The sequence below is a fragment of the Dasypus novemcinctus genome, chromosome 15 (assembly GCF_030445035.2).
Source record: "Dasypus novemcinctus isolate mDasNov1 chromosome 15, mDasNov1.1.hap2, whole genome shotgun sequence".
Classification (NCBI taxonomy): domain Eukaryota; kingdom Metazoa; phylum Chordata; class Mammalia; order Cingulata; family Dasypodidae; genus Dasypus; species Dasypus novemcinctus.
The window spans coordinates 8,623,856-8,912,213 of NC_080687.1; the positions used below are offsets into that span (position 1 = coordinate 8,623,856).

General features: G+C 44.1%; 2 protein-coding genes, 3 long non-coding RNA genes and 2 other non-coding genes across 9 annotated transcripts; 5 read left to right on the forward strand and 2 right to left on the reverse strand.

Moving 5' to 3' along the window:
- The first annotated feature begins 13,549 nt into the window (after nucleotides 1-13,549).
- TRNAN-GUU (transfer RNA asparagine (anticodon GUU)) lies at nucleotides 13,550-13,623 on the forward strand. Its single transcript has one exon. It is a non-coding gene; the product is annotated as a tRNA-Asn (tRNA).
- A 10,416-nt stretch (nucleotides 13,624-24,039) lies between these two features.
- Nucleotides 24,040-63,745, reverse strand: USPL1 (ubiquitin specific peptidase like 1). Of its 2 annotated transcripts, XM_058277000.2 has the most exons (9): nucleotides 63,548-63,686; nucleotides 59,604-59,769; nucleotides 58,969-59,097; nucleotides 52,056-52,692; nucleotides 48,695-48,808; nucleotides 43,770-43,899; nucleotides 40,107-40,232; nucleotides 27,277-27,431; nucleotides 24,040-26,480 (listed from the first exon to the last, which is right to left on the reverse strand). In XM_058277000.2, exons 2-9 carry the CDS (start codon nucleotides 59,700-59,702, stop codon nucleotides 24,610-24,612), a joined length of 3,261 nt encoding a protein of 1,086 aa, XP_058132983.1. In that variant the 5' UTR covers nucleotides 59,703-59,769; nucleotides 63,548-63,686; the 3' UTR covers nucleotides 24,040-24,609. The 2 variants fall into 2 exon arrangements, with proteins under 2 accessions (XP_058132983.1, XP_023440542.2); XM_023584774.2 differs by lacking the exon at nucleotides 59,604-59,769 and having other exon boundaries at nucleotides 63,548-63,745.
- On the forward strand, nucleotides 31,454-31,644 carry LOC111760646 (U2 spliceosomal RNA). The gene has a single exon (XR_002794278.1). It is a non-coding gene; the product is annotated as a U2 spliceosomal RNA (small nuclear RNA).
- Nucleotides 63,746-63,993: 248 nt separating the features above from the next.
- LOC111760642 (uncharacterized) lies at nucleotides 63,994-213,079 on the forward strand. Of its 2 annotated transcripts, none has more exons than XR_011645781.1 (3): nucleotides 63,994-64,382; nucleotides 196,085-196,298; nucleotides 213,025-213,079. It is a non-coding gene; the product is annotated as an uncharacterized lncRNA (long non-coding RNA). The 2 variants fall into 2 exon arrangements; XR_011645782.1 differs by having other exon boundaries at nucleotides 64,056-64,529.
- Nucleotides 176,367-184,554, reverse strand: LOC111760644 (uncharacterized). Its single transcript, XR_009180823.1, has 3 exons — nucleotides 184,465-184,554; nucleotides 176,859-176,938; nucleotides 176,367-176,573 (listed from the first exon to the last, which is right to left on the reverse strand). It is a non-coding gene; the product is annotated as an uncharacterized lncRNA (long non-coding RNA).
- Nucleotides 213,080-215,933: 2,854 nt separating the features above from the next.
- On the forward strand, nucleotides 215,934-225,371 carry HMGB1 (high mobility group box 1). Its single transcript, XM_004478921.5, has 5 exons — nucleotides 215,934-216,112; nucleotides 217,603-217,766; nucleotides 217,950-218,095; nucleotides 218,578-218,752; nucleotides 219,764-225,371. Exons 2-5 carry the CDS (start codon nucleotides 217,617-217,619, stop codon nucleotides 219,938-219,940), a joined length of 648 nt encoding a protein of 215 aa, XP_004478978.1. The 5' UTR covers nucleotides 215,934-216,112; nucleotides 217,603-217,616; the 3' UTR covers nucleotides 219,941-225,371.
- A 45,999-nt stretch (nucleotides 225,372-271,370) lies between these two features.
- LOC101415996 (uncharacterized) lies at nucleotides 271,371-287,477 on the forward strand. Its single transcript, XR_011645783.1, has 8 exons — nucleotides 271,371-272,355; nucleotides 272,836-274,536; nucleotides 276,064-276,139; nucleotides 277,811-278,021; nucleotides 279,601-279,765; nucleotides 281,718-281,797; nucleotides 282,237-282,327; nucleotides 283,826-287,477. It is a non-coding gene; the product is annotated as an uncharacterized lncRNA (long non-coding RNA).
- Nucleotides 287,478-288,358: the final 881 nt, after the last annotated feature.

Genomic DNA, 288,358 nt, shown 5'->3' on the forward strand with positions numbered 1-288,358 from the left:
AAAACAGGAAAGAAAGGATAAAACAATTAGAGAATCAGATGAGACGTTCCAATAAGGGTTACAGAAATAGAGATCACAGAAAATAAAGTTAAGTTCTCAAAGCAGTAATTCAAGAAAGATTCCCAAAGCTGAAAGACATGATTTTAAAAACTTGAAAGATCTGCCAAGTGGCCAGCACAATAATAATAAATAAAAAATCCTCACCAGGGTACATCATTTTGAAAACTCCAAAACAATGGAGACAAAGATAAAATCTTAAATGGTTCTCAAGAGAAAAAAAAAGGTCACATAAAAAATATCTTCCTCCCCCCCCAAAATGGACTGACTTCTCATAAACAACACTGGAAGTTAAAATATAGTGGACCAATGATTCAAAGTTCTGAGAGAAAACGATTTTTTGCCTCGAATTCAATGCCCAGTCAACCTATCAATCAGGATTGAGAACAGAATGAGCACATTTTCCAGGCATTCAAGGTCACAATAAACTGGCTTCATTCACCCTCAACAGTTGGAAGATGAATGCCACCAAAACAAGGGAGCAAGCAAAAAAAGAGGAAGGCCTGGAAGTAAAGCAACAGAATTTCTACAAAGTACAGAGAAAGGAACCCTCAGGATGATGGTGAAGGCAGAGCCCAGGATAAGACTATTTCAGGCACAAAGAATGACCAATTCAGATTGGGAAGGAAAAGAGATGGCTCCAGGAGCCTCATCTATAAGAAGGAGAAACAGATTACCAACTCCTTTTGATGAATTTGAGAGAAGATTTGCCCTTATGGCATAGAGCAATAGGTATTTAGAAAATAAAGCAAATTTTTAAAAAGGCAATAATTAACTCCAGGGAAAATAAAAGCTATCCAATACAGTAAAAATTTTATTAAAGTATATTATATGGGAAGCGGACTTGGCCCAACAGATAGAGCATCCACCTACCACATGGGAGGTCCGTGGTTCAAACCCCGGCCCTCCTTGACCCATGTGGAGCTGGCCCATGCGCAGTGCTGATGTGTGCAAGGAGTGCCGTGCCACGCACAGGTGTCCCCCACATAGGGGAGCCCTATGTGCAAGGAGTGCGCCCCGTAAGGAGAGCCGCCCAGCGCAAAAGAAAGTGCAGCCTGCCCAAGAATGGCACCGCACACACGAAGAGCTGACACAACAGGATGGCGTAACGAAAAGAAACACAGATTCCCGGTGCCGCTGATAAGGATAGAAGCAGTCACAGAAGAACACACAGCGAATGAACACAGAGAGCAGACAACTGGGGGCGGGGGGAAGGGGAAATAAAAAATAATAAATAAAAATTTAAAAATTAAAAAAAATAAAGTATATTATATGGCACAGTTGTGAGCAATGTTTACTTAGTCTTGATAATTCAAGTTCTGAATATTAATGTAATATAAACAGCTGTTATCAGTTCTTAACATTTAGAGTCAACCTATGGAAAGAGCATAGGAGACTTGTTTGTAGGTGCAAGAGAAACAACAAACATAATGTAATGACAAGTGTAACTGATGGAATGTAGAACGTGGAGGAGAAGGGAAGTGGCAAGAAAGGGTAGAGATACTGAAAGCTTCTCCTTGGAAAATGGGCAGGCAGAAGATACACTCAAACATCGAGAGAAAAAGAATTTAGTGGTTTAAACATATGATTTAAAGTTACCAAGTTAACCAGTAAGAGGTCAGGATAATAACACTATTAATATTCTACTGCTGCCGTGACAAATTACCACAAACCTCATGGCTTAAAATAGCACCCAGTTGTTCTCTGCCACTTCCGTCGGTCAGAAGTCCAGGTGGGCTTGACTGGGTCCTCTGCCTGGGGTCTCAGAAGGCTGACGTCAAGGTGCCGCCCCGGGGTCTCTGGGGTGAATCTGCTTCTGAGCTCATTCAAGTTGTTGGAAAAATCCCTTTCCTTGCTGCCATAGGCCCGAGGTCCGCATTACCTTGCTGGCTGCCAGCTGGGAGCCCATTCTATTCCTAGTGGCTGCCCAAAATTCTTTCTCGACCAACATTGAGTCCTTCTCATACTTGAATTCTTTCTCTTCTGCTTCCAGTCAGAGAATACTGGGCCCAACTGGACCATATGCCTTTTGACTCAAAGTCAACTGACTAGTAACCTGAATCGCATCTGCAGAATCCCTTCTGCTGTGTTACTTAATGGACATAATGCCACATTATATTTACAGTCCTGGAAATAAGGCTGGGACATCTTGGGTGACTATTTCTAGAATTCTGCCCATTGCCAATATAAATATCTAGAACTGGGAATAAGATGGTAGACTGGGACCTTTCAAACCAAGTCTTTATACTAAGGAGTCATTACAAGACAATGTCTAAGGCTCCTAAATTAATAGAGATAAGAGCATACAGTCCAGCATTATGGAGGTAGCCAAAAGAGGCGCTAAATTAAAAACTGTTTGAAAATAAAAAGCTGTGGATTTAAGGAGGGCAGGGAAAGGTGGGAGACCATTACTTCTCATCATAAACTGCGCTATACTACTTGATCTGTTGCCATGTACATGTTCTACTTAAATAAAATAAATGGAGGGAAGCAGATTTGCCCAACAGACAGGGCATCTGCCTACCACATGGGAGGTCCAAGGTTCAAACCCCGGGCCTCCTTGACCCCTGTGATGAGCTGGCTCACCTGCAGTGCTGATGCGCACAAGGAGTGCTGTGCCACACAGAGGTGTCCGCCTGTAGGGGAGCCCCACGTGCAAGGAGTGCACCCCGTAAGGAGAGCCGCCCAGTACAAGAAAAGTGCAGCCTGCCGAGGAATGGCGCTGCACACATGGAGAGCTGATGCAGCAAGATGATGCAACAAAAAAGAGACGCATATTCTGGGTGCCGCTGACAAGAATACAAGTGACACAGAAGAAAACACAGCGGATCGATACAGAGAGCAGACAACTGGGGGGAGGGGGGCAGGGAAGTGGGAGAAGGGGAGAGAAATAAAAAATAAATAAATCTTTTTAAAAAATAAATAAATAAATGGAGGGCAGTGGATGTGGCTCGGTGGTTGAGCACCTGCTTCCACATACATGGCCCTGGTGTGGAGAGTAGGAGCCTGTGACCACCCCACCCGAGAGGAAAATTCCACAGCCCCCTAACCGCCTAGATCTCGCTTCTGTAACAAGCTTGCTCGACTGTAAAACCTTATCTCAAGGCCTCCTCCTGTAGAAAGTGTCGTCCGCCCCTGCCAAAAGACCAACCTGACCCAGACCCTGTAAATAACAAGAACTCCCTGACCGCTTGTCTCCCCTGACAGAATTCCCAGCGCTTGATTAACCGCAAACACCTGCTTCTGCACGTGCTTGCTTGCTGAGCTATTGCCCCCCGCCCTGAACCTAAAGGCCTATATAAGCAAACTCCCCCGTGACTCTCCCCTCTGCGTAGGACGAGGCAGTCGCCGCGCGGCTAATAAAGCTCTCAATTGGAACTTTATTCAGAGTCTGAGTCTAGTCCATATCGCTAATCTATAACACTGGGTTCAATCCCTAGTACCTCTGACAGGTAGGTAGGTAGGTAGGTAGGTAGGTAGGTAGGTAGGTAGGTAGATAGATAGATAGATAGATAGATAGATAGATAGATAGATAGATAGATAGATAGATAAAATCAGTGTCATTCCAAATAATAAGGCTTGGAAAGTCAGTCACGCCATGGGCATCAGAGGCCTGGTTATGAAAACTCAAGCGAGGGCATCGGGTAGTAGGAGGCAGGGCCTGTAACCACCTGTTACGAAGTGTACCCGAGACGCTGGCACACAGGGCCTTGCATAAACGCGGACTGATGCTCGCTGGATGCCAGGCACTTTTCCAAGGGTTTTATTTGCCTTGTCTCTCTTCATCTCATAACAGTTCAAAGGCTTAGGTGTTTTCATGACCTGCCCCCCTGTATAGACGAGGAAACGAAGGCAGAGAAGTCCAGAGACGTGCCCACGCAGGCTTAGCAGGTGGTGGGCTAGAATTTGAATGGCCTTAGTGTCTCCAAAGCTACCACCTTAATCACTGTTATGCTGCTGTGAGCTAGTGCCCCAGACACTGTCTGAGAAAATATTTGACCTTCACAGTAGTGGGAGGTGAGACCCTACATTCTATAATTATGGTTAAATTCCATAATAGTCACCTTTTTTAAGCCTCATTACTTTGCCCAAGGCATGCATCAGCTACGACACAGGCATTTGGGGAAGTCTGTCGACTGATGGGCTCTTGAGTCCTTGAACAAAGTTTCACACAGCACACTGGGCGGCACTGTCCTGGGAGGGGAAAGCGCCGGCGTGGGGGCCAGCTTGCTCACTTCCACGTTGCACCACCGTGAGCAGGTGACCTGCGTCTCTGAGCCCGGGTTTCTTCATTTCTGAAAGAGGATGACGGTGGCAGCCTTCCTCTGGGTTGCGTTGTGGATTGCGTAAGAATTGTACGTGAAGGGCCTTGTCCGCTGTGAAGCACTTATGGCAAAATGAAAGGTGTAGGTGGCGGTCATGACCAGGAACCTTCCCTGGATCTCTTCTGAGACCCAGAATAAAGCCCCCGCTCCGCCACCACACAGCCGGCTCCCCCGAGCCCCACTGCGTGCTCTTCCATCCAGCCTCCTCCTCGTCCCCAGAACACTCGCTCTCCACCCGCCCACACAGCCCGTCCAAGCTAAACTCTCAACCCTCAGCGTTTCCTGTCCCTTTCCTCCTGTGTGTCACTGAGTTTTAAATGTGACCCGAGGGAAGCGGCTGTGGCTCCATCAGTTGGGCTCCCGGCTACCATGTGGGGGGCCCTGGGTTCGCGTCCCGGGGCCTCCTTGTGAAGGCAGGCTCGCCCGCATGCCACGGAGAGCTGACAGCCCATGCGCCACTGAGAGCTGATGCGGCCAGATGACGCAACAGAGGGAGACAAGCAGACACAGAAAAAACATGCCGCAAATGGACACAGAGAGCAGACAGCAAAAAAAAAAAAAACAAGCCACAAGGGGGGAAATGCATAAATAAATAAGTACATCTTAAAAAAATAAGTGTAACCCGAGACCAACATCCTCAGGGCTTGGTGTTCCTCCAGACGAGAAGAGCCCCATAAAGCATCATTTCCCATAAGTGCAAATCCATTCAGACCACAAAGCCCTCGAGACGCCAGCGCCTGGCCTTGGGCTGGGTTCCTTGCCAGCCCGAGGAACTTGCTGCCATCACCGGCTCTGCATCAGTGCTTGGGTCAAATTTGCCCTCCATCGTCAGAGCAAAGACCATAACTCACGGCCTCTCAGGGACTCTTAAGCAGTTAAACCCCAAAGATCAAATCCTGGCATGTTAGGGCCACTGGCGGTAAGTGGACATCCTGCACCAGCTGTCCTCACCTGGCCTGAGGCTGTCCCTCCAGGGTGGTGGCTCTCCGATTTCTGGACTCGGGACCTCTTTACTGCAGAAAGCCTTTTTCAGTGTGGGTCACCATCTGTCAATATTGACTGTATTAGAAATTAGGACAGAAAGTTTTTACATACATATGTATTAATTCATTTTCAAAGAACCATAAACGCATCACAGGTTAACACGAATAATATATTTTTATGAAAAAATAACTATTTTCCAGAACTAAAACACTTGGCAGAGTGGCATTGTTGGACGTTTTTGCCAATCTCTTTAATATCTGATTTACTTGAAGGCAACTGGGTTTTCCTATTGTTTCCGCAGTCAATTTCATTATCCTACATTTTGCAGCCAGGAAAACTCCACTGTGCACTTGTGAGAAAATGAGAGTGATAAAAGGCAAATAACATCTTAGCTTTTTTTTTAACTGGGTGTTTTTCCCTCCCCCTCACCATCTTTTTAAATATAATTATGAAATATATCGAGCATAAAGATAAGCTAAAATAAAAATAACAAAAATCGATGCTTACACCCTGGAACTCAATCAAATCCTAACATGTTAAATTCTATCAAATCCTCTATGTTTTAGTTTGCTAAAAGCTGCTGGGAGCAATATATCAGAAATGGGTTGGCTTTTATAATGGGAATTTACTAGGTTAAAAGCTTACAGTTCTGAGGCTGTGAAAATTTCCAGATCAAGGTACTATCGGAGATGCTGTCTCACTGAAGGCGGCTACTGGCGATCCTGGACTCCTGCCCCATGGAAAGACACAAAGGCAGCTCTGCTGGTCTGGGTCTCGGCCTCCGCCTCCGCCTCCAGGCTGCCTTTCTCCCTGAGCTCAGCTGTGGACGATCAGGCGCACAGCTTGTCTCTCCTCTCTCCTCTGAGCCTCCTCTCTGAGCCTCTCAGGGGCCTCTCTCCAAGCCCCTGGGCTCCGCTGATCCCAGCCTCTGGCTTTGGGACCACGCAGCCTCTCAGGGTTTCTCCCTCTCTGCTGCTTTTTAGTCCTCTGTTTATAAAGGACTCCAGTAAGAGGATTAGGACCCACCCTGGATCCTGCTATAGAATCAAAGACCCTTAACTGAAGCAATCTAATCAAAAGTGATCAGATCAAAAGGTCCCTAAACCTGAATCTAACCAAAGGGTCCCACATACAATAGGTTTACACACATAGGCATGGATGAGCTTAAGAACATAATTTTCTCAACTCCACTAAAGAGTCAAACCAGCACACTATACTTCCTTCAGATTTTTTTTTTCCCTAGAAATAAAACATGGCAGACAACTTTAAGCCTCCTGTCTCTCTCTCCATGACTTTACTTTCCTGTTATTCTCTCTAGGGGCATCCACGCGCCTGAAGTTTGTATCACTCCTATGCATGTTTGGTCCCATTGCCACACAGGTATGCATCCATAAATAACTGTAATAGATAGCATAGTTTGGTCTATTTATTATCTTTCTATAAATGGTATCATGCTGTACCTATCCTTCTACAACATTCCATTTTTCAACTTACCCACATTGGTAAATATAGGACTGGTCCCTTAGCAAAATTGCTACATAGTATTGCACATTTCTTTAATCACTGTCCTTTTGAGTCATTTAAAATGTTTCACTACTGTGAGCATACTGGACTGAACAGTCTTGTATATATCCTTGTATATATGTCTCTTGAGAAGAGTAAACTTAGAAGTGGGACTCTGCACTGGAGGGACAGGCCTCTTCAGTGTCACTAGGATGTTGTCAAATTGTTCCCCATTGTGCGTGTTTCGGTTTTCTCTACCACTGCAACGGATGGACATGCCCCGGGCATCCACACCAAATGAGGATCCGCCAGGCATCTTAAAGTCTGTCGGCCTGATGGGTGTGAAACGACGTCTCACCGTGGTTCCTTGTCCAGGTTAACCGAAGCGTTGGGCATCTTTTCATGAGTTTGTTGACAATTTTGATTTCCTCTTCTGTTGATGCTTTGTTTGGTTTTCTATTTTGTCATTTGTCTTCCACTAATTGGTAGGCATTCATTATGAATGCTACATGCAATGCAAATACTGCTCTTGATCTATGATTTGTCTTTTTTTGTTTATTATTTGTTTGCCACTTTTCAAAAGTATTCAAATTCACTGACCCTTTTGCTAATCCATGGTGTGTTCTCAGTAAGCTTTTTGCTGAATAAATGAATTATTATTTCTAGATTTTGGAACTCTTCCTGGAAATTGTACAAATTCAATTTTTTATATTGTATAATCACCTTGTACCTACAAGTAAATGTTGAAAGGAAAATTGAACTTAGAAATGTTAAGAGTTTCTAAGACAGGGGTTGCGATCATTTAACCTCATGAAGCATAACTTCCTTTCACACATGAATGTCCACTACCAGCAAGAATGATTACTCTTCCTCACAGAAGATATATTTGAGAAATAGGATTTCAAGATACAGCAATATTTAAACTAGAAATCAGAAAGAAAACCTTTTTCGCAAGGGCTACACCAATGGAAACTTTTTAGTTAGGGTTACACCCAGAACAGTACATTTATTCCAAAAAAAATTATCAAGCATCTACTATGTGGCAAATCTGTAAAGAGAGCGGGAGAACTTCTTTCTTGAAAAGAAAATGCTATCATTAGATGGCATGGCACAAATAAAATTCTTAATGCCAGAATTACTGTCATCTATCAAACCAAGTTAACAGCTGCAACAAATGGTAAATAACGCTAGCGCTTCTAGCGGTCATGCTGTGGTTTCCCCTTTGTAATACCTTTGGTTAACACTGCCTTACATTCCTGTTTAGGCGTCCTCACTTCACATCTGGGTTATCAAAGTCACCTTACTAATCTCCCTACTTCCAGCTATGCTTCATCCTTCACAAACCAGTTCAGCATTCCCAAATCTTCCTGTTATCAAGTCTCTCCTCTGTTCAAAATCTCCAGTGCATCCTCGATGCATGTTGTACAGTTATACCATAACTGCCTGTACATTGTCCCTTTGATGAGTCTTTAAGTCCTTTAAATTTTTTAACTGTGAGAAGCAATACTGTTATAGTGCCAATTTTCTAGCCTGGTGCTTAAGGCCCGCTGTATTTTGTCCCCAATTAACTTGCTTTATCTCCTACCACAGTCGACTCCTCTGTTTCTGCTGCACCCAGCTCAGGATCAGCCCGAGACCCATTTCCTCTGTGGGGTGTTTACTGACTGCTCAGTGAAAAGCCCCACCTCAAATTCCTAAATCCTTGAAACTTTTTATGTATCTCCCGTTTTCCAAAGCAGATTAAGATAACTCCAGGGAAGCGGATGTGGCTCAACGGATAGAGCATCCGTCTACCACATGGGAGGTCTGCAGTTCAAACCCCGGGCCTCCTTGACCCGTGTGGAGCTGGCCCATGTGCAGTGCTGATGCACACAAGGAGTGCCATGCCACGCAGGGGTGTCCCCTGTGTAGGGGAGCCCCACGTGCAAGGAGTGCGCCCCATAAGGAGAGCCACCCTGTGCGAAAAAAGCGCAGCCTGCACAGGAGTGGCGCCGCACACACAGAGAGCTGACACAGCAAGATGACGCAACAAAAAGAGACACAGATTTCCAGTGCCGCTGACAAGCAGACACAGAAGAACAAGCAGTGGATGGACACAGAGAGCAGACAATAGGGAGGAGGAGGAAGGAGAGAGAAATAAATAAAATAAATCTTTAAAAAAAAAGATAACTCCAGGGCGGAAGGCAGATCCCTGCAGCACCCAGACCAATGAATACCTGCTGACTGTCTCTTACCTTCAAAATGTATTAAATATTTGATAGTATATTTGCCAATGTGTTTTTACAAAGGCCTTGATTTTCCTGTAAACACACACATACACCCTGTCAACGAGGGTTTTTTTGAGAAAATAAGAAGAATGTAAACGTCACCTCAAGTCCCCAGGCAAGGAAAGCACATTCAGTACTGAAGAGTCACATACTGTACAAAACCCCCCTCGCCCCTGCGGTGCTTGCCACGATCCTTTGGCTCCCTTTTTTCTTCCAGCGGGTGAACGCCTTGGAGAAGAGGCCAGGGCAGGGGTCACGCCGAGCCTGGCAAAGCCCCCTCTGCGCACGGCCTGGCCCCCAAGGCCGCCCCTCACAAGCTGGCAGCGCTGTGCACCCGAGAAGATGCAGGGCCGAGAGCAACCACCTACCACCCTCTATCTGTAATCCAGGGAAACGCCGCGGACGCTCCCCAGGCCCTGCAGAGCTGGCTCGCTGCACCAGTGAGAAGAGAACCGCAAGGGGCGAAGAAGACAAAAGCAACCACCCCGAGATAACGACTGAGACTATTCTGGAGAACTTTCCAAATACTCCACACCCATGCACGTGTGCATACACACACCACATCTGTGCTCCCTCTGTCCAGGCAACGCCAGAGGCTGGGGTGACAGGGCTGGAGGAGCCTGGCTCCCGGGCCTGACCCCCGCCCCTGCCATTTGCAGCTGAACAAATGGCTCTCTCTGCAAAACCAGAATAACAGGGCTAGGACCCACCTCCCAGAGCTGCCACGGAGCTGCCACGAGGCGCTGCGTAGGAAGTGCTTCCCACAGCGCCAGCCACGGAGAGAACTAGGTGGCCGTGAGCGATCTTGGTGACCCAGCTCCCCATCCCACCTTTTTACTTAACATTTTACCGTGGCTGTGTTATTAAATATTCTTTGAAAGCATTCTTTTTATGACTATACAGTTATGTGTCCTACCTTCTTTTTTCCTTAACGTTTATCATAACCATATGCTTTCAAACATTCCTTAAAGACACTATTTTTGATGTCTGTATAGTTAATGCTCTAGTCTCCGAATGGACCAGAATTTATTTATCATTTTCTCCTGCTGCTTAACATCTAGGCTGTTTCCTATTTATCACTGTTATAAATAATGCTGTGATGAAAACTTAAAACTTTGATCACGTCTCTGATTACTTTCCTTTTGGAACGTAGAATTTCTAGGATGAGAGAGTCTAACCATCGTTTCATGTTCATATTACCAAGCTGGCATCCAGAAATAATCTACCAATTTTACTCTCAACAGTCCTGGGTGAGAGTGGCCCTCTCTTGTACCCTCGATGGCATTTTACAACCACGTGAAGTTTTCGTGTGGGGACATGGCAGGAAACAAGGCCCTTAGGTGCTAAGCTCAGGAGTCTGAACTTTATTTGGAATCCTTTGGAGCCTAAAAATATCATTAATAATGGAAAATGGTCTCTTCGCTCAAGAAGCTTATTACCTAGTGTAAAGACATACATGTTCCAAGTGGAAGGACATGTCTTCCGCATCCAATAACTTCAGTGATAGCCAGCATGGCACTCTTTATCTTGGAAATGTTAGACTAGATTTGAGTTCGAGATATGCAAACAATGTGGACTGAGGCACCGCTCCTTCTCTCAGGAGTTCATGCTCTAGAGAGGGCGAGGAGGAGCTCCCTGGTCCCTGGGTGGTGTGATGAATGCACAGAGGACGGGCAGGCCGAGGTGGCCCAGGAGGGCTCCCTTGAGAGGACAACTCCTTTGCCATTTGGGAAAAGGAACGTTTTAGTTCACTTACTTTGGATTTTAATTACTAGTGAGACTAAACTTTTCTGATTTTATTGGTCATGCGTGTTTCTTCTTTGGGGAATTTTCTGTTCATGTCCCTGTCTCGTTGGAGGTTTGGAGTTAGGTGAGTTGTAAATAAGTTTCTTCCCTATTAATTGACAAGAACTCCTTATATGTTAGGAATTTAATTTTTCCATCATGGTTTAAGGCATTTTTTCCAGTTTACCTTATGGTTTATGGTTCTCACTTCCTCATTGATTCAGCTTATGTAATTACAGAGCACCTGCTATGCGCCAGGCACCGTTCTTGGTGCTGGGGACAGAGTTGGCAGCAAAGGAGACTAAAATCCCTGTCTTTGGAGAGCGTGCATTCTAGTGGCAGCTTGTATTTGAGAGGGTAATTTCAGTGGGCACAACCATTCTGCTCCTGGAGTGCCTGCTTTAGCGCCTGATAAGTGCCCATGAGGACTCCAGCACAGTTGGCCTAATAATGCCCTCTTCCTTTTGGAAAACCATTGCACCCCCATGAATATGGGGGGAGAGGGACCCCAGAGCTTGGCTTATAGAGGAAATTGGACCATATTTTCATAAAAGTATGAAGGCCCCAGGCCTTCCTGCAGAAGCAGCCTTGCTCTTGCTGGGAGAAGGCCAGAAAGGCAGGGGGCAGAACCCAGATGCAAAATTAATTTAGTTCTGTTTCCTTAGGTGTCCAGGTGAGCCTTGAGGCATAAAGAGTGTGCCTAGAGGTTATCTCCCTTTGTTTTCCCTTCCAGCCACCCCGGCAGGTGCCTCAAAACCTGCCAGCCACCAGCACAGCCCACGGTCCATGGAGGAAAAGAAGGGAGGGCAGGAGGGGTGAGGACGACAGACGGGCACCCAGCTTCACCTGCAAACCCAGGCTTGAGGGAAGGGACGCTTTATGCAATGTCTGATGTGACCAAGCCAACCTCACCAGACAGGCAGGAGAGCCACCTGTGACTCATCTTCCCCAACGCACCCCACCGGGAAGCAACTCAGGGGAGGGGACGGAACGCAGCCTGAGCCTGGATTTCCAGCAGCATAACAAGGACTCCAAATAGAAATCTGATGGAATTTTTAAAAGTTGATTTAGTTCTGTTTCGTATACAGGCAATAGACCTCACCTTGCTTTTTAAAAAAGATGACACAAAGAGATCATTGTGTAACCATGTCACTAAAAAATTCCGGCAGTTCTTAAGAAGTCAACTAAAATCCTGTGGAAAGTTCCATGAAATCAGCATGATTTTAAGTTAATTTTTAGGAATGAGTTTGGACGACATTATCCATTCCAGTATTTCCGAGGTGGAAGCCATCCATTCCTCCTTCCCCTGCTGCGCACTATCCCTAAACAACTCGGAGCAAGAGAAGCCCCTGCGTGGCTGCCCAGCAAACCTGGGAAGGACCGCGAGCCAACAGCAGCTCCGGGGGGCCCTTGCAGGGGCTCCTCCTCCTGACCTTGCCGGCAGGGCACAGCCCCCTCTGGGGGCACCCCCAGCCCCCAGCCCCTTTTCTCAGAGGCCGTCCCCGTGCCCCAGGCCTTCCTGCAGAGGCAGAGCCTTGCTCTTGCTGCGAGGAGGCCAGAAAGGCAGGGGGCAGAACCCAGAGGCAAAAGAAGGGTCCCTCGGAGGTCAGGTGGAACTAGGAGGAGGACGCGGAACGCAGGGGCTGGATCTGCAAAGTGGAGAACCCAGGTGAGCTCCCGCCTTCCGTGGAGTCACGAGTTTGCGTGTCCTGGGCTGCTCAAGCCAATGCCACCAAGTGAGCGGGCTCACACGATGGGAATGGCTTCGCGCAGGGTTTGGAGGGTAGAAGAAAGTCCAGATCAAGGCCCGCGGCGACCGTGGCGCTCGGCTGCCCGCCGTCCCCGGTGCCCGGCCTGTCCCCTGGCGGCCCGGCCCGTCCAGCTTGAGCTTGATGCCCCCGACGTCCTCTCTCTCTCAGAATTTTATTCTGCCTGGAGAGGACTCCACTACGCCCCCCGGAGGTCCCACCTCCCAGCCACGGACCCTGTTTTCTGGGGCGCGCACAGCTCCAAACCCCCGCAGGGAGACCAGGGAGAGCGGCCGAGAGAGCCCGGCGGGACGGGGTCCCCCAGGCGACACAGGCGAGCGGGGAGGGCTTTTCCCCCAGCCCAGGGGGCGGCCCCGCGAAGGCCCCGTGTGCCCCCGCCCCGCGCGGGCCTGGCGGAGGGGCGCCCTGAGTTCACCGGGTTACCCCGAGCATCAGGGCAGCGCCGGCCGCCGCGCCCTTGGCCGCACCCCGGCCCCACGCCGTCTCCGACGCGACCTCGGCCGGGCCACGGCTCCCAAAGGGGACGGAAAATCTTACTCTTGGGTTGTTCGAAGCCCGGGCGCGGCGCGTGAGGAGGCGCCCGCCGCGGCGGGGGAAGTACGGCCTCCAGGGGGCGCGCGGGCAAACGCGGGCCGAGGAGGGCGCGCGGGCGGAGAAGCGCCGGCCCGAGCTCAGGCCCCCCCGGCCGCGAGGCCCGCCCTCAGGCCCGCGCCCCCCGCGGCTCCTCCCTCCCCGGGCCCCGGGCCCCGCGGCCTCCCGGCCCCATGCGCGCCCCGGCTGCCCGCGCCGCCGCCGCCTCGGCTCCGCCCGCCGCCGCCGAGACCATCTGCACACTCGGCGGCGCCGCCTCGGCAGCTGCGTCTCTGTGGCGCAATCGGTTAGCGCGTTCGGCTGTTAACCGAAAGGTTGGTGGTTCGAGCCCACCCAGGGACGGCGGCCTTCCTTTTCCAGAGCTAAACTTTTGTGCTTGATCATGTTTTAAAAACTGTCACCGGGAAATTTTTCATCAAGCCGGACTCCGACGCTCCCCTGTTTCTAGGAAACAGGAGGACACTCTGTTAGTAAGATTTGGAGCATAGCATGGGACGACCTAACAGCGACACTCCGTCTGGACTGGGGGTTTATGATTTGGCCATCGTAGGGTACGTTAAAGGGAAACTTGCCCGTGTGCTTCAGGACATCTGTCCAAGCATGTTCACAGCAGAAGTGTTTGTAATGGGAAAAAACGACCCAGTTACCCACTGACAGGTGAATGAATAAATACCATTGGTGTCTCTCAGAAAACTCTGGCCTCCCCCAAAAGCTGGTCTCCTTCCAAAAGGATTTGAGGAACTTTACAGATGAAAACGTGCAGGAGGAGTCGTCTAGAAGTATATGGAAGCATTACCATCCTAAGAAGCTGATGAGTGAAGCTCTGGTTCAGGTTTTGGTCGGGGACTGGAATCTAAGCACTAGGGCCTTAGGAGAAGAGGTTAACCTTTTAGATGACTGACAGATTTTCCTCGACATTAAACTCAACGAGAAATTGTATGGGTTCCTGTTAAAAGGTCTAGGTGGACATATTTTCAACTCTAGGACACAATATTTTTCAAGCAGATAATTCACATAAGACCTCTGTAAAGATGGAAAATCACACAATAATATAATAATACTATTTGCCCCTGACAAGATTGAGGGCATGGGGTAGGTGCTTGGTCTCTGAGATCAATTCTACACATGGTAAGTAGGTCCCTTGTGTAGAACTTAGAGACCTAGAAGAAGAAATGGTTAACTGAGTCACTAGGCTGGGATATCTCTTAGGGAATGTGGAGGGAAATGCTGGATGACAATTACTTGCCAAGTAATTGTTGGTGGTAAATATCTTCTGTTGTCTAGGAGCTCTATGGAGAAATATCTTTGCACTTATGGTGGAGTAACAGGTAGACCCATAGAAGTGTTCTTAGTTAGGGGCCTCTCTGATGCCCATTTCAATTCCAAACTTTCCATCTACACTTTAGGCTGGCTTGCTTATATTGGAAACAAGTAAATGGGGGGTGGAACAAGGATTAGTTCATAAGATAGTTTATACAGTATTCAAATCTAGCCTAACTGTATACTCAGGAGACCTGAATCTCTCGACTGTCCACATGACGGCTAGGCCCTGGGCCTCAGTAGACTTGCAACTCCTACCCTCTGGTTCGTTGGACTTACCCTGGCCAGCTGACAGGGAGGTGAAGAAGGTCAGCCACCACACCAGGGAGCCAAGAGTGCCTACAGCTGCAAGCAGGAGAGTTGCATCCATCATCCATGTGGAATCTAAGCCCCCTCTTGATGTAGAGGGGGACTGGACATCACCATCCCAGGGTCCACAGGATGTAGGAATAGAATATGGATTAGAGTGGACTTACTGGTGTTCTGCTGGGGAACTATTGTGATTAGTAAGGGAAGAAATTTTAATAGTGATGTGGATAGGGTGGCCACAGTGTCTGCTGATGGTAGGGAGATGGAAGAAGAGATATGGTGTGGGGGCATTTTTAGGATTTGGAGTTGTCCTGGGTGGTGCTGCAGGGATGGATGCTGGACGTTGTGTGTCCTGCGGAGGCCCGCTGGGCGGACTGGGGGAAACTGTGGACTACAGTGTGGACCACTGTCCATGTGGTGCAGTGGTGCTCCAGAATGTATTCACCAGGTGCAGTGGATGTGCTGCAATGATGGAAGAGGTTGTTGATGTGGGAGGAGTGGGGTGGATGGGGTGGGGGGTATATGGGGACCTCATATTTTTTTAATATAACATTTAAAAGAAAATAAAGAAGAAAACAAAACAAATCTAGCCTAACATTTCCAAGATAAAGAAGCTGCATGGGAGCAGAGGTGGCTCAAGCTCTTGAGGCCCTCCCCCCACACGGGAGGTCCCAGGCTCCGTTCCCAGTGCCGCCTAAAAAAGGAGGTGAGCACGCAATGAACAGACACAGAGAGCAGACAGCGAGCACAAACACAAGAGGGATGGGAAATAAATAAATCTTTAGAAAAGAAGGTGCATTATTTGCGATCACTGAAGTTATCAGGACTTAGAAGACATGTCCTTCCACTTTTTTCTCTATTTATCCATATATTATTTTTAAATAAAATATAGTAAAAATTAACGTGTGAAATAAAAATAGTTGCATTAATTCTGCAATGATTGCAACCCTGGTTTAAAAGAAGAGGTAATGAATGTTCTTGCTCTGTACTGCTAGTGCGTCAGGAAACGAAGAGTGAAAGGGCAGAGATGTGGCTGTGCTTAGAAACTCAAAGGGCGTTCAAAAATATGATTAGCATAATTTGGAAAATACTTCTGGATGTGCTGATTTGCTTACTACAAACTTTTCAACAAGCACACAAAACTGTGTCTTCGTTTTCTAATCATTTTACTCTTCCTCACAGATCTAACTTGGAAGTTAAAGTAACGAAATAATTCTCTCCTCCTCAACTGGCACATGTTGGAAGTAACTGCAGGACTGATTTCACACCCCATCTGAGGGATTTCCATTTTTCTAAACCACAATCGATAGTACTCAAATGTTATCAACTTTCTCTTAACAATGTAACGCAGAAAACAATAAGGAGGGACAAGAGGTCATCTGTGAGCCAGAAGAATAACGTGGAGTAGCTGGTGGAGGTTTGGTCCTTCCAGTTTGTGTAGAGTGACAACAGTGACAGCATGGGGCAGTTTGAGATTATTTATGAATCCCAAAAAGAGAAAGATGATGTTTGTAACCTAATCTATTCCCCTGGGTGTAAACGCTTTAATTGCATTAGATTGATTAGATTTCCAATTAAGATTGCTTTAGGGCTTTTGATTACTAGGTCAATAAATCGAGACTCAGGTTGAGTCCCCGCCTCCTTGCTGGGTCTGTTTTAAACAGACTCCCTGACAGACTGACGCAGGGAGGGAGAGAGCTCTGTCCCTTCTGGATCCGGCCAAGCTACAGAAAGGAGAACCAGCCGAGGCCCCGAGGGAGTTATCATTCTGCCTGATAACTTACAGCTGAGATGAAGAAGGCGGAACAAGGAGACTGATACAGGAGGCCAGGAAGGAGCAAGCCCTATGCCAGGCGAGAGGGGACTCCCCTTAAGCACAAAGCCCAGGGGACCGCAAGAGAAGCCCGAAAGGGAAGGCAGAGACCAGCCAGAGGCCAGCGACCATCTCACTTCGACACGTGGCAACTGACTTCGGTGAGAGAGCAACCTAGAGTTGGACTTTTGTCTGTTAACTGAAAGCTTTTACCCCAAATAAATACCCTGTATAAAAGCCAACAGACTTCTGGTGCTTGCCATCGGCAGCCCTTTGACTGTCACAGGGGTGGGATAGGACCGGCTACTTGTATTGCCAGGGCCCAGCTGCCCATAGGAATTTGCACCCCAAGCATACCCTTGCCTTCATCTGTTAATCCTGATGTGTGTCATCCCAAGCAAGCTGCTGGGCACAAGCTGCTGGTCCAACCTGCTGGCTCCCATCATAACTCCAGTCAGAGACCTCCCGGCATGCACTGCAGCCCCAACCCCCTCTGCCCTCATGCCCCCTTCACAGTGGTTTCACTGAGCAGCCAGTGCCTCTGGGCCCCAGCCTACCCGCCCAGAGCTACAGGAGCCCCAGGCAAACCCCTCTCCACCGGATGTTAGCGCCAGAGAACGGTCAGCTCCGCAGGCAGCTGCCACGACTTGTTTGTTTGACCTAAACCATGACTAGCTGTCCCATTGCCCATGGCCCAAGGTGAAGATGTCACCTTCTGTGGTTGCAAGGACAACCATAGCTGAGGCCGGCTGTTTCCGCCCCTCAAAAACCCAGTGCCCAAGTTTCAGTGGTGCTTTGAACGTCACCTAACCCCAAACAGCCACAGCAGCTTGTGCCAAGCACAAAGACCTCACCGCTTACTGTGGTAAATCACACTTCCCTGCCCGCGTGGCCAAAGGCACAGGCGGATTACCTGCAGTTCTTCCTCAGAACGAGGGGGGAAATTGGCCACTTTCCCACCTCTCACAAAGATGACGGAGTGGCCTGGACTGGCTTGCCACTTTCTCCACAGAAAAGGGGAAGGTCTTCTGTGTGGACTTGGTCCCGTGCAGTCTCTGTTTGGAAAATTCCAAGTCTCTGTGAAGAGCAGACATCAATTCCCAGGCCCGGGGAAGGGTATGTGATTTGCTAAGCGATGCTTTCACATTTCCTGTGCCCCGTATTCAGTTATCGTTCGTCCTGTTCCTTCCAGAGCCTTGTGAAAGTGTCATCTGGGGCAAGGTTGATGTGACTCAGCACAGCCAGGGCAGCGTCCACGTGGTACTGCTCTGGGGGGGAACCCAGAGTCCCCGGGAGCTGGTGCCTCCCTCCTCCTTCTCCTCCTGAACCAGCCTGGCCTTGGTGGGATGCACCCAGGACGAGGAGCAGAAGGAGCAGGGTGCCTGAAGGGACATGCCAGCCCCTCGTCCCCCACCTTCTGTCCTTCCACTTTGAAGCTGAATCTATTTACCCTGGGTTATCAGCTCCTTGAGGGCAGATTGTTTCCCATTTTTAATGATAATTTTAGGCTCCAAAGGACTTCCTGCCAAACAAAGTTCAAATTCTTGAGCATAGCATCCAAGGACCCTGTTTCCTACCATGTTCCCACAGGAAACCTTCACTTGGTTATAAGCACTTCCCAGGGCTTCCCTGAAGAGCCCGAGCTGCCTCACGCCCATGCCTTCCCCTTGCCCTGCTGTGCCCTTCCCCACCTCCACCCCCTTACCTGGTAAAGCCCGCCTCTATGCATTCATAAACCACTCAGAAACCAGTGAGTTCCTTGTCCCCTCACTTGAATGTGAACTCCCGAGAGCAGAAACCATGTCTAAATCCACACCGTTTGCCCATCTAGCACCTGGCTGGCCACATAATGCAAGCTCAGTGCAGAAGCCATACCTGCTTCAGGGGCTGCTTAACAGGTGAGCAGCTAGGTGAAAATACGCATGGTTTAGTGTGTCTGTGAGGGCCATAGAAAAGTGTTTCCAGGCATTGAAGGTCAACATAGGATGGACTTGTGTCTTCACAGAGGATTTGAAATAACCCTAAAGGTCTAGACAGGCCAGAAAGCAGCCTGTAGAGGGAAGAAATGAACTCTTTAGAGGCAATTTTATTCCAAAGGAGAGAGGCAAGGAGGGTCCAGGTTGGATGGGCATAGATGCAATTCAAGAGAATATTGGACAAGACTTAGTGACTGAAACAGGGGGGAAACATCAAGGGTGATGCCTATGTTTAGAGCTTGGGTGACAGTCTTAGTTTGCCAGAGCTGCTATGACAAATACACAAATGTGTTGGCTTAGACAATAAGCCTTTATTATTTCATGGTAAGTCCAACATCAAGGTCTCAACAGGCCACACTTTCTCCCCAAAGTCTGTGGGGTTCTGGTGATAGCAGTCCTCCATCACATGGCGATCGCCTTGGTCTCCTCCTGTGGCTTTCTTTGACCTCTGGCCTCCATGACTTCTGGGTTCTTTTTATAAAGCCTCCAGTAATACTTACCTTGTTGATTTCTTTTTCAGTAAAAACAAAACAACCAAAACCTATTGTCTGTCAAAGATGACTCAGATTATTCACAAACAAGTAAATCAAATAGACATAATTCAAAATATGAAGACCCTCAACAACCATAGTAATAAACTGAGTGGATATTCATTTGTGTGTGAGCATGGTTTATTTACATTTAATTGCACAATATATTTACTTATTCTTGAGTATCTTCTAGTCTGGTAATTGGAATTCACTATACTGAATACTACATAGGTGGAAAATCTGCAATGGCTTAAGATCTAATATAGAATTGGCAAGCTTTAAATATAGACGTTCACTTTTAATTACCAAGCACACAGTTTCTTTATAGTAACCACAAGTTCCATAGCCAGTGGGACATCTGTCCGACTGCAAATATTTTACTATCCTGCTGAAAAGGCTTTGCTTTAGGGCTGAGGGATGCATGTAGAGACCTTGAACTTCTTCAGCATATTGTGATACTCTACCTCCAAACCCAGCAGGAAGGCTCTAAGAAAGAGAAAGCTGGCAAGGAGACCTGACAAAGCAAATTAAGTGCCCACAATAACTAAAAAGAAAATGTATTTTGATTTTGAGATTTGAAGTTATTTCACAGGAGTTACTTTTTCCCTGGTGACCTCTTGCTTCTGTGGTTTTGTCTAGTTTACTGATTATTTTAAACTTCTCCAGATTGTCACTTCAGCACTTTTGCTATCTTACAGAAGGTAAGATGCATCTCTTCATGCATTTTGCTATGAAGCATCCTTCCCCCACCCCACCCCCCAGTGTCCCTGCTGTGGGGACACCCCCTGGAGGAGCTTCCTTTGGAAACTGCTCAGAATGAAGCCATGAGTTTAATGCCACTTTTTTGGGACATTTCCCTCTCCATGAAGTCCCACAGCATCCTACTCTTCACCTGCCACCACAAACTCTTGATCAATGTCTTTTGGGCATAGAATGTAAGCTTGGAGGGGCCAGTCCATGTTTGTGTTGTATTCTGCCAGCAAAACTGTCTCAAAAAATAAATTGTATGTTTCACTTGTCACACACCTGACTTGCAGAATGCATTATTGTGATAATGTTAATTGGAAGAAAACTTGGCTAAAATTAATAGACTTTCCTTCTAGCCTTTCTTTCCTTTGGAAAATTGGTATTGAATCATTGTATTTGCACTTTTAAATTAGCATTTTATAATGGATCATTAAAAATTTCCCCCATAACCTTGACATACTAGAGGAACATTTATGAATGTATTGTTAATACATTTAACAAGAAAGATAAGTGAACTGTGTGTTCCAAATGGTTAAAAAATAGTGGGACTTAGCCATGGTTTTTGAGCAAAAGTTCATTATTTGAGAAAAAGATAGACAACTCTATGCTACATATCAAAATATATTCCAAAAGAATTGGAGGATGGGGTAACAGTGGTTGAAACTTCTGTGCATCAAATCATCAAAAAAATGGTAAAAAAAAAAAAAAAAGTCAACTGGAAACCCAATTGCCTCCTGACTCTATACATAAAGTGCTGATGTAAGTGAACAAGAGGCAAGTGGATTTGGCTCAATGGATAGAACATCTGCCTACCCCATGGGAGGTCCAGGGTTAAAATCCAGGGCCTCCTGACCCATGTGATGAGCTGGCCCACATGCAGTGCTGATGCGCACAAGGAGTGCCGTGCCATGCAGGAGTGTCCCCCGCATAGGGGAGCCCCACATGCAAGGAGTGCACCCTGTAAGGAGAGCCTCCCAGCGCGAAAAAAGCACAGCCTGCCCAGGAGTGGCGCCACACACACACAGAGCTGACGCAACAAAAAGAGACACAGATGCCCAGTGCTGCTGACAAGAATGTAAGTGGACACAGAAGAACACACAGTGAATGGACAGAGAGGGCAGACAACTTGGGGGGAGGGGGTGGGGAAAGGGAGAGAAATAAAAATAATAAATCTTTAAAAAAATATATAAGTAAACACGACCCCCAACCCATCACCACAGAACTGAAGGGAGGCCCACCGAACTCTTCATACCTTGTTCAGATACCTCACTCCCAGGATCCCCCTCAGAAGACTCCCATCTTGCCTCATCATTTCAAACTGCCCAAGGAGTCAACGCCAAGCGGAACACTTCAACTAGAACGCCCCATCCCCGCTCCCCTAGGAATCCCATCGTACTCTGCATTCTGGTTTGTCTCAGTCACACTGAGAACCCTAAGCATCCGGAGACATTGAACTCTAGCTCTACTCTCACCCAGCCTCCCACCCCTCTCCAACCCCCTCACAGGCCCAGTGCCCTCTAGAATGCATGTTCTCTCATGAACCAGCCCTCCCATGTCCTGCAAACATTCTACTACCTTTGTTCTAACTGAAATCTAAATATCCCTTGAAGAAACAGCTTCTCCTTCAGTCAAGTGGTGCTTTTAAAAAAAATCTCCAACTCTTGGGCTGGAGACGGGATACCTTTCCCCCTGCTTCTTGTTGCCACTTCAACCACTGCTCCCCCATTCTCCTCATACCCTCCGGCATCTTTGAGGAGAGGACAGCCATCAGAATGCTCCTTTTGCTGCCTACCGTTTTCATGGTCTCTGCATTTCCTTGAGGATTTTCACTCCTGTGAATTTCCTGCCACCAGGATTCCTGCTGCCATTTAGATGACTGCCTTAGACAAAGACTGTCCATATACCATCCTAGCCTCTTAGTTCTTTTTTCTTTTTTTTTTCCTGGAGTTCTCACCCAACCTTGACCACACATTTTCAATTTCATACCTCAGAGCTCGTCACCAATAACTGAACTACTCTGAAAGCTCAATTTCAAGCATCCCACTTTCTGACCAGCTCTGGCATTTTTTGAACCCTCCCCCAATCCACTTAAATCTCACCTGGCCATACTCACCTCTTCTCCATCATTACACTCATTTCCCTTGCATAAAACCTAGATTCCCTTTCTCCTTTCTCAGCACTTGGCCTGACACTACCTCTATGCTGCGGTTTAAGCCAACTTCACACCTCTTTCTGTCCTTCACTTGAGCAGCTAACCATGACTGGAGAAAAATAAAACCATCTTAACTAGTCACAGTTAAATTTAAGACTAAAAACTTCAGTTGGGCCACTGCACGGTACTGAATACGGTCAGCACTCCATTCTCCAACTAATATTTCAAACCTTTCTCAACCTACAGCTTCCTCTTTCGCACCCTCAGCTGATGATCTTACTGATCGGAAGAGAGTTTCCCTATATTCTAGTCCTCTAGTCACCAAACTCTCCAATGACTGTAATCATATACTGCCTTAGTATTTTTTTTTTTAAAGATTTATTTATTTATTTAATTTCCCCCCCTCCCCTGGTTGTCTGTTCTTGGTGTCTATTTGCTGCGTCTTGTTTCTTTGTCCGCTTCTGTTGTCATCAGCAGCACGGGAAGTGTGGGCGGCGCCATTCCTGGGCAGGCTGCACTTTCTTTTCACGCTGGGCGGCTCTCCTCACGGGCGCACTCCTTGCGCGTGGGGCTTCCCCACGCGGGGGACACCCTTGCGTGGCACGGCACTCCTTGCGCACAACAGCACTGCGCATGGCCAGCTCCACATGGGTCAAGGAGGCCCGGGGTTTGAACCGCGGACCTCCCATATGGTAGACGGATGCTCTAACCACTGGGCCAAAGTCCGCTTCCCTGCCTTAGTATTAAAATGGACACATTCTCCTTGCTCCTCAGGTCAAACCCTCCTGCTCACTGGATCTGGACAAACTTGCTCTTGCAATTGTCCCACCACTCATTTACAACACCCATTCGTCTCTCTCCACATTAACATTTCCATTCCACACATAAACATTGTAACAGCTTCCATCTTAAGGACTTGGACCTCACGTTCTCCCATCAGGCTCGCGCAGACTGCTTCAAGAGGAGTGGGTTGTCTTCGTCTTCCTTTTTCTCTTGAACCTACTCATGCCTTTCTCACAGCTCTACTGATCTGTCCTTGTTATCAACGGCTTCCTAATTGTCAAAATCAATGGTTAATTCAGTCCTATTAGTCTACTTCACAACAGCACCTGACAGATGATGACTTCCTTAAAAACAACTTTATTCCTTTGTTTTTTCAGAACCCCACACTCTTCTCGTCTCCTTCCTGCTGCCCTCTCACTTACCAGGGCTACCTTCCCCGGATGACCTCATCTGAATGTCATGGACTAAACATGACCCATGCATTCATAATTCCCAAATGAGCATCTCCAGTCTCCACCTCTCTCCTGAGGGTCATTCAGCCTTGTGTATGCGTCTATTAAGTGATCTCCACTTGGGAGTATAATAGGACTCTCATACTTAAACGCCATCATTTTGTAATCAGGAAAAAAGGTGGTGGGGGAAGGTTTGAGAGTAAATTTGACAAATAAATTATTAAGTACTGAGTACTTACAAAGTGTTTTACTCCAAGGCCATTGGCTGCCACCCTTAAACTTCTCATAACTACTGTTACTAACTCAAGTCACCACAGCAGTGATGCTGTTTGGGTGCCCAAACTTTAAATGAAATGCATAATGGTGATCTTAGCACACCCAATGGCTGTGGCAACCACTCTGTGCAATCTCTACTCCACCACCTACTAGCTCTGGCCTTGTATGTTTCCTATAAAATGTAATATTTCCCTCATTGGAATGCTTAGGTTTAATTGATTTACTGTTTTCTAAATAACAGAACTCAATACACAGCAAGCCTTATCAGCTTTGGTTATTATTCTCTCCCAAAACAGAACTGCTGGAGGTGTCCCATATGGCTACAGAAATAAATGTCTTAGAAAGTTGCTATGTATGATAGTATGTAAACTTTATACACATCAACTCAAAAATAGATTACTTTTTCCAGTTATAGATCATTTATTGAACAATCACTTATCACTCAAAATTCTAGTAATAAGGCTTCTTGCCATCTTTCGAGAGAAGAGAAAAAGGAGACAAGTTGTATAGGAGAAGTCTACGCTCCATGGCATTCTATTGGTCTAAAAAACAGACTCTCATCTCAGGTCACAGAAACCATTAGCAAAACAATCACATATCCACCTACAGTGTACAAAACCTTAAGTTTGTAGTGTTTTTCCTGAACCAATGCAACCAGAACTAAAAATATAGAAATACAACCAACTGTACAGATTGCCAGAAACTAGGTATTACTTTCCATTTTCAATGTTTCAAAATCCTTATTCTTCTACAAGTACAAAATGACGCCAAAAAGGAAGACAAATTTCTGATAATTTTAATCTATAAAACTGATTGCATATATTATGGTTAGAACCAAAGGTAAAAAAGCCTTCAGTAGCTTATATTTTGTTCATAGTTATTCAGACAAAGTCAGTGTATAAACACTAAGAACATAACTTGTTTTTCAAGAGCAATAATAAATATTCAACTACAAATTATTAACAAGTATTCAACAAGTCTCAAACAGATTTTCATCAAAATGAGGTAAGTCTGTGTCATTTAACGCTAAAGAATTTAACGCTGAGGTGGAAAAAAATTCGTCAAAAATATCAGTCTTTGTGGAACTCTCCAAGTTTAACATTCGAAGGCAGGAATTATTTGTTAGTGGGTCTGCCTCAATGTCACATTGATTTCTCTTGGTGGGGCTGCAATAATTATGGTCCTGTTTCAGATGTGTGTTTTGGGGAATACTGACTGATTCACCAGGTACTGGTGTTGGGACAAGGTTATCTCCCATTTCCAAATACCTAAAATCAGCTTCTCCATTTTCTGGGAGCTCTGTTGAAACAAGAGTTGTAGGAGATAATAATTCTGCTAAAATTTCTTCATGAGTCTGATTTCTATATGAGGAAACAATAGAAACTGTGGTGCTTCCAGATTTATTATCTGCAGTATCAACTTGACGTTGTAGTTCATTTAACAAGTCTTCTATTGACTCACAATCATTTGGAGATCCACAATGGGACATGTCTTCTAAACTTTCACTTGGAGGTGTTCCATTCTGGGGGGAAGACATAAGAGCAGCTAGTTTCTTCTTTTTTGCCTTAAGTTTTTTAAGAAGTTTTAGACGAAGTTTATGAATCTGACCATCAACTGAGTCTCCATGGTTTGCTGAAGAAACATTTTCATTTCCGCAAGAATTGTGATGGAGGTGAGCTCCATATGATGTGCTTCCACACTTCTTCAAAACTTCCAATTCAGCATTAACCTTAGCAGCTTTGCCGTCTGACAATGGATTACTTGGTGGAGGATTACTAACTAAAGGAGGCTTACGTGCACACCTATGCGACTTCTTAGATACCCCGTTAGCCTTTGGATTTATGCCCTTAGTTTTAAAGCCACCAAAATTACTTGCCCCTTTAACTGAAGACTGCAAACCAGCTATAGTGTTTCTATTCTGAGCTGAGACACAAGGTGGCATAAAAGAAGCACCCCTGCTTAATAAGCCTTTAACCCAACTTCCCACAAATGGTTTCTTCTGATTTTCTTTGAGAATCTGACTCTGTAGTGACTTATCTCTTAGGGTTTGTGAATCTGTTGCAGTTGTTTTCTTCAAATTAGGTATCCGAGAGGTAACATGTTGTTCTGGTGTTAATTTCTCAGTTTTGGGTGACAGGAATTGTCTTAACCCAATGTCCTTTTCTGGGGCAACTGTACTTTCCATTTCTACTGACACTATTCCTCGTATAAGGTCAGTATCATGAGCATGGTTCTTGGGTGTAGCAGTTACAGTGTCTTCTGCATTCAGCTGTACTGACTGTGTGCTTGTATTCACAACTTGAGATGGAATTTGATCTCGAATAAGCCCTTCCTCACATGGAGCTGACACCAGAGAAGCCATTAGTGATTCTTGAGATTGAGAAGTATTTGTTTTGACAACTCCATTATTTTCTCCCACAGGTTTATCTTCTACTAGGAAACCTTCAGAGTTAACTTGTATTTCTTCAAGTGTCAAAGTTATAAAATTATTGTCAGCCAAATCTGTCGGATCTGAAAGTAAATGATCTCCTTGAGCCACAGCTCCATTCTGAGCAAGAGCATTTGGGACAACTGACAGATGTGGGGAGTGAGTTACAAAGGCTGTTTGAGCTGAGGCAGCAAGATCACCCACAGAATATGGTGCCTGAGATGCTGGTGTCTGACCATCAAAAGAATGTTGATCACTAGGCTTTTTAAGTGGAAGGCGGGCAGCTGTTTTATCTGCTATTTGAAAAGCTTTTCTTTCCCAGATAGCAATATGAATCTCTGATGCAGGAACTTCAAATTTCTCATGCCTCTCAGAACATGGGCCTTTCAAGTCATCAAATTCCAGCCAACTTCCTAGAAGGATGGAGGGAGAAAGTGAAAGAGGTTAGAGATGCAAAGACCACCATCTTAGTTTAACCACCTCTGGCCTTTTTAGTTGCTGTATCATTGGATACAGACCAAAGGACAATGCTCTAAATCATGGCCTTGTCCTTACGTCACCATTTTTTTCTGTCAAATGTTAGAAGTTTTTATTTGGCTAACAAAAGTTATGTGCTTACAGATCCAGATATCTGGAAATTTGAAAAATTGAGATAAAAATAGTTTATACTTTTTCCTAAAATACCCACAAAAATCAGGACAAAGACATATTTAACTTGTTTTATTTTTGTTCTTTCTCAATTAAAAATTTCAGTATAAGGCACTTCTCCTTACTAAAAGTAGTACAAGGTTAAAAATACAAAAATTAAAATTCCTACCATTCATTTTTCGTTAACTATCATATTTACTCATGTAATAAAAACAAAAAATAAAAGCAAAAACAGTAAGTGGAAAAGAGCAAACTGCAAAGCAAATGTGTTATATGCTTCTCATTCCTTATCTAAAAAAGAAAACCAGCACATGTGCATGTGTATGTGTATACCCACAGGAATGTTAAGTTAGCAGGGGATAAAGTTAGGAAGGGTACTTAAATCACCCAATTTCCGTGGTGATCAGGTGTGTGTGTGGTGGTGGTGGGGGGGGGGGGGGGGAGTAAAAGGCAAGGAGGGCAAGAAGAGAGAAAAAAAATCCCAGCAAAACCTTTTTTTTTTTAAATTAGGATGTAGTTTCCATGCCTCCTACCATAAAAGAAAAATGTTTAAACACTTACCATCAGTGCCTAAATTCCATGTTATAAAATGATTTGCTTGGTACTGAATCACAGAAGTTATTTGATAAGGAGAGCCTTCAAAATGGAACGAATACCACGGTAAATTATTGTGTGGTAAGCCTTCTACAAAGTGCAGCATGAAAATGGGAGATACTCTGTGGGGGAGAAAGGAAAGAGAAGGAGAACAAATTGAATGCCATGTGCCTGATTATACCAAAGATGGTCTGAAGCAAACAAGTCCCATGTTAAGCTCTCAAGGTTAACTGCACTCATTTTTCTTGAGAACCTCCAGATGTGTGCCTTAATTAAAAATGGAGAACTCTTAAGAAGCCTGTAACACTAAACCCTTCTCAGAAGGGTATCACTGACAGTTGGAAGCCATCATGCAATAAGGCCCTAACACAGACCATTACACAAAAATTGCTCTTTCAGAGACAGTGCTGCTTTGGCTTAAAGAAGATCGGTTGTTACTTTGTAGAATCAAAAGAAAAAAATTTCAGACCTTTTAGATTTAGAATTTTCTTTGGCATCAAAAGCCCAAATTACTTATGGGTGCTACAGAAAAAAAAGTAACAAACCTAAGATATGTAAATAAACATTCTTTTAAAAACCCAATGTGCTAATAATTTGGCCTAGTAGGTCTTACCAAATTAAAACTTCTATTTAGGAAAAGTCCAATTTGTAACTAAGAGAAGAAAATACAACATACTGGTTGATCCACTCTAAACTTCAAGACATCCATAACTCCGAAAATGCATTTTACCAATACAGTGACATGTCAAGCCAGAAAACAGAACTCCAAAGCAGGACCTCAAATAACCAAATTTAACAAATCTCTTAGGATTTAAGAAAAATGTCAAATATCCCTTTCCCTGATATTTAAACAGCTGTCAAAACTTACCTAATCTATCAAAATTTATTTAGCTGAAATTAACTTGAATCGAAGTCCAAAATGCAGATCATTTAGACTGTCAAGGAATAATTTGTAAATTACCTTTGTCAATCATTCTGTTGGAGAATAATCAAATCTTCAAAAGTTAAAAATTCATAAATTTAAAATCCTGCAAAACTATCTGTGAAGTGAATCTCTTTCCCACTGTTTTCTATCATAACTTATTTCACAGACCCTAAGGCACCATTGATTGAAGATGTACCACTATGAAAGAATGCTGCAATTCGACTAAACCAGGTCATCCATTTTAAGATCTATCCCCACTTCAGGTATGTTAAAATGTAAAGTATGTGCTCTGAATCAAAGATACACAATAGAACTGGAGCTGTAGTCCCACAGATGGTATGCAGGCTTAAGACATCTGCTGACTCTTCAATGACCAATATTTAGTTTCCTTGGCCAAGTAAGAGACTTTAAAACAGTTTGAGGCTATTTATTAAGACAACTCTGTGGATCCTTATGCTACACAAACACAACAGCTTCCTGTTCTCTTGTATGAATTTAACACACGCAAAATGTTTTCAGACATGCTTATCAGTATGAATAAATAAAATAAAATCCCAACAACTATTATGCTTTTTGTATATTCCAAGCCTTCTCATAATATTCGTTTACACGTCAGAAAAATAAAAACTGCACTGATTCAAAACCACATCTAGCACACTTTCTTGGACATAGGCGATACTCAAACTCTAGTGAAATACAAGTAAATCCTCCTAGATACCAAGAAATATCTTGCTGAAAAACTCCAAAGTCTGTTTTAAGATCCAGATAGAGTAGAAACATGATTTTCTCATCCAGAAAAAACAAAAATTAAAAAATCAAAGCAATTACATAAATTTTAAAACACCCTCTTAAATGCATTAGCCTCTCCACCAAAGATCAGCTACTATACCAAAATGGACAGGAAGGATGCAGATGGGCAAAATCCTCAGGGTATCCCTCAAAGTAACTTTCTGTAACTGTGGCATTTCATAAATCCCCGTATTTTAACATCTCTGAGGTGGGATGCACCTTACAATTGATGGCACACAGTTTAAAGAGGCAGGAATTTCTAAACTATTTTTTTCAAATGGCACAATTTAGTAACTATGGCATCTTAGAGTCAATCAAATAACTCTAGTTTGTTTTCCTCTTAAAGTCACACTATTCTCTTAGCCACAATTCCAGCTTGTCTTATTCCTAGTCTCTAAGGTAAGGTTAGACCCTCAGCTTGGCACTAGAGTTTATTCTCAGGCTTCTTCCCACCTACAACGCCTGGAGTGTCAAAATGATGCTCAAAGTTAAGGAGAGCGAGTTAAGGTCTGCCTCGAACATAGGAAAACAGGTTTGGGCGGATTAAAAAGAACTGGAACCAAGAATGCAAAAGAGATTTTAAACCGAAACCCATTTGCATTCACCTCCCTACCATGGGGATGAATTCCTCCTGTTCTATGGTTTACCCTCAGGAAAAGAAAACAGGAAATAAAGAACTGACTACCCAAAGCAGCAAGTCTCTGTACCAAGTACCAAGTTCCTGTTCCACAAAGAGCAGCAAGGCCTTGTGCTAATGGCCTGGAAGAAAAGTTGTCCATTTTTCTCCCAACTGATGTAATGTAATAATTTATATTTTAGAAAATGCAAACTTAGCAATGTCCATTCAAACATGTATTCCTCAGCCATAATAATGCAGATTTTAGGGAGAAAAGATCTGCAAATGCAATTTTTAACATTTATTACATTTCAGATCTATGTCATTGTTTGAACTACTTCAGACTCTAAGACATGAAAAATAGGAAAAATACGAGGTTAGCTATAATTCAAATAATTAGTTGGTCCACAATGGTTGTAAAATGAAATTGCATTGTACAAAAATTCAAATTTCCAACAAAGGTTTACATACTATGTTCTTTGGAGGTAGTATTATAAATAGAATGCATTTTCTGTCAGAAATGAAGATTTAAATTAAGAAGCATAATTTTTACTACTTTATATATTGGTATACCAACAAAAACTTCCTAGAGGATGGCACAGCTCATTTGCCTAAAAGAAAGTCTCAAAATCACTGTACTAGACTTCTGGGAAGATGGAGAACTAGAGAGGCAGAGGGATCACTTCTCTCCCAGAAAAAAATAGCTAGAAAACAGGCAAAGACTGTATGGAGGGCCGCTCTGGGGCTCAGGACTAGGGAATGGCAAGACACCACCCAGAAGACAGAGGAGCAAAGGAAAGGAGGCTCAGCTGGCTGGTAAAGTCCTGTGGGCAGAGCTGCAGACACAGCAGCTGGTGCCCACCCCCCACCCACAGGGCAAACAGCAGTCTATAAACTGCAGAGGCTGTGGACTGAGGAGGTTGCAGGGGTCCTCTTTCTCAAGAAAGGAGAGAGGAAGGGATACAGCCCACAGCAAATTCAGATTTCAGCCAGTGAACTTGGTCTGCTGCATTGGAGGGGTCCCACACTTCCAGGTCAGGTGGGGCCATGACACGGTTTACCCTGAGAGCCAGCTGGGAACTAAAGATAATTTGCCACCTCAAGCACCCTCCCTACTGCCCTGGGCTGGTCACTGAGGAGGGAAAGGGACAGATTTGCCTGCCAAGGGAGGAAAGAGCTTCAGAGAAAGTTTTTTGTGAGACTCGGTCAGCTCTAAGTACACTGCTTCTGCACCACCCATCCTGGAGTTACACTGAATGCATTCCACCCTAGCACCTGGGATCTGAGCTGAGAGGTCTGCCAATGAGTGTCATCTGCTCATAGACAAGAAAAATGCACAGAAAGGGAAAAATAGTAATAAAAGAAAGAGGCAATCACATGCCTTTACTGCTCCCATCCTCAAGACCCTTGGACACTGGCCCCACACCCCATATTATTTGGTTCTTAAACTTGGTTTGAGCAGTTAAACCAGGGTTTAACTGGTTTAAACCTAAATATGTAGAACAAGTTGAACCAAGAGGCAGAGAACAGCAGTAGCACAGTTACTTAACAGAAAATTCCTAGGCAAGAGAGAGAAACTGAACATCAGAGTAAATTCAGCATTAGAATCAGATGCCTAGACATCAGGAAAAAATTACAAATCATACAAAGAAAAAGGAAGAGATGACTCAGGTGAAGGAACAAATCAAAGCTCCAGACGAGACACAGGAATTGAAACAACTAATCAATGGGGTTCATACAAATCTCCTAAATCAAATCATGGAGTCCAAGGACAACAAAGCTAAAGAAATAAAAGGCATTAAGATGACACTAACAGCGCTTCTCGGCCTTTTGGCTAAGTTCAAGTGCAGTATCTGTTCTTATCAGTTTAATATCTGATACGTCCTCTATCCGAGGACAATATATTAAATGGATTTTTGGAGAAGGGAGATGGAATAGGGGCTTGCTCGGTCCACTCCACATATCGACCTGGTATTGCAGTACCTCCAGGAACGGTGCACCCCCTCTGGGGAATTTAAAAAAAAAAAGAAAAAAAAAGATGACACTGAGTTAGCACAAAGAAAGATAAAAAGATGTGAAATCTTGGATAGAAAATCACAGCTTATGGGAATGAAAGACATAGTGAGTTTAAAAATACCAAGAAGCACACAACAGCCGATATGAAATCATAAAAGAATGATCAGTGACAATGAGGAAAGAACAACTGAAATTGAAAAGAGAACAATAGAGAGAGAAAAGAATGGAAAAAAAATTCGAGCAGGGGCTCAGGGAGATGAATGATAGCAAAAAGCACACCAACAAATGGGTTATGGGAGTTCCAAAGGAGAAAAGAAGGGAAAAGGGTATTTGAGGAAACAATGGCCAAAGATTTCCCAACTCTCATGAAATATATGAATATACAAGTCCAGGAAGCACAGTGTACTCCAATTAGAATAAATGCAAATAGACCTACCCCAAGACACATAATATTCAGAATGCCAAAGATAAAGAGAAAATTGTGAAAGCAGCAAGGGAAAAGTGAGACATCACACATACAAGGAAGTCCAGTAAGACTTGGTGTGGATTTCTCTTCAGAAATCATGGAGAAGAGAAGGCAGTGGTATGATATAATTAAGGGACTGAAAGAGAAAAACTGTCAGCCAAGAAATTTTTATCTGGCAAAACTATCCTTCAAATATGACGAATTTAAAATATTCACAGATAAAGAGAAAATAAGAGAGTTGGTAAACAAGAATCCAGCTTTGTAGGAAGCACTAAAGGGAGTACTGCAGCCAGAAAGAAGAAGAGAGACAGACTTGGAGAGAGTATAGAAGCTAGAAAAGAGAGACTTGGAGAGAGTGTAAAAGTGAAGACTATGAGAAAGCGAAAGCAAAAAGGTAAAAAGACAAAAGTAAAATATGGCATATGAAAGCCAAAGGATAATGCATTTACAGTAATAACACTGAATGTTAATGGATTGAACACCTCAGTCAAAAGACATAGGCTGACAGAATGGATAAGAAAACATGAGCCATCCCTATACTATCAGCAGGAGACTCACCTTAGACTCAAGGATGCAAACAGATTGAAAGTAAAAGGTTGGAAAAAGATTTCATGCAAATAGTAATCAAAAGAAAGCCAGGAGTAGCAATACTGTTGCCACACAAAACAGACTTTAAATGCAAAAACTTGTAAGAGATGCAAAAGGCCATTATATGTTAATAAGGACAATTTACCAGGAAGGAGTAAAAGTCACAAATACCTATGCACCTAACCAGGTTACCCCAAAACACATGAAGCAAACTCTGGCAAACTGAATGGATAAATAGGCATCTCTACATAACAGTTGGAGACTTCAATGCGCCATTCACATCAATAGACAGAATTAGAAAGAAGATCAGCAAGGAAACAGAGAACTTGAACAACATGATAAACAAGCTGTACCTTTTAACCACATACAGAACACTGCACCCAAAAGCAGCAGGTTTTACATTCTTCTCAAGTGTTCATGATCTTTCTCCAGCACAAACCACAAGTTGGGCCAGAATACAGCTCATTTAAGAAGACTGAAATTACACAAAGCACCTTCTCTGATCATGATGGTATGAAGATGGAAATCAGTAATAGGCAGGGAAGGGGAAAATTTACAAATATACTTAGGCTAAATAACACTCCTAAACAATCAGTGGGTCAAAGAAGGAATTACAAGAGAAATTAGAAGATATTGAGATGCAAAAACAACCCACATTTACTCTATGAGAAATACATGAACTCAACAAAGCAATCACGAGAAAAGAGATTAATCAGTCATCCAAAATCTCCCAACAAAGAAAAATCCAGGATCAGATGGATTCACAGGTGAATTCTACCAAGGATTTTGAGAAATTAAATAATCCTGTTGAAACTCTTCCAAAAAATTGAAAAGGAGGGAAAATTACCCAGCATATTTTATAAATATAAAGCCAAGATCACCCTAATAGCAGAGCCAGGTAAAGATACTATAAGAAAATTACAGAACAATCTCTGTGATGAACATAGATACAAAAATTGTCAACAAAATACATGCAAATCAAATCCAATAGGCTATTGAAAGAATTATACATCATGATCAAGTAGATTTTATTCCTGGTATGCAAGGATGGTTTGACATAAGAAAATGTTATAAACCACATTAACAAATCAACGGGAAAAAAAATACATCATCATCTCGATTGATGCAAAAAAAGACATTTGATAAAATCCAGCATCCTTTCTTAATAAAAACAATTCAAAATATAGGTATAGAAAGAAAGTTTCTTGATGTAACAAAGGGCATACATGAAAACTGCTAAGCCAACATCGTACTCAATGGAGAGGTTGAAAGCTTTCCATCTAAGATTAGGAACAAAACAAGGATGCCCACTGTCACTACTGTTATTCAACATTGTGCTAGAAGTTCTATCTAGAGCAATTAGACAAGAAAAATAAATAAATGGCATCCGAGTAGGAAAAGAGGAATTAAAACTTTCACTATTTGTAGATGACATGATCTTGTATTTAGAAAATTCTAAATATCTACAACAAAGCTATTAGAGTAATAAATGAGTTCAGCAAGTGACAGGATACAAGGTCAACATACAAAAATCAGTAGTGTTTTTATACATTAGTAATGAGCAAGCTGAGAAGGAAATCTAGAAATTCCATTTATAAGAGCAACAAAAAAAACTCAAATATCTAGGAATTAGTTTAATGAAGAAAGTAAGGTTCTGTATATGGAAAACTACAATGCAACTGCTAAAAGAAACCAAAGAACACCTAAACAAATGGAAGAACATTCCATGTTCATGGACTGGAAGACTAAATATCATGATGATGTCAATTCTACACAAATTGTTTTATAGATTCAATGCAATACCAATCAAAATTCCAACATCCTACTTTACAGAAATAGAAAAGTCAATTACCAAATTTATTTGGAAAGGAATAGCCAAAAACATCCTAAAATAAGAAGAGTGAAGCCAGAGGACTCATGCTTCCTGATCTTGAAGTGTATTATGAAGCTACAGTGGTCAAAACAGCATGGTATTGGCATAAAGATAGGCTCACTCGTCAATGGAATCGACTTGACAGTTCAGAAACAGACCCTCACTTCTAAAGTCAACTGATTTTTGATGAGCCTACCAAGTCCACTTTTCTGGGACAGCACAGTCTCTTCAACAAATAGTGCTGGGAGAACTGGATATCCATAACCAAAAGAATGAAAGAGGGCCCTTATCTCACTCCCTATGCAAAAGTCAACTCGGCTATGGCTCCATCAGTTGGGCTCCCGTCTACCATATGGGAGGCCCTGGGCTCGTGTCCCAGGGCATCCGTGTGAAGGCAAGCTGCCTGTGTGCCGCGGAGAGCTGACGGCCCATGTGCCACAGAGGGCTGACGGCCTGTGCACCACAGAGCTGGCACAACAAGATGATGCAACAAAGGGAGACAAGCAGATACAGAAAAAGCAAATGGACACAGTGAAGAGACGGCAAAGAAAGAAACAAGCCGCAAAGGGGGGGGAGTGGAATAAATAAATAATTCTTAAAAAAGAAAAGTCAACTCAAAATGGATCAAAAATCTAAACATAAAAGCCAGGACCAAAATAAATAAATAAATAATTCTTAAAAAAGAAAAGTCAACTCAAAATGGATCAAAAATCTAAACATAAAAGCCAGGACCACACAAATCCTAGAAGATAATGTACAGAACTATCTACAATACCTTGTAATAGGTGAGGGTCTCTTAAACTATACAACCAAAGCACAAGCAACAAAAGAAAGATAAAAGATAAATGGTTTAAAAAAAGAAAAAAAAAAAAGATAAATGAGACCTCCTCAAAATTAAACATTTCTGTACCTCAAAGGACTTTATGAAGAGGGTAAAAGGGCAGCCTACTCAAGAAAATATTTGGAAATCACATACCCAAGAAGAGTTTAATATCTATGATATATAAAGAAATCCTGTAACTCAACAATTAAAAGACAAATGAACCAATTTAAAAAAATGGGCAAAGACCTGAATAGACATTTTTCTAAAGAAATATAAATGGCAAAGAAACACATAAAACATATTCAACGTCACTGGCTATTAGGAAAATGAAATCAAAGCTATTAGCACCTACTAGAATGGCCAATATTAAAAAATGAGAAAACTATAAGTGTTAGAGAAGATGTGGAGAGACAGGATAGCTTATTCACTGTTGGTGGAAGTGTAGAATGGTACAGCCACTGTGGACGTCTGTTGGGCGGTTCCTAAGGAAGTTATAGATCTACCATGTGACCTAGCAGTAATGCTACTAGGTACCTAGAAGAACTGAGAACAGTGATATGAACAGGCACCTGCACAATAATGTTCATAGCAGCATTTCTCAAAATTGCCAAAAGAAGGAAACAACCCAGATATCAACCAACTGATGAATGGATAAACCAACTGTGGTATATACACATGATGGAATATTACTCAGCTGTAAGAAGAAATGAAGTAGAGAAGCATATGACAATGTGGATGAACCTGAAGGATATTATGTAGAGTGAAGCAAGCCAGGCACAAAGGATAAATATTGTATGATTCTGCTATTATAAACTAAATATAATGAGCAAACTCATGGAGTTAATAGCTATAATATAAGTCACTGCAGGAGAGAAGGTGGTAGAGAATGGAAAGCTAAGGTTTAACCTGTGCAGAATTGGTAAAAAGTTGTTAGTAAATCTTTGGAAGTGAATAGAAATGGTGAAAGCACATCATAGGACTGGTAATTAGGAGTGCTAATATATGGGTATGATAGTGGATTGTTTTATGTTTTTGGGTTTTTTTGGAATAATGAAAATGCTCTAATATTGACTGAAGTGATGAATACACAACTCAGTGATTATACTAAATGCTGTTGATTATATACTTCACATAAATTACATGATTTGTGAACAACAACAACAAAAAAGGTGGGGTGGGGAAAAAATACACCAAATGTAAGATACAGACGATATTTATATTTAATAGTGATACTTTTTCAAAGCTCTTTCATAATTGGTTAAAAATGTTTCAAAACAATGCAAGGTATTTGTGGTGGGGTGATATATGGGAGCTCTGTATGATGTTATGCTTGTTTTTTAAGTTTACAACTTTTATTACACACTTACTGTTTACGTATGTGTATGAAAGATACACTTCAATTGTTTTTAAAATTTAAAATTTAAAAAATCATTGTACCAGATTATAGAAAGCTCTATAAGAACCAAACAGAAATGTCTTACTTTTCTTCCTACTATTACCCTAACCTGTACTGTACAAAAGAGTTGCTTAACAAATTACTGTAAAATCCTGAAATTTAAATAACTAAGCTTTTCAAATGCCAATCCAGAATAGTACACAACCAGATTCCTTAAGGAGATAGTGGCAATAATTTCAAGAGTTAGGGAGTAAAACTCAAATCCAAGGTTCCTGGGGCTCCTGTCATCATGATTTGACTGTATCTGCTCAACAGTTTACTTGGAAAGGAGCAGGTCTGGGCCCATAGATGACATTTATCAATGGACTCTTTTTGGCATATGGTAGAAATGTGGTCTATGGGAAAAGGCCTTCAGGGAACTTAGAACACTATTCACTTTTAAATACTACAAGACTAAATTATGCTTGATATCATGATGGACCTAATTTTTTTAAGGTATCCCTTAAAGTCATTTTAAACCTGCTTCTAAATTCCACTAGACATCATCAAATCAAGATACAAAAATTTCAAAGTAAAAACTACAAAGGCCTTTAAAGACCTTATCATTTAAAATAAGTGAAATTTCACATACATGTTCAATCAATTTTTGAATAATACAGGAAATGTCTAAATTATAAATTCTGCTTATAAATTGTCCCCCTGGAACTCAAAACACATTCTCCACTGAAACCTGTTTTTCCATAAATCTTTGATGCTAGTGAAGCAACATAATAAACATTTTTATAAATTTAATATAACAGTACAACGAAAAGTTTGCTGCAATACAACCAATTAACAAACAAAATAACCGTAGTTTATTGTCAACACTGGGGCTTGAGAAAAAGCAGATGTAACCCAGACTGAGATGAAACTGTATACACCAAAAACGTCAACCAATTCAATGGTCCATGCAGACACCCACATCCACTCCTACTCTACCTTCCCCAACATCAAGGAAAGGATTTCAAAAACAGAACCCTCAACATTTAGACCTCAAAACTCTGACACCACACTGCCAGGAAAAATTTTGCACTTCTGGTTTAGGTATCTCCTCTATCTTCCTACTCTCCCACTTAAACGATATCAAATGATAGTAAAGGACAAAGCAAAAGGCTCACAGAGGAACCAGTTTAGCATGGAAGACTGGAACAGAAGGATGAAAGACAGCATAACTGAGGTTTCCAGGGACGAAAAAAAGGAACCCAAAGATTTGAAGCATTTGGTGTTTGGAAAATTTATTGACAGGTGTTTGAAGCAGCTGAAAACAATTAGCCATGGTATATAAACAAAGCAAATGAAAACAACAATAATTCCAGGAAAGGGAAGCAGACATGGCTCAACGGATAGAGCGTCTGCCTACCATATGGAGGGTCTAGGGTTCTATACCCAGGGCCTCTTGACCTGTGTGGTGAGCTGGTCCATGCGCAGTGCTGCTGTGCACAAGGAGTGCTGTGCCATGCAGGGGTGTCCCCCATGGAGGGGAGCCCCACGCGCAAGGAGTGTGCCCTGCAAGGAGAGCTGCCCATGTGAAAAAAGTGTAGCCTGCCCAGGAGTGGCACCGCACACATGGAGAGCTGATGCAGCAAGATGATGCAACAAAAAAAAAGAGACACCGTTTCCCAGTGCTACCTGATAATACAAGCAGAGTCAGAAGAACACACAGCGAATGGACAAAGAGAGCAAACAATGGAAGGGGGAAGGGGAGAGAAATAAATACAATAAATCTTTTTAAAATAAATGATTCCAGGAAAAATAAGAGTCATAAAAGAAATGAAACAACCATGCATAGTGCTTGACTAGAGAAAATAACATGTATATTCATACCAACATAAGCACTGATTACTGATTTAAACAAATATTTAATAGTACTGGAAGGACAGGGAGAGTTTAGCCAGAACTAAGACCGAGGTTTTGGTGTAAGAGTCCTAATTCCCAACTACTAAAAAAGAGAAGAGACTGCATGGAACAGCAGAACAAGCACATCATCATTTAGTGACATGGAAAATACTTTCCCCTTAAAGGTTTAAAAGTAGTTCCATGGGAGGCAGCTGGGGAGGGGACTGCTCTTTTACCTTTTTTTTTTTAAGCCCCCCCCTTGTGGCTTTTTGGTGTGTGTGCTGTCTGCTCTCTGTGTCCACTCGCTGTGTGTTCTTCTGTGTCTGTATTTATTTACTTTTTATTTCCCCTTGTCCCTTGCAGCTTGCATGCTGTCTGCTCCCGTGTCCATTTGCTGCACGCTCCTCTGTGTTCTTGTCTCCCTCTTTTGTTGCATCACCTTGCTGAGGGGGCTTTCTGTGGCGCCTGCGGGCCAGGTGGCACTCCACAGCATGCGAGTGAACCTGCCTTCACAAGGAGGCCCGTGGACACGAACCCAGGGCCTCCCATATGGTAAGATGGGAGCCCAACTGATGGAGCCACAACTGCTTCCCTGCTCTTCTTCCTTTTAAGATTTTGCAACTACTAGATGAACAGGGAATTTATTACTTTGAGGAAAACATACATTTAGGAAAGATTCTGAAGAGTTTCTTGGCACATCCAAGGGCATCGGTGGTTAATGTCAATTTGATGTAATTTATTATATCAAATTATACCCTAAAATGTTTAATGTGGAGTCAGAGATAAGGGAGATTGAAAATGAAGGTTAAAGAGGATGTATAAGTATGTATGTGTTAAGAAAAGATGGACAAACTGCCTAAAATGGAATTGACATGGGAGTTAAAAATCCAAGACTTCTGATAACAACAGAAAAGGTCATTCTGCTGGATCTCCCACTGAGGACAAAGAGAAAAGCTGGACAAAATAAAATATCTGCTCAAAGGCAGCAGAGAGCTTACAAGATGATGAACAATTAGCAGACTGAAATCTTGAAGAAGATTGATCAGAGATGAGCCTATAGCTCATTTAGGAATCATCTTAGCTCTTGAAATTAGATTAAGGTCATCTCAGAATTCTAGTGACTCCAGGGACTTGGCAGAGGAGAGAAAAATGGAAGTTTAACATCCCTAAAGGAAGAAAAAAAGGCAGAAAGAAGACAAGACACTAGTTGTGTCAATCAGCTAGTCAGCTCTTCAGTGGTACTAACCTTGGACCCTTTGCCTATTGGCCAGTGTTCATGACAGAGAGAAGCAACTGGCAATTCATAAACATATGCTAACTCAAACATCAGAAAGGAGGGTGCCAACTGTCACTTTCAATTCTATTCCTTAAAAAAAATTCAAATCCAACTTCTTTTTGTTCTAAAAATTATAGGGGTAATTTTTACTTACTTTTCCAAAACCATTTTTCTTATTTGTGACTTATTGTTGCAATTATTACAAGGCCCAAAATGGGCAGCATTAAGGGGATGCCACTCAGGGATGACGTTGGTGAACGTGACCAGATTCTTAACACACCTGTAAGAAAAGGCACAATTTAAAATTCACTTTGTTATATGAGCTGATATTTACACCAACGTCTAAAATGAAAGACTGCTTCCCTCCACTTGTTTGTTCATACTTCCGGACCCCGCCAAAGCACATAAATACGGCAATGGCCTTCCTTGACCTGGGGAAGAGGCTCCCTGTGACGATGCTCCACGTCTGTGATCTGCAGTTTTCCAGCCATGAGATGAAGAAAGCGTTATTCTAAAGCAAGGTTTCTTTTAAGACCCACTAGCTTGCTTGTAATCTAGTTTATTAATAACTTCTTAAAGTTTTTAAAACTTTCAAGTTTTTAAAGTGGAATCAACCAGAAGGCATGGGTTTCAGGGAAATAATTTTCCAGCACTTCTCATGTAAATTCAAATTTTAAGATTCCTTTTGTGGAATAAAGAGGCTCTTTGCTATTTCTGAGTGGCAAAAATTATCTCCCCCTCCCCATGTTTTTAGTACTTCCTGTTTTCCCCAATTTAATTTCAGCAGCTACAATCAGATGGAAGAAAGCACAAAGAGCTATTCTCTCTCGTCTGTAGGGGCAATCTTAGAAACAGACATTAACTGCTCCAGGCCTGTCAAACAGACGCACCCATCGACATCTTGCACTGGACAGTTCTCTGCCATCCTACGCATCACAGGATGCTGAACAGCACCCCTGGCCTCAACCCACTAAGTACCACCAGCACCCCTAGCTGTGACAACCCAAATCCCCAAACACCGCCAGGGCAAGGGGAGAAGGGGCGAAACGCCCACCCCTAGCTGAGAACTACTGTTCTTAGGCTTTCCAAATATATTAAGAGCTCACTCCTTACTCAAGTACTGCATAATCTGGCTAGCCATTACTGAAAACCAAAACCAAAACCAAAAGGGGGCATTTTCAATGATATAACCAGAGAATGCATTCAAACCTAATTTTCCTGATTCTTAAAAAAAAAAAAAAAAAAAAAAAAGCAGAACATCAGCCGTAAAACAATTTTTCCCCACAGGTTACCCAAGTTCTAAATTTGCACTTTAATCTGAATACTTGATAAGAATCATCTAATAAGACCTTTAGAAACTGTCTCTGCACCACAGCTGCATTAATTTCAATTTTAAAAACCTTTAAAAAAACAAAGCAATTACATATTACCTAAGAGACACTAGCTTCTCTTTAAAACAATAACAGATAATGATAAGATAAGCACTGGCCATTAAAAACAGACCAGTTCATAGGGAAGCTGACATTTTAAAAGCAAAGCAACATAAAGCTTTCAATAAATGCACTGACTGTATTTCTGCTAAACTCTCGATTCTCAAAGACAATTAAGTCACGGGTCCTATTTTCTAATTTATAAAGGAACTTTGTCTCGGCAAAAATATGCTGATGCTCCAGAGAACAGCTACCACCACTGCGAGCAAGGCCTGTGCTGCGCGCTCCTGTCACTGCCGTTAAGACCACTTACAGACAAGGAGCCAGGTCACAGAGAGCACCACAGGGGGCAGACGGCAGGCTGGGACTTAATCCCGGAGTCTGCTTCTGAGACCATGCTTTCAACTGCCTCCAGAAGATACTTTCTACAGCAAATGCCATTCAACTGGCACTCAAAAGAGCAGCAGAAAAGCAAATTAATTTGCTCGATAGTCCTCCCTCAGATTAAGTGAAAATAAGCTTTAAGCCATGGCAAATTAAAACATCTTTAAAGAGATGCCACTTCATTTTAGCTTTCCCTCTTCTATTTTTGGAAAGAACAAAAAAGAAACCAAAGTGGCTGGTGGCTTCTTTCCTCGAGAGCCTCCCAAAATGCACTTATCATCTTGTATTCAACGATAACTAAAAGCAGCCAAGAGATCAAATTCATCCACTGGCTCTCTATTATGTGTTTCCATGTGATTTCCCTAGCTGGTCTGGATTCTGCCAGGATAAGGATTATTTCCAGTGCTGAGGCGAGTCCAGGCAAAAAAACACTCTCAATGAAAGGCTGGTGAACAACTACAATGAGGGTTCTAGAAAAGCTAGAGCTAAGCAGATTTTAATCACCAAACTCATTGACATTACTTAAAAATCCAGGTGAGCAAGAAGTCTCAGAGGCCAGAGGAACTTCAGTTTGAATCCTTGATGCCCTTGCGCCACTTACTCCCAGGGGGCCATGGGCAATCTATTTAACCCTTTCAAGCTTCACTGTCTATGTCTGTCAAATGAGGATTCTACCGTCTGCTCACTGAATTCCTGTAAGAAGAAAACCAGGTAATTTATGTATAGATCAATGCTAGAAGACCTGGAAATAGGATATGTCTTCATACTAATTCACTTGTTTATACAAAATTATCTGCTTCCACATAATCAGGTATGAGTGAAATTCTTATCTGTGCCCTGTTCTAATACTTTGGGAACTAACTGGTTAAAAAACAAGACAAAAACAAACAAAACAAAAAAGCCCACAAATGTTTCTGGCTCTGTTGCTTGCATTCCCTAGAGCATTCTCCCAAACTCGACTCTCCCTGACTGCCCCAAATTACCTAAAAATAATCTCATATTGACAATGAATAACTAACTATATTTTTCTCTCACAATTTCATTGAACAATTTTGAGAGACTCCAGGTCTTCTAACTTACCCTTAGGTGAGTTTAAGGAGTGAGGAAAAGATTTATCTCTATTGCAATAATTTGAATAAACGACCAACAGAGCCAGTTTGCTAATTTTTAAAAATCCCAACCAGCAACTTTCTCTGATATGGACAGAGAGGGCCACACAGCTGATGCAAATCACCACCCTGACCCCTCTTGTAAACCTAATTCCTCCAATCACATGGCTGGTTTATGAAAGCAAAAGCAAACTGCATCCTCTTTCTTCACTCCATTTCCTCCCCAATGCCAACCTTGGCCATGTACATTGATCGATCTTGACCATCCTAATCGTCACCTAGGAGCGTTGGTAAGGGACGGAGAAAGTACGGCTAAGGCAGTGCACACCCAGAAGGATCTGGTGGTGACTGGTCCTTCACGGGACCAAGGGAAGGGATGGGAAATGCAAGTTACCTCTGAGAAACAGCTGCCAGACTCTAGGAGCCTAAAATCAGTTTCCAAGATGTTAAAAACCTAAAACAAACCAATGAAAACACCCTTATCTCAAAACAATAAGTCTAATACAGCAGAGTTCCAAGGAATTCTGAGAGGTGCTCTTACTCAGCAGGGAATCCAGTGAATGGGGTGAGGGAGTACTATTTTTCCCATTTGTTCCCACTTTCCACTAAAGGATTTTTTCAGAAAACTCCTACTCACAATCTATCATACTAGGGGGTTTTGACCCTTTCGGTTTAAAGCAGCAAGCAGACTGCTGTATCTGGTGCTAAAACCTGTCTTTTTTAATATGCCTCTCCTAGTGGCAGACAGATTTCAAGACATGGTAAGAAATTTTGTCAAGGGAGAAGGAATCAGGGAGGATGCAGTACTCCAGGCTGAAGTAAATTTTATTCAAATGTTATTACTCTGAACCATTTTCAAGAGAATGAATCATTTTTGAGAAACAGAAAACTAACCTGTTTTGATACTTGTGTCCACATAGTGAACATTCGAAGTTCCAAGAAAAAGAATACATGAAGAGCTTTTCAATGGGAGGTTCTATTTTTAAAAGCAGAGGAAATGCAAACACAGGACTTTCCATATCTCCTTCAAAAAGAAAAGCAAGAAATTATTACTCATAATTAACTACTGAAAAACAGCGAGATTATAAAGGTTATTTTTTTCCCACTATTCTCCTGGAATAAGTCATTCTCAGTTGGGGAAGAAGTTTTTAAAGCACTTTTCTAAAATGCCCAGCACAAAGATTTAATTACTACCCCAGTCTCTAGCTTTCATTTTTCTTGGTGGACATTTATGAAAATTTAAGACAAAAGACACAAAAGACCCATACTGTTTTCTCAGGGGATAAAAAAAAAATTCCTCCCATCTATAATAGCCCTTGAGCATATTAAAACAAAATTATGTAAACAGTTGATACTAAAAATAATATAACTGGCCAAATACTGTAGACTAATCTCAGAGTTGGATGAAACATTAAAACACCTTTTCTACACCATTTTTCTAGTTCTACATGAGAAGACACAACACATAGGGTCAGAGGACCACCCTGGATCTCCTGATCCTTTACTCTTCTCAATCTTTTACTCCAGTCCTTTCCTTTAACAAGGAAACCTCAACATTGTTAAGTAAGATTAAAGAAGATCTGAATTTTGTTGTCATTAAAATGAAACAAAAACTCAACCAGGAATGTTGGTTTCCAGTTCTGAGATCTTGCAAGTGAAATAGGAGTAGGAGTCACATTCTCCTCTTATGTTCATTCATTCTTCAACTGGTTTCTCCTTTCTACCTTCAGGACACCTAAGAAGTTGCCTTACTGATTTGGCCTACAGGGAATCTGAGCCCCTCCACCAGGACAGGGTATACTTCCATGGTCCAGTTCTCCCCTAGGCTGGAACTGTATCTGCCCAGAGCCTCACCAGGAGGAGTCACCTTGGAAGCACCAAAAGGAAGAAAAGCAGGCAATATTGCCTAAGTGTAGTCTATAAACATCAAGAGTCACAACAACTATTTTAATAGTCACCTTTGTCTTATGGTCCCACTGCTATTTTTGAACAAAAACATAAAATTAAAACAAAATCTTTTTATAAACAGAAATAAATACAAACCAATCTCCTAAAAGTAAAAACATGCAACACCCTAATGCTGTCTGAACAGTGCATAAGTTTTGTAATTTGTCAGCCTTCAAATGCTAATTCTATTATTACTAAATATTTTTGAAAAAGCAAATAATGTACAGTTCAAATGGCAACATAAAATCTTCAGGTCTAAAGTACAAAAAAAATTCTCATCAAATCAAAAGATCATGAAAAGCTCTAAAACACTGTTAAACCCAGGGCCTCCTGATCTGGTGGTGAGCTGGCCCATGCGCAGTGCTGATGCGCCCAAGGAGTGCCGTGCCATGCAGGGGTGTCCCCTGCACAGGGGAGCCCCATGCGCAAGGAGTGTGCCCCATGAGAGCTGCCCCATGCAAAAAAAGTATAGCCTGCCCAGGAGTGGTGCCACACACACAAAGAACTGACACAGCAAGATGACACAACAAAAGAGACACAGATTCCTGGTGCCACTGACAAGAATGCAAGTGGACAGAAGAACACACAGTGAATGGACACAGAGAGCACACAATGGGGAGGAGAGAAGGGGAGAGAAATAAATAAAAAAATAAATCTTAAAAAAAAAAAAAGTAAATAAATTATATGATTATAGATCATTTATTGCTCTTTGATTGATATAATTATATTTCCTTTGATGCAGCACTCGGATCACAAATTTCATTGGTATTAAGTATAAAGTATCTACTAGAAAATATATAATACTAACACCTATCCCAATTTTTAATATTCTGCCTAATTAGCTAAGTGGTTTCTTTGCCTCTACTATCTTAATTCTTAATCCCCACTCTCCACCCAGATGCAAAGGCTCTTTTTTTTTTTTAAATAAGATATTTTTGGGTGTTATTTCCTTGTTCTATATTTGCGCAGAAATTTTAAACTTTACTGTAGTCAAATATACACATCTTTTAACTTATGTTTCTTATTGAAGAAATTCTTCCCTATCCTTAAGTCATAAAGATATTCACCTATTATTTTCTTCCAAATGTTCTACAACTCAGCTTTTCACATTTAGGTCTCCATTTCAATGTTTCTTTCTGATCACGGTATGAAGTAGGGTTCCAATTTTTCCTCCTGTGTCAATAACCAACTGTCCCAGTGCCATTTACAGGAAAGCCACTTCTTTCTCTGAATCCCCACCTCTGTCACAGTATAAGAAACCAAAGAGGTAGGATTCTGCTCTGTCCATTCTGATCTACTGGTCTCCCACACCAGTATACAATACTGAAAAGATAACTTCCTTTTTAGACTTATATAAATAAATCCGTAACATTAGCTTTTAGTATCTTTTTTTTTTAAGGGAGATAAACATTTGAGGGGACGAACACCAAATTGAAGTAGTTACCTCTGTAAGGAGGTAAGGAAGAATTAGAGAAGGGTACAAAGGGGGCATCAGTTGTATTTGTAATGTTATATTTTTTAAACTGTGGAAAGGGAGAGGAAAGAGGATAGTTTATGAGATATTTAAAAAACAATAATCAAAACGATTCAGGTTGATCTTATAAATATAACCAACATTCAGAGTCAATATAGATTGTAATTCTCTATCTTTAGTGCTTAAAATACATGTTAATACTCAAAATAATGATGCACACACTGTAAAATTTTAAAATGTTCTTTGAAGCAAAGATTATATTTCGTTAGTAAGAATGAAAACTTTAACATGGCAGCTACTGATGACTATTTAATAGGTAGTACAAAGAGAGAAGAACTGTATAGGAAAAACCGTAAGCCTGCCCCATCGTTACACTCATTCAAGATAATAATTTTAAAAAATCTCTTTTCTATTGTATAGAAAATCAGTCCCAAGATGGAGTTGGAGCATGATGCACCTTGTTCCAAATATAATCATGATGGAGAGCTATGTGGAGATGCCTCCAACTGGGGAAGAAACTACTCTTGACCTCAACTGGGAACTGAACAAGTAACCCTAAATAAAACATGTCAGGTCACGCTTGGAGGGAAATACTTCCAAAAGGCAATGTGCAAACCTCTCAGTTTCTACTCCAGGGATTTTACAAAAAAGGCTCCAGATCAGTGGATACCAGGAGCTGGGGGTGGGGGAAGGTGACTGGCTACAAAGAAGCCTGAGGAAAACGTTTACGGTTACAGATCTGCCCCATATCTTGACTGTGGTGGTGGTTACACACAGGTACATGTTAGTACAAATTTGCAGAGCTGGACACTTAAAAGGGTGCATTTTACTATATGTAAATGCTCCACTTTTTAAAAAAAAGAAAAATGCATTCATCCCATCTTCCTATCTAAGATAATTTAGAACAGCCCTTTAGATCTAGAGAAGGCAATGCCAGAGAGTTGGCATATAGAACATCGTAAGAACAGAGTAAACATATACATGCAGGAGTCAGTGAAACAACGTGGAAAAACTAAAGAGCAAAACCATGGGACAAAAAAAAAATAGGTCGAAAGCTGTCTTTGTGGATAAAAGACACTGCTTCCATATACCCTATCAGGGCCTGATGAAAACAAAACCACCTTTTGAGAGAAAAACTTAAAGGCATTGATGTTTTACATAATATGGATAACATATTAATAGGGAATAATATACATTCTATAAACAAAAGAACAACAACAAAAAATGACCAACAGCTACTTTTACAATACTAAAAGTAGATGGCAGGAAGCAGACTTGGCCCAATGGATAGGGCGTCCACCTACCACATGGGAGGTTCGCAGTTCAAACCCTGGATCTCCTTGACCCATGTGGAGCTGGCCCATGCGCAGTGCTGATGCACGCAAGGAGTGCCCTGCCATGCAGGGGTGTCCCCTGCATAGAGGAGCCCCACGTGCAAGGAGCGCGCCCCATAAGAAGAGCCACCCAGCGCGAAATAAAGTGCAGCCTGCCCAAGAATGGCACCGCCCACACAGAGAGCTGACACAATAAGATGATGCAACAAAAAAAAACACAGATTCCTGGTGCCACTGATAAGGATAGAAGTGGTCACAGAAGAACACCCAGTGAGTGCACACAGAAAGCAGACAACTGGGGAGGTGAGGGGCAAGGGGAGAGAAATTTTTAAAAATAAATAAATCTTAAAAAAAAAAAAAAAAAAAGTAGATGGAAAGACATGAAGAATCTAGCTCCTTTACTCTACTCTATTCCTAGAGGCCAAGAGTCAATTCAGAGGATAAAGCAGGTCCCATCCTTGTGCCCTTTTTAAAGGTAAAGGACATCAGTATATCTCTCCTCATGTCCAAATGACCAAAATTGTACCACATGCCCATTTCTCAACCAAGCACAGGCAAGGGAGGCAAAATTACAATGGCTGCTTTAGACCAGAGACTGCCAACTCTGTCCACAGATGCGAATCTCACAGAAGTTTCTAAAAATTGCTGCTATCTGAGCCTTACCCCCAAGATTCTGATGTAATTAATCTGGTATGGCCCCCATGCACATATTTACTTTAAATTCCCTAGGAGCTTTTAAAAACACAGTCAAGGTCAAAAGTGCTGGCTTCGTCTATGGCAGGGGGAGAAATGTGTTGGAGAAGCCGTCACCGGTGTATCCCTAAGCACTCGCCTGATTCTGAGAAATATGCCTGCCCTCAGGGGTGGACCACCGGTCTGCATCCTGATGTGGAACAGCCCACCCACCCACGATTCAGCCACTAGAAGACCCTGAAGCCAACCCACCCAGATTCTCTTGGCAACAATCTGATCATCCAAAGTAATATTACAGGATTATATTCCCTTCGTCTATAAGTATTTCTTTACACTTGAAGAAACTGCATTAAATTATACAAATTACTTACCTAATGTGCATCTAAGCTGGGGATGAAGCCTAATGAAAATTTCATCTCGGACTTCATTCAGGCAGTTCTCTATCTTTGCAAATATTTCTGAAGTAGGTTTTTTACAATCTCCATCTTAAAATAAAAGATAGATTATCAATTTCTCATCGATCTATCCCTTTCCAAATGAAGACCACCAGAATTAAAGTTCACCACTGTCAGTACATTTTGCAAACAAAGATACAATATTTCTTGAATTCCTCCTCCTCTCCCTGTGGTATACCAGGTATTCCCTCATTACTTGTTATCAGGTCCATATCTTTAATATTTATTGCCTGGCCGAAGCCATTCTGCCTGGGAAAAAAATCTCAGAAGTGTAACTCCTTCCTATCCATACAATTATAGGCCTATCAAAATAGCTCTTCTTCCAGATATTTTGCCTATTTCTGATATCTGATGCTATCTCTTAACAAGCAATTATTAATTATGCTGGAGACATCTATTTATTCTACTTTGCACACATTTTATTGAATTCAGCTCAGTTATAGGAACAGGTAAATTTGTAAAGATTCTTAATTAAGCTATATTCCTTTCTCTAACATCAGATATATATTTCCCCCTCCTATGTCATTTTCTGGAGGAAATGGAAGTCTTTGATGACATATTGTATATACAAGTCTACACCCTGCTATTTTCACATAAATGTGCTCATTTGAGTTTGCTAACAATAATGTATCAATATTTTTCATCAACTGTAACAAAGGAACCACACTAACAAATGAGGGTTCAACAGGGAACCCTTTAGGTGTGGGTAGATGGGAGGGCATGGGAACTCTGTGCTTCCTATGTAATTTTTCTGTAATCCTAAAACTGCTCTAACAATAAAATGTATTATGTAAAAAAAAAACAGACTACCTAGTACATCGGACTGAACCACTGTTTTAAAGCAACCATTCTCCTGGTGCTGGACATTTGGTTGTTTCTTTTTCTCACTTTTACGAATACCATTGTGATAACCTTCGCACATCTCTGTCCATGTTTTTGATGATTTCTGTAGGGAAAAGTCCTCAAAATGGAATTACTATGACAGGAAACTATGTAAGAATAAAAGAAAATTGTTTTGGATAAAGCTTCTACATGCCATCTGCCTCTAGTTATTCTTAAACTGCAAATGGATCTTTTCCCTGAAATCTTTAATAAATAGTTAATGCAGGGAAGCGGTTGTGGCTCAATTGATAGAGCATCCATATGGAGGGTACAGGGTTCAATACCCAGGGCCTCCTCACCCATGTGGTGAGCTGGCCCACACGCAGTGCTGCTGCACGCAAGGAGCGCTGTGCCACGCAGGGGTGTCCCCGGCGTAGGGGAGCCCCACATGCAAGGATGCACTCCACAAGGAGACCTGCCCCATGTGAAAAGAGCACAGCCCGCCCAGGAGTGGCACTTCACACACAGAGAGCTGACGCAGCAAGATGATGCAACAAAAAAGAGATACAGTTTCCCAGTGCCACTGATAAGAATGCAAGTGGACACAGAAGTACACACAGCAAATGGACACAGAGAGCAAAAACTGGGGGAGGGGGTTAGTGAGGGGAAGGGGAGAGAAATAAATTTAAAAATAAAAAAATAAAAAAATAGTTAATGCAGCCTTATCACACTATGCTTAAATGTTCCATTAATGAAAATACCAGTAATATGCAATATGTATGTCAAGTCTGTCAAAAACTATCTATACAAATAAGATAGGGAAAAACATATACCAAGTTACTTCAATACTTCAAAGAAGTTAAAAAATGGTAGGGATTCTTGCTCTAGCAGATGGCAAGACTTTAACAGCCATAATAATTAAAATAATATGATACTGGAGCATTTATCAACAAAGTGACCAATGGAACAAAACTGAGAGTTAAGAAATATCAGAACAGGGAAGCAGATGTAGCTCCAATTGGTTGAGTGCCTGCTTCTATGTACAAAGTTCAATTCCTGGTGCCTCCAAAACAAGAGCTGAACTGACATATGGAATGCTGATACACGCAAGATCAATTGAGAAAGACTTATCAAAATGTGGAGCTAGAAAAACTGGCTATGGGGGGAGGAAGGAATTGGATCCTTACCTCACACCATACCTAAAAATTAACTCTAGCTAAATTAAGAATTTCAATGTCAAAAGCAAAACTTTATGATTTTCCAGTGAAAATATAGCTGAATGGCATTCTGACCTTGGAAAAAGTAAAAATTTCTTTTAAAAGCCACAACACTACAAAACTACCAAAGGCAAAAATCAACATCTGTACTCAAAAGATATCTCAAAGTAAAAACACAAGTCACAAATTAGAAGATTAAATGACAACCTACCATAAAAATAGCAAGAAAGATATAGGAAAACTCATACAAATCAATAACATGACAATCAACAGAAAAGAGATAAGACACAAAGAAAAATTTCACAGAAGAGGGAACATATAGTCAACATACAAATGAAGAACCATTCAACTTCTTTAAGATCTGGGAAAGGCAAATTCAATATGACAGACCATTTTATACCATTCAAATAGCAAAAATCTCAAAGTATGAAAATAACACAAGGGAGAGCACATGGAAAGGAAGTAGCCTTATACACTGGTAATGGGAGTTATTAACTGGTACAAACCTTTGGAAAACAATTTGCCCTGTAATTCCGGACTCAGAGCATATGCTTTGATGATTCCATTCCTATGTCATATCCAAGGGAAACTCTTAAACTCGTGACTCAAGAGACACCGAAGAAAGTTCAAAGCAGCAGGATTTTAAGGACAAAAAACAAGCCAACTGTCCACTGACAGTTAAATCAGCAAATATACTGATACATAATGAAAGTATTAGAGAATGAAAATTAATGTACCACAACTACAAGCAGTTTCACAGAATTGTTATTGGGAAATGTTTTTAATTTTTCTCAGATTGGGAAGAAGGTTCATGGGCATCCTATTTTATAGAAATATAAGCGAAAACAAAGACTATATCGTAATTGTAAAGATTTACCTTTGGTTTTTGGGTTTATGAGTGGTTGTTATTTTCCTCTTTATTCTGCTTTTCGGTAGTTTCAAACCTTAAAATTTTATTTGATGAACTCTACGGACCACCATTACCCTAACAGCCTAAGCTATAACCACACCCTCTTTCCTCTTTCCTCTTAAGTTTTTAAAAAAGACTGCCTTTTCGACAGTCGTGATAATGTAACCTGGTGTTATCTCAAGCTCCCTGGTGTTGGTCCCTGGGCTTCTTGCTCCCAGGTCTCTGCATAAAAGAGAAGCTACCGAGGAATCTCTTCCACATACCGTGAAGAAAAAGCTCAAGATTAACATCTTTTAAAATTATGGAGACATAAAATATTAGTACCAACCTTTAACTCCATCCAATCGATTCGTGCACAGAAGCCCATTTGCTTGATTATATTTTGTAAACAATTGCCAGAATACAGATACCTCTGTAGAGCACAGCTTAGTCACAGTATTTTTTAACCCTTCCAAGTGCACCAGTGCTGAGAGGATACAGTCCAACCAACAGAGAGCATAAGCGTTTTTCCACTGTACATATACCATCTGGCCAAATGAAGGACATTTGCTTTCCAATGGCATTTCCAATTCAGATGTGCATCCTTCATTTTGAGGGGAAGTCCCCCTGGTTCCAGAGACATTAACTGGAGCAGGATCTTCAGCAGCCAAGTCAACCGTGTCAGCTTCCAAACTCTCATTCTGCTCCAAGGAATCAGTTGTCCTAACTGGATTCTGTTGATCATTTTGCAGTAAATCAGGTAATTTTGTTGAGGTTTCAACATATGCTCCTCCACTATGTTTGCGGTTCAAAGTTTGTTCATCAACAATATGATTTTTAGTCTTTTTGGAATTTGCTAAAAGAGGTGAATCTTTATAGCTGGTTTCCAAGATCTTTCTTTTCTGAGCCTTATTTGGAGTGTTAGAATTTTCCAAATCAGGAGAAATTAAGACATTAAGTGATTTAAAGCCCAATGGATAGATGCACTAGAAAGGAAAAATAAATAAAAAGATAAAAACTACAAAACTCCAAGCAAGCTTTAAGTTTTACATTAGAGTTTCTATGTCATGAAAAATACTTAAAAATTTTAGCAGTAATGAATCTAAATTTGAAGGAACTAGGGTGAAACAACCATTTTAAATAAAAATTCCAGCTCCCAAAAGATTAATTTTTCCTAGTTAATTTGACAAATCAAAGATTTAATCTGAGTCACTCTAGGCTAAGTGAACAAGGAAATCATAAATATTTTTGCTTTAATAAAAAATTTCATGTCAAGCAAGTTAAAAAAAATTAGAGCCACTTAGAGAAATACTCTATGATTAGTGTGTTACTCTCTTTTGGTACAATACACTGCATAACATTAAAAATTAGAAGAGTATTTTCAAATAGAAAAGTCATATGGAGTAATTTCCATGTTTCTATATTTTGAGGCTGAAACTTAATCTTAGGGCATGATACTGAAATCTTTATTGGGTTTGAAGTCTGAATTTTAATGAATTCATCACATCTCACTACACATTAGTACAGCTTCAGCCAAATACTAAAAATACAAGCAAATTACTGAAATAATTAGCAAATGTTTCCCAAGTTAGAAAACTACCAAAATACGCTACAAGACAGATTCAAGACACCCGTACACTAAATGTCCTAAAATATATGCCTCCTTTGACCGAAGCACGATGCACTGCAGCTTCAGTGGTCTCCAGGGACCAACACCCCCTGGTCTTCAAGTCCTTGTAGAGTCAGTCCCTGCCACCCAGATTCGGGGCTTGGCCATGTGAACGGGGCAGGGAATATCTGCCAGTAGGATGCACATGGGGCCTGATATGCATCTGTTCACTGGGGCTTGTCCTCTTGGAATCCTCTCTCTGGAACTTTCCCTCTTAGTCTTAGCTATATACTATGAGGAATCCCACTAGCCTCATGGAAAAAAATGGGGACCCCTGGCTGACTGCCCAAGCTGAGTCCCAGCTAGCAGCTAGCAGCAACTGCCAGCACAGACACTTCAACCTTCCTAGCTAACAGGACGTGAAGTTTAAGAAGTGCCTGTTCAACCCACAGAATTATGAGAAATCATAAATTAAGCCATTCAGTATTTAAGGTGATTTGTTTCGCAACAACAGTAACTGAAATCCAATAATCCCCTCATTTAAATTACAGCTTCTTCTATACAAATGAACACTATACTCATAAAATCACATTTACTATGAAATCCTTATATTAATTGATCTTTTAATCAATGTGGTATAAAGGGACAAGTTCTAGTTTTCTGTTACCAACTAGCTATGCAGTCTCCATCAACTAATAACCTGACCCTTAACTTTATAGCTGGAGATTATCTCCTAAATCTACCTTATGGCAGAAAACTGAGAACACTTTAAAAACAAAAGTAATAATTGTATTCAAGGAGTCATTACAAATAGATATACAAAGCAGTAACTTTTTAATACACGCCAATCACCTCATTTAAAATCTAACATGCGGGTAAACAAATGTAGCTCAGTGGAAGAGGTCCTGGGTTCAATCCCCGGTACCTCCTTAAAAAAAGAAAAAAAAAAAATCAAATGTGGGGAAAAAAAACAATGTTTTCTCTCTTACTGATTTCTGAACAGCTTAAATAAACTTCTGTTCTTATTCCTATAAAGCAGGAATAAGGAAAATATGTTATCTTATACTTGGACATGTAATTCTCTGTAAGGTATGGCTAAACACGAATTATAAAAATAACTTACACTCATTTTATAAATGAAGAAAAAACAAAATGAATATTTTATCTGATACTAAGCAATACTGATTTAAAAACCTTTCTTCTACATAAAAAAAAAAAAAGATTGAATAATGGAATGCTCAAAGAAAAAAAGAAAAAAACCCATGTTAGTTAATAACTAGAATATAGGTTACCAAGAATAGAATGAGGTTAGAGAATGGAAAGCTGAGGATTAACCTGTGCAGAATTAGGGGCTTTCTGTTAATCGTTGGAAATGAACTGAAAAGGTGAAAGCACCACATAGTGTTTGTAACTAGCAGTGCTGTTATATGGGTATGACAGTGATTGAAAGGGAAAGTCTAAGGTCATGAACATTACCAAAAGGAAAGTAAAAAAATGTAACATGTATAGTATGATAAAATGTTACTGTATAGCGTAGTAAAACCTCATGTGAAATATGAAATATGGTACTAAAATACATAGAAGACTTTTTCTTTGAAACTGAACAAATGTAACTGGTACAAGATGTTAATATCAGGCAAAAAAAAAAAATCATTATGCTAAGTGAAAGAAACCAAAGTATTACATATTGCATTATTCTATTTATATAAAATGTAAATATAAATCAATTTATAAAGATAGAATTAGATTAATGGTTATGTAGAGCTAGGGAAGGAGAGAGGGATTGAGAGGTGACTGCTAAAGGGTGTAGAGATTTTTTTTTTGGAATAATGAAATTATTCTACAATTTTTTTTGTAGTGATGAATGCGCAATGCTGTGATTAAAAGCCACTGATTATACACTTTGGATTGTATGATACATGTGTGTATCTCAAAAAAACTGCTTTAAAAAAACAAAACCTTTTTTCAACATGGAAAAAAAAAAAAAGACTGGATAATGGAATGCTCAAATAAATAAATAAAGTTGAAACTCCCTATTGTTTGAAACATTTGAGAGCTCTGTAAAGTATTTCCAGATTCAATTTGGCATTAATTTTGAAACGGAGTAACAATATTAGCTTTTTTTTTCAAATCAAGAAACATTTTAATGTAAATATCTGATTAAAGAACTTTCTTAGGTGGTTCTTCATAATTTATAGCAACTGAAATAATGTTCATAATGAACTCCAATTTTCTAACGGAACTCTTTAGAAATTAATAACTTAATTCAGAGATCCTGTACACCAGGGATAAGCAAACGTTTTTCTGTAAAGGGTCAGATAATAAATATTTTAGGCTTTCTGAGCCATAATACCATGACAACTACTCAACTCTTGTGTGCAACCAAGCAGTCACCGATGATAGGTAAACAAATGAGTGTGGCTATGGTTCCAATAAACTGTTATTTATAAACACTGAAATTTGAATTTCATGTCATTTTCATGTGTCACAAGAGTATTCTTTTGATTTTTTTAAACCATTTAAAAACGTACAATTCCTCCTTAGCTCATGTGTGATACAAAAACAGTTTGATGACCCCTGGTGTAAACGAACTGACTCTACAAAGTACAACAGGTTTTTACTGATAATTAGGAAAAACAATTTTTAATCAACAGTAAATCCACCCCAACCAGGCTTTTATCATTACTACATTATCGAACCTATTCTCATCAAGGTCTCGATGGCCTCTATGATGCTCAAGTCAATGTACGGGGATGTCCCTTCCCTTGAGCCATCAGTGGCATCTGAGAGTAAATCACTCCTTCCTTCATTAAATCTTTTTACTTGACTTCCAGGGCCTTGCACTCTCCTTCCTGGAGATACTTTTGCCTCACTGTCTGAGTCTTCTCAGACTCCTTTGCAGGTTCCACACCATCTCCCCAAACTCTTAATGCTGGAGTGCTCCAGGGCTCAGTTCTTGGTTCTCTTTCACGATACTTCTTGGTAAACTTACTTGGTCTCATAGTTTGACATCTACATGCTGACTTACACTCTTCTATCTCCAGCTATACACTCTCCACTTAACGCCAGACACAAACATCAAACTGTTAGCCCACTCACCCACGAAGTCAGTTAGGTGCAGTACTGACCTCCTGCTCTTCCCCTCTATCTTCCTCTTCCCAAAGTCTTTCCCACCTCAGTAACTGGCAAGGTCATTCTTCCAATAGCTTAGGTCAAAAACCTTGGAATCATCCTTGATTTTTCTCTCTCCTACTCAATCTTTCAACAATCCTTCCTCCCCCCAGAAATACTGCCATTATCTTCTAACTAGTCTTCCTGATCCTTTCAATAAGTCAGATTATTCCAATTCTGAGCCAACATCTCTGCTATGTTTTATATAGTAAGAGACCTAAAAATAGTATATAACTCCCCATTATAAGAGTTATAATTTCCCTAATCATGATTCTTTTACCACTTTTATTTGAACCTATAATTAGCATTAAATATATGTCCCAGAGACTTAAATCTCTGGTCTGTTCACTTGCCCACTAAACCGTGAACCTTAGCAGAGTTGTGGCCAACACCTATTTGCCCAGTACAGCAAATAAAATGATGATGATGGACAACACAGACTCGCTCAGGAGAACACTCTTTCCAAAACGGAGAGTATCCACAATTGCAAGCAAATCAGCTCCTTCCATCTACCCTATAAGATCTAAGCCTCCTCCCAATCTGACACAGAGCGGGCATCATCATCCCAAAAGCCTCAAAATTGAGGAATTAACAAATGTAAGGGAGAAATGCAACCATGGACCAAAGGAGACTATTGTAGTAGCAAAGGAACTTGTAAAGGTTCTGAGGGGAGGGGAAGGGAAGGTTAGGTGGAACATAGGGCATTTTTAGAACACTGAAACTGTTCTGCATATTGCCATAGAAGATATAGGCCATTATACATTTTGTCAAAACCTATAAACTATACAGTGCAAAGTGCAAACCATAGTGTACACTAAAGACTTTGGCTAGTAGCAATGCTTCCATATTGGTTCATCAATTTTAACAAATATGCCAAACTAAGGTAAGATGTTATTAATAGGGGAAAGTGTGGGAGGGGGAAGGGCAAACTATATGGAAATCCCCTATACTTTCAACGTAACTTTTTGGTAATCTAAAACTTCCCTGAAAGTAAAATTTATTAAAAATAAATAAATAAATAAAAGCCTGTAAGACCCTACTTGGTCTAGCCCCGCCAGTCTTTTCCAGACCCATCTTCTATCACTCTTTCCCTCCCTTACTCAGATCCACCACACTGGCTTCCTTGCAGGAACCCAAACCTGACAAGCAACCTTCACTCCCTCAGGGCCTTTGTACAGCTACACACGCACCCACACAAGGCACTTTACTTTCTCTAGACAGCCACCTGACTTGCTCCCCTTCATCTCTTTCAGGGCCCTGCTCAAATATCATTTTCTCAATGAAGCATTCCCTTGACCACTCTATTTAAAACTGCAAACTCCCCATCATTGGCATTCTAGTCCTTACTGCTTTTCTCCACAGCACTTTTCAGCATCTGACACATGCAAAATTTTACTCATTTATTGTGCTGGTTTCCCACGTTAGAACATAACCCCCTTGAAGCAGGAAATTTTGTTTGTTCAATACTGTATCCTAGCATCTGGAACACACTGACACTCAAAAAAATATTTACTACATAAATGCATAAAACAAAATTTAAAAATAAAGTAAATAAATGCATCAAGAAGTTTATTTCTCTTCATCAGAATGCCTGGGATTTTTAAATATAGTTTTTCTTCAGGTCATACCCAGCAAAATTATCACCAACAGTGTGGTTCAGTCTAGCATCTTCCAAACTTGGCTGATCAGAAAAACGGCTAAATCAGAATCAAGGCAGAAGACCTAGGAATTTTTTAAAAGCACTCCATCATATTATTCTGACAAACATCTAGTTTAGCTGGAGTAAACAGATCGAAATTAGAAGTCTGCATTCCAGTCACTACTCTCCTACTATATGAAGATCTTGGGTCCCTAAACCCTCTTAATTTGCGTTTCAATCATAAAATGGGCATATCTACCTTGCAAAGCTTTAAGAATTAAATGTGTATTAAACGGTTTCATAAGCTGTCAAGTACATTAAACTGTAGAGTATTACAGAATTTTATGAGTTCTTTTATAAAGAAGTTGTACCTACTATAATTAATTCTAAAAGATATTTAGAGCCTTTTAAAGTCTAAATACAAAATACTTAGCTCAGAGTACATACACTGTTTTTGGACAAACCAATTTCCACAATACCCTTTCAGGTATATGAGAGATGAATAACTTTTCCAATTAGTCTCAAAGTTAATAAACCAAAGAAATGAGAGATTATCCACTATAGGTTAAAAGGGAACAATGATTCTTAGGTTTTTTGGTTTTTTTTTTAATTGAAATGTTATTTCTCCTCTAATTTGCCAGGTCAAATCTAATAATAAACAAGTCAGGAAGCCAGATGGAAACATAACAAACTATTTAAAACTGCATACCAGATAGATTTAGGAAATCAAATTATCTATGTATTAGAAATTTACATTCTAAGAACTAAAACATGGGAACAAACAAACACTGAAGACAAAGCAATAGGCAAAAGTATATATGTTCTATCAGATGAATACTTTACCTGCAAATCCTCACACAAAAAGATAGATTCTTTAAAGCTAATTCGATAAGTCTTTAAGGCTTTTAACTTTCCCTTCTTTCTACAAGCTGGGCAATACTCATCTGATGGAACTTTAGCTGAATCATAATTCTAAAAGAGAAATAAAGCAAATTAACATACAGGCATTTCTACACTGTATCAAATTACAAAACATTAAAAGAAAATTAAACAGAAAATAATTACAAAATTTTCACTAGAAGTGCCTGGTAAAATACCTTAAACATGACAAATAAAAGAAATGCATACAAAGCTTTAACCACAGTTATATTAGTCTTAAATATTAAACTTAAAGTATTAAGAACTGCATCAGTTTTATATGCAAGGGGAAAAGGAGTGACACAGCCAGGAAAAACGTATGTTCCATATTTTCAAAAATAGCAAACCATAAAGTCTTTGTGTTATGTCTACTTTCGCATATCAATAAAACACAGAGAGATAAATACATTAATATAATCTTTCGCCATTGCTGTAAGATTTCCGTGGAAGATACAATTTTTTAGAAGTTAATGGTAAAATTCAAACTGAATTTAAGTCTCAAAAAGATAAGGGGAAAAAATAAAAAACTTTGCACTGAGGCAAAGAATGAGCTCACTAACTTTTCCCAAATACCCCACCACGGGGAGTGAAGATATCCCTATATCAGTCCCTTGTCCAATCACTGGCAAACCATTTCCAATCTTCAGGGAATCCATCATTCCGAGTCATTGGCTAATTTATGTCACTTGAAACATGTCAATATCACTAAGGATTTTTCAATGAACCCTGGAAAAAAAAAGTTAATAGGCAATTAAATAAAAGTCCCATTTATGTTGAAAAAGATCTATACTACTTAATAAGGTTTACATATATTAAGTATATCAAGAGTTATATGCCCTAAGATAAACATATCCTGAAAATTCGATCTTAAGTGAAAACAAAATGTTTAAATTTATTTATAAATCTCACAGATTTGTGGAGAGAATAGAAAGTGACCATAGGATCAATTTTCATAGTAGACTCATTTGTAAGCAAATTAAACAAATCTTGTAGTAGAGGTAGCTATTATTAAAAGCAAACTACTAACCAGAGTTTGACAAAGTAAGTTTTTAGAATCTATGAACCTGAAATGAATACGCCAACAGTAAACGAAGAAAGTACTTAAAAACCCCAGCTCCACTGCACCATGACTTGAAAGGGACAAAAGAACCAAACAACCATTTATCCCATCTGTTCTTACTGTTTTCAACCACCAAAAATATTTCACCAGTTTAGCATAATGCCTTTTTAAAAGCTGTCCACAAAATACTGTTTTATATTAAAAGTAAATGATCTCTATCAGAACAAAAATATACTTTCATAGTATAAATTACACATGTGACAAATTAGTTGAGTGTAGTCCCATGAAGTAGAACCACAGGCAGCAGTTGAATATAAGAGACTAGAGGTGAGTATAAGGGGAAATAAAGAGCAGTTTAAATAGGTATTTAAAATATAGTGAAACCTGAATTTTGAAGACATTCTGTTGAGTCAAGTAAGTCTGACACAAAAGGGCAAATATTGTGTGATACAAAATAATTGAATAAGCAAATTCATGGAGTCAGAAACTAGAATATAATTACCAGGGGAGTGTGTGGGGGGAGTGACAGGCAATGGGGAGTTAATGCTTAAATTGTACAGAGTTTCTATTTGGGGTGGTTGTCAAGTTTTGCAAATGGATGATGGTGATGGAAGTGCAACATTGAGACTATAACTTACAACACTGAATATAATTAAATGTGGTCAAAGGCGAAATTTTAAATTGTATATATGTTACTAGAATTAAAATTTTTAAAAATTAAGACCATACAACATAGTGAACCTATTGTAAATAATGCACATAGTTGATAGCACAATTATAAAAAAGTTCTTTCATAATTGTTAACAAATGCACCACACTACCGCAAGGTGTCGATTATAGAGTGGTATATGAGAACTCTGAATATAAGCATGATTTTTCTGTAAACCTACAATTTCTCTAATAAAACCTAAAATTTAAAAAAAAACATAGGATTGCACAACACAGTGACCCTTCATATAAACGATGTACTATACTTCACAGTATAATTACCATAGCATTGTTCCCATTGAAACAATGATACTACACTAACACAAAGAGAACTGCTTATATGAGGGGGTACATGGGAACTCTATTTTCTGCATCTTTCTATATACCTAAAACCTCTCTAGTGAAAAATAAGTTAAAGACAGATACAAGGGACTTTTAAGCCTAGGTGAATTATCATTTAGCAGGAGGTTGTAAAAATAATTTCAAGCATAGTTGACTGAACTAGACAGTTCTTAAGATCCTTCCCAAATCTAAGAATCCATGATTCTACAACAATCATCTTCTGGGAATCAGTGGCTCACAGCTGTATAAACTTCACACACCTTTCAAGCCAAGGAATAATTTGAAAAACAAAAATGCTTTTTAAAAAGTCGGTACCTGTGAATCTCAATTTCCTATTTCTGAGGGAATTAACCACAAGGCAGAGTTTCCTAACCTCAGCACTTCGGACATTTTGGACCACTTAATTCGTTGTTGTGGGGGCTTTCCTGTACATTGTAGAATGGTTAGCAGCAACCTCGGCCTCCACTTACCAGAAGCCGGTAGCACCCTCTCCCGAGTAGTGACAACCAAAAATATTTTGGAAGAAGAAAGGTATATCGTTCACTGAGAACCGCTGACTTAACAGTTTACACAAGTGTGATGCTAACTTTTTCTTTTTCTTTTTCAACTCCTCACTGACATCACAGGCTTATTACCTTGGCCGAGTTTATAATTCACTTACAAAGGTGACCATAGAAGAAAGAGTCAAGCCTCTATAGTTCCAGAGCACCTAAAAGCATGGGCTTCGCACTAGCAGATCAGGGTACAGAAATTTCTTGATTGTAAAACTGATTCGTTCTAAGAATTAAATGAGCCAATGCATTCGAAATGCTTATCACCACACCTGAAGCATAAATTATATACTATTCATCTGCTGCTAAGTTTATACTTAGTTCATTCTATCTAGAAAATATGCAACACACCTCATATCATTCTGCAGTATTCTCAAAAGAAAAACTGGAAAATTATGTACCTTGAGTAAGTTATTTTTGGTGACAATTTCTATTTGCCTTAGGGATCTTGAAAACCTTTTTCTGGATGGTTCTCTCTGTTATATTTAAAAAAAATAAACTAAAGTATGGGGAAGGCATGCTGAATAGCGAAAACTAAGTCTTCAAATCTGCTCTCCTGCTCCGGCCATCACAACATTCCAATGAGGAAAGCTGGTAGGCTGGTGTTTGATATCCTGAAACCCAGAAATATATAGAATCCCTTTCCCCCAAAAGAAAATTCACTTAATAAAATAACAAAGGTAGGCTACTCAGTTTTCTTTCAAATTCAATTTGCATTGTCCAAGCACACAAAACCCTGGGGTGGTTCTTAAAACTCAATTAGTCTTTCCTTCATTGCCCCCACCTTCAAAAAAACAACCTCTTCCCCTTTGTGTATCTCACCTAAATTTTGACATTTCCATCCTTCCCAACGCAGGAACTAGAAACATCTGAGTCCTTCTCAACTCTCATTTCCCCCTTCTTTACAAAGTACAAGCCACCCAATTCTGTGCATACATGTCTCAAATCCTACCTCTCTTTCCATTCCATCCCCACTCTTTTATCAGTGGCAAAGTGATGTTCCTATAAAACAAATCTGAGTCTGTCCCTGTTCAGTTTAAAATCATTTATTTATTCCAGACTGTTTACTTAAAAAGTCCAAACGGTACAGTATGACCTAACATTCATTGACCTGTGAGAGCAATCCAGCTTTTCTTATTTCTCTACTCCACTCCACCTTTCTTCTAACACCGGCTTTTCATACTTCCGTGAGCCACTGATACTCCCAGGGTCTGAATGTGAATTACTAGCCCGGCATGGACTCAGTTACGGTGCAATAAACCTGGAAAGCTGGCCTTGGAAATCGCGAAACGTATGCAATTTAAATGTAATTCCCGGTCCCAAGCGCAAATTGGGAAAACGCTGAGAAACGCTGCTCGGGGAGAGCTTTATAGGCATTTGAGCTTAACCCGCAAGATCAAATGGGTTCAGCAAGTGAACTGTTAAAGGTAAGGCCACAACTGACTTCAAACCGAAGAAGGGGGTCGGCTTGCAGCGCCCGGCAGGGTCTGACACCAAACCCAGACGTCCTGAATCAGAGACGGGTAAGACCAAGCGAGGTCAGTCTCGAAACCCAACCTTGGAAACCCAAGAAGGCGCAGGGTTCTGTTAACCCTCCCCTTCTCCATCCTCCTTGGGAGAGTGAAACAAACTCTGGTTTCTCTTCGGTATTTACCTCTCTGAGCCCAAAAGGTTCAGTAATGCTATCCCTATGCCTCATTCACCAACCTTTCTACCCAAACCCAGCCCCTCACCTCCCAGCCTAGCCGTCGCCTCGGCGTGCAAACCACCCCGCGAGTCACCCCAACTCTGGAACCCTTTCCCACCTCGAGAGCGGAGGGAAACCACACCTCTTCCCCCTTACCTGCCGCGGGTATTCCCCTTCCTCACACCGGGTCGCTCCGAACCCCAGTTCCAGCTTGAGCTCCACACCACCCAGCGCAACGTTCACCCCACGTTCCCCTCCGACGGCTCCTCCCCCACCGGCCGGGCGCCGGGAAAGCAGCTTCCGGCTTGAGTCCGCCGCAAAAGAGTCCCCCTTCCTGCCCCGCGCGGGGCCCGAAAGGCCGTGGGCACGGGGAGGAACGGGAGGGCGAGGGCACTTCCGGCCGGGCTCCGCAGAGGCGTGGCCGCCCGCCCCGATGCTGCAGCCGTAATTTCAGCTGCAGCGACGAGCAGGGGTGGGGCTGGGGCCGGCCCAGCCCGCCCCGTGTGAGTGACGAGGTTGGGGGGAGGCGAGGTTTCTGGAAGCTGCTGGAAAGCGCTCGAGTGGCGGAGGTGACGCCGGCGACCAGGGGGTGGGGCGTGACTAAACAAGTGCGGGCCCCGCCGCGGAGGGATTGCTCTGAGGAGACAGAGCTCTGCGCGGCCTTAGTTCCAGGCCGAGGCCGGGAGCTGCTGGAGCGGAGTGGCCGGGGCGGGGGCCGAAGGGAGGGCCCCGGAGCCCACGGAGGCGCGAACGAGGGCTTCGCCGGCGCGTCCGCGCTGGGCCGCGGCCTCGCTTCGGGGCACGCGACGCCCCCAGATCCGGCTCCCCTAAAGCCTCGGCGACAGCCGTGCACCCTAGTGCGAGTTCACCACAAGGGTCACCACACACGGAGCTGCCCCCTGTCTCCCTACTCCCCACTCGAGGCCAGGGGCTTTTCTTCCAGGATTCTGGGGTGTTTCTCCTCCTTTCCTCCCTCCCAGATCTTCTCACGGTAAGGGGAGTGGCCACAGCGCAGGGACTCCATCCCTGAGCCCTTCTTCCCGCCCCGCAGCTCCTCTGTCCCCGCGGCGCGCTTGTCAGCTGCTCTGCCTGGTTTTAACTTCAGAGAAAAGGGGGAGTCCTCGTTTCATTTCTAAATGTAAGGCTCTGCCTTCGTAGGAAGATTATCGTGTGCGCTGTTTCTGAGTATGTTTTCTGAATCTTAGAGACAGCAGAAGTCCTTTCTGTAAACTAGTTAGTAGTTTGTCCTGGGATAGCAATTTGCAGTTTCTGGCCATTTCTTTACCGAGAAGCCACGAATTGGCATTTTGGGCCGTGGGTTTTTTTGTCTTTGTTTTTGAATGTGTGGTCTCAATCGAAATGATTATATTCTGGAATAATGTAGACTGTTTTGATAGGGTGAGGAAACAAATCCCATCTACCAAGAAATTCTTATACGTAAAAAGGGTTATAGTTTTCGGTACTTCCGAATGCAAATAGCCAAGAAAGCCAACTAGGAAGTTTGTTTGGTTTTTCTCCAGACTGAATATATAGGTTGGTTAGTATTTTTTGTTTACCTTTTTTTGTGTGTACTAGGTTATTAATATGCTGGTGTATTTGTTATAAGATGTAGTTGGTTAGGGTTTGGGGTTTTGTTTTGTTTACGAATTATAATTAGAGAAAGCAACATTTCTTCCTGACATAGCCCATATGAGGGTATTTCTTGGTCACCATTGCTGTTTCTCTTTTTAAAATGGAATCCACTTTTTTTTTTTTTAAATAAACTGGCTGGATTTTACTGAAATTGAACGAAACAATTGGTTTGGTTACAATGCACCTAAAATGTTAAGATTGAAAAAACATGACCAAACTGAATATCAAAAATCGAATATTGTCTGCAAAGCTGATTTGTTGCCTTTTAGTGCAAATTTGAATTTTTGCCCGAAAAAAATAAATAGTAGTGACACAAACAAAATGGGGGTGGGGCTTGAGTTGTGGAAAGAATGAAAAGGATTTTAGTGTGCTAATTTACCTCAGAGCTTTTCCCCTTGTGAAAGGTAGAAAAAATATATAAGGGAAGGATTCTGAAGTAGGAACAATTTACTCATAAAGAGGTTGACTAGAAAATTCCCCTTTCAATTTCGGTAATGGTGCCACCTTGAGTAAACTATACATTTCTGCTTCTTACTTAACAATATATTTGGAATGCCTCCTTCTGTATATGCTGGTCCCTCAAGAAGTGCAGTTACCTTCCAGTAGGAGTAGAGCCCATTGCTTCAATCCCCTTGTCAGCAATGTGGGACAAAAATTTTATTTACTTATTTCCATTTGTAAGCTCACGTGATTTAGTCAAAGGGAACTTTTATTGAATTATAACTAATGAAAAAACTGCAGAGGACTCAGTCTTATACAACAGGGAGTTTCCTTTTTTCTTCTCTCGCTGTCAGCTCCGCAGCACTCTGCTAGGTTGGATTCCTTAACTGCAAAGCAAGCCTTCTGCTGCTATGACTGCTGTTCTGATCTCATAAAAAGGATGAGAGTTAAGTGACTGTGCTTTCTAATAGCACCCTTTTGAGTACGGTCCGTAATCCCCTAATTACAACATCCAGAAAGCTCTGAATACCAAAAGCTCTTTAAGCTTGAGACAAAATTCATTTGGTAGCAAAATATAACCTGAACTAATGAGCAGTTATAGATCGTCTTTATCCCATATGTTTTGCTGAAGAAATAGCAATGTTTATGGGGTGCAGCCTCTGGCTGTTGGGATTTGGAGTGTAACATGATGGTTTGTGTACCTTGTATCATTTTTAAGTTCAAGAAATTTTTGTTTGTATAACACATCCAACTCCTGGGTTTTGGTCAAGGGATTTTTTTTACCTCTGTTAATTTTGTATATTTACAAAACTTAAAATATTCTAGTCGTTGGACCTTAGTGAATTAAGGTCAGTTAGAAGGATAGTAAAAATATACATTGATCATAATGTAATAAGTGGGATGATAGAGATATGTACAGACCCTTGATAATTGTATCTATATAGGTGGTCCAGACAAGACATTGTAGTCCTAGAGTTTGAGATTATTTAATACTCTAGACTCTGAAATTTAGATTGAACATGACAACTCATTAGGTAGCCCAAATTTACATGACTGTTTTGCCCACACAAAATAATCAAGGGTCCTAGAGTGACTGTTGGATTATCTGGTTTCTGGTTCCATCTATGTGACCTTACAAAGTCAATTTTCAAGGCCTCACTTTAAAGATCTATAAGATGAGAAGTTTGGAATGGATGGATTTCTTAAAGAAGTTCCTTTATACTTCTAAAATTCTATCTGCAGACATTTAATCTTGGAAAAAACTGTCCACTTTTTCGAATGTTCCCACTAAGAACATTATCCCATTTCATCCTAAGCTCTGTTCTCTGTGATATAAATTCTGTGTTTTGTTTTGGATTTGGTAATAAGTTTACATGGTCGAAAATTCAAAAGGTATGTAAAGTCTATGCAGTGTAAAGTCTGCTTTCCACACCTGTCCCTCAGCCACCTAGTTCCCTGCCTAGGAAGCAGCCAATGATAGTTTCTGTTTTATTTTGTTTTTGTTTTTTAAATAAAAGCATATGCAAGCAAATAGGTACTATATTTACTGTATTTTATTTTTCTTTTTTTACATAAATGATATATACTATGTATACTGTTTATTTACCTTTTTGTTTTTACTTCTTTTAGAAGTTGTATGTCATTATGTAAGGTGTTTCCTCATTTTTATGGCTCCATGACATTCCATTGTATGCATACATCATTTTTCATCAGTCCTCCTTTTGGATATTTACTGCTTTTTCAGATCTTTATTAAAATCATTGTGCAGTGTTACTGTGCTTTTATCCTGCTCTGTATACATGAATATATCTGTGCTCTAAACAATGTTATGACTCTATTGGGAAAGTGACATAATTGATAAAACTTGAAAAAGCTGTAAATCAGGGTCACAACCATGTAGTTCTAAGGTTCCATCTACTTTGATTTTTATTTCCTATGCCAGTATAATATAATAATATAGTAGGGTCAACACCCAATTTGATTCTAAAGTAAGCATTTTGAGACAAATCATATCGCCTGAGTGACTTTCTTCATTTAAACCCTAGATGAAACAGATGAATGATGTTTAAGGACCTTGTCCTAAACAAATCTATACATCTTTGAACACTAAAATCAGGTAGCAGAGCAATATTTTTGTGGATGGAGCACCGGATTTGTGCTTTCCATCTCATGCTCACTCCAGGGCATATCCTCACTGAATGCTATTAAATTGATTTTTTTCCTTTTAATTTTCTTGCCAAGCACATATAGTTGAATTTGTGTAAAATCCAACTTCTGTGTATTCCCACTTTACCAATAAGAAAACTAAGCATTGAAGGAGTAAACCGTTCACCTAAATTTGCATAAAAAGGTACAGATGTGGTACTAAAAGCTAAATCCTGATTTCTAATCCTGGGCTTTTTCCATTACAGGACATGATTCCACAGTTTACTTAGGGCTCCAGCAGTAGAACTGAGTATCTCCAGTGGTTAGGGATTGCTTTAGGTACATTTACTCTGCCTAGACACTAGAGCAACCTATACTTCAGAAAGCAACCTTGCATTTTTCTGATGGCAAAACAACATTCTATAAAATTTAGTGAAATAATCACACAACACGCTGATTAGCAATCAGGAGAGCACCAAATCAAAAATTAAGCTAACATAGAAAAGTACTCTTTCCTAATTGGGATATGGTTGTCACTTGAAGATGAATTTATCAGTCGTAAGGATTGGAAGGAATTTAGGATTATTTGGAAATGAGTAGTTTCATGTTCCCAGAGTTCATGCCATCATTTAATTTAGCCAGAAAAATTTAAAACACTTAACCCTCATGCAAATCATCAGAAAAGGAAAAATGCTAGAAACAGTAACAAAAAGGAAAATCAGAAGGCTAAGGTATGTGCTATAGTAACTGTATTTTCCTAAAGCTGGCATTGAAGCAACTGGCCTCCCTTTTCTAGCCTTTGTCCTGGCAATGCTATTATCCTTCTCTTTCCCTAATTGACTGTTCTCATCCTTCAAGCATCTGCTTAAATGCCACGTGTCAAGCTGTCCAACCTGAGGAGCCCTCTACCATCCTCCCCTCTCTGATTTCTGTTACCACCTGCTGTTTGCTTTCCTCATACCACTCTTCTCAACTTTTAATTACATTATTTACTTGTTTAAGTTATTTAATGTCTGTCCCTCTCCTGAGCTGTAAGCTGTAAGGGCATGCACTACAGCTATTTCGTTTGCCATTGTACATGCAGTGCCTGGTGTATAGCACATACTTGTTGAGCAATTATTATGATCATGATGGCTCCCAAATCCCGATTGACATGGCTGACCAAACCCATTCTTAAAAGGAAATGTTTTCAACAGCGTGTTTCCTCCATGTTCTTCTATGTTACTTCAAGGTTGGTTTGGAATATGTACACATATTCGATGTGTTCATTTTATTGAGGAAAACATTAAAGATTCTTTGACAAGTTTTATTGAATGTGTAAGGCACTGTACTAAATGCTGAGGAATGCAAAGGTGAATAATGCATGGGTCTTATCCCTAAAAACAGTAACCTAAATGCTAAATAGACTTAAAAGCAATGTTGTGTACGAGCAACAGTGGAAAAATGATTTTGTGAAGGGCCTCATGGAAATGATTTTTTTAAATCAATTTTATTGGTACATTTTAATAAAGCATACAGTCCATTCAAAGTGTATTATCAATGGGGGGGATGAGCTTTGATTTTAGTTTTGAAGATAAAAAAAAATAGACTACAAGTCCCTATAGAAGGAGAATAGAAGTGAGTGAATATTCATCTTCAGTTTCTTTAAAGTCCTTAAAATGGTAATATTGACCACAAAGTATTCTAATCAAGCATTATAATAAAACAAATCTTTAAAATCTCATTTATAAATAAACTTAAGCCAGCTTTAAACATTATACTTCTAAAATTGAGGCTAGCCCTAAAATAATTTGACTGTTTTTACTCCATTGGCAGTTTCCAACTAGCTGCTGAGTTATCCATTCAGTCTAACGATTGGATTCTGACTGATGGCTAATTGGCATTTGGTAATGGTTTAATAAGCTAATTGATTAAGACAAAAACATTGATCATTGAAAACTTTTTTTTTTTAAGCCATATGTTTTCTTTAATATACTAATCTCTGGCCATATCACAAATTAAAGTGAAATCTGCTTTTTGATAGTCCAATTTGATTTATTTTCTTAAGCAATATAGACCTCCTTCCACTCAAAAGAAAGGAAGAAAGAGAAAGAAAAGCTTTAGATTCACAGACCTGTTTTCAAATTACCCACTTAATAATCTCAGTTCTGCCACTTTCCAATTTTGTTTCTTGAGACAAAATATTTAGCATCCCTGAGGCTCAATTTCATTTGTAAAATAAAATATCTATTAATACCACTTCTGTCATTTAATTAGTTTTATGGCCGCAATTATTTAACTTTTCTCAGCCTCAATTTTTCCATACATGAAATGAAATGATTTAAATGATGTAATATATAGAAGAGTGGTAGTTAAGTTCTCAGCAAATTATTGCTTTCCCCCTTTCCTCTTTCAACTTGTCTAACCTTCCTTGTCCATAAAAGTTCAGTTCAAGTTCTATGACTATAACCCTTTCTGTTCCAGCTCACAGTAGTCTCATTTTTCCAAAGTCATAGCCCTAACCATGTGTACCACTGGCTCATAAATTGGTATGGGTCATGTTATACTGGGAAAGATAAAATCGTTTGGGTCCTATTCCTGTAGACCTGGGCATCTATATTTTTACCTTCCTCTCATAGATATTCTGTTTACCAAAGGTCCACATGTCACAGTTTCTCACCATTTGTTCATAATCATATGCTTCTAATAGTTTATAATTTTTAGTTGGTTCTTATATTACTATGTAACCCTCTGGGTGTTTTGTTTCACCCCAGATAACACTTTAAGCTCATCAAGGGCACAAAATACCCATTATAGTGCCTTGTAATTCATTTAGGAGTTGTTAACTGTGCTGCTTTGAGTCTTTTGTAGACCCCAGGAAATCCTGTTCTTAAAGAGAACCCATTCCTGTGCCTGTAAACAGATTTTAGATGGGATCTTTTGATGACATCACTTGAGTAAAGGGCCTTTAATTAGATTGCAGGACCCAGGATAGGTCTTATTTCTCTTACTGGAGTCCTTTGTAAAGGCAGGAATAAAAGGCCAAAGACACAGGAAAAAGCAGCAGAGGTAGAGAAGGCCCAAAAGGCTGAGAGAGAGGTCCTGGAGGCTATAGGTTGGAATGTTTCCATGCCAATCAAGAGGCATGGAAACGGTTTCTCTAGAAGCTGAAAGAGATGAGACCAGAGGAGATGGGAGAAATGAATCATAGGCCTGATCACCCACAATTGAGCTTGGGGAGAAAGTTAGCCTGGAGGAAAAGGCAGAGACCTGCAGAACAGCCATTAATGCCTGCCCATGTTCCCCATCACCTACAGCTGAGCTTGGAGAAAAAGCATTTTCAGATGTCACTGCTGTGTACCTAATCACACACAACTGCAGCTTGGTGAGACAGTGACCTGTTGATGATGCCTTGGTTTGTACACTTCCACAGCCTCAGAAATGTGAGCTTTGACATAAATTCCCATTATAAAAGCCAACCCAAACTTCTGAGATGATGGAATATTAGAGAGAGTATTCATCTCTCTCTCCCAGGAAAAAATAGGTAGAAGACAGGCAGAAATGGCATGGGAAATAATGTTCTAAGGCTCAGAACACCAGGGGAAGGTTTGACAACCAGAAGAGAAAAGGATAAAATAAAAAGAATCTGAACAGGAAAACTTGTGAGTAAAAGCTGTAGCTGCCAGCAGCCATCCCCCCCACCCTAGGAGCAGACAGCTTTGAGCCCTCTGACCTTTGGCTGGCTATGGACAGAGGGGCCACAGGGGACCACTTCCCCAGGGAAGGAAAGCTGGTTCAGCTTTTGGCCAACAAATTTGGTCTGCCAGGTCCCACAAGCCCTTCCGGGCCAAGTGGGGCCACACCATTGTTTGCCCTGGAAGCCAGCAGGGACTAAAGAGATCCAGCCCTCTTAAACACCCTCCCTACTGATGAGGACTGGTTGTGGAGGACCCAGGGGAGTGGAATTATTTCCTACCCAGAATAGGGAGAGAGCTGCTTCCAGAGGGAGGAGAACAGCAGAGAACATTTTATTTGCGAGGCTCTGAATGGCCCTGAGGTAGGGTACTCTGTCACCTGGTTACAGCTAACACATTCTGACCAGGATTTGGAACTAAGAGGACTGCTGAAGAGTACCATACAAGGCAGGACAGTTACCTACAAAAAAAGTGTATACAAGGAAAAATTAATTAAATAGGCTTTTTTGGGCCTTTACAACCTGCCTCCCTCCCCAGGGCTCTTGGAAGCAAGTCTGCAACCCATTACTGGGTTTATGGCTGGAATTTGAGCAACAAAACTGGGAAAATCCTTAAGAGCTATAACAAGTTGAACCAGGAATCAAAGAACAGCAGTAACCCACAGCATCCCACCACTAAATCCCTAGGCAAGAGAGTGAAATCAAACATGCGATAATCACATGCCTAGGTATCAGCAAAAAATTACAAGCCATATTAAGAAAAATTATATGGCTCAAGCAAAGGAATATATCAAACCCCCAGACAAGACACTGGATTTGAGATAACTAATCAACAAGGTTAATACAAATCTATTAAATTAAATCAACAAATTGTAAGAAAATATGACTAGATATAAAGGACATCAAGAAGAAACTTGGTGAGCACAGAGAAGAATTTTAATAAAAAAATAATAGCTTATGGGAATGAAAAACATAATAGGTAAGATTAAAAACATCTCATTAGAGGGAAGCAGATGTGACTCAACTGATAGAGCACCCACCTGCCATATAGGAGTTCCAGGGTTCAGTACACAGGGCTTCCTGACCCATGTGGTGAGCTGGCCGACATGCACTGCTGCCTCATGCAAGGAGTGCCGTGCCACACAGGGGTGTCCCCCTTGTAGGGGTGCCCCACGTGCAAGGGGTGCACCCCACAAGGAGAGCCACCCCACATGAAAAAAGCACAGCCCACCCAGAAGTGGCAGCACACACAGCTGATGCAGCAAAATGACGCAACAAAAAGAGACATTCCAGGTGCCACCTGACAAGAATGCAGGTGAGCACAGAAGAACACATGGCGAATGGACAGAGAGAGCAGACAATGAGGGGGAGGGGTAAGGGGAGAGAAATAAATCTGTAAAAACAAAACACATTAGAGCCCACAACACCAAACTCAAAATCATAGAAGAAATAACAAGTGATGTTGGAGACAGAACAATGGAAATCGAAGAGCAAGAACGGAGAAAAGAATGGAAAAATGTGAGCAGGGGCTCAGGGAGTTAGGTTACCACACCTACTCTCCGGTCTGTTGGACTTACCAAGGTCAGCTAACAGGGAGGTGAGGATGGGAAACCACCACATCAGGGAACCGAGAGAGTCTATAACTGCAACCAGGAGAATCCCATCTATCAGCCATGTGGGATCTAAGTCCCCTCTCAATTTAGAGGTGAAGTAGACATTGCCATCCCAGGGTCTTCAGGATGGAGGAATAAAATATGGATTAGAGTGGACTTATTGGTATTCTACTACAGAATTATTGTGGCTCCAGCAATGGAAGAAACTGTATCATTGATATGGAGACAGTGGCCACAGGAGTTGCTGAGGACAAGGAGAGGGAAGAAGAGGTGTGATATGGGGGCATTTTTGGGACTTGGAGTTGTCCTGAATGATATTGCAGGGACAGATGCAGGACATTATATATCCTGCTGTAACCCACTGAATGGACTGGGGGAGAGTGTGAACTGCAATGTAAACTATAATCCATGCTGTGAGCAGGGCTCCAAAATGTATTCATCAAATGCAATGAATGTGCCACACTTACGAAAGAGGTTGTTGATATGGGAGGAGTGGGGAGTGGGGTATACAGGAACCTCATATTTTTTAATGTAACATTTTTTGTGATCTATTTATCTTTTAAAAAATAATTTTAAAAATTCAAAAAAAAAAATCAGTTGGTCATAAACTGAAAAAAAAAAAAGTATTTGAGGAAAGAATGGCAGAGTATTTCCCAACTCTCATGAAAGATAGGAATTTTCATGTCCAAGAAATTAAACATACTCCAATCAGAATATGTCTGAATAAATCTACTTCAAGACACATACTACGCAGAATGTCAAACACCAAAGATAAAGAGAAAATTCTGAAAGCAGCGAGGGAGAAACAAACATTACGTGGTATTTGTGGTGAAGTGATATATGGAAGCCCTGTATGATATGCATGTTTGTTTTATAACTTTACAACTTTCACTGTACACTTATTGTTTATGTACATGTATGAATGACATATTCAATAAATTATTTTTAAATGAAAAAAAAATCATGGAGGTGAAAGGACACTGGTATGCTTTAATTAGGAAAGAGAAAAATTACAACCAAGAATTCTTTATCCAGCAAAATTGCCCTTCAGATATGAAGGTGAAGGTGAGTTTAAAATATTCACAAAGAAACAGAAACTAAGAGAGTATATAAAAAACAAACAAAAAACACAGCTTTACAAGAAGTACTAAAGGGAGTCCTAAAGCCCAAAAAGAAAAAAGAGAGAGAGGCTTGGAGTAGAGTGTAGAAAGAAAGACTATCAGGAAGGATAACCAAAAGGGTAAAAATGATAGATGAAAATATATGACATACGAAAGCCAAAGAATAAAATGGTGAAAGTAAATAGTGCATTTACATTAATATCATTGAATGTGAATGGACTAAACTCTCCAATTAAAAAATACAGACTGACGGAATAGATTAAAAAACATGAGGCATCCATCTGCTGCTGTCTACAAGAGACTCTAGATCCAAGGATAAAAATCAGCTGAAAGTGAAAGATTGAAAAAAAGATATTCCACTCAAACAAAAGTGAAAAAAAGAGTTGAGGTAGCTATGCTAATATTGGACAAAACACACTTTAAATGCAAAAAAAGTTATGCGATGTAAAAGCTGTTATATTACTAATAAAAGGGACAATCCACCAGGAAGAAGTAACAGTCATAAATATCTATGGACTTAAAGAAGGTACACCAAAATACATGAGGTAAACTTTGGCAAAACTGAAGGGAGAAATAGACATCTCTATAATAGTATTTGGAGATTTCAACATACCACTCACATCAGTAGATAGAAGAACTAGAAAGATCAATAAGGAAACAGAGAACTTGAACAATATGATAAATGAGCTAGACCTAACAGACATATATAGAACGTTGCATCCCAGCTCAGTGGGCTTCTCATTCTTCTCAAGTATTCATGGATCTTTATCCACTGTAGACCACATGTTGGGTCACAAAGCTGGTCTTGTAAATATAAAAAGAATGAAATAATAGACAAAACACCTTTTCAGATTATAATGAAATTAAGCTGGAAATCAGCAAGAGACAGGAAGAGGGAAAATTCACAAGTGTGTGGAGCTAAACAACACGCACTTAAAGAGTGGGTCAAAGAAGAACTTTTAAGAGAAACTAGTAAATACCTTGAGGCAAATGAAAATGAGAACACAGCTTATCAAAATTAAAGGGATACAGTGAATGAAGTGCTGAGAGGAAAATTTATAACCCTAAATGCCTATATTAAAAAAGAAGAAAGACCTAAAGTCAAAGACCTAACTGACCAATTGGAGAAACAAGAAAAAGAACAGCAAACCAATCTCAAAACAAGCAGGAGGAAAAAAATAAGAAAAATAGAGCAGAAATAAAGGAAATTGAGAACAAAAAAAGAAAAAATAGAGAAAATCAACAAAACCAGACGTTGGTTATTTGAGAAAATCAATAACATTGACAAACCCTTAGCTAGACTAATAAAGAAAAAGAGAGGATGCAAATAAATCAGAAATGAAAGGGGGGATGTTATCACTGAACCCACAGAAAAATGCCTATTCAGGTTTTTTGCCCATTTTTTTAATCAGGCCATTTGTCTTTATATTGTTGAGTTGTAGGATTTCTTTATATATCATGTACATTAGACCCTTGACAGATAGTGATTTCCAAATATGTTCTCCATTGAGTAGGCTGGCTTTTTACCCTCTTCATAAAGTCTTTTGAGGTGCAGAAGTGTTTAATTTTTAGACAGTCCCATTTATCTGTTGTTGTTTTTCTTTTTTTGCTTGTGCCTTGGGTATAAGGTTTGAGAAATCCCCACCTATTACAAGGTATTGTGGATGTTTCCCTACATCATCTTCTAGGACTTGTATGATTCTGGCTTTTATATTTAGATCTTTGATCCATTTTGAGTTGACTCTTGCATAGGGAGGGAGATATGGGTCCTCTTTCATTTTTTTGGTTAGGGATATCTCGTTCTCCCAGCACATTTGTTAAAGAGACTGTTATGTCCCCAGAAAAGTGAACTTGGTGCTCATCAAAAATCAGTTGAGGGAAACAGATTTGGCTCAATGGATAGAGCATCCACCCACACATGGGAGGTCCAGGGTTCAAACCCAGGGCCTCCTGACCCATGTGGTGAGCTGGCCCACACACAATGCTGATGCACGCAAGGAGTGCCGTGCCACGCAGGGGTGTCTCCTGCATAGGGGAGCCACCCAGCATGAAAAAAGTGCAGCCTGCCCAGGAGTGAAGCTGCATACACAGAGAGCTGATGCAGCAAGATGACTCAACAAAAAGAGACACAGATTCCCAGTGCTGCTGACGAGGATATAAGCAGACACAGAAGAACACACAGCGAATGGACACAAAGAACAGACAACTAAGGGTGGGGAGGGGTGGGAAAGGTGAGAGAAATAAATAAAAAATAAATCTTCAAAGAAAAAAAAAAAATCAGTTGACCGTAGAGATGAGGGTCTATTTCTGAAATCTCAGTTCGATTCCATTGATCAATGTGTCTATCTTTATGCAAATACCATGCTGTTTTGACCATGTAGTTTTATTCTACAAGTCATAGTCAGGAAGTGTGAGTCCTTGGGCCTCCCTCTTGTTTTTTATTTTTGTTTTTAATATAATAAACTATTATTAAAGAGGTTTTAGATAACAGTAAAGTTTCACTTAGAGTATTAGGATTCCTATATTCTCCACCCCCATATACTTCCCATTCCCATATACTCTACCTGCTCCCACATTTTCCCACGTTTGTTAGAACTGATGAATAAATATGGAAGCATTGCTACTAACCAAGGTTTATATCTTACATTGTGGTTTACACTTAATTTCAATGTCCTAAAATGCCTTTGTTCCACCTATTATGCCCTCCCCCTCAGAACCTCTGGTAACCACTAACTTTATAACATTGTTGCATGTTCTTTTATTATTACAATGTTAATAAGTTTACTTTGTCCATAGTTGCATTTCTTCCTTAGGTTTGTTTATTACTCAACCTTGAGGATTTTGGCATGGTGACACCTGCTCTGCCTCAGATTGAGATGGGGCTTAGAATTTATGAGGCTAATGGAAGGAACTGTTTGCTTGCTGTTGTAGATATACTGTTTATTTGGATGGGGGTTGTCTTTCATCATAATTTTCTTAGTCATCCTGGGTGAGTCCAATGATCTGGAGAGTAGTGTGTTGGCTGCAATTCTTCTGAGATTCAGCGCCCAACCAGCATATGAACAAACTGAAGATTTAAGTCTCTGAGACAAAAATTTAATGGGTATAGTGCAAAATATAGGCATAAATAAAAGTGGTAGAAGAATCACGTGTAGGGAAATTATAAATGAGTCTGTTACATTGGGGAAAGAGGGTGCTGATTTCAGGGTGCCTTCCCTATAGTATCTGGATGGCTGTAGAGCCCCAAAGAGCAATTTGAGGCTTTGTTCACAGTGGCATTTAGTGAAATCTGCCTGAGACATGCATAAGTGTAACCTCTTGAATGAAACTCCCAATTAATTTTGATGAAATTTTTTAGCTGTAAAAACTCTTTTGTATTTGATGTTTCCCCCTTTTGGTCAAGGTCTTTTTCCAAATGCATTGCTGGTTGGTGCTTGGTATTACTTCCTCAGTGCCAGGGAGGCTTACCCCCAGAAGTCATCCCCAACCCTGGGGGAAGGGAGCACATTTATTTGCTGAGTTTGGCTTAAAGAGAGGTCACATTTCAGTAACAAGGAGGTTTTTCAGGAGGTTAACTCTTAGGCAGTAGTTATTATTAGACTAACTTTCAATTTTACAAGAATAAGGTTCATTGTTAAATGCATTGATATTGAGAGCTTGACATATTGGTCTGTTTTCATTCTTGCCCATCTATTTGAGAATGAATATAGCAGGACTCCCCAGGGTGGGAGTTTAATATTTTGTTGTTTATTGTGTGGGTCTCCGCCCACTGAGATAAAACCCTCCAACAAAATGAACCTATTCATATTCTAAAGAACCATTTCCCAGGTGTACCATTTCTCACTCATCCCTACCACCACCAATACTCTGCCCCTGTGACCCTTTCCTGCCATATTTGCCAAAAGACCATTTCCACAATTGCCTTTTCAACTACAGACCTCCACCTTCCCAGAGGTCACCTGTTCCTTCCTCCAGCCCTTCCCCCAGTTCCATGGATAGCCCAGCCCACCTTACCAACCCTGCTCGCCCTTACTCTCTTTTTTTGTGATATTACCAGTGGTTTTTTCTTTTTTTTTTAAAATTTATTTTTACTGTCTTTTTTTTCACGCTTACTCTTGCGCACCATCAACCCCACTCACTTATCCACCACCATCACCCCCATACAGTGCTAAAGCACCCTCTTCCATCTTATCATAGGTTCTGTCCAGATTGAGCATTGACTCACCCTTCTCTACCTCTTTTCTGTCACCTGGTAATCTATCTTCCAGATTCTGTCTCTGTGAGCCTGCTCAATATGCTTAGGTCATATCAGTGAGGTCATGCAATATTTGTCTTTTAGTGTTTGGCTTACTTTACTCAACAAAACATCTTCAAGAGTCATCCATGTTGTTACATATGTTAAAACTTAATTCTTTCTTACAGCTGAGTAATATTCATTTGTATGTATATACCACATTTTGCTTATGCACTCCTCTGTTGATGGACACTTGGGTTGCTTCCAGCTTTGGGCTATAGTGAATAATGCTGCTATGAACATTGGTGTGCATGTATCTGTTCGTGTCTCTGCTCTCATTTCTTCTGGATATATACCTAGTAGTAGGATTGCTGGATCATATGGCAATTCTATAGTTAGCTTCCTGAGGAATCAGAAAACCATCCTCCACAATGGCTGCACCATTCTACATTCTCACCAGCAGTAGATGATTGTTTCCATTCTTCCACATCCTCTCCACCACTTGCAGTTTTCTGTGTTTTTTTTTAATAGCCACTAGTCTAATTGGTGTAAGATGATATCTCATTTTAGCTTTGATTTGTATTTTCCTAAGACCTAGTGATGATGAGCATCTTTTCATGTGCTTTTTAGTCATTTGTAGGTCTTGTTTGGAGAAGTGTCTATTCAAATTTCTTCCCCATTTTTTTTTTTTTTTGAAGTCCTGGGAGTTGGGGGTTGAACCTGGGACCTTGTAGTAGGAAGCTAGCGCTCAACTGCCAAGCCACATCAGCTTCCTTGAGTTGGTTCCTTTGTTTGTTGTTTGTTTTTGTCCTTTCAGAAGGCACTGGGAATCGAACCTGTGCCCCCCATGTGGGAGGTGGACGCTCAACTGCTCAAACCATATCTGCTCCCTTCCCCATTTTTTCAATGAGTTGTTTGTCTTTTTGCTTTTGAGATGCATTTCTTTTTATGTGGTAGTTATTAGACCCTTAATCGAATAAATGGTTCCCAAATATTTTCTCCCATTACATAGGCTACCTTTTCACTTTCTTGACAAACTCCTAAAAGCATAAAAATTTTTAATTTTGGGGAGATCCCATTTATCTATTTTTTTTCTTTCATTGCTCACACTTTGGGTGTAAAGTTTATGAAACCATTTCCTACAACAAGATCTCATAGATCAGGGGTTCTTAACCAGGGGTCGGGAGGCCACGGAAAGATTTCAGGGGATCCATCAGGCTGAACTGAAAATTTTAAAAAGTGTTATTCTTGTGGGGACATGTTGGTGTGGGTGTGATATATTTATTAAATAATACGCAGTATAGTGTGGACTTAGTATCGTTTTTATTTTGATGTAGCATGCTCTGAGTGCCGTGGATAACTGCCCGCTGAAAGGTTGGTAAGGATGGCAGAGATGGTTTTATGACATTGTGGAAAAACTTGAATTTCTAAATGTTTGCCAAAAATGACCATTTGAACAGATGTTGAACTATGTTAGGCTATCAGTTATTGAAATTATGGGAAAGTTGTAAAACGTAATTTTGAATACTCCTAAAATTTAATTTAAAGACATGCCAATGTTGAGTGTCATAAAAGTATCTGCTGCTACATTCTGAGAAGGGGTCCATGGTTTTCACCTGACTGGCAGAGGGGTCCTTAGAACAAAAAAGATTGAGAACCCCTGTTGTAGATACTTCCCTACATTATCTTCTAGGAGCTTTGTGGTCTTGGCTCTTATATTTAGGTCTTTGATCCATCTTGAGTTAATTTTTGTATAGGGTGTGAGACACTGACCCTATTTCATTCTTTTGGATATGAATATTCAGTTCTCATAAAACCTTTTGTTGAAAAGACTATTCTGTCCCTATTGCATGGGCTTGGTGGCCTTTTTTAATATCAGTTGACTGTATATGTGCGGGTTTCTATCAGAACTCTCAGTTTGGTTCCATTGGTCAATATATCTATCCTTGTGCCTATGCCATACAGTTTGACCACTGTAGCTTTATAATATGCTTTAAAGTCAGGTAGCATGATTCCTCCAGTTCATTTTTCTTTTTCAATATATTTTGGCTATTCGGGGCTCCCTTGCCCTTCCAAATAGATTTCATAATTGGCTTTTCTGGATCAGTAAAAAAATGTTGTTGTAATTTTTATGGGGATTGTGTAAAATCTGTAAGTCAATTTGGGTAGGGTAGACATCTTAATGATATTTACTCTTCCAATCCATGAACATGGAATATTCTTCCATTTATTTAGGTCTTCTTTGATTTTCTTTAATAATGTTGTGTAGTTTTCTGTGTACAAGTCCTTTACATCCTTAGTTAAGTTTATTCTTAGCTATTTTAATCTAATGCTATTATAAATGGAATTTTTTCCTTGATTTCCTCCTCATATTGCTCATTATTAGTGTACAGAAATGTTTCTTGTTTTTGCATGTTGATTATATCCTGTTACTTTACTAAGCTAATTTATCACCTCTAGAAGCTTTGATGTAGATTTTTGGGGGCTTTCTACATAAAGGATCATGTCATCTGCAAATAGTGATAGTTTAACGCCTTCCTTTCCAATTCAGATTCATTTTATTTCTTTTTCTTGCCTAAGTGCTCAAGCAGGTATTTCTAATACAATGTTTTGGTTTTTTTAAAAGATTTATTTTATTTCTCTCCCCTTTCCCGTCGCCCTCCCCCCCCCCCCCCCCCCAGTGTCTGCTCTCTCTAGTCCATTTGCTGTGTGTTCTTCTGTGTCCACTTGCATTCTCAGCGGCACTGGGAATCTGTGTCTCTTTTTTATTGCATCATCTTGGTGCGTCAGCTGTTTGTGTGTGTGGCACCACTCCTAGGTGGGCTGCACTTTATTTCACGTGGGATGGCTCTCCTTGAGGGGCACGCTCCTTCCACTTGGGGCTTCCCATGCGGGGGACACCCCTCTGTGGCATGGCACTCATTGCACGCGGCAGCACTGCACATGGGCCAGCTTACCACATGGGCCAGGAGGCCCTGGGTTCGAACTCTGAACCTCCTATATGGTAGGTGGACACTCTATTGGTTGAGCCACGTCTGCTTCCCTCTAATACAGTGTTAAATAAGAGCGATGACAGTGGACATCCTTGTCTTGTTCCAGATCTTAGAGGGAAAGCTTTTAGCATTTTACCACTAAGTATGATGTTAACTGTGAGTTTTTCATATATATCCTTCATCACGTTGAGGAAGTTTCTTTCTATTCCTGTCTTTCTAAGTGTTTTTATCAAGAAAGGATGCTGTATCTTGCCAAATGCTTTTCCTTTGTCAAGAGAGATGATTATCTTTTTTTTTCTTTCAATCTGTTAATGTGGTACTTTATATCGATTTTCTTATGTTGAACCATCCTTGCATACCTAGGATAAAGCCCACTTGAACATGGTATATAATTTGTTTAATGTGTTGTTGAATAAAATTAGCAAGTATATTGTTGAGTACTTGCAAATATTTTGTTGTATACAAAACAATAAGTAATTTCCCTTTTTTTCTCTGTCTTAGTTTAAATTCACTTAAATGAAGCAGAAGTCAGATAGATGATGTTTAAAATGTTAGCTTAGGGAGCAGATATGGCTCAAGAATTTGAGCGTCTGCTTTCCACATGGGAGGTCTGTCCTGGATTCAGTCTCTGGTGCCCCCTAAAAGGAACAAAAAAACACAAAGCAAGAAAACAAACAACAACAACAACAAAAAAACAATTCAGGGGAGCCAGTGTAGCTGCTTGTACATCAGTTTCCCATATGAGGTCCTGGGTTCAGTCCAACCCATTACCTTAAAAAAAAAAAAAAAAGCCTACATTCAGAAAAGGATGTTTGGAAATGTGGCTTCAGTTTGCAGCAATAACAGGCTTCCTGATCTTGCGCTCCAGAATTAGGCAGATTTAAACCTCAAGCTTCTTTATTGACAAGTATAGTGGTTATCCCACTAAGTTTACCGTGTGACAGAGAACAGACCTAATGTCCCTCTTCAGTCAGCCAAATCCCATGTTAAAAGGAGAAAGGAAATGAATGGGGCACATAATTTCTATTCCCTAACTTACTGTCACATCAGTTACCCCCTCTGTGATAGTAAGACTCGTGTCAACTTAGCCAGGTAACAGTGCCCAGTTGTTTGGTCAGGCAAGCTTTGGTTTGATTGTTAACTGTAAGGACGTCTCATGGACTTAAATCATTAGTAAGTTGATTGCATCTATGGTTGATTAGATCTGCAATCAACTGGGGAGATAGCCATCAACAATGAGAGACATCTAATCAGTTGAAGGCCCTAAAAGGAGAAGTGATGATTTCAACAGTCAGAAGAAAGGATTCCCATCTCTTTCAGACAGACAACTTCTCCTAGGGAATTCATCAAGGACCTTCATTGGAGTTCCTGGTTTGCAGCCTGCTCTATGGAATTTAGCCTTTGCACCCCCCCATAGTCACATGAGATAATTTTATAAAACCTCATACAATTTACCGATGATTCATGTTAGTTCTGTTTCCCTAGGGAACCCAGACTAATACACATGCTAAACTAGTTGCTTCTTTTATGTAACACTGTTTGAAAGAATGGACAGACTATGATTTTACAGACTAGTATTTGGCAGATATTTTATCAAAAGTGACCCTGCCCTTTAAGGGAAATAAGTGACATAATTGTTGCCAATGACAAAATTCACTGTACCACTGTGAGTTTGACAACTTCCTCATACTTAAAAGACCTTCTGGTGATGGCAGTGGTGATCTTAATGAATGTGACTTTTTTTTATGATATATATGAAAATGTGTCAGTATTTGAAGAGCTGCGTAACGCAGTGAACCAACATTTTGAAATGACCAATGAGCTTTAATCATTTCTGGGTAAAAGATCCACTCAAAGTTCAGGATAGACCAGTGGATCTTAGTGTATGAAAAAACCTTTTCCAGTTACAAATCTGGGAGAGACCAGGTAGTTCTAATATGCTTTAACCAGAAAAACATAATGTAGTAGGTTGGATACAAAAAGAGAGATGTGAATTCAGCTAACTTTTACCAAGCCAACATTAAAGAAATTTGCAAATATTTGAACAATGTCTCTCTCCTTATTAAATTTGTTGTTTAGGAAAATATATTTATTTTTCATAAAAGTAGGTGTTATTTATGGTACTAGTCAATGGATTTGATATCTGTGTGGGTTCAAACCCCACTTCTGTTACCAATTTCCGTTTTACTTTGCTAAAAGCTTCTAGAAGCAATATACTAGAAATGGGTTGGCTTTTGCAATGGGAATTTATTAGGTTAAAAGTTTGCATTTCTGAGGCTGGGAAAAATGTCCAAATCACGGCATTAGGTGAAACTCTTTTCCCAGTGGCCAGCTGCTAGTGATCCTGCCATGTGGCAAGGCACAATAGCAGCTCTGCCGGTCTCTGCCTTCTACTCCAGACTTACTTTATCCTTGAGCTCAGCTGTGTGCAGTCAGGCACATGGCAAGGCATAATAATGGCAACATTGGCTTGCCTCTCCTCCAGGCCTCATTGCTAGTTGTACTTCAGGCTATTCTATCTGTGGCATTTCTTTCTCCTGGGTTTGCTGATTTCAACTTCTTGAGGCTTTTCTTTGTCACTGTTGCTTTTTTTCTGTGTCTGCATCTCTTTATTCCTCCATTTTTAAAGTACTCCAGTTAGAAGTTAAGGCCTATCCTGATTAATGCCCTACTGGAGTGATCTAATCAAAAGGAAGGCCCCTTAGCTGAATCTAATCAAAAGGTCCGAACTACAAAATATTTTACACCCACAGAATGGATTAACTTTAAGAACATGATCTTCTGGGATCCCCCCAGCTTCACACTGTAACACTGCCCTACCCTAGGGAGAAGTTAGTAACAGGGGAGAGGTCACCCATGAATAGTACTTTAAGGAAGTTTCATGTGGAGGATGAAATAGCTTTCATGCCTTCACAGTACTTAGTAGATTTGTTAATGGATTTTTAAAATATCTTTTATGAAGGTGCTGTGATTTTTAGTAGTTAAATGAAAAGTACAAAGTTACAGTTTCAACCAGTTAAATTGAAAGGTAGGTTTTTTTCAGTATATATATTGTATTAGTTATCTTTTGCTGTATAATGGATTATCCCCAAACAGCTTAAAACAACAAACATTTACTATTTCACACAGTTAACAGTGGTCAGGAATCCAGCTGTGGCTTAACTGAGTGGCTCCAGTTCAGGATCTCTCATGAGGGCGCAGTAGTCAAGCTGCCTTCGGAGCTGCAGTCACCTGAATGCTGCTTGAGTATCCTCACAACACGGCAGCTGGCTTTCTCTCAGAACAAGTGACTGGAGAAAGAGGCAGAAACCACATGTCTTTTATAGCTTACCCTCAGAGGTGACGTACCATCACTCTGCCATGGTCTTTGGATTGCCTGATGTGGGAGGGACCCACTCAAGACTGTGAATACCAGGAGGTAGGGGTCAGTAGCAACTTCCACAAGTATTTCACTTGTTAGTTTGATTTTCTACCTTATGGTGTTTTCACAGGAGAGGAAATAATTCAAGAATATTTAATATCCTATTAACTATGAAAAGATTGATTATAGTTCATTAAATAAGTGTGTGTGTGTATATATATACTTACATATATGTATATCTATATAGTGTGTATGTATGTGTGTGTATATATATGATTGTATAATTTCCTAGCTAGAGAATAAGTTGAGAGTGAGTGCCCAGTGAATGATTCTTTACTACTGGCCCCTCCTTCCTGTGGAGTGCTGTCAGTAGTTTACATAAGGTGTCAGGGACTACTCATGGTTTGCATGATCTTCCAGATAGTCTATGAAAGTTCAGAGGATTTATAGGCAGACTTATAAGGTGATAATAGCTACAATTCTTATTTTAGTATGTATTTATGATTTACTTATGGCCTCCTGGGAGGTACCTGTTAAAGTTTGAATCCCATCTTCTGATTTATTCAAGTGAGTTTTTTTTTACAGTGGTAATCAGGATGAGGTAGTGATGGGTAGTGAGAGGTCATCAACCTCGCTGAAATATTCCACAGACCCAAAGGAGTTGAAGTAAGCAGACAGGAGTTTGATTAAATTTTAATGCCAAAATATTAAAGAAGTCCAAGTAAAGAAAATAAAATAGTTATGAATATAATTTAGATTTCATATAATATGCTACATAATTTTAGGTTTTGTAAAATAGCAATGTTAGAGGAAACTTGAAATGTTCTTTGAAGTAAAGAGTATAAAATTCATTTGTCCTCTATTTTTAATGCTTTACTACACTACAGAGAAGAGAATAATTTCAAGACAGTGGCAAAAAATGTTTTAAGATAAATTGACAATGTCTAAATGTTCTTTGGGATTGTAGTCACAAGCATCATTGGGTCAATTTGCTTTTAAGTTGTTTAAAGAACTGTATACATGAATGAAAAGTTATAGAAGCCCAGGTATTAGTATAATATAACCAGTTTTCTCATCTGCATTTAAGCTCTTTGCTACATGGGCAGAAGAGAGTGTGTACAGCAGCCAGCACCAGACTCAGTTAATTCATTTCCCTGTCATAATTTCCAGACATGTAGGCATACTGTCAGCAGCTTTTATCCTCAAGTATTAGGAGGCACTATTTTGCTCATCAGGAAAGAAATTTCAGGAAATTCAGTTTACTTTCCAAATGTAATTTGTCATGATTAATCAATAAAGTCAGGTTTGGTTTGGGTACTGATTAGCTTTTAGATGAGCTCTCCTATGAATTCTTATGGTAAACAAGAAGTGGTAGTACATTTTTTCTGAATATGGAATATATAAACCTTGAAAGTGAGAAGAGAGCTAATAGGGAGTGGTGAAATGAAAACACTCTTGAAATAAATTGAAGATTTTCTGAAAATGAAAGGACAGGGAGGCATAGGAAAGTTGAGAAATGTTCATTTTTAGATCTTGTGCTGGGAATAACAAATACACTCACTACTCTCAGAAATTCCCCTTCTAAGATAGAAGGACAAATTAAATAGCATTACAAAGAATCACTCAATCAAATTCTATGAGACTGGTCTTTTAAAAAAAAAATCATTGTCATTAAAAGAAACCTAGTGACCAAATGTAATGCGTAAACCTTGAGGAAATCCTAGTGTATTAGTGAGCCAAAGGGGGGCTGATGCAAAATACCAGAAATCCGTTGGCTTTAATAAAGAGTATTTATTTGGGGTAGAAGCCCTCTGTTACCAGGCCATAAAGCATAAGTTACTTACCTCACCAAAGTTTATTGCCACATGTTGGAGCAAGATGGCTGCTGACGTCTGCCAGCGTTTAGGCTTCCAGGGTTCCTCTCTTCCCAGGGTTTACTTCTCTTTCCCCACATCCAAGCTCCTCTGTGTGCTTACTTCCTGGGGCCTCAGCTCAAGACTCCAACCTCCCTTCTCTGCAGTGCAGTTTCTCTGTGAGTGCCTGCCCACCAAGGGGGCAGAGATGTAATGTCCTACTAACATGGCCCAATCAAAGCCTTGATCATTATTTAATCAAGTAAAAGTTAAACCTCTGAATCCAATACACTCTAGTATGCCCAGTGGAAAGGACCTAAACTGGCCTAATATTTCTTTTTGGAATTCATCATTAATACCAAACTGCTGTATCTGGTGTTTAAACTACTCCTGTAAAACACATTTTGGGGAAATGTTAATATTCCTGGCCTTAGAACATTTGGGAATGTATTTTTAGTTTTCTTAGGTATGTTAGTGACTATATAATTGTGGAGGAGAATGGTCTTAATATAGGATATATATCTGAAGTATATCTTGAGGTGACATTATCTTCGCATAGTTCAGAAAAAAATATATGCACATATGCATCTATAACACATATGATACAGTATTAACAAACAGTGAATTTAGGACGTAGATAAATGAATAATTGTCACACAATTCTTTCAGGTTTTCTGTATGTAAAGTAAGTTGGAAGAAAAAATTCCCCCTCCAAATATACTGTTTCTATAATCTGCTTTACAGCAAAAGACCTCAGAAGAGTTTATGATTGTGTATATCTGCTGTCTCTACTTGCCTTTGGAATCCATGCAAGTCAGACTTTAATTCCTACTTCCCCAACTAAACTACTTCATTCTACATTGGCCCTGGCCTCTGTGTTGCAAAATCTGGTAGTCACTTATGAGTCCCCTTTGTACTTGACCTCTAGCATTTGACACAGTTGTCATTCTCACCTACTCTCTGCTCTCCTCCTTCACGGCTTGTCCTTTGTATCTTTTGCTTCCTCTTCTTTTGGTGCCTCCTGCCCCTTCTTCTGCAAACATTGACGTGCCTAAGGGCTCAGTCCTCAGATCTTTTCTCAATTTGTATTCTCAATTTGTAGCATTAAATGCTATATGGATGCTCAGACTTCCAAGTTTATACCTCTTGCCCTGAACTTTCAGATTCATATATTCAACTGCCTACCTGAAATATTCACTTGGATGTTGTTTTAGTTTCCTAGGCCACTCCAAGCAAATACCATGAAATGGTTTGACTTAAACAATGGAAATTTATTAGCTTACAGTTTTGAGGCTGTGAAAATGTTAAAACAATGCACACAGGGCAATGCTTTCTTTCCAAAAACTGGCTGCTAGTAATCTGCTCCTCTGCCGCATGGCAAGGCACGTGGCAGCATCCGCTGGTCTCTCCCTACTTTTCTGGTTTTCATTATTTTCAGCTTCTTGCTTCTGTAGCTTTCTCTCTGAATTTCATTCTCTTATAAAGGATTTAGTAGTAGAATTAAGACCATCCTGGTTGAGGGGACCCACACCTTAACTGAAGTAACCTCATTAAAGGGTTCTGCTTACAGTGGGTTTACACCCACAGGAATGGATTACATTTAAGAGCATGTTTTTCTGGGTAACATACAGCTTTAAACCACAACAGATGTCAAGGTGACATTTCAGATTTGGTAGTCTAAAACTAATCTCTTGATTCCAGTTAATTCTCTGTCTACCCTCAAAAAAAACAAAGCATCCATTTCTTTTTTTTTTTAAGATTTATTTTATTTTTTTATTTCTTCCCCCCGCCCCCTGCCCCACCCAGGTTGTCTGTTCTCTGTATCTATTTGCTGCAATCTTTCTTCTTTGTCCGCTTTTGTTGTTGTCAGTGGCATGGGAATCTGTGTTTCCTTTTGTTGTGTCATCTTGTTATGTCAGCTCTCCGTGTGGGCGGTGCCATTCTTAGGCAGACTGCACGTTCTTTCACGCTGGGCAGCTCTCCTTATGGGGCGCACTCCTTGCGCGTGGGGCTCCCCTACTCGGGGGACACTCCTGCGTGGCAAGGCACTCCTTGTGCGCATTAGCACTGCGCGTGGGCCAGCTCCACACGGGTCAAGGAGGCCTGGGGTTTGATCCGCGGACCTCCCATGTGCTAGACGGACGCCCTAACCACTGGGCCAAGTCCGTTTCCCAGCATCCATTTCTTACCTGCAACTCCCACAGTCTTCCTTGTCTCAGTTTGAAGACTGCATTCTTCTCTTTGCTCTGGCAATAATACCTTTGATTTCTCCTTTCTTTTTCTCCCCATTTACATTTAATCCCTCAGCAAATATGGTCAGCTCTTATTTCAAAATATATTCATAATCTGACTACTTCTCCAACTTAATGCAACTCACCATTCAGTTTCAGATTATAGCAGTGTTTCTCAACCTCAGCACTAACGACATTTTGGACCAAAGGATTCTTTGTTGTGGGAGGCTGTGCTGTTTTTTTGGATCTTTAGCGGCATCCTGGCTTCTGCCCACAAGGTGCAAGTAGCGACCTATACCCCCCCAGTTGTGTTAGCCAAAAAATGTCTCTAGACATTGACAGATATCCCCTGGAAGCAAAATTGCCCCACTTGAGGACCAGTGGATTGTAACAATATCCTGTTCTCCCTGCTTCCTTTCCTGCCTCTTTACAGTTCATTTTCCATCTGGCAACCAGCGTATCATTTAAAGATGTATATCAGGCCACTCCTTTGCTCAAATCCCTCCTGTGGCTTCCTCTCATTAGGGTCAAATCTGTAAGTCCCTGCAGATCCCTTCCCGACAAACACACACACAGCAATTGGAGACCAGCTTTTTTTCTTTGTGCAAATAGGAAAGACCACCCCTTCCACTCAGAGGATGCAGCCCCTTACCCTAGCTTATTTTTCTTTGCTGTCTGTATCATCATCTGGTATGGATTGAAATGTGTCCCCACAAAAGATATGTTGGAAGTCCTAATCCCCATTACCTTGGAATGTGACCATTTTAGAAATCGGGCCATTACGGGTTGAAGTAGGCAAGTTAAAATGAGGTCATTCTTGAGAAGGGTGGGCACTTAATCCACTGTGACTGGTGTCCTTATGAAATGAGGAAATTTGGGCACAGAAGGGGGCGAAAAGCCACTTAATGATGTAAGCAGAGAATGCCGTGGATGGCCGGCTAGCCACTGCGAGAAGTCAGGAGGGGCGTGGAACAGTCTTCCCTGCAGCTTCAGAGGGAGCAGGGTCCTGCCGGAGCCTCGAGTTCATACTTGAGGCCTCCAGAACTATGAGAGAGAAAATTTCTGTTGTTTCAAGGCACCGTTCGTGGTACTTTGTCACGGCAGCATTACATATTATATTTGTTGAATGAATGGTCAAGTGAGACCTAGAATTGCAACGGTCTATAGATAAATATATTTACCAAGATAAGAACGAAAAGTACACCTAATCCAGAGATTCTAGGAAGATCTCCCAGAAGAAATGATGCTTAAACATGACTTAGTCTGGTGGTGTAGAAGGAGAGAAAAGGCATTCATTAGAGGAGGAGGAAGAGTAGAACAAATGATTGATTCAATTTTGGACTGACTCCAGTATCTCAAGGAGGAGATTCCACCTCCAAGTTAGAGATGAGTCTTGATCTCAGGAGAGATCTGGACTGTACATACAGATTTGGGAATTATGCATAAATATGGGGAAAATGAGAGAAAGTTTATCAAAATTGGAGAAAAGCTTTGAAGTTTAGTCTGATAAACTAAAGAAAATCCCTACACAAATGTTACAGAGAGAAATTATGGGGGTGGGGGATGGGAGACTACTATGTTTCCCTAAGACCAAGGAAACAAGCAAGATACAGTCAGTTCATCTCTGGCGCTTCAGGACTTTTGCCCTATCTGGTTTAAGCAAAATCATTGTTTTTCCTCTGGGCATCTTGAAGTGTTGATTACATCCCACATATGAAGCCTGCTGGCTATGGTTGTGCATATAGGTACTAAGGTTATTTAAATTTTTATGCATTAGAAAAATCATATTTTCAAACTTGGAGATCTTTGGAGGAAAAAGTATTTTAAAATATGGATTATGAAGAGTTCTTTTTCTTTCATACTTTTAATTTGGGATTGTAAACTAACATTTTTAGTCTAATGATAATAGTCAACTATTGACTGTGCAGTGAACCACTTCAAACTTTTGCTGCTTAAAAAACACAATTTTTGGTTTCTCATGATTCTGTGGGAGACTGGAAGGCTCTGCTTGTGTGCCCTGGGCCTACTCCTGCGGCCCCCTGGGGCTGAAGGGTCTATGATGGCCTTACTGAGGTGCCAGTGGCCTCAGTGCTGGCCGTCACTGGGTCTTCCCCCACCCCTACCCCATCTCTCATCCCTCAGGCTTTTGAACATGGTGGAGGGCTCACTCTAAGACAGCAGGAGCGAGAGCTATCAGGTCCCTTAAGGCCTACTTCCAGAGGTTGCGCTATATAATTCTGCTGCATTCTACCACACTTTTATATATGTGGAGTAACTCATTTAAAACTCACGACAGTGCTATCAAAGGTAGGGACCTTTATTATCCTTATTTTTTAAATGAAACTAAAGATTAGCACTAGTAGTTTGATCCAGGACACCCAACAGGCAAGCTACAGAACCAGACATGGGTTTCAGTCATAGCAACAAGCTCTATGACATTAATTTATCTGAACCCATTTCCTCGTCTGTAAAATGGGATTAATACAGGACTGCTTTTAGGATTAAGTGAGCGGGTGTCTAAAGTGCCTAGCAGAGGGCCTAATACCTAGAAGGTGACTCAAAAAGGCTATTTGCACCATTTCCCCTTTACCCTTCTCAGGTTTCCCTAATAGATGGGGAAATATGTTTATACTTGATGTTTGTCTCATTATCTTACACAAAAATTGAAATACCTAGCCCATAATTATTATTAAAGGAGACAGTGAGTAACATTCCAGTAGCAAAGCAATGATAAAGAAAATTCTATTCTAATGAAATTAGGGATTTTAAGACTGCAGTCTTACCTTTTCTAACTAAAGGTGTTAGTGGCTGATGATCACTTAATATATTTCTCTTCCAGAGATTATTTACATTTTCCAAGGAATTAAACTGCCAATGGAGGAATAAATAGAAGAATTTCAGGTTTTGTGGCCAGCCAGTGAGGAAGCTGTGATGACTAGAGGAATCTTTCAACTGTATTCCTTGCACTCTACCTACTATGATTATGCAGCCCTGGCAAGTTAGCAAGTAAATCAGGAGAGCTTGTGTACAATTTATAGATTTGGTTTTCTATAGAGAAGAAAGAGAGAGTTGCCTTTTAATAAAGTCAGATCATCGTCCCATGTTATATATGACATTTAACACAAAGGCAGTTACTCTGCTACAAACTGTAAACAGCAGTGCTGGCAAATTAAAGTTTGGGCCCATTTTCTACCCTTACACCTGGTGCTTATTCTTTATTTTCTTAAAGCAAAAAAATTTTTAATTGAACAAATCAGGAGTGGATTATAGGAACTGTTTCTCACAAATTCATCAAATTGAGTTATAGTACCTGGCACACTTGGAGTAGAAGACATATGTCATCTTATTCTTTATTTTGCCACCATAGCCATAACCCCTTTCCTTGCATTTCTCTGTCCTCTTCACCTACCCTACAGTATCCCATCCATTCCAGCATACCAGCATAGCAGGTGCCTGGCTCTTTTTCCTGCACTCCCTGTGTTTTTAGGCATATTCTCTTTAAGCAAACTTCGGTTATTTTCCTAAGCAACAGAAAAATCTTACATGTTATTTTCTATCTTCACTTTGTAAGAAAACATTAATTAAAGAAGGATGAACGGCTTTAACATTTATTGAGTACCTATTTTGTGCTAGGTGCCTGCTATCCACTTTACATAAACCATCTCATTTAGCGAGAAAACAACAGTAGCCTGATTTAGAAAGAGAAAAGAGGGAAAAGCAGCAGTGATTCTAGCACTGTGGCATTGTTTTAGAACTTTGAGTCTCTGCCCATTGCTCTACTTCCTATACAGTTAGCCCTGCCGTACTCAGATCCCCAATACCTGGCATTTATGAAAAGTACCTTAGGTATTTAAATCTCTACAGTTAAATCATTTTGTGTGATGTGAAAGCAGCATATCCTTGGCATACCTATCTATTAGTGTGACCCTGGAAATAACTTGGAGTACTCCTGCTTCTGAATGCATGTCATTGCCAGTCATAACTAATTTGTGTGTGCATGCCCCCTTCCTAATGGACAGTGACTGAAGGGAAAATGGAAAAAGATGCTACCTTCTGGGCTCTTAGAATATAATTCTGAGGAAGGGACAGCTAGTTCTAAGGACATTGTAAGCATGCCTGGGCTGGTGAAAAATATGTTCTACCTAGCTATGAAAAGAATTTGAAATTGTTTCCTTGGGCTTGGAATTCTGAAGAAAAGGAACCCAAGGGAAAAGAGGCTGGTTAACCTTATAGACGAGGGGTCAGGAAACTAGGACCTGTGGGTCAACTGTGTACTGAGAATGGTTTTTACATTTTTAAAGGGTTGTAAAGAAAAAACAGAAGAAGAATATGTTACAGAGACCTCATGTGGCCTACAAAGACTAAAACATTTACTGTCTGGCCCTTTACAGAAAAAGTTTGCTGCCCCCTGCATATGGGCATAGAGATCTGTTTCATGTTTTCTATTGAGAGACTGATGGTATACTATAAACAGTTCAGTGTGAGAAATCTTACTGAACATTTGGATTTATATCATGAAATTGTCCTATTTTAGACCTTTAAGAATGTTAAGAGATCATCCCTTTTAAGCCATTGTTTTGCAAATAGGAACATAGAGACCAAGAAAGTGAAAAAGTCATTCAGGATCCTACAACTATGGAGGTGCAGAACTGGTATTAAGATGTAGGCCCTCTGACTTGGCATGGTACTTGTTCAGCTACACACTTTACACCATAATACACAATTGATAATAATGTAGTAAAGTTCACATCAAGCCTAGTACTTGTTTGTACGGTTTATGTTACTTCAGCCATCTTTCATGTGCTTCCCATTAATTATAGAGGAACAAAGAAATTATAGTTGGATCAGAATTAATTCATCATTTCCATTACAGCAGGGGTTCTTAACCTTTTTTGTCCATGGACCACTTTGCCAGTCAGGTAAAATGAATACTACTGTAATTTATTTATTGCATACATTCATAAGTGAAGGAAATGCTAGATTTCAGTCAGATGGCAGAGAAAATAAAGATAATAAGTTGATTTTTTTCAATTCAAGCTCACAGATGCCCCTGAAATCTTTCCATGGACCCCTTGGGGGGTACATGGACTCTTGTTTAAGTACCCCTGCATTATAGAAACAAGCTCATAATGCACTAATGTGTGTTAATATCACTTTTGTGTCTTCAGAAAAAAATGTGCGGGAGGTCTGTTGTTCACTAGGAGATTCCTAAGCATCCATGTATATGCTAAGTAGTGGTTGTTGGAAAGTTGATGAGAATATGCACTAGTCTGGGTATGAGTCAGCCAAAGAGGTGCTGATGCAAAATATCCAGAAGTCTGTTGGCTTTTATAAAAGGGTATTTATTAGTTACCAGGCCATAAAGCATAAGTTATGTCCCTCACCAAAGTCTGTTGCCACATATTGGAGCAAGATGGCTGCCGACATCTGCCGGGGTTCATTCTTCCTGGGTTCCTCTCTTCCTGGGGCTCGTTTCTCTCCAGGCCCAGCTGTTCTCTCTCTCTACAAGGCCAGCTGTAGACTATCAGGTGAATGTTCATCTACTTGGGGCCTTTGCTGAGTCTAATGGAGCCTTTTCTCCATCCTCATGTATCATCTTCTCTGTATGTTTACTTCCCAGGGCTCCAAAATCAAAACTCCAACTGCCCATCAAAGGGACAGGGACTTGATGTCCTACCGATGTGGTCCAATCAAAGCCCTAGTCATAATTTAATCAGGTAAAAGTGAAATCTCTGAATTCAGTACAATCTAAGGGTACCACTAGCCCAGAGAAACAGATCAGTTTACAAACATAATCATTATTTATTTTTGGAATTCATCAATAAGATCAAACTGCCACAGTCTGAATCTGTGCATTGCTTATTTTATCACCATTTATGAGCTTGTGGCTCTTCGAGAGATTCTAGTCCCAATTCTACTATAGGTTCCAGACTCAAATCTCACAGATTTGACCTTGGACAAATCACCCTCTTAAGCCTTAATTCCTTTTCTGTAAAAGAAAGAGAAAAGATTTCAAAATATCCCCTGTAATATTAGGAATCTATAATTCTCAGTCTGTGAGTGTGATGAGACCCTTTTGCATTTGGGCCATCTGTTGGTTAGGGACAATACATTTACATTCCTGCTAAGGGGTGTACAGTAAACTTCTATACAGACTGAAATTTATTTGGTCAACCTGGAGGAATGTGTGAGAACATGAATTATTGGGCCCCAGTATTGGATTATTAAAAACTATGCTTAAAATATACATAAAACAATTATTTATGATGGTACATAAATCTCTCTTTGGATACATTCTAGTATATGCTTGATTACAAAAGGGAGCAGTGTTGCCAGGCTGTCATATTTTCTGTTATCAGTCAAGTTCTGATAAACAATTATCAGTCAAATTTCTGGGTGAAAAACTATATAAAAAGGTCTTACCCCAGAGGTACATACATCATCAAGACTCCATCTCCTCGCAGAAGCTTTAAACAATAAGCAAAAAGTGGCAGAACCGTCTTTCTCAGAGTTAAAGAGTTGCAGAAAAGGGGGACTTAAGAACAGTAGGAAAACCTTGTGGCACCATGCTGGTCCTTCCCCCACCCTCTCCCCTGTTCAGTGAGGACCTGGCCACATTCCCATTATGGGTCCCAGTTCCAGAGGGAGCAGAGTAAACCTTATGCACATACTAGGGTGCATGTATGTCTGTAACAGTTTATCTGGTGGGAGACTGAAGGATTGAACCAGGATGCTTGTCACAGACTTACTATCCTGAAACTTGCCCAGCATGTAGAGGTGGCCACAGGGCAGCTAATGCACTGTAAGAAAGCAGTCAGATTGCAGCTGCCTGGGGCAAAAGATTACCAGCTTTAAGATATACAGTATAGCACCTAGTGGAAATAGTGCCTCATAAAGGAGGTGGGAACATTCAGGTTTCCTTAAATAGGTCACTTCCTAAGGCTACATGTGCATACCCAGGACAAGTCACATGCTCAGGAAAGAATGGGAGAACCATACGCTTTCTCCTTGGGCTGTTCTTTAGATTCATTATTATGATGACTAATCTCTGAAGAAGAGCACTGCACAAACCAATCTGAAAAGGTTAAGAAAGGTATTTTTTGTTTATTTGTTAGCACCTGGCATTCAAGGAAATCCCTGTCACAGCTCTGGCTGGATACAAGCTTAAGGAACAGATGCTTCAGTGACTAAACTCCAGAGATAACATATCAAAATGTTCAGGGTGCAACAAAAGATTACAAAACATACAAAGAAATATGACTTGGCCCAGCCAAAGGAGAAGATTAAAGCATTAGAAACTATCAGTGAGGAAGACCAGACCTGGACATAACAGATGAAGACTTTTAAAAAATAGTCCAAGCATGCTCAAAGAACTTAAGAAAAATGTGGGCAAAGAACTGAAGGAAATAAGGAAAATGATAGAAGAACAAAAAGGATATCAATAGAGAGATGGAAATTACAAAAAGGAAACCAAACAACTGGAAACCACAGTAAGAGAAACAAAAAATTCCCCAAGAGGATTCAGCAGCAGATTGAAGCAGCCACAAGAAAGAATCAGTGAATTTGAAGATATGACAACTGAAATCAACCAGTTTGAGAAGCAGGAAAAAAAAGGAAAAGTGAAAAGAGCCTGAGGAACCTGTAGGACACCATCAAGTGTACAAATATATACTTTGTGGGAGTCCCAGAAAGAAAAGAGAGAGAGAAAGGGGCAGAGAGTAAATTCAAAGAAATAAGGGCTAAAAACTTCCCAAATTTAATGAAAGATATGAATATACACAGCCAAGATGCTTGGTGAATTCCAAACAGGATAAACCAAATTACACCACTATAGTCAAATTGAAGAAGAGAGAAGACTTACGAACTCATTCTTTGAGACCAGAATCACCCTAATACTAAAGACAGATAAATATATCAGAAGAAAGGAATTTTACAAACCAGTATCCCTTATGGATATACATATGAAAATCCTCAACAAAATACCACCAGATCAAATCCAACAGCACATTAAAAGGATTTTACATAAACATGATCAAGTATGATTTGTCCCAGAAATGCAAGGGTGATTCAACATAAGAAAATCAATCAATGCAGTAGATCATATTAATAAAGCAAAAGAGCCTGCCTGATCCTCTCAGACGTAGAAAGGCGTTTGACAAAATCCAGCATACCTTTTTTTTTTTAAAGATTTAATTTATTTCTCTCCTCCCCCCCAGTTGTCTGCTCTCTGTGTCCATTCACTGTATGTTCTTCTGTGTCCACTTGCATTCTTGTCAGGCAACACTGGGAATCTGTATCTCTTTGTTGCATCATCTTGCTGCGTCAGCTCTCCATGTGTGTGGCACCACTCCTGGGTGGGCTGTGCTTTTTTTTTTTCACAGGGGGCAGCTCTCCTTGTGGGGCACACTCCTTGCACGTGGGGCTCCCCTATGCAGGGAACACCCCTGCATGGCATGGCACGCCTTGCCCACAAGCAGTACTGTGCGTGGGCCAGTTCACCACACAGGCCAGGAGGCCCTGGGTACTGAACCCCGGACCTCCTATATGGTAGGCAGATGCTCTATCAGTTGAACCACATCCGCTTCCCTTTTCTTTTTTTTAAAGATTTATTTTATTTATTTCTCAGCATACCTTTTTTAAAAATAATAAACAGTCAGAAATATAGGGATATCAGGGAACTTCTCAGCATAATAAAGGGCATATATGAAAAAACCACCACTAATATCATACTCAATGGTGAAAGACTGAAAGCTTTTCCCCTAAGATCAGAAACAAGACAGGGATACCAATTGTCACTACTGTTATTCAACATTTTACTGGAAGTCTAGCCAATGCAAATAGGCAATAAAAAAAAAGAGGGAAGCAGATGTGGCTAAACTGATAGAGCGTCCATCTACCATGTGGAGGGTCCAGGGTTCAATCCCCAGGGCCTCCTGACCTGTGTGGTAAGCTGGCCACGCACAGTGCTGCCGCGTGCAAGGAGTGCCATGCCACGCAGGGGTGCCCCTGTGTAGGGTAGGGGTGCCCCACGTGCAAGGAGTACACCCCGCAAGGAGAGCCACCCCGTGTGAAAAAGTGCAGGCCGCCCAGGAGTGGTGACACACACGAAGAGAGGCGACGCAACAAAAAAGAGACGCGGTTTCTTGGTGCCACCAGATAATGCAGGCAGATGCAGAAGAACACACAGCAAATAGACACAGAGAGCAGACAATGGAGCGGAAGGGGAGAAAAATAAATAAAAAATTCTTTTAAAAAAAAGAAAGAAAGAAAGAAAAGACATCCAGATTGGAAAGAGAGAAGTAAAGTTTTCCATATTTGTATATGATGTGGTCCTGTTTATAGAAAATCCCAAAGATTCTACAAAAAAGCTACTAGACTAATAAAAACAAATTCAGCATTGTGGGAGGGTGCAAGATCAGCAAACAAAAATCAGACTTTAAAACATCCATGGAAATACACTATACAAATAGTGAGCCCCAAGTTAAAACATGGACTATAGTTAACAATACAATTATAAAAATGTGCTGTCATCAGTTGTAACAAATGTTCCACACTGATACATGGTGTTAATAATATGGTGGTATGTGGGAATCCTGTACTTACTGCATGATTGTTCTGTAAACCCACAACTTCTCTAAGAAAGAAAAAATGACAACTTGTTAAGAAGAAATAATGTTTGTATACACCAGCAGTAAACAATCCAAAAAGGAAATCAAGGGAAAAATCCATTTACAATAGCAATAAAGAGACTCATATTTAGGAGTAAAGTTAACCAGTGATGTAAAGGACCTGTACATGGAAAGCTACAAATCATTTTGGAAGGAATTACAGAAGACCTAAATTAGAGATTTCCCATGTTCATGGATTAGTAGACTTAATATCATTAAGATGTGAATACTACCCATAGAGATTTACAGATTCAGTGCTATCTCAATCAAAATTCAGACAGTCTTCTTTTCAGAAATGGAGGAGCTAATTATCAAATTCATATGGGAAAGCAAGTGATCCTGAGTAGATAAAACCATCTTGGAAAAAGAACAAATCAAAGGACACACACTCCCCAATTTTAAAACCTGTTACAATGCTAAAGTAATCAGTGTGTGTCTTAGCCAGCCAAAGAGGTGCTGATGCAAAATACCAGAAATGGGTTGGTTTTTATAAAGGGTATTTATTTGGGGTAGGAGTTTACAGATACCAGGCCATAAAGCATAAGTTACTTCCCTCACCAAAGTCTATTTTCATGTGCTGGAGCAAGATGGCGGCCAACATCTTCAGGCTTCCTGGATTCCTCTGGGCTCAGCTCCTCTTTTTTCCACAAGGTGAGCTGTAGACCATGAGGCTCTCTAGACTTTGCCTCTCTCCACAAGGTCAGCTGTAAACTATCAGGCAAACGGCTCTGTCTCTTTCCCCAGGGCTCTAGCTTAAGGCTCCAGCTTAAGACTTCAGCATCAAACTCCAACATTAAGAACCCTCAACTCTGTTCTTTGCCATGCCTTTTATCTGTGAGTCCCCACCCACCAAGGGACAGGGACTCAATGCCCTAATGACATGGCCCAATCAAAGCCCTAATCATAACTCAATCCTGCCCAGATACAGACCAGATTACAAACATAATCCAATATCTATTTTTGGAATTCATATCCATATCAAACTGCTACTGTGTGGTACTGGCAGAGGGAGAGACATATAGACCAATGGAATAGAATTGAGAGTTCAGAAATAAACCCACCTGACTGCGGCTAAACTGAGTCTTGACAAGGGTATCAAGTCCATTCAATGGGGAAAGAACAGTCTCTTCAACAAATGGTGCTGGAAAAAGTGGATATCCACATGCAAAAGAATGAAAGTGGATCCTTACCTGACACACCATATACACAAATTAACTCAAAATAGATCAACAATCTAAATATAAACTCTAAAACCATAAAACCCTTAGTAGAAAACATAAGGTAGTGTATTCAGTACCCTATATTAGGCAATGGATTTGTAGACTGACTTCACAAGCATTAGAACAAAAGAAAAAGTAAATTGGACTTCACCAAAATTTAAAACTTTTGTTCATCCAAGGACGTTATCAAGAAAGTAAAAAGATAACCCTTAGAATGGGAGAAAATATTTAGAAACCATATGTCTTATAAGGGTTGAATATCCAGCTTATATATAGAACTTCTACAACTAACAAGGCATACAACCTAATTAAAATATGAGCAAGGGATTGAATAGACATTTCTCCAAAGAAGATATACAGATGACCACTAAGCACATGAAAAGGAGCTCAACATCATTAGCCATGAGGGAAATGCAAAAATCAACACCATGAGAATACCACCTCATACCCACTAGAACGGCTATTATTAGAAAAATGGAAAATAATAAGTGCTGGCTAGGATGCAGAAAATAGGAACCCTTGTACATTGTTAGTGAAATGTACACGAACATTGTGAAATGGTGTAGCTGCTATGACAAACTATTTGGTTGTTCCTTAAAAAGTTAGACATAGAACTACCATATGAACTGGCAACTGCAGTTCTAATTATATTCACCAAAGAATTGAAGACAGGAACTCAAACAGATATTTGTACACCAATGTTTATAGAGCATTATTCCAATAGCCAAAAGGTAGAAGCAACCCAGATATCTGTCAACAGATGAATGTTGATAAATTGTGTGTGTGTGTATAGTGAAATTTTATCCAACTGTGAAAAGGAATGAAGGTTTTTAAATTTTATTTTATTTTTAAAGAAATAAACATAAACGTTACATCAAAAATATACAGGAGGGAAGTAGATGTGGCTCAAGCAGTTGGACCCCTGCCTACCACATGGGAGGTCCCAGGTTCAGTTCCCAGTGCCTCCTAAAGAAGACAAGCAAGACAGCAAGCTGACGCAATGGGCTGGCACACCAAGCTGATGCAACATCATGATGCAACAAGAAGACACACTGAGAAAACACATCAAGAGACACAACGAAGGGGTGGATGTGGACCTAGTGATTAGGTGCGTCCCTCCCACATGGGAGGTCCTGGCCTTGGTTCTCAATGCCTCTTAGAAAGAAGATGAGCAGACACAGAGAGCAGAGTGAGCGCAAACCACAAGGGTGGTGAGGAGAGAAATAAATAAAAAATCTTTTATATATATATACACACACACACAATTATAAAAATATACAGTTTGCATGCACAATTTTTTTTAAAGATTTATTTCTTTATTTTCCCTTGTCCCCCCGTTGTCTGCTCTCTGTGTCCATTCACTGTGTGTTTTTCTGTGTCCGCTTGTATTCTCATTAGGTGGCTCTGGGAACTGATCCTGGGACCTTCTGGAGTGGGAGAGAGGTGATCGTTCTCTTGCACCACCTCAGCTCCATGTTTGTCTCTCTTCTGTGTCTCTTGTTGCATCCTCTTGCTGTGCCAGCTCTTCACATCAGCACAGTGCTGGATGGCACTCCCACGTGGGCTGGCACTCCATGTGGGCAAGCTCACCACTCAGGCCAGGTTGCCTTTACCAGGAGGCCTTGGGCCTCGAACCCTGGACCTCCTATATGGTAAACAGGAGCCCAACTGCCTGAGCCACATCCATTTCTCTGCACTGACAAATTTTATAGGTTTTGACGAAATGTATAATGGCCCATTCCATCATTGCTCTGTCATGCAGAACAAGTTTTTATACCTGCTACAACATGGATGGACACTGAAAACATCCATGTATTGTATGATTCCACTTATATGAAATAACTAGAGTGTATAAATTCATAGGGACAGAAAGAGAACAGGTTACTAGGGGCAGGTGGGAAGGAGAAATGGGGAGTGTTGGGGATTCAATCATGTTCCCCACAAAAGACATGCTTAAGTCTTACTCTACATTCCTGTGGGTGTGATCCCATTTGTAAATAGGACCTTTGAGGATGATATTGGTTAAGGTGTGGGTCCATTTGTGAATAGGATCTTCAAAGATCCTATTTAGATGAATATAAATTGAAATAGGGTGGCCTTAATTCTTATGACTGGAGTCCTTTATAAGGCACAGGAAACTTGGAAGCAGTCAGTAGAAGGCAGAAGCCCGAAGTCAGCATCAGCAGAAACTATAAGAGTAGCAAAAAGAGCAATTGCCACGTGCTGAAGGACTACCATCACCAAAACACCACCAGCCCTGGGAGAAATCATGGCCTTGCTGACATCTGATTTTGGGCTTTTAGCCTTCAAAACTATGAGACAGTAAATTATTGTTGTTTAAGCCAACTCATTGTGTGGTATTTGTTATAGCAGCCCTGGCAAACTAAGGGAGTTTATGAATACTGTTTGTGGTGATGCAAAAGCTTTGGTAATGGATGGTGGTGAAGGTAACGCAACATTGTGAATGTGATTAATCCTACTGAATTGTAGACTTGGGAGTGGGAAATTTTATGTTGTATATATGTTGCCACAGTTTTAAAAAAAAAGAAAAGAACCTGAAGACACAACAGTTAAGTACAATATGTGATCCTGGTCTGGATCTATTTATGGAGAAGAAAATGCCCAAAAGGACATTATTGGGACAATTGAAGAAAAGAAATAGAATATAGACTGCATGCTTTATATGAATGTTAATATTCTTGAACTTGATCATTTTTTTTCCAAGGAGGTACTGGGGATTGAACTCAGGACCTCATACATGGGGGGAAGCAGGTGTTCATCACTGAGCTACTCCCACTCCCCAATGAAAGTTGATTTTTTTCATTTGTTTGTTTTTAGGAGGTACCAGGAAATGAACCCCAGACCTCATACATGGGAAGCAGTTACTCAACCACTTGAGCGATATCCGTTCCCTTTGATAACTTTTTAATGTGATTACATAAGTGAATATCTTTATGCTTCGAAACCTAAATGGAAGTATTAAGTATTCAAGGACCATGATATATATGGCCTATACACAAATGTTTAGAAGAAAGAGGGATAAATATAACAAAAATGACAAAATGTTCAAAGTTGGTCAAGCTGGATACCTGGGGGGTGGGGGATATATTAGAGATCTCTATATTGGCTTTGTATTATTTTTGTAACTGTTAAGCTTGAAATTACTTCAAAATAAAAAGGTGAAAAGAAAGAGCTTACACCCCAGAGATAACCTCTTACCATTGGCTTCCCAAGGAATTGAGTTTAGTTACTCCTTTGTACTCCCTGGCTATTTTCTGTCTCTTGTATAGGCTTCTGTGGTAGCCTGCCTCCAAGGTTGTCGTCCCTGGTGATTCTTGCCTCTTGTTATTTGTGCCCTTGTGAAGTTTCCTCCCAGAAGGAATGGATTGACCTTTACAACCATTAGATAATATGGAAATAACAATGTGTGCCGTCTGTGTTTACATCATAAAAGACAGTGTGTTTTCAGTTTTGCTCTCTTAGATCCCTCTCTCTAGGAAGATCTTTTGACTCCTCGTGAAGACACTCACTCAGCAGCTCTGTGGAGAGGGCCATGTGGTAGAACTAAGGCCTTCTCCCAACAGCCAGCACTAACTTGTCTGGCACATAGATGAGTCATCTTGGCAGTGAGCCTTGCAGCCCTGGTCAAGCCTTGGCATGGCCGCAGCCCCAGCCAATGTGTTATCTGTTCTTGACCCAGAATCACCCACTAATTGCTCCTGGATTCCTGACCACAGAACCTACCTACATGTGATAATATTTATTGTTTTAAGCTACTGTGTTCAGGAAATACATTATCAGCAACAGATAACTAATACACCCTTTTCAATTCTGATTCTTTTCTTAGATCATTGTTTATATCTTTTCTCCCATAAGATTTTTATTTTACTGGAAGGCAGAGTTCATTTCTTAACTCATTTTTGTAGACCTTACAGAGGTTATTATAGTGCTTTATAAGTATTTTTTAAGTTGAATGTGCCTTAGTTTGCCAGGGTTGCTACAATATATACCACAGACTTGTTAACCTAAACAACAGAAATTCAGTGTCTCATAGTTTTAGAGGTAGACCTTCAAAATCCAGGTGTTGGCAGGATCATGCTTTCTTGAAAGTCTGTAGCGTTCTAGTAGTGGCTTGCTGGCAGTCCATAGCTCAGTCTGTTTCTCCATCACTTGGACATTTGTCTCCTGTCTTATCCTCCTTATGTCCAAATTCCCTCTGCTTCTAAGGACTCCAGTCATACTGGGTTAGGGCTCACCCTGATTCAGTTTGATCTCACCTTAATTAATAACATCTTCAAAGATTCCTATTTATAAATGGGCTCACACCCACAGGACCAGGGGTTAGGACCTGAATATGTCTTTGTGGGAAACATGATTCATTCATATCAAAGCTAGAACACATGGGTGCTCCCACTGCTTCTGTTTGCAAAGATATAAATTACTTTGCCATTGTATTTGGAATCAATTTTAAAATTTTAAACTGGTTTCCTTAAAATAAATTTAAAGTGTTTGAAATATGTAAATGAGATTAAAATGGAATTGTTTTTATCAGACTTAACATTTTAACAAGGATCTAAACAATTGTGGGTGCACCAACAGTAGAACCAGGAAAAACAGTAGAAGTTGGTAATCTTTGAAGAATGTATATACTAAGATCAAGAATGTCCTTTTCAGGAAGCAGATTTGGCTCACCTGATAGAGCATCTGTCTACCACATGGGAGGTCCAGGGCTCAAACCCAGGGCCTCATGATCCATGTGGTGAACTGGCCCACGTGCAGTGCTGATGCGCGCAAGGAGTGCTGTGCCAAGCAGGGATGTCCCCCGCATAGGGGAGCCCCACGTGCAACGAGTGCACCCTGTAAGAAGAGCCGCCCAGCGCAAAAAAAGTGCAGCCTGCCCAGGAGTGATGCCACACAAACGGAGAGCTGACACAGCAAGATGACTCAACAAAAGAGAGACACAGTTTCCATTGCCACTTACAAGAATACAAGTGGACACAGAAGAACACACAGTGAATGGGCACAGATAGCAGACAACTGGCAGGAGGAGGGGAGAGGGAAGGGGAGAGAAATAAGTAAAAAAATAAAATTAAAAAAAAAAGTCCTTTTCTTTTTTGCTTGTTTTTATTCTTTATCTGAAAATAATTTAAAACTTAGAGATTAATTGAAAGGAAAAAGTATAAAAAACACATGTATACCTTTTACCTAGTTCACCTATTAACATTTTGCCTCATTTGCTTTATCATTTGTGCTTGTGCAAGCTTTCTCTTTCTCTTAGATAGATATGTATGTATGTACATACACACACACATACTAGTTTTTCTACATCATTTAAAGGTGACTTAAGTACATCACAGCCCTGTTTCCCCTAAATACTTGTATACTTCCTTAGAATAGGAATGTTCTTTTACAGTTATCAACCTAATTGATATGGTACTTTTATGCTACCGTTTGAATTCCAGTTCTGTTATATGTCCCAATAATGCCATTTCTGCCATTTCCCCCCTCCAGTATAGGATCCAGTCTAGGGCCATGCATTAAGTTGTATATCTCCAGTCTCTGAATCTGTCATGCTTTCATAGCCTTTCTTCATGTTTTGTGATATTGACGTTGGAAGAATACAGACCCCCTTCCCCCAACTTTTTAATAAACAATCCACAAGTCTTTTTTTTTTTTTTTTAACTCTTCTTATGTTGTGAATTCTTGGGGATAGGTTCCAATAGCTCAGGCTCCTTCCATTGGTTCTCACAAAGTGCACTTCTCTGGGTGGAGCAGGTTGGCACTTCAGTTGGACCCAGGTACCTTTCTCTTTGGCTTCCTTCTTTTTCTGATAATTTTCCTTCACATGTTTCAGGAAGAAGTCTCGACTCTTAAAGTGCTTTAATATACTCAATGCGTACATTAATTCTTTTGGCAAGAATCTTGCCCTTAACCTGTTTGTTTACCACTATACCAACAGCATGCTGGGTAACATCCTAGACTCTTACGGTTTTTCCATGGTAACGTTTGTGAGGCATTCCTTTTTCAACAATGCCCTTTCCCTTGATGCCTACAATGTCACCATTCTTGTAGAACTGCATGTATGTGGGCAACGGAACAACTCCATGTTTTCTAAAAGGCCTAGAAAATATATAGCGGGTGCCTCTCCACTTTGTCTTTGTGTTCGTCATTTGGCGAATTACTGCAAGATGGCGGTTCCAGCCGAAAGGCCACCCCCATTTTTTAACCTCACTTGGGGTTTGTCTTGTGTTTCTTTGTGATTAAATTCAGTTGGTACATTCTGCAAAGTGTCCTTTCAAATGTTCTAAGATATGAAAATGGTATTCCATCCAGAAGATCAATTTTAAACATTTGAAGGAATTGTTTGAAATTGAAATGGAAAACCAAAACCTCCTGTAGAATCAACCTCTTAGAAAATGTTTCAGATAGGATAGTCTTCCATCTTTTCCTTTGTGTGCTATTGAGTGGCTTAGTGACTTTTATTTTATTTTATTTATTTATTTTTTTAGATACTGGGGCCTGTGATTGAACCTGGGACCTCATAAGTGGGAAGCTGGTGCTCAGCCTGGTTGGTTGGTTGGTTGATTGGTTGTCTTTTTGTTTTGGTGAGGTACTGGAAATCCAATCAGACCTCCCATGTGGGAAGCAGGAGCTCAACTGCTTGAGCCACATCTATTTCCCTTAAAAAATCAAATATCTTGGCATTGGAGTGACTGTAAGTGGTTTTATTTAGCTTCATCCTGAACTATGCTCCCCAGAATGCCAGTGGTATCTTTTTGGAAACAAAGGATTTTCTTCCAACTTCTGCTAAATTTATTCAACAAACATTGCTAAATTCTTGTTATCTGCCAGATACCAGGGTGTGTATGGAGAATGCAAAGGAAAATATAACACAGACTTAGTATGCACTACTGTATATTTAAAAGTGATCAGAGAGAGAGAAAAAAAAGTGGTAAGTGGGGCTAAGTGCCTCTGACAGCTACTACTTGGGGTCATTTCTGTAACGGCACTGGTGTGGAAGTGCCTGGATTCTCTATCCAGAGAGGGAAATTTCTGTTGCTCCTCTAAGAGTCATATCTATCTGCAAGGAAATTTTATCTTGCTGGGCTTGGCATTTTTGACTAGTCTGTTGCATTAAAAATGACTAAATCATATTGAATAGTTTAGTGCACACAATCCCTTTAGATGACTGGGGGTGAGATAATTTCTTTTAATGTTTGGATTTTTGAATTTTCACGGTTGTTTTGTACAGTATGAAATGCCCTGGGAATTCACAATTTTAATTTAAAAATAATAGCATTAAAATTTTACTTATGTATCTATCTATGCATGGTATCACAGGCGAATGCTTAAATATTATTTTAAGATGGAAAATGATTTTTAAGTCCAAACATGGGGCCTCAGTTTTGCATCTTCTATGCTGTGATCATAGTAAAGCCTTTGTTTTTGGCTGTCTCCATGTGACAAGGTCCTGGGCAATTTATTTCATCTAGAAAGACTGAATGCATTCTCAGCCACTCAACATTGTAAGTCCAGTTTCCTATAAAGTTTGCTATAATTTAAACCTGGAAATAAAACCCTAATATGTTACAAATAGGATTATTTCTAAGAATCCTACTTTTTAGATAATTTCTACTTTTTACCAACATAAGGGAATGGGTATGGTCATACTATGTAGAAGATGTTCCTTATTTCTAACTAAAATTGAGGTACCTGGGAAAATTGATCATTTTCCTATAATTCTTTATAAAAGAATAAAGTGTAATCACTTTCTATTTATTCTAAATTCTATAATATATATTTGGTTAATACAATAACAAAATACCAGGCCAAAATAAAGGAGCTATGATTTTATACTCGTTAGAAATGGGACTTTAAAAAGCCCTAAAGAACAAAAAGGAGTTCAAGACCCAGGAATATAATTTGAGATGGGGGAAAAAGGTGTTTTTTTGAAGGGGCTGTGTATAAGTCCTGTGTATAAGTCCTTTGGCAAATAATGGCCAAAGAGAAATCTTTTATTAATAAATATATTTTTTAATCAAAATAATTCTCTGATATGACATTCAAAACAAACTAATTTTGACAATTTTCCTTCTATTAGAGAGGAAAGGAATATAGACATATTTCTCACATGCAGTTTAAATACCCCTAACTGTAGTATGTTTATATCAGTCTTTCAAACGACCTTAGTTGATGAGCTGCCCACAGTGGGACAATATTGTGACACCTAAGGTAAACTCTGATTCTGATTGTGAATGTAACGTAGATTACTTAAGAAGGTATGGTTGGCTTAAATTTTAAAACTCCTGTGCTTTGCACAAAGCTTGGAGAGTAGAATGCAGAATATTTTAAATTCCTTAGCACAGTATAGTATATAAAATTGCCAGGTGTTTCTTTTTAAAATCAAAACTGGTTTAATATAGGCAATTTTATATGACTCAGCCTTAAATGGGATTCTTTGTAATATAGCTTCCACCTCCCATCCAGCCTTACAGCCTGCTTCAGTTCATCTTGAACTTCCTCTGCCATTTCCTTGCTCATATCTAACTGTTACTCTGAAGTAACACTTCAGAGTTGCACTGTCCAGTATGGTAGCCACTAGCTATTAATACACGTGGCTTTTTAAACTTTAAATTCATTTAAATTAAATTAAGTTAAAAATTCACTTCCTCCGTTGCATTACCAACATTTCAAGAATCAGCTGTGTAGCAGCATCATATTGATGATTTCCAAAAAGAAATATTGGATTATGTTTATAATCTGATCTGTACCCGGGCATGATTGAGTTATGATTAGGGCTGTGAGTCCCCACCCACCAAGGGGGTGATAAAAGACATGGCAAAGGACAGAGTTGAGGGTTTTCTGATGTTGGAGTTTGATGCTGAAGACTTAAGCTGGAGTCCTGGGAAGTAAGCTCACAGAGGAAAGAGAAGCCAGCCCCAGGAAGGAAGGAACGTTGAACCCAGAGATAAGCAAGCCCCAGGAACGTAGGAACCCAGGAAGCCTGAACCCTCACAGATGTCTTGCTCCATATAGACTTTGGTGAGGGAAGTAACTTATGCTTTACAGCCTGGTATCTGTAAGCGCCTACCCCAAATAAATACCTTTTATTAAAACCAACCAATTTCTGGTATTTTGCATCAGCACCCCTTTGGCTGACTAATACACGCTGCATGTGACCTCTAGCTATCTTATTGGACATTGCAGGTTTTGAACATTTCCATCATGACAGAAAGTCTTAGACAGTGCTGCTGTCTGGAGAGGCCTGCAGTAGAGACTTTTAACTCCTGCTCACCACCCCTACCTCCCTTTTCTTACCTGTTATCCTTCAAGATTTAGATCAGGTATCATTTAATACAAGAAACTTTTTCAGCCAGTCCTGCTCCTTCCCATTTCTGGGTTAGTTCCCTTCTCTCTTTTAGCATTATACCTTTAATCCTTTTATGTTTATGCATATGTCTCTCTTTCTAGATGGTGCAATATCCAAATTTCACCTCCTAAATATTTCACAGATCCTTCCCCTTCGCTCTAAATGTAGTGGAACTACCTTAGACTCGGGTCAAAGGCTATTCAGATCTCATTCTGAATCCTGGCCCCTCTACTCACTCTCTTTGTGACCTTAGCTTTAATCTTGTTGAGCCTTTGTTTCTTTATGTATAAAAGGAGTGATAGTTAAATTGGCTAGGTGATGGTGCCCAGTAGTTTGGTCTAGCAAGCCCAGGCCTGGCTGTGGCTGTGAGGGTATTTCTTACATGGTGTAGCAGTTTGATATAGTTATGGATTCCAAAAATAGATATTGGATTATTTTTGTAAACTGGTCTGTACCTGGGATGATTAAATTATGATTAAGGCTTTGATTGGGCCACACCAGTAGGGTGTTGAGTCCCTGCCCCTTGGTGGGTAGGGTCTTAGAGATAAAAGACATGGCAAAGGACAGAGTTGGAGATTTTGATGTTGGAGTTTTGATTTGGAGTTTGATGCTGGAGTCTTGAGCTGGAGCCCTGGGAATTAAGCACCTAGAGGAAAGAGAAGCCCTAGGAAGAGAGGACCTGAGCCAGGAGAAGAACACAGAGGAATAGAGACGGCCCCTTAGACATGGCAGAAACCCTGGGGAGAAAAACAGAACCATTTGCCTGATAGTCTACAGCTGACGTTGGGGAGAGAGGCCAAGCTAGAGAGCCTCATAGTTTACAGCTGACCTAGTGGAGAAAACAGAGAAAAGCAAGACTGAGGAAGAGAGGAACCCAGGAAGCCTGAACCCTGGCAGATGTTGCCAGCCATCTGGCTCCAACACATGGAAATAGACTTTGTTGAGGGAAATAACTTATGCTTTATAGCCTGGTATCTGTAAGCTCCTACCCCAAATAAATACTCTTTATAAAAGCCAGGAGGCTTCTGGTATTTTGCATCAGCACTGCTTGGCTGACTAATAAACATGGATTTAAATCCGAAGTCAGTTGATTGCATCTCCTTTCTATCAAAGGAGATTGCCTCCAGCAATGAGAGGAGTCTCTTTCCATCAGCTGGAGGCCTTACAGGGAGGCCTGAGATCTCAGCAGTCAGTCTTACCAGAGTTTGACATTATACTGTATCCCTGATCAGGAATTCCTTTCCCTTGCTTATACATGAGCTACTGTCCCTTAAGATCCAACCCAGGGAAGCAGATGTGGCTCAACAGATAGAGCGTCCGCCTACCATATAGGAGGTCCAAGGGTTCAATACCCAGAGCCTCCTGGCTTGTGTGGTGAGCTGGCCCCCATGCAGTGCTGCTGCCTGTGAGGAGCAGCAGCCCACACAGGGATGCCCCTGTGTAAGGGTGCCACCCCGCGCAAGGAGTGGCTCCTGCACAAGGAGAGCCACCCCACGGGAAACCAGCCTGCCCAGGAGTAGTGACACACACACGGAGAGCTGACGCAACAAAAAGAGACACAGATCCCCAGTGCCGCCTGATGAGAATACAAGTGGACACAGAAGAACACACAATGATGGACAGAGAGAGCAGACAATGGGGGAGGGGAAGGATAAATAAATAAATCTTTAAAAAAAAAAAGGATCCAACCCAGATCTCAACTCCTTCATTATGATTTCTCTGATTATTTCAGTTTTCAGGATCTAACTTTTCAGTACCTTATTATTTATGAAATGTAAATTGGCTTTGCTTAATATGTAATTATACCTTGTTTTTTCCTTGTTGCTGCATATTTTCAACATTACATTCTCATTATTTTCTCTTATCTAATTTGTGTTAATGTTGTTTTTGTAAGAATAGCTATTATACTCTCTGTGTTTCCTCTTTTTTGCCACTGTGCTGAGCATATAAGTCTAATAAATTCTTGTTTATTACATTTGAATTAAGTCAGAATGGAAAATGTGTATTTTTCATAGGATTTTTGTTTTGCTCACAAATGTTCACCACTGATTTATTTATTCATTTTGTGTAGTTTGGAGACTCCATTCTCACCTTCACTCCTTTTCAAGAGATTAGTCATCATTTATCATCATTTATTGAACTTTTCGAAAAAAATTTGTACTGGATACTTAGGAGATCCCTCATTATCAGTTTACTCCTCAGAAATATCTCCCTTTTAGTATTTTTCCATACTATTCAAAATAAAGAAAATTCTATCCTGTTGTTAATGATGATGGTATGATGTAAAAATTGATATGCTTATAGCCCTATAAGAAAGTGTAGTTAATTTTCTTGGTTACTCTGCAGTATGTGCAGCATAAATCATGCCTTTATTTAATATTGTGATGAACTATATTAGGAGATACAGAAGCTATCCCTGTACCCCAGAGACCCTTCTGGTAGATATAAATCTAAGATATTTAATAAATCACTTAGTAAAGATAGCATGAATTTTATTTAAAGATTCCACTAGTCACATATATGTGTGTGTATGTGTACGTGAATACACACATACCTATATATGAAAGCTAAGTATTTCTAATTTAAAATTCTAATGTGGATGGTAATTTAAAATTCTTTACTTGGATAATGTTTTAATTTTCCAAAGGGTTGCTGATGAAATTACCAGCAATAGGTTGGCTTTTAGAAAGGGGATTTTATTTGAGGTAAAAGCTTATAGTTCCAAGGCTGTGACATGCCCAAATCAAGGCACTATCAGAAGTATTTTCTCACCAAAGGAAGTTGCCACGTGGTGAAGGAAGATGGCCGACAGTCTCTGCTGAGGTCCCTTCCTTCCCCTCCAGAATCTCCCTTTGTCTCCCTGAGCACAGCTGTGGGCAGCTAGGCATGGGGCTTGATTCTTTCCTGGCCTCCTCTCTCAGTTTGGGCTGCTCTGCTTTCTTCCTGAGATCAGCTGCAGCTATCCGTCATACGGCTCATCTCTTGCTGGGCCTCAGCTCTTTGAGCTTCTCTGGGACTTCTCTCCTTGCAGCTCAGCTGTGGGCAACACTGGAGTCCTTTCTCTCACCTAGCAGGATCAAATATAGCAGAGCTCCCTTTTCCTGTGTGTCTCCATTTATGTCAGACCCACTAAGACAGCAAAGACTCAACCTGAGCCATGTCTCACTAACCTAGTCCAGCTGAAAGGGCCTCTCACCCACAGGAATGGATTTAGTTCACAAACATAAATCTTTCTCATTGGGATTCATAAAAGAATTTCAAACTGCCACAGATAGTGGGCTTTGTAGCTGATGAACCAGATCAAAGCACAATGGTTAAATGAGGCGGATGCTAGATTTTACTTGGCCTCAATCCCCACAGCATGAGATGAGTATCTCCATTTTCAGGTGAAAAAACTGAGGTTTTAAAAAGTTACCCATCCCTAAATCTGTCAGCCCCTAAGTGACAGAGGAGATTTCCAAAACCTTGTCATTTGCCTCCACAGCCAAGTCTTTTGACTTCAAAACTAATGCTTTCAGTCATTCTGGCTAAATTCACTGCCTGCATTTTATTATTGCAGATGGATATTGTACTGTGGGAATTCAGAGAAGGGGCACTGAGGAGGCTGTCCTCATTCAGAGGGTGTGGGAGCACGTGTGAGTGCCAGGTAGTGGGCACAGAATTAACAAAGACGTGGTTTCAGGCAGTATGGTATATCAGACAGGGTTCTCCAGAGAAACGGAACCAATGGGATATCACACACATTAAAAGATTTATTTTAAGGAATTGTCTCGTGCTCGTGGGGGCTGGCAGGTCTGAGACCTTTCGGGCAGCAGACTGGAAACTCAGGCAGGATTTCTGTTCAATCTTGAGGCAGAATTTCTTACCCAACAGCCTTGATTTTTGCTCTTAAGGTCTGCAGCTGGTTGGATGAGGCCCACCTACATTATGAGATATCTCTTTTACTTCAAGTTCCCTGATTGTTGATGTTAATCACATCTATAGTACACCTTCACAGCAACATCAAGACTAGTGTTTGACCAGACAACTCGGCACCATAGTCTAGCCAAGTGACATGTACATTAACTATCACATATGGTAGGTATAAAAGAAATACCCATGATTCAGTATTAAATTTATTCATTTGGTGTTTTACCTTTATGATCACTTTGAACTAGAGAGTAAAAAGAGTTGTGACTAGTTCCTTGCAGATAAAGAGAATGGGACTTTCTTTTATCATTAGAGCTGGGTGATCTTGGGCAAGTTACTCTACCTGAACATTAGTTTCCTTATCTGTGAAGTAGAGAAAATTGTAATTGCTTTATAGGTTGTTGTGAGGCATATATGATATATATATGGAAAATACCTATTGCAGTGGAACATAGGCGCTATTATTGTGACTAGTTAGAAATAGTTTGAGTTCTAGGTGGTAGAAAACCCTAAATGACAGTGATTTAACAAGCTGGAAGTTTATTCCTTTAAACATCCATGATTGTGCAGTGATGCCAAGACTATCATAACATTCCAAGGCATCAAGGAACAAAATTTCTGTCTCATTTCTGTGCCATCTTTGGTTGATTCCATTGTTGCTTCCAACTTAGGGTTGAAGATGGTGGCATATGCATTCCAGGTATCAGGAGAGAGAAATGTATGAAGAAAAATAATAAAGGAAAAAACAACCATGACTGTGCTCTGTCTTTTTAGAGTAGCTATCCTGAAGCTATCCCGTGACATTTTCCCTTACATGTTGCTGGCCAGAACTTAGTGACTCAGCCACAGCCTAGCAGCCTGGGAGGCTGAGAAATGTAGCTTTTATTCTTGGCAGCCCTTGCCCAGCTAAAAAGTTTATTGCAACGTAAGATGGTAAAATTCTGTTCTCCATATTGTACTTATAAGGTTATTATGATTTCTTTGACACCAGTATTGGTTTGGGTTGTTAGTTTTTGCAAAAAAAATTATCCTAAATGGAGCACAAGGGAAAGCCCTAGTTTTAACAATGTGGAGAAGTTTTATTACCTAATGTCGATCCTTGTTTAAAAACAATCCTACAGAGTTGTTTTTAAAGAAAAATGTAACATTTTAATCACAATAACTAGTGAGAAAAAAGAAGTCAGCAAATTTATAGCAACAAATATTTGTGGAGCAAGCGTTTATTCAATATATGAATGCAAGAATAGTAATGTTACTTATTGAAGGGAATAGGGAAAGGTTTGGGGGAGAAAACAAGGAGTTTTTTGGAACATATAACGTTTGGGGTGGCTATTGGAAGTACAAATGGATATGTCAAGTAGAGTGTTTATTTTAAGTCTATAGCCTAGGAGAAAGATGGGGATATAACAGTGTCTTTAGCCCATAGATTGTACTGAAAGCCATCCAACTGGATGAGAGCCCCAGGAGCAGGGAAAATGGACTCGGTCCAACTCCTGAGTCACTCTTAACACTTAGAGGTCAGGTTGAGAAAGAGAAGCCAATGCAAGGACTGACCAAGGAGGTAGGAGGAAATTGGTAGAGAGAGGTATATTAGTCAGGGTTCTCTAGGGAAACAGAACTGACAGGAGATGTCTGTAAATATTGTGAGATTTTATAGAAGCAACCATGGAGGTACACAAGTCCAAATTCTGTATGGCAGGCTGCAAGTCAGTAACTCTGATGAAGGTCCTTGATGAATTCCCCAGAGAAGCTGGCTGTCTGAAGGAGAGATGGAAATTCTTTCTTCTCATGTTGAAATCATCACTTCTCCTTTTAAGGCCTTCAGCTGATTGCATGAGACATCTCTCATCATTGAAGGCAATCTCCTCAGTTGATTGTAGATGCAATCAACTTACTAATGACTTAAGGCCACAAATTGTCCTTACAGTAACAGTCGGGCCAGTGCGTGCTTGACCAAACAACTGGACACCATTACCTGCCAAGTTGACACATGAACCTACCCTTCACAGGAAGCATCTTAAATGTTGAGAGGAGAGTGTTTCAAGGAGGGAGTTAACAACTATGGCAGGTGGTTCTGTGAGAATGGGTAAGTTGAGGACAGGAAATATCCCCTGGATTTGGCAACATGGACATCATTAGTGGCGTTTGTAAATGCAGTTTTAGTGGAGTAAGGGGAACAGATGCAAGATTGGAGCTGGCCAAAGGTAAGTGGATCAAGGGGAAGCAGCTCTCAAGATATGTAGCTCCCAAGAGAGGAAAGAAACGGGCAGGGGGCAGAGTGCTGTTTGCTAAGGGGAGATGAGAAGTCACAGGACAGTTTTCCCTCCTTCAAATAGAATTGAAAAGAGCATACTTATATTCTAATGGGAATGAGCTAGCAGTCAGTCTTAAGCCTCTAGATAGACATTAGAGCTTTGTGATATTAGAGAGATATCTATACTTTAAAAGTTCCTGCAGAATCGACTCTACTTTTTTAATAAAGGATTTAATGTTTCATCTGGCATTGCTTTTAATAAATGAGAAAAGGATTTTAGTGTATTCCTTCTAGCAGTGAATACACATTGCTAGAGAAACTTGCATTAATGTGTGCATTTTTAGAGGCTATCCAGTTGCTAAAACACTGTCCAATGTAATATTTCTGTTTGACCGAAATAGTACATGTTTTAAGTAATTGGAAAGTGAAAGAAACAAAGATGAGTTGTTCCAATTCCAATAAAGTGTGGGGGCCACTGTTTTATCAACATATTTGTATGCTTAAGTGGCCAGCTCCTAGCACACTGAAACGTTCCACATAAAAGTTCCCATCATTCTGAATCTCCCCTCTTCTCTTTCCAATGTCTTGTTTTGCTCTCCGTCCCTGGTATTGGCTCCAGTTTTGATGCCCATTTTTTCACTCTCATCTCTACTTTCAGACCCAAAGTCTCTGCTATGATATGATTCTGTTGGTAAAATTGTAAAACATTTCCTTTGTTCAGCAGTCCTGGGACATTTTCCCCCATCTCCTCCCACCTTCCCAGAAGGTCTTGGGGCTTACTCAATAAAGGAATCTTTGCCAAGAAGAGCCATCTGTGGAAACACGGTTAACAAAGATTAAATACATAACTGAGCACTTATTCACATATTGGAATGGATTCAAAACTTCTTCCTGTGGAAAATTCTTACTTTGCCTGCAGGTGTCTCCCTCCTGGTTGAGTTGAGATTGGCCCATCGAAGCAAGAGTCCTGGTTAGGAACCTCAGTTTCCATGGCAGGTCATCAGCCTTACCTGCTTGTCTGGCTTCTAATATTAGACATGAGGCTCTGCTCATCATCAGCAATACTGAATACTTACACTCTCCGAGATCACACATCTGATCTGTGAAAGATCAGATGATAAATATTTTAGTCTCTGTGGGCCATACAGTCTCTGCCACAACTACCCAACTCCCTTCTTGTGGTGCACAGGCAGCCAGTGACAATACAAAAATGAATGGGAATGACTATTTCAATAAAACTTTATTTACAAAAACAGGCAGCAGGCACAATTTGGCCCATGGGCTGTTGTTGGCTATATTCTGGTGTAGGCCTTTGTTAGACAAATGGTTCCACCGCTTTTCAGCTGTCATCACATGTTAGGCTGAGGAAAGTCCTATTTATGGACTATGACTTGAAGGAGCCATCATATATTCATTTCTGTAAGTTCTCTAAGTGATTTAAATTATAAGATTTGATTAGTGTATCTGACTTCCTCTTATGTTTGTTTAAATATTCTCTTTTGTATCAGGTAGGTAGACATACTGCTGTAAGTGTGCAACATTGAGAGTAGAGCTGGCGAAGAGGAAGAAAGTCATTGGCTAGGCAGTGGTTTCCAGGGGGAGGGTGTCTCGGTTCTGATGGCCAGTACTGATCACCTTTACGGAAAAATAAGGGGAATGGATAAAGACAGTCTACCGGGCCAAGCTTGATAGAGAATCCTTGAAAAGATCCCACTTTGCTCCCTTTCTTTGCGTCTTTGTGTGACATTCGAGTCTCTCATTTCATTCATCTGATAGTTGTCCAATGCTCATTCTGTGCAAGGCGCGGTGCCAGGCAGTGTTTCCTGAGACCATCTCTTCTGCTGGGAAAAAATGCCTAATATAAATGTTTGGTATCTGTTTTTCTGCCATATATAGCCTATTCCCTGGCAGATAGGAAATGCTCGGTGCATATTTGTGGCTGAATTAATATCCCCCATTATAAATCAATAAATTGATATTACTGTTTGTAAATTACTCTCAAGAATTTGATTAAAACACATCGGTGGATGAATTGATGCACAAAACAAGCCAAAGCTGATATCCACTTGTGAGCCTAGGTGATTCTACATAGCCTGAGATGTCTGACCATTTTAACAGGACGACTGAAATAGCTCTTCCTTTCCCACACTGGCACATATGGCACTGAAACATGTTGAAGCAAATGATTGAATTAAATAAACACAGGAGCTCTAAATTCCATGAACTAATTAAGAGCTCATTTTGGGTCTGTAGCCAGGGGTGTATCTGCTGGCTAACAAAGCAGAACTGATATTTCTTTTTGCGCGCCTACTAAGTGTCTGGTTTCTGGTGTTGTGCTAGGACGCTTTTTTTTTTAAACAAAAACCTCTGCAATTGTAATATATTATTTTGCAGATGGAAAACTGAAACTAAAAAGACGAAGTAAGTGATCTGAGGGAAGCCTTGTTTTCTTACTGTCCCTTTAGGTCAGAAATAAAATGCTGGTCTAGAAGGACTGTGAATTAGTCTCATGTCTTATTTCTTTTGTCATACATAAGGTTATATATTCACTTGTATTATTTTCCTTTTCTTCCCAATGACTCACCCCACTATTATACCAGATGAACATGACTTTGTAAATAAGTATTCATTCCTTGTAATAGTAGTCATTTTACATTTTACTCTGTCTTTCCAAGATGCCAGCACTGACCTGCTGCCCAGTTTAGTATCAGCGATCAATTCCAGCATACAGGGCTGAAGGAAGGAGCTGACGGTGTTTAACTGTTATGTGCCAGGCCAATGCTAAGGGCTTCATCCTCTTCATCTCGTGCTCTCCTCTCAGCCACTCTACATGAAAGAGGCTGCTGTTGTCCTCAGAGTGATTTCAGCGAGGAAACTGACACTCGTGGGTAAGGCTAAGCAAGGTAGCGCAGCTAGCTGTGTTCCGAACCCAGTCTATGGAACAGATTTACTTACTGCATCTCATTTAACCTTCCCCAAACTTTATGGGAGTGGTATTATGTTACATTATAGTAGAGGTCACTACAACATATAATAAATTATGCCAAACTGAGAAATGACCGTCTGCAGTATTTTCCAACCTTTAAAAAAAAAAACTACGCTCCATAGTTGGAAATACATTTTGTACTTCAACCCAGTACATGCACGCGTATATATAGCTGAAACAAAACTTGTGCAGAATAGTTCTACCCTTATTATAGATACGATGCCCTCTGATGTTTTCTATTATTCTAATTCTTTTTTTTTAATGGGTTCTGACCTGCAGTTTGGAAAAAAATGATCTAATGTGATCCTACTCACTATGTGTGCATAACATGACAGTAGGACACTCCTAAGTGAGAGGTTCCTCTGAGCTTTCTAGTCATTCCATTCACTAATGTATATAAAAACTACAAACATATTGAGTGCTTACGGTATGTTAGATGCTGCTCTGTTTCAGGTTACACAAAGGTAACCAGTCCTTACCCCTGAACTCAAGTCGGTTATAGAATCAACATTAAAATAATTTGTAATAAGAATTATAATATCAGGAAAGCAGATGTGGCTCAAGCAGCTGGGCTCCTGCCTACCACATGGGAGGTTCTGAGTTCGTTTTCTGGTACCTCATAAAGAAGATAAGCAAGACAGCAAGCTGACATGATGGGCCAGCACAGTGATATGACGCAACAGCATGATACAACTAAGAGCAAGGAAACACAATGAGAGACACAACGAATGAAATGGAGGTGATTCAAGCAATTGGGCGCCTCCTTCCTACGTGGGAGGCCCCGTGTTCAGTTCCTGGTTCCCCCTAAAATACAGACTGAGCAGACAGTGAGTGCAAATAATGGGGGGTGGGATAGGAATAAATAAAAATAATCTTTAAAAAAAAAGGAATTATAATATCAGTATGAACAATGTGCTATGAGAACAGAGAGGAGCAACCTATTGATTCTCCCAGTGGAAGTCCTAGGAAGGCGTGAGAGAGGAGGTGGCTTTTGAAATACATCAGATGGAATGAATGAGAATTTTCCAGGTATAGAGAGAAAAGGGCATTCCTGGCAGAGGGAACTGCATGCACAATTACAGGGCAGTTTGAAAGGGTGGAACTTGCTCTAGCAATGATGGAAGTTACAGTTTTGGAGTTTATGGAAGAATGAGGTGGAGACATATTTGGAGGACCTATATGCCTTGCTAAAGAGATAAGACTTTCTTCTCATGCAGTGAGAAGCCCAAAGTGGTTTTGGATATAGGACACATAAGAAAAGATATTTATGCTTTGGGAAGACAGTGCTGTGAGCTCTTTAAAGAATGGTCCAGAGATAAGAGAGATTAAAGCAGGAAATCCTTTGCATTGGTTAAAAGGAGAAATTGGGACCTAAGAGCGTAGCAGTATGTATGTAAAAGATGATCCAGGTTCCAGAGTTCAAGTCCATCATTTTGTTTAATATTTATTCAGTGCCACTTGCGTGCCAGTTTGTTAAATACTGTGATACAAAAGAACAAGAAAGTCTCTGACCCTGAGGATTTTGTCTAGAAGGAAGAAGAGACACAGAAAGCTATCACTTCAGTACTATACTGGCTAAGTGTTATGATCAAGGCTTGCATAAAATATGGAAAGAGCAAAGATGAGATATTTATAATCCAGATTAAGAGGCTTCATAAAGGCTTCTTGGGGAAGAGGCATCCAAGTCAACTCTAGAGAAATGAAAGAAGAAAAGGACAAGAGATAGAGGCAGAGGACAAAGAAGGCAGTCCTGAGGGCATGAGACTACGGAGTTTAGCGTTGCTGGGGCTTAGTGTGGGGCAAGGAATGATATCAGCGAGCCCAGAGCAGTGGCAGAAGGTGCACAAGCATCCTGGCACGTCACCTGAGCCCGAAATTCATGCTGAGGGCCATGGGCTTCATCCTGTAGGTGGAGGGCACCAAGGCTTTTAAAACATGACAGTGACATGGCCAACTTTGTGGTGTCGGTGGCTTATTCTGCCCAAGTAGAGGGTAATGGCAGCAACTTCTGTTGACTCCTGATCAAGCGCAGTGGACTATTGTAAGCTTCCCACACGGGTCACCTTGGTGAAGGAGCCGGCTTCAGTCCGGCACCCTGCTTCTAGCCCATGGTGACTTCTCCTGGAGAGATGGGGTTGGCCAGACTTTAGGGGAGACTGCCATGAGCTCCGGGGAAGTGGTATTGGATGGAGAGTAGGCTCAGTTGCAGGGAAGTGGTTAGGAGGTACAACCAGCAAGGTGGTGGGAGGTTCAGTGTGGAGCGTGAGTGAGAGGGAAGGTTTAGGATGACTCTTGGGTTTCTCACCAAGGACCCAGAAAGAGGAGCAAGTCTGTGGGGTGAACGACTTTTCCCCTGGGAATCTGGTGAATCAGAAGCACCTGGAAAGCACCCGTGGTTGGTAATGCTGATGTGAACGGACCATACACATGCTATGGCAGCCGAAGCCGTAGGTGGGATTGGATCACCTCGGAAAAACAGAGCACCTAGAGAAGTGGTACCACCAAGGCTGGGACACTGCACGGCACAGAACAGCAGAGGGAGACTGAGGCAATGGGCCCTTTATCCTGGAATCCAGAGGAAGAGAGAATTCCAAGCTTTGATCACCACCAGTGTCAGTTCCATAGCCTCGTGTGTGTCCGATTAGTATTCTTAGGTGAGGAAAGGATGCAGTCATGGAATTGTAGCTTTTTCTTGCCTAGTAGGACTGGACAGTTGGTGTCCCCTCATTCTCCTCACAAGGAAACTGAAGCCCAGCAAAGCTTGGTGATTTGGCTTTCTCATGGTAGAAGGAGGTTTTATTTTTTTAAAACAACATACTGAATCCATTATTTGGGGGTCTTGAAAATTGGGTCAAAACTGTAAAATATTACACTGAAGGTGGAGAAGGACGCATCAGAATTTTATTGCTATATACAAAATAGCAATATTGAGGGGAAAGGAAGAAGCAGCATATAAAATGCCTGAAACTTTGTTTAAGAGAGAATAACAATGCTGGCCTTGAATAGGGATTTTTTTAAAAATTGACTCATGGGAGAGGGTTTTGAGACGGGTTCCCTTTACTCTAAGAGAGTGGAAATGGCACATTGCCAGGTTGCCTGTTAAGCCCTGGGCACACATCTGTTAATGTGATTCCTTTTTATGGCTTTTCTATCATTGACTTACCCCATACTGGATACATAGCAATACTATGTTATTATAAAATTGAATTAACACAGTATCTTATTGTAGGCTTGAAGTCGACAAACTTCTTTTCTCATGGAAAGGAGTAGCTTTCTCTGTTTTAAGGATTTCACAGTTGCCTTCAGCCATACAGACGCCCCTAAGTGAAAATTTCTGTCATTGAGAGAGACAGTTTATCTTGCAATTCAATTAATGAAGTATATCCTAAGTACCTGCTATAAATAAGCCACTCTGCTAAGCACTTCTGGTTGTATTAATGAATTGGGTAGATGTAAGATATTTATAGCCTATTGGGGATAGGAACAATTTCATATGAACCTTCAGACTTACAAATACTTTTCATCATATCAGCACAGTTGAGAATGCCGGTAGGTCCTTTTCAGTACTTACCGTTGAATGTATGTGAGCTGCCTTTGGGTTATATATATATCACTTTCAAATTTAAAAAAAACAAAAAACAAAAAATGCAGGTTTAGCCATCATCTTGGGTTTTTATAATCATTGCTTTCTTGTTTTTATCCGCTAAGCAAGCATTTTCAGGAACTCTAGAGTTTTGATTTTTCCTGTTTTGTCAATTTTATGCAAATGAAATCACAGGAAGAAATCAGATTATTTTGCAAATCAATCATTAATCATTACATAGACATTATTGTTACCCTAACCAACCTCTTGAGATTGGGTCATTTGGATATCATTATTGGTTGACTGCATGACTGGGATTATTGTTTCCTTTTGTTTCCTAAGGAGTTTGTTTTGCAGACTCCCTATTATGGATGGACCCAGTTCAGCCCTTCCTTTGGCTTTTAAGAAAAAAATGGAACTGGTTCCAAACAGCATAGTATGTTGGACTGGGTTGAAAAAGAGGCCTGGTGGCATGAATTTGACTTAATAACACAATAAAAATACTATTTTTCCATTTTCTAAGTCTTTAGCTTGAAAACGTATAAGCTAACATTCAAAGTAATAGATACATGTATACCAAAGAAATAGTCTTCCTCTGTATTTGTATTTTTGGTAGATTTTAACATATCAATTAAAATAGAATTTTAAAGAATGATAACCAGTACACATCAGATATGAAAGAACAAACATATGAGAGGAAAATATTCTTAAATATTTTGAAAATAAATTAAATTTAGGAAGACTTAGTTTAACTCTCCTTTAAAATGCATCATTATACTTGGTAAGAGCAGCTGTTTTTAATTCAAGCAAGCCATATAAAATACTAACCATAGCATGGTCATTTAGAAGGTGACCGATAGAGCACTTTTTTTGTGTGTTTCAACAGACCTCTTAATACCCTATAAAATTTCTTGCCTCCCCTCCCCATATTTTTATCATTTTGGCTTTCAAAGCTGAAATTTAAAAGTGGAATTCAAGGATTCTTAAATTGGTGGTCCTAGGCCATGAACAGGATTAGTATATGAGGACCATGCATTTTAAATTATATGGAAAGCAAGCCACATTGGGTATATGTAAGCACTAAGTAAAAAGACTAGGTAACGTTCAGTTGGCATCATGGAAAGAATTTGCCAGTGTGGCTATCATAGCATAAATTGAAGTTTGTGCTTCAGAGCTGCTCACCTCAGTCTTTTGTTTACCTCCAACATTCCCTTCTTTTACTAGCCAGCTTCTAGAGCCTACTCTGTTCTTTCCCATCAAGAATAATGGGAGTTTCAGAAGGCGCTATTTTTAAATGTGCCCCCTCCTTAGGACACTTACATGTGAAAGGAGAGGGAGAAAGGACACAGCCTCAGGCTTAGCTCGCCAGCAGGTACAGCAGAGGCTGTATTCCCTGCGGTGAGTGATTGGAAGAAGCCGGTTAAAGTGGGGAATCATTCAAAAACTTAAAAATCCATATTAGCGTAAACATTTAACTTTAATGTAAACCTTGTAGTTGTCAATGTATATACCAACTTTTCACTGTTGGGTCTAGATCTTTTTTTTTTCCAATTGGAGTTCCTTGATATCAGTCTGGTAAAAACACCAGTTGGGCATTGACGGTTAATTCCAGTTTCAGCTTCTTTAGGTACAGTAAGATACTTTGCCAAGCAATTTGAGTGTAGAATCCCTTTAGATTGGTATGATTCTTCTCCACCCTGTCTTTTGCTAGTTTGCTTTAACTCCTTTTAACCAATTGCTTTAATAGATTTTTTTAAAGTTTTCTTAATGATGACAAGTACAACTGACAGGAATTTAGAAATAAAAGCAACTGATTTGCAGTAAGCATAGTCTCAGCTGATGGGAGCAGAAATGAGAAGCCGCCGAGCTGGGCTGTGGCCATCGGTCAGTGTGTTTTAAAGCAAATGGAGAACATCAGTTAATCTGGTGTGTCAGTGCATCAGGGTCAAAGGTCCTGTGAGTGAATGTACATACAAACAGCCTGACCAAACCAGATGTGGCTCAGAAAACAGCCCACACCATGGTTTTTCATCTTCTAAGGAAAGAATAACTGATGTGACCCCAAAGGATATTCACAGGAATGAGTAAATGGTTCGTCCATCGTGTACAGTATCGAGGCTCAAAAACACATGGACGGCACTTTTCCTTCGGTGCCTATGGCCATGCCCAGTGGCGTGCATGCCAGCACCAGGGTATTTAAAACAGTACTTCTGGGGTACTTCTACAGCAAGCCTGTTGTCGATCAAGGTAAACAACTACTGAAAACAAATGTGGGCGATGAAGATGCATCTTATTTGGGGGAAGTGACTTGGAGGCTTCAAACTCAGACAGGTTGTAAGGTAAAACTGATTTTAAAAGCCAGCACTGCAGCATAATGTTGCTTTCTATAAAAGAATTCATGTTTTTGAAATTACGTTTTTTCTAATATAATTCATTGAAAGAAAAAAAAACTGAAAATACAAGACACAAAGAAGAAAACAAGCACTAGAATTCTATCCCCTAGAAGTGGTCGCTGAACATTTAAGTGTATGCCCTTATAGGCTTTACTCTATATTTGTTTATTTTCATCAAAACTGATCATACACTGAATTTTTTTTACATAACAACATGCCTTTAGTTAGTTTTGTACAACATGATTTTTTTAATTTGTTATTTTGAAATAATTTCAAACTTATGGGACAGTTGCACAAATAATACAGAGAATGCCAGTATACCTCCACAATGCCAGATACCCAGATCCACCAATTTTAACATTTGCCATCTTTCCCATACCATTTTTTCTATCACCTACCCACCATGTATCCATTTTCTGAACAGTTGAGAGCAGTTTGCACATTGCATATTCCTTGAACACATAATACTTCCATGCACATTTCCTACAAACAAGGATATTCACTTATGTAATCACCAAGTGCAGTTATCAAGGTCAAGACATTCTATATTGATAGAAAACTTACATTCTATAATCCAGTTTTTTCCAATAATGTCCTTTTGAGCCTTTTCTCCTCCATTCTTAGATACCATTCAATATCATATATTGCATTTAACTGTCATTACCTCTTTAGTTTCTTTTTTTTTTTAATTGCAGAAACATATATACAATGTAAATCTTCCCATCTCAACCCCTCCCAAGCATACCATGCAGTGGGATTAATCACATTCACAGTGTTGCGGTACCCTCACTACCATCTATTGCTATAACTTTCCCTTCACCCCAAAGAGAAACCCCGTACTCATTTTGCATTAATTCCTCATTGTCCTTGCCCCCACCCTGCTAACCTGTACTCTACTTTCTGTCTCTGTGAGTTCGTATGTTCTCTTTTCTTTGTGGTTACTATGGTGCTTAAATTTAACATCCTAAGTCTGTGAAAATCTTGTCTTGATACCAACTTAACAATGTCAATGGTGTGCATATATGATATGCCTCTATCCCTCTATCCCCCTACCTTTCAGTAGTTCTTGTCACAAATTACGTACTTATACATTATGAGACCAAAACCATTGTTTTATCACTACAGTTTATGCATTTGCTTTTTAGATCCTGTAGGAAGAAAAGGTAAAGTTACTTATCAAAAGTACAGTAGTACTGGTATTTATATTTGCCCATGTCATTGTCTTTACCAGAGAGCTTTTATTTCTTCATGTGACTTCAGTCAATTGTCTGGTATCCTTTCCTTTCAACCCGCAGAACTCCCCTTAGAGGATTTGGCACTTCATCTTATCGAGCCTCCCTTGTATGTGTCACGTTTTTCTCTTGCAATTTTCAGAATTCTCTCTTTATCTTTGGCATTGGACAGTTTGGTTATAATATAATGTGGTGTGGCTCTACTTGGGTTTATCCTGTTTGGAGTTCCTTCAGCATCTTGGATCTGTATATTCATGTCCTTGTTGAATTTGGGAACAAATTAGCCATTATCTCTTTGAATATTCTCCATGCCCCGTTCTCTCTCTCTTTCCTTCTGGGACTCCCATAATGCCTACATTGGTGTCCTTGGTGAAGTCCGGAAGGTCCCTCAGGCTCTGCTCACTTTTCTTCATTCTTTCCCCTTTCTGATCCTTTAATCTTCTCCTTTGCCTGGGCCATCACTTCCTATTTCTTTTTATATTTTGTGAACTTTTGTTAAAACCTGGACATTTTGATATTTTAATGTGTTACCACTGGAACTCGGACTCTGAGGTGTCTGTTCCCTAAACTTGTATCCAGCTATGTTATGACAGAGTTTTCTTTGAATGCCAGGAGCCGGCAACAAAGAGGAGGAGAAGGAAGTGATAGTGGCAGAAGAGGTGGCAGGGTGTGAATAAAGAAAACACCTTTCCCAGTCTTTGCAGACTAACCTGTGCAGGTGCTTTCCAGGCCTTACCCATGCAATGAGTTTAGAGAAGAGCCCTAGCTAAGCACAGGGACCTCTCTGGCCCTTTCTGGGCCCTAAGGATCCCCCCCTGAACACGGGTACAAATGCCCCCTTCTCCCTAGGATAGTTTCCTTACGGTACCAGGCACTGCACTGTCTGCCCCACAGCCAATCCCTTGTCCCAGGCAGCCACGACTTGACCGCTCCCCCCTGGTGTTCTGTAGGAGAGGGGTGAGCTGCTTTCCACATGCAGGGCAAGGTCTGGGTCCGCGAGTCCCTAGGGCCACCGCTAGAGAGACTGGGCCAGACACACAAGCTCCCGATGTGCAGGAGGGCTGCTCTCCTCCCTCTGGAATGGGGGCCAGGGATCCGTCCTGGGTGCTTGGTCAGCTCCATGCCGAGGAGTGGGAGTGGCGGAGAGGCCAACCAGGGCACCAGGAAATCCTAAGTTCACTTTTTCTTGATTTAACCCTCACCCTATTTCTGCAATCCTTTAGATATTTTCTGGAGCTTTTAGAAAGATGTTTCTGCCAGTTCTTGCTGGTTGTCCAAAACTTCTAGGGGGGAACAGAGCCCTGCAGCGTCTCGCTCCACCACCTTGATCCCGTTACCCTTGTACAACGTACGAGTTTTGATGGCAGCCTTGTCTTCTGTAATCTGGACAGTCCATCATTGCAAGTGCTTCCCAAGCTTTCTCATGTATTGTTACACATAGAAAACGATCGTTTTTCATGCACAGAGGGCTAAGGCTGTTCTTAGCTGAAGTGACAGATTGTGGCGCTCCAACTCCAAGCTCTGCCATTGCCAAAAGTGCTGAGGGTATCAGAATCTTGGTCCAACTAATAATGTGAAGAATTCTTCCAAATATTAACTTTACCACAGAAGCCATTTCATGAAAGGGTTGGCCCATAATGGTGCACGAGTCGGTAGAATGGGAACCTTAACATATTCATCTTTATATTCCCATTTCCTAGCACGGGTCTTGGGAAATAGAGGCTCAATAAATGTTCGTTAAATGAATGCATTCTGTTAAAAGTAAAACACTAAGGAGAAATTTTGACTGGAGGTTATGTTAATATCGTGCTGTTACCATAAGAGGATTCGTCTAGCACCCATTTATGGCACATCCTCTGGGTGAGCACTCCCTCTAAGGTGAACACTCTCTGTGAGTGGCCTTACCCCCAACATGAGTAAGACAGGCCTTCAAGCAGTGGGATTGGGGAAGAGCATGTGGAAGAGGGAAGTGAAAAACTTGGAAACATCCGTTAAAGGTCATTGGTGCCACAAGAATATCATAGAAATATCTGCTAATGAAATACAGCCATGCTAGTATAATTACTGATATTATCATTATTATAGTTTCAGAAAAGAAATTAATTCCAGTTGGAGGTAGGAGTATTTGGGAAGACATCACAGGCAAATTGACTTCTTTGTTTTTGTTTAAAACTTCTTCAATTTTTAAAAGCAATTACAAGAAAAGAAAACAATTCACTCAGAGGGACTGTGTGTGCTTACAAGTGTCTTCACATGGCCCTTCTCCAAGTTTATCCACCAAGGACTTTGAGAGCTGGCGGGTTTGAGTAATCCTGGTGACTGTTCTTTTCACCATATCAAAATCTGAGCTAAAAAAAAAAAAAAAAGCATCCGCTGGCAGTGACAGCAGCAGAGGGTGGCATGGGTGGGGACCCAATTTCCATTTCCCAGGCTGGTGGAGAGTAAAGAAATGTGGTCCCACACCTAAACGAGGGAGGCCAGAGCCTCTTTTCAGCCTTACCTGATGGCTTCTGGCCAAAGCAAGTGTCATGGAAAATGTTTGGTGGTCACAGTGCAGGAAGGGACTTCAGGAGGAGGAAGGAAAAAGCAGCACCCCTCAATGAAAGGGGGGGGCGAAGAAGAGATGGGGAAGGCCCTGAAAGAGCTCTTCACCAAAGGCCTACTTCGAGGGAAGCAAAGGGGGTCACATCTATTCTTCGACCACCAAGGGTGGTAGTGGGAGAGGGGAAAGAGGGAGGCATTCAAGACTAGAAAAGAACCCGGGGGTGCAGGTGAAGCACCCACACACAGCCAGCAGAGTGTGGAAACCTGCTGCAGCTGGAAACCTTCACACCTAGTCTGATGAGCCAGCCCAGTGGAGAGAGAGAAGGAGGAGGGGAGAAGGCAGAGACCCCTGCCACGCAGTCAGCAGCAAGGTGACTGTGTGACATCACTCTTCACAGTTGACCTAGATGAGCCACCAGCTGTGACGGAAGCCAGTTTAGATCAACTTTCTTGATCTCAGGAGTTCAGCTACATGGACAATGGTTATGGTTCGCAGTATGATTTGTTATAGCAGTTTATATATTTCAAACGGACAAAAAGTTAGTATCATTTACAGTATCTTAAGTTAAATGCCTTTGAATGGGAGCTCCCTTTCGAATCTATAAGGCATACCTAGAAAATCTACTACTGTGGAAAATGAAGTCTGCTTAAATCAAATGGGGAGGACCTGTGGTTTTTCTTTTTGATTAATTGCTGGAGCACTGTCCTTTGGGTGGCTGCGGGAGTTTCATGTTTTCTTTAGACATCATTAGGTGCCACAACTCTTGCAGGACAACTTTGATGCTCTATGTATTCTGCCATTTTGCTAGCACTGATACAGCTCCTGGGTCCACCACCCCATTAGAACTATAACTAACTCCATTCATATTAATTTTTGTTACAAATCTTACAAAGGCTGGGTATTCAGGTCTACATTCTGTTTTTTTTTATTGTTGTTGTTGTTGGTTATTTTTATCCCCCTCCCCCACCTTGTCTGTCTGCTAGTTGTCTGCCTCGTCTTCTTTAGGAGGCACCAGGAACCAAACCTGGGACCTCCCATGTGGGAGGCGGGTGCCCAATTGCTTGAGCCACATCAACTCCCCACATTCTGTTTTAAGACTGAATATTCCGTTTCTATAAATTGTTCTTGGAGGCCCGGTTATCATCCCTGTCCATCTAATATCATGTCTTCGTCATCTTCTTGACCCCAGCTAACTGGGCCATTTCCCACTCCTTTCTGGCCTTCTTTGAGTTCTTCCAACAGTCAGAAATTGTGATGGACTTGTATTCCTGAGCCCGTGGTGGTCGCCATCCTGTGTCACTTGGAAATTGACTTTTGAGTTGGACTTTGAAGACTATTCCACTGGCGTCTTAACATCTCAAATTCACTGTGTCCGTAGGTATATTCATTTTCTTCCCCTCCCACCCATCTGTCCCAAACACCCAAGTTTATCCTTCTGGAAACACTAGGGTCTTTTGACTCTCCCTTTCTCCCCGACGATATCCATTTTGTCACTATAGTTATATGAAGTTTTGGATACTGTATATATAATCAAAAGTTTATCATATTTTAAATTTAAATATATTGTATTACATTTTAAATTGTAAATCATACTCAAAGAAAGTCACATTTTGAAACGATTCCTCTTCATTTTTTCCCCATTGAAAAAGTACAATTATGTCTTCTAAATAATACACAGAAAATTGTAGTGAACATCACATTATTATAGCAATGCTGTCCTGATAGGAAGTTATGACAATTACTTTTATTTTTAAAAAACTCTTCTTCTTAAGAATGCATTTTTAATGTCTCATCCCTACCGCGATCCATACAGTTTTAGCACTACTTAGAATTTCTAGACAGTAATACGTTTCTACTGCCATTTGGAGGAGCTTGCATCTCAGAATAAGAGAAGTTGAGTCTGACTTGCAAAGACGCCTTCATTTGAAATTCATATGCCCAGAAGATTCTTTCGTCAAATTCCAATAATGACTTAATCGTATCTTGTAGACTTCTCTAGTATTAAATTTAATAGAAGATACAATTATAACTAATTTTTACTAACACTCATGTTGTTCTTACACCACTGAAACAACAGATATTTTGAAAACTGAAAGTGAAACTGTCAGCCATCAGAATCAATAGTTAACTAACTCCTCAGAGTTTTGTTGATAGTTATGTAGATAATTGTGGGTTAAGCCAGGAGTCGGGGAAGTTTCTGGGCCTTTCTAATGACAGTTTTAGTTTTGTTAAAATCCATGAAGTGTAATCATGGGCTCTTTTTATCCAGATTGTTAACTATTATCTACAAATACTCGTAGAGTGATATTAGGTATTAGGGAAAGCAGAGGTATATGAAAATGTGTTTCATTAATTTCTCCCTAAGCGTTATATCAGAGTTACCAAGAATTCGCAAAGTTCATTGATAAGCGATTTACTCTTTTGATATCTTGCTCTGGTGAAATACTAGAAAAAAGTAAGAAATAAAAGGCAAATGCAAGAATTAAAGAAAATTTCTGTTCATCCACTGAATTGCATTAAAATAATCCTCCCATGATTGCAAAGTCTTGAATTCTAATTCTGCCTCCACTAATATAATATAATTAGAGAATTTACCTAACTTTAAAATTTTTTCATAATAAACCAAAAGCCCAGTTTCTGTCAATAAGGTGGAGAATTTGTATTTAGAATTGTTTTCAAAACGGAATAAATTCCTATGCCATTCCAAAATGTAACAAGTGGTCTCTAATAAAGGACAAGGTGAATGCTTTCCCTCTGATATGGTCTTTTGTCATATTGCACTTATTTTCGGACATGTATGAGGAGAGCAAGGTGCTTCCGAACCTGAGCGGTCAGCACTGACTTGCTCCTACCACCAGGGAACAGCCACGCCTTGCCTGGAATGCTGTGTCCCTCCAGTGACATCACAGCCATCCTCCAAGTTTTAAGTCGGGCTCAGTTCTCTGAAGCCAGGCTTACTCTCGTATCATAAGCTTGCAAAACTAGGCCTTGTAGCTATTTCCTCTAAAGGAAATACCTGCTCTTCAAGTGTGTATCGCTAGAAAAACAGCCCTGGGTGCCGTCTCCCAGTCCAAAACGCTAGCTTAGCACCTGTGAATATGAGTGTCATGCACTGTGTGCAATACGTATCCGTAGTCCACATATCATAGGAATTGTTGGAATATAAACGTTAACTGCTACCACCGTAATATAAAGGGCACAATGTAAAGAATGACTTGCAAAAGCACAAGTACTTAAATTTGCTTATTAGCCTTCCTTACCAGTCTTGAACTCCTTTCATGCTCTGCTCAGGCAGCTGTGGTTTTCCCCAGGCTTGAATAGACTGCAGTGTTTTTCATTAACCTGTTTGTGGCTTGAGGACCACCAAGCAGCTGTGCCAGCAGTTCAAAGTGGGGCTTTAGTCTACGGCTTAACTGTCCATAAAAGAACGTCACATTTTTGGCCAGTCCTGTGTGGAGCAAGTCGCTTTCTGGTGTGTCGTGGGAGCTCAGACTCGGGCACCACAGACCCTTGAGCAGATGACCGCTTCATTACTCACAGCCCAAAGGGTCCAAAAGAGCAGGGACGAGGGCCACCGTGGCTGGCCTCCCGGGACGGCCCAGCTGCTCTGGAAGGTTCATTTGCACAGCCCCACGTCACCTCGGAGAGCAGAGACCAGTTTGTGCTGCGGAGGGTGGAGTATTTACCCCCCCCCCCAAGGGGAGGGGGGGCCTCGACAACTGAAAGTTTTCCGCCCTGATAAGCATCAGGGGCTGCTGCTTCTCGGTTTCCGGGTTTAAGGTCTGGTCAGGCTGTCTGAGAAGATGGAGCATGGGCCAGGGCTGAGGAAGGGAATGGGTGAAATGAGTGAGAAGTCCTGGCACAGCAGGAAAGGGGAAAGGGTGGGGAGACGCGGCTGAGCGCCTGCCTGTGCGCAACTTCCAGCCTTCCAGAAGACTGCTGCCGCACACGTCTGTTCCTTCTAGAAGCTATCAGACTTCACGTATTTATGGAGCCTATCATAACTGAAAAATAAAACAAGAAAGGATAAAATAACTGGGTACATCAAAAATTTCCTTATGACTGTGCATTTCTAGTCAGAACAAGATTTTCCCACCTCCCAGCTACTCTTTTGTTTGTTTGTTTGTTTAATTAGGTACCAGGGCCAGAGATTGAACCCCAGACCTCATATGTGGGAAGCCAGTGCTCAAACACTGAGCCACATGGGCTCCCTGAGTTGGTTTTTTTTCATTTGTTTGCCTGTTGTTTGTTTTTAGGAGGCACCGGGGACCAAACCCAGGACCTCCCATGTGGGAGGAAGGCGCTCAACTGCTTGAGCCACATCTGCTCCCTTATAGCTATTCTTACTCTTTTAAATTTGCATTTACGAAAATATCATTTATACTGAATGCACACATTTATTCACTAGTCTGCCTTTTGAACTTGACTATTTTAAAGGGCTATAACACTCCTTTGCTTTGTTTTGTTTTTAGGAGGTATCAGGGATTGAACCCAGGATCTCCTACATGGGAAGCAGGTGCTCAACCACTTGAGCCACATCTGCTCCCTAATACTACTTTTTGAGATTTAATTTATATGAGAAAATCTTAGGAGGATTTTAAAATTTTAAAAAAGCAATAAATTCAGGAATATATTCAGTGAATTGCCTTTACTTAAAAAGAGGGAATTGCATGAAATCAATCCCGAAAATCTGGAATATATATAATCCTCACCTCTGGAGCATGGACCTTATCTCCTATCTAGCTGAGGTGTCTTGGTGGAGTGCCTAGCATAGTGGCAGAAAAAGATAAACAGTTAAAGCCTCTGATAAACAGGTGGTAAACTTCCTTAGATATGCAGAAGTGACAGAACCTGTGCTTTTATTCTCAAATACAATGGAGGAGGAGAGCCTCCCAATGCAGTGGGTGAACAAGAGGGCTGAACACACAACGGGAAATGTGTCTTGTAGAAAGCCCAAGCTTTACAGAGAGCCAGGCACACGGGGCCATGCGGGCAGAGCCACGTGTCGGCGTCCCAGCGCAGGTCGGTGAAGTTAAGCACTGACCGAAATTGCTTTCTGAAAGCAAAGTGATCATAAAATAAGATGCAGAGGTTCAAAGTGAAAAAGTTCCCTGAGACGAAGAGTAAAATGAGAACCTGACTACGCACTGAAGGAGGTTGGCCACACTGAAATTTCTCACTGATATCTGGAAATTCCCAAGTGGATTTTTAACAAACGAGAAGGTGAGTCATTTCTCACTTGTTTTATTAGTGTACTTGCTAAGACAGAAGGGTGGCTTCAGTGCAGGCTTCAGACTTGCTCACTCCTACTCTTCTGAGTCATGAAAACCTTTGTGCTGTCTGGCAAAGCAAACGCTGAGGACCCACGGCCGGGGAAGGCAGTGGCTCTGTTGTCATCGGGTCGGCTTTAGCCTGTGCCTTACAGACTTCCTGGCAGGTTCGGGAACCCTGGCTACACACTCAAGCAAGGGTCACCAAACCCACAGAGAGGAAGTGCATGGCCTTTGCCCTTGTCGACGCAAGAACTGACTTCCATTGTAAAGTGTGTAAACTGGTCTTGGGTACCTGAAGCCCTCTCTCATTTTTGTCCACCATCCTCGTCACTCCAGATCCGTCCCCTGTGGCCTGTGCTCCCTGGCCTTGGCCCCCGAGGGTCCGTATAGGAAAGGCGTCTAGATGGAACAGGACTTTGGGGACCAGTCTCAGACCAGCTCCGCCACCTAGTAACCATCCTCTCGGACAGATGAGGCGCTTAGTGTCATTGTCGTTTTAGTTTTCTCATCTATAACACAGAAACAATGTCTACCTCCCAGAATTCTGTAAAGGCTAGAACAACGCAATGCATTCACCCAGCATGCAGAAGCACGTGCTAAATGGGTGAGCACTCGAAAGGGAAGGAAGGATCTGCTGGACTTAACCTACTGCAGGTCAGATACATCTAACGTCTAAGGTAATGTGGTAATTTTCCCAGAAAACAAATTGACGTTTTTAACAGGATATGAGGACACAGCCTCTGATTGTGGAATTAGGAACACCAGGCAGTCTGTGGGAAGGAGCTTTTGTTTTAAAAGAGCCCAGAGGGAAGTGGACTTGGCCCAATGGATAGGGTGTCCATCTACCACATGGGAGGTCCACGGTTCAAACCTTGGGCCTCCTTGACCCATGTGGAGCTGGCCCAGTGCAGCGCTGATGCGTGCAAGGAGTGCCGTGCCACGCAGGGGTGTCCCCCGCGTAGAGGAGCCCCACACGCAAGGGGTGCGCCCCGTAAGGAGAGCCACCCAGCGTGAAAGAAAGTGCAGCCTGCCCAAGAGTGGCGCCGCACACACGGAGAGCTGATGCAGCAAGATGATGCAGCAAAAAGAGACACAGATTCCCAGTGCCACAGACAAGAATACAAGTGGACACACAACACACAGCTAATGGACACAGAGAGCAGACAACGGGAGCGGGGGAGCCAGGAAGGGGAGAGAAATAAAAAATAATAATAATAAAAACAAGAGAGTGCCCATAACCTTATCTCATGGCACAAGTCCGTTTTACCAGATTACAGAAGCAGAGACCTTCATCAGCCTCTTTTTGCTCTGTCCTAGGGTAAACCATTTTTACTTTTTTATACCATGTAAGAGAGAAGTACCTGAATCTGGGGAGAATGGGAAACTGTTAGTAAAGGAATCGACACTTCCTGGAGATTCCACCCGGAGGGAAAACCACAGTGTCACTGCCCACATTGTCGTGAGGCCTCTGAGGACAGTCTTCCAGGTACCGCTAAGCTTCTGCCAAGGGCACATCTCCTCCAGCTTCAGCTTGGGGCAGGAGCTGTCGGAATTTGTCCAGTTTTCTTTGTGACGTTTATCCGAGCTGTATAGTTCCTGGAGCCTAGAGACTATATTTGGGTGAACAGTAAGCAGCGGAGCCAGAAGGATGTTCACGTGGTTTGGGCATGTGAGCCAGGATGGAATGTTCTAGAAGAACCACCTATAGACGAAGCGACAGCTGTCAGCACATTTTCAGCCACTTTGGTCATTTCTTCTCTCTCACCCACATCGTCAGGCACCATCTACGCTGCCTCAGGTGTGTAACTGGACGTTTGGCCAACAAAATAAGTGAGGAGGTCGTGTTCTTGACCTTTCAGTTCGAGCTCTGTGTGGAGCGCAGCATATTGGCTACAAGGACTGACTAAGGGAAGGGAAGGAAATCACCAGATTTTATTCACCATAGAGTGTGACTCTTGTTTGGAAAAAGGGTCATGCTAAAACCCCTGGCCTGAGACTTAGAATTTGATCTTAAATCAACCTGAAACGGTGTGGAGTGATCCATATTTCAGGACCACCCAGGCTGGTAGAGTGGTGAACCTGTTGACTAGAATTGCCTGTAGACACATAACAAGCTACCTGGGAAAGTGCTGGGCATTGTGCACATTTCTGAAAGCAGAACTCATTTGTTCATCGGCTCTCTAGACCAAGATAGCCCCAAAGTGAATGACTGTTTTGCTCCCTTTTGCCTCCCTGCTCTTCTTATCGTGCCTGTTTTGGAGATGTTTAATCTGCCAATTAGTTGGCATGTACCCTCACTGCTCACCTTTTAAGGTGATATAATTGATTTTCATGAAGATCAAAACCTTGAGGAAGTAAACGGCATGGTCAAATGCTGGATTAAGTTGCACAGAAGCTCTCTGTTTTTCAGCATAATTGCCTGTTGTCTTGGTAAGAAGAGATGCAAGATGCGTGCATGGTTTCCAGGAGTGGTGCTTCTAAGTCAGATCAAGGTATGACCACCTAAAAGCAGGTCAGCAAATCTGATCTGGCCCTTCACCTGGTCTTGTGTGATCCCAGACTGAAAATGGTTGGGGACAAAAATCAAGAGAAGAGTAGTATTTCATGACACATGTAAAATAAGTGGAATTCAAATTTGAGCGCCCACAACAAAGTGTCCCTGGAACATGGCCCATTTGTGACGTCCGGCCTGTGACTGCTTTTGCACTACAGCAGCAGCGTTGAGTCGTTGTGGCAGAAACCATGGACAGCCCAGGAGGCCAAGAACAGCCTTTTACAGAAGGAATCTGCCGACCCCTGCTGCGATCCGCTGTTAAGCAGAATACTGGTTTTGGAACATCAGTATATTGAGAACCTCAGTTTGTTCCCTCGAGCTGTAGTTTGACCTGAGAAAAGCGGCATGCTTTGAGCCATAACACTACCAGGCCTCATTCCTGTGGATTAAGAGCAGTCGCTCTACGAAGCACTGGCAGGCAGGCAGACACCCTAATACGCTCAGAAAGTGGCCTGGCACCAAATGTGGTTGCTGGGCTGCCCCTGGAACAGTCTGAACGCGGCTGTGCTCGACCAACACCACTGACATTGGATTCAATGCCACCAGGGCCAACAGTCATCTCTCGATGGTCCTTGCATCCTTGCAGCATGGTCTCACAAGACTCAGCCCAGGAAGGAAGCCCCTGTGGCTGGCCAGAGCTAGCCACATGCCTGCAGTGAGTCGTCGGGGTCCAGGAGGGTGAGGGCGATACCCACATGCTGATTTTCAGCTCCTCTCTCCAGCGATGCATGCACAAAGAGATTTCCCCCAGATGAGAACCTATGCTGGACAGCCAGAGAATCAGTTAAAATGCTTCTGCATCTTTGCTACTCAGAGTGTGTTCCATGGACCAACAGCATCAACGTGAGCTGGGAGCAGGTTAGAAATGCCCAGAATCAGTCTCATTTTGGCAGGATCGCCAGGTGATTTGTCTGTGCATTAACCCTACAAGAGGCACATGAAGTTCTAATTTGGCAAGATTGCAGACAATATTATGAAGCAAAACAAAATAATCAGGCAGTTTGGGGGATATATTTTTGGCCCTGGAGCTTATCCAGGAACATTGCAGCCTTACCTGGGCTTCTCACAGTTTCTTTATTTTTTAAGCCCTCATATTTACAAACTTCAAAATTACAGCATTTCCTAACGGGTACAGAGTTTTCTCTTTGGGGTGACGGGAAAGTTCTGGTAAGGGCTGGCGGTGAGGGTAGCCCAACATTGTGGATGCAACCAACACCACTGACCTGATACTTGAAGGAGGTTAAAATGCAAAAGCTTATGTTGTATATATGTTACTACAATTTTAATTTTTTTAAAAATTCACCACCCACACACACGTACACGTTACGTCCAGTAACATCCTGTCCCAAGGCAGTGCAGAGGAAACTCTGACAGTGAAGGTGGACAGTGGGAGTGACCACTCAGAAATACGGGCTATTTGAAAAGGATGACTTGCCAGTGGAATCACAGAGCCAAAAATCATTTCAAAGGCCAAAAAGAATTCAGATGCAGAAGCTTAATCTGAACCCAGCTGTACTTGGATTCAGGTTCCAGCTCTGCTGCTTAGATTGCAATTTTTATATACCTTACATAACCTTTTGAGCCAAAACTTCCCCATCTCTCAAATGGGAATAAATAACACCAGGCAGAGAGGTGATCTGTAAATGATGTAGCAGGTGCCCAGCAGGAGCTCCACTTTCCATTAAGGAAGGTCATGGTGATTGTTTCAACTTGCTAAGTTATGAGGCCATGCTGTTTTGTGCCTTCACTAACCAAAGTAGCTCGTTTTGCAACAGGATTGGTCCAACTACTGATGCTGATGGGCCCGCATTGTTTTTGGTGATGACAGCTTCTTAGGCATTGGGCTTCTGCTCCTGCCACCAGCTTCTGTCACCAAGAAACATCATGGGTCCACTGTTGGTACCATCTTTCTTTAGGTCAGCTGGGTCCACTGCAAGCATCAGTATTAGGGGATAACAGTACCTGTTGGAAAACAGCTGAGTACCCTGAGTGTATTCCTGAAATACGACTCTGGGACTATTGCCACTACAGACCATAATAGAAAAATCTCTGCAGAACCTTCCTGGGGATAGACATTATCACCCTGCGTTATAATAAACCTACTAAAATTGACCCCAACAATCTTACATTAGGTAGAATTAAAAATCAACAACCCTTTCCCAGGCACAGGACAGTGGGCTGTCCCTGATCATTTGTCCACTTTTCCTTTGAGGCTCTCTCACAAGAATCAAAATGATCCAAAAAAATAAAAGTGAACTGACTATATATTGAATGTATATCCACAACTAAAATGTATTGGGCACAATGCCCTGAAGTTCTCTAAATAATCTCTGTTGAAAAGCAAGCTAGATTTTCCCATAACTATGTTAATTTTTATTGCCTTGTAAACTAAAGAAGAATGCAGTTATAGAGTAGAAAACCAGCTACTAAAGCTTAAACAAATTGTTGATAAATAACTGGGTACAGAAAATCCTTAAACTACCTTTCAGTTAGTGGTGAGGTAGTTCTCTCGTCATTGAATCAGCTAGAATGTTTCACCCATGAAGAACTAGTGCCAAAGACACCTCAAACATAGGTTGCTTTCAGCTGGAACCTAAATGTAGGACTGCAGAAAATTAATTCTGCTGGCCTTGGCCGCACATGGCTATGATGTACCAAAGGAAAGAAAATATTTTTTTAATAATAGCCCAGCAGTATTAATATTATTGAACAGCAAGTGTAGTGGGACCACCTATCAGAAGTTAAATTCCCTTTATCCAGAGAATTTCTAGATGCCTCTATAACTGAAGGACTAGATTTTGACCTTAGCAGATCTCCCTTGCTCTAGTAATATTTGCCTGGGTAGCTGCCTTCCTGCTGGTACCGGTAAGGAGCCTTGAGCCCTGGGCCCTGGGGACTGGCACCAAACTGCACAGAAAGTATTCCCAGTTCCATCTCTTTTTTTTTTTAAAGATTTATTTTTATTTATTTCTCCCCCCCCTCCCCCCCAGTTGTCTGTTCTCTGTGTCTATTTGCTGGGTGTTCTTTATCCACTTCTCTTGTCAGCAGCACGGGAATCTGTGTTTCCCCTTGCTGCGTCATCCCACTACGTCAACTCTCTGTGTGTGCGGCGCCATTCCTGGCCTCCTTCGCGCTGGGCAGCTCTCCCCACGGGGCACACTCCTTGCGCGTGGGGCTCCCCTATGCGGGGGACACCCCTGCGTGGCAGGGCACTCCTTGCGCGCATCAGCGCTGCGCATGGGCCAGCTCCACACGGGTCAAGAAGGCCTGGGGTTTGAACCATGGGCCTCCCATGTGGTAGGCGGGCGCCCTATCCACTGGGCCAAATCTGCTTCCCCCATTTCCATCTCTTGGCCCTTGAACTTTTCCCTTTCCTCCTCTTGGAGCTTGATATACTGAGCTCGCGTCTTCTGTAAACGTCCTACCCACACCCTTTCAGAAGACTCTAGGTTAGCTGGAACGTTCCCCCTGATTGGCAGATGCCCTCGCCACTGTGGTTCCTTCTGCAGCCTGGCAGGGGGGGGCAGTTCCTGCATCTTTACATCCTGACACTGGAGTCCAAGAGTGAGGTCCCCTACCTCCCAGATTAGCATCTCTCTTGCTGGCCTTGGGTGGTTTTTCTTTTTCACCATCAGAAGCGCATAATTGACACTTTGGTCACTGCCATCATTCTTGAGAAGTATGAATTGCCTCTACAGGGGAGCCATACTTTGCTGTCTTACAACATGTTTCCATCTGAGTTTTCAGGAATCCATCATCAACCAGGGGATTACACAGCCATGAGGCCCCTCCTGATCGCGCCCCCAGTTCATTGAGAAGAGGGGCCCAGGGTGGTGGTGCCTCCTCTGCCTCTGCCCCCCCTCCCTCACGCCCACTACTGCAACTTCCTGTGGCTGGGATTGCCCTACATTTCCAGTGGATTTGACTCTCCATCATCCTTCTTTCTCCTCTACCTTCAGGTCATTAACTCCTTCCCACCAGTGTTTAAACAAGCCTAAGTGTCTTCTATCTTTAAAAAATTCTTCCTCGCCACCCCCTTTCTTTCATAGCCATATGTAGCAGTTTGATATTATGAATTCCAAAAATAGATATATTGGATTATGTTTATAAACTGGTCTTTTCCTCTGGGCATATTAGATTATGTTGGATTCAAAGGTTTCACTTTTACTTGATTAAATAATGATTAAGGCTTTGATTGGGCTGCACCACAGAGAAGGGCAGTTGGAGTTTTGAGCTGGAGCCCTGGGAAGAAAACAGGCAGGAGAAGAACAAGAGGAACAGAGATAGCTCCATACCACGGCAGAGGCCCCAGGAAGAGAGAGGAGCCGTTCACCTGGTAGTTCACAGCTGGCCTTGTGGAAGGAGCAGAGCAGCTGAGCCCAGAGGGAAACGAGCCCTGGGAGAGAGTCAACGCCTCGAGAGCCTGAGGTCTACAGCTGACCTTGTGGAGACACCAGAGCAGCTGAGCCCTGTAAGAGAGACAAGACTTGTCCCCACCTGTGGCTGAGATTGTTAGAAGCTGGGACCACGGAGCCTTGGGAGGAGGAGGAAGCCTGAACCCTCACAGACGTCGCCCACCATCTTGCATCAACACGTGGCGACAGGCTCTGGGTGAGAAAATACCTCTTACGGTGCCTTGAGTGGAACTCTTTAAGGCCCTGTGCCTGAAAGCTTCTACTCCAAATAAATACCCTTCGTAAAAGCCAGCCCGTTTCTGGTGTTTTGCATCAGCACCCCTTTGGCTAATACACCATACTTCTTGCCCTCTCTTTCCACTCACACTTCTCACTCTCAGTCTTCAGAGATTTCCTTGTTACCGCTTGGTGACCAAGTGGCAGCAGCCTCACTGTGACTCAGGCACCTTTCCTTCTGGAAGCTTTGTCTGCCCCCGGCTCCCCCACGCCTGCCCGCCTGCCTTCACTGGCAGTGCCTGCCCAGTCTCCTTTGCAAGCCTCTTTTCTTCCCCACCCCCTCAATGTTTGCATTCCTCGGGTGTTTCTCCCAGTCCCGTCTAGCCATCCAGCATCCCTGGCTCCACGAAGGATTTTGAGATGCATTTGCCGCCCTCTTCTGAGCTCCAGGCAAGGAAGGCACCTCTGGTCATTCCCTTCTTTGTAAAAGACTCTCTTCCAAGCTGGCGATTCTCAGTCCCCTTTGGCCTAGACGTAGAGCTGGGGTCTTCCTTGCCCCTCTGGACCTCCCGTCTGACTCCACCTCCTGGGTGCCCTCTATCCGGGCACATCTTTCAGCCCCCATGTCACCACCTTGCCCCTGCTTACTGCGACGCCCTCCGGTCCAGTATTCCCACGTTACATCATCCCCCTCCAGCACATTCTCCAGGCTCTTTGCAACTGAAGAGATCTTTCTGAAACGTAAATCCATCACTTTCCTGATTACAGCCACCGGCCCCAGCTGCCTGCTTCTTCCTGACTCTTCCCTCCTGCAGACACGTTGCACTCTCTCTCTTACTCCTGGAGAAAAGTATGACCTGATACTGGTGCCAGTGTATGGACTCCAACCTCGGTGTGCCTGAGTGGTTATTCCAAATTTGCCTCTCTTCAAGCTCTTCAGTCCCATGACCTATCTCCCAGCATTTAACTTAACCACCTATTACCGGATTTTGTCTAGGTTCTTGGCTATGCTACAGAAATGAATTTCAAGAGCATGCTGGGTGGGTTAGACCAGTAATTTATTAAGGTAGGGAGGGAAGAGAAGTGGGAAAAATAATAGATCATGGGTTCCAGGTAGAGAGGAAGAGACAGAAAAGTGATAAAGCGGGCTGATTTACAGACTACAGTTCCCATTATAGACTATAAATGCCCAGGTTTTACTTGTGTGGCCATCATGGCAGAGGAAAAAGAGAGAGAGCAGGGCGCAGAGGGCAGGAACGGGGGTCCAGAGTGAGAGAGCACATTCAGCCTTGCACCTGCTTTTTGAACCATTAATTATTCCGCCCCTTTGCTAATGGCAGGGGAGGGGCCCCAGTTGTTTGCTGTTTTGATTGATCACCCCCCCCATCCATCCCCTGGGAGGGCCCAGTGAGGAAGTCCTTGGGGAATATCCCGGCTTCTGGAGGAATCTTGTTCTGACCGACAGACTCTTGGCGGGGGGCGGAGGCGGGGGGGTCTTCCAGCAGCCATCTTGGGGTTACTGATGTCCACGTGGACTTCTTGCCAGGTTGCAGAGCTGTCTGTTGATTCCCTGTCTTGCTAGCTGCCTTCACAACTACCTCACAGGAAAATAAACGAGGCCATCTTGCCAGAACTTCCTCAGCACCTGGAAATGCAGCCCCGTCCCCACAGGAAGGTACCTTCTCTTCCTCATTCTGTCTCAGGGGAAGAATTGTGCTCCCACCTCTTTACACCTCATCAAACCCCTCCCCAACTCTTCAGGAATTTGTTTTAACTCTTCACCTGATATTGGCTTTTATCTCAAGTGATTCCATCCCCTGCTTACACCCTAAGACCTACCCCCTTGGAAGCAGCAGTCCCCTGACCCCACATTTCCTTCTGGCTACTGCCCAAGCGCTATTCGCCGTCAGATAGACACTTCTTGAAAGAAGAGTCTGTAATTGGCCTCCCCACTTCCTTAAGCCTCTTGGATTTCCCAACCCATCCAAATTAGCTTCTTTCCTCAAAACTCAGATGAAGTAGCTCCATGGGGATCCGGTAAGCTTGGTGTTTGCCTTTTGGGAAAGCCTCTTCTTGGAACTTTCCTTCCTTTGACGAGCATGGCACTACTCTTCCCTCACACGGAGTAGAAGGAGATGGATCGAGTAATCAATCAAGCGATACTATAAATAATGACAAGTGAGTAAGCGCTGTGGCAGTGTGTGAGGGCCAGGCGGGCCAGGTGGGGGGCCCCGCGAGGCCAGGAGGAGGGGCGCGTCCTCAGGCTGCACGCCTCCCTCCCTGTGGAATACGGCCTTGGGTGAATGAATCTGTTTCCCTCTCAGTCAGAGCCTTACTACGGAGTGATTGTCAGCCACACGTTCACAATCTGCTGTTCCCAGTGGAGATATTTTTAGCTTTTTTACATCCAGTCTCCTATTAATAGTTCTGTAGATTTGGGCTTGGCTGCATTTTGTAAAACCTCCTCCGTTCCAGGAGGCCTTCCTTGCCAGCAGCAGGCAGACCCCCAGGGCATTCCCAGCGCCCTCCGATCTGAAGCGGACTTCTGTCCGCTCTCTAGAAGCTCGCCTCTCCCCAGGGGGGCTAACGCCAGCACCCTGCACAGACACGCAGCCCACTCTGCTGGGTACTGGGTGCTGCGGAGGGGCGGCGGAGCGCACGGTCCGCCTGGACCTGACCTCCTTCGTTTCATAATTTTGACAAGTCACTTAAATTCACTGCTCAAGAAGAACAACTAAGCGGTCAGCTTCCAACGGACAGCCGTGGGGGCGGGGAGTGAGAGGTTCCCGTGAAAAACTCTGTTGTCTAGGAAATGGAGATGCCAGAAGCACTGACAGCCCAGGAGGGAGGTGGTTCTCCAGCCGAGAAGCTTTTGTGCCCCCCAGGCCCATTTGGCTGAGCCTGGAAGCATCTGGTGGTGGGAGGGCCTCAGTGGTGGAGGGGCCACTGGGCCTGATGGGTGAAGGCCAGGGAGCTCCCCAGTTTGCAGGGCCCAGGCAGCCCACAGCCAGTGGCTGCTCCAAATCCCCCGGAGGGCCGGGGTTGTGAAATCCTCAACTAAGGGGCAGGGGAAATGTAATACTTCCTCCTTCTAGGGAAGCCCTCAAAAGGTGTTTTTAACTAGGAAATAATAATTACAGGTTCAGAGTTTTCTGGAAAATCATATGGAGGCCATTCGTTCTTTCAACACATTGTGGACACCTACTGTGAGCCACAAATCAGGATTTCAACTTGCAGCTAGATTTGGTCCCGGCCCTTAAAGAGATTTTAATCCAGTCTAAGGCAGCAGTTCCTAAATTCTAGCCTGCATCTTGAGGGCTTGTTAAACTCGTTGCTGGGCCCCACCCCCAGAGTTCCTGACTCAGTAGGTCTAAGGTGAGACTCAAGAGTTTGCATTTCTAACAAGGCCCTGTGACGCAGGTGAGACGCCTTGCAGTAGCACACCTTGAGAACCCTTGCTCTAGGGGACACAGAACACTCCTGGGGTTTTCGAGGATCAAGTTCACAATATGTGTGGGACACTTGAAAGATTTATTTGTATCTGCCAGAATGTCTTTAGAGGAAGGAATATTCATAGCCCAAGGCTGCAGATGTTAAGATAGATGTGGTATTTTGCTGAGAACTCATAGCATCGAAGAAGGTCCAGCTGCTTGGTTTTTTGGTTTGGTTTGGTTTTTTAAAATAAAATTTATTTGAAGTATATCATTCATACATGAGCATATGTAAACAATAAGTGTATAGTAAACTTTGCAAATTTACAAAAACAAACCTGTATAACATCATACAAGGCTCCCAGTCATCTCCCCACCACCAGCGCCTTGCATTGTTGTGAGACGTTTGTTACAAACTATAAAAGAACATTGCCAAAGTATTACTACCAACTGTAATCCCTATCTTACATTTGGTGCATTTTCCCCCAACCTACCCAACTATTAACATCCTCTATTAGTATTACGTATTTGTTATCTTTCAGGAGAGAACATTCTCGTATTTGTCCTGGTAACCACAGTGCATCACCCACCACTGGATTCCTGTTACACAGTCCCCTGCTTTGTACCATCCATTCAAAGTGTACACTCAGTGACTGTCAGAGTCAGCACAGAGTTGTGTTTTCATCACCTCGGTCAATGTTAGAACATTTTCATCACTTCAAAAGAAAAAATCCCATACCCCCTTACGCTCCCTTCTTCTTGTTCCTTAGTATGGAAATATTTTCTTGCCATTGTTGCAAAATTTTACAGTATTACTGTCAACTATCATCCATAGTTATATTAGTTATAATTTTTTCATGTGTCACCATATTCTTAATACTTCATAAAAGAAGAGCATTCTTATATTTATTCTATTACCCACAATCGTCATCCACCACCACAATCTCCATGTTATACATTCCCTAATTTCTTTCAATTGACATTTACATCCACAGACATTTAAAAAAAAAAAAGCCCAGCTGTTTTAATTTACATTTCCCTAAATCCAGTGAGGCTGAACTTTTTTTTTTCATCTTAAAAAGTGTATCTGTTTTAAGTGAATGATCTCTTTTCAATTATCTTTTCCCATTTTTCTGCTGAGGTCTTGGTGAGCAAATGAATATATATATGTATAAAATGGATGTTTATATATATAAGTTTTTTAGGAGGTACCAGAAATTGAACCAGAACCTTGTTTTACATGGGCAGCAGGCTCTCAACCACTTGAGCTAAATCCACTCCAAGCAAATGTTTTTAAACTCCATAATTATGGATAACAATAAGATGCATGATATAGACACTAATTCCTGAAATTCAACACTGTTCACTTGAGCCAAGTGAGCGTAAACTGTAATGCATCAGATGATAAGAGACCAAAGTATTAGAATATTGTTTTATTGAATCGCTTTTATCCTTCCCCTGAAATGTGTCATCAGGCAATCAAACAGCAAGTTTCAGCGTATCAAGGGGTAGGTTTCTAGACTACCACAAATCAGAATTGACAAGAAAAGCTTTCTGTTCCATGTTTGCCTGGGAAGGTTTCAAGGGAACAGTACAAGAAGCAGGAACTCAAATCCTTGTTCCCCCCAATATACTTTTTAAAAATAGCTTTTGCTTGGGCTTGGTTTTTAGAAGTTATATGATGTTGATTTAGGTATGTCATTATAATTTTAGCATGGATAAATACCCAAGACATGGCAGCCTTGTGAAAACAGGAGGTGTCAAGCACGGGGACCCCAGTGGCACTGGGGTAAAAGTATCCCATGGAGGCAACAAACCACCTCTATATGTACTGCATTGACAGGCCTGAGTTTCAGGTCCATCTCTGAGACCAGAGAAATAGCACTTGTCCCTACCTCACCATCTCCCCAGCTTCCCCTATTCTTTCTAGAACTGTCTTCTCTTCAGGTTAGAACTAGAACCGATACGTGAAAGACTAGAAAGACGCAAAGTTCCGTTCAACTCAAGAAAGGATGGATACCAGTTAGCTTTGTAATGCTTAAAGAAATCTTTTGGCTTGGCATAGAGAGATTATTTTCCCTGGAAGTGTTTTGTACAGTAGGATGGTAGGTAGGGGATTGGGTTGATCTCTGAAGCCCTTGTACTCCAAGATGACCTTCTAAATCTAAGGGTCTTTGATCAACTTTTCCCAAAACCTTCTATGGACAGAGCACTCCATATGGCATAAGGCCTGGGTCTTTGCCCAAAGAAGGCTTACCATTTAGTTGAGTCCAAACAAATGCACTTTAAGAAAAATAATAATAATAATAGTATAGACTAGGTATTATTACTGTTAGCACTGGAACTGGTGTTAAGGGGCACTGTGATTATGTTTAGGGTAAATTTTTAAAGATTACATTTAGATTGATGTACGGAACCTAAATTTTTTTCCTGGAATTGCGGGGCAGCTTCTTTCTTGAGAACATTGCTTATGTAAAAATAAAGATGAAACATGGAAAATGTGGAATCGAATGCCAATTTTATTAGGTTACAAAAACATACTACACAGTTATTACTCTCACCCACTACCCACATTTAAAACATTTACATGAAATGATTGAGAGTTAGAATGTTAAAAATCATGAGCACAAGAAATAAGTTGTCTTTAATTTGTCATGTAAATAAATTAATTTTAGTGTCTTAAGAATTCAATAAATTGTTTTAGCACATCCTCCCTTTGAAGACATGCTGGTACCTTCTGTTTATTGACAACTGTGGCAGCAGTTTCCCAAAACTGGTTTTCCTGAGATCTTTGCCACTTTCTTACAGTTCTCCCTTTGAAAAATAATTTTTCATTGAAATAATTCTCATTTCACACTAAATATGAGTAACCTGGAGTATTTTGTGAGATCCAGACAGATTATTCTCTTAAGCATAATAACCCTTATACATTCTGGCTTGATTTTGGAGATTATTATGACAAATAGAAGTTTTGAATTCAGACTATTTTTTTTTTAAGATTTATTTTATTTCTTTCTCTCCCCCTGCCCCCCGCCCCCCCCCCCCCCCCGTTGTCTGCTCTCTGTGTCTATTCGCTGTGTGTTGTTCTGCGTCCACTTGCATTATCCAGCGGCACTGGGAAACCACGTCTCTTTTTTGTTGTGTCATCTTGCTGCATCACCTCTCCTTGTGTGTGGCGCCACTCCTGGGTGGGCTGCACTTTTTTTCACTCAGAGTGGCTCTTCTTACGGGGTGCACTCCTTGCACATGGGGCACCCCTACGCAGGAGCATCCCTGCGTGGCAGGGCACTCCTTACGTGCAGCAGCACTGCACATGGGCCAGCTCACCACATGGGTCAGGAGGCCCTGGGGATCGAACCCTGGACCCTCCATATGGTAGATGGATGCTCTGTCAGTTGAGCCACGTCCACTTCCCCAGACTACTTTTTTTTTTTTTAATTATTTATTTATTTTTTTAATTACATTATGAAAAATATGAGGTCCCATTCAACCCCACCGCTCCCACCCCCCACTCCCCCCACAGCAACACTCTCTCCCATCATCATGACACATCCATTGCACCTGGTAAGTTCATCTCTGAGCATCACTGCACCCCATAGTCAATGGTCCACATCATAGCCCAGACTCTCTCACGTTCCATCCAGTGGGCCCTGGGGGGATCTATAATGTCCCGTAATTGTCCGTGAAGCACTATCCAGGACAACTCCACGTCCCGAAAACGCCTCCACATCTCATCTCTTCCTCCCGTTCCCCAAACCCAGCAGCCACCATGGCTACCGTTCCCACACCCATTCCACATTTTCTCTGTGGACATTGGATTGGTTGTGTCGATTGCACATCTATGTCAAGTGAGGGCTTAGATTCCATATGGGTACTGGATGCACTCCTCCCGCTTCCAGTTGTAGACACTCTAGGCTCCATGTTGTGGTGGTTGACCTTCTTCAACTCCATGTTAGCTGAGTGGAGTAAGTCCAATAAATCAAAGTGTAGGAGCTGAAGTCTGTTGAGGCTCTGGGCCTGGGTGTCATATTATCAGTCCAGAGATTCAAATCCCCTACATATATCTTAAACCCAGCACCAACTACAATTCCAATAAAGTAGCATGCAAGTCTTGTGAAAAGAGATCCCCTCTGAGTCCAATTCCATCATGCAGAAACACCAGCTCCAAAGAAGGGCTATCTGTCATGGCAGTGAACCCCTTCTGCCATGACCATAGAACCCGTGGGTCTCTTTATCCCTCAAAAGAACCAATACCTGGGGTTGTATCTACCTTATCTGTCTCTTAGACTCTGTTCAGTTGTACATAGGGGTATTCCTTCTGACAACCTCCAGACTCTTTTTTAGAGACTCACAGCCTTATAATCTCATTTCTCCTTTCCATTTCCCCCTTACATTAGGTCAAACAGCTTCCCGAAGTCATGTCATTATATGTAGACAGGTATATTCTGCTGTTCCGCATTGAATCTTTAATTCAAGGTCATTTTCTAGTTGCTTCTTCAGCTGGTATGTGGTAGTGATCCCTCGGTGCCAGGGAGGCTCATCCCCGGGTGTCATGTCCCACGCTGGGGGGAATGCATCGCATCTACACGCTGAGTTTGGCTGTGAGAGTGGCCACATTTGAGTAACATGCAGGCTGTCAGGAGGAAACCCCCAGGCACAATGCTACTCTAGGCCTTGTTCTTATTGCAGGTGTATAGGCTCAAAAGTGTAACCATTAGTATCACGAGCCCACTGTTGGGCCCTCCTTCCTTCCTGGTTCTTGCCGTTGCACCTGGAGGATTGCCGCTGCTCTCCCAGGGCCCACAACAGTGACCCCCCGGCCAGGAGCCCAGTACCCCCCCAGCTGTTGTTTTTGTTTCCACTATGAGTATATATAGACATTACCATATACCCTGGGCATATGCCCTGTATAACTCCCTCCCAGACTACTTTTGAGGTCCCAAAGCTTTGCAAATCTTAGGTCTACACAACCTATTCCAATGAGCTATTGCTATACAAGCCTGTTTTCTTAAATTTTGCATCCAAGGGTGAGAAATTCTGGCTGAAATGTAGATTCAATATATTACAGAAATGTGATGTGTCTTTTCCTAAATTCAGGGTGAATGTTCTAGGTATTGTTCATTCAGTGTATTAGTGTATATGGTTCAATGTATTCGTTAGAACTTTGGTTCTTAATAAGAACAACTTACTAAAATTAGCCTATCCAAAAAAAAAAGGAGCAGTTGCGCCTCAAGAAGGGATGGAAATGGAAGCCTTGGAGACTCCAAGAAGTTCCCTCTCTGCGTCCCTCTCCGGCTCTTGGCTCTGCTTCTTCCTAGTTTTGTGCTTCATTTTTATCATCTCTTTCTGTAGACCAGATTTTTCTGCTTCTTCATCCACATGGCAAAATATGGCCACTCCACAGAGCCTGGATTTACAGTTTTTAGCTAAAGCCATATGTGAGATTAACTGCCTATCTTTGATCTCCAGTTCAGTTTCCCAAGCTCTGGCTAGAGCAGCAGGATCACCCAGGCTCCTAGTTAAAGTGGAAAGGGCCTGAGTCCACCCCCAGGGAATGGGGGAGGGGTAGTACGTTTTCAGAGAAGAGGGATGGGTGGCCAGGTACTAACCTGGAATCCTATAGTCAAACACTCCTCTAGGAATTTATGTATGTTATATAGCAATAGATGAGAGAGAGGGGCGGGGAAGGAGAGAGACTTCCTAATTATCATAATCTGGCAAAATAAGTATTATCCTCCTTACAAAGTGAGAGAAGAGAGGCTGAGACAAGGCAAGTCCCTGCCTGGAGTGGCGGCTGCTGCAGGACCCAGCTTGGGTTCAAATTCAGGCCTGTGCAGCACTGTCTTACTCGGGGTGCTCCTGAAGCAGAGATTGGGGTGCAGGTCATTTATTGGGGGGTATGGTCCCAGGGAGGGCAGGAAAGCCAATCCAAGGAGCCTTCTCACGCCAGCAGCCGTTGTATCTCCATCCTGTTGGACCTTCTGAGGGACCTGATAAAATGCATGTCTGAATCACCTACCTTAGGATCAGAAGTGGGGGGGTCCATAGGGTGAGGGCGGATGCTGGTGCAGGGGGGCCAGCAGATTGCCCTAGCTCTGGAAGCCAGCGTGGGAAAGGGCATCCTCAGTGGCCGCAGAGGGAAGGGAACTCCTTGCAGTGACTGGGAAGCGCCCATCCTAGAAAACTCTTTTGTCAGTTTTGTTTATAAATCAGGCAGATTTGAATTTTACAAGTCTGGGACCTCTGAGATTGGCCCATAGTTCTACTTGAGAGTGGAACACTGCACAAGCTTAGCCTGTTTTATGCAAAGGCTCAGGGGGAAAAAATAGATCAAGTTTAAGCTCATCATGAAACTGACTTGTAAATTGTAAGATTCACTGTTTTGAAAACTCTGGAATTAAATTTCCAACTGGTCAAAACCCACAAAATCTGTTTTGCACTTTCTCTCAAAAGAGTTTGGTTTAACCTCTCTTCTTTCCCAATCCCTTCCAAATGGCAAATTCTGCTAACACTCCAGCCTACCAAGATCCTCTCAGTCCTGTGCATGCCCTGCCCAGCTAGACTGGACCACTTTCCCTGATCAGGCACCCCCGCAGTTCGACTCTCAGTAACTTCCTTGTCCCAGGCCTTTGCCCCTTGTTCTAATCTTCACAGACTGTCCCATACAAGGGACAGGAGGCGGTCAGGGCTGGCCATTCATAGTATCATGTCCTTCACATTTACCACATCATATTATTTAAAAGAAAAAAAAGGTCACCTTGGATTAGAAAAGGAAGCCGTAAAAAGCAGTCCTGTCCCTCAAATGGTGAAGGCAGAGATGGAACCAAAGGCTCTTTAACCCCAACCTCCAGCACCTCCGTTGGAGAAATGAGGACACCACTCACCCTTCCGCCGACCACACCCAGGCCAAATTGTTCCCATTGTGTGTGTCATCAGGTAAACTACTAAATATTTTGTTTAGAATTATTCATAATCTTCATGAGGCCAGGCCTTTTTGTCTGTTGTATTCATCACTGTATTACCAGCACCTAAAACAGTTCCTGGCGCATTTAAAATGCTTAATCAGTATTTATTGAATGAAAGGAAGAGTAAAGTAGGGGAAACATTTTCCCATCAGCTCCTGTCCCTCAGTGGTCAGGAGTGGCCCTATAGGACTTCACCACCCAATTTCCAGATTGTGTCCTGGAGCACCAGCTGGCCCCATAAAGGAGTACTGGGTGGCCTCACGGAGGAGCGCCAGGGGGCCCCGCAGAATCCTATGCCACAGCATCAGCGTTGCCCTGGGGCCCGGCACCAGTTACCTAAGGTGAGATGCCATCAGGTTGCACCTGCACATGACTAGAAGTCACCTACCTAGGCTGGTGCCTGCAACAATGTTTGAAATAAAAGGTGAAATTGAGAAGATATGAAATGATGCACAAAGGGTTCTCAGACCCATGCTGACCAGTTATAATGAGAGAGTGGAAGGAGAATCTGGAATGTCACCATTCATTAAATTATCCATTTGGTCAACAAATAGCACAGGTAGTGTATGAAGTGCTAAAGGAATTGAAATTAGTCCAGGTGGGTTTCAGATACTATAGTTGAGGAAATAGACAGTATGTTAGAGTATGATATGTGCTTCAGTAGAAGTATGCACAAGGTAATAAAAGTATGGAAGAGAGAAACCTACCTTTGTGTGTATGTGTAGGTCATTCTAACATTTTCCTAGAGGTTAGTCTTGAGAGATAAATAATAGCTAACTAACCGCTATGGAGAAATTTGAATATTAACTTTATGTTCAAATTAAAATGTAATAGTTCAATATTAAATTTCCTGAGTGTGATCATTGTATTGTGGTTAGGTAGAAAGACTGTCCTATTTTTAAGGGATACTTGCTGAAGAATTTAAGAATAAACGGTTATAATGTCTGCAACTTATTCTCAAATGATTTGGCAAAATAAATACATGAGGGTAGAGTAAGGAGAGCAAGCACAAATGAGGCAGAATGCTAATAACTAATGAATACAGGCAAAGAGTATATGGGTGTTTATTGTACTAATCTTACAACTTTTTGAAATTTTCCAAAATGAAAAATGTGGGGGTAGGGGAAGGAAATTAAGAAAACAATTCTGTTTACAGTAGCAACCAAAAGAATAAAATACCTAGGAATAAATTTAATCAAGAATATAAAAGACTGATACACTACAAAACACTGCTGGAAGAAATTAAAGACCTAAATAATTATGGCAAGATATGATATGTTCATGGAACAGAAAATTTAATATTATTAAGATGTCCCTATTACCCAAAGTGATCTACATTCACTGTAGTCCCTACCAAAGATCCCAGCAATAACTTTGCAGAAACGGAAAAGTCAATCCTCAAATTCATATGAAAATGCAAGGCACCCCAAATAGTCAAAACAATTAGGAAAAAGAAGAAAGAAATTGATCTACAGAGCTACTGTAATCAAAGCAGTGTGGCACTGGCATAAAGATGGACACATGGACCAGTGGAGCAGAACTGTAAGTACAGAAATAGACCCACACCTCTGTGGCCAATTGATTTTCAACAAGGGTTGCTAAGTACATGCAATGGGAAAGAAAAGTTTTTCAACAAATGGTCCTGGGAAAACTGGATATCCACATGCAAAAGAATGTAATTAGACCCCACCCTACACCATACACAAAAATACCTCAAACTGAATCAACGACCTACATATAAGAGCTAAAACAATAAAATTCTTAGAAGATAATGGACAAACCTTCATACCTGGGATTCAGCAATGGATTCTTAGCTGTGACACCAAAAGCACATGTAACAAAAGAAACAATAGATAAGTTTGACTTCATCAAAATAAAAAAACACCTGTGGGTGTGGGGCCTTTGGATTGGATTAGATTCAGATGGGGTTTTTGATTGGATTACTTCAGTGAGGCATGACCCAGCGTGAGTCTTGGTCCTCTTGCTGGAGCCCTTTATAAACAGAGAACTGAAAGCAGCAGACACACAGAAAAAGTCAGCGGACACAGAGAAACCCCAAGAGGCTGAGAGAGAGGTCGCGGAGGCCGAATCAGCCAAGCACAGAAGCCCGAAAGAGGCCACTGAGAGGCTCAAAGAGAGGAGGCCAGAGGAGAGGGGAGAGCTGAGCCGTGCACCTGATCACCCACAGCTGATTTCGGGGAGAAAGGCAGCCTGGAGGAGAAGGCGGAGATCCAGACCAGCAGATGTTTTGAAGTGTCTTGTCACATGGCAGGAGTCCAGGATTGCCAACACCAACCTTCGGTGAGATGGCATCTCTGACAATGCCTTGATTTGGACACTTCCATGGCCTAAGAACTGAAAGCTTCTAACCTAACAAATTCCCATTCTAAAAGCCAACCCATTTCTGGTACATTGCTCCAAGCAGCCTTTAGCAACCTAAAATACTCACAAAACCCAAGGGGTGGAAACAAGCCAAGTGTCCATCAACAAATGAATGGATAAGCAAAATGTGGATCATAGACACAACAGAATACTGTTCGGCCCTGAGAAAGGATGAAATTCTGAGACAGGCTGCAACATGGGAGAATCTTGAAAACATGATGCTCAGTGAAATAAGCAAGACACACAAGAACAAATAGCATGTGATGCCATTTATAAGAGATGTCTAGAAATAGCAAATCCACAGAGACAAAGAGTGGATCAGAGGCTACCAGGGGATGGAGGGCAGGGAAAAGGGGTGTGTGTTTGTAAAAAACTAAAAATAAAATTGGAGGCGTGCTGTTAAAATCAACAGCAGCCCATGAGCAGCGTTGGGGGGAGTTCAGTGGGGTCAACTGTGATGAGCTTGTGCAAGGCATCAGGGCGTGAGGGAGCCTGGGGCTTCTGAGTGCGGCGAGGTCTGACAGGAACCCCGAATGTGTGCGCAGGAGGATGACAGGGGAAGGGAGAGGAGGCTGTGAGCTGTGCTCAAGTGTTTGGGCTCCATCCTGAAGACATGACACAGCCTCTGTAGAAAGGTGATCACATTAGCAGCAGTTTAACAAGGATGGATTCGTGGAGGCAGTGACCCATGGATGTTCTGGGGTTGGGGAGAGAGAATAACGGGCATAATGGGGGGCATTTTTGGGACTTAGGAATCATCCTGAATGACATTACAATGGCAGATACAGGCCATTATATAGCCAACCATAACCTACAGAGTCGCATGGGGGAGAGGGTAAATTTTACCATGTAAACTGTAATCCATGCTTAGCGGCAGTGCCCCAAAATGTGCTTATCAATTGCAGTGAATGACCACACTGATGAAAGATGTTGCTAATGTGGGAAAATGTGGGAGGTGTGGGGAGCTAGGCATGTGAGAATCCCCTATATATTCTCTGTAACGTTTACGTAATTGAAGAATCTTTTAAAAATTTTAAAAGTGGGGTGAAAAAAAAGACAGTACTGGAAATGGGGAAGAGAATACTTTTGAAGATAGAAAAGAAAGGTCTAAGTAATTTATGGGAAGTGGGTGGTAGAATAAAGAAGTGTCTTTCATTTGGAGCTCCATGAACTGATATTTAAGTACAGAATGGAAGGCTAGACTCTTCGAGTGATTTTGATTAGATATAACAACCTTAAGGAAGTGAGGGAGCAGGTTGTTGACCAGCTGCTTTTTTTAAAGGAAGCAAGAGGAAGGCAAATACCCCAAAGAGATAAGTGCTCCATCACCCCGCCTCTGATTCCACTTAAAAGCACCTTCCAATCACATTACGTCAATTAAATGCAAAGACTTATAAAAACAACAAAAAGGAATAGATTAGAAAGGGGCAAACCATGGTGGAAGGACTACTTCCTAGCTATTCCAGTAGTTAAGATGGCCAGTTCTTCAGGCCTAAAGGAAATTGGTGCCAGCTGTGAACTTGGAAAGATACCTTTGACACTCTACTTGGCAGAAGAGTCCACAGGACTCAGCAATGGATGGGGTCAGTGAGTTTGGAAGCGGGCTAACGTGGCTCAGTTCTGAGCAAGGAGTCTCTCAAACCCAAAGGAGAAAGGGGAGTGTGGCGGGATAAGAGTCATTCCAGGGCTTCTTCAGCCACTGACTGGAAAATTAAGGGACTTGGTTTCCACATCAAGGGTTTATTTCTCTTTTATCCCCATATCTAGTACTGCTTAGCATACAGTAGGCACTCAGTAAAACTGTGTTGTTTTTAGAAGTCATGAGAGTGAGTGGTAAAATGCTCGATGGCTGACATGCAAGGGGAACGCGCTCTGTTTTGTTACTGTTTTCCCCCTACAGGCTGAGTGTTTGGTGAACACCTGTTCCCTAACACCTGTGGGACTCGCACGGCACTCTAAAGGGCACACTTGCCAGTGTAGCGCCACTTAAAGTACCTTTGCTTTTTAAAAAGAGGCTATGTCTAGAATCACTTTTCTCTTCCACCAGCTAGTTTATCGTCTCGGTTTAGGAAGCGCAAGTATTTAATACACAAGATGTGAATTTGTGGAAATTTACAAAGCAGGAAACATTTACATTTCATACAAGATGAATTTTCAAACGCCGCAATTTCCTCTGGGGAGCAGTTCCTGTGCTCTACAGCCGCGGTGCTGGGACACAGGGTACTGAAACCCAGCTCAGCTAGACCTGGCAAGGCCCCCGGCGGGAGACAGGCAGCCTGGCCTGTGGCCAGGGGAGGCCCAGCCGGGAGAACACCTGGTGGGTGTCGAGGTGACCAAAGAAGGCCAGCAAATCGTTAGAGAAAACCCCTAAGCCGAGGAAACACCAGAGACGGCAGGGCTCTCTTTAGAGTTTGCTTTAAGAGCCTTCCTCGCTGCCCCTCCCCACCTCTGTCAAGGAGCCCTCTTGCCCTCATCCTCCTCGGGCGTAGCACTTGCCACTTACTGTCATGACTTGGAGTTGTCAGCTGGCTCCCTTTGCTGAGAAGCCCTATGAAAGCTGCCCCTCATCTGTCTTGCTCAGCTGTGTTCCTGCCTTCAGCAGGGTGCTGAGTAGCACTAGGCCAGTGCCCCATAAATGGTTCTTAAACCTGTGCATGGGCAAATGATCCTATGAGAACTCTTCAGAGGGCATCGCAGCTCGCATTCGGCACCATGGGACTCCTGTGGTGGCTGGATCCTGCGCCCGTAAAGGTGTCATCAGGTCCCAACCCTGGTCCTGGGAAACCGTTTGTGAACAGGCCCTTTGGAGATGTTGTAGGTTAGGTGTGGCCACACTGAAGGAGGCTTACGCCGGTATGGCTGAGGTCCTCCAAGGCAGGGCTTCTGAGCAAAGGGTCCGTGACCTTGAACTGAAATTCAAAAAAAAGCATTATTCTTGTGGGGCCGGGTTGGTGTGGGTGTGATATAGTTAATAAATAATACACAGGAGAGTGTGCACTTCATAAGGGGTCCGTGGTTCTCGCCTGCCTGGCAAAGGGGTCCGTGGACAAAACATGTTAAGAACTCCAGCTCTAAGGAGAGGGCCGAGCAGGAGAGAAGTCGGGAGGAGGCAGAGAAGGAGAGAGAGATGGCCACGTGAGGGAAGCAGAGCTGCATCTCCAAATCAAAAGCCACCATGGGAATGCTACGGGCTCCAGGTGAAAGCCCGGCGGTGGACTCCAGCCTCCAGACGGCAAGTCAGTAAATTCCTGCTGTTTAAGCCCATCGGTCTGGTGCTAGTCCAAGCAGCCCTCGCAGCCTAAGACAGCTAGTAGTAACCTTTTCCTTTAACAACGAGTTTCAATTAGTGTTTTAAAGAAAACAAGAGATAATTAGTAATATCATATATATTATATATTCAATCTAGAGTCTCCTTGGTGAATATGAATATTCAATTGAAAAATAATCTAAGCTCCAGTGCATTAAAAATTAGTATTTATTACTAAGGTGTTATTTTTATTTCACAGTCTGCCAGATCTCCTCAATCTGACTGGACCTTTCTCTGATTTTTAAAAATGTGATAAAATTAAGATTTCGGGACGCCAAGGCAGAAAGCCGTCACAGGCGCTGACAGAGTCCCTTTACTCCGTGGGAGGGAGCGTTACTCGTGATGGCTCCCCGCTCTCTGCAAGATGTTCCTGCGCCAGCTGTACCTGGCTCCCAGGCCAGGACTTGCGGGTGACGTGGTCAGTTTGGTGTTAGGAGCAGCCACTGACCAATCAGTCCACGAGCCACAGCCACACTCCGAGGCGGCGGCTTCAGAGGGAGAGCTCTTCTCTCTATTCTACTTTCCCCTGGGGCAGAAACGAAGTCCTGAGTGACCCCTTATCGAAACTGAGGGGGAGCCCTGAGCAGCCAGCAGGCGGGGTTCCCGGCATGATGCACTCTTATTTTATGGCAGTGCACGTGATTTATCTTCTGGGAAAGAGGCACACAGATCTTCATGGAAATTGCATAGTCGTTGCTGCTTATTAATCAAATACCCTTTACAAGGGAAAGGAATTACTCACGAATGCAAAGGGTTTCCCTTGACAGTTGCTACTTCGCCATGTTTCACATCAGAGACGTGGTGGGGTTCCTAGTGCAAGCGCTCTCAGGAAATACTACTAGAGAAGATGCAGCAGGTGGGATAAGAGCAGAGCAAGGATTTTTATTTTCTCCTAAACATAGGTGTCTCGCCTTTATTTGGAAATACTAGAGGCCTGTTTAGACTCTTTCCCCACAGTATTAGATAGCTGTTGTCACAACAGTGCTGTGTAGCAAACCACCCAAAAGTCAGTGGTCTACACAAACAAGTGTTCTCACATTCACGGGGTCCTAGGGTTGACTCAAGTTAAGCTTATGTAAGATGGGCTCAGCGGGGTGGCTGTTTTCGTTTGCCAAAAGCACCCGGGAACAACATACCAGAAATGGGTTGGCTTTTACCATGGGAATTTATTAGGTTAAAAGCTTCTAGTTCTGAGATCAACCTTTGAAGTGTCCAAATCAAGGCACCACCAAGAGATGCTGTCTCACAAGTCACAGCTGCGGGGGACCGGGCACACGGCAGGGCAATGTGGGGTTCGGCCAGCCTCTCCTTCTCCTCCAGCCTTTCCTCCTGGCTCAGCTGGGGGCAGTCAGGCATGTGGCTCCTCTCTCCTCCCTCTCTAATCTCATCTCTTTCAACCCATCTGGGGCCTCTTTTCTGTGCCTCTGTGCTCAGCTGATCCCAGCCTCCAGCCTCCAGCACCTCTCTCTCAGCCTCTCTGAATTTTTGTCTCTGCCCCTTTTTTTCTGTGTACACGTCTTTAGCTTTTTAGTCCCCCATTTATAAAGGACTCCAGTAAGAGGATTAAAACCCACTCCACATCCCTCAACCTAATCAAAGACCCTTAATTGAACTGATCTAATCAGAACTGAACTAATCAAAAGGTCCATTAGCTGAATCTAATCAAAAGGTCCCATCTATAATGAGTTTACAAGCACAGGAATGGGTTCTCTTTTATTTATTTGGTTGGTTGGTTATTTATTTATTTTTACCACATGCATTAAAGCACTTTATTTCAAACAAACGAACAAACAAAAAGCCATCCCAGTCACTATTCTACATGATTTCCATATGCTACATTTATGATCATCTATCCCAGCTGGCAAACATGACGTGTTGTTACAGTCCCATTTTACAGATCAGAAAACAAATCTTGATACATCTCTCCCTCGTCCTTCATATTCATTCCATCTACAGACTGGTAGTTCTTGCTGCTTCTCTCCGGCTGTCACCTATCAGCCAAATTTTTTTTTAAGATTTATTTTATTTATTCCTCTCCTCTTCCCCCTTGTTGTCTGCTATGTCCATTCACTGTGTTCTTCTGTGTCTGCTTGCATTATCCTGCAGCACTGGGAAAATGCATCTCTTTTTTGTTGCATCATCTTGCTGTGTCAGGTCTCCATGTGTGCAGTGCCACTCTTGGGCGGGCTGTGCTTTTTTCACACAGGCCGGCTCTCCTTGCAGGGCACATTCCTTGCATGTGGGGGACCCCTACATGGGGACACTTCTGCATAATACTGCATGTGGGCCAGCTTACCACATGGGTCAGGAGGCCCTGGGGATTGAACCCTGGACCCTCCATATGGTAGATGGATGCTCTATCAGTTGAATCGCGTCCATTTCCCCCAAATTATTAATAGGATCACCTTAGGTGGCATTCTGCAATAGCTTCCTCAAGCCCATTCCTTTCCACCCTGGCCCTCCTCCAGTCTCCCTCCTGCATCCAGAATGCACTTGAATCCTGTCATTGCCCCTTCCTCCCCTCCCCTACCTAACCCTTAAATTGGACCCACTTTAAGAACAGGATTTTCTGGGGTCCACAAAAGACTCAAACCAGCACAGTGGCTCTACTTCATGCTGTGGGTAAAGGACACTATTATTTAGTTAAATGGCAATAATATTTCTCGACATTAGGTTCATTGGGTTTTGTCACTGTATGTAATTATTAAGCTTTCATTGAAAATGTTGAGTTATGGTGTTTCCCAAGAAATGAAAGGTTAAGGTAAAATACATAACCAGAGTAATGCCTTAGGAAAAGAAGAAAATAATGGACTATAAAGAAATCAGAGATGATGACATCATTTTCCAAAAATTATAACAATTAAGACCAAACCTTGGGGAAATTGCTTGACTGAACAGCAGGCAGCTCTTTGCGCATTTCACTTTGTCATCAATGTTTGGAACCTTCTCAGGATGACTTCTGGTTTCACATGGCAGACTGAACACACTAGTTTGTCTCTGCCTCTTGCCTAAAACCCATTAAAGTAATAGTAAAGAAGTGAAAACGGCGTAAGTACATTCTGGAAGATGGAAGACAGATGGGCAAGTGGTGATTCCACAGGAGAAAACTGAAACCTACTGCCTGCAAGTGTGGAGGGTGGGCAGGGCGGAAAGTTATGAGTTGAGTTTCAGCAAAGGGGGGCCTTCAGGTACCTCTCAAGTTGGGTTCAGGGTAGGGTTAAAAATCAAAGAATTAATTAAAAGGCTGAACAGAGAGTACTCAAACTTCCAGACTGCCTCCTCCAACTGCGCAGCCTGAAAACTGCTTCTCCCCAAGCACAAAATACAAGTTTTCCTCTCCGGCATTGTCCAGTAGGGCTTTCTGTGATGACGGAAATATTTTCTCTCTGCAGTGTCTGTCAGCAAGTCTCAACAGCCACTTGAAATGTAGCCAGTATGACTGAGGGACTAAATTTTTCATGACTTTATGTTCAGATGGCCACATGTGGCTAATGGCTTCCATACTGGATAGGGCAGCCCTGGACTCAGGGATACCAGGCAGAGCTAAGCGGGGGAATGGGTGATCTGGCTGAGAAAACAGGGTAAACGAGTACGATTCTTCACGCTGAATGGTGAGATATCTCAACGCCCGCCTCCTACTGCGCCCCAGATTGGAGGATTCCTTTCTGAGGAAATGGAGCTGCCAACAAGAAGGATCTACATATTCGGACATTTTCTCTTCCTGCTCTGGAGTGGCAGGCACCGGACTTCTCACCCTCATTTGGCAAGCTCTCCGCACACACAGAGCTCTCAGGCAGCCTTCTAAGTGCCTCACACTTACATATGACGAGGCAGCCAAAGGTCACCATCCATTTGAGGAATGCTGCCCGCTGAAAGGGAGATCAATACAAACATAAAAGGGGCCTGGAAACCAACGCATGACAGGGAACATAAGAAAAAAAAATTCTAGTTTTTTAAAAAGAAGATCTTGCATCCATTGAACAAGACCAAGCTATTTTAAAAATCAGGAAAAAAAGGTTTAATCTCTAAGAAGCTGAAATGATAGAAATTAAAAAGCTGGTAGAAATGTTGGAAGACTAGGTTAAGCTGTTCTCCCAGAAAATAAACCAAAAAGAGAAAATATGAGAGGAAAGATGTGAACATTAGAGGATCAGTGTAGAAGCTTCATTTACCAATTAAGAGTTCCAGAAAGGGAAGAGATGTGGCTCAAGCATTTTGGTGCCTGCCTACCACGTGGGAGGTCCTAGGTTCAGTTTCCGGTGCCTCCTAGAGAAGATGAGCAAGACAGCGAACTGACCCGACAGGCTAGCGCAATAAGATGATGCAACAAGGAAACAGAAAGAGGGAACAATGAAAGACACAACAAAGCAGGGAGCAGAGGTGACTCAAGCGATCGAGCACCTCTCTCCCACATGGGAGGTCGCAGGTTTGATTCCCAGTGCCTCCTAAAGAGAAGACAAGCAGACGCAGAGAATGGACACAGAGATCAGACAGTGAGTACAAACACCGGGGAGGGGGGAAGGGGAAATAAATAAGTAAAATAAGTCTTTAAAGAAAAAAAAAACAATTCCAGAAAGAAGGAATAGAAAAAAAGGAAAGGGAGGAAATTATCAAGGAAATAATTCCAGAAAATTTTCCCACCTGAAGAATTCATTTCTTCAATGAAAAAAATCTCACACCTTGCAACAGAAATGCATACATATGTTCCACAAAGGGTGTACACAGCAGTGTTATTGTGGCACTACTTGTCATAGCCAAGAACTGGAAACCAGAACAGGCCAATGCTATTGCAAGTAGATGCATCAATTGTAGTATGTTCATATCGTGGAACAGGAGTGAATGAGTTACCGCTGCCTGCGGCAACATGGATAAATCTCACAGACCCAATGTTGAGTGAATGAATCATGCTGTGTGATTCCTGAACACAACTATTTAAAACAGGCAAAACTGGTGTGTGGTGTTAGAAATTAGAATGAGGTCACCGTCAGAGTAGGAAGGGGCCCAGTCGATTTACTAGTTACATAGTATGTTCATTTTGTAAATCTTCATCAAGGTGATATTTGTGGTCTCTAATCATGTTATTTTTCAATAAAAGTTTACATTCTTAAAAGTTCCAGACCAAAGCACATGATAGTGAAATTTTAGAACCAGAATCCTAAAAGCTTTGAATGTGTCTCTGTAAGGATAGGGAGATAAAAGGACCAAGACAGAATAACGTTAAGACTGCTTGTGGGTTTTTTTGTTCGTTTGTTTTTAGCTTTATTTTGTACCTTTAATAATTGAAAATATAAGCAATAATTTAAAATAAAAAAACACAGTTGAATAAAAAGAAACATTTCTTAATTAAATGTTCTGGATGCATATAAAAATTTTTTTAATCATACAATATGTTACAAAATATATTTGGTTCATAGTAGTGCAATCATTATTTGTCCTTTTGTGTCTGGCTTGCTTTGCTCAACATAATGTCCTCCAGGTTCATCCATGTTGTCATGTGCTTCTCAACTTCATTTCTGCATACAGCTGCATAATGTTCCATCGTGTGAATGCACCACAGTTTGTTTATCCATTCAGCAGTTAATGGACACCCGGGTTGTTTCCAACTTTGGCAATCGTCAGTAATGCCTCTAGATATTGGTGTGCAGATGTCTGTTCATGCACTACCTTAAGACTTCTTAAAAGTAACACTGGAAATGAAAAGACAGAGAGGAAACGGACTTTGGCCCAGTGGTTAGGGCGTCCGTCTGCCATGTGGGAGGTCCGCGGTTCAAACCCCGGCCTCCTTGACCCGTGTGGAGCTGGCCATGCGCAGTGCTGATGCACGCAAGGAGTGCCCTGCCACGCAGGGGTGTCCCCCGCGTAGGGGAGCCCCACGCGCAAGGAGTGCGCCCGTGAGGAAAGCCGCCCAGCGTGAAAAGAAAGAGCAGCCTGCCCAGGAATGGTGCCGCCCACACTCCCCGTGCCGCTGACGACAACAGAAGCGGACAAAGAAACAAGACGCAGCAGGTGGACACCAAGAGCAGACAGCCAGGGGAGGGGGGGAAATTGAATAAATAAATAAATCTTTAAAAAAAAAAAAAAAAAAGAAAAGACAGAGAAGTATCCCTAACATTCTGAGCGAAAATTGTTCCCAAACTATCAGTCAAGTGTGAGGGTTAATGAAAGACATTTCATAAAACACACTCCCAGAAAATTTACTACCCCTACACCCTTTCTTGGGAAGTTTCTAAAAGATATACCCTACAAACTTAAGAGAACATGGAAAGACAAAAGATCCAAGAAACAGGAAAGTGGGGAAGAGAATTTCTAAAATACTGGTGAAAAGAAGCCCCAACACTATAGCTCTGCAGTAGGCTGCAGGTGCATCAGAGCATCAGAGCTAGAGGAAAAGGGCTCCAGAAGGAGATGGCCTGAACTGTTGGAGAGGAGTTTTAAGTCCTTCTGGAGTGTGCGGCAATAAACAGTAATAGATACAGAGAAATCTTAGCAAATGGGGAAAAAATGAATTATGCTAGGAAAACAAAATATGTGTGATAAAGGAAAACACATGATGGCATACAATAGTGAACAATATTGGCAGTCATTTCTAATATAAACACTGAATATTGATTTAATTTTTACGAGTCTTTGTGTTGGGAAATGGGGAGGGAAGTGCATTGTGTTGTGAAGAAGTTGGGGGAAAAAATCTGAACCCTTTATGGACTATGCTATAAATATATGCTTACATACTATATATATTATTACGTTGATGGTGTCTAAAATGAAATATCAAGAAGCAACAGTTTAAGCATGCTGTTTAGATAGTTGGAGCTAAATTTCAGAAGAAATTACTAAGAAAATTGAAAGGCTTACCTTGTCTAATGGAACTTGGAAGTGGAGAATGGTGGGGCCAGGGACAGCTCATTTGTGTTTTGTGCCTTGTGGTAGTGTATGACTTATATACTATATTAGTCAGCCAAAGGGGTGCTGATGCAAAATACTAGAAAACAGTTGGTTGTTATAAAGGGTATTTATTTGGGGTAGAAGCTTACAGTTACAAGGCCATAAAGCACAAGTTACCTCCCTCACCGAAGTCTTTTGTCATGTGTTGGAGCAAGATGGCTGCCGACATCTGCCAGGGTTCAGGCTTCCTGGGTTCCTCTCTTCCTGGGGCTTGCTTCTTTCTGGGCTCAGCTCCTCTGGTATCTCCACAAGGCCAGCTGTAGACTATCAGGCAAACAGCTTGTTTTTCTTCCCAGGGCCTTTTCTATTCCTTGTGACCAAGCTCCTCTGTGTGTTTACTTCCTGGGGCTCCAGCTGAAAAACTCCAACTAACTCTTCTGCCATGTCATTTTCTCTGTGAGTCCCCACCCACTAAGGGGGCAGGGATTCAATGTCCTACTAATGTGACCCAATCAAAGCCTTAATCATTATTTAATCATGGAAACCTCTAAATCCAATATAATCTAATATGCCCAGAGGAAAAGACCAGTTTACAAACATAACCCAGTATTTCTTTTTGGAATTCATCAATAATATCCAACTGCTACATATACTATGCATATATATTCCTCTGATAATTTTTAAAGCACTGATTATGAGAGAAAAATAATTGATCCATCTGCAATACAATGAAATTACTTATTGCAAGTAATTTCTGTTTAATTGGAGACAATAAAACACTTTGCATTCCATCTGAAAGGAAACCTATAAGTGCATTTTAATATTTTGTCTGCTTCTGTAGAGCACAGAATAAGAAAATCAAATATAAAACATGTTTCAGTTTTCTGAATTTTTTTTGTAACCAGATTCAGATGATCTGAGTGTGTTGCTTAGCTTTTACCTATGGTACATTCCTGTCAAAACTGTGAGGAAAGAAAATAGTAAAATTTTATAAAGTATCTATAAATTCAAATTAGTGGAATGATAATGTATCGTAAGCATAGGACCAGATAGATCCCTGAAGCTTTCCTGCCAAGGTGGTTAATCCTGGAAACATTTTTCAACCATTCCTCTTTTGTTACTTGCATAGCTCATCTTTCTAGTTTAGAGAAGGGAGCATCACACACACGTACACACCTTCTTTTAATAAATACTTCAGTGCCCCAGAGTATTGCATTTCTAAAGAAGTTCTCCATCAGTATTCATGACATGCATTTTTTCTTTTCCAAATCTTGACAATTATGAAAAATCAGAATGCACTAAGCAGGTACCGAAGTTCCACCATCTTCACCAAGTGCTGACAAGACACAACTTCAGATGAACCCTGTCCAGTGCTGTGGATGGGATCGTTATGTGTATGGTGGCATTAGCATGATCTTCACAGCAGTGCAGGCAAAGAAGTCCACAGGGGAGGAGGGGCTAGAGGATCCTCATTATCCAAGTATGTATTATCAGAGTTCTGCTGAAAACATCAACTGATGTCCTAGTGATTTGTGGAATTAGCCTCATTCAAACATTCCTCACCTCGTAATATATGTAAGTCATGGAACAGGCTTTCCTCTGTTGTAAACATTCAACAATGCAAAGCAAATGGGTGACACTGAAACTGCAAATCATCAGAAAAATGGGAGAGCTCATAGAGGCTATGAAAGAAATGTTAGAAAACAACCTGAGGGAAGCAGATTTGGCTCAACAGATAGAGCATCCGTCTACCATATGGGAGGTCCAGGGTTCAAACCCAGGGCCTCCTTGACCCGCATGGAGCTGGCCCACGTGCAGTGCTGATGTGCGCAAGGAGTGCCCTGCCACACAGGGGTGTCCCCCATGTAGGGGAGCCCACATGCAAGGAGTGCGCCCCACGCAAAAAAAAGCGCAGCCTGCCCCAGAGTGGCACCGCACACACGGAGAGTTGATGCAGCAAGATGACGCAACAAAAAGAGACACAAATTCCCAGTGCCACTGACAAGAATCCAATTGGACACAAAAGAACACACAGTGAATGGACACAGAGATCAGACAACATGGGGGAGGGAGGGAAGGGGAGAGAAATAAATAAATAATAAATCTTAAAAAAAAAAGAAAAAAGAAAACCTGAATCACAGGCAATGAAAGATCCAGTGGAGCTGGGCTAATTAGCTATTATAGAAGAAAAGAATTGATGTGGTTGATAACATGAAAGATGCTTCAAAGAAAAATGACCTGAATATTTAAAAATCTAAGGGAGGCTCTTTAAAAATTCATATGCTCCTCCTTGAATATTTGTGAAAACAATGACCATTTTAATGAGCAAGTCAAACATGAAGCAAAAGGTTATATCGTTCTATTGTGCTGGCATACACCCCCAAAAAGTAAATAATTTATTCGTTCTTGTTTTATTCTGAGAACTGGCTTGTTGTTGCAGTTATCATCTACATTTTGACTGACATGAAATGAACATTTTCATAATATTTCGTTTCATCAACTAAACCATTTTTCCCAAAAAATTATTAACTATAAAATTTAACCCTGAATTATGTGGATTCGTTTTAAGTGGCCTTTTCTGGTGCAGTTTCCTTGGATATTAGGGACTCTTATAATACATTTAGAATTTATTTACAGGTATTTCTCTTATTTTTTCATACTCATTAATTTGTGTGCTTAATGAATGTGCAGCCTGACTCAGTAGTGTAACCTGTAATAAAACCTATACCTTTTTATATATAAATGCACAGTCAACACTAAACATACACTTTAATTCACTTAATATCAGAGGTACAGGATGAACAAGTTTTATTTCCTGTCTTCATGGCGCTCTTAGTCTAATCGGAAAAACAAAACGATATAACAAGTAAATGACAATGCAGGAATCCTGTAAAATATACAGCGATGGCAAAAAAGAAGAGATGATGTGTGGGCATAAAGGATGGTTTTTGCTTTTTATTCTTTTTCAGATAAGAGGGACTTTGAAATAGAAATCTTCAGAAGTTCTTTCTGCCCGCTGAAGAGTCATCTTCAGTGATTTGCATTTTGCTGTTCTGCCCTTGGCTTTTATTAAAGGACATTATAAGAAATAGATTACATACATCATGAGAGTCACACGAGCATTAACAGTAGGAAGGCGGTTTACGGCATTGTTTTGTTCCTCATTCCTGGATGATCGCCTTCCCCTGCCCCTGCCTGCAGGCCTGGGCGGAATTCCGGGGTGACAGTCCCGGGCCCTGGAAGAGACGTGCAGAGGCCCAGGTGAGGGATGGAAGGAGAGCGAGGGGCACAGGCAGCTGGTGAAGCTCCAGCAGCCTCAGCGAGGAGCGGGAAGCTGCGGCTGGGCCTGGCAGGGTCACTGCCCACTGGCCGTGTGGCCTTTAGAATTGAGGACCAGCCCAACCCTCCATCCCCAGGAAGGGGCAGGCTCCTCCTCCGGTAATTAACATGGCCTTTCCCCTCTGTGCTCAGGAAGCTCCCAGCCTACTTCCAGGCTCAGCTGTGGCCTGCATTGGAGCATCAGGGCCTGCAAGTTTACCTTCTTTTATTCTCTCCTTGGCTCCTAACTTGTGCGTCTTCCCCAACCCAGATTCTCTTTTTAAATTTTTAAAAAAATTTTATTGTGGTAACATATACAACATAAATACCCCAGTTTCACCCTTTCAGGTCTACGATGCGGTGGTGGTACTATGTTCAGTGCTGTGTCACCCTCACCACCATCCCGTACCCAGAATTGTCCATCACCCCAAACAGAAACCTGTACCCCTAAGATCAACCACCACCAGTCCACAGTCGTAATTCCTGCTCTGTCTCACTTCGGCGGTTATTGCCCTCTGTGGACAGAACGAGGCAGCGCAGCAGCCACGCCGTGAATCCGTGGGCGTAGCGTGGAGGAGCGGAGGAGCGGAAAACTGGAGGAGTGGAGGAGCGAAGAACTGGAGGAGCGGAGGAGCAGAGGAACGGAGGAGAGGAGAATTGGAGGAGTGGAGGAGCGAAGGAGGGAAAGAGTGGAGGAGCGGAGGAATGGAGGAGCGGAGAAATGGAGGAGCAGAGGAGGGGAGAAGTGGAGGAGCGGAGAACTGGAGAAATGGAGTAATGGATGAGCGGAGGCGGAGAGGAATGGAGGAGCAGAGGAGTGGAGGCCGGGAGGAGTGGAGGAGGGGAGGAGAGGAGGAGTGGAGGAGCGGAGGAGGGAAGGAGTGGAGGAGCGGAGGAGGGAAGGAGGGAAGGAGTGGAGGAGCGGAGGAATGGAGGAGCAGAGAAATGGAGGAACGGATGAGCTGAGGAGGGGAGGAGCAGAGGAGGGGAGAAGTGGAGGAATGCAGGAGTGGAGGAACGGAGAACTGGAGAAATGGAGGAAAAGAGCGGAGGAGGAAAGGAATGGAGGAGCAGAGAAGCAGAGAACTGGAGGAGCAGAGGAGGGGAGGAGCGGAGGAGCGGAGAAGGGAAGGAGCGGAGGAGCGGAGAACTGGAGAAATGGAGGAATGGATGAGCGGAGGAGCAGAGGAGTGGAGGAGCGGAGGCCGGGAGGAGCGGAGGCGGGGCGGGCATCTCTTCGCAGCTCTGCTCCAGGAAGAGATCTGTGCGGGCCGGCCAGGCTGCGCACGCGCCCCTCGGGAAGTTTGATCTGGGGTGGAAGAGCTGGAGAGCCCTGAGCTTCCCCACGGGCCAGGCCGAGCCGCGGGCGCCGGGGCTGTGGCTGGCTGCAGGGTGGAACTGGCTCAGGCCCCGCAGGTGGAACGGGACCGCCTTTCTACATGCCACCCACTTGGCAGCTAAAGATGCTTTTCACACTGGGGCTTCTGTACAGCGGTATCGTTACTTTTAAAATAATATACAAAATGTGCTGCCTATGGCAAGTATGAGCAGAGTTTTGTCCTTTTGGCCACGGGTAGAAACGCGTGCGGCGTGCGTGTCGACGCAGGGTGGATGTTTTCTTGCAGGGAGTTATGAGCAGATGGAAAGGCCCTAGCGCGGAGGAACGCGCGCGCTATGTTAGGTCTAAGGCACGGGAAGCCGCTCTGGACTCGTGCCACGCACAGCGCGGTCCTGGGGGCTCTGCACGGTGGGAGCACAGGCGTCCCCGTGCACCTGCCCGGGTGCCCTTTGTGCTCCTGCCCCCCTTTGGTCGGGTCCCTCCTGACTGTGAATCCACGTGGCGTCATGGAACGCGTGCTTGTTTTAGACTCAGCCGGAGCTTAGCTCAGCTGCTTAATTGCGAAGTTGTGAAGCCTTACCGAGCCTCATTTGCCTCAGGAAATGTGGGGGAAGTAATACCTCTCTCCTGGGGTGGTAATGAGCATCATATACAGGGGGAAACGGATGTGGCTCAACCAATTGGGCTCCCATCTATCATATAGGAAGTCCAGGGTTTGATGCCCAGGGTCTCCTGGTGAGGGCAAGCTGGCCCACATGGAGTGCCGGCCCTCGCGGGAATGCAGCCCCGTGCAGGAGTGCCACCCTGCGTGGGAATGTCACCCAGCACGGGAAGGCTGCCCCACGCAGGAGTGCCAGCCAATGCGGAGAGCTGGCACAGCGAGACGACGCAACAAGAGACACAGAGGACAGAAAGTAAGAAGACGTAGCAGAACAGGGAGCTGAGGTGACACAAAAAGAGAGAGTAATCACCTCTCTCACACTCGGGAACATCCCAGGATTGGTTCCCGGAGCTGCCTAATGAGAATACACACAGACACAGAAGAACACACAGTGAATGAACACAGAGAGCAGACAATGGAGGGAACGGGGGAGAAATAAGTCTTTAAAAGAAAAAGTGTATAGAATTAAAGGCTAAAATTTAAAAAAAAAAAAAGAATATACGGGGGAAGAGACTGAGCTCCCACCTACCACAAGGGAGGTCTGTGGTTCAGTTCCTGGTGCCTCCTAAAGAAGACAGTGAGCTGGTGTGATGGGCAGATGCCACAAGCTGATGCAACAAGATACACGAGAAGAAAAACATAATGAGAGACTCAACAAAGCAGGGAATGGAGGTGGCTCAAGCGACTAGGCACTGCCCTCCCACATCAGAGGTCCTGGGTTCAGTTCCCAGTGCCTCCTGAAGACACAGCACACAGCAAGTGCAAACGAGGGGGTGGGGAGAAATAAATTATATATATATATATATAGAAAAAAAGAAACTATATGGGGGAGTGGATGTGGCTTGAGTGTTTGGGCGCCCTCCTCCCACATAGGAGGTCCCAGGTTCAGTTCCCAGTGCCTCCTAAAGAAGACATTAGGTGCAATGAGCTGACGCAATGAGCAGACACAACAAGCAGGAAGTGGATGTGGCTCAAGCCTTTGGGCACCTGCCTCCCACATGGGAGGTCCCAGGTTTGGTTCCTGGTGCCTCCTTAAAAAAAAGAGAAGACTAGCACCTAAAAGTAGACACACTGAGCAGACAGCGAGCAGACAACGAGCAGAAACAATAAGCAGACATGAGGGAGCCATCTTAGGTGGGGGGAATAAAAATTTTTTTTAAAATTTTTAAACAGTTTTTAAATGTTAAAAAAAAACATTTAAACATTTTTATTTTAAAAATATATATATGTTCTCTTGGATCATCTAGTAGTTTATCTATGTACATATATGGGTGTGCAAAGACTTGTGGACAAAGGTGGTTGATTGCAGTCTTATTAATAAAACAACAACGTGGAAATAATGGAAATAATAAGGGATTAATTTTTTTAAATTGAGTTACTAGAATCCCATTTTTAACCTTACATGGACTTTTGGACATGCATAAAAAATCTTACAGTAGCGTAAAGATGATTATAAGTTATCTCGAGAAGGCAGAAATATGAGGGACTTTAGATTTCTGTTTTGTAAATTTTTTTTACTTTTATCCTCAGAAAAACAATCCAGCTGAGTATACATTCACATGCGTGCACACACACATGTGCATGCACACAACGCCAGCCAGCACAGGGTGGCTGTTACGTGTGTTCATGTTAGCTTTGTGTTGCTTTTTTTTTTTAAGATTTATTTTTATTTCTCTCCCCTTCCCCACCTCAGTTGTCTGTTCTCTGTGTCTATTTGCTGCATCTTCTTTGTCCGCTTCTGTTGTTGTCAGCGGCACGGGAATCTGTGTTTCTTTTTGTTGCGTCATCTTGTTGTGTCAGCTCTCCGTGTGTGTGGCACCATTCCTGGGCAGGCTGCACTTTCTTTCGCGCTGGGCGGCTCTCCTTACGGGGCACACTCCTTGTACGTGGGGTTCCCCTATGTGGGGGCACCCCTGTGTGGCACAGCACTCCTTGCGCGCATCAGCACTGCGCATGGGCCAGCTTCGCATGGGTCAAGGAGGCCCAGGGTTTGAACCGCGGACCTCCCATGTGGTAGACGGACGCCCTAACCACTGGACTAATTCTGCTTCCCTCAGAGCCTTTGAATATCACTCACCCAGGACAGCACTGCCGCATCACCCAGGTATTGTATTACCAAAGAACTGTAGCATCAAAGGACAAGCAGCCAAATCGCCAGGTACACGACGACATCACCCAGGTGCTCTGCCATATCACCTGGGGATAATGCCATTCACCCAGGGACACTGCCATACCAGGTGTGGTCCTGTCACCAACTGGATGGAAGGGGCAAGGTTCCTTATTATCCTTGATTAGGTGAAGGATGAGGTGAACCTAAGATTAGGCTTTGTGCCTCCTTCTTGTCTGGTCAACTCTTTCCTCTTCCTGAAGTTTCTCTCAGAACAGAAGCTTCAGTTCCAGCAAACAAGAGCCGATGGATCTGGGTCCTGGGTGCCAGCACTGCCTGCCCAGGCCAGGGAGTTTCTGATCCAACTACTTGGGACTAGTAGTTTCTGAACCAACTACTCCTTCCCAGCTGTCTTAATTTACCAAAGGCTGCCAATGCAAAAATACCAGAAATGGATTGGTTTTTATAAAGGGCATTTATTAGGATAAAAGCTTAGAGTTTGAAGGCCATGAAAATGTCCAAATCAAGGCACCAAACATTGGCTGCTAGCAGATACTGGAGTCCTGCCCCGTGGCCAGGCAGGATAGCAGGTCTACTGGTCTCTCTCCTTTTTCCTGAAGCTCAGCTGTGGGCAATTAGGCATCTCTCCCTGGGTCTTGGCTCCTTGAGCCTCTCCGGGCTTCTCTGTCTTTCTGCAGCTGTAGATGAACCTGGAGTCCTTTCTTACACATGGCAGGGTAAAGAAGGCAGTGGCTCTCTTTTTTCTGTGTCTCTTCTTTTCTCTGTGTGTGTTCTCAGACCCAGCAAGAGGGCAGAAACACAATATGCGTCAAGCCTCATTGACGCAGTCCAATCAAAAAGCCCTAAAGTCATCTAATCAAGTGATCTAATCCAAGGTCCCTTAACTGAATCTAATCAAAAGGCCCCATCTACACTGCATTTACAGGCAAAGGTATGGGTTAGCACAATTTTCTGGGATCCACAAAAGACAAACCAGGATGCAAGCTTTCTGTCCCTCCTCCCTGGAGAGATAGAGGCTCAGGTCCCATTCCACAGCCATCGTCAGCCTGCCTTGCCAGGGAATCCAGGGTCTCCAGTGCCAGAACTCCCCAGGATACCTGTCGTACCTGCCAGCCCCTGAACCCCATTCTCCACAGACTTTACCAGTGCATGCAAGGCTGTGGGATCTAAAAAAACAAGACCATCAGCAGAACACGCTGCTTAGACGTGAGTGCTTTGGGAAGCGAACTTGGCTCAGCAGATAGGGCATCCGCCTACCACATGGGAGGTCCATGGTTCAAACCCAGGGCCTCCTTGACCCGTGTGGAGCTGGCCCATGCACAGTGCTGATGTGCACAAGGAGTGCCGTGCCACGCAGGGGTGTCCCCCACGTAGGGGAGCCCCACACGCAAGGAGTGCGCCCTGTAAGGAGAGCCACCCAGTGCGAAAGAAAGTGCAGGCTGACTGGGAGTGGTGCCGCCCACAAGGAGAACTGACGCAGCAAGATGACACAACATAAAGAGACATAGATTACCCATGCCGCGGACAAGAATACAAGTGGACACAGAAGAACACATAGCAAATGGACACAGAGAGCAGACAATGGTGGGAGGTAGGGGAGGGGAGAGAAATTAATAAAAAATAAATCTTTAAAGAAAAAAAGGAAGCGAGTGGCTGATGAGACCTGAGAAGCTGGGTCCATGGGGGAAAGCAGCACAGGGAATGAAGTCGCCCTTCAGCCCAGCACTCGCCAGGAAGGCAGTGTGGAGGAGGGGATCAAAACAGGAAGTGGGGCCTCAGCCGGACCAGGCCCCTCTCCAGCATTTGCCTTGGAGAAGTTCCGAAATGGCAGAGCCAGGAGTCGTGAGAGGAGCTCTTGCTGTCAACCCTTCTGAGGTCTTCTGTGTGCCAGGCACCGTTAGCTCCCAACAGTCCTAGGAGGTAGGGACTCCTGGTCCATCTATGTCACAGATGGAGAGTCTGAGCTCCCCAAGTTAAGTGGCACGTCCAGAGCACGTGGCTGCTGAGCAGTGGAGCCGGAATCCGGATGCGTGCGCTGAATCACCCTCTCCAGCTAACTTCTCTCAGCTCCATTGCTCATCTGCACAGTGGAATAAAAGCTGCTGCATCCCGAGGGGGACTAGCCCTGACCACTTCACGTCCGATCTGGGCCAGAGAATCGGTGTTCAGTAAACGTCAGTTTTCTTTTGCACAACTGGGTCCTACAGAAATGGCTAAAAAGGAGCCAAAGACTGTATGCCTGAGGATGTCACCCGGAGGAGGCCGCGCTGTCGAGCAGTCGGGAAGCTCTTCGCAGGTGATGGCAGAACAGTATCCAGCTGCTGACGTCTTTATGCAGACCGTATAAAACAGAAAGTGTCCGTAAGATCAGGTCAGCTTGACAAACCCACATCCGAAATCATGTGTGCACCTTGATTGCAACTATAGAAAGTAAAGTGCAGGCAAGGATTTGGAAGCAAAGTATAAAAATTAAAAGCTGCTAGACTTGGGTTATTTAATTTGTCATACATTGCCCTCCAGTTTAAAACACATATACACACCCAAATAAAAGCAACTAACTAACTAAATAAATAAATAACTAAAGCCATGCCCAGTGCCGCAAGTAGCAGCTGCTGTCTGTAAGATCAGGGGAAAATAACTTTTCCTGTGTCTTGAATGTGAAAAAGACACCAGTCCTTTCAACCCCCCTCAGCCTATGCGGAGAGTGGACCTATCAGTAACCGCATTTGTGTCGTCGTTGTTATCCTAAGGACAAAAAGGGTTTCAGCAGGTATACCACATGATACAGCTTTGTGGCCTGATGATTAGAAGTTGACTTTACCACTGAGGTTTGGGAAGCTTCATTGAAAGACCTTTTCCTTCGCTCAGCTGGGATTTCATAACATGCAAATTTTCTTTGACTAGAAAAGGGTGGTGCTGTAGTACTTAACCTCCAAGGAGATTAGTTCATAAAATATTGATTTTTTTTTCTGCACATAAAGGAGATCGTTCATGAATAGAAAATGTAAGCATAAGCAAAAAAATCCTTTAGTTCTCTCAGCTCATAAACACAAAGAGCAATGAATCCTGCACATACCCAGAGGAATGTCTTCTATTCCTGCTGGGAAGTAGGGAGCGCTAGGAAATCATTCTGCTGCAAGAACAGTTGTGCCAAGGGAGACTAGCCTGACCGGTACAGCCTTTTTCTGTAATAACTTTGTTCTGTGTTCTAGACCTTCCTTTTATTTATTTATTTATTTTGGACTCCCCAAGAAATAACTGGGCCTTCTCCCCAGGTCTGAGCCCTCTTCTTGAGCTGTTTGCAGGCCGATACTGCGCCCCGGCTGCTGCTGTCCGGCGGAGCCAGCAGCAGTGCATGCTGCGTGGCGTGGTCGTGCGGTGCAATGCCCTGACAGCCTTCCTGCACCAAACTGGCTTCCCTGTAACCACCATCAGGTTGACCTAATCCTGCAGGTGGGCTGCTGTCCTGGGGCGGAATAGCCTCGTGTGCTCTAAGGACAGTGGTCCCAGAATCGCCAGGCAGGGTGGCATGTGAGCTCGTTCTGCCGCCGACTGAGCTATCTCGAGCAAGTCAGTGGAGCAGTCCTAGCCGTGGACGGGGAACGTTGATAGATGCTGTACGGACCAAACGAGAAAATGCCAATGAGAGTGCTTCAACGCAAGCACAGTGCCACAGTGAGTCACCACTCCACACCCACTAGGGTAGCTCTCATCAATCAAAAAGGCAAATAACAACTATGGTCGGTGAGGATGTGGAGAAATCGGGACCCTCAGACACTGCTGGGGGGAAAGCAAAATGGTGCACCCATTTTGGGAAATAGTATGACCATTTCTCAAAGAGTTAAACGTGGAGTTACCTTACAACTCAGCAGTTCCGCTCCTAGGCATATAGCCAAGAGACATCCACGCAAAAACTGGAACACAAATGTTCATAGCGTTATTCATAATAGCCCCAAAGTGGAAACAGCACAAATGTCCATCATCTGAAGAATGACCAAACAAGATATGGCCTGTCCATACAATGGAATACCATTCAGCCGTCAAAAGGAATGAAGTCCTGACCCATTAAAACATGGACGCACCTGGAACATTTTGTGCAGTGAAAGGACCACATGCTGTGATTGCATTTATAGGAAATGTCCAGGTTGGGCAAATCCATAGAGACAAAAAGCAGGTTGGTGGTTGTCAGGGACTGGGAGTTGCGGGGGGAAGGATGGGGAGTGATGCCTAGTGGGTACAGGGATTCTTTGGGAGATGATGAAATTGTTCTAAAATTGATTGTGTTCTAAAATGTGCTGATTAGTATACTCTGCGAATATATTTAAAAAGCCCTGAATTGCACACTCTATTTAAATAGGTGGATTGTATCATAAGTGAATTTTATCTCAATAAATTGCTTATGGAAAATATCAGGTACAAAGCAAAGGCCATTAATAATAATTCCAGGCTTTCAGCTAATGACGAAGAGTTGCTGAACTCCAGCAATGATCAATCCAGGATCTGATTAACTTCCTTCCGGCATCTGTGAAGTCAGGAAGCATCTGCTGATTGCAGGTGTCTCACTGACTCTGCCAGCCAGGCCACAGTTGTCCTTGCCTGCAAGTCCACGGGCACCCAAAGCACCAGCGACAGAATTTGCAAAATGGGAGTCAGAAGCTTGGAATAAAATCCCAGAGGGAAGTGTGACACATTCTTTTAATTGGGTACAGGGGTGGAGCCAATGAGAAATCAGATACGCTTGGCAATATTCTTGAAGCAGGAATCAAAAGAGTCCCCCTGTAGCCATGTGATATTATTGTTGAATTCCAAAAAGAAATGTTGGACTATGTTTGTAAACTGATCTTTTCCTCTGGGCATATTAGATTATATTGGATTCATAGGTTTATGTAATTATGTAAACCTCTTGTGCCAGTAGAGCATTGAATCCTCACCTTTGGTGGGTGGGGACTCACAGATAAAAGGCATGGCACAGGACAGAGTTGAGGGCTTTTGATGTTGGCGTATGATGCTGAAGCCTTAAGCTGGAGCCCCAGGAAGACAGGAACCCTGAACCCAGAGACAAGCAAGACCCTAAAAGAGAGGAACCCAGGAAGCCTGAACCCTCGCAGCCATCGGCAGCCATCTTGCCCCAGCACGTGAAAATAGACTTTGGTGAGGGAAGTGACTTACGCTTTATGGCCTGGTATCTGTAAGCTCCTACCCCAAATAAATACCCTTTATAAAAGCCAGCCGATTTCTGGTATTTTGCAGCAGCACCCTTTGGCTGACTAACACAGTCCCAAAGAGCCCAGCTCCAGGAGTGCTTGGTGCCTGTGGAGCTTTGGAGCTGTGTGTACCCGGAAAGCACTTTCTGAGCTCTCGGCCGCCCGGCGGGTGTGAGCCCGTTGCAGGTGGGGCCTTTTGATGAGGCTCCTGGGGCTGAGGTGAGACCCACTTCATTCAGGATGGGTCTAATCATATTACCAGAGTCCCTTGTAAGGAGATGAAATCCAGTCCAAGGCAGAGAAAGATTTGTAAACGGAAATGAATACAGAGAAAGGGGATAAAGCCACAGAAGCAAGAAGCTGAAAGAGTAGGGAGAGAGCAGCAGGCGCAGCCGTGTGGCCTGTGCGCTCGCCACGTGGCAGGGGAGCCCAGGATCGCCGGCAGCCGTTCTTTGGGAGAAAGCTTTGCCTTGATGGTGCCTTGATTTGGACATTTTCTCGACCTCAAACTGTAAGCTGATACATTCCCATTGTTTAAGCCAACCCATTTCATGGTATTTGCTTTAAGCAGCCTGAGAAACGAAAACAGTACCTTTTATTCTTTCAAGAAATGCCACATCACTGATGTCCTGGATGGCCAAGTGATGACACTGAGTGAAAAAACACGGACATGGATTCTGAGTCAAAAAACGTGATTTTGAAGGCTGGGTCTTGAAAAATGTGAAGGTAATTTGGGAAAACTGTAAATCAATTTATTTTGTCTGTTTTCCTTTTTAGGGATGCAGAAGAGCAGTAAAATATTCTAAAAATCTATCTTTAAAAGGTATTTCATGGGAGCAGTAAGAGCTCAAGTGGTTGAGCACCTGCTTCCCACGTACAAGATCTCGGGTTCATTCCCCAGTACCTTCTAAAACCAAATAAATGAAAAAACCAACCGTCATTGTGGAGTGGGTGTGACTCTGGCTGAGCACCTGCTTCCCATGTACAAGGTCCTAGGTTCAATCCTTGGTACCTCCTAAAAGAAAAAAGAAAAAGTGGTATTTCAAAAGATGTAAAATCAAAATTGTAAGTGAAAGAAAATCACCTCACTGTTTAGCTTGTGGCATGTTTTCTTTCTTAGTACAGCATAATATAATGGTGTACTTAGAATCAGTGGTCTGGTGTTTGATAACATTTGGTGCTTTTTTTGTTAAAGATAGTCTGTGAAGATGGCAGGAACTGTTCTCCAAGTTGAACGTGACATCTTGACCGGTTTCATTAAAAAAATACTGTAGGGAAGCGGACTTGGCCCAGCGGTTAGGGCATCCGCCTACTACGTGGGAGGTCCACGGTTCAAACCCCGGGCCTCCTTGACCCGTGTGGAGCTGGCCCATGCACAGTGCTGATGCGCGCAAGGAGTGCCGTGCCACGCAGGGGTGTCCCCGTATAGGGGAGCCCCACACACAAGGAGTGCGCCCTGTAAGGAGAGCTGCCCAGCATGAGGGAGGGTGCAGCCTGCCCAGAAATGGCGCCGCACACACGGAGAGCTGACACAGCAAGATGACCCAACAACAGAAGTGGACAAAGAAGAAGACACAACAAATAGACACAGAGAACAGACAACCCGGGCGGGAGGGGCGGGGAGAGAAATAAATAAATTAAATAAATAAATCTTTTTAAAAAATACTGTAGTATAACTCTCCCTACTCAAACATTAAAATTACTTGACACCTGTTCTAGGACTTTCATGGAAATGTTTGTTATTAGGAAGGGTCAGTGCAATTTATTAACCCTTGCCCTGGGGAGGCACTGTTCCCCGAGCTCTTCATTCATTTTCTCATTGATGCTGAACAACTCTAAGCAGAAGGCATGATTTCCTATCTTATAGAAGAGGAAACTAAGGTTAGGAAACGTTAAGTTGCTCTCCCTCAGTCCTTTGGTAAGCAAATGATAAAGCACAGACTTGACACCACAGGGCTCCCAAATACCATGCTTTTTTTTTTAGGAGGTACTGGGGATTGAACCTGGGACTGCCTTGTGGGAGGCAGGGGCCCAACCGCTGAGCTACGTTCGCTCCCAAGACGATGCACTTGACCCCTCTTCTGCCAGAACACCTCTCTGGTCGGTTCTAAATTAAGTCTTAAAGTCACAGACACTTAACAAATGCAAAGGGAAACAAGAAAAGGAAGAAGGATGTAGAGGTTCTCTGGGCATCCTTGGATTACACTCCGGGTCAGCTCGGCCTGCGTGGTCCTGGTTACTGGCTGGAGAGGGGAGCAAGGAGGAGCGAGACCGCAGCGCCACCCTCCAGCTTTCCCTGAGTGCTGCTGCTGAGCTGCAAACCGCGTGGAGCTTCTGCCTCCACCCTGCCTCTCCCAGCACTCCGCTTTTGCTTTTCTGTGCTGAAATGCCCACAGAGAGAACTAGAAAGGGTTCGAGGAGCAGAAACAGCGATCACAGCCTCCCTTAAAATCCCAAGGCACAGAACCTGAGAGCTGGAAAAGAGCTCAAAGCCTGGCGCCATTGACATCACTCACGAAGATTCCCTCCAACTTTTTGAATGAGAATCTCAAGGGAATTGGTACCAGAGCACGAAGCTCGGCAGTTCTCACACGAGGCCGCCTGGACCAGCAGTGGCAGCAGCATTACCGGGGAGCTTGTGAGAAATGCAGATTCTCAGGCCCCTCCGGCACCCTGGAGTGGGGCCAGCAGTCTGGGCTTTACCAAGCCTTCCAGCAGGTTCCAGTGACTGCTGATCTAGACAAGACTTTAGCTAGGGCCCTAAGGTGACTTCTCCTTCTGAGAAGTTCATTTCGGCTCTCTTTCAAATTCAGTAGAAAATCTTCGTTTTGGGGAGTGGATGTGGCTTAAGCAGCGGAGTGCCTGCTTCCCACGTGGGAGGTCCCAGGTTCGGTTCCCAGTGCATCCTAAGGAAAACGGAAACAAACAACAAGCAAAAACAAGCGGAAAAAACAATTTAGGGGCGCTGATGTGGCTCAGTGGTTGAGTGCTGGCTTCCCACATACGAGGTCCAGGGGTCAATCCCTGGTCCTGCTACCTCAAAAAAAAAAAAAAATCCCTTTTCCTGTTGCAGACATGGAATTTCTCTTAACATCTGCACTATTTAAAAGCACAGGAAACCTAATCTAAAGCTATTTCTATTCCCCTGCTGTCCTCCTTGGGCCTTAACCGATTCAGCAGTTAGCACTGACTAAAAACATCTTTCCTTGAAAAGCTTGTCAATAGTCTCTGTTCTCTGTGTTAGATCGTAAAAGGATTAGATGACAGAATTCCCCTCTGCTCCACTTTTCTTTGGAAAGGATTCCCTTCAGTAATGCACAAACAACTATATGGTATTGCAGAAACCATGTCAGAAAATTCCTTGGGACATTCATTTTTCTGTAGAGGTCTTTTGTTAAAATAGAGTTATTAAACATCACTTTTCCAATTTATTGAATCTGGAAACAGTTTGATGAACAGTTGCTGTAGCCAATGGGGAGAGAGGGAAGATACTTTTCTGGCTCTCGAATATCTTTAATCAATTCCATTCCTAAAACATTTGTTTCACTGCTATTATTTTTATTTGATTCTTGGTCTGGGTAAATAAGGAATTTGTTTAGGTTGTCATTTCCCACTGGTGTGCCTGCAAGATGTCAAAAGTTATTTCTCAAAGAAAAAGTCCTGTGGTAAAATACATCTGGGAAATACTGTGTTAAAAAAAAAATTTAAATCGGTGGATTCACTTCTTGACTTCTTAGCATTTTTAATATGATAATATGTACTGTGACTCCCTAAGGGGTGTAGTTCACAGCATTTGCCAGATTTTTGTAATAAAAATTTTTGGAAACAAACCAACAAAGCATAGTTTCTAAGGACCTTCTGCATTGACATGGAAATAGTTATGTTATACAGCATCCTTCTTTGTAATGGTAATTTATGCAAAGAATATTTACCTGTAAACTCTTGATGATAAGTTTCATTTGTAAAATATCTTACTGGCTGGTTCTTGGTGTCCTGAAACTAAAATAGCCCCACGGTATAGGAAATGTATGCCTTGTTGTATTCCTGCTTTAAATAATTCCTTTCGTGTTTTATAAGTACATCGCTTCTGGAATAATGTATTTTGAGCAATTTAATAAATATACAATGAGCACGGCAGATATTGTTCAAACTAAAATCTTTGTTAATTTTTTTTTAGGATAGAAAAATCCTGTTGACATTATGATTTTACTGGTGATACGAAAAATTTACTTCCGTTATTAATGTATCATTTCAATCGTTAATGCATAACCAGTGAATAGTCCTTGAATGTGATGTGTAAATCGTGTTTTGCTCAGTTAATGAAGGTACTAAAAAAGAAGTACATATTAGTTTTCTATTGCTGCATAACAAAAAATTAATGCAAACAGTGACTTAAAACTCCTCTCCTGTTGCCTGGTCCTCACAGCTCCTCCCCATCTGCAGGCCTGCAGGCGCCTCACATCTCCTGGTGCTCAGACTCGGATTTCCTCCTCTGCCCCCAGCCACAGAGCCCTCTGCTGTGGAAGGGCCCGTGTGGGTGGGCCGGGCCCCCCTGGGTAAACGCTCTCCTTCAGGTCCACTTGTCATGGAACAGAACCTCATCTGGGGTGACACCACCTCGTCGTCCCAGATTCCACCCCCACTCAAAGGGGAGTGCTGAGAACCAGCTCAGCAATAGGTTTGCTGGAAGGGAAGGCGATGCAGAACTTAAGAGAATTAACAGACAAAGAGAAACATGAGAGAGGAACCAAGGATGGAAGCAGGGGGCTCGCAGCTTCTGGAACTGAGAGCCTCCACCCTAGTGTCCGCATCATATCTATTAGGAACTCCAAAGCAGCTGTTCCTCATCAGCACGGCAATGTTTGCAATAACTGGGGACAAGTGCAACAACTAGGGAACAGGTATGCCAGATTCCCACAACGGGGGAGGAATTATACAAAGATGGCGGCCATTTGGGGTCATCTCAGAATTCTGCCTACCACAAAGTGGAAGACACAGCTCAGTTTCTCCACAGTCTAAAAGTAGTGAGGAGCTAGACATCCAGCTGTGGAGCAGAAGGTAAATGTTTCAATGACTTCTCTGACTGCTGCACTGATTCCGAAGAGGACGTCAGTGGAAACCATTGGTCAGGAAGGTCACACTGAGTCCAAACAAAATGGCGCTCGACGCTGCAGGATGCTCTCAGTGGCTAACACACATAGTTACAAACCCCAGGTCCTGGGCTGTGTACATATATTATGTCATCTGATCCTTACAAAACTCCTACTACTGTTATTTCCCCTTTTACAGATGAGGAAAGAGAAGCTTAGAGAGGGGAAGGCGCTGGCAAGTGTCAGAAGCAGGAGCAGTGCCGGGCCAATGGGCTCTTTCTGCTGTTGGGTTTCACCCACACATTAGGGCGCTGCCCTGTGCAAGGCAGGAAGATAAGGTCCAAGTTCTGCCCTCAGGCTTTACAGTAAGCAAGAGGGTCAAGGAAGCAAATCATTGCCTGAGCGTTTGTAAAGTGCAATGATGGGTAGGTATTAAGAACAAGAGCTTCACTGAAAAAAGAAATGACCAACTTTGCATTAGTGGGTCACCAAGGACTTCGCTGAGGAGACACTTGAGCTAGATCTTGAAGAACGAATATTTCTCAAGAATGTGGAGGGCTGGGATGGACAAGAGAAATTCCGCTTATGACCAAAGGCAAGGAAGACGTAAACCACGTGCCTATTTAGGGAAACGCTGGCATGTGCTGGTGGTGCTCTATGTGACTGGGTCTTGTGGAGACTGGGAGAGGTAAGAGGTGGGGACGGCAAAGTAGGAGTCCTGGCATAGCGGGTCCCGTATGCCCTAATGTCCACAGGCAGGGAATCCAGCCGTCTTTATTTGAGTAGGCGAATAACATGGTCAGAGTTGTAGCCCCGGAAGATAACTTTAGCAGTAGGGTGAAGGACCTTTTGAGAAGAACAAGAGTGGAGCAAGGCGTCCAGCTGGAGGACTTCTGTGTCAGTCTAGAGGAGGGCTGTCGAGGGCCTGAGTGAGAAGCCGCAGGGCCAAGTGCGAAGTGACACACCAGAGAGATGGGGTGAAAGGGCCTGGACGAGGCGGTGACCTGGGAGATGCAGGCGGTGAGCAGCAAAGAGGATGCCAGGGTGACTCTGAGTCTGGTTGGGTGATGGGGACATGGACTGGCATAAGGGAGAGGGTAGAGAAAATCCAGGACTGACCAAATTGAGATTGTCTCTGTTCGGCCCAGCTAGAGACATCCAGGAGAAACTTGGATGTCGGAGCTCAGTAGAGAAGTCTGGCCTAGAGAGGCCGATTTGTGGCACCTTCAGGACCATCGGATGAATCCAGTGCCTGCTTCCTGAAGCTCCTAAGACCCTGTGCGAGGCCCAAGGAGAGCAGATCTGAGGGTGGAGACCCTGCCCTCGAGACTGTAAACCCACACGTGCAGCCCCAGAGGTGGCTGCGGTCTGATGGGCTCGTGCGCGGCATGCAACGGGACCCTGGTGTGCAGAGACTTCCTAAAGGCGATCCCAGGGAGACGCAAGAGTGGAAGAGCTCTCCCAGCGAGCGCAGAAATCGTGATAGCCAGGGGTCAGGGTGGCTGGGCAGAAAATGGAATCAGAGGAGGACAGTGTTGTCTTCAATAATATGTGGTTTCTTTAAAAATATATATCAGGGTAATATATATGTAGCTTGAAAATTTTACCCTTTTAATCATGTTTGTCCGGGTACAATGCAGCGGCATTCCTTGCATTTACAGCGTTGTGCTGCCATCTCTGCCATCCATTAAAAACCTTCTCATCACCGCAGAGCAGACACTCCACACCCAGCAAGTAAAAACTCTCCGTTCTCCTCTGGCCCCAGGCCTGGTAACCCACAGCCTGCCTTCTGTTCCTGTAACTTTGTCCATCCTAGGTATTTCGATCGCGTGGAATCATACAGTCTTCGCCCTTGTGTGTCCGGCTTGTTTCACTCACCACAGAAGGTTCATTCATGTTGTAGTGCATATCCAAACTTCCTTTTCACCCCTGAATAATACTCTGTTGTGTGTCCACCACGTATTGTGATTGTGTATCCTTTCGGCTATTGTGAATAACACTGCTGTGAACGTTGGGGGTGAGCTCCGGTTTTCAGTCCCAGGAGTGGGGTTGCTGTGTCATGGGGTGACGTCACTGCCAACGTTCTGAGGAACTGCCAGGCTGTCGCGGCACGTGGCGCAGTGACGCAGTTCTGTCCTGGCGCACTCCGCACGAGGGCGCAGGGGATGCGCCAGGCACAAGCGGAGGGCCCGCCGGGGGGCCTCGCTGGGGCGCACTTCCCTCGGGCTTCCAGGCTCAGAACCTTGGTTGCCTTTATTTGCTCGTTATCGCTATTCCTTTGGGGATGGAGTGGCCCCTTGCCCCCCAGCGGCCTCGCCTTACCCCTGTGCACAGGCCGACAGGCTGCACCGGGCCAGGCGCGATTCCCAGGGACCACCGGGCCGACGGTGCGCTCCGCGGGAGGCCGAGCTGCCTGGGAGGCCGGGGCCACGTGCGGGGCGCCGGCGCCCACCGGCCTCGGGGCCTCGCGGTCCGTGCCTGCCCCAGAGCCCAGGACCCCTCCGTGGGCAGCCCCAGTCCTTGGGTACCCTCTCTGGCCTTTCTCGGCCCCCCTTGCTCTCAGCCGGGTCCCGCGTGGGTGTCTGCTCGTGAAGGTGGCGACTTTCCACGCCCACCCCCGGGCTGTGAGGGGCGCTCTGGGTCAGCCTGTCCCCTGTGGAGCAGGCCGCCGCTGGAGCGACCCTCACAGACGCCTGGCGACACCCGGGGCGCGCAGGCTCACGGGGAAAGCTTGCCCGCAGCCGTCCAGGCTGTAAGGGCGGCCCGTGGTCACCGCCGGCACAGGGAGTCGGGGGCTTTCACAGTCGGGGACCTGAGTTCACGGTCCTGGAAAAGCTGGCCTCGGCGCTGTGGCCTGCGAATGCTGGGCAGCCCGGGCTTGGGGGTGGGTTTGGGCAGAGGCGCAGCACGATAAAGTCAGTCTGAGGGTGACTGGGGCAGAGTAAAGCAGCCAAGGGCCAGGAGCCCCGTTAAGAGGCTGAGGTGGGAAGCAGGTTTGGCTCAACGGATAGGGCGTCCGCCTACCACATGGGAGGTCCAGGGTTCAAGCCCCAGGCCTCCTGGCCCATGTGGAGCTGGCCCATGTGCAGTGCTGATGCGCGCAAGGAGTGCCCTGCCACGCAGGGGTGTCCTCGCATAGGGGAGCCACACGCACAAGGAGTGCACCCCACAAGGAGAGCCACCCAGCGCGAAAGAAATGCAGCCTGCCCAGGAATGGCGCCGCACACACAGAGAGCTGACACAGCAAGATGATGCAACAAAAAGAAACACAGATTCCCAGTGACACTGACAAGAATGCAAGCAGACACAGAAGAACAGACAGTGAATGGACACAGGGAGCAGACAACAGCGGGGAAGGAAGGGGAGAGAAATAAATAAAAAATAAATAAATCTTTAAAAAAAAAAAGAGGCTGAGGGGATGGATTGGCCGGGTGCCCGGGCCAGGGCTGACCTGGTGCGGGTGTGCAGAAGGAAGCGCCTCCTTCAGTGGACTCCGCAGAGGGGGGCGCGGGAGACGCGGTGATTCACTGGCTGGCACCTGCACCCCGGCCCACCAGTGCACCTCAGAGAACTGGGGACCCCTTGAAAACATCCAACCCATAGGCGAAGCCAGGCTCTTCCCGAAATAAACAAATTCCGGAGACTAAGGAAGAGAAGCACAGGAGCCTGGGGGAGGCGAGATGGGACTTGAGTTCTGGCTCGCTGAGCATTTGTTAAGCACTTACTGCATGCCTAGTGTTGTATGGGAATCTGTGGAAGCTACAAAAGATGGGTAACGGCTGCTTTCCCTTGGGGGTGTGAAGCCTTCCTGGGAGGGGGCCTGACTCCTGAGGAGAAACCACAGTAGAAGGACCCCTAACCAAGCTGGCGTTTAGGCCCGAGCTGAGCCAGGGCCCCCTGGAAGCAGCCGCAGAGAGCGCCACGTGGTCAGGAGGACAAAGACAGCCGAGCGCGCAGGACAGGCAAGATGGGGCTGTGCGCACAGGGAGGATTCCAGGGAGATTTGGACTTTCTTCTCTTCTGGCGGGCTCTTCTCTGCAAAACACTTTTCTGGGCATTAATCTCATTTTAGCCCTGACACCTCCAGCAAGGGAGGCAGCTTGGGAATATAAAGGGGGAACGAATTGGAGAGAGCTTTACGACGTAGAAATAGCAAGACTTTGTGACCAGTTAATCCTCACGGGGAGGGGAGTTGAGGCCGCCGCCCCCCACCCCCGTTCTCGCACCACTCTCACCCGCGGTCTGTGGTGAGTCCAGACCGCACCTGGGTGCTCGGGTGCCAGGTAGATCAGGCAGGAGGCAGGAGCTGGTGGCAGGAGAGGGCCTGCTGCGGAGGTGGATTTTGGGGTGGCGGTCTCCCGTGAATGTGGGGTGCCTGGGGGACAGCCAGGGCAAACTGACAGGTGGTTCATTTTACAGAAAGGCCTGGCTCCTTCAGGGAAGAAGTCTGAGGCTTGCAGTCGAGTTGGAAATCAACTAGCCTATGGGTACTGGTTAAAACCATGACTGTGGGCTAGATACCTTGGGGGGGAGGGTCTTAGTTAAGATCCCCCTTTCTTTTTTAAAAGATTTATTTATTTATACACGCCCCCCCCCCCCAGTTGTCTGCTCTCTGTGTCCATTCGCTGTGTGTTCTGTGTCTGCTTGTATTCTCGGTGGCACCAGGAATCTGTGATCTTTTTGTTGCCTCATCTTGCTGCGTCTGCTCTCGTGTGTGCAGCACCACTCCCGGGTGGCGGGGTGCACTCCTTGTGCATGAGGCTCCCCTACGCAGGGCACACCCCTGGTGGCATGGCACTCCTTGCACACGGCAGCACTGCGCGCGGGCCAGCTCACCACACGGGCCAGGAGGCCCTGGGTTTGAACCCTGGACCTCCCATGTGATAGGCAGACGCTCTGTAAGTTGAGCCACATCCATTTCCCTTAAGGGCCTTAACAGTTCTACACGTCAGTTTCTTTCTGTGGGAAATGATGATAATGTCGATATCACAGGACTACCCAGGGTCGAATGAACGTGTGCGGGCTTTGAAAAGAGCAGAACATTATAAATATTGAAAATAGAACTGCTGAAGTTTCATCACGGTGGGGTCAGCATGTGGCTCACCGATGGGCTTAGCAAATCCCCAGAGAAAACCAAATTTTGTACCAGTGTTCCTCCATCATCCCATTCTCACTGCACCGCCAGGCCAGGGTGAGAGTTTAAAACGAGCAGGTCCTCATGCCCTGGCTTTGAGCAGAAAGTGAGACTATTAGAATAAGTCATAAACAGATTCCAGATATGAAAGGAAAAGTCAACCAAGATCAAAGAGGGCGGGAAGATGAGGCAAGGCAGGATGGCTGGGCTGTTCCTGAGCTCGACGTCTGAAAGCAAAACCCGGAAGTGATTAAGACGTCAGACATATTTAAAAATACTCTGACCATTGAGAAGTGAAGGGTAGGGGAAATTCGGAGAAATCTGAGAGAGAAAAAAATCAAGTTGTTGTCAGGAAACCCCCAGCTTGTCAATACGAAAGACAAGGGGGAGCCCAGGATGCCTTTAGAAAATTCTCAAAGCCGAATCGGAGGGGTCTAAGTTTAGGCGCGCTCTTTTTGATCGAGGGCAAGGATGAGCAGGGGACAAAGGGGCTCCTTGAAAGGCCTGCTCTTTTGTCCTTTTCATATCCACAAGGCCAGTTTAAAAATAACTCCCTGAGATTCATCTTTATTTTTTGGACAAAGGGCTAGAAACCGGCGGCATCTGTCAGGGAACGCGGCATGGTCAGTCTGTACGTTTTTACCTGTGTGCGTCTGCAGCCCCTAACATATGCAGCGGTGGAAGGCTCCTCCCCTGGGTTTCCTGACTTGTTAATTGACTTGAGCTCCAAGGTGTGTCTCCTGTGCAAGGAGCCATTCCATTTCAGAAGTTCAACAGCGGGAGGGAGATTGGGGATGGTTTCCTGAAATTTCAATTCCTGAGACCTCAGAAATTCCAACTGCCTTGCCTGGTCTTCCTCGGACCACAGGAAAGTGGCATCAGTTGATTTGTTTTTCTGCAGTGACAGAAACTAAAAGAATCAGATTCTTGACTCCCTCATTCAGCCATTCATCAAACATTTCCAGAGGCCCCAAGGTGCCCAGGCATTGTGCAAATGGCCTGGGGCATGTGGCCGGGAGGTCGGGTCCTTGCTCCCTGTGCGTCCCCTGGGACACGTGTGCGGCCCCTGCCCGGCCACCCAGGGCCACGGCGAGGGGACGCTCCACACAGGCCGGGACACGGGGCCGTTGGGATCCAGGGGCCTGCAGCTGGAGAGGTTTGGATTCTCCCCGGAAGGTGATGGGAAGCGCTGCGGACAGGCAGGCAGGACAGCGCTCTGCTCGCTTGGCCTTGGGGGAAATACTTCTGGAAAGGCTCAGGCACTCTGAGAGCAGCCGTGGCTTTGTTCACCTTTGCATCCACCTTGTTATCCTACACCTTTCCTAAGCACCCCGAGTGTCGGGCACCCTGCACCCCGGGGAAGGCTCACCTCTGTCCTTTCAGAGACGTGGGGAAGCCCCCCGGGGTCAGCTCACTCACCACGGAGGTGGAGGAGCGTGCCAACCCGGGCGGGCGGGAGGAGTCACATCCCAGGGGTTCCCCGGGGAAGGTGAGGCTTTGGAGAACAGGGACACGAATTACCTGGGCAAAGGCAAGCTGGAGGCGCCCATCGGAGAGGAGAGCGCAGAGTCCACAGGGAGAGGGAGCGCAGAGGCGGGGGTGCCCGGCGTGGACGGGGGCACTGGGTGGGCGCGGAGCAAGTGCCAGGTGACAGCCCTTAGAGCAAGCCCCCAGGAAGGCGGGGAGGGGTGCAGGGTGGAGGAGGGCAGCCCGGGGACCCCTCTGCTGATGGACTGGAGGGGAAGAAGAGAGGACGGGCATGACCGCAGGTGCGTTTAAGGAGGGAGCAGGTGAGAGCCGCGGGCTCCGTAAGTGTTTGCTAAGTCGGTCAATTAACTCTATATCCTTGGCCCGACACTTGGGGGCTTCAGGAACGCGGCTTCCCTTTCTATCCTCCGCTGCTGAGCTCCTCTTTCCTTCCTCTCCCTCAAAGCTGTCCCCAGCTCAGAAGCCAGTTCAGAGTGTGCCCCCTCCACGAAGTGGCCGGTAGACAACTCCAGCCCTCCCTCACCCTCCATGCAAAGGCCCACGACCGCCCTGGGACGCTGCCCCCCCCATGTGCCCCCCTGGGACGTGCCCCCCCCCCCCCCCCCCCCCCCCCGCCAGGGCTGCGGACCCCCTCCCAGCCCCCCGGCCAGCTTTGCTCCACTCCCTCCTAATCTCCTCCCCATTCAAATGGGTTTAGCCCTCGATCAGCTGGTTTGGCCCTCTAGGGAGACTTTATTTCTCAACGCTGTTTCCTCCAGCCCTGCAGCCCCTCCCTGAGAGGAGGGGGGCGGTGGTGAGATAAAAAGAGCAGGCCACAACTTTGTATGCTGGTCCTGGCCGAGGTAATCGTAATCGCAGATGAAATGACCGCTTCAAGATAACCCAGTGCCTTAAGGCAAGGGAGTGCAGACGAAAACGAGGTGCGTCACGGTGTGTAATTGTTGAAGTTGGACGTGAGTAGGTGGGGTCTTGTGTTCTACGGCTCTCTCTACTTTTGTTTATGTTGGAAAATGTCCATCATAAGAAGTTTAAAAGTAAAAGTTGGTATTCGAAAATGCTCTGGGTTTACAATAATGCTTCATTTTGGCCAGATAATGTGAATAAGCATAGGTTATTTAAAAAAAAAAAAAAAAGCACTGTCTCGGAGCACTCCTGGTCTGCGTCTGCTTCTCCAGTCCCCGCCAGTGTTCTCTGGTGTTTCTCTGCCTGGTTTGAGTCTGAGCACCATCCCTCTCCCCTGGGAGCTCCCTTACCTCCTCCAGGCCTGGGTTCCACCGGGTGACCCGTGTCCTTCCTGGGGTTACACCCGTCTAGGGCTCCCCTGGCCCGAACCCTCCTCTCCATTCCAGCAGCGACTCTACAGGACCGGCAGTTGCTGGTCGTTCCCCTTGTTTTTAAATTATCCCCTTGGGCATCTCTGAGGTAAATCACTCTCCTTTGTCCAGTGTTTTCCTAGGCCTCTGATGTTGTAGGAGGCGGCACTCAGAACTTCTGGAGCACGGCAGAGATGTGTGACGGTATTAAGCAGGTAAAATAAATTTCCCATGTAAAAACATGATCTTGGAAATTGGAGACCACGGTGTGACTAAGAAACTTCAAAGCAAGTAGCTTTGAGAGTCAGAAGAAGAGAGGCCATCCAGCAAACGGTGCAGCCACTGGGCCGCAGGCCGGGGGTCGTTCACCATCGCCCCCGCCGCCCTGTCCCCAGGCCTGCCATGCCACCGCCTGCCACGGCGAGCCTACCTCCCACGCCACTCCGCCTGCCGTGCCACTCCACCTCCTGCGCCACTCCACCTGCCATGGCGAGCCCACCTCTCACGCCACTCCACCTCCCGCACCACTCCCCCTGCCACGGCAAGCCCACCTCCCACGCCACGCCACCTGCCGCGCCACTCCACCTGCCACACCGCTCCACTTGCCACACCGCTCCACCTGCCACACCACGCCACCTGCCACGCCACGCCACCTGCCGCGCCACGCCACCTGCCACGCCACGCCACCTGCCACAGCGAACCCACCTCCCATGCCACTCTACCTGCCACACCACTCCATCTGCCACGCCACTCCACCTCCCATGCCACTCCACCTGCCATGGCGAGCCCGCCACTGTCAAACCCGCAATGGCTCCCACCACACCCAGAGGCCATAAAGGGCACCACGGTCATTGTCAGGAGTGGGTCAGGGTTGCCTTCCCCTCGGAAGCCTTCCTCCCGTCGCCTGCGTGACGCTGAGCCCCAGCTTGCTCCCACGGCCTGTGTGCAGGACCTCCACTGCTGTTCTCCCTGCTTCCCCGCCCTTGGGCTCAGGCGCCTGCTGGCCTTCGCAGTCCCTGTGCTTCAAGTGGGATCCCCGAAGGTGCAGAACGGTGACTGCCCCAAGGAAGGCAGCTGAGTGAACAAACCCTCGAATGTGACTTTCCTCGTAGAGGAGCATTCTACTGAAAAGTGCAGGTCCGCAGTTCATAATAGCAGCTCACTTTCCTCGTGCGCATTCTCCGCGCTCTGTGCTGAAGGCTCCCCCTGCGGCACCTCCTTTACCTTGAGCCTCTGCTGCTCCCTCTTCCCCAACCCCCACAGCCAGATCCGCTAGGAGTGTGGACTCTGAGGCCAGACGGCCTGGGGCTCAACCAGGCTCTTTTTAGCTGGTCAGTTTATTGGACGAGTTACCTAACCACTTGGGTTTCCGCCTCTGCCTCTGTTGAATGGGATAATAGCGTTTACTAGGTCACGGCATTGTATTAAATTAAAGCTGAACTCCTTGTGAAGCTTTTAGGACAGCTGCTAGCAAAGAGTGAAGGCTATTTAATGGTCAGTTCTTATTCTTATTTCAGGGTACTCAAAACTTCTAGTTTGTGCATGTGTGTTTGAAAATATTTTTCTGTACTTTTTTTCCAGTTGATTTTTGGACTCCTAAGAAATTCTGTAAACCAATTGACTTATATTTGCATATTGAAATCACAGGGTCATCATAAACAATTCTAGTTTATGTACTCCTTTTCTAAGAAATCTAGACAAAGGAGGTGCAGCTATGACTCATTCCTCTCTTTATAGAAAGTAATCCCAAATTTGTCTATACTGATGTGAAAGAAGATCTCCAAGATTTAGTAACTGAAAAATGAAAGAAAAAAAAACTAATATATGACCTAGACATATATATTATATTCATCATAATCAAGATAAATCAATTTTTAAATTATGATAATAATATATGTAAAAAGTTTTAATTCACTTACCTGGATTATGATATGATTGTACAACCCCAAAAATATAGTAAGAACCACTGAACTGTCCACTTGACACAAGTGAATTTTATGGTATGTATGTTTGCACATATGGTAAACATCGATTCACCATGAAACTGCGTTGAAAATCCTCTATACGGTATTCTGTGTAAATGAATAGAAAAGGTCTGGAAGAAAATACACTAAACTGTTCGAAAGAGTAATTTACAAGGAATGAGATGGGAGCAGGCCTCAAGAAAGACAACTTTTATTTTTTTATTCTATGTGCTTCTACCTCTGGATTTTTTACATTGATCATACATTTACATGTATTTTTGGTCAGTTTTGTTTACTGCTGTAGCCCTAGCAACTAGACAGTGCCTGCATATAGTAGAGGCTCAATATGTATTTTGTTGAATGAATGAATAAATAAATGAATTATATTTTAAATGTAAAAGGAAACAGAATACACAATAACCTGATAGGTTTGTGTTGGCCAGCGCAAACTTTCTAAGTTTTAAAATCCATTTCTGAGATAGATTTACAAAAGTGATGCTTTTCAGCAATTTGTGAACTTCTTGGCACACTGTGCATGGGTCCTGGCTTAAAGAATTCCAGCTCTGAATTTGAATTTTGGCTGCAAAGTCTGGCTATGAAGGGAGTTTCCACGGTATATCTTTTAATCAATCTGCTATACGGCTATATACAATAATTTCTCTTTCTGATCTAATATAAGAAAATGAGATGTTGTAACTGAAGCACTATAGTATATATTCAATTGTAATTTTATTTTTATTCAGAATGGCATTAAGTTACCCGAATGGAGCCTTTTTTAGACAATACTGGAAGAAAGGCTGTTGGTAATTTGCAATCTAGGTTAAAATCTATATTTGAACGTGCCCCTCCCTCGTATACGTGTATATATATCAAGGTAAATACCTATTGAAAGATATCTGAAATGCTGTAATGGCATTGTCTATATTAGTGTTTAAATATGGTTACTAATTATTTTAGGATTATTTACAATTCCTACTTATTTTACCATCCTATTTGCTAAAGGGGAAGCTATTTGCTATTTTTATTTGATGTATTTATAAATATATAAAACCAGTAGTACCTTGACTTTTTTTCTTTATTTTAAAAGAAGTTTTAGATTATATAAATGTTGCGTGGGAAATATAGGGGATTCTATGTAAATGAATAGAAAAGATCTGGAAGAAAATACACTAAGCTGTTCATAGGAGTAATTTTCAGGGACTGTCCCCCATCTACCAACGTCTTTCATTAGTGTGGTACATTTGTTACAATTGATGAACACATGTTGAAGCACTGCTACTAAGCATGGCCGATAGTTTACATTATAGTTTACACTGTGCATCACACACTTTTACAGATTTTGACAAATGTATAATGGCTTGTAGCCGTCATTGCAATGTCATGCAGAACAGTTCCAATGTCCCAAGTACCTTGATTTTTATCTTGCCTTTCCTCTAAAACTGAGACTCTTAAGCTTTTGGAGGCCATGAATCTCCTAAATTTGATGAAAGCTGTGAACATTTGCACTAGAAAAATGCACACGTTTGAGGATGCTCAAATCTCAGGTTAATAATTCTTGTTCTCTACGTATTTAACTTAAAAGGATGAAAACTGACCAAAGCTTCCAGCTTTGTATCAACGGCAGTTTTCATATTTAACGTGGCCCTTCAAGATTTCCAATTCCTTTATTAGACTGTGGACTTAAACTTGCCTCTCCAGGTAGGAGGTGTGCTCAGATGGTTCTAGAATGATTGGCATATGGGTTTCAGAGTTACATTAACCAAATCCGGTGGGCTTAGGGGCAGAGTTTAGTTTTTTTTAAGTGAATTCTGCAGTTTTCTGAATTCTTCAGAGAAAGCCATTCCCTAATTGTTTGAAGGTGGTGTGACTGAACGATTACCATCTCCAGGCTCCGTCTATGAGCATAAGAAGTTCAGGACTAGCAACTATGGTTTTTAATTAAAGAGGAAGAGCAAGCAATTAATGAAGCGTTACTTCTAGTAGTTTGTCCTTCTGAGGGAACAAGAGAAGGGTGTCACGGCTTTTAAATGTGGCGTTGGGAAATGCGCATGGTAATGGAACAGTCAGTGTTGGGATCCACAGCCAGGCTGTGTGGAGGACAAAAGTGGAGAAGCCTGGCGTGAAACAAGAGAAATGGGGAAGGCACGGAATTAGGGCTGGTGAGAGTTCGGGTTCCTGAAGACTGATGATGACGAGTCTTTCTGGTTAAGTCACCCAATCTAGAGATCCTGGAGGTCCCAGGAGAGACGGTGGACCTACTTCAGACCTAAGCTCACCTACACTTAGGGCACCGTTCCTGCGGAGGGAAAGGGTCGAGTGATATCTGACCCATGTTTAAGGCAAAGCCTGTGATAGCATCCTGAACTGAGAAGGTTTTCTAGATTTGTGATATTTGGAGCAAGAAACATTGGAGTTGTATCCCACTCTGTTGCTGGACTAGGGGGAGAAACACAAAGGGGTAGGCTGAGCAGTGGTGACCCTGAGGGCAGCAAACCCAACAATCTCCCCAACACCCCCTGCCCCAATATTGCTTCTCTTAACTTCCTCCATGCCTGCTAGCTCCCAACAGGATTCAAGAGAAAGATAAATTCCAAAAGAAGACCATTGAATCAGTCCAATAAGATGTTCTTATGACTGTAAATATATATATATATATTATATAATATATATTTTTCAGAAACCGGGGCTGGACATTGAACCTTGGGACCTCGCATGTGGAAGCCAGCCCTCAACCAGTTGAGCCATTTTGGTTCCTAAGAGGATATATTTTTGTAGGTTAGTGAAAATGACATAAGTGGTGGATCCAAGGATGGAATAAATGGTGGATAATCACTTGAAGCATTCAGCTTTGAGTGAGAAAAGAAAAAGGGATAGGTTGGTACAGAACCAGAAATGTCTTCTGCATTTGGAGGTTCTTGAGTATATTTAAAGGCAAAGAGGAAAGAACCAATGGAGATTGGAGATAATTTGGAGAAAGGAAGAGATGTCTATGGACCTTAGGGTCTCTGTTTACAATTGAAGGGAAGGAAGGCTGAGCACCAGTGAATGGGTAGAGGAACATTAGCCCTGACTTTCTAAAAAGAGAGAGTTGGACAAGATATACCTGTGAGGCTCAGGGATTGATGAGAAAATGGAATTTGGGGGGCGGGGGGGGGGGGGTAGATGCTGATCTGATGGCAAGAATGTCTGTTTAGAGGAGTAGATAATCATCAGCCTAAAGGTGACCATGAAGAAAATAGTACCAAAACTTGTCTGATTGGTCTTTCTTCTCACATGACTCAAAATGTTGAGGAAACTGTCTGGAAGAGCAATCCTTCTCTCCTATTGAATACATTGAATTTACTTTTGAAAGTCCAACGAAAATCCCATGCTTCTTTTGTAAAGAAACATCTCCTCTTGGTAACTTAGCATTTTAGCTACAGAGAGAAAAGCAGGCCAGGAGGTTGGTTTCTTGGTCTATTCCCTACAGGTTTTGTTTCTCGTGTTTTTTCTGTTTGTTTGGTTTTTGCTCAGCCTCTGACCTGCTGCCCTTGTGTCAGTGAGCTTTCTGGATAAGGGTGTTGCATGCTTCTAATCATTTGCCATAAGGGCCGGTAGCTATCAGGGATGGGACTGATGTTGCTCGGAGGAACCCAAGTGCCAGTTTGTAAGTCTAGGCAAATGGTCGAAAAGTCATTTATTCATTAGGGTCTCAAGTTGGCAAGTAACTGATATGGGGCCTGGAGGGAGGGGTTGGGTGTGGAGATGAACTGCACTTGCTATCAGGAGCAAGGAACATTCAAGAGAAGGCAGAATCACTGAGGAAAAATGCTTCAACTTCAACCCTCACCCTTTTCCTACCTTTGGCCTCAATTTCCTCAGGTGGCCAGTGGTGTCACAACGATTTTTAAAAATCAGAAATCTTAAATGCTTGAATTGACTGCAGGTTAATATACATCCCCTTTGATGTTTGAAAAGTCAACAGCATGTCAGGCTACATTATAGCCATAGAGCAGCAGAAGAAAGGAGACATATGCGGGTTAATATTCTGGTTTAGGTGTCCCATTTCAGAGGCCATTTCAGAGGGACATTGACTCACTGGAACAGAATCAGAGAAATTAGCTAGGGTCTGGGAAGCATGCTATCTGAGGAATGAGTGAAGGCCTGGGCAAAGAAGACCTGAATGTTATCTTAGATATTTGAAGGGTGTCTGCTGTATGCAAGAGAGAAGTATTCTCATTCATTGTCACTCTAGGGGCAGAACTAGGACGGATGGGAGGAAGAGACTGGAAAATATGTATTGGTTTAAAAATAGGAAGAAATCTCTACTACTTAGAGTTATTCAAAGGGGTCCTGGTGGGGGGAAAGCAAAGTCCAGAACAGCATTAGTAATTTGGCCCCGTTTTAGTTTGAAATAGCACATGAAGATCTTTGAGCAATGGAAGGGCAGGACATTGCTTTAGAAAAACAATGCAGACAGCAGGCTAGAAAAGTATGAGCTGGCCATTTCCTACATGACTGAAATAACCTAGGCACGCGAAGATAACAAAAACAGGGTAGCAGCCGTGGGCCTTCAGAGATGGCGGTGAAGTTGAGAAAGAGTTTAAAGGTACAAACAAGGAAGAGTGGCCAAACTATCTAGCTTCCCTGATGAGGTGGATAATTAAGCCATTAGCCTAGAAAGCAAACATTAACCAAGACGCGAACCAGGCTTGGGAGATGATTACCGCCAGGTTTTAGAAACAAGAAGTCTGGGTGTCCTGAAGAAATTTCCTTTGAAGTTTGTTTGTTCATTTTTAAACAGCAATTTTATTGAGTTGTACACAATAAATTGCACCCATTTAAAGTGTACAATTTGGAGAGTTGTGACAGATGCAACATCCGTGAATTCACCATAATCAAGATACAGAACATTTCTATCATCTCAAAAGTCTTCATGTCTCCCTTTTACCCTCCTTCACCCCTGGCCCCAAACAATTACTGATCTACTTTTTTGTCACTTGTAGATCAGTTTGCATTTTCTATAATTTTATATAAATGCAGTCATACAGTATGATAGTCAATTCTTTTTTTCATGTACTTACTTGGCTATTTGGTGTCCAGTTGTGTGGTCAAGCAAGCACTGACCTGATTGTTACTGAGAGGGTGTTTCATAGATGGATTTAATCATTAGACAGTTGGTTACATCTACAGGTAATTGCTTCCACAATCAACAAAGGAGATTGCCTTCAGCAAGGAGGGGAGTTTCCTCATCCATCAGCAAGAACTGAGGGTTTCAGTTGTCAGAGAGAATTTCTATCTCCACGTCAGCTCGCCAACTTCTCCTGGGCAACTCATCAAACCTTCTTTGAGTTTCCAGCTTGCTGCCTGCTCTACAGAACTTGGACTTGCCAATCCCCATGGTCACGTGAGTCCATTTCTATACTAAGTCTCTTAATATTTACATGTATGTATCTCCTGCCAATTCTGTTCCTCTGGAAAATCCTGACTGATACACACAGTATGGAGGTTTTTTTGCCTGGCTTATTTCATTCAGCATGATGATTTGGAGAACTATCCATGCTACTGTGTAATATCAATAGCTCGTTCCTTCTTATTATTGAGTAGTGTTCCACTGTGTGGACTTACCACAGTTTGTTTATCCATTCATCCATTGATGAGCATTTGGTTTGCTTCCAGTTTTTGACTATAACAAATAAAACTGCTGAGAACATTCTTATTCAAGTCTTTGAGTGGACATCTGTTCCCATTTCTCTTGGATAAATACCTAGAAATGGGATGACTAGTTCGAATGGTAATTCTAGGTTCAACTTTTTAGGAAACTGCCAGTTTTCCAAAGTGGTTGTGCCATTTTATATTCCTACCAGCAGTTGCTCTGCATCTTTATCAACACTCGGTGTCAATTTTTTTATTTTGGCCATTCTGATTGGTAGGTAGTGATACCTCATTGTGGTTTTAATTTGCATTTCCATTATGACTAATGATGTTAAGCATCTTTTCATTTGTTTGTCAGACATTTATGTATCTTCTTTTGTAAAGCATGTGACCAATTTTTTTGTCCATTTTTAAATTGTGTTGTTTGCTTTCTTATGGAGTTGTAATCACTTTATATAGTCTGGATACCAGACCTTTATCAGATGTATGCATTGCAAATATTTTCCCATTCTGTGCCTTATCTTTTCATTTTCTTAACAGGGTCTTTCTAAGAGCAAACTGTATCTACTGTTGATAAAGTTTAGTTTATCAATTTTACTTTATGGTTTATGTGTGTGTGTCCTAAAACATCTTTGCCTACTCCAGTAGTTTATAGATTTTCTCCTATGCTTAACTCTAGAACTTTGTCTACTTTTAAGTGTTCATTTTGAGCTAATTCTTTATGTACAGTGTAAAGGGTCAATTTTTTTTTCATATGGCTAACCAGTTCCAGCACAATTTGCTGAAAAATTTTTCATTTCTCCCATTGAATTGCCTTAACACCTTTGCGAAAATCAATTGACCATATATGTGTGGGTCTATTTCTGGAGTCTCTATTTTTGTTTTAGGTGGAGATATTTAATGGGATATTTGAAACAGGAAATTAGAGCTGGTTTTTTGTTTTTTGGGTTTTTTTTTTTTTTTGCTAATAATCAGCAGTATACCTTTGTCCAGCTCAAAGAGAAAAAAACACTTTCAGAACAAGTTACAAGTTTGTATGTCAGTTCTTAAATTCCTAATTGAAATGTGTATCTCATGGATGAGGGGTAGAGCCAAGAGCTACAATACAAGGCAAAGGAAAACAAGAAACCTTGGGTTCAGACTTGGTCAAATGCATAAGGGCAAAATGTATGTCGGGGGCCTAACTCTTTGCAACATTAAACCTCTTCATTTATTATTTCTGTAGAAAAGTGTATAGGGAGAAGAATGGAAAATGCCTAGAAGACAGCTTAAGGATTTGGGATTTCTCTGCAAAGACAATCAGGGGTGCGGATATCGACAAACATTTAGCTTTTTCTGATTCCTATTCATGCCACAAAAAGTCACCTCCCCCCCAGGGCCCTGCTTTTCCTGGTGCTAGAGTAGACGTGCGGACACTTCCTTCTGTCTCCAGAATCCAAGAAGAGCTAATGCTTGATGAGTGGATTCAGCCCCCAACTGAGAGCAGAGGCCTTCCCCCTTCACAGCAGTTCAAGAACTAACCTTCGTTCCCATCAAGGGCCTTTCTCTTGTTTCTTTCCATTCATCTTGGTATACCAGCCTGAGAAAGAAGGAAAGGTGTCCAAAAGATTAAGTTCCTTGTAAATAAGAATTTAAAATAAATATGAGAGCAATTTCAGAGGTATAATAGTAGAAGAGAATATTTATATGAAATTCCATATTAATGGATCATTCCAAAGCATCTCCAGGAGATGCTAAAGAGTGTGTGTTCAGAAGCTGTGACCCAATGGACCCAGGGAAACTGTGTTCTGCTCTCGGCACACGTCTTGGGAAGATTAACCTCGATTCTTTATCTCAATGAGATACTACATATGCTACTAGGAGAAATACATAGCAACTGCTTAACTATGCTTATTTATTAACAAGGAATTAAAAATACATTTTCTAGACAAATGCTTTCCCACATACACATGCATCGTTTTTCGTTTGTTTTCTTTTCGGTTTTGTTTGTTTTCTTTCTACCCTCCTTCCACCATAACAACTGCATCTTCTTCGCAAGACAAGGTCAGTCAGTTAACTGAGGAATTAATTTTATATCCTTCCACAAGAGTTTTTGTTTTTTTAAAAGTGCCTAGAAATTAAAGTTATAGGTTTTAAACTGTTAAATTAATGTTCTCTCTGGAGGAAGAGTGTCATATCCACCAGTTTCTATGCCTGCTCCCTATTGTTACTCATTGTATTTAGATTCCAAGACAGTAAGCAGGAAAGAAAAACTATTTTTTTCTCCAACATTTGTGTGTGAGTATGCTTACCGTGAAAGATACTTTCATTACCTGTTCATGCTTACTCTTTCCTTTAATTATTTGAATTCAGGTCCTTTCCTTAGGCTATTATCATCATATGTTTATATGGATGGATGGTTGGATGAATTTTATGTGTGTGGAGGATAGCACAAGATGCCTTTAGATTTTCTATAATTGCAAAAGTTTGTAGTTCAAAGATCAAGCCAGTAGTTGCATTTTTGACACTGTCTCTTCACTGCTGGGTCTTGACTTACTGCTTTTGAACTTTTGGGTCTAAAACTTTTTTGGATCCTTTGGTCTGAAACTTTTTTTAAGGAGGTACTGGGAATTGAACCCAGGACCTCATATGTGGGAAACAGACGTTCAACCATTGAGCTACATCCTGTCCCCAGTGAAAGTTGGTTTTTTCACTTGTTTGTTTTTTAAGGAGGTAGTGGTAATTGAACCCAGGCCCTCATACATGAGAAGCAGGGGCTCAACCACTTGAACTACATCTGCTCCCCACGGTCTGAAACATTTTGGAGTTCTCTCCATAAGAGCAATTCTGATCTGATTTCTTAATGACGTTGCAATAACTATCTTAGCATCCAAATTAGAAAATAACAATAATGCTGATTTGTTTATATTTGTTCTGTTTAGTTTGTTTATATATTTGTTCTGCCTAGAGTGATATTTACAATTTTACTGCATTTTTATTATTTGAAGTTTACTAATAGGATATTATTACCTCAGTGTTTGACACCATTCATTATATAAAAACATAAAGTTTAAACAATCACCTGATATATTTGGTTGAGTCCAAAGAAGGTTACACAACAGTCCTGTAACCCTTTGAAGACTTGGGCAAAATGTTTTTTTCTCTCAATTTTAAACCCTTGTTTTGTAAGGAAAATTTAATTAGAAAAAAATGTTTCTTTTCTGTCTAAGTGCAGGCCTATCCACTTGGGCAATAAAGAATTTTTTTGAAAATAATCCCCAGCTTCTAGAACTACGAAGAGTGTAAGATTTTTTCCCCCTTTAATTAGTAGCTTGGCTTTTTTCCTTTTTTTTCTCTTTTGCCAATGCCAAATGCAATGTGAGCACAAGTTTTTTAGTTCAATTCTAAACTTAGAACCCGTGATTTTCAAGTGGGTTCTAAATTTGGCAAAATGTCTTCTCCCTGCCATAGTAGTTGGTGCTTTCCCATTCTTCAGGGCTCATGCATCGTATTTTCTAAACAAGTAATACTGTTTTCCTTCCTTTTAAAATAATGTTTCCATTTCCCTTTTGTGGAGTACTACATGTGATGCAACTTTTTTTGAGACTCTAAAATAAAAGAGACACAGCAGCCATTTGAAAGAAGGTAAATGGTCAGGGAGAAAAATGTCATTCTGCTTGCCTTTCTTACAATGAAAAGACAAATGCTGCATGTTTTAGGTATCAAGTTTGTACACAGATTGTTAGAAATTACCAGGTCAGTATACAGTTCAAAGGCATAATTTTTTCCTGCAAATCGTTGCATAAACCCAAATGAGCCCTAGCCCCTTTCTGAGAAGCACAGATAGGACAGCTTCCCATTGGGTCAAGAAGTGGGTCCCGCAAAGCCACCTCCCGCAGCCTGCTCTTGGCCAAATGCTTCAGCGCACGCCTTGCCGGGGAAGCCACCAAGGCAGGGCGCTGCAAACCAGATCTTGCGGGGTCAGAGGACAACCCCAGAGAGCGGCGTCCAAGGGCGGCCGGGGGTACCGCAGGTAGTTAAGGAAGCCACCTCCCCCTTCGCCACGGGTTTGGAGGGACAGATTCTGCGATCCCTCTTTCTCCCCGGGCCCTGTTGGGGCTGGGCTCTCTCACCATCGCGTCCTCTTTCCTCCTGGAACCTTATTACCATTAAAATAAAATGACCCCAAGGAACAAACACGGCTGGCCGCAGGTGTCCCCTCCTGGGACACAGCTCTGCAGTGTGACCCTCGGGTTGCACACCTCCAAGGGAGCACGTGCCTCTCAGCTCAGCTGCACTGCTGGTCCCGGGAGGACGTGCAGGCGTCTGCAGACGTCCTGTGCTGGAGGAGGGACACAGTTGAGCCTCTCCCAGCAGGGGAGCCAGCGGCGCCCTGACGGGCCTGTCAGACAGGTTTCCCAGCCTCGGTTTTCTCCGGCTTCTGCGGTGCCAAGAGGAGAGTTCTGGAATACTTCAGCTGTTTCCCACTGCCGGGCCCTTGGGATTGTGGCTGCCAGACGCCTGGCAGTGCCAGCAGCGGGCTCCTCCGAGGGACCACCCTCCTGTGCTCCCCTCCCCACCCTGGCCGAGTCGGGAGAGTGCCCTTGACCTCCACGTGCCTGGAGCGGGGCGGGACGCCCCATCTTGAAGGGGACGCAGCCGAGCACCTGGCCGGTGAGCTGCCCAAGGTCGAGGGCCAGGTGGGCCCACATCGGCGGGACCCCGGCGGCCAGCAGCCCCCTCCGACGGGGCGCAGGGGCGGCTGTGAGAGAGCCTGCTGGATACTTCCAGCCGTGTTCCTAGCTTGCCTGGCTGGCGCGCTGGCCTTGTGGGCAGCACCCCTCCTTTGGCCTCTGCCCTCTGTCACGGTGCTTTCATATGAAATAATCTAACAGAAAGAGCAGGAATCACGGGTTCAGTGTTGGCTCTTCTGTAGGTGACGTGTGACCCTAGGACGGCATTTCCCTTCTCTGGGCCTTGGTCCCTTCGTCTAAAGCACGAGGAGACTGGACTGGGTTTTACCTGTGCCCTAACCTTCCAGGACTGTTCTTGAGGGCCGGCGCAGTGGAGGAGCGGCGTCCCCCGTTGTCCCTACGTCACTCTGGTGAAGCACTTCCTCGTTTTCTGGGTCCAGCCCACCTGTGCTCTAAAGCGTGAATTCCCTCCGTCATCTCCTCTGTTTTCCCTCAGCTGTACTGATAGGACATCCCCCCACTTATAAATCTCTATTTAGGAAATCCTCAAATGCTCTGGAATACTTTTATTGCCCTTCTCTGGAGAGACCCCAGCTCTGAATAAAGTAGTTGGGGAAGCTGAGCACCTTGTTCTACGGTGAGTTTTATTTCACTTTAATTTTTTAAAGAGTTACTTTTTATTTATCGCTCTCACCCTCCCCCCCCCCCCCAGTTGTCTGCTCTCTGTGTCTGTTCACTGTGTGTTCTTGTGTGTCCGCTTATATTCTTGTCAGCGGCACCGGGAATGTGTCTCTTTTTGTTGTGTCATCTTGCTGTGTCAGCTCTCCGTGTGTGCGGTGCCATTCCTGGGCAGGCTGCGCTTTCTTTGCATGGGGCAGCTCTCCTTGCAGGGCGCCCTCCTTGCGCGTGGGGTACCCCTATGTGGGGGACACCCCTGCATGGCAGGGCACTCCTTGTGCGCATCAGCACTGCACATGGGCCAGCTCCACACGGGTCAGGAGGCCCTGGGTTTGAACCCTGGACCTCCCATGTGGTGGGTGGACACTCTTTCCGTTGAGCCAAATCCACTTCCTATAGGGAATTTTAGCAACAGGTGATACAGGAGCTGGTTACAAAGCCAGAACCCGGCTTACCTCCTGCATGACATTCCCGCTCTATCATATTTATCATAATAAACATTCACTCATGATCGAGGGGCTCCTTTAGGCCAGGTATGAGGCAAGACGCTGAGAAAAACCGTGCATGAAACAAGCCTTGACCTTCAGGGATGGACAGATGCACAGACAGTAGCAGGGCTGGGTGAGCAGGGCCAGCAGGAGTGGGCACTGAGCACGGTGCCCACCCAGGACTGGGCGCGCAGTGGGACGGCCAGAGAAGGCTTCGCAGAGCAGCGGTGCCTCTGCTGAAAGGCGGGCGCGCGTTAGGCGGCTGGAGCATTATCCTCACTGAAAGGAGGGCCGGTGCTGGGGGAAGCGCGCCGTGCTCCCATCTCTCCCAGTTCAGGGTGGTGGGAGTGGGACGCCGCGGAGGCCCTGCTGGGGACTCAGGGCATTCTCTCGAGGGTAATGGGGAGCCAGAGAGGGACTGTTAAAGTAGGGCACTCTCCTGGCCATATTATCATGGTTACGTGAGAGAAGTCACGTGGCATTTTCTAAGTCTAACGACCAGGATGTTCAATAGTGTTAGAGCAGACCAAGCTGGAGACTGCTTCTTCGGTGGAGACGGGGCCTTGGAAATGAAGGGAAGAGGTGAGGTAGAGACAGAAACTAAAGAGGAAGAGCCCACAGGGCTTGGCGATTTATGCACTGTGGGGAGCGGGGCAAGGGGTCAGCGGTGAAAGCTCAGGTTTCTGGGTCGGGCCGCTGAGCTAGAGTCACCAAAGGAAGGTTTTAAAGGGCTGGGGGCTGCCCTGCCCCGAAAGGGTGTTCCCCGCATAGGGGAGCCACATGTGCAAGGAGTGTGCCCTGCAAGGAGAGCCGCCCAGTGGGAGAGAAAGTGCAGCCTGCCCAGGAATGGTGCCGCGCACACGGAGAGCTGACAAGGCAAGATGACGCAACCACAAAAAGAAGCACAGATTCCCTTGCCGCTGACAAGAATGCAAGCAGACACAGAAGAACTGTGTGCACACAGCGAGTGGACACAAGAGAACAGACAACGGGGCTGGGGGGGGGGGGGTGGTGAGGGGAGAGAAATAAAATAAAAATAAATAAATCTTTAAAAAAAATTAAGGGGGGAAACGGACTTTGGCCCAGTGGTTAGGGCGTCCGTCTACCATATGGGAGGTCCGCGGTTCGAACCCCGGGCCTCCTTGACCCGTGTGGAGCTGGCCCATGCACAGTGCTGATGCGCGCAAGGAGTGCCTTGCCACGCAAGGGTGTCCCCCGCGTAGGGGAGCCCCACGCGCAAGGAGTGCGCCCGTGAGGAGAGCCGCCCAGCGTGAAAAGAAAGAGCAGCCTGCCCAGGAATGGCGCCGCCCACACTTCCCGTGCCGCTGACGACAACAGAAGCGGACAAAGAAACAAGAGGCAGCAAATAGACACCAAGAACAGACAACCAGGGGAGGGGGGGAAATTAAATAAATAAATAAATCTTTAAAAAAAAAAAAAAAAATTAAGGGACGGGGGCGAGTCAAAGGTCAAGGAAGGCCTGATTCTCATCCCCACCTTCAAGTGGTACCAAATTTCCGGATCCCAGTGGACCCAGAGTGACCAAGAGCGAGTCTGGTACCGCAGTGGGTGCTGGGCGCTCGCTCGCCCGCCCGCGGGTGGGGTGCCACCACCTGGGCCCGTTCTCTGCCCTGTCATCCGTTCCCTTAGGAGCACTAAGCCCCAGAAATTGGTCAACTACTCTTGTTGGGTTTTTTCACTCGTTTCCCACACTCTTCCTAGAAGGGGGTGGGGCTGCTCAATTTTTGCTGCGTCTGTCTTTTGGCCTCCTTTGGAAGGTGCCTCTTGCTGTTTTAATGCCAAAGCACAGAATAACCAGGAGACACCCATGCCAGGTGCTATGTAAAGAGCTCGGGCTTCAGAGCCAGGCAGCCTCGGGTTTGGCTCCAAGTCGGGTGATCTTAGGTTCCCCGAACGTCCTCATCTGTGAAATACGGAAAACAACACCCATTTCAAAGACTGGTTGAGCGGCTTCTCCTGGGTAGAGCATCTATGGTGCCCAGCAGCGGTCCCTGCCCCTTCCCCCAAGCACCTGCAGCCAGAGCAGTGCTGGCTTCTCCCTCTCATCCTGCCCTTACTCACTGTCTTGCTTCTTCCTGTTTTGTTTTGTTTTCAATTTTTATTCTGAAATCATCTTTAATTGAGAGCTCTTAACAACATGGGAAGATACATTATCATCTTCGATGGAAAAAGCAGGATATAAATTCTACACAGATGGCAGGATCCCCATTTTAAAACAGTTGATGGGATTTGCAGGTGGTTTCCAAATTTTCTTCTTCATATTCATCTACATTTCACAAATTTCTCTCTATAGATGAACTACTTTCTAAACTGCATAAAAATTAAAATTAAAAATATTTATAATAATTGCCATTGGGTGATAGAATTATGGGTGATTTCTCTTGTTTCCTGATGGGTTTTTATTGTTTGTCAGATGAAGGAGAGAAGGGAAGGAAGAGAAGAAGGGGTAGAGAGCAGAATTAAATTTGGGGACTTTTTTTTTTTTTTTTTTTTTAAGATTTATTTATTTATTTATTTAATTTCCCCCCCCTCCCCTGGTTGTCTGTTCTTGGTGTCTATTTGCTGCGTCTTGTTTCTTTGTCCGCTTCTGTTGTCGTCAGCAGCACCGGAAGTGTGGGCGGCGCCATTCCTCGGCAGGCTGCACTTTCTTTCACGCTGGGCGGCTCTCCTCACGGGCGCACTCCTTGCGCGTGGGGCTTCCCCACGCGGGGGACACCCTTGCGTGGCACGGCACTCCTTGCGCGCATCAGCACTGCGCATGGCCAGCTCCACACGGGTCAAGGAGGCCCGGGATTTGAACCGCGGACCTCCCATGTGGTAGACGGACGTCCTAACCACTGGGCCAAAGTCCGTTTCCCAAATTTGGGGACTTTTCTAAGTAAGTGAACGTTTTGCCGGAAAGAGCACCTACCACTGTCTAGCATCGGTTCTTTCTCAATTACCAATGCTAACCTCTGGTGGTGACAATAATGTGCGCCCATGGTGGCACAGTTGAAACCAAGGATGCTTGATTTGAGCTAAAATAGCAGGCTAATGAGTCAGACAGAAATTTCCTTGCCTTCCAAGAGAGTCTTTTTCCCCCCTAAACACTGACCTTGCAGTACTGAGTGCTGACTCTAAGGTCCAGGGGACAGTGGAGTCTCCAGCAAGCTTTGCTCTCGAGGTGCCCTGTTTTATGAAGGCTGCTGTGCCAGCCTCTGTCCTCACGCCCTGAGCCGTGGCGTGATCCACAGCTCACTTCACAAGAAGGCTGGTGATGTGCCCTGAATCCTCCCCAAAGCTTCTGGCCTTTGGAGATATCTCTGTCAGTTCTTTTTTATTACTGCTGGAGAGAGATGGCATCTCAGCCTGCATGTGGGGCCCACACCCCACCCCGCGCCACCTTCCTTAGCCCGTGGATGGGCCCAGAGAGCCTCCCTGGCACCAGGCGCTACTTGTGCAGGCTGCGCCTTCCCTTCTTGCCGTTCCTTTCGTCTGCTGCCCTAGCAGTTCCTCTGCCAACCTCATCCGTGTTCAAAACATCCCTTTGATAGAGATAGGAAGTTCCATTTTAGCAGTGGAAGAATTTACAGCCGCATTCAAATTTTCCTTGAGCCGTCTCATTGCCATTAATAAACACAGAGCACTTAGAAACAACATGTCACCATATGTCTTGCCTCGCAAGAAGTTTACATTTCTTAAGGTAAGGTAAGAAAACACAGAGGACTGCTATCATACCTCTTTTAAAAAAATAGGCAAGAGACCACAGAGATAACCCCACAAAAATCCATTCTTCTGCTAGGAACAAGATTATTGATTTCCTGAGTTACTCTTTTCCCCTGAAGTGCTGAAATAAGTGCCTTTTGATGTTGGGGCTTGAGAAAAACTTGTTCCCCAAAGCCACTTGGCAAGTATAAATCCCAGGAACTAGGTGCTCTCCAAGGCACGGCGTCTGAAGTAGGGGAAGGGGTGGGGGCAGAGGGAGGGGAGGGCGGCCGTGGGTGGGAGCAGGCCCGTGGGCCCTGCAGGTCGGCCTGGCTCCTGGGACCCCATCTCACCCACCACTCCAGGTCAATCTGGTGTTGCTCTATGCAAATCTAATCTGGTTTTATGCAAATGTAAAACCTGGATTGAATTCCTTCAATTCAAAGAGCACACATTTTGGTGTCAGAGTGACTTTTCTACTCAAGAAGGACACTACATTTTGGAGTAGTGTAGAACCTTTCTGATATTTGGTAGGATGTAGAAAATCACGTTTTAACCTCAAAAGCATCTCTGTTTAAACGAAACAAATGCCAACATTTAAAAACCTGCTTATATTATCCTGACTGTAGAGATTTTGAAAAGCTACGTGAATGAAATAGAAATATATTTACAAACTTGCAAACTATAACAACATCCCACACAGTAAAAAACCAAAAGAGAAAGTCTTTTAAGACAGCAGTTCGTAAAAACATTGCCCCCAATCATCAGGACAGCGGCCAACCTAAAAAGCATTGAGCCACCCGAAGTTGCCTGACTTTGAGCTACAAAGATGACAATGTGACAGTACATTTTGCTCCGTGTTCCTCAGACTGTCAGATGAGAATTTCATTTAATCTGTGAAGGGAAGGGGATTTTAGACAGTATATTAAAAGTGGGTATCAGCAACATGGCATAGAAAATTGGACATCATCTTTACATTCAGCTGACATCTGCCAAAGGTGCTGGAGTTAGAATAGTAAGAAAACAGTACCAGTTCCCAAGGAGTTTATGTAATATGTGATCTAGGCTATAAAATAGATAATAATATATTGTTATTATATTTAGAACACTATGAAAGTCATTAGAAGGGTACAGCCAAAAGTGACAGGGAGCTCAAAAATAAAAGAAAGCTCGTGGAGTTGAGAATTCTAGAAGGTGGGGAAAGCTTTTAAGGATAGGTTAGACCTTAGCAGGCAGGGGTCGTTCCTAGCCGAGGAAACGGTGTGCTGTGATCAGAGGTTGCCAGAGGGCAAGGTCCAGTCTGACTGGGAATTGGAAGCGCAGTGGGAAGTAAAGCCAGAAAGAAATGTTGTCCTGTCCTGGAGAGCGCTGAAGACAGGGTGAGGATTTTGTAGTTCACTGGGGAGAAAATGTAATTAAATGGAAAGTTTTTAAGCAGCGGACTTTAAAAAATAAACTAAAATAAAATAAGCAGCCAGTCTCTGCTGATAATTTACTGTTCTAAGCTCTTTGTGTATATGAACTAATGGAGACTCACAACCACCCTTGGGAAAAAGGGTGTTCTCATCCCCTAAAGCAGCTGAGGCTCAGAGAGGTTAAGTCACTTGGCCCGGGGTGACACAGCTAGTAAGCACCATCAGCAGGGCTTTAACATAGTGGCTTTGGTTCTTAATCACAAAATAATAAAAGCCAGAACTACAGTTGGAGGCATAGGAATGAGAAAAAAGGGTATGACCTCAAAAGTGTTGTGACATAGAAATAAGTCATGTCATATCTTCTCATGAAATTTGATGTGAGGGAAGAGGAGAAAGAAGGCGGGAAAGAGAAATCACTCCTGGAAGTTCAGCTCCAACGTGCTCTGAGGGCAACGTGTAGAGCACGGAACTGTAGCGCTGGGCAAGGGGTGGGAAACCCAAGCCGGTGCCCCCGAGAGCCTGTTAGGGTCATTTACGTAGAGCTGGTGCTTAAAAAACTCCTCAAAATGGAGACCTCGCCGAGGTCTCTAAGGAGGAGGGCAGGAGAGAAGCAAAGAGAAGATGACAAAGGACGGAATTCTGGGGAAAGAAGGAAAAGCCATCAGAGGTGAAAGATTTTTAAAAGTAGACACCGGAACCTTTCTAAAGTCACCCAGTTCTCCTTCCTGTCTTGCCCCGATAACAATGGAGTCTCCTTTTAGGGCAGTGGTAAATATGAACGATTTATATTTTAATATCATATTATTTACATATAACACATTGCCTATATTAAATATTCCCCTATAGGAAAGACTTTCTAGAGTAATGAAGTCAATTTTAAAACATTATCTGAATCTTTGAGACTTACAGTAGCAAATTCCCACTTTTAGAACATTGGGGACTTTTGTTTCTAATTATGAAAGTATCTAAGTGGATTGCAGAAAACTTCAGAAATATTGAAAAGTGTAAGAAAATGAAGATCACCTGTTATCCTTCCAGCAAAAATAAACACTATTAACGTTTTTCAGCCTACTCGTCCAGTCATTTTTGGATTCGCACACCCACTTTTTCTTCCCCCCGAACCAGGGAGGCTTCTGAAAATAGTTTTTCTCATAACAGGATATTATGAATGTTTTTGCACATAATTAAATTTAGCACTCATAACAATTTCATAGTGGCATAACAGTAATCCATCACAAGTGTGCACCAACCTTATCTCACCAAGCCCTTCTCACTGGGCATCTAGACTGTTGCCACACTATAAAGAGTGCCACAATCCATATTCTTGTTCATACCCTTGTGCTTTTTATTAATTTCTGATTATTCTCAGAATATTTCCTAGAAGCAAAATCCCTGGTCACATGCCATGAACGTTTTCCAGGCGGCTCCGCTTCTGAATGTGAATTTCAGTGTGCTGGTAGTACTGGTGTTAGACTATACCCGACCATGCTCTCTCCTTCCCGCTTCCTTATTTCTGTTCTTGGAAGGCAGAAGGAAACCTCAGAACAAGAGTCAAGAGCCACCTTTCAGAAAAGGTGCGTGAGGCGTCTGGTTGTTGAAAACAGGGCTGGGTTAGCGGTCCCCTCTTTACCCCCACAGGCCACCCTGGGCCCTTGGGGGTCTTAGGGCCACAAGGCCGGGGCCCTGAGGGGAGCCAGTCTCCCAGCGGCCGGCTGCGGGCGGCGCCAGCCTGTGGGCCTGGGCTCTGACTTTCCCCGGAGGCGGGGACGAGGCGCTCAGGCCTGGGGGATTTCCCTGCTGGGCGTCAGGGCATACGGGCCTCTTCGCTGCCTTTCCCGGAGGCCTCTGCCCTGGAGAGCTCTTCTCTGTCTTGGGCCTTCCCTGGGCAGGGAGGGCCGGCCAGCCGGGCAGCAGCCTCTCTGTGCCTCTCACCCAGCCCGCAGCCTCTGCTCTAGTCTTGATGCCAAACTTGCCTTCTCTAGCTGCGGCTCTAAGCCAGTGTCTCGCCAACTGCAGGGCCCATCGGTGGGTTGGGAAGTAAAATTAAAAATTAAAAAAATTTTTTAAAATCAGAGTCTGCTACATTAACATGTATTTTGCGTGACTTTTTTTTTCAGATTTTATATATGTAAAATGCATTTCTTAGTATGGTCTTGTACAAATACCTTGAAAGCTGTAAACTCTATGTTTCAAAGAGCTTCAGGATTCCCTGGGAATATGAGGTATGCTTGGTGGGGAGCATGACACGCACTGTTAGACTAATAACTGGGAAGCCTGGCCGCTCAGAGGAGAAAGCATTAGCTTTTAGGAGAACTGAGTGAAAAGAGTTGAGCTCTAGCTAGCTGTGTGATTTTGGACAACTTACTGGCTCTCTCTGGGCCTCAGAGAGCACTGTCTGTAAAAGAGACAAGCAGCCTGGCCTCTTAGAGTTTCTGAGAGCATTAAGTGAAATATTCTATGCCCAGCATGTTGGAGACACATGGTAAAGAAAGTGCATTTTCTAGTCATTCATTTGGGCCGTTAGACATTCTCTCTCTGAAGCTCAGTCAGACTCTCTTCCTCATTTTAGACTCCAGCCACCCTACGATGTCACCAGAAATGTTTCTATTTCTCACCTTACAGACCCTTTTAGGGCAGAGGCTTCCCAGTCTGTGTTCTGTGTGAGGATAATAGGTGTTTCCTATGAAAGGAATCTCCAATCAAGAACATTTTCCAATTGCAGTTCCCAGACCTATGAAATTCTAAAAACCCAGCTCAGGGGTCACAGACTCAAATGTGCAAGTACCATGGTTGGGTGAGAAGTCAGGGCAAATGCTAGGGAGTGGTGAGGACTGTGGCAAACGAGAAAACATGGAGCTCTGGGGTCGGTGGGGGGTGGGGGGGACAGCCACTGTTCCCACCAAGCTATTGTCACCCTGGCGCCACAGGTATCAGATTTCCGATTTTTCAAAAGAAACTGATGCCGTATTTCTTTATGTGAAAATCTCATATTTGTAAAAAACACACTACACTGCCAGTGAAACATCTGTGGGTCAGAGAAGGCCACAGGGCTGCCAGTTTGCACGGTCTGGACTCCGTGACCGTGGTCCAGCTCACTCATGACCATTACTCAGGCTCTCGAGAAAACTTTCCCTGGCTATCCCTAGAAAGGGCTCTTTTAAAATTACTATTTCGTAGGAAATATATTCTTTAAGCATGGGCTACAGGGCTCTAATAGACATTTCCACCTAATGAAGAAGAGGGCCCTTGTTTTCACAAGGTGTTAAAATGCTGATGACAGCAGAATAGGCACTGGACAAAGCTGACCAGTAGGTATTGCATCTCTTTCTTGTTTTGGTTTGGTTAACCAAAACTACTCATAAGACATTTGTTCTTTTTTTTTTTTCCAGCAGCTTTATTGATACATTATTCACATAGGGTAAGATTCAACCAAAGTATACAATTCAATGTTCTTTAGTATATTCACAGGGATGGGACACCATCGCCATAATCTACTTTTAGAACACTTTCATCCCCCAGGAGAGAAACCTGGTACCCACTAGCAGTCACTTCCCGTTACCTCTTCCCCCCAGCCTTGACAACCACAAATCTCCTTTCTGTCTCTATGAATTTTCCTATCCTGGGAATTTCATATAAATAAAATCTTACACTAGTAGTGACCTGTTATGACTGCTTCTTTTGCTTGGCATAATGATTTTGAGGTTCACCCATATTGTAGCATATATTAGAACCTCATCCCTTTTTATGGCCAAATATTAGTCCATGGCTGAGTGGGTCACATTTGGTTTCCCCACTCATCAGTTGATGGACATTTTGGTGGTTTCTACTTTTTGGCTGATACAAACAATGCTGCTATGAGCATTTGTGTGCATGGACATATGTTTTCATTTCTCTTGGGTATACACCTTGGAGCGGAATTGCAGGGTCAAATGGTAACTCTCTCTGTCAAGCCTTTCAAAGAACTGTCAGAATGATTTCCAAAGTGGCTGCACCAGAGGCTGCAGTATTTGAGACTTGCAATTTCTCCACATCCTCACCAACACTTGCCGTTATCTTGCTTTTCTGTTATAGCCCTTCTCATGAGCATGAGCAGACATTTATTCTTTTTTTTATCATTATTATCTTTTTTTTAAAGATACGTAGATCACACAAAGTGTTACATTAAAAAATATATGAGGTTCCCATATACCTCACTCCCCAAGACATTTATTCTTAAGGTTTATCGCACTTTTAATATGGCAACTGAACTGACCTGTTGATGAGGCTCATGAGAATAGTGATCTTTCCAAAATTTAAACCATCTCTTTATAAAGCCTTTTTCTAATGAGTTTTCCTTCTCCATCTGTACCATTCTTTGACTAACCAGAGAACAGGCATCTCACTAAGGAATGGTCTGATATTTCTTCCTTACTAACCAGATGTTCCAATTCTTGAGAAACTGTTAGTATGAATTAGCTCGGGCACCATTTCCTCCACTTTAGCGATAAGCTGCCCACATCTGAGGCCACTGATGCCCCCGCCTGCAAGCCAACCTCCCACCGGAGACCCGGCTGGGCAGGGAGGACGCAAGCTGGGACCGACCCGACACTTCCCCTTCTCCACCCACCACGAATATCACGCCACCCCTCTCCCTTCTGCCTCTGACCTCTCTTCCTGCCCTGAAACATCCTTTCAAGTAAGAGAGAAGGTGTCAGTACCCTAAGAGGCGGTGAGGGAGCGGATGTAGGGCAAGCAGTTGAGCACCTGCTTCCCACATCTGAGGTCCCGGGTTTAATGTCTCGTCCTGGTACCAACAAAAAAAAGAGTCGGCGAAACTGAGAAACAGGCCTGAGTGGCCCCCAGAGGCCTGTGTGAGGAGGAATTGGGGCTGGAACTCCGTCGCCTAGCTGCTAGTCCAGAGTCCACAAACCCCTACTCTTCCTGAATTCCTCCCGCCTTTTTTTCCACCACCCTCAAAAAACAAAAAAAAAAAAAGTTTTCAGTACTTGTGACCTTTAGAGAGGGTGACCTGGTCAGAGGTTCTGGTTTACTGTTTCTACTCCTTTCCAGAAACCAGCCCTTTCAGCTTGGGAGACAGCAAGGGATTCAGGTAGCTTGATTTCCGGGATCACAGCACGAAGGAGCACTCACTCCTCCACAGCCAGCGAGGCTTATAGCCTGTTTTCTTCCTCCCCTCTCCTCCCTCCCTTCCTTCTTTCCTTCCTTCCTTCCTTTCTTTCTCATTAGAGTTAAATTTCGAAACTCATTTGGAAGCAACTGAGTGCCCGAATGGGCAGACATTCTTGCAGTTTTCTGTGATAAATTCTCCTCTGGCTTGCCATAGTTCACTGTATCCAACAAGGAATAACCTTGGCCTATTTCAGAACTGGTAAACACTGTGTATTTCTCTATGTTCGAGATCCCCCAACCCTATATCCCCCTTTTAAGTTTTTTGAGGTGCAATTGGCTTCTGTTTTCAATCTTAGTACCCTAAAATCCACATTTTACTTATTACTCTATTTTCTTGCCTTCTGATTTAGAAAGACCCAATCGCTTATCTCTACCGATGGAAGATGATTAAAACCATAACTTGCAGTAAGTCTTCTTTTTGCTATGAATTCTTTTATTCCGCAGACTTTATTTAGTGCCTACTGTATGCTAGGCACTGTGCCAGCACTCAGGATGCAATGATAAGATGCCTTTATGGAGTGCAGTGCAGCAGAGCAGGTGTGCAATCGCGCGTGCAGTGGTGGCTGCAAGAACATGGCAGGGTCACAGAAGAGAGGCTCTTCCGGTCCTGGAGGGGTTCGAGGCCTGCTTCAGGAAGGGCAGAGGCTGGGAGAATGAAGAGCTGCCCCTCAGGTGGCCTGAATAGGTATGGGGAACAGTGTTCAGACCTTTTGAATTAGCTTTGTAATTTGGGATAAAAGACCCAGAAACGCTAAAGTAAAGTGTATGTCCAATGGTGGCTAATGATTCATATTGAAGAAGGGAAGGGTCTGGTGGCATAAGTGAATATCATGAATAAGTGAACATCAGGCTTTCCTTTTAATGTCCCTCCCTATATCACAGCAAAACAAATATAAGAAATGCTGTGCCTATAGATGACGATTTTTATACTCTGCTCTCTAACTCGGCCTCTGCTGCACTGGGGAAAGGCAGCACCACCATCGGATGGGATGAAGATGAGTACTGTTTGAGGCGGGATTGAAAAGAAACAACTCAATTTGCAAACATAGAATTAAAATTATAATGTTAATCTGAAGAAAAACTCAGTTAACTGCCCCTGAGGTTTTCTAAATCACAGGACTGATGGCGTCTGTGTCACATAATTTTAAACCTTTTTTTTTTTAAAGTCGATTCTTTATAACAATGCTGTGTTATAATCTTTATAAAATGCTCCATTTTACAGTTGAGAAAAGTGAGGCACAGAAAGGTTTAAAAAAACATGCCCAAGATCATTCCTTCCCAAGCAGCAGGGCTGGGATTTGAACCCCAGTCTGTTTAAATCAGGTCTGGTACTCACCATACCCTCCTGCTAAAATAGAAACCTTGTCTGGGCATACTGTTCTTCCACGGTTTTGTGGTGATCAACTTACTGGGCTGGTGTAAGCCATTCTAGACAACAGGTCAGTGCAAATCTAACACTGTGCCTGGAAAAATTGGTAGTGCCATCTTCAAATAAGGGCCAGATTTTTATATCACAATTGCCAGTGGGAGCATCTTCAATAGTTTCATGAGTGTTTTGTAAAATAAGGCATTGAGAAGATAAAATAGGATTGAAAATAAATATCTAGATTTAAGCAAAGCATAACATTTATTAGTAGAGGGAGGTAGAGAAAATATGTGTGAAAATAACAGCATATGAAAGTTAACTTTATTTACTTTTTAAACACCGAGTGTGCAGGACGCCAGTTTATATATTCCTTAAGTCTTTTCCAAGTGCACACATGGAGCATTGTTCCTTCAGCAAGATAATTCCGGAGACTGAGAGTGTATTTAAAGCAAACAAACAAAAAACAGAGAACAAAGAATAAGCTGCAAACCCATAGGTCAGGAAAGATGATCTAAGCCTATTCTCAAATATCTTGATAAAGCTGAGCAAATACTTGAGCTTTTGGATGCTTAGAGGAGCTACACATTCAAATTAACGTCCTGCAAGTGCTTGATTTTAACTTTGGCCTGTTACATTTGGAGGGGTCGGCTGGTGGATTTAGCCTGGTATAAACATGCCATCAGGGAGCGAAAAAAAGGGGAAGTCTGTTCTAACCGAATAGGGGTGTGGTCTGTGCCGGGCAAAAAGGAATAGACAATAGTTTCATAAAGGACCGAGGTAACCGAATAGTCTTCCGAACTGTTATTAGGGCCAACTGTACTTCCTCCACAGACAGAATAAGTGTGTCTACTAATACCAAGAGAAACCACAGCCTGCAAATTTGGGCGACTGCACTCTGCCCCCGCCAAATCCTGCAGGTAACGCTATACCTGCTGGTCGGGTAATCCCAGAGCGGTTCCACGGATGGGCTAAGTGGTGCGATGGGAGGGAAGATAGCACGCCCGGGATCCGTGCGGCTCTAGGGGTAATCCACACCCGGGCAAATAAAATAGCCGAAGCGTGTAGAATGTGGTCTCGAATGGATCTGTGACTTCGAGCAGGCCCTCGCCCGCATTTCCTAAGAGAGTGCCCCTTTATCGAAACGGAATGGCTGTGCTTTCATTACAGGGAATTAATGATTCGATTTCCACAAAGTTCAGACGGGGCTTTGTGCCTCAATAAAAAGTTCTGGGCGAGCCGTGCAACTCGAGCAAACGGAGAAAAAAGGGTGAAACCGAACGCCGGGCAGCGACCCGGGGTGCCCGGCCGCCCGGCCCGCCGGCCGCGGTGGCTCCGAGCCCGGGCCGGGGGCCGCGGCCCTGCCCGGGAGGGGCGCTGCCGCGGCGCAGCTGCCGGGGGCCGAGGGCCGTGGGGGGCCCGGGGCCCGGCCGCCCTCGCCCCCCGGCCCGCGCAGGGTCCCCGGCGTCGGGGGCCGTGAGCTCGCCCTGCCGCCCGCGCCGTGGGGGTCCGGGGGCGGCGCGAGGCCCTGGTCCCGACGGCTGAGGGGGCGAGTGCGGGGCCGGGAGGGGGGGCGAGACCCGCGGGTGGCTCTGCTGCCCGAGGAGCCGGGGCCGCGGGCGGCCGCGCCGGCCCTCCTCGGCGCGGCGGGCGCTCGGGCGCGGGGCGGGCTCGGGCTCGACGCAGGCACACATCCACCACAGAGCTCCGCTCTCCCGTCGCAGCTGCTGCCGCTGCCTCTGCCTCTCCCGCCTCAGCCTCTCTGCCCGGCGCACACACACATTCAGATTTGCGCGCTGTTTCAATCCCGGATGACGTGTCCCCGCGGCCAGCCAATGGCGAACGGGCTCTGGTCAGGACAATGGGAGGCAGCGGGCCAATGAGCGGGCCCGGTGAGTTGGCGGTAGCCAATAGGCGCGGCGCTGGCTGGAGAGTAATGTTACAGAGCGGAGAGAGTGAGGAGGCTGCGTCTGGCTCCCGCTCTCACAGCCATTGCAGTACATTGAGCTCCATAGAGACAGCGCCGGGCAAGTGCGAGCCGGGCGGGCGCTGGGCGACTCGGAGCCTCGCGGACGGTGAGTCGGCGCCGCGGCGCGCCGCGGAGGGCGCCTCGGGCGGCCCCGGAGCCCGCGCGGCGGCCGGATCCCCGCGGCCGGGGCCGGCGGCCCGGGAGCCACACAAAGGCGGCGCGGGGGCCGCGGGGGGACTGCGCACGGACCGCGCCGCCGGGCTGCCCCGCGCCGGAGCCGGGCCCGCGCCGCCGGGGAGCCCCGGGCCCGCCGCTGCCCGCCCCCGGCGCGCGGCCGCGGGCGGCTTTTTCTTCAGGGGCGGACGGAAGCGGGCCCGGCGCGGCTTCCCCCCCCACCTCGGCGGGGCCAGCCCGCGGGCCGGGGCGCGGGGCGGGCGGGCGGCGGGGCCGGGGCGCGCGGGGCGGGCGCCGCCGCCGCCGCGGGGCCGCAGCGGGCCCGGCGCGCGGGGAGGGCCGGGCGGGGCGCGGGGCCGGGCGGCGGCGGCGGGGCGCCCGCGGAACATGGCCGACGCGGGCGGGCGGCCGCGAAAACCCGGCGCGGGGCCGGCCGGGAGCGGCGCGCAGTTCCCAGGCAACTTTTCTCTCGCCGCCCGCGCCGGCGGCCGCGCGTTCCCCGGCGGGGGCGGCGGCGGCGGGCGGGGGGCGCCGCGCCCCTCCCCTCCCCCGCGCGCGCCCCCGCCCCTCCCCCCGCCGCGGGCCCCGAGCGCGGCGCGCCCCCGCCGGCTCCACACACACAAAGGGAAGGAGCCATGTTCGCCGCGGCGGCGGCGGCGCAGGCGGGGAGGGCGCGCGGCGGCCATTGCGAGCGGCCGGGCCGCCGGGGCCGCGGGCGGAGCCAGGCCCCATTTCGCGCGGGGCCTCGCGCCGCGGCCGCCACAAAATGGGGGCCCGCGGCGGGCGCACGTGGCGGCCGCGCACCCCCGGGCCTCGCCCCCCGCCCGCCGGCCCTGGCGGGAAGGGGCGCCGCCGGCTCGCCCCCGCGCCCCCCCACTCTCCACCGACGGGCGAAAACCACTCCCCTGGCGGGGTGTTCCCTCCCCCCCAAAAAAAAAAAAAAAACCACAAAAAACCCCCAGCGCGAGCGCGGGAGTGGCTTTTGTCCCTCAGCCTTGTTTACGCGCAGAAACTTCAGACCGGACGTGTTCAGTCAGAACAGAAGCCGGGCGGGCGCGCGGCCCCACGCCCCGGCCGCCCCCCGCCGCGCCAACTTTTCCGGGGAAAACTTTAGGCCGCCGAGGGGGAGGCCCGGGCCCGGCCCTGCCTGCCGCCCCGGGGCTCCGCGGGCTCAACATGGCCCGGGAGCCGGCGGCCAGGCCCCAAGGCCCGCCGCCCCTCGGGGGCGCCCGCGGCGATGGCGGGGAAGGGCCGCTGCCCGGTGCCCCGTGCCCGCCTGCGTTAGATAACCAGTCCCTGGCCCCGCCGCCCTCCCGGGGAAGTTAAACGGCTTCTGGCCGTCGTGGGAGGCCGTTTGCCAGCAGCAAACACCGTTCCGTTCTGTGTTTGGGGGTTGTTTGTATTTTTTTTTTTTTTTTTTAGAAAAATAAGTAGACATGGGCAAAGGAGACCCTAAGAAGCCGAGAGGCAAAATGTCATCATATGCATTCTTCGTGCAAACTTGCCGGGAGGAGCACAAGAAGAAGCACCCGGATGCTTCAGTCAACTTTTCAGAGTTTTCCAAGAAGTGCTCAGAGAGGTGGAAGGTAAGAGGGCTTTAGACATACTAAGGAGGTAATTTAAAAGGTAATAGCGAATGGGGATTTTTTTTTTTTTAATCCTAGTACATTTAACCGGGTGGTGATGATGACATTGCTCTTATTCATTTTAATGTTTGGCAAATAATTAACTTAAATAGCAATATGAGTTCCTAAATAATTTTTCTATAGACCATGTCTGCTAAAGAGAAAGGAAAATTTGAAGACATGGCCAAGGCAGACAAGGCCCGTTATGAAAGAGAAATGAAAACCTATATCCCTCCTAAAGGAGAAACAAAAAAGAAGTTCAAGGATCCCAATGCACCCAAGAGGCCTCCGTGAGTATCCTACCCTTTTTTTTTTTTTTTAATCTTCAAGAAATGTTTTCCAGTAGAATTAGAAGTTTAACAAGTCACCTTGTGGGTATAATCAAAGTGTCTTAGCTAAAAATGGCCCGCATTGGTCTGTTGGGTATTATATACAAAATACCCGCTGGATGGGAGTTTTTAGACAGCATATTTGAATTAGATACTTGCCTCCTTCACCAACTTTGCCCCTAAGTGTAATTTTGACCCTCTTTCTTGAGATTTTCTCTGATAAGAATGTTCTCTTGGAACTCTTAACAGTAACTAATAGTTTGGGTATCTTCAGCTAGTATTATAAACAATTGTACATTAAGCTTGGGTTATGAAGGCTATATTTGCACCCTACCCAAATGCATGGTAGAAATCAACTTTTATATGTTAATTCTATCCATGCTTCATAATTTCTGTTTTTGTGATGTTAACCTAAAATTCTGAAATTAAATTTCTTCTTTCAGTTCGGCCTTTTTCTTGTTTTGTTCTGAGTATCGCCCAAAAATCAAAGGCGAACATCCTGGCCTCTCCATTGGTGATGTTGCAAAGAAGCTGGGAGAGATGTGGAATAATACCGCTGCAGATGACAAGCAGCCTTATGAAAAGAAGGCTGCTAAGCTGAAGGAGAAATACGAAAAGGTAAGGGGTGTGGGCTTGCTTGGTAGGATCATGAAAGGTGTGCCAGCTGTTGGGTAGTTTGTACTTGGCACAACATCTTAATTTTCTGGGTTTGCATGTATGTGTTTTAGTGTAAGGATTACATTCAGCCTGCCCTTGTCATTTGTCTTAAGTGCCCTTTCATTTTCCAAAGAGTGCTGAAGATCAAATAAATGGCTGATAGATTTTTATTTAGTATAAACTCAGGTAAAGGCCATGCATTTAACTTGGTTTTGTTATATTCCCCAGTACTTAGGAAAATTTTGGTAGTCACTGACTCAGAAATGTCTGTTATTTTCAGTGATGAGGCATGCAGTATAAAAACTGCACAAGTAATGCAGATTGTATTCATCATAAACATACCCTGAAACATTTATGTTTTCTTAGTCCCCCAAAACCCAAAAAGGTAAAAGTTTAATATGTCCTGACTGAACAATAAGTGGTAAAGAAAAAAAAACCTAACTTCTATACTTTGAATTGGAATATTAAGTACTTAAAATTTAGTTTGTGTTTAAAGTTTTATAGTCAGTCTAATTTCATGCTTACTGGCAAGTTTATTTTCTCAAAAAAATTTTCTGTGGATTAAGGTCTGATAGTCTAAACCTGTAGAGTACTTTTTTACATTCAGAAGGTGGCAGTGTCTACCCTTTAATCAAAGTCTCTACATTCTAGTTTTCATAAACTAGAGTTGGGATGTGGTATCTTGTTGCACTGCACTGCACTGAGGCATAATGTCACAAATATTAGGCCATGCCATTCGGGGAATTTTAGATAACTAGTGATAATTATCTTATAGATTCTCAGAGTCCTAGGATAGGTATTTGTGGCATTGGAGAGGGTCTGCGGGTCTGGGGATATTTATTTTAATAGGATATTTATTTTAATAAAGTATTACTGGGGTTTTGGTTTTTCACAAAGTTTTATTTCTTGTTTCTCCCTTTATTTTCTGTTTTGTTTTTTCCCCTTTCCCACCACTTTCCTTTGTTTCTGAAGGATATTGCTGCATACCGGGCTAAAGGAAAGCCTGATGCAGCAAAAAAGGGAGTTGTCAAGGCTGAAAAAAGCAAGAAGAAGAAGGAAGAGGAGGAAGATGAAGAAGATGAGGAAGATGAGGAGGAGGAAGAGGATGAGGAAGACGAAGATGAAGAAGATGATGATGATGATGAATAAGTTGGTTCTAGCGCAGTTTTTTTTTCTTGTCTATAAAGCATTTAACCCCCCTGTACACAACTCACTCCTTCTAAAGAAAAAAATTGAAATGTAAGGCTGTGTAAGATTTGTTTTTAAACTGTACAGTGTCTTTTTTTGTATAGTTAACACACTACCGAATGTGTCTTTAGATAGCCCTGTCCTGGTGGTCTTTTCAATAGCCACTAACCTTGCCTGGTACAGTATGGGGGTTGTAAATTGGCATGGAAATTTAAAGCAGGTTCTTGTTGGTGCACAGCACAAATTAGTTATATATGGGGATGGTAGTTTTTTCATCTTCAGTTGTCTCTGATGCAGCTTATCCGAAATAATTGTCGTTCTGTTAACTGAATACCACTCTGTAATTGCGAAAAAAAAGTTGCAGCTGTTTTGTTGACATTCTGAATGCTTCTAAGTAAATACAATTTTTTTTATTAGTATTGTTGTCCTTTTCATAGGTCTGAAATTATTCTTGAGGGGAAGCTAGTCTTTTGCTTTTGTCCATTTTGGATCACATGATTTATGACAGTGTTCATCTTTTCATATAGTTCGCTAATAAGTTTTCATCTGCACACTTGTGACGGGTAATAAAATTGAATTGCGACAGTTTTCATCCATAACTGAAACTCACAGATCTAGATCAGTGGATATCAAACTTTGTGCATAGCCCAGTTACCACATTTACAAAGTGAAGAGTGACCAGTCTCTTCACAAGATGGGATTATTAGAGCCAAACATTCTGTCTGTCCTTGAAGGACTAATAGGTATATATTCTATTCTTTACATGAGGACTCACCAGTCTTTTAACTCCCATTACTATGTAATGGCAGTTATATTTGCAGTTCCCACGTTAAAGAAGACCTGAGAATGTATTCCCAAAAGCGTGAGCTTAAAATACAAGACTGTCGTATTCTGTTGACATCAGCCCCTCCAAGGGCTCTTAGGAAAGTACTGGCTGTAAATGTCTTTTCCAATTTATGTATGGACTGCTTAGGAATTTGAGATTCTCCATTATAATTAAATATTTTTAATTAATTGGGCCAGCTTTTGAAAAGGTGCCACATATAAAGTAGGGTATATTTTCATATATTGTGGTTTGCCTGCCCCTTTATGGATGAAATAGACACAAGGAAAGAAGACACTTGAACTTTGCATCTCAGTACCAGCTATCCAATTTATTCAAATTCGTTTTTTCTTTATAAAACCCAAACTGATTAATTGGGGTCATTTTTTTTACCTGCTTAGCAGCTTAGGGAACAATTTGGCAATTTTGTGGTTTTTGAGATTATCGTTAAAAGTGCCAGTGTGTTAAAATAGCGTTCTTGTAATTTTACACGCTTTTGTGATGGAGTACTGTTTTGTTATATTATTTTGACTTTTGGATTCTTTCCATTTGCATTTGTTTATGTATGACTTCAGGAGGAATACTGAACATCTGAGTCCTGGATAATACTAATAAACTAATAATTGCAGAGGTTTTAAATATTAAATGGTTTTCACTTAAGAATTTAAGGTCATACATCTTTTAAGTTTAATTTCTAGTCGTTTTTAGCGATGCCATTTAAATAGCTATGAGGGCAAATTTTCCCTTTTAAGAAATAGGCTTGGCTGGGGAGCAGATGTAGATCAAGTGGCTGACCACCCGCTTCCCAAGTATGAGGTCCCAGGTTCAATCCCCAGGACCTCCTATTTTTAAAAAAAAAATTTATAAATAGGTTAATGACTGATGCAACAGGTTTTTGTTCGTTTGGATTTTTAAAGTCAAATATCCCAAGTACTTTTAGGTGACACACACATATACATATTCATACGAGGAAAAACTAGTTTATTTTCAGCCTAAGGGTTAAAGTTCTCTAAAGCAAGGTACATGTAAATAAGCAGTGGAGTTAGTAAGGATAAATCTACAAGATTATCTTTTAAAGCCAATTGAGAGGATCTCAAAAAGGACTGAATGCATGTCTTAAGGTTTATCAAAATTTTAGCCAAGGGAAGCAAATGACCATATTCTCTGATTTAATGTAAGTTCACTATACCTAAGAAGTCTTACCTATTTGAAAGTGAACTCTGTCAAGGGAATATCTTTGTAATTTGGTTGGTATGTAATGACAACCGGATTCATATCTTGATAGGAAAAAATCAAAACTCCCTCTAATAAGAAAACTAATTGGAGGGTTTTTTTGGTAATCCAAATGTTGAGCACCCCTGAAACGTCAACATCCAAAACGCAAGCAAATGGAGTGGGAGACTATTTATTTAGACAATTCGGTACAAAATTTTGGTATTAATGAGATGATTTTTTTCATAATTAGGCAACATATCTAGAGGAACTATGAAACTTTTAATCACTCATAAAAGTCATTACAGCCTTATAGGGAATAAAGAATTTCTTGAAATATAAAAGTTTAAACAAACTGTACTTTTTAAGTATTGCTTTCTATATTTTGAAAATTGGTACCTGGCTTGCTGATTAAAACTTACTGAAAATAACAATTTCCTAACTTGCCTGCGTAAAGATTGGGAGCTACTGATGATGAGTGACGTGATTCAGATAATCTTCCATCACAGCGTTGATATTTGCCATTGTCATGTTCTTTTTGGAGTGAACTCTGAAAAAGGACATCTTTGCCCTTTGCACCCACCACAGGGATAAGAGTTAAAGATTGGAAAAGTGTAACCAGAGTAGCCCTTTGACAAATACTTCCCTCAGTGCCTAGGTAATCAGAAATAGTGCTCAGACATGTTGAAATTGACACGGGAGGGACAAAATAGCGTTTTTTGAATGAAAAATGCAGCCAACTACCTTGCCTGACATCACACAGTATATGGTGAAAGTTCAAACCGAGGTCTGCTGAACCTACATGCCTTCTGAAAGGGCCTGAAGTAGCTCTTCGTCAGCACCAGCTAGGCACATACGGTTAGTCTTACTAGGATTAACTGTTGCCTAAATGTGACCTTGAAGGCTGTTTTATTAAGGGATTGCGATTATAGTTAAATTTGCTTTTTCATATTTGTACTTTATGTCATTTTCAAGTGACTTTTGAACTACCTTTTAAAACTAGATAAAAGCCAGAAAATGGTTTGTATAACTCCCCAACAAAAAATGCCAGTTGGTTTATTTTCTTCTTCCCTTTAATCCAGCTGGACTAAAAGGAGGAACTGCAGTAGACTTGCAAGTGGAAGCAGGAGAAATGGACAAGTGTTGAGTATCTGGAGCCTCTGCACCCAACTAGAGCCAGAAAATCAGCAAGCGGGGTTTAGAGAGATCCCTATACGTTTTCTTGATGCACTCGTTTTGTTTTTCTTCTTTAACTACACAAGTAATTCAGGCACACAGGTGTATGGAGTGATAAATGATGTTCCCTAGCATGATGCCCTGTACTACACTTGACCGTTCCCTTACAGCTGGGCAGTCAGGGTACTCGATTTCTACTGTATGCTGATTCTAATGATTCTACAGTGAACATCTGTGTACCTTTCTTTTTCTTAGACACGTGTTTGTCTTTTAGGATAGATACCTCAAAGAGGAATTGCTAAGTCAAAGAAGATGTGTGTTTAAAATTTGGACAGATGTTGATAGATTACCCCCCCCAAAAGGCTATATTTGTACTGTGAAATGTGAATGATTGTTACAGCGACTTACTATTTTACTCGTTATTCTTTGGCTCTATGAAATAACTTAGCTATGTTTAAAAGAGGAGAAACTAAAATGCTGAAATATTGTCATCTGTTCAGAGCCACCAAAACACAAAAAAGGTGGAATCTGAACTGAAAGACCCTTGTGTTCTCTACTAATCATTTAAACTGCTGAACTAGTTCTCTAAGAAGTTACTGCAATAACTAAATATTTAAGTAATCTATCCATTGTGTGAAAATGAGGAGCTTCCTTCTCATTTTGGCATCCGCCATCCTAAACGGAAGTATCTGGTAGTTTTATCTGGGCAGTGTTTTTTCCCTAGCAGAGATTGTGTGTCATTCTTATAGCAGCTGCAGCCAACAGTTTTGGAAAAGTAAGTTTGGCTGCAATGTGCATTCACGGATTGTGTGAGCCAGATTCTGAGTGTTAGGAGTTGGGTTTTTTGGAGGGCTGGAATGATCCTGAGGACTTAGCTTAAAAAGAATAAAGTTCATGACCAAGCCTGCTTCTCTTCTTTTCTGGAGATGGTATTTTAGGGTAAAGGACATCCATTCCCCAAAATGCATTTATAAATGCAGATGTATTTTTAGGTTTTAAAGTGGAACTAGGCTTAGTTCCTTAGAGTTCCATAGAATCTCTTAATGATAGGATCTGCCATATTTTTGCTTACTGGGTTTTAATTATAGAGAACAACTTATAAACCAGCCTGAACATTAACCAGGTGAAAGAATGAAAAGTCCTCAAAACGAGCACCCAAATAATAAGGAAACAAGGAGAGTTCTGCTAAAGATAAGCAGGAACCTCCACTGCCCACACTGTCAGGTGCCAGAATCATGTCCAGGAAGAAAGGTACAAAGAGTAAGGAAGGACATGGCAGCTCCCCGTCCCCGCTCCGCCATCTGAATCTCAGGGAAGCCAGGACTTGCTCTGCCAGCTGGAAGCAGCCAGACTGGGGCTTGGACATAGCAAAGAGTCCAGGCAGACTCAGAGGCAGAGAGGCAAACGGGAAGGCCTCTTTTCCCCAAAGCTTAGAGGGCAAGAACGGAACATTCAGCAGCGTGGGGGCCCAGAGCGTCTTGGAGGGGAAGGGGCTCAAAGGGCCACTGCAGTCCAGCCTGTGCATTTTTGAGGACTAGTGGACAGAGGACCGTGGTGGCTCAAAGGCTTGCCCAAGGACTAAAAGCAGTATCAAAACAATCGAACACACATATGTGCCCAGGGAAGTGCCAGGCTCACAGTATGTGCAAAAGAAGTCTGAGTTCCTTCCCTTCCCTTCAAGGACAGGAGCGAAGGGGCCCCAGCCAGAAGGCTTCCTGCCTGCTCCCTGCTTTCATGCCTGTGTTCTCCTGCCATGGCTACAATTGTTGACATGTGGGCACTGCCAGCACATGCTGCCATTGCTGTGATTCCTCCCTGGCCCTTAAGTTAGACTCAGTCACAGCACTTCCAAACAAAACAAAACAAAACAAAAATAGATGCAAAGCCATAAGCTACCTGGTTCTAATGGACTGGGAGTCTCCTGGGTGCTGTTTTCGTGTCCTTAGAATTGTAGCAACCATCTTACAGAAACAGAAGGAAAGATTGCAAGACTTGTTCAGCACACTCAATAACTTTTAAAAAACGTTCTGTCCTTACTATAAATGATATTGGCATTCGCCAAAGAAGGAAATAAATATCCACAATTCCATTCGACAGACTATTAACATGCTGTGTGCCCTTCTTTATATTTGTTTGTTTTCCAAATTGGCAGTATATTAATAAACTTTCTATTTGTAAACAGCTTTTCCTGTTCAATAGTCTGTCTTGAAAAAGTTTCATGTCTCGTACACTGCGTCATCTCTCGTGCCTGTGTGGTATTCCATTGAATGGATGAATGAATGAATGTAAAATGCCATAAATTATTTAGTTGCTCCCGTGTCATTAAATATCATGGTTTCTGATATTTTGCTGTTATGAAAAAGGCTGGACCGACTCCTTATCCTTATAGCCGTATCTTTCTGTCCATGATTATTTTATGTGAATATAGATTCCTCCAAGTGAAATTGCTCAATCAAAAGATGAGCCACATTTGGTGAGTTTTACAAAGCTGCCTTCACAAAGTTCTCACCAAATGTAGTAACTTTTTAAAAGGCTATATCAACAATTTTTACATACATGGGATACAGGAGAGGTCATGGTTTCGAAGATTCTACAGCAGTGGGGGAAAGTTTTATCAAGCAGCTAAATAAGCCTGAAAAACCTGGAGAGCCATTGGGGTGAAATGTCCACTCCCCTTTGTACCTCTGCTATTTTATTACTTTTCAGGTTGAAGATTAACAGAAAGAGCTTTTATATTCAAGTAATTGCAGAACTGCAAAAAGAATGTGAGATCAATTGGAATGGGTGGAAAAACGGACAAATTTGCAGAAGCCTTAGAACTTTCTTGCTTTTCATTTCCTTGCATCACCATCCCTCATAGTAATCTACAGAATTTCCGTAACTTACTAATGCTCACTAATTAGTAATTTATCAGAATTTTTCCCTATAAATATATGCTCTGAATAAGGTTAACTGCATTTTCACATGACTGTAAGCCCGAGGCATTGGTCAACAGTTCTTCTGGAAAGTACATGCTTTTTTAGTGGTGGCCAACAGGTCAACACGGAATTGGATTAATAATATAAACTTTATCTTCTAGTACATCCTATAGAAATCTGTTTTGTACAATGAGTTAAGAACATTGACTTTTTAAAAAGATTTATTTACTTTATTTTTTTATTTATCGTGTCGCCCCCCCCCCACTGGTTCTTTCATCTGTCTGCTCATTGTTTGTTTGCCTTCTCCAGGAGGCACTGGGAATCGAACGTGGAGCCCCCCACATGGGAAGTGAGTGCCCAACTGCCTGAGCCACATCCACTCCCCAAGAACCTTGATTTTAGAGGTCAACTTTGCAAAATTTCACATCATGAATTTTTATATATTGAGCTTCCACAGATACTTATAAAAGACTGTTAGAAACAATATTGATTTTATTTTTAGAAGGTAGACATATTATTGTAAAGTAGCTGTACTGTAAAAATGAAACCTGGAGTTTAAAAATAATTAAATGTTAAAGCCTTGTGAGTTTTTAGTTAAGAAGGTAAGAATCAACTGATCTGAGAAACACATGTAGTTTTCTTCTTTATTATTATTTTTTACTTACCTCTTCATTTTTAAGTCAAATCTAATTCTTTCTTATCTTTAGGATCAAGCAGTCTTAGTGGACTATTAATAATAATAATGCTTAAACCATAAAAACATTTCCATTTTAAGTTTTACTACAAACATCCTTTTTTAATTAAAAAAGGGGGAAAATTCTTAAGAAATGGGTGACGCAAGCAGAAATTGACCTCAAGATATATCTTTATTAGCTCTCTTGCCTCCACATTCCACGTATTTGTGGAATGGGTGCAAGAAAGCATAAATAAAAGAATTTCAAACCTGCTCTGATTGGAATTAAAGATGTTAGTTACTCCTTTGTATTTAAATCTGTAGAGCAAGAGTAAATGCACAGACTCTGCTCCTGCAGTTGATGATATTCCATGGAGTTTAGTGACGTTCTCTCCAGCACAGTGAGGGGACAACACAAGGCTGAGGCTGGCGGACAGAAGGGTCCGCTGGGAAAGCGGCCTTGCTCCCCGCAGGAACTCCCGTAAAACTGCACATGGAGATCTGTTCTAGGGCACGTTTTGACAACTGTTAACATTCCCTTGATCGGCTGGGCCTTCTGAGCACCCAATCAAACTTCCTTTGAAATGGAACCAGCGCCTTTGGAGCCACATTCCAAGGAAAGGAAATCTGGAACCGTTTTTTTCTGGAAGTGAGTTATGCTGTGGCTTAACTGCAATGGACTTGCAAGAAATAGTTTCTGCTAACGTTCGTTCAGAGATGCAAATGAATTCCTAAAACTTTTATTCTTTGTGCCAAGGTCTCTGGAATGTTGTTCTCCCTAGAGCTTCTAGTCTCTTTAATTCTAGGGAGAAAAGTAGGTGAGTAACGGAAATTGTCAGATGACAATCTTATCATCTACTCCACATTCTCTTTCAAGGCCCAATTTGATTTTATTTTCCTTAAACGTTTTATTTTGAAATAATTTCTAAGTTACAGAACCGTTGCAAAAATAATACAAAACCCATAGAAAACTCCAACATATCCTTATCCCCCACCGATTTTAACATTTTGCCACATTTGCTGCATCATTTTATCTATCACCTATCTTTTGAACATTTGAGAGTAGGTGGTTTACATCATGCTTCTTGGATATGCTCCTTCCATGTGCATTTCGTAAGAACGAGGATATCCAATTATGTAGCCTCTTAGTGCAGTTATCAAGCTCAAGAAGTTTAACATTTATATAAACCCTATAGTCTATATTCCAGAAACTAATTTTAGTTAAAAATGTAAGCTAAAACCCACCTGGCTTCACTTCAGAGGGTTAAGGGGAGAAAGTCTGAGGACGATTTTGAGTAAACCAGAAAAATATGTTTGTGATACAGTGGATCAAAATGATGGTTGCAATTTAAGTTTACATAGGAAACATTTGTGATCAGCACAAAGAGGTCTTTCAATTGTTTTTTTACAAAGCAGATTTGAAAAGAAATCTGATTCATCAAAATTTGGCTGTTACAAGTGCATGATTTTGTGCCGCTCACTGTATGTGATCTCCTCACTTCATTGTCTAGCATGATTTCAAACTTACAAAGAGTGGTAAAAACAGGGCAAAAGCTCAACTGTCATTTCCTGGAGAACGACTGGGTAAGAAAGAACCCCTCAGGTGACGCATGTGCGCTGTGGCCCCCACGTTCTGTGGTAGAGCCCAGTCTTTCCTTCCCCTCAGGGAAACTGCTTCTGCCAGATTCTTTCCCTCTGTCATTTCCATGAATGAGCCTGGCCGCAACCTCCTTCTCTGCAGACGGCCTGTGGAACAGGGTGCTTGTGGCCAGTGAGGAAGGGGCCATGGAGATTCGGTGCGACCCGGCCGCGGCACCTCCAGGGTCTCTGCTCAGCGCACAGGCCTCTCTGCCCGGCCGAGGACGGCCGCCATCTTCGTTTTCCTGAACTCGTTCCCCTCAAAGTCTCCACAGCTCCGCCTGTGGTAAGCAGCGCTGGAGCCCCCGTTCCCTGGCTCTGGGCACGTTCCTTCCAGGCAAAGTCCTTGGGCTCAAGATTCCTATTTTTCCACTTTGTATTAAAAAAGCGAGGAGGGAGTCCAAGCACAAGAAAGGAAGAAAAGAATGTTTGTAACTTCGTTCAGATGAAGTGGTAACATTTCTCCAGTGAGGCTGGCGGCTCGGGAAGGCCGATCTTCTGGACTGTTCTCAAGCATAGGTGCTCACAGATCAGGGCTTCACCAACGAATTCCTTTTCCACGCTGCGGCAAGCTCCACATGCTAATGTTTGTTCTAATACTGAACGGGATACAAGTCATTTCCTGACACTTATGGTAATGCCACCCAGTTACCTGGAGAATTTGGCATAATGCTAGCAAAAAATGGGACATCATTATAATTTATAGAAGACTAAGTTATAAGCCCTGAGATCTTGGGAAGAATGGACACTCATATGCCCAGCGAATATCATGATTTTCACAGTATCCCCAGAAGTGGCCATTATTATTGAACAGCTGTCACTTTGAAGAAGCTCTTTTTTTTTTCTCTCCAGCTGATTTTTTTTTTTTAAAGATTTATCTCCCCCTCTTGTGGCTTGCTTGCTGCCTGCTCTCTGTGTCCATTCGCTGCGTGTTCTTCTGCTTGTCTCCCTTTGTAGGGTCATCTTGCTGTGTCAGCTCTCCACGTTGCACGGGCCATCAGCTCTCCATGGCACACAGGCCAGCTTGCCCTCACAAGGAGGTCCCAGGACGTGAACCCAGGGCCTCCCATATGGGAGACGGGAGCCCAGGCGATTGAGCCATGGCCACTTCCCTGATTTTCTTAAGAATCAATCATCTAGGTTTACAGACCATTTGTTTTTGAAGTTAAGTCCTTCCATTTCCTTTACATAAAGGTAATTTCATTAATGTCGTCCCACCCTCCTTGATGGGCTGAATTCCTACTAAATACAACAGACTAAGGTGGATCTGGCACTGAGTTAAAGTTTATTGAATTCCTTCTCAAATTTCTTATTTAAACCAAGTTTTAGGTGAAAACCTTCCTCTAAATTATTATGTTTAAGGGTATATTATTGTAACTTTGCACTTACCCTATAATTTCACCTTCTTTACGTGACATTTATAAGATTACCTGAATAAGGACAAGTGGCATGCCCATAAAAATAAAGGCACTACACCAAGGGTTGGAAAAGATAAACCCAGGAAGAATTCATTTTCCTCAAGCCCTCTCCCCACCTTTGGCGAATCCAGTTTCTCTCCATAGATCCATGACACCCCTTCCTCCGGCTGGAAAGTGGAGAAATCCCACACTTGATGGGTTCCACGCCAGGAGCTTCACAGGCCGCCCCTTCGTCCCAGACTCGTTCATTTAGTCGGGGCCAGACGCCGGCAGGACGGGCGCGGGCAAAACAGGACGCGGTCCCTTCCCTGCCGGCTTTCCACGAGCCTGCGCTTCCGCGGAAGAAAGAACCTTCCAGAGGCCGCCGGGGGCGGGGAGGAAGCGCATCGCGCGGGTGAGGGCGCTGGGCTGCCGGGGCGGCCTGGCGAGGCCTCTCTGGGCGAGCGGGGCGGGCAGGCCGTGCGCTTGCGGGCTTCCTCCCACGTGCCCCCGGCTCGCTCTCTTCCGGCTGGGACAGGAACGGCGCACCGCGGTCGCCGGCCGGGCTCGTGCGCGGCGCCCCTGCAGGAGCTGGCCTGGCCGCCTGCGCGCGCGTGCGGGCTGCCGAGGGCTGGCGGCCGCGCTGCAGGCCCTGCCCGGGGGGCCCGAGCCAGCGCCCGCGGGGGTCTGGGCGGCCTGGGGGGCGCAGGCGCGGCCTGCTCGTGCCTCCGACTCGGGGCGCCCGCGGCGATGGACGGCGGCGAGGCGGGACAGAGCGGGCGCCCGCCAGTGCCTTCTTCCCCCTTCCGGACGGCCTCACGGGTAGTTAGCAAGAGCAGTGGTCTCTGGGGTATCGATGGGGAAACTGAGGTAAAGGGAGGCCTGGCTGAGGAGAGCGGATTAACCGTGGGCTGGGGATGAAATCCACTGACGCGTGCTCTGGGCGCCTCCCTCGTGAGCTCCTCAGTCCTTTTACTTTTATTATTATCATCATCATCATCATCATCATTATTATTAATTTCTCTCCCCTTCCCCTGCACTATTGTCTGCTCTCTGTGTCCATTCGTTGTGTGTTCTTCGGCATACCCTTGCGTTCTTGTCAGGGCACCAGGAATCTGTGTTTCTTTTTGTTGCGTCATCTTGTGTCAGCTCTCCGCGTGTGCGGCGCCATTCCTGGGCAGGCTGCACTTTCTTTCGTGCTGGGCGGCTCTCCTTTGGGGGTGCATTCCTTGCACGTGGGGCTCCCCTACGCAGGGGACATCCCTGCGTGGCAGGGCACTCCTCGCGCACATCAGCGCTGCGCGTGGGCCAGCTGCACACGGGTCAGGAGGCCCGGGGTTTGAACCATGGACCTCCCATGTAGTAGACGGACGCCCTATCCGTTGAGCCAAATCTGCTTCCCCAGTCCATTTTCTTGATCTCCATAATATACTTTTCTCCTGGGTTTTCTTCTCGATACAAGATTCACATTCTCCTCTGCCCACGTTTTGAAACTCAAACATGTAAGTGTAATTTCTAAAGCGCCGCGGGAAACCTGGCTTTAAAGCAGGATGCCTAAGAGGAAGGCACTTCGTCCTTTCGCTCTGCCACACGCAGTCGTAGCAGGGCTGGGGTGGGCGTGAAGGGCGCCCCCTCCTGTTGGAGCGTAGAGGGGTGGCAGGCGGCACTGGTTGCCTGAGTGTGGCACCTGACCCAGTGCCCGCCCTCCTTCCCAGAGACGGTGCATCTGCTTCGCTCAGGGTCCCTGCCAGGGCTGCTGGAGCCCCGGCTCGTTTGGGGAGGGGCCTGGGGTGCAGGAAGGGGCCCCACTCAGATCTCCCCGGGGCAGTGCTGTGCCTGAGGGGCTCCTGTAAGGAGACAGACTGCTCCTGGGCAGGGGGCTGAGGGAGAAAACAGCAAGGCCTGCTAGCCTGGCCCACTTTCTGCTCAGCCAGCCAGCCTGGTCCTGGGGAGCTTCTCCCAGCAGCCTCAGCACATCTCTCAGCCCTCCCGTGGAAAGGGGAGTCAAGGCACGATTCAGACGTGCATGCCAGTGCCGTGATTGCGCCCAGAAGACTGATGCCAACGACCGTGCGAGGGTACTCTCTTCTCATCTTCCTTTCTTCCCTTTGCCTTATTCTTTTTTTTTTTCATTATGCCACACACACACAAATTAAGTGTTTATAAAGTAAATGTTAAGAATCCAGCTGGTATTTGACACATTACCTAAGGTGTCTGCTTCAAAAAAGACTTTCCAGACAAACCCAATCCAGTTCGGCAGGTCGACACGGAAGGTTTTTAGGCCATAACAAGATTGGCAGTGAATGGGAAGCACAGTTATATTCCTACTCTTTTTTTTTTTAGATTAAATTTTAAACAAGCTTCAGCAGATATGTTTATTTCCTCCAGGTGGATGTTATGTTTCTGGTTTCCTTTCTGTTGCCTAAGAGTGCGTTAAGCCTGCTAGAAATTCCCCTGAGAGAGAATGAGATCTTAATGCAAAGCATTAGCTCCTCTGCCCAGTATATCCAAAGACAGGCTCAGCTCTCTCCCTGGGTGTCAGAACTTACTTTGGGGCACTCTTTGGAGAGATCTTGACTTCCAGAACTGAAGAAAAGTGAAATAAACCAGTGCCCCCGTAGAGATGGTAGTAAAGCCCAAAGAATGATGGAAGCATTGAGTTGTAAGTCACTGGTTTTGAAAAATAAGTCAAGTGACAGCTTTGGAGCCAGACCACTGTGTGCTGACAGGCCCTAGACCACTTGCTAGGTGGGTGTCTGTGGATAAGGACTCAACTTCTCTGTGCCTCACTTTCCTTGTTCGCACAATGGGCACAGTAATCATGCTGACTTCATAAGGTTTCACTGGTAGGTATGAGGAGTTCATAAAATAATCCCTGTAAAATGCCTGGCATGGTGTTTGGTGCTTGGTGAGAGCCAGTAAACAGCTGTTATTATTTTTTATAATAATAAATGATACAATAACATTATTAGTGTATAATAATTACTGTTACGCCTCATTCTTTTCTCCTCCAACTTGGGCTTCCAGTTTAATGTCACACATAGTAAGGTGGATTAATTCCCAGTTATTTGAACGTCATGATGATGGTACCCAAGCTTGTTGGGATCATTTATGAGGCTAAAAAAATGACTGATGCCAATGTCCCACCTCCAGAGATTCTGATTTAATTCTTCTGGGTTGTGGCCTGAACTTTGGAAATTTTAAAACACCCCCCAGGTCATTCCAATGTATAGCCAAGTTTGGAAACAAATGCTTTTTGGTGTTGTCCTCATAAAAAGGGCAAACATGTTCATAGGTTAGATCAAGTTAGGCAGTATTTATCCCGAACTAATAACCTGACTCAGTTTGTTGCATTGATTAATCAAATCAGTCAAAGAACAAAGTTTGACTATTTTTTCACTGAATTTATAAGTTTTGACTGATTTGATCCATTGCTGTACAAAAAGTTGGATTCCTTAATATCATATGACCACAGCCTAAAATATGTTGAATGTGTTGTGAACCAGTGATGATTGAACCATTTAGATGATAAATGACCCCAGGAGTACACATTATTTAATTCCATTCTATAGATTTGGTAAAAAACTCGATTCAGATTAAAATGCTGATAGGTTTGGATGGATTTGACCAATTCAATCATCAAAAATTTGATTCCTCCAACCCATATAGCCACAGCCTAAAGTAAATTGAATTTGTTGGGACCCTGCTATGATTGCATGTGTGATTTAGTATAGGCGTTACTACAGGAGTACACATGATTTAATTCCACCCTGCAAGTTTGCTAACAAAGTAGATGTTACATCAGAATGTTGAAGCTTGGAAGGAGATCGATGCTACCTCATCCCTTCGATCTTGTCCTGGGAATCTTGGAGGCTTGTAGCTTGCTATCAGATTTGTACGCCACTGTCTGCGTATGACACCTCTTTAAACAATTGATGAGCGGGCTGTCCACTTAGTGCTGTGCTGGTGCACTTAGCACTCCGGGCTATACCACTCCATCAGATGACTCCCAAGTGAGGGAGCACTCTCAGGCTTTCTCAGCTTCCTTTCAGAATTTTCTGTTAGGGCCACTAAATGCTAGATTAGAAAAGGTTCCCTGGAAGTTGAGCATCTGGTGCTGGACTGGGGGCATCACGAGCCACTTTAGCCTGGCAGAACAAACAAACCTTTCTAGGACACATCCATCGTTGGCAGAACAGAACCCACCCACCACCTGTCCCCAGCCCTCTCCAGCAGTTATCAACTACTCCCTCCACTGCGGAACAAGTTACTTGTTTATTAGGGCATTTGTTTATAAGGGACAAAGAAATGACATCATTAGAAAATGGACAGCATAAGAAAGGTCTTTTAGATGTTTTCTTTGGATCGTTCTATTTTTGGTGATAGATGGGCTGGAAAAAATTAGCTCCTGGCAATCAAGAAGGTGGGAAAGGAACCAGAGTTTAGTAAGTGCCTATTCTGTACCAGGCTCTTTCTATGCATAATCTCCTTTAAGCCACATAACAAGCCCTCAAACTAGAACCAATCCCAGTTCATCGATAAAGTACCCGAGGCTCAGAGAGACTAAGGAACTTGTCCAAGCCTGCATAGCATGAAGTTACAAAAATGGGATTTGAATTCAAGTCTTTCTGCCCAGGCTCCACGCTCTAGCTGCTACATCTCAGGGTGATGACTGCCCAGGTTTGTGGGGACCAAGGGATTTCCTAGAACACGGGAACTTTGGGCTTAAAACCAGGACAATGTGGTCGCCCCACTTGGTATCTTAGCCAGACAGATTCTAGTCCAAGGTCTGTCCCTGGTAGGAAGGCCTGGATCCCTCGCTTTTTCCAGAAAATAACATATCCAGCTGTACTACAATCCCAGGGGAGAAAGCAAATTAATGGCACTTCTGGCCCAGTTACTATATCACTAGATCCTGCAGGTCGGCAAACTTTTCCTGTAAAAGGCCGTTTTCAGTTCTGTGGGTCATAGGGTCCCTATCCCAACTACTGAGCTCTGTCATTGTAGTGGGAAAGCAGCCACGGATAATATGAGAATGAATGAGCATGGTTGGGTGCCAAGAAAATTTTATTTACACAAAGAGAAGACGGGCCAGATTTGGCCCATGGCTGGTTTGCCAAACCCTGTTGTAGGTTATTAATAAAGAATCCTTTGCATAAAGCATTTTTTTTTGAAGAATTATTATTTCTGGAAGTTACTTTAATTGGGATAGGGCCAGTGGGCAATTGGGAGTTATTGTCTGGACTAACCTTTTTATCAAATAGCTGTGCCTGCCATTTTGTACTCTTTGGGGGCTATGGAGTTTGACTTTTCTAATCTCACCCCAAATTGCAGAGTGTGTGGGCGTGTGAAGCCAGCACGATGAGATCTCCCATCACAAATTTATATCCCCTTCCTTGTCTGTTGGGAGATGTTAGCCACACATTCATTTATCCATTCTTTTCAACCATTTCTTTTATTTCCAAACACTACTTAAAAAGTAATTCCTATAACATTCTACAGATATTTAAGATATATTAATTTATTTCAATATAGCACTTACTTTATGGTGTGCCGGAAAAAATATTACAAGGAGTTTTTTTCTAAGTCAAAAAAGCAAATGGTACATTCCCCCTGGAGCAGCCTCTATCCCCTCAACACTCATCGCTCACTGGGCACCCACTGAGCTGAGCACCCACTTTTCCAGATACTTGGGCGCTGGGGCTTCTCAAGACCCTCTGTCCCAATCACAGGCATGCCCGCAAAGAGGAGAAGCATCTCTCCAAAGAGGAGAACATCCTCAAGTGCAGAGTGAACGGTGGGCACGGCTTTGAGGACAGGAGTGGGAGGAAATACCAAGTGGGGAAAAAAGAGCAGGTGGTAAAGCTGGCTCTGCGATAAGCCAAGTGCAGGAGGGGATAATAAATAGAGGAGCTTAGCAGTGGCAGAGGAGCTCAGCCTCAGGAACCAGAGGTCGGAACGAGGGCACAACTGTTAAAGGCAGGCAGTAGCCAGTGAGTGCACCGTGGAGAGCCCTGGAGGGTCTCAGAGAGCAGCGATAGACCATGCTTTAGACAGCACGGCCCAGTGGAGTTGGGGCAGCTGGGCAGCTGGGGCTCGAAGTGCCACCGGGTCAGGGTGTGGCAGAGGAAAGGGACAGTAAGGGGCAGAGCCCAAGGGAGTCCCAAAGGAATCAGAGAACGACAGGAGCGTCACTCATTCCAGCACAGGTGGGAAGTGGGGGTTGCCCATCAGGGAAGGTGAGCTCAAATTTCTGTGTGGAGAATGCCAGGTATGTTCACGCTATTTGAATGGAGGTGCTCTCTGGGGAGAGGGTGGGAGGCAGGGCTGTCTGGGGGGGTTATGTGGACCTCCCATAGAGGTGATAAGTGAATCGGGGAGAGCGTGTCTTATCCTTTTGGGACATTCATTTGCTTAATGATCTCTGCCGAAACTCTTTCTTGTTTGGTGAAAGAGAAACTTTCTAGAACTGACGTCTCCTATGGCTTACTCTGATTTGGCTGCACGATGTGCCAGCTTGCAGACAAGATCCTCACTGGACCTTTCTGTTGGACTCCAGGTTCCCCGAGTGGTGCTTTTGAGTTAACCTGTACAGTGCCTGAATGACCAACCCTGGCCATGCTGGCTTCCCACAACTGGTTTCCATCTGCCAGGACATCAGTCACTCTGGGTTCTTCCATATGTCTTGCCTGTACCACACTTGTCGGTCACTGGGTCATTAATTAGTACATTTTGCCCTTGACTTATGAGAATGGGCTCAAACCGCTTTGGACCCTAAGAGTCCTTTAAAAAAGGCATGACAACCAATAAGAATATATGAACAGGGACATGGGTGTGGACCAAGTGATGAAGCCTCCACCTGCCATATGGGAGGACCTGGGTTCAATCCCTGGGACCTCCTGGTGAAAAAGAAGAGACACTGTGCCTGCATGGTGAGCCAGTGCCCAGGTGGTGAGCCAGTGCCCAGGCGGTGAGCCGAGTGCCCTCGTGAGTACTCGCGTGGTAGGCCAGTGCCCTCATGGTGAGCCAGTGTCCCCCAGGTGAGTCACGCAGCAAGATGATGACGCATCAAAAGAGAGAAGAAGGGGAGAGTCAAAGTGAAGTGCAGAGACCAGGAACTGAGGTGGTGCAATTGACAGGGAACCTCTTTCCACATCAGAGGTTCCCAGGATTGAAGCCCTCTGAATCCTGTAGGAGAAAGATGAGAAGAGGAAACAAAAAAGGGAAATGGATACAGAGGATCACACAGCAAATGGACACAGATAGCAAAAACAGCAGGGTAGGAGAGGGAGAGAGAAAAAATAAATAAATCTTAAAAAAAAAAAATTAAAGCAGTTGCAGGTTTACAGAAAAGTCTGCAGAAAATACATTGTTAAAAAAAAAGTATACATGGACACATACTTAAACAAATATTTAGATAATACACGCACCAAGCCAGGCGTTATTTTGGTTTGATGATCAAGTTGGCACCAGCTAGTCACCTGAAAATATTTTATAATATTTAATATAGATATTGAATCCACTAACTTTAATTTTCCAACTTCATACTTGTAAGGAAGACATTAATATTAAGATTATAGTGATGTCCAGTAGAGGAGAATACATTTTTATATAATTTGGTTTCTTTACACTTTGGCTTTCCTAAATTACTTATGAAGCAGCAACAGATACTACTAGTACTATTGGGGAAATTGACATTATACATTTCTTCTTTAACCAGGGATGCACTGAAAAATAGAGGGAAGCAGATGTGGCTCAACCAATTGGGCACCCGTCTACCACATGGGAGGTTCTGGGTTCTGTCCTGGTGCCTCCTAAAAGAAGACGAGCAACTCAACAATAAAAAGAGAAACAATCCAATTTAAAAATGAGCAAAAGACTTGAGTAGACATTTGTCCAAAGAAGAAATACAAATGGCAAAAAAAAAACACATGAAAAATGCTCAAGATCAATGACTGATTAGGGAAATGCAAATCAAAACTACAATGACACACCATTTCACACTTACCAGAATGGCCACTATTAAAAAGACAGAGAACTACAAGTCCTGGAGAGGATGTGGAGAGATAGGAACACTTATTCACTGTTGGTGGGAATGCAGAATGGTACAGCCACTGTGGAGGACTATTGGGCAGTTCCCACGGGACCCTGTAATACCACTACTGGGTATTGAACTGAGAGCAATGACATGAACACATCTGCACATCGATTTTCATAGTGGCTTTCTTCACGATTGCCAAACGTTGGAAACAACCCAGGTGTCCACCAATGGGTGAGTGGAAAAACAAGCTGGTGTATTCACATGAAGAAATATTATGCAGCTGTAAGAAGAAATGAATATTAAAGAATAAGATGACATGGATGAACCTGGAGGAGATTCTTTAGAGCGAAGCAGGTCAGACACAGAAGGGCAAATACCATATGATTGTGTTGTTATGAACCAAATATATTGCGTGACATATTGTATGATAAAAAAGATATCTATGAATCCAGTACATTTAATTGAGAAATGGATGTTTTTATTCAATTGTTTTCTTTTTCTTTTTAAATTATTGTGTATATTTTCAATTATTAAAAGTACAAAATAAAGTGAAACAAACAAACAAACAAGAAGATGAGCAGACGCTGCCCCCGCTGCAACAAGCAAATGCCACAAGCCAGCAGACGCCACAGCCTGGGAGGGAAAGGATGTGACTTAAGCCACTGGGGACTCTCTTTTTATGTGGGAGGTCCCAGGTTTGGTTCCCAGTCCCTCCTGGAGAAGGCGAGCAAATAGTGAGGACACAGATGAGAGAACCATCTGGGGAGGAGGGGTGTATAAATAAAGAAAAATAAGTAAATAAATAAATCTTAAAAAAAAAAAAAAGGAAGAGAGGGTGACTGGGAGTAAGAAACTCATTCTTAAATACAGATTTCTGGTATGTTGAGAAGCTGAATGTTTGGTTTGGCTGAAGGATACCAAAAGCCACTAACCAAGAGAATAACATTTGTTGTAGCCAAAGTAAACAATTTTGATTTCTGTTTTCTATATGCAGGCATATGAGTAAAACATAACACATTTTATATTTGTAACAACATTTTGGGAAAACATGTAGCATCAAAATCATAATAATATGAAATATATCCCTTATGCTACTAAATGTTTCAGTACTGCTTTGAGAGTTCTGCATGCACAAAAAATATGGAAATTACTGATGTGCTGAAATTTCAATACTTGTAGGAATTATAGTATGGTCCAGACAGAAAGAACCACCCAAACTGTCTTAGTTACATGAAAATTTATCTTACAACCCACTTCCAGCATGTGATTCAAATATCATAGGAACTTATCAAATTAACCCTCATTGTTAAGATAATTTTCCTTGAGTCTTACTGAGATTCTTTTCTGATATTAACAGAAATGGAAATGTCTCCCATTCTCTATTAACTCTAAGATTTTTCCTCCGTCTCCAAAAAAGATAAGTTTCTGTGAAGGCAGAACCCCTGCCCCCAGAAATAAACATAATCAAATACATACAGTTCCAGAGAACCAAAAGTTTAGACAATCTGAGAGTCCTTTTTACCAATTGTCATTTCCCTACATTCTGATAACAGTGTGCCTGCCAGACAAGACGTTTGCAATAAACGTTGTCAACCTCTATATTTTGAGAAATCAATTGTGTCTGTGAAGACTGGGAGTAGAAGAAATTAATGAAAATAAGAACTAACTGGGAAGCAGATGTGGCTCAACTGATAGAGCATCCGCCTACCATATGGAGGGGCCAGAGTTCGATACCTAGGGCCTCCTGACCCGTGTGGTGAGCTGGCCCACGCAGACTGCTGCCACATGCAAGGAGTGCTGTGCCATGCAGGGGCGCCCCCACATAGGGGAGCCCCATGCACAAGGTGTGAGCCCCGCAAGGAGAGCTGCCCCACGTGAAAAAAGCGCAGCCCACCCAGGAGTGGCACCGCAAACATGGAGAACTGATGCAGCAAAAAAAGAGACGCAGTTTCTTGGCCCCCTGATAATGCAAGCGGACACAGAAGAACACACAGCAAATGGATAGAGAGAGCAGATGACGGGGAGGAAGGGGAGCGAAATAAATAAATCTCTGAAAAAAAAATTTACTGATAATGTATTAATAGATAAAGTCTTCAACAGGGCTTGGCACATGGTATGTGTTCAATAGACATTATAAATGTTAGTGACTGTCATGTTGTATTAGAGAATATTCATGTTTTAGGATGAATGATAGCAATTGTATACACAGTGATGTATGTAATGCAGATGTATAAACAGAGAAGTGTCTTACTTTTCCAATTGCCAAAAATAACCTTGGCTTGTGAATTAATTCATTGCTGTTTGCTGTTTATTTGTTCTCCTGTGAAGAGGGTTGGGAAGGATAGCACTGACAGAGGTGTGAAATGGCTCATTTATTTTAGTGAATTATTAACCTCAAAGCCTCACCATAATAATTCCAATCTTAGCGTTGGAGCAACTCTGGCCATTGATGAAATACCCAGTCAATGAATTAAAATTGCAAAACATGCGGCACAGTGCCACCTTTATCAGAGTAATTAGAATTAGAAGGGGCTCCAGACATCACCTAGTACCGTGCCCCCATTTACAAGTGAGGAAACTGGGCTCGAAGGGCTAAGCTAAGGGCTCGCAGGACCTATCAGAGCAGGTCGTCCTGAAACGGACTTTAGCCTCCGTATCCAGGCTCTGTCCAGGTCCATTAGCTACAAGTCTTTTTTCCCCTCTAAAAATAAATGTCTGACTATGCCTTGTCTGTGTGGAGCCATTGCGGTTGGATCTGCTTCCTTGGCCTCTTGCAGTTGACGACAAGATCAGCCTTTCACATGTGGAGAAGAGGGATTATGATTCCAAGAGAAGTGAACTGAAGGGGCCCTAACCCTCACTTGCTCAGCTCTGTACCCAAAATATATGCATATGCTCAGTAATATCACCTCATTTTAGAATTAAAAAGTCTATTGTTTTACTTTTGTTGTCCAAGTGTATTTTTAACTGAGGTGTTTGAAACAGGTCACAGGCATTCTCTCTTCTATATCTATAATAACATTTTTCGTGAGCTTTGGTTATCTTTGAGTTCAAGATATCATTTGTCTCTGATTCTGATGTTCAGAATGGTTAAGTCCCAATGTGCAAATTAGCCTAAAACCACATGTGCAGAATGTAAACTGGAGGAGGGGCTGGAGGCTCCCCGGAGGCAGGATCTGGGTCTCCACACAGGCAGGACCTGGTGTACAGTAAGTGCTCAGCAACTGTTGGATAAATTAATGGAAGAATCATCAAATAAAATCTCTTGTTCTCTGAACTTTCCATGAGAATAGAGTGCCTTGATCTAGAGGCGGCCATCTGTGTTTTTTAAAGTTGGGTCTCCCAAACTTTGTGATCTGTTGACCACTTTGGTGAGACCAAAAGCAAACAAACAGAACCAAAGCACCCTTTAAACTTGCCCATCCACTTGTGTTTGGAGGCCTCCCTTGACCTTCAGCGGGTGGCCTGGGACTGCACCCCCATACCCCATGAGCGCCTTCAGAGTTCTCTGTTTTCCAGAAGTGTTAGCCTATTTCTCTTGTTCCCAACCGAGGTCAGTGAACCAGCTGCCTGGTAGCACCTGAGGTTGCTGGGAATGTATCTGTAAGCAAAGCCCGTTTCCAGATGTCCTGCCTTAGTGGTAGTGTGTGTAGATAATTAACCAAGAAAAAATTAACACTGAAGTTTGCTTGCTGAGATTTTACACAATTTCCTCTCTAAGGAAGGCCCTCACCTCCCTGTCCTTGGTTTTGCAGCCTGACTTCTAACTAAATGGGTCTATTAAGTGTTAGGAGGTGCTAACAGAGCAGGTGCTATTTAAAAGATGGCTCTTCAGACGACCATGTGACCCAAGACAATCTTGTGATCCACTGAGTAGACCAAAGGGATCCCAGCCCAAACAGTATGTGTCAGTACTGCCAAGAGCTCAAGCAGGGGCATGACAAGGTAAATTTGAGGGAGGAGGCCCCGTTGGGAATGGCCAAAAGACACAGCCAGGGCATCCTCTGGAAGTCTGTAATTACACGGCTCACCAACGCTTCCTGGAGGAAAGCTCCATTCTGATCATTTTAAGAGGCAAACTTGCATCTGAAGACATGCTTCTGAGTTCTGAATGCCAAGGTCTCTTTATGTAAGCATCAGCAATAAAACGTCTGTACGTGGACCACTTTTTTTTTTTTCCCCAGAGATACAGGCCTGACCTGGGAGGTCTAAAAGGCCGTTCTGCTTCCTTTCTCTAAACCTTCCTTGGTGGTGCTCCACCTTTGGTTTTGAATGATAGAAAGAGAGATATTTTTGTCCCTGAGCCAAGAAGACTGGGTGTCATATACCTTTAACACAGCAGGCACATTTCACAAAAGGGAAGCGTTTTTACTGGATTTTCCTGGGGCATTTTTACAATTTGCACTGGACTTCACAACTTTCCTTTTTTCCCCCTGTCCCCAGGCACCATCCTGAGTTGGTGGGAGGAAAAACATTAACTTCACTTAAGCCTGGTGTGAGGTCAAAAAACATGTCCCGAATCACAGGGTGACTCAGAATACCTGCCCGGGCAGTTTCTTAATCGGTTTGAAGGTTGACTATTTAAACAGCAGGAGATATTTATTCACTTTTGGAAGTCTCTTAGGCTGCACTTCTAAATGGTCACCATCTACGTGAAAGGGGTAAAATCACTTAGCGTTTACTCACTGCCAAAGGACCAAAGTGAAAATAAAAATGTCTTAAACATTTTGTAGGAAAATTCCCTCCTGATAAACCTGTAAGTGGTTATTTTTAAGCCATTTGAGTCTTTTTTGGATGACAGCGCAAGCTTTTGAAGTTGGTTCCTGGAGCAGGTCTGTGCCTCTCAACTGCCCCCACCCTACCCCCAGCCCCACCCCAGGGCTACTGTGCACAAAATGGCCCTGGACAGCAGACATTCAAAAATCGTCGTAGTCCTATGAATTTATTTTAAAATTTTTTTATTGTGGTAACATCTACCACATAGCCTTTCCCATTTTAACACTTGGAAGTCTCCAATCCAGGGGTGCTACTTGCATGTCCAGTGCTGTGCTCCCACCACCGCCATCCATCACCAGAACTTTCCCAGCACCCCGGAACTACTTTTTCAGGCTTCACCTGGATGCTTGTCTTATAGACAAAATGCTAGGTGATTAAGAAAGTACAATAGACAATTTAATGACCTTCTCTCCCACTGCAGCAGTTGAGGGTACCACCTTGAGGCCAGACTCTGTTATTAATTGACTCCTGGCAACTCTCGGTTCTAAAGGGGAAGGGTCCCCTCTTCATGTTTAGTTGTGATTGCAATTTGCATTTTCTCTGAATCAAAGAGATAAGCTGAGAAGTTGATTGAAATCTCCTCAGGCTTTTCTATTGTTAGGGCACAAAAATTCTCTTTGCCCCAATTTTATCCTCTACATGTGAAGTAATCCAATTCCTTTACCCACCCCTGATCCTACTCTCTCTCCAGCCAGCTGGGTGACACATGCCCTCAGCTGCCTCTGAGTTCTCTTTTTTTTTTCTTTTTTTATTAAAGTTAATAGATCACAAAGAACGTTACACTAAAAAACATAAGCGGTTCCCATATAACCCACTCTCACCTCCCACTCCCATCCTTTTTGTAAATTCTATTTTTTTGAAGATATATACATCTCAAAAAATGTTACATTAAAAAACATAAGAGGTTCCCGTAGACCCCCACCTCCCCACCCCACACCAACAACCTCCCCCATCACTGTGGCACACTCGTCGCTCTCGGTGAACACCTTTTGGAGCACTGCTGCACCACGTGGATAATCGTTTACCCTGTAGTTCACACTCTCCCCTGCCTCTGAGTTTTCTGATGATCTTCTCTGGAGTAGTTCCAAAACTCACCCTCACCAGCAGCCCCCACCCTCTGAAGCTAAACTGGGCGCATTCCCGGGCTTCCCCCATGAGCACAGGCCGTTTAGTTTATATTTATTAGTACATGTAATCATGTGTAGGTTTCTGTGGCCAATCTATAAAGCAAATTATAATTCTAGAATGGCCAAAAGTTTGGTAATCATAAATTGACCAGAATAGTCTTAGTCACCTAATATGATAATGAAATGAAAACAAGTCTTCAAAGAAACCAGAAGATATCGGATTGGTTTAGTCAGATTTGGGCTATCACAATATTCCAGAAGAAAATCTCTAGATCTCTAGACATGTGGCTAAAATGCACATTGTGATCTACTGGGGCAGACAGATATATGTGTTTCCACTACCTGATGATACCTGCAGGAGCTGTTCCTACCGCACAGAGGAATCAGAACTCAAGAAAGAAAACTTCCTTTAGAAGCTGAAGGTAAAAGACAGTAGGTGAGTGACAGTTTCTATAGATTTCAGGTAAGAAAAATTATAGCTACCGGTTTCAGTTATTAAAAAGCATGAGCTTAGTCTTTTTGATTGCTTAATGAAAGTTCTTGATAGAAAAAAAAGTGTTCAAATGCAACCGTTTTAACAGCTGAATTTCTAAAATACTATCATAAAAGCAGGAGCGTGAACAAATCTGTATGTGTAGGACATACCCCAGGAGAGAGCTTGCCGCTGATGACTAATGCAAAGGAAGTGTCTGCGTATTGAAAGTCTTACGGGAAAGGAATGAGGGGAGAATACGAAAATGTCACTGTGGAAGACGGAAGCTGAGGCTATAGCCAAGACGCAGCCCTCCAGAGCACACTGGCAAACACTGGAGTTGGATACTCCTTTTGTTGGTGAGATTTGCATTTGTCTGGTCTACTTTTAGCAAAACTGTCCTCTCCCTTCTCGGCCATCTCACCTTCTGCTGCGTCCAGCTTTACCCTAAAAAAAAACAAACCCAAAAAACCCTAGGCTATGGTGCGTATTCTCAGACATTCAACCTCTAAATGTAAGTCCAGTTAAAAGAAAAGTGTATTTCCCACAGTTCTATTCAACCAATTATTGCGGCTTTCTGTTAGGCCCTGGCTCGGATTTTTTCACCCTCACTCCTCACCTACAAGAAAAAGGAAGGGAGGAAGGGAAAGGGGTGAAAGGCACAGCGAGGAACTGAGCGGGTTCCTTATTGTGGGCTCTCTAGCTGTCGCTACGCCCCGAGGAGGACGTGGGCCATCCCCGCGGGCTCTGAAGTCTTCCTAGGGCAGTGCAGCCCATCATCGTGGTTTTAGAGCCTCCCTGTAGTTCCTTCTATGAACTGCGGCTTTCAAGGGCTGCCCTGGCCGGACTCACGAGTTAGTTCTGATGTGACAGGTTGTACTGATATCAGCAGGTTGCTCGCTGGCTGGAGTGACCATCCATGCCCCAAGCCCCTGCCATTCTACCTGCAGATTCCCCAATTTGCTGACTAAAAACTCATCCTGGGTCCACATCAAATTGTGCATTTCGTACTTCACAGCACAAAGAGAGGTCCTTGTTTGCGTTTTTTTCCTCCAGTAATCCAGTTTATAGCCTCAACAGGAGGTCCTACAGACTTGGGAAGTGATTGAATATATATAACTGAGAGCCAAAGATGATACCAGATGGAGGTCAAATATACTTGGGCACTACCATGCAAAGGGGTAGAATAATAATTGTGGGGCATTTTTACTAAAAGGTCTTTGTGTAGCCACTTTAAAGAAGAAATGAAAATTGCACTTTCCCCCCTAAATTTTCAGATGTAATTCACTTTGTAGAGTACTTAGGATGTTGACCTTCCCTCTGGTTTTTATTATAAAATGGGATTTGCATTTCTCTAGAACAAGTATTGCCCCTCATACAAAGAGCTCAATAAGAATGCAGCAAAACGTATTTAAAAATCACATATTTAAAGGTAAGATTATCTTTTAGTGGTAAATTATTAATAGTACTACTCAAAATAAGTTATGGGACATGAATGCAAAGTAGTCAGAGTTATTTTCATCTTTGGCATAATAGCCAAGAAGCTTAAAAAGAAAAACATTATAAAGGAACGAAACAAGTAGGACAGTGGAGTTCCTCAGCTTCATAGCAATGCTCACAGCAGCATTAGTCACAACAGCCAAAAGGTGGAAGCCACCCAATGTCCATCAGCAGGTGACTGGAGAAACAAAATGCGGTAGATACACACAATGGCAAATTATTCAACTATAAAAAGGAATGAAGTTCGGATACACGTGACAGCCTGGCTGAACCTTGAACACATTGAGTGAAATAAGCCAGAGCAAAGGGACACACATTGTATGACTTGACTTCTATGACATACCTAGACCAAGCAAATTCATAGACAGAAAGCAGACTGCAAGTTACGGGGGGTGGGGGGGTGGGGAGAGGAATGGGGAGATCACACTTAATGGGCACAGAGTTTCTGTTTGGGAAAATTTTGGTCATGGATGGTTGTGTAGCACAGTGCTGTGGATGTAATTAATACCACTATTTTTGAAAATGGCCAAAATGGGAAATTTCAGGTTGTATATATATTACCCCAATACAATTTTTTAAAAACTCAATAATCCAGGGAGGTAGTTTTAGTATATGTTTTAGGGGAAACAAGCTCAGTTAACAGCTTGCCTAAAACAGCACAGCAAGTAACTAGAGGGATTCCACACCAGGTATGGCTAATTCCAGAGCCCCGACTCTCTCCTGCATCACTGCCTCTCACAGGTGCAAGGCAGAAGGAACTGGGATGGTCCGCCCACCCCATCCTCAGTAAACGTGCATCAAGTCCGTTTCTGGGCTGTTGGATCTGCCAAAATGAATTTGTGGGAATCCAGACTTGGGGGTTTGGTTGCTCCTGCTTTAGGCATAGTTCCTGGCGTGTCTGGATCATCTATACCTGTAAAATGCCCTAATAAAGAGGCCATGCGCTGAGTTTGTTTGGGGCAGGACTGGGCTCGGAAGCACAGGGCAGACAAGTGCCTGGCCTGCAGTGGCAGGAGAAGAAGAGGAGGAGACCGTCGTCACATGCCCCGGCTGGCACCGCCCCTGTGCCCCAGCCAACAGTCCAGGGCAAACCCTGGTGCCCAGGTGTTCCTGCATTTCAAAGAGAAGCCAAAAGTCCAGCCTTTCATGTGAAACACCTCGAGTTTAAATGTTGATAACTAATTCCAAAGTTTAAAATACACCGCGTAGGCCGAGCAAACAGAGCTGGTAGATAAGCACGAGCCCGGGGAGGTCCAGCCAGCCGCCTCTGGTGAGGAGGGTATACATCCCCTGGAAATGAAGCTCCGTGAAATAACATTGTTCAGTGACAAGGGCTTCGATCAGGGTATGTGTGTGCGCTCTGCTTCCGTGCGGCGTATCCCTGGCTCTCAAGACTGCTGGCTTGGTTTAATAAAACGAACCGCATCTTTTGAGTTGATGCAATCCTGTCAGGTGTGGCCTGAAGGCCAAGTTTTGCCAACTGAACTGTGATTTTCTATGAACTCAGCTGCCACCGCCGGGATGCCTCATCGAAGTTTTGGTGTGGTCTTCAATGGGCACCGGCCCACGTTTAAATTTATGGTTCTCAGGTCTTTCCATTTATTTTAAGGGAAAATGAAGTAAACTCTGGGGACAAAGCTTCAGGCTAGGTAGTGAGTAAACGATCAGTTTGACACCTGCTTCACCGCACGTTTGGAGATTTCCTAAGTGGCCGTCTCTATGGCACAGCAGAAATGATGGCTGTCCCGTTCTGCCCCTTACACCTCCCCCCCTGCAAAATGACCAGGTCACCTGTGATTTACTGGGTGGGATATCACCATACACATTCTAAACCAGTACTCCAGAACCACTCAATGCATTGGCTGCTATTATTTAAATGATTTTATGTTAATTTCTGGAGAATGGGGATGAACTAGGCAATGAGCTTTTGTTGTTTTTTTTAATATTTCCAGAGTCTACACAATACTCGCTCTTTCAGCATTAGCAGTGCTTGAGGGGCTAAAGCCCTATTTTTTGTGTGTACAGGATTATTAAATTACCTCTCCCTCTGTGCCTTTATTTTTCCCAGACATAATGCATTTATTTCGTTTCATCAAGTGAGGCAAAGTTAACCGACCAAAACAAAACTCATCATTAACTCAGACGAATCTATGGCACCGGTTTAACGATGTGACATGCAACCAGACCAACAAACTTGGAAGGGATTAAACAGGCACTTACACGGATGACCCGCAAAGCTTCCCAGTTTCAACACAACAAAAAGCCTCCAGGAAGTCAAGTCAGCAGGTTCTAGTCTCATTTATTTTCACGGCTCTGGTTCTGGGTTTTGTCTTAATTGTCGTTTTCCAGGGTCACCCAGAAGGGCCTCAGAGGAGTCCAGGAGGTTTTAAGAAAAGCCTCCGCTCTCCCGGAAGTTTAACGAGAAGACGCCGAGGCCCCGGCGCTCCAGGGCGCGCCCCGCGGGCACCCCGACGCCCCCAGTCCCCGCGAGGGCTGGGGCGGGCTTCCCACTGGTCTGGGGCGGTTTCAGGGGGGCTCCGCGGCGCCCCCCAAGCCCGAAAACGCCTTGGCGGGGGCAGCGCCCTCCCGGCCCGGGGCTGTGCGGGCCGCGCGGCTGGCGCGGCGCACCCATGTTTTCCAGGGCGCCCGGCCGCCCGCGCCGCGCTCGGTCACGCGGCGGCTCCCCAGCGCCCGGCTCCGGCGCCCCCCTCCTGGACGACCTTCGGCCGTGCCCCCCCCCAGCCCCCCTCCCCGCCGCCTCTCTGCCCGCCCCGGGCCGCGGGCGGCTCCCGGGCCTCGGCGCCGGCGGGTTTGGGCCGAGCGGGGCCCCGAGGCGGTGGGTCGAGGGTCCCCGCGAGGAAGGCTGGCTGGCGATCGCGGGGACCCCCGCCTTCCCCCCGCCCGCGCCCCAAGCCCCGCGCTTACATAAGGGCCTGCGCCGGCCCGGCCGCCCGCCGCGCGGCTCCCGCGGGCTCGCCTGGGGTTTGGAAGTGGAGCGCCGAGAGCGGGGCAGCGCGAGGAGGGCGCGGGGACGAGGGCAGAGCCAGGGGGCGCCGGGCGCCGCCGGAGCTGCAGTTCGCGCCGGCGGGCAGGGCAGGGCGGCCCCCTTAGGGAAGAATCCCCAACGCACAGGCCGCTCGGCATAGAGGTCAAGTCCCCCTGCCCGAGGTGCGAGAGCGTGGCCCGCGCGCGGAGCCCCACCGACGCAGGCTGGACGGGACGAGGCCACCCCGGCTCGTGTCGCACCTGGCCGTCCTCACCCTCAGCTGACCCAGCGCTGCGGCCGGGGGTGTTTAGAGGGTTGTGCCCGAGCTCAGTGCCAGCTCCCCGCGGCGTGGGCAGACAGTGGGCCCCGCAAGTGACAAGTAGTAATGGCCAGCCGCCCGCATTTGTCCCGCCACCGTTAGGTGAGTCCACCGTATTTCCATTTTACAGACGAGGCGCCCGAGACTCAACAGGCTGAGGCCGGGCCACGGCCGAGCCAGGGCCCAGAGCCATCCCCGACTCCAGCACCCTGTGCTGACTCCAGCACCCTGTGCTGATGCCGCTGGGTGTTGGGCGCGCGGGAGACAAAATGGTTCCGCACAGACGGAGGGCGCAGGCGGGGAGATGGCGGGCGGGCGGGCGCGCCCAGGTCTCCCAGACTTGTATTTCACAGGGCACCTAAGCGGCGTCTCTTCCCGCTTCGGGATGCAGGAATCTCTGCATTCCTAGACCCTCTCCCCGGGAGCAGGTCTTTCCAGAACTATTGTCTCTGGTTACCTCAAGTCTGGCTGTGGATTATTCGGGAAATTTCCTGGCCCCCAAGCTGATATCCCTCTGTAGAAACCACTGGGCTGTCCAATAGGATAAGAAAACAAATCCCTATTCCTCCACCAAGGAAATATACAATAGGAGGGGGAGACCCACGAGGCAGATGCCACCTGGAGGTGGAGTGGACTAAGCCCCCTGGGACTCTGCCCCCCCACCGCCAGTTGTTTATTGTTTGTTTGTTTGAGGTACTGGGGCCGGGAATGAACCCGGGACCTCATACATGGGAAGCTGGCGCTCAGCCACTGAGCTACACAGTTCCCCTGAGTTAGTTGTTTTTAGGAGGTACTGGGGATCACACCAGGACGTTGTACATGGGAAGCAGGCGCTCAACCACTTGAGCTATATGGCTTCCTTCGCTATGGTGTTTTACAAGGGGGAAATTCCCACCTCGGTTTACTGAAGAGTTGGGTACCCAAGGGAGGTGGGGGAGGGGTAATGGTGACAGAACATTCGCCACGCAGCGTGTCTGTGTTCTTTCCCATTTCACCCCAAATCCACCGGGTACCCTTGGACTTTACTGAAACCTCAGAAGGTTTCAAGATGCCACTAATGATTTTTTTTTTTTTTTTGCCTCAATTGTTCTTTTTACTACTTCCCATCTACACGCTCACAAGTCACTAGAACACACCCTCATTCTAACAAAAATGAGGGACAGGCTTGACAAGCCGAGTCTTCTAAGAAAGGCAGTGGGAAGCCTGGTTCTCAAGTATAATATTCTACACAGAATCCAATGGAGTGTAGAGGGAACCAGCGTTTGGTTTGCTGTGTCCTGGCCTAATACCTGCAGGTACCAGTTCATGTTTCAGTTATTTCTAAACCTGGTACAGCTACCATACTTACAAATAAATCCCAGGCCGGAGCTCTTGGAAATTATTCTTATGGCTACCCATTCTTCATTTTTATAGGTTAAGAACTTAAGCCATCTAGAGGGGCTTCCTCCAACCTGACACCCCAGTCTTGTTTTTTGGGGTGGGCGGGGTAGTAGACCTGTGGCTCTTTAGGCAGTGACCAAGTGAAGAAGGAAACTGGTTCCACTTGCCCGCTGTGGGGCCAGCTGTGGCCCAGTTGTGAATCCCTTCTGTGGTGGAGGCCTCTGGGGGGCGCAGGGAAGGGGCTTCCGTGGTTCTGGACAGCTGCTCCACGGCAAAATCGGCCTGCTTCCGGGTGACCAGACTTCCCTAGTCTTTTTGTCAGGACAGCTTAGCTGGCAGAAGCTGAAGCTGAGGCTCCCTCTCAGGAACTCCTGCCAGGCTTGAGGTGAGGCCTCCCCTGTGCTGAGGAGGGGCCTGGTGGATGGTCAGGCTCTCCTCCTTCCTGCCGGGGCCCTGAGGAGAGGAGAATCCTGCAGCGCCCATGAGGTGGATGAAGCTGAGCCCGCGCCGACAGCAGAAGCAGCTCCGCTCCTGACCGGCAGCCTTCTTTCACCAGACAGCGCACTTCCCCAGGCCGGCGTGCTTGGCTCACGGCTGGTTTCCCCGCCAGCCCTTGGGGCGCTTTGCTACTTCTAGACTGCCTGCACGCCTTGCTGCTCAGGGCTGCCTGCCACTGCAAGGCCCTGGCCCCAGAACTTTCCTGGCCCTTGCACCTCTGCTGGAAACCATTCGTGGGGTCATTTCTAGGGACTGGAAAGGCCAGGCCAATGTGTGCTTTAGACACAAGGGGCAATCGGGGCGTTTGCCTTTGGACCATCTACAGGAGGGGAACTTGAGGCGTCCTGTGGCAGAACAGGGAGGGAGGTACTTTGGGGCTTCAGCACCTCTTAAACCGTCCCCCAGAGAGAGCCGCTTACTTCCGCATGCACTGCCGGCTCTGTCGCGAGAAGATGAACCACAAGTAATAAAAACCAAGATGAAGTTCTGTGTGAATCTTTTCAGCTCACGAAGTTGGAGACAAAAGGCGGGTTGAAGACCCTCTGGTTCTGGTCCTCCTGTACGGTTTTGAAAGCCAGACCCAGGGAGGTAGACTGAGGCGCTGCCATCACACAGCCGCTCCGTGGCCGGAGGCGCACCAGCCGTCCATTGCCATGGCTGCCACCCCTTTACAGCCTCACTGGCCACATAGCTGCTTCTCAGTGTTGAAAACTGTTAAGGAAAGGAACAACCTTCCAGCTCCTTCAAGTCCCTCTGCTTGTCCCAATTGGCACTTTTGAAAGCGGGTGGGCCGCCAGGCATGGAGGCACGCTGCCCTGGTGACGGCTGGTTTAGAGGAGTGGAGAACAGGCGGGTGTTTGGAAGCGAGTCCTGCCTTTTAGACCGGGCATGCCCTCAGCAGACGCTACCCCCAGCTTCACCTGCGCAGGTGCCTTGGGGAAGGAAAGCCGAGGAAATGCCATTTCCTATTCTGATTGGCTTTGGATGGAAAGAGGTTTTTGCCTGGTGGAAGTCTTCAGTGACAACGGTCTGTATTTACCACCTTCGTGATTTCCAGAACCCTTTAAGGGACCTGATGGTTGCAGAGAAAACCTCAAGATGGTTCTCCTTGTCTTAGTTAAGACCTTTTGGTGGCAAGCACCACTTGAGATGGCTTGAGCTTTAAGTGGTCTCTCTAGAGGCCCAAGGGCCAAATGCAGGTGACTCCAGGGCAGCCTGGGAATCTGCCAGAACCCAGCAGAACTCCTCCTACATTCTTTTCTGCTTTTTCTCTCTCTGCTAGCAGCTTTCCTGTCTTCTTCTCTAAGGGTGGAAGATGATGCCATTGACATCTCCTCTAATGAAGAGATTAGCCACCTGGCCCACCTGGGCCAGGTACACAACCTGAGTCAGGTAGGAGAACACTAATCTTGGTGGGTGACTGATGGTCAGTTCTCAGGAAAAAAAGAATGTCGAGGGGCAGGCAGACGTTTAAAAAGACTGGTGGGTTTCAGTCAAGTTATTGGCCAAGTTAGTTCTTGATACTGAAAACATGGCATTGTCAAAGTGGGCATCTCAAGGAACAACTGAGACGCCATGGAGATTCCAGCGATTCGCCTCACTTCCTGGGCGATAAACTGCCTAGGATGGGGCTGGATCTTCTTAGAGAACAGTTTTCCTACAATTCAGCTAGCTGAGGAGAGTCTCACGCTTCTATGTGACTATCATGTGTTTTGTCATCCTGGTGAGGTGGTCTAGCTGGGTGGAGCCTGACCATGAAAATGTGATTTTAAACTTGCATAGACTGAGATGTATGTATCAGCATATATGCACACATAACTATATTTTTAAACCCCACCCTACTTCCCAAAAGGATTTTAGGCAACAGCTAATAAAAATACGGGAAAACTCGGAACAAAAGCAATCAAAGCCAAATCAAAAGCCAAGTGACGCAGAGGTTGCTGTTGAGCAGAGAGGCAAGGGATGGGCAGGCCACAATTCCTGGCCAGAACTGACGGCTGAACTTAGAGCTGAGCTTTCTAGTAGTCAAGGCAAAGAAGAAACATTAGGAATCGCATTGCTATTATGATTTGAAAAGTGTACATCTCTGGAACAGAGAGTCCAGGGACTCCTGGGGTTCTCAAAACCCTGTCACGGGGTCGACAGATCAAAACTGTTTTCATATTGATACCAAGACATCGTTTACTTTTTTCACTCTCCTTCTCTCATGAGTATACGGTGGGGTTTTCCAGAGGGCACATGTTGTGTAATATCAAAAGAGACTGAATTCAGAAGCAGATATGAAAATCAAGCTGTCTTCTTCTAAGCCAGACATTCAAGAAATTTGAAAAAACATAAAGCAATGCTGAACTTCTTGCTAATTTTTGAAAAATTATTTTCTTAAAAAGTTAATTATGTTGATATATCATAGATTTATACTTATTTTAAATGAATATTTAATTTTTTGTTTCAGTTTTTAATCTGGTAAATATTGATGGCTATAACCCATATAATCAACCCTTCTTTGGGGTTTTGCAACTATTTTTAAGAACATCAAGGGGTCCAGAGATCAAAATATTTGAGAACTGCTGATCTAAAATATCGCCATTATTTGAACACAAGAGACATTGATTTTGCCCAAAAATTTCCTTCCTGAAACAACAGTGAACTGAAAATAAAACGGTGTCAATGTAAAAATAATCCAGAGGGAAACTGCTTTTTGCTTACCTTCACATAAGCTAGCAATTGTAAAAAATACGACGTCTTAACCTGAGACTGAAGACGAGGTTATGGCATTCCCTGGCAGAGGCCACCATGGGATAGGTGGACTGAAGTTACCAGCAGCCTTGGTCTGCTAAAATAGGAAACTCAGTCTAGATGGGTTCATTTCCCAGGGCTGCTGTAACAAATTACCATAAACTTGGGGGCTTAAAACACTGGAAATGTATTCTGGAGGCAAGGTGTCAGCCGGCTGTGCTACCTCTGGAGGCCCTAGGAAGCAGCCTTCCTTCCTTGCCTCCTCCTGGAGGCTCCTGGCAATCCCTGGCCTTCCCTGGCTTAGAACTGCTTCTCTCCAACTTCTGCTTCCACCTTCCCAGGGCCTTCTCTCTTTCGGTAACTCTGTGTACTTTCCTCTTCGTATCCGGATGCCAGTCATTGAATTCAGGGTCCTCCCTAATCCAGTGTGATCTCATCTCAATCCTTAACCAAGGTTGCAGGTGGATGTGCATTTTGAGGGGACTGGTCAACCTACATAATAGGGAAACAAAAATCTACATAAAAAAGTATTATATTTGTATGACAAAGGGATTTTTTTTTTTTTTAGTTTGGGAAATAGTGAGCTTACGGAGAGGCTGATCAATAACTTGATTGATTTAATGATTAAGAAGTTCATTGTACATTTATAATTCAAATGATCACAATTGAGTCACACCTTTTCAGATATGTGTATATTGCATTAGGAAGACAGAACTACGTTGTACAGTTGCAGTAGAAAAGAAGGAAGCAAGTCCTAGGTATGGCATTGTCTGATGTTAGGTCAGCCTCAGGCCTGGGAAGAGATGGCAAAAGAGAAATGCTAAAGAAAATGTGAACTGTGAGGTATAAAGAGAACTTTTTTTTTTTTTTTTGACAGCATCGTTGACAAGGAAGAATAAGGCCATGTATGTGAATTTTAGTAAGATGTTAAGATGAAAATATTTTATAGTTCACTTATGGATTAATGGAGAGATGTAGGGTAGATTATGGTATAATTAGATTGATTTGTAGCTGGTTGAATAATTACTTCCAAAATGTCTTGGTAATGGATCCACTTTTGATGGAAGTTTCTACTACCTTGCCATAGGAGTCTATCTTCAGCCTCTCAATACAGTCGTGTTAGAAGTGAGAGGCTGAAGACATCTATTGGTGACACAAAGATGGGGGGAATAGCAAAATGCACTAGGAAGACAGAACCAGAGTCTAAAAAATATTTCTGAAGACTGAAGCAATGTATCAACTCTAATAAGATGGAATTTGATAAAGAAGCATCCCACAATGGGGGTTATTCCTAAAAGCCAACCAAACAAGTTCAAGCTGTCTGGAACCAGGATGAGGCAAATATAAAAATGTGTCCTGTAAAGACCTTGCTGTGGGTAGACCACCACTTTGTTTCTAGGATAACGCTTCTTGAAGCTTCCTGGTGTGAACAGGTGTTAGGCTAGGGAACAGGAGAGTGAGGGTGGGGGGTATGGTTTAACAGTACAGTGTGTACAAGAAAACAGCAAACTCAAAAATAGCCTTGTAAAATGCTGCATGAGTGGTCTCAGATTGCTCTGATGGAGGCTTGGTGTCCAGAGTGGAGGAGATGGACCTGCTCTCCACTGTGGAAGGTGGCCCTCACCTGGAATATTGGAGACGCATGGGCCAGCCAGGATGCGTAGAGAAGACAGCGGCTAAGATGGGCAGGACCCTGAAATCATGGCGTGTCCCTGCCGGCACCCTCTCAAGCGTGGCCCTTGGCCCGCTACCTCTCAACCTCATTTCCTGTCTCTTCCCTTACTCTCTCCGTTTCAGCCACACTGATCTCCTTCACAGTCCTCTAACATCATCACGCATCACTGTGGGGCCCTTGCTTTCCCCCAGATAGTCCCCTGGCTCAGCCCTTCATTTCATTTAGGTCTCTGCTCAGATGTCACCTCCTCCCCAGGACTTCCGTGGCCTCCCAACCTAAAGAGTCACTCCCTTTCCCATTCTCTTTACCCTTTTTATTTTTCCTTAATGTAGTCCTCTCTACCTGTTATACTATACATTCATGTGTTTAACTATTTATTTTTTGTCTTCTTCAATAGAATGTAAATCCCAGGAGCGCTGGGGCTTTGTTTCCCCCTTCCTCCCTGGCTCCCGCGGCACTGCTGGCACTCAGGAGCAGGATTTGACTGACTCAAATAGAACGAGGCCATCCTGCTCAGCTATAGAAGGAAAGCCTTGGAGAGCTGCATTCAAACATCTGAGGAGTTACTTTGTGGAAGAGGCTCCGGCTTTTCCCACGTGGCCAAGCTAGAAGCACTGAGTTGAAGCTCAAGAAAAGGAGCTTTGGAATGCTCGGGCTCCAGGAAAGAAAACATTGCTAACAACAATGGGCCACTTGAAGCATCCTTGCCACTGGATGTGTTTCTTTGGATGAGACTTGTCAGGGATATTGTTTGGAATTTGAATTAGACAATATTTAAGACTTCTGTTTCAGAACTTTGAGACTGTCACAAGTCAGGTCACCTCTGCCTTGTTTAAAAAAATGTTTAATTTGGTCTACTGAAAGTTTTACTGTGTAAGCACATTTTTCAATATTTTAAAGCGACAGACACCAGGATGCATTTTTATAAAAGTATGCCCATTTTCTAAAACATGGTTTGCACTAGGTATGACTTAAGAGAAGAAAGATTTTGATTTCCTGGGAAATAGGAGTTATTCCCTGAGAGTATCTTGAGAATGATCAAAATGTATCTAATTTTTCTCATTTGCATATCCAATGTGCTCAACGCCCTTGGAAATAATCCTACATGTTGCTTTCTGGGTATTCTTCCAGATAAGACATGGCAAGCTTCCCAAGGAGAATGACAGGCACCAACAGCTGAGAAAGGAAATACATCATCCCATTGGAAAACTACTTCAGCAGTCAGGAAATTACCCTGGTATGAACAGACAGACAACCAGGCAAAAGTGTTCTTTTGAAAATAGCACCAAATGTTTGGTATCATCAGAGCTCAGAAGCCACTCAACATAAAGGTCTCTATTTTTATAAATAAAAACAAAACAAAAAAACAATGTTTGCAGAGGACTCTGGGTTTCTCACTCAGGAGAAAAGGGACAAAATATCAGCGTGGAAAGACTCCAGGCAGCTTCCAGCGAATGCCCTGGCAGTGCTGGCTCCCACAGCCCGAAGCAGGCCAAGACCGAGATAAGGCCCAAAAGCGTGTCATGGGAATCTGTGACTATCTTTCCTGACTACGTGGTGAGATTGCTGCTCCTGAAAATGCTGGGACCACATGGCTAGTGCTCTGTTAAGCTAGCACAAAGAAGAGAAAAGAAGGTCTTTCCTGAAAGGCTGGATTTTAAAAACTTATCTCAAACAACAACAACACACCCCAAACATAATTCCAGCACATTAAAACAAGATGTTCAGGAATTAAAAGCTGGCCTGAAATTGTACTACTCGAAACTGATGCTTTTTATTAGAAGCTAAATCTGGGATCTCACATTGCCACTGATGTTTTATTAAACAGTTTTTTTTTTCAAATAAATTTATTTTGCAATACTGCAGAAATAACAACAACAACAACAAAAACAAACCCGGGCACTTCACATGCGCGAGACCCCGGGTTCTATCCCTTGTACCTCCTAAATAAAAAACCCTTGACAACTGACTTGAAAGGTAGCCGCAGGGGTGAACCTCCCGACCCCTGCCAGCTGGGAGAGCACTGTTTCATGAGAAGGGAAAGGAAGTACATGAATATTCGACACCAAGTTCCTGGGAATCTCCCAGGGAATGAGTGGGCGGGGAAATTGGGTCAACGAGGCCAGCGCAGCCCCAAGAGCAGGGCCGGGGCTGCTTCTGCTAGCCCACCCCTGGCGCAGGGCACTTGTCCTCCCTACCCGGCATCAGCTGCGGGGGGGGCGGCTCCCCGCGCCTCCTGTGCCCCGCGGGAGCCACCGGTGGGCTCCGGGGACCCCCAGACCCGGTTGTAGCTTCGCTGTGGGGCGCCCACCTCCCCTCTAGGCTGCCGGCCCCCCTGGGCTGGGACCCCAGCGCGCGCCCCAAAGCGAGTCCTCAGGAAAGACTCTGAATGTTGCCGGGAAGTGACAGGACTCGTGATAACGAGTAAGTTACTATTACAGGCCAAAGGCAGGCGAGGCCGCTGGAAGCCGCCTCTGGGCCGCAGCCGGGGGCTTTGGCTCGCCGGGGGGCCGGATTTTCCTGTACCGGCACCAGAAGGGCACCCCCTTCTTTGGGGGGTCCGGGAAGCGGGGTGGGGACAGAGGCCTGGGGTGGCGCGCCCGGTGGCCCGTCGAGGCAGAACGACTCCTTACGGGAAGAACGGAGCCTTCCGCCCGGTTGCCCAATACCTGGGCCGCTTTCAAAACCGGACCTGTTAGGAAACAGCTTCCCCCCGGGGAGAAGATGTCAGGTTCCGCGGCGGCGAGAAGGGCGCCGCGGGCACCTCGTGCCGCCGCCTGCCCTGGGACTGCGGAGGTGACGGCGCCCTCTGGGCCTCGCCCGGCAGGCCGTAAAAACCCCAGGCCCCAGGTGTGGAGGCCACAAAGGCGCCCCGCCCGCCCCGGACTGGGGAGCCCCTCTCTGCGCCCCATTAGTTCCCGCGCAGCGCGAGGGCGCCGGGGGAGCCGCAGGGGCCGCGGGGCGGGCCAGGGCGGCGCCGTCTCCGCCCCGGCTCCCTCCCTCGGCCCCGCGCCCGGCCCCCGCGCGCCTCCATTTGGCGAATTCACCACCGCGCCGCGCGCCAGGCAAGGGCCACCTGCCGGCGGCCGGCGGCACTGCCGGGACAGGCTTGCAGGCCCCGGGCGAGGCCCCGCGGAAGGGCTGCCCGGCCTCCGCCTCCGCCAACCAGTGCTTGACCCGACGCGCAAACTGTTCTCTGCTTTCTCGGGACGTTCTCAGGACATTTTTGAACCCACATCTGCTGGAACACACGCACGGCCTCTTGCCTTGGCCCGTCTTGGCATCTTAGCCATCCGGACTGTGCCCTCTCCAGCCAGGCTCCCCGCACCGGCTGTTCCCTGAGCTGGAACAAGAGCCACCCCGCAGACAGGGACGGCCGCGTTGCTGGGCGCTCTGCGGTCCTGGAAGGAGAGGGCAAGCCTCCCTTCTTGAGGTTCACTTAGGCCAGACAGCCGCAGTGCACCTGGAAAGCAGTTTCTGTAAGGGGCTTGGACCGAGTGTATGTGTGTGTGTGTGCATGGGGCAGACTGAGGCCGATCAAGTATACCAGAAGTCAGAAGGAAAATGCAAGCCAAGTGCGGTGAGCGCACGGTAAGGAAAACTTCCTATGAGCCTAGAGTCCCGGGGGCTCAGGCTAGTTGCAGAGACAGGCCTAACCCGGCAATTGCACTTGCTGGCTGTCACTGCCACCCAAGTCCTAGGAGAAAGAGCTCCATGAAGGCTGGAGAAGGAAAGTCTCAGGGCTGCTGTCCAGAGCTAGTGCCTGCAGAATGGGAGAGATTTGTGTCCTTGGAAGGCAAGGCGGGCACGGTAGGGCCTTCCGCAGGGAGAAGGCAGTGGTAGCAGCAGCTTACATCGAGTGACGGTGGGCTGGGTGGGGCACTGCTGGTTCTCTGCAGTAAAGGAGCTGCGGGAGGAGTGTGCAGTTACTATGTAGGGCGGTTAGAGTAGGAGACCTCAAAACCTCAGCATCACCTGGGAACTTGTTAGAAATGCAAATCCCAAAGCCCACCCAGACCCACTGAAGCACAATCTCTTGGGAGGTCTCCCGCAGTGTCTTTTAACAAGCCCTCCAGGTGATTCTGATGTGCTTTGACTTCTGAGAAGCCACCCAATAGGGAATGGGGAATAGAGGCGGCCTGGGTAGCATTCCAGGTGTGAGGCAGTAGAAGCTGGCATCCGTGCCTGTAAATAAAGGGGAATGTGGGTGGTCCCACGGACGGGCATGGGGTATGGGAAGGGATCCAGTTTCTGAGGGAGACTGCCATGTTGACTTGGTGCGATGGCTACGCATCCCCCAGGGAAATTCTGCAAGGCTACTGGAAGGAAGCGCCTGTGACACAGGTGAGAAAGCAGGGACGAGCATCACCTGTGTGGTGTGGAAAGTTGAAACTAAGAGAATGATCTTTCACTGAGGAAATAGGTATAGTGAGAGGAGATCAGAGAGACAGAGAGGGGAGGAAAAACAAAAACAAAAATGTACAGGGAAGAGCTGGTCAGAGAGGAAGAAAGAAACCCTGGGGTGGTGTCACCCAGGCAGAAGAGGAAAGAGGCTCAAGAAGAGCCAATGCAGGGGGAGAGAAGGCCAAAATCAGCTTGCCTCAAAGGCTGTGAAATCAATCTGGTTGGGAAACCAGCGTTTAAAATAGTAACAGAAAGCAGCAGGGTGCATTTCACATGGTAAAAATACAGTTTCATGAAACTTCTATTTAAGATTTATATTTGTTGTTGGTGGTGGTGATGGTGAGGAAACAGGGCATCATTTTTGTGATATTCTTGCCAGAAATGTGTAACCTCAGTGCCAACGTGAAAAATAATATGAGACCCCAATGGAGGGACATTTGAGAAAATGACTGATCAATACTCTTCAGAAGCGCCCAGGCCATAGTCAAGGGAAGACTGAAGCACTTGGGCTGTTATAGGTGGCAGAGAGGAAAACAACAAAATGAATGTGGGCCCCTGGATAGGGTCCTGGGACAGCAAAGGGCCGTCAGTGGATAACTGGTGCCTTTAGTTTGGTTAATAATATTGTGCCAGTGTTAATTTCCTGATTATGACAAATTGTAGTACAGTTAAGATGTTCACAACATGGAGTGTATGGAAATTCTTGGCACTGTTATTGAAACTTTTCTCTAAGTCTAAAAGCAGTTTAAAACAAAAAGTTGAAAAAATATTTTTGAATGTGTGAACTGGCAGTTCTCGATGTAAAATACGTTGCTTCTGGTGGGGTGTGGTGAAAAACTTGAAGGCCACCGGTCTCGTGCGTGGTGGAGTCTGGAGAAGGCAGGCTGCAGCAGGCAGTGAGGGCGAACTAGGTGGGTCTGGAGTCCGGGAGGTTTTGTGGGTGTGCTAATGGAGTGAGAAGCTGCAGGGTGCAGGGTTCTGAAATTGCTGGGTCGTCCGGCATTAGAGCCAGGCCTCGGTCTGTTTGACAGAGGCGGTGGATTCCAGAAGGGAGAGGAACTCTGAATTCAGGAATGTTGACAGTGTATCTGTTGTAGCTAAAACAGCCGCTTTGGGGGAGGGTATATGCTAGGAAGAGATCCTTTTGGGGAAAGGGTGACATTTGATAGTCTAGGGCTGAATTATTTGTTTGTTTTTGTTTGATCATGGTGGTGCTAATTTCAGCCCCTTTAGGACTGAAATGATATTTTATGTAATAGAAATTAAACTTTCTTATACTTTATATGCCGAGTGTGTGACGTGGCGAAACCTCAAGTTCAAAGAGATGGAAACCTGAGGTCTGTTCTGGTAAGGGAAGTTGCCTGGGAGCTTTTCACAAAAGAACGGGTATTAAACTTCATTTCTTGACTTGATTTCAAGTGGATAATTATAACCTGCCTACCTAACATTTACACTTTATTTTCCAGTGAGTCTCTTTCTTCAGTTCCTGCTTCAACAAGCTGAACACGGCTGCATTCTTGACACCGGGGCAGTGCGTCTCTGCCTGAGTCGGTTGCAGGTCAGCCGGGGTGAGAGAATTGGTCTGGAGGTGATTTGAAATCTCTGGGGGGATAAAAAGCACTGAAACAAGAAACCCAGGACATTATCACCGTTATTAATTATTTGTAATATTGCAGCACTTATTCAGCCACTCTGAGGGTGCCCACTGGGTTCCCATTAGTACGAAGGTCAAAATCAGATTGCTGCCTTCCCTTTACCCAGATGTTGCCTAGAATTTGTTTGTTAAGGTTAAAAACATGGAGCTCTCCCTCCGCACGTCCCGGCCACGCTCCAAGTGTTTGGGAGAGGCTCTGCAGTGGCAACGCTGAGCTTCAAAGCAAATCTTCAATCTTCTATTTGTACTCCCTGTTCCCATGTTTAGAACAGGGCAGCACATACTTGTCTTTTGCTTCAAGGCAAGAGCAAATGCTGCAGGTATTAAATAGACTCTGACTTCCAGCAAACAAGAGGACCCAGAGAAAGTCTCTCCTTTTCCTTACATTGTAAAGAGTATAACTATTTCCAGTGGCACATTTTAAAATCGGAAGCCAGACTGCAAACTCTTTGACCAACTGAATGGTTATCTTTTTATAAGCTGCCCAGAGGAGATGGTGGAACCTGATTTGGCTTAACTATTTTTTAAGAAGTTAGACAAGCCTCAGCAGCTACAGACAGGCATAAAAGGAGCAGAGTGGTTTTTTTGTTCTGTTTTGTTTTTTTAGTTCCTTTTCCCTGGAATTTCTATCTTTAGAGTGAGAATATCCATTGCGTTCTTAGTAACCTGGAGCTTTAGCCTTTTGCAATTTTGAATGGTGATATGTGCTGCATCTCTGCTTGACCAGTCTATTTAAATAGGTTTGGAATGACCTCTTCTGGCACAGCTCTTCCTCAAAAATCCATCTTACTTCATAGTCCAAGTGCTGCCTGTCGAGATTGCACTGGCTTGAATTTGACTCTTTACTAGCTGAATTATCCACATCCTTGTGCATGTGGAAGGTGCCAGCTAAGGTGAGAGGCAGAATTTTTAGCCAAGGGGCAGAATCTGCCTTTGCAAAGCAAACTGGCATGTCCTGGACAGAGCTTGCGATCCTCGCTCCTTTTGGTTAGTATTTACTGGCTCTTTGGTATGTGCCAATCTGGGTTCCAAGTTTTTATGTGCAATAAGTCGTTTAAGCCTTGCCGCATCTTGAGTTGCTATTTATCACCTCTGTTTTACAGGGGAGGAAACTGAGGCTGAGAGAATTTAGGAACTTCACCCAAGGTCATTCCAGCTACTCCACTGGAATTTGAAACAAGCCATCTGTCTCTAGAACCCTTGCCCTTAACCTTTTCCCAATGAATATGATCTCAAAAAAACACCTCATTTAATAATAATTGTGTGTGATAATTATATAGTTTTTTTTTTTTTTAACATTTCAAGCCATTTTCACCTTCATTACCTCTTTTGCTCAGGAGGCATGATGATATTAATAACTAGAATCATGGAGTGTATCTTCTTGTAAAGGCTCAGTTTGGAAACTGCCGGGCACAAGCACACAGAGTCCTTTTTCCAGTGAGTTGTTAACAGAAGCCTGTTTGAGCAAATTCGGCGCCCCAGGAGATTTTCCTTCTCTCCAGGATGATGTTAGACGGTGGGGTGTTTTAGCCACATTTTCCTTTTCATGCCCTTTTCCTGAACACGATGCCACTGATACCCTTTTGAAGTTTAACGACACCTCCAGGATTGCAGTGCGTGAGGCCTTTTACTCGTGGCTGTGTTTTTGGAAGCCAGCACACGGCAGGGACGGCATGTTTACCTTGGAGTTGAGACTTGAGAGGCCAGTTCCTTCCCTTGACTGTGGCCTAAGCTGTATTCCCTCCCCATCTGGGATCCCGCACTCAAGTATGGAAGGGAGCCAGTGGTAAATTTTAAGAGTAAAGAAGCACGAGAATCCCTTTCCACTACTTTAGATGGAGACCGAGGAGGTCAAGTGCAGCTGCCTGTCATTCCTGGGGGTTTAGTCTAGATCCCTCCACTGTCTCCCTCCTCACTGTCCTGGGGAAGGGGGGAGGTGGGGTGATAGCGTGGTTGGCAAATCACCACTTCCACCAGCGCCTGTCTCGTCAGGCTCAAGTGCAGCCTCTTGGCATCGAGTTGAAACCAGAGCGAGTTGCTAACATCCGGGACAGTTCTGTGCTCTCGAGACAGGTGGCAGCTTGTTGGCATGCCTTAGGAGGCCCTTTGAAATTGGGCCCCAACCCCCTTCCTGCTCCTCGCACCTGCCACTCCCCACCTGACAGCCAGACCAGATGCCCGCCCCTGTCTGTCCCCTGGGGACGGCTCCCTTGTCCAGGCCTCCTCCAAACAACCCCGTGGCCAAACCTCCAGCTTCTCCCTGCCCCCGTGCCCGACCTCTCCTTTGACACTTGCCATTTCGACTTAGAGTTCTGTCCTGCCCTTTCCTCCCAGCTCTGTGGATTCCTGGAGAACAGTGTTGGTGTTTTTTTGTTTGTTTGTGTTGTTGTTGTTTTTAATTGTATTTTTTTTGAAGATACATAGATCACAAAACATGTTACATTCAAAAAATTGTTGGTGTTTTATTTACTCGTTTCCCTTCTACAGTTGGAGCCTGGAGCAGTACGGGGACATCATAATCCAGGAAGGAAAGTGTCCGAGGGAGTCCATAAACAGCTTTGATAGGGTGACCACACATCTGGTTTGCCCAGGACAGCGCAGTTTTGCCTGTTGTTTGGCATATTGTTAACAGTGCCCCGTCACTCTCAAGGTAATGTTTTAAGGCCACCCTAGCTATCAAAGCGTTTGGCCTAAAAACATTTGCTCAAGAAGGATTTGTTGAGACCTGCTGTGGTCCAAGCACTGAGACAGCATCTGATTGGAAGGAAAGAGATCCCCCACCCCTGTCCCCAAAGTTAAATTGTCCAAGTAGCTGCAATAGCGCATTTGGGCGGTACCAGGTGGGGGTGGGGGGTGGGGGTGGGGTGGGGGATGGGGAGGTATTGCTTCATGGGTACAGAGCTTCCGCCTGGGGTGATGGAAGGGCGCTGGCAATGGACGGTGGTGATGGTGGCCCAACACTGCATGTGATTAATGCCACTGAACCGTATACCTGAACGTGGTTAGAATGGGAAATGTGATTTTGTATATGTGTTACCGATAAAAATGAAAAAAGGGGAGTAAATTTGGAGTGTTCTCTATGGAGTATGGGTGGAGGCGTTGGAGCTTTATCTTTATTTTTATTTTTTATTTATTTCTCTCCCCTTCCCCGTTGTTTGCTCTCTGTGTCCATTTGCTGTGTGTTCTTCTGTGTCCGCTTGCATTCTTGTCATGTGGCACCAGGAAACTGTTGCTTTTTGTTGTTGTTGCGTCATCTTGCTGCTTCAGCTCTCCGTGTGTGTGGTGCCACTCCTGGGCAGGCTGCACTTTTATTGAGCAGGGTGGCTCTCCTTACGGGGCACACTCCTTGCACGTGGGGCACCCCTGCGTGGCATGGCACTCCTTGCATGCGACCAGCTTACCACACGGGTCAGGAGACCCTAGGTTTGAACCCTGGACCTCCTATATGGTAGGCGGGCGTTCTATCAGTTGAGCCACAACCGCTTCCCAGAGCTTTATTGGACATGAGTCTGGAAACTGTTTATTGACCAATGGTCCCCGCTGCAGGTCTTAGGGGGAGGGGTGATGCTGATAATTATGACAGTAATGGGAGTATACCCTGCATTTATTAGGTGTGCTCTCAGTGTTGGACAGTGTGTTAATACTTAATGTACATTTTAAATGTTTACCTTAAAAGGTGATATGCAGGGAAGCGCACATATCCTAAGTTAGAATTTTCACAAACCGGGCACCTGCGCACCTTTCCAGTCTCTACCCTCCATCCAGGGGCGCCCATTGTCTTGATTTCTAACTTACATGCATTATATACTCCGCCGTGGGGATAGCAGCACCCCTCTAGTACAGATAAGGAGACCGAAGTGAGGACCGGTTAAGTAGTTTGGACATCTGGCCTTTGGAACCCATGTCTGCTGGCCTTGAAGTTGGTACTTTAGGAAGTCATTCTTTAGGAGCTCTAGGGCCAGCTGTGCTCACCCGCACAGGGCCTTGGATGAGCCCCCATGGAGGGCTGCATTTGGAACCCAGGGCCGGGAGCTTAAAGAAAGGGCGAGGTAGAAGCAGATGTGGCTCAACCAACTGGGCTCCCATCTACCTTACAGGAGGTCCAGAGTTCAATGCCCAGTGCCTCCTGGTGAGGGCAAGCTGGCCCACGAGGTGAGCTGGCCACGCAGAGTGCCGGCCCGTGCAGGAATGCTGCCCCGCACAGGAGTGCCACCCTGCGTGAGAATGCTGCCCAGTGTGGGAAAGCTGCCCCGTACAGGAACGCCAGCCGATGCTGAGAGCTGGCGCAGCAAGATGACACAACAAGAGACAGAGGAGAGAAAATAAGACGATGCAGCAGAACGGGGAGTTGAGGTGGTGCAAAAGCGTAATCGCCTCTCTCCCACTCCGGAAGGTCCCAGGATCGGTTCCTGCAACTGCCTAATGAGAAGACAAGCAGACACAGAAGAACACAGTGAATAGACAGAGAGAGCAGACAACGGGGGGAATGGGGTAGGGGGGAGAAAGAAAATAAATCTTAAAAAAAAAAAAAGGAAGGGCGAGGTTTAGGCAATTGCATTTGTTGAATACTTTGGCCTGACTTTTTCTGAAAGTTCTCAGGGGTAACAGGCAAGTCACTGCCAGTTTCTGAATTCCCAGGTTTGGCTTTCTACTTCTCTTGGGCTGCAGCTTGAGACTTAGTGGCTGTGGGATGGGTATCTGGCCCGGGGTGAGCAGGCCTGCAGTGGCAGAGGGAGGTCAGTGGCCTGTTCAGCTGCTTCACGCCTCCACGTGGCACCTGTGCTGATCCTCAGCTGGAGCCTTTCCTCCACCTTACCTCCTGGGTTATACTCTTCCTTCAGTATCCAGTAATCTTCCAGGGAGATGCTTTCCCTGCCTGAACCCTCTGAGTGCAATGCCCTCTGCTATGCCCCCCTTACACCTGGGGTGCTCCCTTAACCCCTGGGGTGCTCCCCTAACCCCTGAGGTTCTCCCCTAATCCCTGGAGTGCTCCCCTAACCCCTGAGGTTCTCCCCTAACCCCTGGGGTGCTCCCCTAACCCCTGAGGTTCTCCCCTAACCCCTGGGGTGCTCCCCTAACACCTGGAGTGCTCCCTTTACACCTGGGGTGCTCCCTTAACCCCTGGAGTGCTCCCTTAACCCCTGGAGTGCTCCCTTAACCCCTGGAGTGCTCCCCTAACACCTGGGGTGCTCCCCTAACCCCTGGGGTGCTCCCCTAACCCCTGAGGTTCTCCCCTAACCCCTGGGATACTCCCCTAACACCTGGAGTGCTCCCCTAACCCCTGGGATGCTCCCCTAACACCTGGGCTGGCCTCGGGGCCCTGGCAATGCTCTGTCTTTCCTACTGGGCTCTATTTGGTCCTTATGGCACATGGTAGGAGCTCACATGTTTATTGAATAAATGAATGAATCCTTCTTTCTGGCAGAGGAGCCTATTTGGGCAAAGTGCCCCCCAATCCATGTCTGAAGCCAGCTCCATGTCCCACAGCCATTGCTGCTCTGCCAGTTTGTTCCTGCTTGTCCAAACAGCAATCAGCTTTGATGGTATCCAAAGGGCCCCAAGTAGGTGCTAACCTACCTTGACCATGATTTCAGTGAAGAAAGCATCCCAGGGAAGTGAGCTCTTGCCTGGGGATGGCAAGTAGGGATAGACCACTTATGTGGTGCCTTGGGCCCCCGCAAGCTGTCTGCTTTTTAAAAAAATTGATTGTATTTATTGAAATTTATTTCTGCCCCCTGTCATTGTTTTATGCTCACTGTCTGCTCTCTGTGTCTGTTCGTTGTGTGCTCATCTTCTTTTCAGGAGGCATGGGAACTGAACCGGGCCCTCCTATGTGGGAGTGAGGTGCCTAATCACTTGAGCCACATCCGCCCCATTTGTTGTGTCTTTCAGTGTGTTTCTGTCATTGTGTCTCCTTGTTGTGTCATCTTGTTGTGTCAGCTGTCTTGCTCGTCTTCTTTAGGAGGAACCAGGAACTGAACCTGGGACCTTCTATATGGCAGGTGGGAGCCCAACTACTTGAGCCACATCCGCTTCCCTCTGCCTGCTTCTGATGCCCTGTAGGAATGCTTTCTGCCTGTGGCTGCAAAGGATGGGGCCCTGCCAGGGACAATCCTCCCTGCCCAGGAGCACTGCATAGTGAGTTGAGGACACAGCCCCATCTCACGAGAAAGGTGGAACGGAAAGGCTTGCCTGCTCCCAGTTTCCTCACTACTTATGCACTGAAATTCCGCCATCAAATCTGCTTCAAAGAGAAATCCCTTCCCTGAGGGGTTGAGAGCTCTACAGAGCCATTAGCAGGGCCTAGCACATGAGTACTAATACGACTGTTCAAAGATAGGTCCTTTTTGAGCTTGAGGAGGGCCCCTGAAAGGTCTGTGGAGCCAATCGCCGGGCCCCTCAGAGGGCCTGAGCCGGGAGGTTGGCAGGGAAACAGCAACACAAACTGCCCGAGGCCGGGCACAGAGTCCTCCACCAGACCCCAGGCTGGCTGAGAGGGCGGCCTAAGCCAGGAGCAGAGGAGGAGCGCGTGGAGGGCGGGTGTGCTCAGAGCATTCTCTCAGCCTTGTTTGGGGCCTTTTGAGGCCACGCCTGGCCCTAGCTGTGTAGCTTCATCCTCCAGTTTTGCAAAGAGATTACACATTACCTTCTGGGCCCTAGCCAAGGGTCAGTAACCTGCCATCAAAAGTCTTAGCATCTCACAACTACAGGATCCGCTACTATCAGTGACCACGACAGGCCTGGCAGGAGCCCCATACTCAGCCTGCCAGAGGCCCTTCCCATCCCCTCACTCAGGTCCCTGCCCTGCAGGCACTGCTCTCTCGCACTCGCTCTCCCAAGCCACTTTCTTTCGATGCCTCTGAGTCATTGCAGCTGTGCTGCTTTGAACTAGAGTTATCTGTGTACCCTGACTCCCAGCCTTCCTGCACCTGACGATTGGAGCTTCTGGGGGATGGGGCCATCTTTCTCTTTTATTTTTCTTCTTAAACTTTTTATTTTTACATCACTTCAAACTTACAGGACAGTTGCAAAAATAATATAAAACCCATACAAGAACTCCAATATACCCCTTACCCAGATCCCTAGATCCACCAATTTTAACATTTTGCCATATTTGCTGTAGCATTCTGTCTGTGCATCCGTCCATCCATCCATCTGTCCATATATCTATTTAGCTATCAATTATCTAAATATTTGAGTAGGTTGTATACATCATACTCACTGAACGCATAATACTTCCATGTCCATTTCCTAGGAGAGGATATCCACTTATGTAACCACCTGAAGTCATGGCACCAAGAACTTTAACATTGGTAGGAAGTTACAGCCTATGTTCCCATTTTTTCATATGTCCCAATAATGTCCTTTTGGTCCTTGCCTCCATTATGAGATCCAATCCAGGATCACGGTCATGGTCTCTTTAGTTGCTTTTTTTTCCAATTGTGGAAGCATATATGCAACATAAACTTCCTCATCTCGACCACTCCCAAGCAAACCATTCGGTGGGATGAATCACATTCACAATGTTGTGCTACCCTCATTACCACCCATTTCCAGAACTTTCCCATCACCCCAACAGAAACCCTGTACCCATTATGCATTAACTCCCCATTCGCCCTGCCTCTGGCCCCTGGGGTGCTATAGTCTCCTTTCTGTCTCCAGCCGTTTGCATATTCTAGCTATTTCATATAAGCAGAATCATATAATATCTGTCCCTTTGCTTTTGGCTTATTTCAGTCAACATATCTTCATGGTTCACCCACATAGCAATGGGTGAGTAATAGTCACCTTTTTTAAGGCTGAGTAATAGTCCATTGTATGGATACACATTTTGTTTTTCCACCCATCTGCTGATGAACATTTCTGTTGCCTTCACCTTTGCCTGTTGTACCTATGCTGCTAGGAATATTGGTGTGCAAATACGTGTCTGAATCAGGGTCATCTCTTTTTCATTTTCTATTCCTCATAGCCTCAGCTCAATATTTTACATTTAGGTGTTCAATATGTGTTTGTCAAATTGAATCAAATGTGGCAATTAGGATTTCTGTTAGCTGGATGAATCACTACCCCTGTATATCCTAATAAATGTGCAAACTTGTGTAAGTTCACAGTTAAGCTAAAGTGCTCTGCAGCCCATGGTGGGCTCACAAGAAGGGCTATCCACAGCCTGGAATTTCCCAGACAGTCTTGGATTGAAATAGTCTGTGTTGTTCTCTGCCTGAGCACACCTGTGCAAATTTACACCTGACAGACTATGGATGTCCAGAAAATGATAATGACAACCATCATGGCAGCCGATAAATGGAACATTGACGTGCCAAGCCCGAAGCTAAGCCATGCATTCCTCCATATGTGATGCCAACCACATGAGGCAGGTAGGTAGAATCTTGTTCTGTGGTTTTGTCATTCATGCATTTTTCCAAATGACTCTTTTTTTTTAAAGATTTATTTTATTTATTCTCACCCACCCACCCCATTCCCCCCGTTGTCTGCTCTCTGTGTTCATTTTCTCTGTGTTCTTCGTGTCTGCTTGTATTCTCATTAGGCGGCTCTGGGAACTGATGCTGAGACCTTCCAAAGTGGGAGAGGGGCAATTACTCTCTTGTGCCACCTCAACTCCCTGTTCTACTTCATCTTATTTTCTCTCCTCTGTGTCTCTTGTTGTGTCATCTTGCTGTGCCAGCTCTCAGCATCGGCCAGCACTCCTGTGCAGGGCAGCTTTCCCATGCTGGGCGGCATCCCCACGCAGAGGGGCATTCCCACGCAGAGGGGCACTCCTGCGCAGGACGGCATTCCCGCGTGGGCTGGCACTCCACGTGGGCCAGCTTGCTCTCACCAAGAGGCTCTGGGCATCGAACCCTGCACCTCCAATATGGTAGATGGGAGCCCAGTTGGTTGAGCCACATCCAGTTCCCCAAACAACTTCTCAGCCTACTTGAGGCTCTTTGACATGGGCTGAGCAACGGTCTGACTTGGTGCAGAAGGATGCTGGGCCAGGTTTGCAGACCCCCACACCCAACCCACCTTGAAATCCATGGGCTGATCAGAGATTTACTCAGGGCAACAATCAGCCAATAATGCAACAAATTGAAGCCACCATAACTACCGTTTGACTTTTTCAAATGTGGGTTTTCCCTCTTTTCTAGTAACTCAAAGAAATGCTGGTTAGAGTTATTAAGTACATGCTGCAAGCCTAGAATATTCTTTATGGTATTTTGTAACATGCACTATGCTACTGCGTGTTAAGTTGTAAAGTCAAGGCACAGAATGTATGAGACTTGTCATCTAAAATCTCTCCTCTCACGCTTTCTGGGGTCTCCTTCTCTCCTCCCTTCAAGCCCAGCTCCAGTATGAACACTCCAGAAATATTTCTCACTACCTGCTTCAAAATATGTGTACTAATAGGTGAGAGAAAACTCACAAGTGCAGGCAAAAATGTTTATCTCAAGCCAGACACAAAAGTCACAAACTGCATGATTCTATTTATAGGAAATATCCTAAATAAGTATATCATAGGGGCAGGATGAGGATTGGTGTTGCCAGGGCCTGGGAGGAGAGGGGACTGGGGGGGACTGCTTCAGGGTATGGGAGTGTCCTTTTGGGGTGAAACTGTTTGGGAACTAGAAGCGGTGGCAGCACAACACTGTGAATGTACTGAATGCCACTGAATTGTTCACTGTAAGATGCCTAATGTTATGTCGATTTCACCTCGATAATAATATTTTATTTCTATGTTTATCTCAAATCTGTAACACTGTTCACTTGGGGCAGTGGAAACCTGTTGGGCAGTTGGATCTTACATTTATTTTTCTTATACGCTACCATGTCTCTTGTCAGCTGAGTGGCAAATGGGATCACTGAGCAGGAGAGGCTGGGTGAGAGCGAGGGGCTGTCCTCGTTTCTTTGGGCTGTGGGATTTGCAGAACCAGGGCTAAAGGACCAAAGAGAGGACTTCTTGGCCCATGTGGCCACTTCCTAAATTTTATCTCCTTGGATATCAAAAGGGAGGTGATTGGTAGGTAATTCCCAGAGAGCCCAGTGGAACTTTCAACAAGACTGAGGTTACCTGAAACGGTACAGATGCCGAGTGATACTCTGACGTGAAATTTATTCTTTGATTTTCCAAGAAGTTTTTGATGCCACGCTAGGGACTGTGTCTCTGCCTTATGGTTCCCCATTCACAGTGGGAAGAGGGCAGTGGTGTTTCTGTCTGGAAAACAAGGGTCTATGGGAAGTGTTGCTCAGAAGGACTGGGAGGAGAAAACTGGTTCAAAATAGACCCTTATTCTGGGTTCCTGCACCCCTTCCTCCACCATGAGCTGCCCTCCTTGTGACGCATGGGCCAGGACGGTGAGGTCTGGGGGCCCCACTTGGGTTGCTAAGGCTTGGCACCTGCACTGCTTCTTAGACATGGGATCCCACGAGCCTCTCTGAAGGATGTTTCTGGTACCAAGGATCACCCTCTGCCGGCAGACATGTCGTGCCTGCATTTGTGACTTTTTAATTTCAGCTTGCCTCTTCTCCTTTAGTGCAGTATGCTATTTTAAGGGAGCAGCGCCCGTGGAACGTCTAGGAAAATCCAATCAGGATTTCATTCAAAACGCAAGAGCAGTATCTTTCCCTCCGTCTTCCCGCCCTGCCCTGGGCCAGTTCTTACTCAGGACGGCAGAAGCTTTGCCAATTTCAGAACACAGGGAGCCGCTTTCCCTCTCCGACTTATTCTTAGGGCGGCTCAAAGCAGAGAAGGCTCCACCCCTGTCTCTCCATGAGGAAACCAACAGCGCTCGCTTCGTGCTTTGGAAGTCTGCCCGCGGCCGGGCCTCTGGACAGGTGGCTGGGGCATCCTCTGAGACGGGAGGCGGAGGCCCAGGGAGGGAGCAGACCCTGCTTCCCGCACCCCGGGGTTGCTCTGCTGGATTTTAGTCAGGCCGCCAGCAGCCACAAGGACTCCCCGGCTCTCATCAGTGCAAGGTCAGTACCAGCAGCCCGGAGGCCTTGGGGCTGCCTGCGCAGATCTCTAAGAAACAAGGGCACACCTGATTCCAGAGGCCAAGAGTTAACTCTTGTTTCCAAAGCAGCCAGTTAACATGCTTATGGGCGGGACAGAAGGGCCCTTGGCATGCCAGCAGCGTCTGTAACGCAGGAGGGAGTTTCCCACGCTGCACCCGCCAACCCCTGCGCGCCGCCCCACCCGGCCAGCCTCCCCGGTCTCCTCCGTTCCCCTGCGTCCCCGGCACGTGGACCCGCTGCCTGGCAGAGCAGGGCCGTCGTCAGTATCTGTTAGAGATGAACCCACAGAAGCTCAAGGGTGCCCCCCCCCCCTTCTAAAGGACAGACACCCAGGGCCACCACGGAAAAGACTGTGGAAACAGTTCTTGGCAGTTCCCAGGAGAGAGGCCCCCAGGCCCCAGCTTGGCCACTGAGCACTTCTCCCTCTTCCTTCTCGCGCAGGTGAGTCATCAGGGAAGGCACCCGAGAGGCAGGAGCTTCCTCAGCCTTAGAGGATGGATGGTCCAAGGCAGCGCAGCCAAGATGGCACCTTCCTGGGGGGAGGGGGGACCCCTTGGGCAACGTCTGCACCTGTGGGCGGATGGGCGCATGCCCCGCCCAGGCCACGCAGGGGCAGTCAGCTCTTCCACCTGTAAAAACCGACTCCTCTCTCCTGAGGCTCAGATTTAACCGTGAAGGCTCCAGGGATCTTCCAAACAACCCCGAAGCGAATATGCACGAAGTCTTGTCTTCCTCTGCCTGCTTTTTTAAGTAGAAAAGCGCATATTGAAAGACTTTCCGGGGTGGTGGTGGTGGTGGTGGGAGAACCTGAACCTCAAGTTGGAAAGGAGGTTGGACCTGCTGCTTTCCTGTTGACCCGCGCTGCCAGGGGGCTCCGCCTTACAGTAAGGAGAGGACTGCCCAGGTGTGGAGAGAACCTTCTCCAGGATCACCATGCATTTTCCAAGGGGAAAATGGAGTCTCACTTTGGAAAACATAAAGCCACGTTTGCTTTAGCCTCCTTGGCCAACGACTGCCGGCGTGGCCGGCGCAGCCTGTTGGATAAGCCGCCCGGGACTCACGTTGCCCCAGGGAGCTGCGCAGGCTTTCAAGGGCAGAAGAAGCTGGAGCTTTTTATTCAAAGCCAAGGGCAGGTCATGTGCCCCGGTCACGTGGGCCAGCCGCGGGCGGGCGTGAGGCGCCGGGGAGAACCGCGGCTGCCGAAGTACGGAGCAAACCCGCCGCGCTGCGGGCGGAGGGCGCTGCCCGGCCCGCGCTGCCGAGCCCCAGCCTTGCGCCCTGGGCGCGCGGGGAGGCGCGGGGCCGCTGTCCAGGTGCCGCAGGAGCTCGGTTTTCCCTTCCCGCAGCAACGGCTTGGCGGTGGACTGAGCACCCCGGGGTGCGGGGAGGCCCGGCGGGGCGGGTGGGGCGCGCCCAGCCCAGGAGGAGGCGAGCGGACCCTCGGGGCCCTCCCTGTCCTTCTGCGCAGGCCGGGCCCTGCAGCGGCCCGAGGCTGCGGGCGTGGGGGCTCAGGATGTTCTTTCGCTTTCGCCGGCTGGTGGAGCGTGACTTGATACTTTGAAAGCCAGGAAGGCCTCCAGCTGAGTTTGATTTAAGTGGGAGAAGCGACAAGTTTCACCCACGGGGGTGGCCGAGGGCGGGGGTGACAGAGAGAAAAAGGCCTCGCTTCACCTTATTACAAACAGGAGGCAGCGCAGACCTGGCCTGGCAGGGAAATACCCCGGGCGTGCTTTGCAGCTTTTTATTTTTATTTTATTTAACAATTTTCAGAAAGAACACTTACACAAAGAATTTCCAGTTGGCTGCATGCATTGTATATTGAAATTAGGATTGGTTGAAGAAAGTTAAAGAGCTCTCTCGGGACTTACCTTTTCCTGATCCTACCCTCTTAAAAAAGATCAGATAAAAGTATCTGGCCTAAAGGGGTGGGCCCAGGTTTTCTAGGGCCCAGAAGCTAAATATATGTGGGGGCTCCTTTTGAAGAAAAAGGCTATAAAACTATAAACACAAAATTATGTATTAAAGGAGGAAGAAATTCAGAACGAATAAATATTATTATGATTTACCTGACAACCTCTAGAATCCTTTTTATTCTACATTTTGGGACACATATTCCTTGATGGCTTCTTACATTACTGGAAGGTGAGACCTCTTATCTTGACCAGTTACCAGTTTTAAGTGTGCCCATAGTTGTACAAGTTTGCTGATTGGGAAAAAATTTCCCCTGGCTACCTTCTGGCTCTACATCTTTTAAATCTTGTTTCTCCTCCCCTACCCACAATCCCCCGGCACCAGCTGCTGACCCGTGTGTGCCCATCGGGTGAGACCTGAGACCTGAGTCCTGCACCGACCAGTCTCCAGGCTCCGCGAGTGGGCATGGAGGGCAGGAGGCATCCTGGAAACCTTTCCTACTCCATGCCAGCCAGCAATAGGGAAGTGACTGTGTAGCATTTATTTTTCTTCCCCTCCCCCCTGGGATGGCTCCCTCGTCTGTTTGCTTGTGGTTTTGCTCTTTGGACGCATTGTCTGTTCGTTATCTATTCGTTTTTTCTTTAGGAGGGACCAGAAACTGAACCCTGGATCTCCCAGGTGGAAGGCATGTGCTCAACTGCTTCAGCCACATCCACTCCTTGCTCGTTTGTTTTGCTCATTGTTTGATGGTTGTCTTGCTTGTTGTTTTTGCTCAATGTCTGCTCATTGTTTATCTTCTTTAGGAGACACTGGAAACTGAACCCAAGACTTACCATGGAAGGCAACCACTCAGCCTCCTGAGCCACATCCGCTCCCTCGTATTTCTTTTTAATTTATATTTTAAAATTTTGGTCACACACACACACACATACCATAAAATTAGCCATTTTTATTATTTTTAAGTGTACAATGCAGTGGCATTAATTATGTTGACGATGTTGTGTTGCCATCACCACCAATTACCAAAACTTTTTCATGACCCCAAAGAGAAACTTTAACCAATAACTTTAACCAATAACTCCCTATCCTCCCTCCCCGTCCCTGCAACCTCTAATCTGTTCTCTGTCTCTATGTATTTATGCACTCTAGCTATTTCATCTAAGTGGCATCATACATTATTTTTGCATGTGTGTCTGGCTTATTTCTCTCAACATGTCTTCAGGGTTCATCACTGTTGTAGCATGTCTTAGAACTTCGTTCCTTTTTGTGGCTGAATAATATTCCATCATATGGATATACCAAATTTTGTTTTTCCCTTCACTGGCTGATGGATACTTGGGTTGCTTTTACCTTTTTGCTATTGCAAATAGTACTGCTACATGCATCGGTGAAAAGATATCTGGGTCTCTGCCATAAATATATGGTAATTGACTCAAATTAAAAGTATCTTCAACTCAAATTCCTCTTAGCCAGATCCAAAAATGCCTATGGCCATTCCAGAGCCACCCAGAGAGAGGGGAAATGTGACCAAAGGGGATTCAAAGTAGAAAGGGACAGCCAGTGAAGCAACTGAGTTAAAAATCTTTGCAGAGTTTGCAGAAATAAACGACCGTGTGAGCTCACGGCGTGGTCCCCTGCCTTGGCTGCAAATTCCATGAAATGCGGGGCCTGCAGCTCGCTTTTCATTAGCTTCGTGGTAAATCCGTTTCTGGCCATCTGAGGTTCATACTAAGTGTGTCTTAAATTGTCATTTTCTAGGTCCAAGAGAATTCAAAGATACTTGTTGGAGCAGAGCTTGCTTATCTGGCAATCTCGTCTGGAGCCATTAGTCAAGGTGAATTCTATTTAATAAAAAGCCTCGTCGATCTTGTAGGAGTTGAGCCCGCAGACATGTCGCTCTGCAGCCGGACTCTCCGTAAAGACCAGGCTCTTTCTCTAGCTGTGCGAGTCAGGGTGGAAGGGAACGAGGCGGGCCGGGAACGGACACATATGCCCTGTGTGTTTTGTGCAAAGCACGCTGCGACGTGCGCAAAACCCCATCACACGCGCTTCTCTCCAACAACCCTATGAAAGGTCATGAATCGACCTGTTCTGCCAATGAGAAACCAAACGAGACTAGGTGTGACTGCTTCTTGCCTGAGCTCACAGGGGATGAGGAAGTCTCAAGCTGGACTTCCGAATCAGGTCTGCGAGCCGTGGGCTCTTTCCTCTGTGGCAGAGCTCGGACCGTACCCACTTTGTGCCATGGTTGCAAACACATCCTGTGTTAGTCTCCAGCGTGGGGCCACCTCCACCTGCGGCGGCTTCCAGTTTATAGCTGCCCTTTCTTTCCCTCCTCCTCGCAGAGCAGGACCGCGTTGCCCGAGAATAATTAGGCAGTGGGCCCGACAGGATTTCTGAAAGTCCGCTGCGCCACCAGGGGACGGCGATGCTCTTGCCGGGCCTTCCTGCCCACGAGAGGCCCTTGCCTGCTTCACTTCAGTCTCCGCTCGTGGCTCCGTCTAGGATGTGCCACCTACCTTTATGCCCTACGCGGAGAGACGCACCTTGCTGAGTCACTTGCTCGGCCTGTCAGGACAGTCTTTTTGAATTCGGGAGGGCTTGCCAGCATGCTGTTTGTGGAGGCTGTCGGTTCAGACACTCTGCAGGCACCTCATTAACTGGAAGGAAAGAGGCCGGGTGCAGGCGGCACCGCCTTCCCCTCCAGGTGAGATAACCCATCTGGTACGGGTTCTTGCCTGACTGAATGGGAAGTGGTCTTGCATCCCACACCAGGCCATGGACAAGGGCTGGAGAGCTTTACTGAGTCCTTCCCCGCCACACTGTTGGCAGTTCGGCCAGATGATTCTTGGCTAGGGCAGAGGCTAGCCTGTGCGTGGAGGGTGAGTAACGGCCTCGGCCTCCTAGCACCTCTGCTGCAGGTATGACACACAGGAACGTCTCCAGACATCTGCCAAGTATCCCTGGGTTACAGAATCCTCTCTGGTTGATAACTGCTGCTTTGGCTCTACCAGCAGGCTACCACCGTCGCTTCCGGTTCTGTCCATTCAGGAAAGTGTCGAGTCAGGAGATAGAGTGGCTTTGACCATCACAGGGAGGTGGCCCAGACAGGGTCTGAGGCAGAAACTGGGCTCACGGTGCTAGCCCCCAGGGCTGAGGCTAGAGTGAGGGAAACGGTGACATCTTTGAGTACAGAAGCATTCCCCTTTCTGCACTGTCAACATGGAGCCTGAGCTGGTTACTTGAAAATATAGCTTGGAGGTTAGGAGTTCTGCAGTCAGAGACCTGGGGCAGAACCCCAGTTTTGCTCCTAGGAGCTGTAAGGGCTACTGGAACAAGTGACTTTACGTATCTATGCCTCAGTTTCCTTATTTGTAATATCTAGAGTCGTTCTGAGAATTAAATGAGAGAGAGTGTGTGCTTGGCACATAGTAAGTGCTTAACCTATGCAACGATATTTTTTTTCTGGACAAATCTGATATTTTGTTTGTTTGTTTTTATGTAGTCAAGTAGATTTCTCTCCAAACTCTCCAGAAATTTGTGTCAGCCTCCTGCTGTGTTGACTCTGGGAGCAATGTGCTGAACATCAACTCTCGGACTTCCCTCTTGCTCTTTATGGGAAGCATGACGCCCCTCTCCTTGAGAGCTTCCGGAACCGGGAAGAGCCGTGCTCTCGTGGGAAAGCACGGCCTTGGCCACGGGCGCCTCGGTCTAAGGTGTGTTTGTTCTGCTTGTGCTAAGTGTTGAAGTGTTTTGCCAACATTTTTTAACTCCATCCTGTCCGTGAAAGGGCTTACTAATGTGTTTAGTTACAAACAAGAGATGATTTTTTAAGAAATGGAAAACAGTGAAAAAATAATAAATGTCACCCTTGGGTATAGACTGAGTCACTCAACATTAGGAGAGGTTCTAAAGGACAACTGTATAAAAGCTGTCTTGCCTCTGTAGTTGACAATAATCAGCAGCAGATAGGAAAATTTTTCTTGACAAAACCCAAAGGATTTGACGGGTCATCAGCTGGGAGGCTCAGTATCAACAAGGCGTCTCCCAGCCTCCTTCAGGAGAATGCCAGGAGTTCGTTGGAAGATGTAGAGGCTCTGAGTGATGAGATGTTTGCCCCCAGCCATGGATACTTCTTTGGTACAAGGCCCCTTTGAATTTGCCTGACTTCCAAGGGCCCTGGGATGGAGGAGATGAAGCTACCAAGGAGAGCCCTTCCTTTAACACTTGCAGGTATTATCTGTCTCAACAAATTTTCAAATGAAAAGAGCTGATTTGTTGGGGGGGCGGGTGGCCTGCTGAGGAAATATGCCTGAGAGAACATACACCAGTCTTGGGGTGGCGCATATGCGTGGCTCTAAAACCTTCCTGTTTGGTGGCAATCAATCTGAGGGCTGCAGCGCTTCCAGCCGGACGAACAGCGGCGGACGACCAGCCCGTCAGGACACAGCCCGCCTCTAAGTGGAGGAGCTTCTGAGCAGGAATTGTCTTGCTAGCGCCTGGCAGCTGCTCAGCCGTTTCCCACAGAGGAGACCGGGAGCTTAGATTTGTAAGCACCGGGCCAGGCTTTAAAATTCTGAGGACATAACAGATGGTGGAGTTCTAAGCCGGACTCTATCATTCTGTGACCTTTTAAAGACCATGAAAGAATGGCTCCCTCGGAGGGGCCGGAAGCAGCTGAGAAGAAGACAGGAAAGCGGGTTGGAACCCCTGGCTGTTCGCTTCCCTTTCCTCTTCCTTTTCCTCGGCCAACAAAGTCTGAGGCCTTGGAATTCCGCCCAACCCTCTGGCTGATGCAGGAGCAGGAGCAGGAGGCTCAGCCAGGCAGCTGGCCGGACGTCACGAAAGCTGTTGGTGAGGGCCGAGCACTTAGGCCATATTTACATTTGTAAATCTACATCATTACTCTGTAACCCTTGGAAGTTAGTTGTGACAGGAGAGCTTAGGATGTAAGATGTCTTATTTTTAAAATTGCATGTCATTTTTAAAAACTTTTAATTTTGAGATCATTTTACATTTACAGAAAAGTTTCAAAAACAGTATAGAGACTTTCCATAGACCCCTCATCTGGTTCCCCTAATGTTTGTATCGTATATAATTACAGTGCAACGATCAAAATGAAGAAATGGACACTGGTACAAGACTGTCCACTAAGCTACAGGCCTCGTTAGGGTTTCGCCAGTTTTCCCCCTCCTCCTTTCCAGGTTCCAGTCCAGGATCCCACGTTGCGTTAGTGATTCTTTCTCCTCGGTGGATCTGTCTGTGACCGCTCCTCTGTCTTCCCTTGACTTCCAGGAGTTTGTCGCTCTTGAAGAACACCACTGGTTACTTTGTTGACTGTCCCTCTCTTTGGGTTTGTCTGTTGATTACTCGTGGACTGTCAGCAAGAACAGCCCAGAGAGATGGCCCCTTCTCAGCGTAGCGTGTCAGCGTCCATGATGTTGGCGTTTCTTGTTACTGGTGAGTTTTGCTTTCACTGCTCATGTAGGGTGCTGCGTTTCTCCACTGTATAGTTATTATTTTTTCCTTTTTATTTAACCACTATCTCAGAGATATGTTTAGACTATGCAACTATCCATTTCTCCTCAAACTTCTTCCTCATTTTAGCATCCGTTAGTGAATCTGGCTGCATCGTGACCACTGTGGTGTTTCGATGGTGATTTTGTATTTTCCTCATTTCTTCTATATTTATTAACTAGAATTCTTATGTCAGGAAGAGCGGTTGCTCCCTCTTTATTTACTCAGTTATTTGTGTATATCAGTATGGACTCATGGGTTTTTATCCTATAGACTATGATCAAATTACATTATTTTTTATTTTGTTGCTCAAGTCATTCTGGCTTTGGCCAGTGGGAGCTCTTGTAGGTTGGCTCCAGGGCCCTTTCGGTCCTGGGCTTCCATCCTTTTTCTGAGCACTTTCTTATTTTCAGGTACCACTAGATACTCCAGGCTCATCTTAGGTTTTCCTGACCCAAGCTGCATCAACTATTTCTCAAGGAGTACCAGTTCCTTTTTATGGAAAATAGTACTTAGAAACCAAGATCTGGGCACCAGGTGTGTTCATTGCTATTGGGGTGTCACTGCTCCTGGGTGCCTTGAGCAGACAGAACCAGGAAGTACATGTATGTACACTAACCCGTGGAGAGTCAGGAAGTTCATGTATGTACACTAACCCGTGGAGAGTCAGGAAATACATGTATGTACACTAACCCGTGGAGAGTCAGGAAGTTCATGTATGTACACTAACCCGTGGAGAGTCAGGAAATACATGTATGTACACTAACCCGTGGAGAGTCAGGAAGTTCATGTATGTACACTAACCCGTGGAGAGTCAGGAAGTTCATGTATGTACACTAACCCGTGGAGAGTCAGGAAATACATGTATGTACACTAACCCGTGGAGAGTCAGGAAGTTCATGTATGTACACTAACCCGTGGAGAGTCAGGAAGTTCATGTATGTACACTAACCCGTGGAGAGCCAGGAAGTACATATATGTACACTAACCCGTGGAGAGTCAGGAAGTTCATGTATGTACACTAACCCGTGGAGAGTCAGGAAATACATGTATGTACACTAACCCGTGGAGAGTCAGGAAATACATGTATGTACACTAATCCTTGGAGAGTCAGGAAATACATGTATGTACACTAATCTGTGGAGAGTCAGGAAATACATGTGTGTACACTAACCCGTGGAGAGCCAGGAAGTACATGTATGTACACTAACCCGTGGAGAGCCAGGAAGTACATGTATGTACACTAACCCGTGGAGAGCCAGGAAGTACATGTATGTACACTAACCCGTGGAGAGCCAGGAAGTACATGTATGTACACTAACCCGTGGAGAGCCAGGAAGTACATGTATGTACACTAACCCGTGGAGAGCCAGGAAATACATGTTTGTACACTAACCCGTGGGTAAACACATAGCTGTATTTATTTCTGTATCACTCTGTATACATGTTTAAAGTACACGAGTTCACACTGATTCGTCTGATTCCGGTCCAATACCCCTAGGGTTCATCTCGCCTTCGCCCTTTCCCTATTTGTAACTTCTTATTTCCAACAATGAGAAACCTGACTCTCATTATCTACACAATATTTCCTTTTTTGTTCACATAAAGTAATTTTAGAATGGCTGACCCATGTCCCTGTGAGAAACACATTTGGCAGCTAAAATGTAATATCTGTGTATAGTTCTTTTGTCGTAAGCCTTATCGCGTTAAAGGTTCCAAAGTTCTTTTCTTCCTCCCCCTTTCAGTGTGGTCATGTAATTCATCTGTAATTTGCTTAGATTAATTTGTTATAGTTTGTTTTCCTTTTTAGTCCCCCCCCCCCCCCCCCCCCCCCCCGCTTTATGTTTTGTATTTTAATTTACACACAGCAAATTTCACCCTCTGGGTTTTGACAGACGCGTCGAGCTGTGTATCTACCACCACACTCATGCTGCAGAGTAATCCATCCCGCAGACGCCCAGTGCTCCTTCCTGGAGTGAGTGTGTCTTCTCACCGCAGCGCCTGCCAGTCGCGGTCTGCCTTCCGTCCCTATGGCCGCCCTTTCCCGGGGCTGAGTGGGCAGGGTGGCCCGATTGCTCGGCTCCCCTCATTTCAGCCCCTCCGGAGCAGGGTGGAGGGTCCTGCGGCAGCCTGAGCTCCGCCGGCAGGGCTCTGGGAGCTGAGCTGGGGGAGGCGGCCGGCTCTCAGCTCGCGCTGCGCACACAGCCGTGTAAGCCTCCTCTTGTTAACCTGGGGCCTTCTGTTCCCCACCCAGACGCTTCTGTTTTACACCCTTGAAAGAACGACCTCTCTAGACTTAGGCTGGGGAGGGGGAGGAGCAGGGTCCCCGGGGCCCGCAGCGGGGGAGGAACCCAGAGACCCGGGCCTGCGCCCGGTCCCTTTGCAGGACACCTTCTCGGCCCTTCCACTTCCAGGTGCCTGGAGCTCTTGGTTCCTGGGCCCTGGGAAGATTCTGCCGTGTGAAACGGGCCCCCCGGAGCGGTGTCTGCAGCCCTCTCAAGGCCCGTGAGTCACCGGTCCCTCGCCACCGGCTCTCGAGCGCCCATCATTTCCTCGCTGTTCTCTCCTCTCCTGCCCTGCCTGTCTCTTTACTGTAGTTTTTGTGCAGTTTGGGGAAGTAAATTCAATGTGTATATTCACTCCAGCACCCTAACGTGGGAGTCTAAAAGTGTATATAATTTTTAATAATGGAAATTGTAACTCTTAAAGCTAAAAGAGACCTGGTGCCATTTAAACTTCCTGGGCCTCAGTTGGGCATTGCTGTGTGCAGAGCCGCAGGGCTGGTTATTAGCAGAGCGGCTTTAGAACTGGGGCCTGACTTGCCTAATTTCTGTTTGTTCTATACCATGACAGTGCACCTAATTATCATCTTCAAATAACATTTAAAACAACAACAACCACTTACTTTGAACTACATTAAGATTCCTAAGAAGTTGCAAAAATAACACTGAATACCCATGTATTCCTTCACCCAGCTTCTCCCAATGATGATGTCTTATAGAATAATAATACGTTGTCACAACCAGGAACTTGATGTTGGTACACTGTCTCTTAAGTCAGGTACAGACCTTCAAGTAGCATTTTAAAAAGTGTTTTCATGGTAAAAAATATGTAACATAAAATTTCCCATTTCAACCATTTTTAGGTATACGGTTCAGTGGCATTAAGTCCATTTACCGGGAAGCGGATTTGGCTCAATAGATAGAGCATCCGCCTACCACATGGGAGGTTCAGGGTTCAAATCCAGGGCCTCCTGACCCATGTGATGAGCTGGCCCACGTGCAGCGCTGATGCGCTCAAGGAGTGCCCTGCCATGCAGGGGTGTCCCCACGTAGGGGAGCCCCACGTGCAAGGAGTGTACCCCACAAGGAGAGCTGCCCAGCATGAAAAAAGTGCAGCCTGCCCAGGAGTGGTGCCGCACACACAGAGAGCTGACGCACAAGATGACACAACAAAGAGAGACACAGATTCTTGGTGCCATTGACAAGACTATAAGCAGACACAGAAGAACACACAGCAAATGGACACTGAGAGCAGACAGCTGGGCGGGGAGAGAAATAAATAAATCTTAAAAAAAAAAAGCCCATTTACAGTGCTGTGCAACCATCACCACTATCATTTCCAAAACCAAGGAACATTTTTTAATGTCTGAATTTGTATATTCTAAGCAAAATCCCAAAAAAAGTCCCATATTTTCATTATTAAGGACCTTACAGTTTTAATAGGCATGGAAGGATAACTTGCCAAATCACAAAATGCATATACAGTCCAAAATATATTTTAGGGCTCTCTTTCAAAAAAGGGGGAGGTGGTGGAAAGAGTACATGCTTTGAAATCAAAGCTTGGTGTGAACTTAACTTTTTTTAAAATAGATTTATTTTATTTTATTCCACTCCCCACCCCCCTGAGATGGCTCCCTCGTCTGTCTGCTCATTGTCTGCTCGCTGTGTCTGCTCACTCTCTCTACTCATTGTCTCTGCTGTTCTCTGCTCATCTTCTTTAGGAGGCACCTGGAACTGAACCTGGGATGTCCCATGTGGGAGGCGAGTGCCCAACTGCCTATGCTACATCCACTCCCAGCTTGTTGCATCAGCTCGTTGTGTCAACTCATTGTGTCCATTCATTGCATCAGCTCATATGCTTTAGGAGTCACCAGGAACTGAACCTGGGGCCTCCCTTGTGGGAAGTGGATGCCCAACTGCTTAAACCACATCTACTCCCCAAACTTAGCTCTGCTGCTTAAGAGTTGTGTGTCTCTGGGTAATGAATTCCCTGCTTCTCATTTTCTTGATTGTAAAATGAGGAATATTTTCATCTTCTTTTGAGAAAATAAAAAGAGTGAGAATTAAATGAGATGACAAGTGTATACCTGAAGTGCCTAGGACGGTGCCCGGCTTACATAGGTGCTCAGCGGATGGTCAGTCTGACAGTGTCCTTCATGATCATGATTCTCCTGCCCACAGACACTCTCAGCCCATGCAGACACGTGTAGGTCCTCCTGCCTCTTCATTTGCTCCATGAAGGTTAGAGAGAAATCAGATAACCCCCAATTATTCCACGGGACGAGAAGGCAAAACAATTTCCCCAAAGTGGCAACATGGCGAGTCCTCGGGTCCTCCTCCCACGTCAGGGTTTTTGTCAAGTGTGGGAAGATTGCCAAACATTTAACAGAATGGAAGTCTTCAGCTCTTTCTTTCAAAGGGACCTTTGGAAAAATGACCATGATTCTTTTGGGTGTGTACAAGGTAGGGTACATCTCTAACACCAAAAGGATAATGTTGATCTCTTACTCATCCACGTGATCTGGGTGCAGTTGGAGCCAGGTGAAGGGATTTGCTCCTTTCCCCACTACTCCAAAGCCACCTGCCAATCCAAGAGGCAGATTTCATCAAAGCCCGGTCAGTTGCTTTCGAATTTAAAAACCCACACAAATTCTAATATGACCTTTGTTAGATTATCTGAATAAAAAACACTTTCCAAGCCAATGTTTGGACTAGCAACTGAGGTCCTTGGAAGGAAGAGCCCCCACGGGGCCTCTCTCTGCAGGTGGTGGCTGAGCAGCCTGCACCTCACACCACAGCCTCACACGGGCTGGCTCTTCCTGTCCTCGGCAGGGAAAGGAGGTCTGCCTGGAAAAGTGGCCATATGTTTAGGTCGCAAAATCGTGGCTTTTGGGTGTTGGGGGGTCTCCCTAGTAAGTGAGAACTAGTTGACAGGCCAGACTAAACTAAAGCCTCATTGGGGCCCACCCAAGCAGACTGATGGAAAGATAGGACTTGAGGATAAAAAGCTACTTTGGGGAAGCAGATATGGCTCAAGCAATTGAACTTCTGCCTACTACATGGGAGGTCCTGGGTTTGGTTCCTGGTGCCTCCTAAAGAAGACGAGCAAAACAGCCGATGTGACAGGCTGCCATGGTGAGCTGAAGCAACAAGGTGACACAACAAGAGACACAAGGAGGAAGACATAATGAGAGACTCAGCAAAGCAGGGAGTGGAGGTGGCTCAAGTTAGGCACCTCTCTCCCACATGGGAGGCCCTGGGTTTGGTTTCCAGTGCCTCCTAAAAAAAAGAAAAAAGCACACAATGAACAGACACAGTAAGCGCAAACAACCATGTCTGGGGGGAGAAATAAATCTTTAAAAAAAAAAAAAGCTACTTTGTGCTCCATATCTTTTCCTGTTCCTATGACATGTTTTTGTTTTGTTTTTAAGATTTATTTTGTTCTCCTTCCCCCCCCGTTGTCTGCTCTCAGTGTCCATTCGCTGTGTGTTCTTCTGTGTCTGTTGGCATTCTTGTCATGTGGCACCAGGAAACTGCGTCACTTCTTTTGTTGCGTCATCTTGCTGTGTCAGCTCTCCATGTGTGCGGTGCCACTCCTGGGCGGGGTGTGCTTTATTTGCGCAGGGCGGCTCTCCTTGAGGGGCACACTCCTTGTGCGTGGGGTTCCCCTACGCAGGGAACTCCCCTGTGTGGCACGGCACTCCTTGTACGTGGCAGCCCTGTGCATGGCGAGCTCACCACACAGATTAGGAGGCCCTGGGTATCGAACCCTGGCCCCTCCATATGGTAGGCAGACGCTCTATCAGTTGAGCCACGTCCCCTTCCTTCCTATGGCGTGTTAGAGGAAGGAATAACTTCCAGGTCTTCCTCTTTGTCTCCAACCCCATGCCACCCTCTATTGGCCCAAGGTAATCACATTTCCTTACATCAAGTCCTGATCTGAGCGGGTGTGGGGGCAGGGAGCTTCTATCTTGTCTCTGTATGTTTTGGGTGTACAGCTGTAGCTTTTGATGGTGGTTCAGTAGAATAGTTAATTCAAGAAAATCTCCCTTCTATTAGTCCTGCAATTTGCACAACCAGAAGATCTTAAAAGAAATTAGGCTACATCTAAATTCATTGTGTGGTAAGTGCTGCAATATAAATGGAAAACATGGATTAATCATAGTTGCACTCTGATTTCAGTCAATTAATTCACAAAGATTATCGGGCATGGGGATGGTTATTTTACGTGTCAATGTGGCCAGATTATGGTGTCCAGTGTTTCATCAAGCAAGCCCTGGGCTGATTGTTAGTTTGAGGGTATTTTGAGGATTTAAATAATTAGTCAGTTGATTGCATCTGAGGCTGATTACTTCCACAATCAACAGAGCACATTGCCTTCCTCAGTGAGAGATGTCTTATCTAGCTACTGGAGGACTTAAAACGAGAACTGAGAATTTCAGTAGTCAGAAAGAATTTCTGTCTTTACCCCAGACAGCCAACTTCTCTTGGGGAAACTATCATCACCTTCACCAGAGTTCCCAACTGGCAGCATTTCCTGGGATCTTCATTGAGCTTCCAACTTGTGGGCTGCCCTACAGAATTCAGACTTGCCAATCCTATGGTCCTGTGATCCAATTTCTATAAGAAATCTCTTAATATTCTCATACGTTCATTCTGTTGGTTCTGTTTCTGTGGTTAATACAAATTATGGTACCAGAACAGGGGTGGTTCTTGAGAGACAGAATCTTAAGGATGAAATTTCCATTGGTTCTGGGGTTTTAGAAATTGGTCTCTAATTTGATTAGCTTAAAAGGTGCTGTTCTCTTCTTGATATAGATGTGGAGTAGACACAACCAATTCAAGGTCCACAGGATGGAGGAATAGAGTATGGATTAGAATGGACTTACTGATATTCTATTCATGAAGTATTGTGATTAGTAATTGAAGAAAATGTGGCATTGGTGTGGAGAAAGTGGCCATGGTGGCTGCTGGGTGTGGGGAATGGGAGGAAGAGATGAGATGTGGAGGCGTTTTCAGGACTTGGAGTTGTCCTGGGTGGTGCTGCAGGGACAATTACTGGACATTGTATGTCCTCCCATGGCCCACTGGATGGAACGTGGGAGAGTGTGGGCTATGATGTGGACCATTGACCATGAGGCGCAGCGGTGCTCAGAGATGTATTCACCATATGCAATGAATGTGTCATGATGATGGAGGAGGTTGTTGCTATGGGGGGAGGAGTGGGATGAGGGGGGTAGGGGGTATATGGGGACCTCATATTTTCTGAATGTAATTAAAAATAAATAAATAAAAAGTGCTGTTGACTCTATTTCCAGTGATGGTGAGAGCATTGATAATCCATGGTGTGAAATGGCAGTAGAGATACACAAAATATCACCATGGGAACCGCCGCTTAAATTTATTTTAAAAAATTATTGTGTAAATCAAATTTTTAAAAAAATGTATTTATTTTTAACAGCTTAATTGAGTGATAACTGACATACAATACATATTTTACATGTACAACTTGATAAATGTTGGCATATGTATACATTCATAAAACTATCATCATAATTAAGATAATGAACTATCTATCTAACCCCCAAATTTCTTTGTGCTCATATGTAACCCCTTTATCCCCATGCACTCCTCCTCCATGCCCCACTTCCCGGTGCACCACTGAATTGGCTTTTTGTAACGATAGATTAATTTGTCATTTCTAGATTGTTATGTAAAAGGAGTCATGCATTATGCCTTTTTTTTTGGTCTGGTGTCTTTCACTTTGCATAACTATTTGGAGATTTATTCATATTGTATCAGTAATTCATTCCTTTTTACTGCTAAGTACTATTCCATTGTGTGGATGTACTGCAGTTTCTCCATTCCCTCTTTAAAGGATTCTTTAAAGGCTTAGCTACAGTGTTTTGAGATTATGAATAGAGTTGCTATAAACGTTCATGAACATGTCTTTGTATGGACATACGTTTTCTTTCCTTATGGGAGCATATCTAGAAGCAGCATTGCTGGATCACATGGGAGGTATTATGTATGTTTAACTTTTTAAGATACTGCCAAACTGTTTTCCAAAGTGGCTATACCTTTTTTTTTTTGATCAACAGAGTGGCCATACCATTTTGCCTGCCCATTAGCAGTGCATGTGGTTTCCAAATATCATATGGTAAGATCCATCTTTTTTATTTTAGCCATTTTACTCTCTGTGTATATCACCTCAATGATAATTTGTATTTCCCTAATGACTAATGAAGTTGAAC

Bases quoted from the DNA above. Each gene is read 5' to 3' on its own strand.
- USPL1 (XM_058277000.2), bottom strand. From the start codon at position 59,702: ATGATGGATTCCCTGAAGATTGGAAATGGTTTGCCAGTGATTGGACAA. The intron at 59,098-59,603 runs GTTAGTGAGCTC...TTTCTCTTTTAG, and splicing joins TGGTGGGGTATTTGGGAAAA to AATTATGATTCAGCTAAAGT. The intron at 27,432-40,106 runs GTAAGTAAAAAT...TCTCCCCCACAG, and splicing joins AGAAAAATGGTTTTGGAAAA to AGTATCTCCCATTTTCATGC.
- HMGB1 (XM_004478921.5), top strand. From the start codon at position 217,617: ATGGGCAAAGGAGACCCTAAGAAGCCGAGAGGCAAAATGTCATCATAT. The intron at 218,096-218,577 runs GTGAGTATCCTA...TTCTTCTTTCAG, and splicing joins AATGCACCCAAGAGGCCTCC to TTCGGCCTTTTTCTTGTTTT. The intron at 218,753-219,763 runs GTAAGGGGTGTG...TTGTTTCTGAAG, and splicing joins TGAAGGAGAAATACGAAAAG to GATATTGCTGCATACCGGGC.